General features: G+C 44.9%; 7 protein-coding genes across 9 annotated transcripts; 6 read left to right on the forward strand and 1 right to left on the reverse strand.

The window, feature by feature from the left end:
• The first annotated feature begins 2,835 nt into the window (after positions 1-2,835).
• Positions 2,836-138,421, forward strand: LOC108939110 (disks large-associated protein 4-like). Of its 2 annotated transcripts, XM_029246327.1 has the most exons (12): positions 2,836-3,177; positions 90,365-90,415; positions 108,116-109,311; positions 110,407-110,624; positions 112,103-112,256; positions 114,627-114,870; positions 131,525-131,907; positions 132,277-132,365; positions 133,567-134,018; positions 135,257-135,348; positions 137,053-137,205; positions 137,577-138,421. In XM_029246327.1, the coding sequence occupies exons 3-12, from the start codon at positions 108,184-108,186 to the stop codon at positions 137,796-137,798; spliced, it is 3,135 nt and encodes a 1,044-aa protein (XP_029102160.1). In that variant the 5' UTR covers positions 2,836-3,177; positions 90,365-90,415; positions 108,116-108,183; the 3' UTR covers positions 137,799-138,421. The 2 variants fall into 2 exon arrangements, with proteins under 2 accessions (XP_029102160.1, XP_029102161.1); XM_029246328.1 differs by lacking the exon at positions 90,365-90,415.
• A 7,432-nt stretch (positions 138,422-145,853) lies between these two features.
• LOC108939111 (homeobox protein TGIF2-like) lies at positions 145,854-149,256 on the forward strand. Its single transcript, XM_018760247.2, has 3 exons — positions 145,854-146,053; positions 147,695-147,927; positions 148,474-149,256. Exons 1-3 carry the CDS (start codon positions 146,038-146,040, stop codon positions 149,254-149,256), a joined length of 1,032 nt encoding a protein of 343 aa, XP_018615763.2. The 5' UTR covers positions 145,854-146,037.
• Positions 149,257-151,525: 2,269 nt separating this feature from the next.
• On the reverse strand, positions 151,526-159,202 carry LOC108939421 (myosin regulatory light polypeptide 9). Its single transcript, XM_018760761.2, has 4 exons — positions 159,116-159,202; positions 155,268-155,469; positions 153,687-153,848; positions 151,526-152,639 (listed from the first exon to the last, which is right to left on the reverse strand). Exons 2-4 carry the CDS (start codon positions 155,449-155,451, stop codon positions 152,464-152,466), a joined length of 522 nt encoding a protein of 173 aa, XP_018616277.1. The 5' UTR covers positions 155,452-155,469; positions 159,116-159,202; the 3' UTR covers positions 151,526-152,463.
• Positions 159,203-166,635: 7,433 nt separating this feature from the next.
• On the forward strand, positions 166,636-168,349 carry LOC108939227 (E3 ubiquitin/ISG15 ligase TRIM25). Its single transcript, XM_018760380.2, has one exon. It carries the CDS (start codon positions 166,674-166,676, stop codon positions 168,261-168,263), a length of 1,590 nt encoding a protein of 529 aa, XP_018615896.1. The 5' UTR covers positions 166,636-166,673; the 3' UTR covers positions 168,264-168,349.
• Positions 168,350-169,343: 994 nt separating this feature from the next.
• LOC108939224 (E3 ubiquitin-protein ligase TRIM69-like) lies at positions 169,344-171,007 on the forward strand. Its single transcript, XM_018760378.1, has one exon. It carries the CDS (start codon positions 169,434-169,436, stop codon positions 170,862-170,864), a length of 1,431 nt encoding a protein of 476 aa, XP_018615894.1. The 5' UTR covers positions 169,344-169,433; the 3' UTR covers positions 170,865-171,007.
• A 2,697-nt stretch (positions 171,008-173,704) lies between these two features.
• On the forward strand, positions 173,705-182,115 carry LOC108939068 (transmembrane protein adipocyte-associated 1 homolog). Its single transcript, XM_018760192.2, has 11 exons — positions 173,705-173,921; positions 174,676-174,837; positions 175,885-176,017; positions 176,497-176,583; positions 177,995-178,067; positions 178,269-178,348; positions 178,649-178,759; positions 179,787-179,847; positions 180,079-180,181; positions 180,495-180,575; positions 180,693-182,115. The coding sequence occupies exons 2-11, from the start codon at positions 174,692-174,694 to the stop codon at positions 180,925-180,927; spliced, it is 1,110 nt and encodes a 369-aa protein (XP_018615708.1). The 5' UTR covers positions 173,705-173,921; positions 174,676-174,691; the 3' UTR covers positions 180,928-182,115.
• A 748-nt stretch (positions 182,116-182,863) lies between these two features.
• LOC108939091 (MICOS complex subunit mic25a-like) lies at positions 182,864-246,029 on the forward strand. Of its 2 annotated transcripts, none has more exons than XM_018760215.2 (8): positions 182,864-183,189; positions 185,025-185,166; positions 185,547-185,577; positions 186,879-187,023; positions 199,217-199,300; positions 210,921-210,991; positions 228,654-228,789; positions 244,920-246,025. In XM_018760215.2, the coding sequence occupies exons 1-8, from the start codon at positions 183,106-183,108 to the stop codon at positions 244,941-244,943; spliced, it is 717 nt and encodes a 238-aa protein (XP_018615731.1). In that variant the 5' UTR covers positions 182,864-183,105; the 3' UTR covers positions 244,944-246,025. The 2 variants fall into 2 exon arrangements, with proteins under 2 accessions (XP_018615731.1, XP_018615732.1); XM_018760216.2 differs by lacking the exon at positions 182,864-183,189 and adding an exon at positions 183,662-183,995 and having other exon boundaries at positions 244,920-246,029.
• The last annotated feature ends 9,833 nt before the right edge of the window (positions 246,030-255,862 follow it).

Below are 255,862 nucleotides of genomic sequence, written 5' to 3' on the forward strand. Positions count from 1 at the left end.
AAAAAAAAGTTTGGTTATTGTTTCACTAATCATGTACATTTGCAATACTTGCCTTTTCAGTTTCTGCTGTTCTGCTGCACTGCCTCTTTGGCCTACTAAGTATTGTATCTTCCTCCCAGACAGAAGCAAAGAGGTTTGAACTGGCTTTCTAGTGTATCATGGGAAGTTTCCATATTTTCCTGGGAATGTAACATTATAGCTGGAGTGTTCAAATGCAACATTTGATAGCAGCCTTGGTCTGAAATGTATATTTATGTGTCTATTTGGATATCTGCTTATGTTGTATGTGTCAAATGAATGTCTACATGTTTCATGTTTCTGGTATTCTGTGTTTTTGTATGGCCATGAGATGTAGTTTTGTTTTAAATGTGGTATGGTCTAAGAGGACTGGGACCTGTGGTATGTAAGGTGGCCTTGAGTGCAATGGGACAGAAGAGAGGTGAGGCCTTGATGTGGAAGTTGAAAAGTTGTCCAGCCCCTGTCCACTGTGTGGTACTGTGGTTTGTATTGTCTGTTTGGACTGTAAATATTGTAAACAGCCTGCACTTTGCATGAGAACATTTGTCTTTTGCTGGCACTGCTCTTTTGTGTCTGTGACTTTTGCCATCCAAGAAATCAGTTGACCTAATGCTCTCTCTTTCTGGAAACACTCCCCTCACTGTCGAATGCTGGTGTGACACCCTGTTAAGGGTAAGCAGTTACTGAAATTGGATGGATGGATGCCAGGGATGAACACAGGTTTGTTTCCAATATTGCACACAAAAGGGAGATGTACTGATGAAACCGAGTTTCTCAAGCCCTACTTAAATCAGTTCTACAGTATCCTTATAACATTGTTTTTTTTTTTTGTATTTCACCATTCAGTCTTTCACTTCATGATGAGAGGACTGAGTGAAATTAATAAACATCCCTTCATTTGTTTCCTGATATGTTTGTGACATTTGTGTGAAGATGTGTACTTGTGTGGCTTCGTTGCAATGAACTAGAGTCCCGTGCTGGGTGTAGCTTCACCACCCACACACCTTGCACAGGGTGATTCCAGGATAGGCTCTGAACTGTCACTACCCTGGAGTGAGAGAGCTGCAGTTCTTGTGATCACACTCCGTACTTGTTCAAATGTCACCACTTGATTAGGACCGTTGGCCGTGTCACCGTGTTCAACAGCCAGCTCTGCAATGGATGAAATGTGCACTGAAACATTGCAGAGAAGAGCACAAAAAGGTCATAAGTGACAGTTAGTGTCAGGGTGCCATTATCATCAAGCCAGTGGGTGATGCTAAGGGTGTTTCTAAACATGCTCAGTTGTCTTTATTTCTCACCGAAACAAGTCAGTCAGCAGTGAGGAACCAGGCCTCATCTCTATGAAGCCAGAGGAAATCAGTAGCTGTCAAGATGCACTCTGAAAATTGTTAGTGTGTATGGCATTTTTTATGTGTGATGGACCTCCTATCTGTTCCAAAATTTTTTGAAGAGCACATATAGCAGCTCACTTTTAAGGGACAATGCCGACAAATCATTTAAGGCAGCTGCTCAGAGGACTACAGACTGGGAGAAGAGTGAAGAGATAGCACAAGGGCTGCCTGTATAGTTGTCAGATGGACAGAGGTTTGATAATTAATAATTGATGAGTTTTGTAATTACTTTACAGTATGGTGGCATAAGGGAAGAGTGCTGTGAGCGATAAATTGAAAGCACAGCTGTATGTCTATATGCAGACAGAATATAGCTTACAGTTTGAATATATATCGGGAAGGAGGTAGCATGGCATTTAAAGGTGGCCCCATGCACTTGAAGAGAACAGATTCAAATACCAGGTCTTGCTGTAGAACCCTTGATCAAAGTAGTTACCTTGAATTGATCCAGTAGAAATTACCCACCTGTGTAAATATGTATATCATTGTAAGTTTCTTTGGATAAAGTGTCAGCTAAATGAAAAATACATATGCAGTATATATGTTTAGAGTATATACAGTGCAGAGTATTGACCTAGGAATGGAAGTCGATGACTCTGTTGTCTATGTGCGATGCCCTGGTTTTAACCTTAAATGTAAAAAGCAGATCTTTTTTTTCAAAAAAGAGTATAGTACTTTGTTGAGCTGGTAGTGCGGTCTCTGCATGCTCAAAAAACTGTCCTACTGCTCAAAAAATGATGTCCTAAGGTTTTGCAAATTATTGAAGGTGATTTTTAAGTAGTTTTTTTGTATTACTTTTCAAAGCAGCTTGGAAACTGCAGATGGCAGCCGTTAAACCTCCCAACCGAGTTGTCCGGAATGCCACGGAAAGGCGTTTGCGAAGACGTGGAGAGGATGAGACGGATCAAATAGCACAGGCATAAGCGTGTTCTATTGACCCCTTCCATATATTAAAATGATTCAGGATATACATCAAAAAAAAATCAGGAAGACACGGACCCTCATTCAGTTTCTGCTCATCTGTCTGTTGTCACATTGAAGTTATTCTGGTGTAACGCGCATCGGCAACTGTTGCTGTCCATGGTCCTGATTGTGCGCATATTAAAAGTTGGATTCTAGGCCTGTATCTGCATTCAGCCGCGACTTCCTGTGTTTCTGTTTTGTTTCTCTCTCTCTCTCTCTTTCACACACATTCGCACACACCCCGTATCTCCCTCTATCTATATGATCCCCCTCCTTGTTCCTCTGTAGCACTCTCTCTCCTCTCTCTCTCTGCGAATTCTCTCTTTCTTTCTCTCCCTCGCTCTCACTCCCTCACTCACTCACTCCCTCCCTCCCTCAGAGAGGATGCTGTGCTCCTTGAGCTCCGCAGTATCGCCGTCACCGTCTCCTCCTCGCTCGTCCCGCTGTGCTGAATGAATGAGCCGCTCCGACTGGATTCATTACGAGGCGCCGCTGACGCACACGCAGAAGGCGCGCGGCCACGACACGCGGCCCTCCCGGTGGCGGAGCAGCGACGGACACCTAGAGCCGACAGCGGCGGTAACGGACGGAGCGCGGGCACAGCGCGTGCACAGCGCGGGCACAGCCGCGCGGACACGCGCACCGTGGACCTCCATTCGGGTTGTCCGCGCGCTTCCGCACCACTCCACTCGGCGAGCGGTGTCCGCCCTCAGATCGCCGTTCTGGACGCTCCGTCCGACTCCGAGGAGAAGGGATAACAGGAACACGCAGGTAGACACACGCGCTCGCGCGGAAGACACAGGTACGTGTTCCTCTGCGCCGCCGCTCTCTCTCTCTCTCTCTCTCCTGCGCTGTTTTCCTGAAGTTTCCACCGTGCGCCGCGCGAGACGCGCAATGGCCGGCAATTCCGCGCGCGCGGAACGTGTTTATTACCGCCGACACATCTGTGATTCATGGCCACTTACTGATTCCGTCTGCGCCGCACATTCCGAAATGCGCCGCACAGGGGTGTCACTGCTTCTTAGAAGAGGCGAATTAAAATTCTTCACGTTTGGGAGCAGAACTGATTTGCCTCGCGTTTTCACGGGCAATTATGATTCATGTGTGTTTCATTCTGCTGTGCTGCTTATTTATTCTGTTTAGCGAAGGTGGTTTTATTCTTATTTCTGTTCATATCCCTTGGCTGGTCCATCAAATGGTGTGTTAGAACCCCAGTGGCTGATATTTTCCTTTCAGAGGAGAGGACATGATTCAAAGGTGCACGTAAATAAGAGGGACCTTCTTTCTGGCTGGGGTTTGGATGATGATGGGCAGTATGGTAGGAAAGCAGAGTCATGGCTTCCTAAGGTCTTGTGTTCTCTGCTTTGACCTGGTGTTTGTTTGCACCACGATGCAAAAAAAAACAAAAAAAAAAGCTGTTGTGTGAGCAGTGAACGATGCTAGAGGTCCAGCACTCTTCAGAAGTGTGTAGAACATAAGGCGAAACATCACTCATTGATGTGACCCACCATGGCAGTGTTGCCACAAAACACTTAGAGTGAACTCTGATTGCGGCATTTGAAAATGACACCAATTACAGCAATACGCGGCGTAATGTTGCCATTCTGAGTGACTTGACAGTCCTTGGACTTAACAAAGGTCATTGTCTTCATTCTCTGTTACACCATTTGTCCTGCCAAGAGGTGAGTAATAACTGGCCAAGCAAAATGAAACTGTGGTCACAGTGAAAGGAGGAGGAGTTAAAAACAAAATTGAAACTGATATAAAGAAAAAGAGGAGGTACGTCCATCCATTCCAACATGTCTTCTAACCAGTTATCTCGTAGAAATCCAGATTGAGAGAAGACAGGCATTGTCTGCAAATGAAAGCAAATGAAGTGCCTTATGTTAACATTGCTTCTTTCCCCTTTCTCATATCTCTCTAAATACAGAACAAAAAAAGCCGTATAATAGCAGTGTACTGAGATTTTCCTGATTTGTCGCCTGGGAACCATAGCCAAAAGAAGGCAGCACAAAAGCATAATTGAGTAAAGTACCCTGATAATATGAAGGCACAGATGGGCAGTTAATATCAACTAGTTGTCCAATTCTTCCCTGCATGATTTTACCCTCACTGTTCTGTGCACAGTCATTAAGAATGGTGGCATATGTCTCTTTCAAAAATCAGTGTACTTGGTGGTGGAGAGGGGTGGGAGCTGATTTGACTTGATCTGTAATTGTGGTCATGGCAGCATAACAAATTCATATATAACAGAATAAAAAAGGAATGAGTCTTAAATGATTAAATAGCACTAAAATTACATTTTACTCATGTAATGTGATACACGTACAAAGAGGTTGGCAAGATAAAAAAAAATTCAGCTATTTAGAACAAAATTTACTTTTTTTGAGTGCAGAAACTTGAGTGTTTTGGTTTTTTTTGGGGGGAGGGGTAGTATATTTCGGCCATTTTTCAGTAAACTGAGAACAGGATTGGTGGTGGGATAGCAGTAATGTTAGGGGGAGGAATACAACATGCTGTGTTGTGTGACTTGTTCTGGATGAGTATTGTCCATGTTGTGATATCCCATTGCATTACAGGTGGTCAGTAAGAGTTACAGTAATATAATTCTCCTTGGCCCCCTGTGACAGTGCTGTAGTTCATACAAACTATGCATATGATAAGAATAGCAATGCCTGTTCCCTGTCGGAGTTAAAAGCAGTGCGTTTTGTATTCTTCCTAAAAGACTGAGTGACACTGAAAGGATTTATGATTGTGCACTGAAGACTGCATGGTTATCATCAGCCAGGAATCCAACAATTACAAGCCCATTTCAGCACTGGGGCGTTTAATAATTTATCATTGTCCCACAACAAATCTTTGCAAGACGACATGAAGAGCATTGTTCTGACAGTTCCGAGCTCCCTTGTAGCCCAGACTGAGAAAGGGATCTGGCCGCCGTACCGATAAGGTACCGGTAATCAAAGGAAATCAATAGCATTTTGACAAAACATTTATGCACATTTAACTGAATGCACTTTGTCCAGGGGGATTATGGGGCTTTAATAATTCATAAACACTTAGGTCACAGCATATCATGTCTCCGATTCTTTTGAGCGCCTGAAGCAGCAACCTCAGCGGTGGACATTCTGTGGCCCTGTCCAGGTCCGTGCTGCTGGTATCACTTTCAGCTAACATTTGGAGTTCTGACTCGTCACTGGATGTTCTCACACTTCACTGACTGCTTTGCTAACTACTGTGGAAGAATCGACACTGGATTTTGAATTGCAATTTCAAAATCCATCATATGCTGTTAGGGTACAGCAAAGGGAAGGTGTGCAGCCAGTGTGTTTCCCGCACCCAGCAGACTGAGCAGCGACTGCATACTTTGGTCTCCATACTTTGACAGTGACAGTAAGAGCGCTGCCACAAGCTACACTGAGTGTATATCTTCGCAGGGCTCAAGCTGGTTCTTCTGACCTTCCCAGCCCCTGTTACCCTCCATTCACTCTCCTAAGTCAGTGAAAGAGCTCCAGTTAATGCAACGTACTGTACACGTGGTGTCCGCTCACGTTTCTGATGCCTTATGTTGGCTTGATGTGCTCAAAGATGATGCAGAATTTTGGGAACACACACCACCACACGCACCTGAAGTGGTCACTTCCTCTTAGTGACAGGTCAGCTTTGCAGTGCAGGTTGACATTATTGCCAACATTAATGTTCCTCTGGAAATACTGCCAGAACTGACTGGGAGAAAAAAAGAGAACAGAAGATTCAAGTCAAAGCTGTATTATGCATGAATTTTACTTGTACTTATTGTCCACATATACCATGAATCTTGTAAACACTATCATTTATTAAATTGTATAGACAGTATATCAGTCTATGGGACACAAGGGGAAGACAGATCATTCTAGAGCTCCTTTTTATGTGCCGTATTGCTGACATTGACTTGACTGCACTCAATCAAAATAGTATTTAATATTGACACGTCTCAGAGATGTTACACAGGACGCCGGACCCAAATGTAGGATCTTTATTTGATTCTGGAGGACAAGGCCGGTTTCATGGTCAGGGACAGGCGTGTAGTCAGGGCCGATCGGTGAACGTTGTTGAGCTGAGGATCCGAAGACGTGGTCAAAGGGCAAAGCAAGAAGTCGTTACTGTGGGAGACGTGGAGTTGGACGAGGGAACAAGGAGGAGAGGGGCAACGATCAGGAACAGGTAAGGATCGCAGGAAAATGCTAAAGAGCGCTGAGGGGATGGTTGTCTCTGAGATTCCACAACTGAAAGGTGGTGGGCTGGTGCCTTTTATCCCTGGTCTTGCTGATTGATACCACGTGTCTGGGATGTGGTAATGGGCATGAGAAATATATGTCAAGAAGTGTATAATAGAAGAAATACAATATGTATTTTTGCTGTTTGAAGAGTCCTAGCAAAGTGTCTGCCATCTTTGACCACAAAACAGAATTCCTGAAGAACCATGTTCAAAAGCTAAAAACATTGATTTGGGGACACTCTTTGCCCTGTGCTCACTAACATATTTGTGTGGTGCTGATCCTGTGTAGATTTTACTGTTGTAAAATAATGTGAAATTAATTGCAATATTGCTCAATCAGCTCTTATAGGAATATTTTTCCGCACCACATGCAATGCTATTTGAAGGTATCTGAGCCCTATAGGGATGGTCATTATCCTTGTAGAAAATATTAAATAAACCTTTAAAATCTAAATCTTAGAATAAACTTGAATAAATGATTATGATTCACACCTGATTCTACTTACCTACTTGGTTTAACCGATACAAGTTGGGGTTCACTCAGTTTGACATCTGCACTACTTCCATTTTTCTACTACATGGAACCAACATATGGAATTGATAATTACACACCTATAACAGCGACTAAGAAAGACTGGTTCTGATTAAATAATGATTTTGTGGTGAAACTAAGGGACACAAGGGGTTCATATTCTTTCAAGCAACACTGTATAGAGACACTATATGGATTCCCTGAGACAGAAAATGGGTTGTGTTGTCAGGGCCTTCACTCACATTTCTCATGAAAGTGGAAGGAGTCACTTGAATGGTTGGCTCGGAGAAGACAGTGATAGTAGTGTTGTTTCTGAGCTTACTTATAGATTGCAGTGTACTGCATGTGTGAGAATAATGAGATGCGTATTGGAAAACCACCTTACTTGCTCCCATTATTGCCTCTTATTCCAGCTCCTGATGTGATAGAAAATAAATTACATTAGAACTAAGTAACATTTTTTTGATACAAAGGTCAACGATTAAATAGAACACGATAAAAATTTAGTAACTGTGATAAAATTAATTGTCCAAAATAATGCTTTTGTCATGCTGTCCATTAAAGGCTTTAGGCCGGTACAACACTGTTACTGTAGTCAAAGTGGCTTTATTGTCATCTCAGCCATATACAGCTGGTACAGTATACAGTGAAATGAAACAACGTTCCTCCAGGACCGTAGTGCTACATAAAAGAACAATATATTACAATATATTATAATGATATACACACACACACATTTTCTGAACCGCTTGTCCCATACAGGGTCGCAAGGAACCGGAGCCTAACCCGGCAACACAGGGCGTAAGGCAGGAGGGGGAGGGGACACACCCAGGATGGGATGCCAGCCCGTCTCAAGGCACCCCAAGCGGGACTCGAACTCCAGACCCACCGGAGAGCAGGACTCGGTCCAAGCCACTGCGCCACCGTGCCCCCCATTATAATGATATATTACAATATATTATAATATATACAGGGGGGCGCGGTGGCGCAGTGGGTTGGACCACAGTCCTGCTCTCCGGTGGGTCTGGAGTTCGAGTCCCGCTTGGGGTGCCTTGTGACGGACTGGCGTCCCGTCCTGGGTGCGTCCCCTTCCCCCTCTGGCCTTACGCCCTGTGTTGCCGGGTAGGCTCCGGTTCCCCGTGACCCCGTAAGGGACAAGCGGTTCTGAAAATGTGTGTGTGTGTGTGTGTGTATAATATATACAATTAAAAAAAATTACAATATAATAAAATGCTGTAAACATAATTGCAAAGGGAATGGAATGATAATTAGACTTGAATTTTGTGTAGTAATGCACCCAATGAGTTGAAATGATAGCAGAAATCCTTGTGTTTTCTGTACATTAGTACCGTTGATGTGTAAAATAGCTTTAGTAATGAGGATAACTCGTCTCTCTGTTAGCGGATTTTCACAGAAAAGGCTAGAAGAAGCAGGCTGTGCTATGCTGTCTCTGTGCAGTGATCTGGACAAGGGCCAGGTTACCCCTCGGCGGGCGTCCTCGGATCGGAATCTGATCTCACGGACCGTTCGCCATAACTTTGCTTCCCCACCCACCCTCCAGCACTGCTGTTTGGAAGTTCAGGGCTGGATACGCAGAAATGAGAATCATTGCGCTCCTCCTCCACACACACATACACCTACGCGCTCACACACAAGACGGTGATGCAACGGTGCTGACTAACGAGGCCAAGACACATTCATTTGTGTGCATGGCTGACCTCATTCGGAAATCCCTCTTCTGCTGCCGCTTGTGCCTGGTTGCTTTGGAGGGGCGCAACTGCTGTCACAGGATCAAACACAAGTCCAACTTCGTGCCCTGTTGATACTCTCTGTTCACTGTTGATAATGTACTGTACTCTGTTGTCTTGCTCTGTCATTCATTATTGAAATTTTTCTGCGTGTTTTCCTTCCGAGCCCTACCAGAGCTCTCCACCCTACAGGACAAAGGCAGTACAAATTTCAATTTGTAATTAAAACTTTATTGTCCTCCAAGGTGCTCACTTGAGCCATTTGTGTGCCAGCTTTAAATAACTTATCAAGAAGTTAAGCACAGTTATGTTCCTGCCATATGGAAATAAGACTGGTAGAGACCCACACTGATTGTGGGATTTGTTTTGGCTATATTCATGAGTGGGTGCAAAATGTAGTAAAATGCTGTAGGAGATGCAGTTCTCGTGTTTAGGAGACTGTGTGAGGTTAATGGAGTTTAGTTGATCATTAGGCCTTTTAGCATTACTATTGGGTGCCGCTAGACGCTGTTACGTATTCTCTTCTTGATCTTTTTAATGGTTATTCCTTTCTGTTCATGAGAAAGCCTTTGCAGCATATGGAATTAATGCCAACTGAGAGGCACATCATATTGTGAAAAGGTCAAGGAATATGCATCTGACTTGTAACTATGTCTACAGTCTGCCTTTTCACTTTGACTGGTCGAGGTTTGCGCTGCCAACCCTACATGTTTTATTAATTCAGTGATCTCCCCTTCACTGTGATTAATACATGTAACGATCCATATGGAGAGGAAAACAATGCTGGTCTTTTATTTATGGCAGGCAAATGATGCATGAAATAGTGTTGCACTGATTTAGAGTGGCTGCCTGCTGGCCTCAAGGGGAAAGGACATAAGCAAGGATGTCACCATGCGTTTGCTGGTTGCCCATGTGGTGTCCACCTTCGTCCCTGTGTATGGTCTTCACTGGCACAGGCTGTGTGTAGCTTTACGCCAGCTGGCATTATTCCTGGTTGGCACACCACAAATATTCCATGCAAAAAAGGGTGCTGTTAAGTGCATCTTTGGATTAACCAGGGGACGTTTGACTGTTGTAATAAGAACAGGCATGATGATGCTCCTTGGATCTGGTCATCCATCAGCTGTCCAAAACCCCTTTCCCCCACTTTCTCCAGATCCACCCACTCTTTGGTTTCAACATCCTCGCCTGTCTTCCTTGCCTGATCAGTGCTTCTAATCTTCCAGCAAGCTTCCCAAGCAGTGAACGACTTTGCTTCGCATCTACAGCCAGGGACACGCTCAGATAGTTCAAGCTGTATTTCAGCAGTTTTTTTTTGCTGTATTTATGAATGTCTTGTTAGAGAAGAACAGAGTTATGGCTTTCGTTGCTTTTGATCTTGATATGTCCTGTTCACCAGTTGTCCTCTTGTCCACTTGTCTTAAATCCAGGGCCTCAGTAATGGTGGTTGGAAATGGGTGCGACAGCATCTTCTGCACAGCCCTTCCACTATGAGCCCAGTCCCAGTGTGTCACAAGAGCTAAACTGTAGAGTATGAATAAATGGAAAATTTAACCAGTACAGACATCAGTAAGAAACACAATCTGTAATAACGTTCAATGATGTGTGAGGCACGTATAGTAAAAATCAACCGCTTTGAAACATAATAGGCCAGGTTTACAACATTCTGAAGCCTTGCGGAGAGTCTTATTGCGCATTTCCATCTTGGAGTGCATGGAAAGGTATTTTTAGGCATTTGACCACACACTGTTTATTCCTGAATCTGCCAGTCTGTTCTCCATAGAAACACGACGTGTCTCAGAGATGGTGCCTGTGGCAGCTGAGTAGGAATGAAAAAAATGGAGCATGTGGGCTCTAGCCTTTCCTGCCATCAACACAGGAGGCCTTTCTCCGCACATGGCTGTCGGCTGTAGCAATGACATGACAACAGCTGATGGGCTGTAAGTGTGACGTGATGAAGAATTAAACGTGCTGAACGTGCTCCGCGGGAAGCTGAAATAGCCCTTTGACGCACGTGAGCAGGGTTTTGCCTGGCCACTCAGACACCCTGGGCAGCGAGAACTGAATCAGGTTGGAGGTGCGTCTTCACGGCTGAGCCGTGCCCCAACTCCACCTGCCCGCATCAGTGCTTCGGTAGGAGTAAACCAATCAAGTGTTGACAGCAGCACCAGTCTGGGTTGCTGAAAATGACCTTTAAAACTAGTACATCTATTACAAAAACTGCAAGAATTGTTATTATTATTATCATTATTATTATTGGCTTTGAATCCAAAGGTCATAGGTTTGAATCCCACCTCCAACCATACTACCCAGTAAAATTTCCAGCCGTATGAATGGATAAATAATTGTAAGCTGCTTTAGAGAAAAGTACAAGATAAATGTAGATATAGTTGTATAGGTGGTTGTTGTGGTGGAAGCAGCAGTGTGTTGCATTTACAAGATTTCAACAAGTATTAGTATAATTTTGAACATGATAAAATAATTTCAACTTGCTTTCTCCTGTGTTAAAAAGCATTGAGTGGGGGCTGAAAGGTAGTCGCTGTGTGACAAGAGACCTTCTGTGACAAATGAAACCGACATTGAGCCTGGATGTTCATTATAAAGGCATTTGTACCATAAACATAACAGTATTTCCATTTTGATAAAGCTATGCCTTTTTATCTGGCCAAGGATGGTCACAAGTAGGTTTCCTTCTTTGAGAAATTGTTCCGCAGACCTTTTTCAACTTGTCAAATCACGTTTCTTCACGTATGTCAAGCGGCACTCTAACATATGGCGTAAGAAGCACCGTGTGGCGAAGTCAGATATTCAGAACATGCAATGTGCAAAGAGACTATATTTAAATGTTCTCGTCTCCTCCTCTGAGTCGCAGCTTGGTGGTGAAAATGAGACGCCCAGAATTGCCGAGGGAAGACTGACGCAGGGTCCGCATAGGCTTCAGAATGACAGCAGAATAGAAATACACACACACACACACACACACACACACAAGACCAAAGTCTCTCCCTTTCTCCAAATCTCAGGAGGGCAGTGATTTCTGTGGACATTAAAAGGGTTTCAGGCTAAGATGTTCTGGGAGGTGCTGCCTGTTCTCTTGAAATTTTGCGTTTTGCACTTCACCGAAGAACAAAACATCCTGTTCTGTTATTTTGAGCGCTACAAAAGGTTTGTCAAATACTGATAATGTCACAACGTACAGCCCGTTAGCTCTAATGAAGGACAGGGGAGCGGTTAAAGGCACGCTTCAGCCGTGCGGCCAGGTGAAGGAAGGACGGAGGTTTTTCCCACAACTCCCCACCGGCCACTGCATTATACCTGCGTGCCGCTGGAGAGGAGGGGGTTCGGAGCGGGAGCTCATAACAGTCAATGAAAGCAGGAAGCAGCCACAGCCCTCCAGTCTTCCCATAATTACATTTCCCCCTCTTGACACTGCTCCCCTTCCCAGTTCCCTGTTTGAATTTGCTGGGGACGGATTCCGCTTATTGTGTCTGCTCGTCTCAGTAATGCGGCTCTGGCTCTGGTACAGAAAGCCAGAAAAGATCCTCTGACGCAAATTGCACATTAAGTTGGGCAGCGTTCGCTGGGGACTATTAGTCTGCGCACAGCAATTAATGGGCTTGTTTCCCGAGGTGCTTCATTATGTTTCATACATTCAAAATTAGAGCAAATCAGGCTGCTCTGTTTAATAAACTTTACACTCCATCATTTGGTTATTTTTCTATAAAGATTTGTTTCATTGTAGTACGAAACTTTGTATTAAAACGAGCTTTGTAGTATTATTATAGCTGCTGTTAGGACCGAAAAGAATTATTATGGGCAGTGTTTGTGCACGAAAACTATATACTGTACACACACTCAAATCTATGCTTTTTTTTTCGTCTTTTTAACTTAATAGCCATGCTGTGTGTATTTGTGGATGCTATTGCGGGGTGAATTTCAATGTGAGATGCCTTTTTAGGGACCAGCTGTTGTAATACAGATGGGATATTTGGGGAAGAGGTAACTCGTGGAACGCAAAGTTTGCGCGCCATCAAAGTTTAGCTGCGCACACAGGTTGCTGAACAGGGAGCAGTTTTGATCAGCCTGTTCCGGGTGTGTGCGAGCGTGCAGCTCGCGTGTGTCACAATTCTGGAGCCGCCGCCACCTTATAGCACGATCGGCGTGTGACTTGAGCGAGTTGGTTAAGGAACTGGAACTGCTGAGCAAAGTGGACCGTGTGGACCCTTCACCAGCATGTGGAACCGTCACGTGGGGAAGCATATAAATGAATTCGAATTGTACACTAACTAACGCACTGAGAGGTTTCCTAATTTTGTTGTTATGCTTTATTATCTTGGGGGTGCAGTGGTGCAGTGGGTTGGACCGCAGTCCTGCTGTCCGGTGGGTCTGGGGTTCGAGTCCTGCTTGGGGTGCCTTGCGATGGACTGGTGTCCCGTCCTGGGTGTGTCCCCTCCGGCCTTACGCCCTGTGTTGCCGGGTTAGGCTCCGGTTCCCCGCGACCCTGTATGGGACAAGCGGTTCTGAAAATGTGTGTGTGTGCTTTATTATCTATATGTAAAACTGGTAAAAACAGATGCGTCAAATTATTGAAAAGCGGCCCGATTTTTTTTTGAAGGCTTGAAAATTATTTTAAATACGAGGATGCAGGCATGCAGACACACGCAGTGCCGCACACAGCGTGATGTGCAAGTCGCGAAGAGTTCAGTTTCATGTGCATCACTTTTAGCCATCTGGCAGTAAACCAGATTAAGTCAGCTCGCATTCATTACTCCCATAAAGCTGTCTCCTGTGATCGGTTCAGAAAAGTGCTGACGCCACTGCGCGATCATCGTCGCTCTTTTCCGCGTCTTCTGGAAGCTTACGGGGGAGCCTTCGATTATCCCGGAAAGAGAACCGGTGTCCAGCATGCAGCGACTTTCATTACCTGTTTCACTGTAATGTTTGAGCCACAGAGGACCGCTGGTGGCAAGGGCAGCTGCCTCCCTTCCCTTGGCCCGTTCGGATAAATAAATGAGTGTAAATGAGAGTTTACCGTGCGAAGTAACGATGATTTAGTCCAGGGGAGCTCTTAGACCCAGAATGGTGGCCCTGAGCTGTATCGCCCTCATTGATGGAGGTGGCTGCGAAGGATCCTTAACCAATCTACTTCAGGTCTTCATATTCAAGAGTTACATCATTTTATAGTAATTTTATTTAACAGAATTTTTTTTTTTTTATTGAACTCGGAATTTCCTCGTGTGGCTCGTCGCAAGTTCTCATCTTACTTATGTGTTAACTGATTTCTAACGATGTGTTTTTTAGCTCACCAAGTCTGGAGTAAATCAAATTGCCCATATATTAAGTAAAGCATCTGTTCTTTCACGTTAAAAGTGAATAATAAGACTCTTTGCGTGCGTTACAGAATAATCATGCTAGCATTATTTATACACCTTATGTTTGTGCACAGTACTGGTCTGTCTGTCTGTGTGTGTGTGTGTGTGTGTGTGTGTGTGTGTGAAGTCAGGCTAATCAAGCGGGTACCCTCCTGCTGGCGGCTCACAGCCTCACTGTTGCTCCCACTCACTGAGATGACTAGACCTACAATGTGTCAGTAGGAGCGACTCACCGCTGGCCGATCCAGGAATGACAGACGCTGAGAAAAGAGCACCTGCGCAAGAACGTTAGAAGAGCTTGACGTTGACCGCATTTTACATTTACATGTATTCATTTAGCGGACGCTTTTCTCCAAAGCGACGTGCATCTCGGAGAAAATACAATTTGTGCATTACATTAGGAGAAAGGGAGACATAGTTGCAGACGTGTGATTCTTAAGTAAACTTTGTTTCTTTCCACTTTATGCACTGATGTTAATAGCACGAATAGTTGCACAAAACTCAGGATAGGCAAATCCTCATCACATTACACACACAGAGCGTCCGAACCGCTCGTCTCATACAGGGTTGCAGGGAGCCGGAGTCTAACCCGGCAACACACCCAGGACGGGACGCCAGTCCATCACAAAGCACCCCCAGCGGGACTCGAACCCCAGACCCACCGGAGAGCAGGACAAGGTCCAACCCACCGCGCCACCACACCCCCCTCGAACCTGATCACCTTCCTACATCTTTTTTTTTTTTTTTTGTTTTTAAAAATGCTTGGCATTAAAAATCCACAGAAACAACATCGTCAGTGAGAGGAAGCCAGCAAACGGCAAGGCAACAAGGAGAAAAGGGACATATACATCGTAATGGATAACCTCGGGCAGAATATGTGGATATTTCGACTCTAATTTTTATCCTAATGTGGCCATTTGGTGTTACCGAAGCTCTGACTGTCTCCTAAAGCAGACTCATCTTCGCAGCGTAAGGAGATATGTGTGCTTGAAATCCTTAATATGATTTCTTTAGAGAAGAATGTGGTATGAAAGTGCAACTGTAATAGACAATTTGACGAATCGATGTTGAAAATAGGGAGGTGATAGAGTTGTAATTGGTTTACGGACACTTCCGCCCAATTCGGGCAGCTCTCGTTCACTTGCGCGGTTTTCGGAGAAGCGGCTTCGGTGTCACCTACGCTGAGAAGAGCGCGTAATGCGGCAGACGGGAAATACTTAGCTGAGGACAGAATGACGAGGGACATGCTGATGTGCTCAGCAGCAACAGTCTTTGCACAAAAATGCAATTACTGCACAGTTAAGGTTTTGTAATTGGCCAGGCCTCTCACAGTGAGCTTTCTGGAGTTTGTTTGCTTTGCCTTGGAAGCGACTGTCACGCTGCGCACACCGCGGCTTCTGCATATCTTTTCTAATTCAAAACTCCCATTTGCCAGGGCTTTCCGTTTATCCCAGCTGCAACATTGCCAGGCTCATTAATGAACATCAGCTTCTCAGTTTCGAGGGGAAGTGCCTGGCCTAGATCCTCCTAGCGTCACGACATGGCCGGTCCTCCGCCCTCCCGGTGCGCGCACTCTGCTTTCCTGCTTTTCCTCACAGCATTTACTTATAGCAGTAGGGCATGGTGGTGCAGCGGGCTTGGCCAGGTCCCACTTTCTGTTGGGTCTAGGGTTCGAGTCCTGCTTGGGGTGCCTTGTGGGGTGCACTTTGGTCTGTACACAATCATACCCCATGACCATTTGGATTATGAGAATGTAATTTTGTAGGAAGGTTTGTTCAATACCTCTTCTTTACATTTATTTATTTCTCAGATGCTTTTCTCCAAAGTGACTTCCAGCGAACTTTGTGTAGTGTTAAGTCGCTTTGGAGAAAAGCATCTGCTAAATACACTACTTAAAATGGATCACTCATCCATATATCAGTGGAACACACTGTCTCGTTCACTCACGCACCATAGGTGAACCTGAACAGCATCTCTTCAGACTGTGGGTGGAAACCAGAGCACCCAGAGGAAACCCATGCAGCCACAGGGAGAACATTCAAACTGCACACAGACTGAGCAGGGGTTGAACCCACATCCTCTCGCACCATCCGGGCACTGTGAGACAACAGCACTATTCACTGTGCCACCATACCACTGGGGCATTTCTCCATAATTTCAAGAACCAGATTTGGATTTGGACTGAGCAGCATGAGACCATGCCCAGCATGCACTCATTGTCGCAGTTATAGTTTGGCTCATGCTGCGTAAAGTTCTAAGCCTCTCTTAGCCCTTGTTTGCCAGTTTCACTTGTTATAATGTCAGTAATCAGGCCCCTGTTTGGTGTGCGCCAACCATGCCAACTTACACGGTTTTCTTTGTTTGCTTTTGTGTTTACTGCTTTCTCCCATTCACACTGAGTGTCATAGGTTGGGTTGGCCAGCTGGCAGTGTAGTGATTAGTGCAGTCACATTTGGACTTGAAGAACCCAGGTTTGAATCATACCTCTTGCTGTACCTTTGATCAAGGTACTTAGCCTGAATTGATATAGTAAGAACTACCCAGCTGTAAAAACGGCAATATCACTGTAACTCACACACGCAATGTCTACAACCGCTTGTCCCAGGGCGAACCGGAGCCTAACCGAGCAACGCAGGATGCACGGCCGAAGGGACACACCCGTGCCAGGATACCAGTCCACCGCAAGGCACCCCAAGCAGGCCTCGAACCCGAGACCCACCACATAGCAGGCCTCGGCCAAACCCGCCGCACCGCTGCACCCCTCTCGTTGTAACTCACCAGTGTCAATTTCTCTGATGAAAAGCTAACTGTCAATATATGTTTCGTTTGTTAAGTGTACAATATGTAATAGTTACAAAACCACAGATAAAGACAGGTACACAGTATTGTAGAGTAGCTAATGTAGGGAAGCTGTTATAACTACTAATGTAGTTGTAATGTAATGTAAATGTAATGTTAAGTACTAAAGAAACCGTGTACACTTTAACAGGATTGGGTGATATTTTACCGTACATCTGTGTCAAATTTGGTACTCAGGAAAGCAAAAAAAAACTTCCGTTGAAACTAATGGTGATTATGTCTTTGGTTTACGAAAATTCTCCATACAGGGGGGTTCGTAATGTGAGTAAATTACAGTTAAGTAACTGCACGATCTGTTAGTACAGAACTCAGTGTGCGTATTACGTACTCCAGAAATGGTTTGTATGATGGGAACAGTAACAAAGTGGGGGTGCCGCAATTTTTTAGTAGTTTTAATCAAATATTTGGACAGCATTATATGTGAGTCCATATTATATTGAATTAAACATAAAAGTACTGATGCTTCATGTTTCACGGTTAGAAACCACCAACCTAAAGGCCGTAGCCTGTCACGATCATTACACGTGAATGAGTGAAAAGAAATAAAGATGTTCATTGGATGTGTATGTAATCATTCTTTTTTCAATGCTGGTAATAAAGATTTCACTCAGGTTTTTGTTGTTTTATTGCTAACAAAAATTCACACATGTAAAGTAAAAAGAAATACTTGCGCTGTATCTTTACAGTTTAAAAAAGCATTGATGCATAACATTAAAATTGCGTAAATAAAGAGATGTGTATTTTGATATTAAAATAAATGTCTGCGTTGTCGATGGCGTTACCATAGGACATACCTGATTACTGTACCTATACCTGATCTTAATACATCAGTGTAAAGTTAATGGCTTCCTTGTTCAGTGTGTCTTGCTTTTCTTTGATCTGACCAAGCTTTTTTTCCTTTGAGATCTTGCCACGGACACTGAAAATGAAATGAAAAATTTATGAAAATTTTCATTTAAAAAAAATGGAAATTTCATAAAAAATGGAAGAGAACTGAACAGTTTAAAACAAACATGCTAGTCTTTAAAAATAAAACAAATCTTTATTTGACCATATTGGGAAATTGAAGCAGCATTGGGGTGCTGAGAGTAGCACTGCTGTTTTATGAAGCCTGGACGGTGTGAGAGGACTTCTCCGTCTGTGTGGAGTTTGCACGTCCTCCCCGTGTCTGTGTGGGTTTCCAGCGGGTGCTCTGGTTTCCTCCCACAGTCACAGGACTGGTGACTCTAAAAGTCACTCATGGTGTGTGGGTGTGAGTGACAGAGAGAGTTTGTGTGTGTTCCACTGGTGTGTGGATAAGTGACTCATTGTAAGTAGTGTATCTAGCAGTGTAAGTCACCTTGCGTGAATCAAGCGTGGGCTGATAACACTGTATAGCGTTCATTGGAAGCGTCTGCTAAATGAATAAATGTAAATTAATTGCAGTTGCTATTGTTGCAAGTGTGGATTTAGGCTCTGATGGGATAACAAACAATGCACTGAAACTTAGAACACCAACACACAGCAAGAGATATCAGGAAGTCTGGAAAAAATATTGTTCTCAGTTTGAGGAAGCCTCTTTTCTCAAGGACCTGCACCTCAATCCAGCCTTTTCCAACAACAAGCAGGTGCTCACCCCCTTCTTGTACATCTGAAACCCCTCTATGGCTGCGCAGCTATTTACATTTAAACTCATTTTACTTACTGTCAGAACACTCCACGTGTCTTGTTTTGTGTTTACTGTCACCCGTGCACTTCATTTCTCAATTCGCACCGAGCACTTGTATGTATACGATGCTGTTGAGGTTATTGTACTGTACGCCTGTGTCCGGACGTTACAGTAACTTACAGCCGTGGTTCGGACGTTACAATCGCTCAATGAGGCATGCGAAAAATCAACAACTTTAAATGTCATCTGAAACGGTAAGTGAACTGGAACAAATGGTGAATCAATTAAATTTGGAGGTGTTGAATAAGGGGGTCGGTGAGGGTGGGGGGGAAAGGGCTCCGAACTCTGAGCGCCTTTGAGCGGCTCTACGGTGCGTAAAGCGTACAGCGATCAGTTTGTGTTCCCTCTTAAGTTCATGTCACGTGCTGCTGGTATTTCTTTGTAAAGTCAAACTATTTTTGTCACTAATTCTCCACTTACTTGAAAGCTAATTTTGAATAGTTTCAGACCACTGTGGAATGCTGTTGCATATTAGTCATACTCTTATTAATGCTCTATAAACCAAATATAAATACAGCTGTTTCACACATGTAGATGCCGGTAAAGGACGCACCCATTTAATGTTAACTATTTTAATTGTCATTTACATATTTACGATGTAACAGTGCATATCCACAGTGCCTGCCAGCCACTAGTCTGTGTTCAGTAGGTGTTTTGCACTCTGGGAAATAACAAATGCTCAGTAGTGTTGCTGATGTGCTGTTACTGTCCATCTAATAGTAACTTGTAAATAGTTTGTTTTCAAGTATACATGATGTCTTGAAAGGCTGCGTTTTACTGTCACAGAAGAAGCAAAGTTTAACGAAGAATCGTTCCGCCGAAACAGCCATTATGAGCCTGAGGTTTGAAATGTGACTTGCTATGCATGTCAGAGCAGATGCTAAGCTTACAGCTCAGTGTATGCGAGGCATCACTTGGATGGAGCTCAGAATAAGCCTCTGGGTCTGAGACTGTTGGACTCACGTGACTCTATCACCCCGTCACCGGAACCCCAGTCAACGTGACCCAACCAGTCTCATTAAAATGTAGATGTAGACAGAGGCTCGAGGCACAGGCTACTTAAAGAAATGTTTTGCTTTTATTGCAAATGTGTTAAGGTAATCTCGAAACCTTCCATTTTTTTCATCCTGCGCCTAGTCTTGGATCAGGCCGTGGAAGCTCGAGGTCTGACCTTCAGCATGAATCGTTTGAAGAGTAGAGAAGGGAGCACTTCAAAGCCATTTTATGCTGTAAATTGACACTAACAAAACTCGTATGGGAAAGAATGTTCTTTACGCGGTCATATGAAATTAAACCAAATATCCACTCTGCAATATGCATATCATTTTTTGAGAGCATGTGCTCACTAAAATAGAAGAAAAGTCAGTCAAGGAGTTCCTGTTTTCAAATTCCTTAATCCATTTATTGATTAAATGTACATCACTGACTGTAAAACTTGTCTTGTTCTGACAGACTGCCAAAAAAACATACTTTCCTAAATTTCGGTCAGCCAGCTCAAAAATGTGTCTAACCAACCTGAAAGTGGCTCATGTTTTCAGTATTCACCCCCCCGCAAATGTATTCTGAATTATAATTTTTCTCATAGAGAAACCACAGATTATAAGAGTGGTTTCCACAGCCGTGTTGTACACCCAGTGGTCAAGAGACCAGACCACGCGCCTTATTCACCAAGGTGACTTACACTGCTAGATACACTACTTACAATGGGTCACTCATCCATACATGAAGAACATCTTACTGTATCAGTTCAGGGTAAGTACTATGCTCAAGAGTACTAAAGTAGGAAAGGGATTTGATCCCTTAACCTTAAAATTGTGGGACAGCACTCCTGATTGTTTCACAGTTGTATTTATTATAAGTTATTCTTTCAAGAAATTTGTATACACACAACCTTATAGGAAACCTGTTTATTTTTCAAGAATGTGTCATTTAAACATTTACACAATAATTTATTCTGATTATCCTATTTTCTGTCATCATTTTCAATATACTTCCTTTTATGACTATTGGCTGGATGACTGATTATCTGTTTTATTCATTTTTGTTAAACAGTCAGATTATTCATGATTTTGTTTTTCGCAAATACACATCTATACACACATGCATGAACAGACAGATGCATTAAACACAACAGATAAATTTTAAGCCATCTGCCTGCTCATTTTGCTGTGATTATATTTTATGCAGAGAAAACGGAATATCAGTGGAAAAAATACAGATCTGGAAAATCAATGAATTCATATGAGCAAGACTGGAATCTTCATTGCATTTTGCAAGATCAACCTGATCATGATGTCTGTCAATTTGCATCAGGCACACCATTTTTGAACCACACCATAAGCAGCAGGATGTCTTTGCTCTGTGGACTTGTAAAAGGCTGTGTATATGGCTACCTATATTAAGGCCTCCTCTAAGCCAAACAGCCAGAACATAAGGAGTTATACAGCAAGCTGAGGGAAATGAATGCTAGTGTTAGCCAGTTTGAGACAAAGTGCAATAAACGGTTCATTCTCCATTTTGATTGAATTTAGCAGCGTACAAGCAGGACACCTCATTTGTGTTTAGTGTTGTTTACCCGAGGGTGATAAAGCTGGGATGTATTGCAGTATAGAGTAGAGGTAAAAGAAGAGCACTGGGAGGTTTCATGACCAAAATCCCTAAAGCAATAGATTTAATCATGATTGCTTCAGTAAATATTCTGCTGTACAAATGTAATTTGATTTGTTGTGTAAATTTAGATTATGTGTAAAATTACAGGTGTATAAAGGCACATTTAAGTGAAACATTCCTGGCATAATAAGCACAGTTCATTCCTAAAAATAACTCTTCTTTTTTTAAATGGGAGAAATAGTTTACATGTTTCTAAGCAACAAAAGTTTCACCCATTGTTTCGCAAAACACGCAAAATGCCTTTATCTTTTAAAGTCTACAATATCAGAATTGCTCTGGGCCCCTTTTAATCCAGGCTTAAGACCAACATGTTCAAAATCACATATACAGATACACACACACACACACATTTTCAGAACCGCTTGTCCCTTACAGGGTCACGGGGAACCGGAGCCTACCCGGCAACACAGGGCGTAAGGCCGGAGGGGGAAGGGGACACACCCAGGACGGGACGCCAGTCCGCCGCAAGGCACCCCAAGTGGGACTTGAACCCCAGACCCACCGGAGAGCAGGACTGCGGTCCAACCCACTGCGCCACCGCACCCCCTATGCATATACAGATATTTTTGACTTATGCAACTTAACATATGCAACTTATGATGATTCATACTTAGGATGGAAATAATACAATAAGGTTGATGGGATTGCTAAGTCCCGATGTTTGGGTGTAGCATCTGACTACAAATGTTGTCCGCTGTACATTGGCCGGCCTTGCTGCTGCAAGCCATCGTATTTCTTGTTGACTCTGTTAGTGTGTCTGTTAGTCATTTTTGTTTTACAAAAACAGTCTTACTAACAAAACATCTAATTTATGATTCCACTCAATTTACTTTTTATTTAAAATGCCTAGCAAGTGAAAACGTAAGTGATCTGGTGCTGGAGTAAACAAAAAAGCAGTTTTAGAAGTTAAGAAAAAATAATACAGTATGGAAATACATGTCATACTATAGTGTATGTTATTATTAGCCTGTATTTTAACATGAATGATGTGTGAAATTGGTGAAAATATATAACAAAGCCTTATTCATTTAGCTGGCACATTTTTCTTCAGAACAAACTACACTATTAACTACAACCACCTTTAAATAACACTTGCAAGCTGCATTTTTCTGTCTCCTCCATATTTACATTCATTTATTTAGCTCACACTTTTCTCCAAAGCAGCTTACAATTATTTATCCATTTATACAGCTGGGAAATTCTTACTGGAGCAATTCTGGATAAGTACCTTGCTCAAGGGTACTGCTGCAGGAGGTGAGATTGGAGCCTATGATCTATGCATCTAAAGGCAGGTGCTCTAACCACTAAACTACCAGCTGTCCCCAGGCTAGTCCCTTTTCCTGTTCATCATTTTTCTCATTGGTATGTTCTCTTTTCCTGTGTTTTATTCTGTCATTCTTGGGCAGCACAGTGGTACAGCGGGTGTTTCACAGGTCTTGGGCTGTGGCTTCAAACCATCTGTCTGTGGAGAAGTTCTCCTTGTGTTTGAGTCTCCTCCCAGATGCTTCAGTTTATTTCCATATGTTCAAAGACACATGTTAAAGGAATTCGTGACTCTAAACTGCTTTTTGAGTGCCGGTATACATCAGTGAATGAGTGTATGTGAGACTTCCTTCCGTTGAATTGTTGTTCAGTGTGCGCTGCCTCACGCTTCAACAATAGACTTTGGATCCTCTGGATCCTGCACTGAACAAGAAGTTATAAATAATAGATTAATTCTGCTGTGTTATTTTGTTGTTGCATTTTCCAAATGCTCGAACTTCTTATAAATGTCTTTGCTTTGGAATTGTATATCTTTATGCCGTGTAAACTGTTTCCCGTATCGGCTCTGGACCGCTACATCCCTGCGCTGCCCAAGCAGTTGCATTTACATTTATTCATTCAGCAGACACTTTTCTCCAAAGCAACATACATCTGATAGAAAACAGTTTGTTTATTACCTTAGGAGAAAGAGAAAGAGACATAGTTGCAGACAAGTGATTCTTAAGTACAGTTAGTTTCTTTCCACCATATGCACCAATGTTCATCACATGATTAGCTGCATAAAAGAGTTGACAAAAACTGAAAAAAATGTGCAACATTTTCTTTTAAATCCATGATGGCTTTTTAGTTATGTATACAGGTACATGTGTTTCCTGCCAAGCAATGGTGCATGTTGTGACTCAATTATATTTTCATTTGACAAAATTATGTAATCCTGAACCGAAAAAAAAAAAAAAAAAACAAAAAAAACTACCATTTTCACACAAGCAAAAATCATGGGGTAACATGGTTCAATGGGTAGCACTGCTTCCTGGGCTATTTGGGCGTAGGTTTGTTCTTTGTCCATGTGAAGTTTACTGTTCTCCCCGTGTCTCCATGGGTTACCTGTGGGTGTTTCAATTTCCTCCCAAGGTTCAAACACATCTTTTTTAGGTTATTTAATGACTCAACAATTGCCTGTTGTGTGTGAATAAGCATGTGTCTGGCAATACTATGATGAACTGGCATCATAACTATGGTAAACCCTACCGACCTTTGCTCCTTATGCTTCTAAGATAGGTTCCAGACCACTGTGACCCCGACTTGGACAATTGCTTAAGGAAGAGTTAAAGAGATCACCAGGTCTCACATACACACACATTGACTGAAACTGCTTGTCTCGAGTGGGTTCGCAGCGAGCTAGAGCCTAATCCAGCAACACAGGGAGTAAGGCTGGAGGGGGAGGGGACACACCCAGGGCAGGATGCCAGTCCACCACAAGGCACCCCAAGCAGGACTCAAACCCCATACCTAGTGGAAAGCAAGCACAGACCAAACTCACTGTGCCACCGCACCCTCTATCACTGGATCATAAAGACTGAAATGTATTTTATTATGAAACACTGGTTCTGATAACATGAATTAAAAAAGGAGTTCCAGATTTATGTAACTAATAAGGTGCCATTGTTGAACTGTTTCCTGATGTGTAAACAATGAAAATCACTTCAAACATTTACAAAAAGCATAATACAACATGTAGTTATAACGTTTTATTATTTTGTTGCTTATCGAACAAATTCATGCCAACCAGAACAACCTGCTGAAAAATTTTCTACCTCTTTTAATAGATGGATAGTTTGTTGAAACTATTTTAGCTTGCTTTAGTGAAGGGAGCCACGACTGGTAGCCTTCAGATTTAAGTGTGTGTTGTAGTTTTTGCTGCCTTAAGTGAAAGTCAAAATTTGGCTGAGAAGAGCCCTAAAAAAAAGGGCTTGTGTTTTCTTAGTACAGATGAGGAGTTGTGGAACAGGGATCAAAGCACTGAGTAGGCTTCTTCACCTCTGTGCTTGTCTGGCTGGGGCACTCTTGACTCATGGACAAGATGAAGATGGATGAAGATGGAGCCCAACTTAAAAGCTAGCTTAATGAGACTCTCATTTCCCAGGACTCTAATTCCCAGCCTCTGAGGCTTGCATGTGCTTTTCTGAGATTTCCGCAGCAATTAAAAAAGACTTGTAACACGTGCTGAGGGTTTAAACTATGCTCTTTTGAATTGCGTGATTAAGCAAAGTGTAAGCGTGATACGCTGAGGATCATTTACACCTTCAGTGTCACAGCAAAGCGAATATTCCATAAATTATTTGAGGATGCTGCATAACATTAAAGCTGATGTTACTGCAAACTAACTTGGGTGGTTTTTTTTTTTTTCCTACCCAGTTTGGAAGCACCTTTATGTCTCTGATTGTGTCTCAGGTCACTGATCATTAGTGTTCCCATTAAGAGCCTCTAACTGGGTGATAAAGCTGTGAAATGTTAAAATGTGTTCAGTGTTTTCTTATGTTTATTTCATTGGACCTTCTGTTTGCACTTACTGTATTGTGTAAGCAACAGCTATCCCAGGCCCACTTAAGCCAGATCTTCAGGTTTCTTCTAATATAGTATGCAATACAGAAAACCTTATTATGCAATACAGCATGTGCGCTGGCATTGTGCAAACTCAGAGGTGGCATTTATTTCTAAAGCTCCACTCTGTATTTACAGCTGTTCTCCTTCCGAGAGCAAGTGATGACTGAATGCACTTGAATTCTGCACAAAACTGCTGGCGATTAGCCAGATGGAGCCTATTAAAAAGCCATATCAGTAATAAAACAGTAAGCATTTTATTTTTGCTTTGAAATTCCATGAGGAGACTATTGTCAGAGAGATGATAATCTGATGGGAGAGGAGTTGGTACTTTTCCCTACCTCATCCTAAGTATGATGTAGGGGACAGCTGGTAGCATAATGCTTAAGACCCTTCCTTTGGACCCAAAGATCACAGGTTTGATCCCCACCTCCAGCTGTATTATCTTTGAGCAAGGTACTTACCCTAAATTGCTCCACTAAAATTACCCAGCCGTATAAACAGTTGAAATAATTGTAAACACCTTGACATTCTAAGTTACTTTGGATAAAAGTGTAAGCTAAGTTAATAAATGTTAATGTATGGATAAGTGACCCATTATAAGTAGTGTATCTAGCAGTGTAAGTCACCTTGGTGAATAAGGTGTGTGGGCTGATAACACTACATAGAGTTCATTGGAAGTTGCTTTGGAGAAAAGCATCTGCTAAATAAATAAATGTAAAGGGGGCTAGGTATAGAGAATAGCTCACTTATATATCAACACAACAGCAGCACTTGAGAAATTGTTTGGATGAAACCAAACCTCCACAAGTGTCCATGTGACTGCTTTCAAATATGAGCTGACTCTGGGATTCCACATTTGCTAAATATGGTACCACTACACAGTATTACAGTGATAAAATAAAGTTTGTTAGGTATTTGTTGAACAAGATGGGCAACAAATAACATATCAGCTGGATCCAAGTTTACTGCTGGTGCTCTCACTGTTACCATAAATTACTCCAGTAAAAATTACCCAGCCGTGTAAATGGGTGAATCATTGTACACACAGTGAAAGTTGAAAACATCGGATGGATGAATAATTTAATAAAATAGACCTGCTATCTCCCCTCGTGCTCATATGCCGAAAGGACCCAAGCATTGCCACTAATCCAGATATGTTTTTGAATCCCCTACTTTGTCAGCTGAGAGCTGGGCACCTTCCCTCAGGCTTTTACAACAAAGCCGTTGAAGTGTCTTCCGCCATTACACTGGTTTCAGGCTTACACAACATTTAGCCTGAAGGTTTTGTGACAGCAAGATCTTCCCAGGCTAATCCCACTTTATTGTCACAAAAAAAAAAAAAAAAAAAAAAACAGATAAAGCAGGGAATGCCACGACACCTTAGAGGAGTTGCTGGTTTGGAAAAGGCTATTACTGAGCTTTAATTTTATTTTTTTTTTTAAAGAACAGAAGTATTTGTCTCTTTCCTGTATTTCTAGCAGTGGTTCTCCGTTAAAGTACTTCACGACAAGGAGTCGGTGAAAATAAATTAATGAATTAATAGCTGCAAGGAGTCATCTTTGCTTTTTTAAAAATCTGGAGTTCAACTGGTCTATTACATATGCTTTCAGTATTTTGTTAACCTTTTTTTTGCGGGGGGTGGGTGTTATTGCTGTTGCAAACAGGACCAGTGTTTTGCGTGTAACAGAAGGTGAAGCCAACCAGTGTAGCAGCCACATCTGTGTTACGTCTCCACACTTTGAATCACCATCCCATTTGATTTAACAAGCTGTGAGAAATTCACTTAAATTGAAAAATAGATTGAGATTTAAAAAGGAAGAGAATTAAAAATTGACCTTGAGAGCTGCATTACATTGCGATAGTACTTCAAAAGAGAAACCGTTTGAGCCCTTGGATAATAGTGGTGCCACATCTGCACTCGCAGGACTGATTCTGTTCCATGTGGTCGTCTCTCTATTCTCTGATTACCGAAACCGTACACGTTTTATTCAGTTCAGCGATGTGATTTTTGAGTTCCACAAGATTGTTTGTTGGTCAGTGTTCTAGTGATGAACATTTTGAAGAACGTTTCCACAGATGTTAGTAGCCTGTGGTAAAGTCAATGTGAGGTTTCTATGCAGAACATACAGTATGTGCTCTTTTATTCTACTGATGCTTAATTCCAATCTTGGTCCCTGTGACCTTTTTAATACCTCCCCTCTATATGCTTAGATGTACAATATAAACTTTCTCCTGGGATATTTGCCCTGGTTTGCATGTGCTGGGATGTTACTGTTTGTTTACAAACGCCAGCCCTGTTTAATGTGGGAAAGCAGCTGTTTCTCAACATACAGTGATGATGTCCCACTTCTTCGTCCTCATTCACTGTATTCTCTGTATTGCACTCAACCTAATCAATTCATCCTTGTCTTTTGACAGACTCTTTAGATGTGTATTTTGCTTTACCTTTCCCATTAGAGCTGCACACCTGGAGAGTATTAAGAAACATTGCTGATGGTTCAAACCAGAACTGGCTGATGCTTTATTTCCGGTGCCGTCCACACTGTTGTGGCTCCTGGAAGGAGACCTAGTTGTGTTTGTGTATGCAGACTCTGTGCCCAAAGTGATTTGTCAAGACCACGAGGTTATGACTCTTAGCTAAAATCCAAGGCTCAAATGTACTCTGATCCAGCTGGAGTGCAGCACTTCTGTGAACGTTAATGAATGCGGTCAGGAAAACGCCACTATGCCAACAGTGGGCTCTCCCAGCAGTCTGGTGCTGTAGTGCTTGTACATAGTGCCACAGCTGCTTCCCCACTACAGCACATCATCCACCGAAGACAGATGAGAAAATCACCCAAACAGATGGACAAAAATACACAAGACCAGTAAGATGGTTTTTGATGTTAACGCATGAGATGGAACTCAAGGCTCGACCAAGAGTTTTGTTATGTCATAGAGAATTTGGCACTGGTGAACCCCTGTGTACGTTTGTTTTGTTGAAGCTAAGCTCTTCATTCATTATGATACTCTTAATTATCATAACTGAGGAGAAGACTCATGTTTTTACATTAATATTAAGATGAATTTGTTGACTGAAGAGGATCACTGTATTACGGTACTGGAGGCCTGATTCAGGCAGCTTTTGTAACTGTCCTTATGCCACTGAAAGCTTAGAAAGGGAGTTAGTGGATTCAGTGAAGACATGAAGGTGAATCAGGTGATTCCGTACCCAGCTTGAATAAAATCCTCCTGCCCTCAGCCCTCCAGGACCATATCTGATAGGCCTGCTGTATGCTAATGCCTTGTATGTGTGTCAGCTGTGAATAAGGGGCTAATGACAGAACAAAAAACCATTTGGCTGTCTGGGCAGGTTACACAATGTTGGCAGATATGCTGTTCATGGCTCTTTTTTGAAAAGCTTCTGTTGTGGCTTACGTTAGTATGTAATTAATTCTATTACAAAGTTCTCAAGGACCCTTAAAGGATGCTGATTCAAGGGCCTTAATTAACAGTTTTCCTTGAGAGAGCTCTGGGGGCCCAGCAGGTTGGGAAGAGAATAGACACTAATAGAAGATGTATACTGGTGACATGGAAAGAGCCTTGTCAGAGAACTGGGAGGAAAGCATGGGAAGAAGGCTCATTGGACCCAATAAACTGAACAGCTGCAACGAGCCCAGCAATCCCAACAGTGTCAAGAAGCCCATTGTTTTTTAACAAACAGTTTGTTTACCAAAATGAACTTCATACCGGCTTTGACAGCAGGCTTGTGCCTATAAAAATGAGACAGTGCTGCATGCTGAGATCAGTTTCCATATTGCGGTCCTGTCACCTCTTTACAAGGAGAATGGTTTGAACAGCCAGTGCATGCTGATGTTCACTTATTGCAAATTTATCTCTCCCACATGGATAGTAGTCTAGCAGCCTGCTACTTATATGCAAAAGAGTAATTCTTCGCCTAATTTTTTCTGCATTAAGGAGTTAGGTATAATTACAGTTCCTGTATAAATGCTGTAATTAGTCCCCTACTAGAAAAAAGAGACTTTGATACTTTGTTTTATACATTTTTCTGCAGTCCAAGTGCTCTAGTGTGTCATACTGCTGCTGACAACAACAGCAAAACTTATGCCAGCAAAAGACCTTTGCCATGGCATATGAGCTGAGACTTGTTCACTTTAGGCTCCGCTTTCTCCTTGACCAGTTACAAGGCTGAACCATCTCTTGACCATTTCAGTAGCTGTGCATTGTTGGTGAACGTGGCTGGGATGACCTGATGTTCTAAGCACCGTGTGATTCCAGAGTCCAGGATCGACATGGAAGATTCATACCATTGTGTTTACAGTGGTTTGGCCTTGTGATACTTTATTTCAGTTGTTCTGGAGCCTTCAGCACCATCTTTTTTTCCCTTGCACGTTTGAGATGAGCACATTTAATTCTCTATTTCAATTTGAGATTGCCCGTTTTTTGTTTTTTTTTATTTTTCGTAAATACATCCAGCCTTGTGTTGTGAATAACTGTTTCTCCAACACAGTCACAGCGGTCCGGAGTCTACATTTTAAGCACTGTAGATGATCAGGAGATTTTGTAGTCATTAGGCAGCAGCAAAAGATTGCTGGAAAGGGTTAACTTGTGCCTTAACTGGAAATTTACATGAGTATTCCCATTAATGAATTTATCATGAAAATGATCTATAGTATATCCTTCTCAAAAACTCAGTGTTTAGGTATTTTGATGAAGTCAAGGGTTCCCCTGTAGCACCTAATCAGTGATGAGTGCCGGTTAACTGCATGCTCTCCTCAGTCTGTGTTTCACTGATTTCTTCCAGTGTTTTCACTCTGAACATATGTCCTGGTTTCCCTCCCATATCAGTAAAAAGCCAGGAAAATATCCTCAAGGGGGATGAAGGCATGGTATTGTGCATAGATTTGTGCTTCTCCGCCTGCTAGTAGGTTAAACTCTAAGTGTGTATTTCAATGCTTTTTGTTTGTGTGTGAAGTATTCATATCTAACGTGTTTCATTGGATTGAAGGGAGCGGTCCGACTTCTTTTGCCCTAACCCCACAGCAGCAGAACAGTTCTGTCTGTGCATGTCTAGCGGGTTAGTCAGCTTTGATTTTACACATGTCCATTGGCTCCACGTGAATATGCACGCGAGTCAGGGTACATGTCACCACGGTGTCCTACAGCATATTCTGTCTGCAGTGACTCACTGAACAGCAGTGGAGCGGCAGTGACAGGATGCAGTCAGGCCCTAGAGGTCCGAAAGGATTGCGCTATGCATATGAATTTTATGTTTGCAGATACCTAATATTGCAAGAGAAGTGCAGTGCTTCAAGTGATAAAAACAGATTTTAATTTGGGCTGTGGTGGTTCATTCTTAATCTCAGCAGAGGGCTAGAGAAGGATGCAAACACACAAGGACAACGCAAGTTAGAAGATGGTCTTAGCTTTTAATTTCCACATGCTGTTTGAGACTCCCTGGAGGACCTTTGTGTTCTTCACTACAGCCCCTTTTAATTGCAGTAAGGGAGTAAAGTTGGTGTTTAATGGCATTTGGGCCAGGGAGACTGGGTGGAAATGGGTGTGTGGCTAGTTTGTTTGTTGTAAATGGTGAGAAAATTCAATACAGAGAAGTCTTTGAAGAGAATAGCGCAAACCAGAGACCGTAGCTCAAAGGGTAGCGCTGTGAGGCCTAGATCTCTCAGATTGAAGTTAGCATGTCAACCCCAAGTTTGCTTGCATTTCTTGCAGATGTTCTGGTTTTGCCTTGTAACCTTAAGACCTGCTTTTCAGAGCTGAATTTATCATTATGAGTTGCTCCTAGGGTATGACTGAGTAGGTGCATGTATGAGTGCAAAGGCCTGGTGTCACGTTCTAGTGCATACTAACTCTTATAGTTTATGCTTCCAGAGACAGCAACTACAAATATGACTGTCTCAAATGATTTCCTTTTATATCAGCATTAACCATCTTCTCAGTGGCACCTAGTTGGCATTTCCTTCTGCATCATTGCCACATACCTGTTTCATACTCGCCTCCCTTGCTGCATCTGTCTTCAACTGTCATGCTTTATATTTAGTAGCTGGCATGACTTATTGGAATTTGCCACATGCATAATTTATTTTATAGAGCATTCTTCCGAACAGAGTGGTGAATCGTGCTGAACAATAGAGCACAAGGGGCACGAAAGTAAAAAAAAACCAAAAGTAAACATAATGTTTTGCAAACAGCAACTAAGTAAGCTTTTCTCCAACATGACTTACAACGTTAAGCTGACTACAGTTTTTTACCCACTTATTCAGATGGTAGTTTGATTATGTAGTAATAATTTTACTGGAACAATTCAGGGTAAGTACCTTGCTCAAGGGTACTACAGCTGAGGCAGAGATTCAAATCTGCAAGCCTTGAGTCTAAAGGCAGCAGCTCAAACCACTGCACTAACAGCCACCCACTGAATATCACCGTGCCTTTAGCACAAATGTTGGCCACACCTGCTATTCCCAAATGCTCTTTGTATAACCAATGTGAAAATGGCAACTTCAGGGACACGCACTTGAGCTTTCGGTTTCCTGATGAGCTGTGGTGCAAAACCCTGCTTGCCCAAACAGTGCCCATACGGTCATCCCCAAGCGAGGCCTGGTAAGAAGACAGAGCAACTTCAGACACACTCAGGCACAGGAGTGAGAAAAATGATGAAAATGCCATTGTCTTCCGCTTCCTTTGTAGGTTGAGTTAAGCTTCAATTCAACATGGTATCTTTACATGCTGTCATCTGTGTTAGAAGTAAGACTTGTAGCATTAACTATTGGAATGTATATTTTAAAGAGACTAGCTGAGAGTAGAAAGGAAGGTAATGATATATGAGTGTTTTTCAGTCATCTGGGAGGTTGTGGGACCTTGGCTGGAAAACAATCATAATAACAAATTTGCTAGAATATTCTGTACCTTTTATTGATTGCAGTTACTGAGTAGACTGCTATTTATTTTAATGCTTACAGTAAGAAAAAGAACATTCATTAGAAACATTAAATTCTGACTGGTGTTTTTCGCAGAAGCTATGTGGTGTAAAAAAGGAGAAAATACACACACACGCATTTTCAGAACCGCTTGTCCCATATGGGGTCGCAGGGAACTGGAGCCTAACCCAGCAACACAGGGCGTAAGGCCGGAGGGGACACACCCAGGACAGGACGCCAGTCCGTCGCAAGGCACCCCAAGCAGGACTCAAACCCCAGACCCACCGAAGAGCAGGACTGTGGTCCAACCCACTGCGCCACCGCACCCCCGGGAGAAAATACATTTTGGAAAATAATTTACATTCTACATTTGGCTTCTTTTCTGAGGAATATTACAAGCAAATAGATGATTGGTTCAGCGGGAGAACAGAAAGACTTGATTTTCTGTGGTGAAACATGTTAAATGTATTTAGAAAAAAGGGAATCAGAACATTGGCAATGCTTCTTATCCATCAGCACGTATCCCAGCTCTGTTGGGGAGGCGGGGGAAGCCGAGGGATAGTCCACAACGCAGGCACTGTCCGCGTGCCAGGTCTCTCCCTCTTCATCTCGGAACGCTTTTTGCAATAGTGCCCTTGCTTGAGCCAGCCGTCGTCTCCATGACGATTGCCTGAGGCTCTGCTGCTCCCCCAAGGTCACCTCTATGAAGTATAGTTGTACCGTGTCCTTTGCTTGTCAGAACAGGGAAAATGAGTATGCAGACCTCCCTCTTCCTGTTTGGAACTGGTCTTCAATGCTGTATTCTATGGAGAGGGCAGGAGTAGAGATGCTGGTTGCATGTTTGGAGGCATATAATTATACTCTTTTTTCCACCCAACTACTGCTGTGCCTGTGTGATGCTGGGTCAAGGTTATGTACAATTTTCATATTACACAATTATTAAATTCCAAGTTCAAAAGGATAGGGAAAAGAATTTATGCAGTTATCAGAGAACAGCTCTGAATGTATTTAGTTTCAACAGCAACAAACAGATGGTAAGAAACTAGGATGTTGTCGAGCTCTGAAACTGTCATTGAATCTCTATGCCACAGTTTATCATTTTTAGCATGGACATCTGGGAGGGTTTGGTAGAGCTGGCCTGTATAGCTTCCATGCAATGTGAGAAGCGTTTCCATGTAAGTCGGACCCTACAGTAACCCCATGAACACCTGAACGCAATGTCCACCAAAAGTGCTAACTGAGAGCTGCATGTAATCCAAAAATCTCAGTTGGGTCACACAGTGGAAAAGTGACTTTTCTCCTGCTTTCTTGCAGTAGTTGTCAGTGAACTCCTCTCACAGCTCTGGTGTCTGCCTCTCCCAGAGTGACATAATATTCCTCTGTTTTTTCCCTCTCACACAAACACACACTTGTGGGCAGATGTATGCTGCCTGTTGCACCTAGTTGTCACTTTTGTGTTCTGCCCCTCCTTTTATTCAAAGCAAGGAGGGACAGAAATTTTTAAGGTCTCATCACCCAGAGCTGGGAAGCAATGAGGTGCTGGGAGGGAGACATGCCAGAGGGAGGCTCATTCGTCAATGGTTTGCACTGCAGAGCAGGATTGATGAGGTGTTCGCAGAAGAGGGAAGTGGAACTTTTCACGTTAGACGAAATGTTGAAGGTGGGGAAGATAGATAAACCAAATCAAGCGGTTGCACTTGAGTGCTAAGAAAAGCAAACTGTGGATGGTTTTCACCTTCAGTTCTGGGTTTCAACATGATAGACAGAACAGGGGATGTGGAAATCAGTCCAGTTTTCAGATAGTGAAGTGTTAAGTAGGGAAACGTTTCTACTAAAGTCAGCATAATATTGCTGAGTGTAAAAATTTTTTAGGCTTGAGTTAGCATGGTGCAGGACTAGAGTGTGTTAAACTGGGTGAGTCTCAGTATGTGTAAAAGTGTGAGATAATTTCTAGGTGTATGCGTGGGGTCTAATTTGAAGGGTTTACTATTCAAATATTTATATGTAGATCATTTAGAAGCGACTTAGCTACAAAGTTGGGAAACGCTGCCTTTCATTGCAGTGGACGAAGCGTGAAGCTCAATGGGGCAAAAACAGGGCAGGCTTCCTGAGGAACTCTGCATTGATTTTAGCTGCAGCTCATTTGCATAATGCATTTGGAAAGTACCCCAGAATTGGTCTCGTCCTTGCCTTATTCATGGATCTTTGATTAGAAACTCGTTGTTCTGCTGATCAAGGCTGAGGACTCAGTGTGGCGTGCACTTACATAGCTTTGCTTATCAAAGTCCTTGTACTCATGGCTGAGATGCTGAAATGCTGATCTATCCATTTTGGGAGATGATTAATAAAATATCAGCTTTTTCTCTAGATGTACAAAGCGGACTGTTTAATACATAAATGAGAACTTTTGATTCAGCGCTCAAGAAGGACCGTTTCTTCCAGCAGAGTTAGAATAATGCATGTGATACATCTGCCGAGTAGGACACTGAAACACAAAAAACTTTGTTCCTTAAAGATAATGTTTTAGGCTTGTGTAATGTGTTTTTTGAAGCTCGTGTTGTTAGGTCGAGTTTGAGTCAAATACTGCAGTGTTTATATTCAGCTTCCCTCAGCAGTAGAAAGCTGACAGCTTTTGATGTACAGGGGATAGGTAATGAAAAAGAGAAGCCAATACTATCCATTGTGGTGTCCCAACAATAAAAAATACTCAATGGTCAGTCTATTCAGCTGAACTTTAAACAACTCATCAATAAACACAAAGATGAAAAGCAGTAGCATGCTGTTTTACATACTGTTTAGGCCTTAAATAAATGGCAGTGGCATGGGTTGTAGCCTGAACTGCATATCTCCACACCTGGAGCAGCTATTTATACCTTATGTTCTTAACACAGAGGTCATGACAGAAAGAATGAAGGTTCTTTAACATGAATGGTTGGTTCGAGTTTTGTGTGTGTGTGTGTTTGTGTTCTCAGATTTTGAGTTTTTTGTTGTGCTTTTCACTTGCGATTTATGGCACGTATTATGACTTGTCCTTTGTTTGCACATTGAGAATCTTAGCCAGTTTTCTCTTTGGCAATTATTTACTGATTTTTTATCAAAAGCTTTATAATCCAGACATGTTCTCTTGTGTTACAATCACATCTTAACTCATCTGGATGCTACATTCACCTGCTCAGACCACTGTACAAGTCTGTGGGATGTTACACATCAATGGAATGCATGTGAGCACAAACCACTAAAATCTGTACTATAGTGTGGCCTCTGAACTACTGTGACAGGCACAGCTCTGCGTGAGGAGAGGTTTCTTCACTACTGCAGCACCCTAGCCAAGTGGGTCGTCAGACAAAGGTGACCCCTGTTGGGCTTTTAGAACCACATGAAGGAGCCATGCAGCTTCATCAATAGCCAGAGGCTATCTTTTGCTTGAGTGACAGCATCCTGTGATTGACAAACCACAATAAAGGGCTAAGATCAACCAGATAGTTCTCTAACACACCCCTGGGTTTGTGGAGTCACTGAAATTCCCAAGGTGCGTTAAGAAACACTGTACAGCAGTGATATTGTAATTTTTTACCATAATAAGTAAAAGACAGTTGACAACATTTCCAGATGTGTCTGGGTTCTCTCTTGCAATCCCTTGGGCTCATTTGTCAGAACCCATTTCTGAAATCCAGCACAAATCTCTCTCTTCTGTCTATTAACATTTAGCTTACAGCAGCTTTTAGCACCTTGAACCCAAAACATATGGGCAGAAAGCACAATTGTCTTATTGTCTGTGGCTTTGAGAGAACGGAAGTATGTGATAAGTGCTTTTATTTCCCTCTGGTGCTTCTTACTGACAGCAGGGCTTTTTCAAACTGGAGTATTGTTAAACAGCAGACTTGCCAGCTTGTATCCTTTGTTACTGTGATTGAGTCTATCCATGTGGCTGCTGGTCATCCTATCCTTCTTTTTCCTTCAGCTTTCCAAAGCATTAGATTAGCTTTTTACAAAACCTGTCCATAAGTTGTTTCAAACCATTGTTTGACCAGTAAATCATTTACCGGGAGGATATTTTTTCCAGCCTGTTTGCCAGGTATTTGTTTGGCTACAAAAAAATCATTTAAAAGTTTGTTTCTTTTCTATTCCTGTCACTAGAGTGAAATATGAAGAATATCTGTCAGATGAAGGCTTTGTGGCTGAGGCTATTTAATGTATCGGTAAGGCCCCTTAACATTCTAGGGTTTCTGCTTGTTGGGACTGGTTGGGTTCTATTTGCCATAGATGTCAGTGTACAAGTTGCTCACTAGCTAATGAGAGAAGATACGAGCACTCATACAGTGAGCAATGTTTTGCTTTATGCTAGCAGACAGCCTCAGACTCTCACATCTAAAGGTCTGGATAACCTGTCTTTCCCTGTGTTCAGTGTGAACTCCTCTGTTTCCAAACTAGCTAACTACTGTTCTCCGTATGATTACAGTAGAAGTGCTCCCTCCTCAACAAATGTTAATATGAAATCCTTTTTGTTATCCACATTGAATTTGAATCACATTCCTCAAGTCTTAAACGCATACCCCCAGTACCTATGAGACTTCTCCAGGCTCCAGGTTTTGCACAGTCTTTACAAGCATTGCGATGAAATATCTCTGACGCTTAGCTCATACGTTGGTTCGCTGTAACTGATTTACTGATCAAACAGTGCTTTGAGACAAGTTATGGACTGTATGTGTAAAAAGCTAATCTAATGCTTTGGAAAGCTGAAGCAAAAACAAGGAGAGGATGACCAGCAGCCACATAGACTCAATAATAGCAACAAAGGATACACCTCTTTCAGCATCAAGGACACCAGCAGAGGTCAGATATTTCTGGTGGTACTCTATTTTTGTCAAAATCAACTCTATGGCACTTAACAATAACCATAACCACTGTATAGTTTCTGCAAAGGTTTTTCCCACATGTTTTGCTGAAAATGTTTGACATGCACTTGCACTTGCTGTTGCACTGAATGTCCGATGGTTTTATTTTACCTTCATAGTGCTCTTACTCATTGAAGCACTCTCAACCATACATAATGGTATAAGGTTTAAAATACTCATACAAATCAGATGACTACAGTTCTTTTAATCAAGTGATATGAATCACATAAAACATATGAAGTTCTGTCACAGAACCTCAGTAGGTTTTCAGGATACCGTGAAATACATGTTTGAACTACATAAGGTTTATATTTATGGTATTTAATCTGCTTGGAATATTAAGGCTACATATAAGTGGAAAAAATAAATCAGTTATTTTTATTTTCCCTGCATGACCCTAGATTTATAAATGGACTGGCTCTAAAGACATGAATATCCATTCCTTTCACTTACCAAGGCTAATGACGTCTGCTGTTTATGCTCTATATTGTTAATTGACTTTCTGCAGAGGGCCTCCGGCAGTGTATGGATGTCAGCTGTCTGACATAATTGTCAACCTTGGGGTAATGGGAAGAAGCCTGTGTATTTATCCAGCCATAATCTGAGGGTGTGTGTCTTTTCATCTGAAGTTCATTAGCAGCATAATAATCAAATCCAGAAAATAAAGTGGGATGCGCACAATCCAGATTGCCTGCATGCACATTTTGACGGTTACAGAATAGTTTCCACCACTTATTTTTTGTATCATAAATATTTTGGTACTTTAGTTAGATGAGATTTTAAGAGAAGAGGCTTTCTTTTTATCCTTTGGGAAAAGAAAGGTATTTTGTTTGTCTGCCAATATTCCATATTTGTGATGCTGGTCAAATATATTAAAGTAATACATTTTGATTTGAAAGATTTAGTTTTCTTGGAGGGAGTTCAAACCCATGACATTTTTTAAATTTCTGTGTGTGTATTTGTTTAGGAAATCAAATTTATTTGTTTTTTCAGAATGAAAGAGTAGCGACACTGAAGGTTTTCTTGCATCACTTGGAATCTCTTTGGAAAAGGAATGGCTTCTTGCAGAATGGTTATCTTTCTTGGAGTTTCTTCCTAAAATTACATTTACATTTACTTTTATTCATTTAGCAGACGCTTCTCTCCAAAGTGACGTACATCTTATAGATTTTACCCTTTTCCAACAGGAAAACCGCGATGTAGCGCTGTTGTAGGGTTTACTGGAAGAGTACGAATCAGGATGAGCATGTGTGACATCCATGCACTTAAGACTTTGCAGGTGTAGGCCTGTCTGATGGAGCACTGTTGTCAGCCTCATCAACTAATTGCTCCAGAACAGATTCACAGCTGTTAGTCCAGCCACCATGGGCCCTTAATGTCTCCTGAAACAAAAACCATTTAGTGGTGGGAAATTAAGGCATGTGCGTGAGCAATTTACTGTTGTTTTGAAAAATTGTCCTGCGGACCACCCTCCTCCTATGTAGTTCCTCTGCATGACATCCCTGGGGATCCTTGGACTCATTTGGCAGGCTGCCGGAGCAACGTGTTCCCACTTAACCACTGACCTCATGCTGACTGCTGAGGTGCTGCAGGAATGAGGCCATCATGAGGCCATTAATACAAATGCTGTTATCTTAAAAGAACCTGCAGGCTGTTAATTATTTTGGTGTGATTAAAACCAGTTTATGGTCAGAGTCTAGGCTATGAACTGGAAAGGGAAGAGCTGCAGCAAACATGGCTGGTTGTTTTTGGGTCAAGGGGCTCTCAGCTTGTGTGTTAGTCCACAAATGTTCTGGCTTGCTTGGCCTCAGTCATCTCCGTGTCATCTTCTCCTTGACGTGCTGCAAGAAGCCATCGCAACTCATAGAGTGTTTGCTGTGCATGCCAGTCCTCTCGGTATGGATCTTACCTTCAGCTTACACAGACATACAGCTGAGATGTGGTAGAATCTAGAAGCATATCTCAAAGGAGACTTCAATCAAATGCACACACAAATTCTTTCTATGTTTTTGATGGCATTGATGTATTGTTTAACTTTCTTGCTCAACATTCTATTAGTTTCAAAAAAGCCAAAAGGATACAAGATTATATGGACTGATTGCTGATGTGGTTGTGTTAAGGCAAATGATGAAATTTGGTGTAAAAACAAGGAAAACATCACATTATGCATAATACAATATTACAGAGGGAACATTTTGTTTTCATATCCTTACTGTTTACTGCAAAAAATTGGTAAAAGAATCCAATTTAAAATTGTCATAAGACACATTTCTCTCATTGAATAAGACATTCAGGAATACATACTTGCCAGTGCTGTTTACCATGCTGCAGCTCACTGATTTGAAAAAAAAAAAAAAATTTTATTATTTTCCTCATTGCACAAGTCCACAATGAAAATAGGAGTCTTCCCTCTGTTTGTAACCATGTAATCATTTCTGAGTGCTTCTGACCCACATTCCAATAAAATGGAAACTCCATGGTAGAGAAAGAAATTTATTTTGATTATTTGTCTCATTTATTTCAGTAATAAGCACAACAATAATAGGTATAAAAGTAGGGGCAGCAGGTAGAGCATTCATTACTGTAGGCATGTGACGGCAACATAAAGATAACAGGCTTAAGCCTCATGTTCTGCTCATGCTGAGTATGTTGAAAGATCTTTCAATTGTTCTAGTTGTGTAAAATGATCTAATGCTGTGCATTTCTTAAAAGAAGGAGCCACTGAGGAACAAATTTATAAAAAGCATGTTAGTGTAAGATCTTTTTTAATATGTCAATGTCCAGTACGTCATTCCTTCACAGGGCAATTGCAAACACTCAGTGTCTCACACATACACACTAAGGGTAATTTAGAGTCACCACTTCAGTTAAAACAGATGTCTTTGCACAATGGGTGAAAACCAGAGTATCCGAAGGAAACCCATATCAAGAACCGGAACTAACTAACAAATGCAAAGGTAACATATCGGCTGGATTGTTCAAACTATATTAAAAGTTACTGCCCTTTACCAAAGAACGTTATTACAAACTCATGTATAAACCAAATCATCATGTGGCATGTCAACAGAAATCATACTAGACTGGGAGGTCAGTTAAGGCTGTACACATGCCATCAGGTCTTGTTACATATGATCCTTTGCCAATGAGTAACGTGTTTAAAGGATGTAACCCTAACCCTTCAAACCCATCATAAACAAGGGTCAGTTGAGGAAATGTTATCATACTTATGAAGTCAATCACTATTTAGTGTCTCAGGTGAGGACTTTTTTTTTAGAAACTCGCTATTTAGTAATGAGATCTGAGACACTGTTCAGTCATTGCCTTTGGAAAAAGCACCAGGGCCTGATGGCTTTCCTATGGAATTCTGTAAGAAGTTCTGCCCTGAATTACACCCTATACGAAAGCTGATAATTAATAATGTCCTCAAAGATGGCCATACCCACACTCTTTGGAGCATTACGTCATAAAGTCGTATTGTAAATAGACAAAAATCCACACCCTGGATGCCACAACTAGAGACCCAGGCACACAGCCGGATGAAGGTATTGAAACAATTACAGGGCAAGCACCTTGCTTAAGGGCACCACAGCCAGAGGCGAAGATCAAACCGGCAACCCTCGGACCCAAAGGCAGCCGCCCCAACCGCAATGCCACCAGCTGCTGCTAGATAACATCTATTCATCACTAATTATGAAGATTAAAAAGGATCTGGCTTTGTGGACATCCATACACACAGACAAGCACATACACAGGTGCAATGATACACTCCACAGACACAAATATGCACTCGCTGATCTGTCTTGGTTATAACTAACATACACCGAGTTACCATGAGTTCTCTGCCTATAGTGAGTCATCGGCCGGCCTGCAGTTCTGATTCCCTTTTTCCCAAGAACTCACCCAGCCTAAAGTAAAGACGTACCAAAATGTGAAACATGAGTCTCCGTCCTCTTGTCCCACAAATCAGTAAAGGGGACAGGGGACAGCGTTACCTATTCCAATATTTGGTAGAGTTAATGCTGTCTGGATGACTTGCACTCAGTTGCTCCAGTAAAAAATTACCTGCCTATACACACACACACACACACACATTTTCAGAACCGCTTGTCCCTTACGGGGTCACGGGGAACCGGAGCCTACCCGGCAACACAGGGCGTAAGGCCGGAGGGGGAAGGGGACACACCCAGGACGGGACGCCAGTCCGCCGCAAGGCACCCCAAGCGGGACTTGAACCCCAGACCCACCGGAGAGCAGGACTGCGGTCCATACCTGCCTATAGAAATGGGTAAATAATTGTAAGTTGCTTTGGAGAAAAGCATGAGCTAAATGCATAAATGTAAAGAACACCAGGGGTGTGGTCTCTGCATTATATACTGATCTGTCAAGTGTTGTTACGGGTCCTTACAATCCACTCTGGGAGACTTGGGAACAGGACCTTAAGTTGTCCTTTAGCAATTATGAATGGTCATCTATATGTGCTAAAGTCTTCCTTGCCTCCACCTCCCTCAACATTCAGAAACAAAACGTATCTATGAAACAGAATCTACCTCCCTCCAGTGTGCCTTCACTAGATGTGAACCAAAGGAAACCCACCTGAGCACCCCAAGAACATGAGCTAGACTGAACTCTTGTCCAAACCCATAACACAGGAGTAGTGAGGCACCAGTGAAAATAGAAATCAGAGTATGGCAAGGTTTTTCCCGAAAACAGTGCTGTTTGGAACATTTAACAGTGCAGAATGCTGAGAAAGGCCTAGACTTTTAAAAGTGAGCGAAAATTTTCAGGTGCATAGCTTTACTATGTTGCATATCTTTACATAGAACTACATGTGGGTGGTGACCCCCCGATCCGCTCGGCCCAGATATCAGGTCGGTCGCCGCTGCATCCACGTTCACGGGCTCGTGCTGCATGGCGATGTCGGGCGCGCGAGAAGTCGATGGTTGCGGCTCCGGGGCCGCCCGAGTCGATTTTGCAGCCTTCCGCGCCGCCTTCTCCCGGGCACGGCGTTCACGCTTTCGCTGAGCTGCTGTCTCGGCTCGTGTCTTTCGAGTCCCGGAGGCCTCGGCTCGCTCCCCACGTGCAGCTCGTCGGTCGCGAAAGTGCTTTGCGTCGTGTTTCTTGGGCATCTTTGAAATGTTTAATTCGACGAGCCGCCTTCGGGCCCGCTACCTCGGTTTAAACGCAGGTTCTCCTGCCGGCGCGATACACGTCCGATAGTGCGGCTCTGTAGCTACGAACTGAGGCGCGGACGTCGACGCTATGACACGCGGTTCGAACGTGGTGACATGTAGCGCAGCGACTCCATAACGAGCCAGATGTGGGACATTTTCGCAACGTTGCCAGTTCGCTCAGGCTGAACCGGCAGCGGCCGTTCATATGTCGTGTGATGCGGTGTTTCTTCCTCCATCCAACGGTATATGCACATCTCTCTGTGTGTTTTCATTTGCGAGCAGTAGCGGCGAGAGGGGGTTGCATTTTTACGTGACGGTCAGTTCCCAAGTTACCCCCCCATACCGAGTGAGGAGGAAGACGTAGTTCTACGTCAAAAACATGAGTCCCTTCCAACAGACCTAAACACAGGACTTCTCCTCTAAACAGTATTAATATGAACTGGAAAAGCGCATCTTATAGCAAAGTAATGTATAGTGAGGATTTTATTTCAGTTATTTAATTACCAAGAATTAATGGAATATGTTGTAAATATGAGCAAAGAATTTCTAATTTTCCAGAGTCTGGCACTTAATATCATTATCAATTAGTACCCTAAAACCTTAACCTTTTTTTGAACATTTAAATGGATTTTTACAGTGAAAAATATATTTAGAGTACCTTAACTACATTGTGGAAGTGCAGTGAATTGAACGTAATAGTACCAGGAGGAGAATTGCTGGAAAAAGTAGAGTATGCTGTAGAGTTAAAGATATGTTCTAGAATGGCATTTTCTTTAGAAATCGCCTTCTGCAGTAAATGAAAGGCAATCATTTAAAAATATATTTTTGTTCCTTTTGATTTCTAGTTGAAACAAATCCTACTGCGATATGTTTTGTCTCCCTCTGTGGAGTACATTTGTTGCATAGCAAGACACATCACAAATAAGGTTCAATGTGTCCGCCAAGCCGAGTGCACCTGGGGAATATCGTCTAACAAGGACCCACTGTGTTCATTTTTGCTGGCATTTTCATCCCTGTCCTCATCAGCACTTATTTCCCTTGGTTTCGTTGCTGAATTTCACTGGTCAGCCTGCATCAACAATTGAGCTGTGATGTATACCAACTGTGACTTTTACTTTTACATTTGAAATCATTGTACTGCACACGTATTCAGGGTATGTTCGTCTGTCTGGTGAGATTCTGAGTTGCAGCTACATGTAGTCTCAAGATTTCTGCAACACATTTAATAATAGCCGAAATCGCTTGTTCACGTTAACTGCTTATAGGCAGGGTGGTGGTGTCTGGACCCTATTCCAGTAGTACAGTGCACTAAGTAAAATACACATCAAATGAATTAGCAGTCCATTGCAGGGAAACTGCACATACACACAATCATGCACCCATTGACTCACTACGGATAACTTAGAGTCAACAGTTCCCTTCAAAGGGGGTGCGGTGGGTTGGATCGGGTCCTGCTCTCCAGTGGGTCTGGGGTTCAAGTCCCGCTTGGGGTGCCTTGCGACGGACTGGTGTCCTGTCCTGGGTGTGTGTCCCCCTGGCCTTACTCCCTGTGTTGCCTGGTTAGGCTCGGGCTTCCCGCGACCTCGAATGGGACAAGCGGTTCAGACAATGTGTGTGTGAGTTCCCTTCAAACCCATGTCTTTGGGCTGTGTGAGGAAACCAGAGCATCCAGAGAGAGCCCAGGCAGACAAAGGGAGAACATGCAAACTGCACAGCGACTGAGTAGGGTTTGAGCCCACTTCCAAACACACAGTCACACACACTACCCATTGCACCACCATGCTGCTCATAGACCAAAATTTCCAGCACAGTCCAAACTGTGTCAGTTGTAATTTTGTAATGACAATGTCAGTTAATTTTTGGCAAACTGTCCAGTTCCATTTCAGGCATCATTCTGATGTAAAAGTATACGGATGTCAGTGGTTCCCTAGAGTTGCTGCAGACGTGAAGAAAGCCCTGCTGTGCTTGTGCTCGCATGCAACTCACTGATCATGCAGGGAGCAAGAAGTTAGAGTTGTTTGCTCTTCTTGGTCCAACTTCCCCCTGTCTTCTGTAGCCACTTACTACTGAACACTGTAGCGATACTTGGATGGGGTGACAGGATGATAGTATGGAAGCAACATGAGCCGGGGATCGGAGAAACTTGTTTGGAAATTCTGGCAGTAGTAGACATTAGAGTTAAAAGATGGTCCTGGATGGCATATTGAAGGGTATCTGTAGATAAACAATGTGGAGATGTACAACTTGCAGTCAGTGGCCTATGGTAGATAATTGAGTTTGTAGTTAAGCAGTGTGGCGAGATAACAGGTTACATTGAATATGGGAGCAGATTTCAGTGCCCCAGTCTGCCGCATATGGTACTGGCATGGCAGAAGGTAGACTCATAGTCACGGTTTGAATATAAATCTGGTGTTTTTCTAGACGAGCAGACTTTAGCTCAGGTGCTCTCCGTCACGTTCATCCCAGGGCTCCTGAACCTTGCTCTAGGTCCACTCTGCTGTAATTGTAATGGTTCCCTGAATCACGAGAGTTGAGATGGACCTCATTTCAGAAGCGGGACACGAGTGGTCCACAGGACCCAGTGTTGCTCATTCTTTTGATTAATGTTCATGACAGGCTAATGCCCCAGTCCGTGCTATCAGATATTTGACTGTTGCTCTGCTGCAGACTCAATACACTGTAATTGTTTTTTTTTTTTTTTTTGTTGTAAACACACCCCCTGTGGAGGTGACACTGCAAAAATGAGGTTGTGACACAGTTTCCCAAGTTCCTACCCTCACTCACTTATTCCTTCATAAACTCTTTGAGAAATGTAATTGGGGTTATTATGGGATCAAAAGCTCTTTGTTCTGAATTAATGTGGGCAGCCCCAGCGCTCACAACACCATCAGACACAAGCACAAATAAAAGTATAGTTACGGTCATGTTCGTCCTCACTCCTTATCAGAATTCCGCAATGGAGCATACAGTATGTAGGAGGTTTTTTGCCCCCCCCCCCCCATATACACTACTGCTGTCACAGAGTGGGCCCAGTGTGGAGCAGAGTCTCCTGTGCACCTCATGGGAAAGCCAAGTTTCTTTGGCAGCCACATCAGAGCGTTAGCAGGCTCCGCTTCCTGGAGGATGCCCAGACTATGCACGGTCCACCCCGTGGTAGCCGCACAGGGGTGTGATATCACTTGGTCCCTCCAATGGTTTGTTCGCTCTGCAAAAGGGTCTCCTGAGATGAGCTCTGCTGCCAGCCCCCTCAGCAGCCACAGGAGTCAACGCGGTGGAGCATTCAGTGATGCAGAGTGGAGCGGGGGGCTGTTGCAATAAACAGGTCTCACGGGGAATGCTTGAAAGGATTTCTTGATTTTCCCTGTAAATCGGCTCGTACAGGTTACGACATTCTGACAGTTCACTCTGCTTGTTTTGCAACATTCTGCTTTTTCAAAAGCCTGAAACTCTGCGTCCCTAAATCCTGCTGCACCCACTGAGTTCACCTTTGCATGCTGCAGTGAACATGGCGCAGATCTCCGCAGCGAAACAGGCCCGTTAATCAAAGGGCTTGAGAGCACCGCGGCTCTTCGCGAGGGCCGAGTTTGAACGGACGGCGCCGTGGTTCACGGGCCGAAGCAACCGATCCTCTACCGCTGCCCGGGAATGCGCAGCTGCACCAGGGTCACTGGAGATGATGTGACATCAGGGATGTTCCTCCCTCAGCGGTCAGCTGTGCGACAGGGAAAACAGACGTCGTCCATTCTCCGATGTCCTACGTCTTAGCAAGTGCATGTAAACGACCCTTGTTTACCTGCTGCTGCGTTTAACAAACCCGTTTGCCTGCAAACATTTTGGTTGCATTGGTGCCAAATGGAATTTGTATTCCGAAGAGTGATGCTCCGTGTGTTCGGCAGAATTGTCCTGCGTCCCAGATTTATATGCGCAGGTAGTGCTAATGCGGTAGAGAGGTGTGAAATGGAGGTGGAATGGATCTGTACAAGCAAAATTTCCGTTCTGGAATTTGTCTGAGTCATAGTCTTCCTCTGCAGCAGCTGAAAGTGAATTTGTGAGTGTGTTTTGGGAGATGAGGGTGATGGACTGGGGCTGCAGTCCATTGAGTTTTATTATCTTATTTCTTATTTTCTTACATTCATGGTTGACCGTGCTCCCTGTGGTTTGTGAACACTTTCCGGAGTAAACAAGGCACAGCAGTTAAAAATCTCTTCGAAAACCTGTTTCCACTTAGATGCTGAATGAGTCCGTTCCTTGTGTTGCTCGTTCAAATACGACGTACGTGAAAGCGGCTGTTTTTCAAATTCTCACGCTAAACCTGTGCTTTTAAGAAGTCGTCCTGGAATTTGAGAGGTTTTTTTTTTCCTTATAACTTTTTCAGAATGCCGTTGTCGAGTACGTTGCTATGGATATGTCATTTGTATTGGAATGAATGGGATTGTCAGCGTGTCACCATAGGAGGAGTGTACTGAACATCTGTACATGTACATGTAAGTGAATATGAACCTTTCTTACTTGTTTCCTTTTCATAGGTTATGCTAAGGTGAAGATAAAGTTTGTTTCCTTATCAATGTCTGAGAGTTTGACACTGTGCTATTACAGCTTTCTTTTTTCTGTCTCTGAGTTTGAAGCAGGGCAGATCTTCAGGGAAAGGGGCTACGGACTTTGAACTGTAGACAGGAGGGTTGATGAAGGGCACCTTGTCAAGACATGCAGTTCTTAGCGCTGTATCTGCTGTGGCCTCTCTCGTCTTCAGCTTCAGATCCCATAATTATGAGCAAGTCAGAGAGCAGTTGGCCTTTTAGAGAAGTCTGTGCAACACCGTGCTTCATGACTGTGGCAAATTTTAAGAACACAGAAGGGATGCCAGGTAGCACAAAGGGCAGGAGCCTAAAATGTGTATTTACATTTATTCACTTAGCAGATGCTTTTCTCCAAAGCGACTTACAATGGATACTATGTAGGGTCACCAGCCCACATACGTTATTCACCAAGGCGACTTACACTGCTAGATACACTACTTACAATGGGTCTCTCATCCATACATCAGTGAAACAGACTCTCTCTGTATCACTCACACACTTTGGGGGAACCTGAACACCATGTCTTTGGAAGGAAACCAGAGGGAACCCACACGGACACAGTGAGAACATACAAGCTCCACACAGACTGAGCGGGGACTGAACCCACGTTCTCTTACACCACTCAGGTGCTGTGAGACAACAGCGCTACTTGCTGTGCCCCCATGCCCCATGCTGCCCTGAATGTGCTTCTACCTTTGAGAAAAACACTTGCACTAGTAAACTAAGAATACCCACGCTGGACAGTAGTAATGGGCAAATTAAGGAATGTGATTTTATTATTTTTTTTTATTTCTATTCAGAGTGATGTATAAAGTTTTACTCATATATACAGCTGAAGATTTCCACTGGAGCACTTGGGGGTGAGTGTCTCTGTCAACTGCATTATGGGAATAACAGAAAGTGGGGTTTCAATGAGCAGCTTTCAGTTTACAAGTCCATGTCCTTAACCACTACACTATGTGCTTCCTATAGTAATGAGCATTGAGTGCCTAATCCCTCCCAGAGGACTGCTGTCTGATTCAATTCCGGGTGTTGAGTTCATTGTATTAATGTTCCACACATGACCTGCAGGCAGTGCTTGTTCTTGGAGCACCTGGAGTGCAGAGCTTGCACGATGAGCTACTATCCAAGGCCATTGCCCACCGCCACCACACCCTATAGCAACCTTCCTGTCCTTTCTCATTTCACGTGCTTCGCTTGGCTATCCGGGGTTAGGTCACATGCCTTGGGATCGTTGCGTCTTTTACGCCTCAACTCTGCAACCTGTAAGGGCTTTCGATGTGAGATTTTAAACAAATTAAAATAGCATATTTCGTTGTCAGAGTGATGCTAAGCCCACCCATGTATAAATTGGGATGTTGCAAATCAGGCAAGTGGGACTTTTCTCAAACAAATGTTGCCTTTTTTGGTATTGTCATAGCAGCAGCCCATACCAACTCCATAAATGTCATCTGTTAGAGAGTATGGAAACTGTGCTTTCCAAAAGCAGCCATGAACATGCGGTGAGCTCCCACTCTGGTAAAGTAGAGCAGCACTGAACAGCTTGAATGACATTGAGAAGGATCCCAGTCTAAACTTTGGGTTTCAGCTTCTTAGTTTTAGTACTTCTGGAAAGGGTAGGCCTCAACTTCTAATCTGTTACCTTCCATCAGTCTTCTCTGTAATGTGCTCTAACAAGCTTCCGACGGTCATCATCGTTAAGTTGACATGTCAGTCCAGTGACACTTGTGATTTCTGGGAACTTTTCTGTATCTATTTTCCATCATATTTTCAAAGCTTTCTGTTTAAATATACTTTTACTGGCATTTATTCACTTGTGTTATCTAAGGGCAAAGCCGCTGAATCTTAATGTTGCGATAGTCAGAGGGGAATCCTATCAACAATTTTTTCCAGTATGTTTACACTGATACCACAAATAATACTGGTGGAATCTGTTGATATAACAGTATTCTGTGTGGAAGAGAGCTGTATTCAGTTACATTGTTTAACTTGATTCTGCTGCATACAGGTAAGTAAGGTCCTGCTCAGAATTTGGGAGAACTGATCTTGGTCCAGTTTGACCGGCTTTACACTGTAGTTATCTGGAGAAGAACGCAGCAAAAACTGTCCTAGTCTTCAGCTAAATCATTTTGTACGATCCCTGCAGCAACAGCCAGTCTGCCCTACTAATTATTCAGTGCTGTATTTCTTTATTATTATTTATAGAAGTAACAGTTACTTTGTGAGAGGTTGTGTTTGTGCTCGGCTGCAGTCGGTGATACACTGCCATGTGACTCACAGCTTTTGATTTTCTGTTAAGGCATCTCCACTTCCCTTTGTTTTCAGGTGCTCATATGGGACAAACACTTTGTTTTCTGAGCTCATAAGGGAAAATCATTTGAAGCAAAAGCCCACCTTGTCTGCCCGTGCATCCCTGCAGTAGATGATGCAGTGTCTTAATGCACTGGTGGTGTCATTAGTTCCGGCAGGCAAACATATGCATGATCTCACACACCTCTGTATATGAAATATGCAGTATCTGTTCAGTTTTTATGATGTTTCTCCATGTTTCAGTAGGACCTTTGTGTGTAATGTGAATGATTATTGAGTCAGTGGAAGAGATATCACCTTACGCAAGAGAAATATCTGCTTTCCATGCCCATTTACCATATACAACTGGGTCTTAATCCTGGTACTTGTACCCTTGGATATGCTGATTCATTTGCAGCTGAGTCTCAGTTAATTATGCTTTACTAAGCTTTTGATTGAATGTATTATAGGACTCAAGTAATATTAAACTGAGATGTCACTATAATGTTTCAGTCATTATAAATCATATTAATGTTTAGGGAATATCTGTAATAGAAAAGATGTTTCTTAATTTGCAAATGTTTTTTTTTTTTTTAATTAAATAGCTATCCCAGTTGCATACTTTAATGTTCTTGGAATTTTGTTTCACAGGCTGGAAAAAAATATTTAGAGTCCTGAGAACCCATCTTAGTTTAATGTGGTTTGAATTACACTTTTCAATCAGCATCTCAACATATAAATACCTGGAGTTTTTTAAAAAAAAAACAAAAAAAAAACAAAAATTCAAGAGAGCATTAGACCAAATAACTGGCCGCAAGATCCAGCTGTCTATCAGCCCTCCAGTGGAAAGCACACTAAGCATACGCTCAGATGCACAACCAACCTAATACCTGTAACTGCTGAATAAACAGCCTGGCTGCAGCAGAAGCAAAACGATTAAGTACTAGTTTGACTTCACAGAGTGGAAGTGCAGCTGGAACTGGTGCTGGTGGCGATGGGCATGGTGCTGCAATGGTGTTTTGGGGCTATGTTGGCAGGCATCAAAATCAAACCAAAAACTTGGATAGCCTCTCTAGGACTACCAGGGCAGCACATAGCATAGTGGCTGAAGCCATTGCCTTGCAGTCAAGGGACCCAGGTTCAAAATCCCACCCCTGCTGTACTTCAGTAAGGCATATGCCCTCAGCTGATACAGTAAACCAGCTGTATGAATGGGTAACTGGGTAAGTACCCAGACGCACATACTGGCTTGTCCCAAGCGGGGTCATGATGAACCAGAGCCTAACCCGGCAACACAGGGCGCAAGGCCAGAGGGGGAGGGGACACACCTAAGACGGCACCCCAAGCAGAACTGGAACTCCAAACCCACCACATAGCAGGACCCGGTAAAGCCCGCTGCGCCACTGTGTCCGCCTAATTGGGTAAGTAGTTTAATATAAATTGTAATTTTAATAAAAATTAGAAGTCACTTTGGGAAAAAATAATCCTTAATTAATTTAAAATAATAATATAACAGTTAGGGCCTCAAGGTCACTCGCGTCACATTCCCTAATACTTGCTAAAGGTCTTAAAGGGAAGAGGATCTGAGAGGAATTTAGTCAACTGCCACAAACAGTGGGACAGCATGTGACTCAGCTCACAGGGGGCACGTTAATGTGACAGGTGTTTGCTCAAGCAAGTGGGTCTCAATGAGCATGAACATCGCATTATTGGATGTGCAGATTGCCAAAAAGGCATGTGAGGAAAAATTCTCATTTGACATGGCTGTTTTGCATAACCAAGATTAAATCTCCGTTACAAGCTAAGGTTGGTGCTTGTAGATGTCATTTAGGTTGGAGAAACATTTTGCAATAATTTATAACTATTTTTCATTTGTCTGCTTATTTAAACAGTTTCCTGGGTACCAAATCCATTAGGAAGATGGTTTGATTGTGTTCTATATAGAGGTATATAGTGATATAGTAGTCTGACTGGAGTGTTTTAGGTTTGCTGAAAAGTCCACAAACATTTGCGATGACAGATCGTTCTCATTTTACCTACTTGTAATTGAACATTATAACAAAAGCAATAAAGCAAAGAGAAATGTATTCTAGTTATTAAAAATGTGAATTTGGCTGTCAGCTCAAGACTATGGTGGGGAGCTTCTGCTGAATCCTTTGGAAAAGTGCTCTTTATAATTTCACTTTTTTCAGGTTTTTAATGGGTAAAAGTATAAAATAGCAAGATAAGTTATTGTGAATAAAACAATCCACGTGCTTTTGGCGAGATTTCCTACCGTTAAGTTGGCGAGATTTTCTGCCGTTAAGTTGTGACGTGTTTTCTGCATTTTCACGACTGCAGAAAGTCTACATACAGCTGGGATCTGCCCTTGGAGTGAGGAATCTGTGTATATCTTAGATAATGTGCTTCTGTAAACTGAAAAACTGCTTCAATTGCTTATGGAAATATGTGCTCTTTTATATTACAGGATTATTATTCAGTGTAGTTGCATTTTTGCACATTTCGTGATGCTATACTTCCAAAACTGTGTGTTATTCTGTACAACAGTTGTTAACAGACTTTTTGGGGCAGAGGTACAAACTTCATATCTCAACATAAGGAATTTTGGCACATGGTATCAGTCTAGCCATATTCTGGCTAAATCTAGTGTATCAACCTCTGCATTTCAGGTATGCCCTGCCTCACACCCTGTGCTTCCGATCTTCCGAGACCCAGCCTTAGGACGTGAGGTTATCAATAGTGATTACATGAAAGTATAACATTAAAAGTCAAGCAAGAAATAATGGTTTTGTTACACATATTATATGTTGGTGCTGTCATTGTCATCCACAAAAATACTTTTTACATATTTTTATTTTAATCAGTTTTAGATTGCATGTTTTTCATCCGAAAACTGATTATTTCTTTTCATCCATAACAAATGATAATTTTATCCCCTCAGGAAAGGAAGTTGCCTAATAGGGTGATTTCATGGAACAAGTTAACCCCTTTATATGAGGGATGTCTATATTGTACAGTATTCCTTTCATTTACTTAGCAGTGTTGGTTCTATTACAGAAACTTCCAGAAACATGATGCAATCAGAGGTAAAAAACTGGTTTGTGGTTCAGAGCTGCTCCAAAGAAACACGACGACCTTGATTTATTTGAAATAATAAATCAAAATACAAAAACAATTTTGTACAATTCTGTGAAGTTCAGAGACTGCAGTATTTGACACACACACACACACACACTTTCAGAACCGCTTGTCCCATACAGGGTCACGGGGAACCGGAGCCTACCCGGCAACACAGGGCGTAAGGCCGGAGGGGGAGGGGACACACCCAGGACAGGACGCCAGTCCATCGCAAGGCACCCCAAGCGGGACTCGAACCCCAGACCCACCAGACAGCAGGACCGTGGTCCAACCCACTGCGCCACCGCACCCCCCAGTATTTGACAGCCTTACTAAATGTTAAATAATGTCTTCCACAATTCTGCCTTTGTGTTGGATAAAAAAATTGATACGTCTGCATGTGTTTCTACTCTAGTACTTACTGCCTGGTGCAAAACTCTGAAGGCTGTGTTTTGTTTGATTGACCAGCTCAAAAAAGTGTGAGTGTTTAGCCAGAAAATGATGTGATATCATTTTAGATCCGTTTTAAAGTTTGTGTTGTGCCTTGGAGCTGTTTCCTTTCCCATTTTCAGCAGAAAACAATTTGGCAGCTTTTACTTATGAAGTTAATTCCTTATTTATGCCTGCTAATAAAAATGTCACTCTTACAAATGTGTCCTTTCCGCAGTGCCCCTGTGATCCCTGTTTTGTGTGCCAAGGACATTTTATTTGTGCATTTCTATGCAATGAACTGTTTATTGCACAGTAGCCATGTCAGCAAATCATCTGCCCTCAGGATGAAAGATGAATGGTTATTTATATAAGACCACGAGGTCTCTGCAATGGATGACTGCAGTACTTTGCTACACATTGCAATACAGTCCAACTGCACCCAATTATGAAGACAGTATTTCAGTCCCATCACTAAAGTTATTCCAAGTGATCACACCTGGAACAATGTAAGATGATGGATTGTGTTTTACAGTAGTATAACAATCAGTAGATAGGCAAGGTTTTCAATGACTCTGGGAGTCATGATCATATCTATGTAAATTGTAACCTTTTGACCCTGAGTGCTCACTCTATGATTATGGACATATTTGCAGTCTCTCAGTGTGCTGTTTCTTCCTCTTTACAGGTGGTCCCCGATTTACGATGGTTTGACTTGTGATTTTTTTATGGCTTTAAGATGGTGAGCTGGCGATAGAAATTCAGTAGAAACTGTACTTTGAATTTTGAATTTTGATTTTTTTCCCGGGCAAACGATACGTGGAGCGATACTCTCTCATGATGCTGGGCTTTGGTCTGTCACACAGAAGTGTGTATTGGGTGTATTAAATGCATTTTCGACTTACAGCATTTTCGATTTACGGTGGGTTTCGCAGAACGTAACCCCATCGTAAGTTGGGGACCACCTGTATTGTCGTGACCCTTTGCTATAAATAAAACCAAACACAAGTTAAAAATAAAAACTTTTGGAGTATGGAACCGTACAGAACCAGAGGGATGCATAGAAAGCCCCTGTTCTTGCTTCTGTCTTTTGGGCCACATTGCTACATTTAAAAACAAAGAAATCCGCCCAAATGGTCAAAATCATTGCACTTTTATATTATTCTTATCCCATGACGAGAATATTTTCCAGGCCATGATGATTCCCTCCAATCTCCTTTACATGAGGAATCCATATCCCAGTGAAAATGGACATTTTTTTTCATGGAAGCCAGAGAACTGTAATGTTTACTGTGGGTGTAGCCCTTTAAAGAAGGTGGAAGTTGAAGAGGAGACGCAATGCCAGATGAGGGCATCTTTTGCTGTCCTCCTTCAGCTCCGCAGCTCTTCTTTCTAATACTTGTAAAGGTCATGGTCACATCATGGGACCATTGTACCTTCAGCAAGGACAAACAGTTGAGGCCCTGGAGTCCTGCAGGTTTTACAATGTGTTTTAATTAGTGCACGATTTACACACTTTGAGATAATTTGCTTTGCAGAACAATGACTTCAGTAATGCAATTAAGAGCTGTGGTGGAGCGTAACTCAACATGGCCTGCAGCCCTTGGGGACCGGAGTGGAACACCCCTGCCCCCAGAGGCATCAGGGCCCATGTATTTCGGTCTGCCATCATATGCATCTAGAAAGGTCTCCCGCATCCTGTGTCATCTAGCATTATCCTAGCATGTCAAGCAGCCTACCAGGTCCACCCAGTGACTGCCTCCAAGTGTTTCCACCTGAACAAAGGCTCATTAAGGACAGCTGTGCTCAGGTATCATCTGCCAAAGGCTATTCATTGCGGTTCCACAGAGGTGAGGGGAGGAGAACCAAGTGAGGCATCTGTTAGGGTGGTTTCTGGGTTGCTTGCGCATGTTCGGATTTAAATATTACTGACCACTTCTGCACTACAGCTTTGACGGTGTTGCACTTGTCAATGCGGCACACTAGACCAACGCACATCTCCTCGATCCGTTTTTTGCCCTTTGCTTGCATCTCTGTCCATATGGGTTGCACCCACAGATGCATCGTGACAAGATTAAAAGAGCTCACAAAGGACCTTTCACAGTGCAACAGATTCCGAAAATAGCACCTGTTTTACATTGTGCTTTTCCGGAGGCGTGTCTGCAGAGGATGTGGCAACACATTTGTGATTTAGAGCATAAAACAGTGAGGTGAAGCCAACGAGCATTTACATCCTATATCCTAGAAGTGTTATATGTCCTATAAACTCTGCAATTCCACGTGGCTGAATCAAGTCCTAGTTAGTGGTTAATAAGTTGCTTTTTCAGCATAGTACTGTGGCACACAGCGCCGTGGGTTTGGATGGGGCGAAGAAGGACGCGGAGGCAGTGTTCATGATGAACGATTTATTAGAACAGTGGCACCAGGGAAATAACGATCTCGGTCGGAGGACCCCGTTTCCTCCAAGACCTGCGCTTACAGCCAGCCTTCCTAGCCTGCTTAGTGCCCCCAAGCTCTATCCCTACACACTGGCAAACACAATCAACCCACCATTTCCCACCGAAGTTCCCCCAGTGGTTACACACGTTATTTACAATTTTCCCATAATCCAACTATTTACATTAAGCGCACACTCCCTCCTAAAACAGTAACGCGGGGTCGTTACAATACTAGTTGAAAACTTTACCGATATAACATTTTTGTGTCTGTTTTTTATTTCCGCGGTGTGCATTTTCTTTAGTGAGAATGCCTTTTTGTAGAAACTACGGTTAAGTCTTCAGTTTGTGATGTTTTTATACCAAAGAATAAAGCATGGAAAGGAGGAAAATGCTACTTATCATGGAATCTATTTTTATTCACAGTAGCTGTAAATTAATATATGAATACGTTGAATATATGGCTTGGAAACGTTTTATTTTTTAACGAGTCTACTCTCACTCACGAGTCTTTTTTTCTGAAGAAGTGGCATCCAGTAAAAGGCGAACCTATTTGAAGGAGAAGCGTAGTTGGCGGGGGAGTGCTTATCCTAATTTGACATCACATGTCTAAAGCAAACTCTTTCTCGAAGCATGCCGTTGTGATTGTGTCTCCAGCTCATGCTGAGAAAACTGGTAATATTTGATTCTGAATGGTCTGGCGAAACCTTTGGGCCCAAAAGGTATGGTATTTCTGCTTTTGTTAAAACCAGGTAGTTGTTGGGTGACTCATCTGCCTTATGTCTGAAGTCACTGTGAAATAGAGCAAGCTGCTGGATCTGATGTATAATGCAGCTATGTTGGAATGTTAATGTTTTGCAAAGTGTTTTAAATATATTCTTTGCAGCTGAGCTCAAAACATCTATTTTGATTTGTAATGAATAACATTTGTTATGCAGAATATAAAAATGAAAACAATGGCCCACAAAACTCCTAAAACCTGCTGCTGTTTTGGGCCTTCATACACACAATATACTGTATTTGAGTCAATAATTATTTATTTCACCTTTTCTATAAAGTGACTTGGAATCTTAATGTGCTTAGAGTGATTTATTCATTTGTACATCAGGGCAATTCAGAGTAACTACTTTGATCAAAGGTGCTCCAGCAAGAGGTAGAATTTAAACCTTCATTATTCAAGTGGAAGCCGACAGCCCTAACTACTACACCTCTTGCTGATTTTTAAGTTAAATGAAAAAAAAAGATAAAATGAAAGTATGATGGCAAACTGTGAGAGTAAAAAGAATCACATGTCTAGAAAGATGAGACTTAACAGTCTGGTAACCTGGATGTTGTGCTGTGTGTCAGCACAGAAAGTCCTTCTTAAATCTCAGCTTCAGAACACGATGTCCTTGTTTCCTGTCACAACTGTGATGGACAAGACAGAGTATTCATCTGATACTGCCAGGAACCCCATTGTACTGCACGTGGATGACATTAACTGGTCCTTCACAAACTGCCCTAACCCTTAGATACACACACACACACACACACGCACACACACGCAGATTGTCCGAAACCACTTGTCCTAAGCGGGGTCGCGATGAATCGGAGCCTAACCTGGCAACACAGTGCGTAAGGCTGGAAGGGGATGGGACACATCCAGGACGGGACGCCAGTCCATCGCAAGGTACCCCACGTGGGACTCAAACCTCAGACCTGCCAAAGAGCGGGACCCGGTCAAACCCACTGTGCCATCACACCCCCCGCAACCCTTAGACATCACACACTATATCAGGACTCGGTTGAGTTCATTCATATACATTATTTGCGCTAATGTACTTTACCTGTAAAACAATTTTAGAATGTTGTGCCCGAAATCATTTCTGTCGTGACTTTCACATAAGTATTACTGAAACTGTCATCTAAAAGAAGAGGTGGAAAGTTTTATGGCAGTAGTCCCACCCTGGCTTCAAAATTTGTATTCCTTTGTTAAACTAGGGCCTGCTCTGTTAATCGTGCTATATTTCATCATCTGTAGGTGCAGAAAATAGAACATGGAAATAAAAAACTGGTGTGTTTTGACAGCAAAGAAGAACATCAAAGCAAAACAAGTATATTATGTGGCTAAGAAATAGAAGAATTGTGAGTGATAAATGAATTTGCTTTAAGGTATATGTCACGCGGGACACAGGGAGCCGGGACGGCTGAACCCAAGTGCAGCGTTGTTTGTCTGAAGTTGAGGGAAGAGGCAAGTTCTCAAAACCAGGGACAGGCGAAGGGTCGGTCGATCGGCGAACAGGACAGGAACGAGGATCCATGGACGTGGTCAGAAAACGAAGCAAGGAGTCAAAAACCGGAGATCGTGAACAGAGAATAGAGTAAGTGTGTGCGCGAAGTAACGCGAGGAAGGGCGGTTGTCCCAAACGAGATTCCGCAACGGTACGGGTGCTGAAGAGGGTCTTTATAGGGTGAGCGAATAATCAGGAGCTAGAGCAGAGTCAGGTGTTGTCGCTTGTGTTGTGGACGTGACAGTATACAGTATATTGATGTAGTAATAACTGTAGCAATTAATGTAAATTTGGACTTTTTTAAACAAATCGTAAACGTTTTTCAGAATGAATGATTGGATATCTGTTAGTATGGTGTAGAATCACAGCTACATATGGTGCTGTATGTGAGTTTAGCAAAGTACGAGTTTTCTCCAGTTCATGATGGCTGGGAAAACAAGGCTGCAGACTGTGTTTGGTGCTAAATGAGGGTATTGTCTGACTCTCTTGTGGACATCAGTGCATGTTCCTATGCGAAAGAAAAAGAGACATTATAGTCACTCAGCCAGCAGCAAACTCACCACCAAAACCTCCCAGTCCTGATAATTGATAAGCTTTTACTCTCACGGTAGATAAAAGGGATGTACTGTACGTGAACACAAACCGGGGGTGGTCATTGTTTAAAATGTGATTGGCTTCCAGCACCTGGATGTTCTTACTGGAGCAATTCAGGGTAAGCACCTTGCTCAATGGTACTACAGCTGCAGCGGTAGCTAGGGCGCGGAATATAATCCTTGAGCGGTGTTAAACTGAAAACGATAGAGATCTCAAACCATAATGCGGAATCTTGGTTAAGGGGTTCAGCCTTAATTTCGAAAAAGCCTTGTGTTGTGCTGATTTTCCAATTGATCCAAGTGATCTGCCTTAACTGGTCCAAGGACGTGTTAATTGTCCTGTTTTGTTTACTTTGTTCCAAATTACTAGAGTGGAATATTCTGTAATCCCGTGTAAAGCAGCTAAAATTCCCAAATGTACAGACATAATGTCCTTTATAACATATTGCAATATTAGACTTTAGGTAATTCACAGACAGTGAACCAGGAATTTCTTGCGGAACACACATTCTTTGCATGGGCAGCATTACTGTAATAAGGGATTTAAGTATATTATTTATTTTTGGCATAGCAACAGCTGGAAACCTGGTGCATTCAGCAACCTTGCAGCTTTGCATTAAAGCAGGAGATTTGTGTCTGAGTTCCTTTTTAGTGCGGGTGCTGTTTCCTCACTTTAATGCATTACGTAATCTCTAACTGGGTTCTCAACAATTTGTGAGACGACATAATTGAATATGAAGTCTCCATGATTACCAAATGTGCCATTTGTTGTGCCGGTTTGTCTGAGGAAACCTAAAGCACATTATTTTGTCTTTTTGTCCTTAACGGAAGGAAAAAAGCAGAAAAGGCCAAACCGGATGTACCAAAATGACTGTATTCAATTATCGCATCAAATTAGGTACATAACAGACAGTAAGATTTGCCTTAAACATTTAGCGAAATGGATGAATAAACCGGTTTCTGTAATAATGAACAATATGTGGAAGGCATGCAAAGCAATCATCCGGAGTTTAAAATACATCTCGGAAAAACTGCCATTAAAAAAGAGCTGATTAACGATAATGTTTTACGTGGGAAATATAATTAGGAGCCATGCGCCGGAAGTGCAGTGCTGTTACGCTCGCAGGGTTCTGCACGGATGAGTCATGCAGCCGATGAAAAAGCAAGCCTCTGTTCGGTCGTGCCGCCGTTTCACGCAGCTGATCCATAGCGCTTTTGAGCGAGTCTCCCGCTGTCCAGAGCGTGCCATTTGCACACAGAATGATGACCTTTCACTCTGGCAACACATTGTTTCATTCATTAATCTCCAGTTCTGCGTGGAAAGGACTGCTGTTGCTCATATTTTCCATGTCGTTCTTAAGACCTTCGCCCAGGAAGGTCCCGGCCCAGGAACAGTTTTAAGCAAGTTCTTATACGTGAGCAGCAATCCCAATTAACCGTGTTCCTCCACCGGGTCGTGAGGTGCTAGTCTGGTATGTCGAATCATCTGCAGGGCAAAGGGAGGGCTTTGGGCGAGCGTCTTTGTAATGAAACCCTCTTAATTATCCTACATTTAAAAGCGTGCTTTGCATCTCTAAGCCTCCAAACGCCTGTATCACATCTATGAACACTTTGTCACTGATGTACATTTCTGCTCGGGGTTTATTCGGTCCCAAACGTCATTCCTATATCCGGAGGAGTCGGATAGGCTGTCGGCAGGGTTGTTCCCCTGCCTGGGGCAGCCCGGCCCTCTTATTCCCCTCTGGAGTGCTCTACACCATTCCTGTGCACGTACAGCTACTATTTTTACTGCAGCAGTCAGTGCGCGCACTCTTAGGGAGGGAACCGCACCTTCTTTTGCGTTGTATCGTTTATCTCCACATTACCAGAGGCTCATCGTCATAGCAATAGGTGCGGCCTGTTAGCGTTCTGCTGGCCTGCATGTGCACAGCGACCTCAGATGCTTTGAAGCGCTTTCTGAAATTTCGCACCCCGGGAAGACGCGTTCCTGCAGTGGAGCGGCAGGGTCGTTGTGGGCATTTCACCTGATTGTGGAACGCGCTCATGCTTCTCTGCCGCCTCCTCACCTTTGCGTCCCCCACGTTGTACGGCCAGCGCTTGGACATTACTTTCGTACCGGGCAGCTAATTAAGGGGGTTGTCCTCAGTTAGAGCAATAATTATGCAACTGTGTGGTTTCAGTCACACTGGCAAAAGAAGCAGCTCAAGAATCAGCCATGCTGTCCTTCTAATGTGCATTGAAAAGTCTCTGCAGAATGGAATAATGTCAGATCTTCTCCGACTTCAGGAAGTTTTCAGAGTAGCTCTCCATCAAGAACTTGATCTACGGACAGCAGGACAAGCGCTTGTGCCCGAGGGAAGTTGCAAGGCCTCCTCCGCATCATTGTGCCACATCTCCCTTGTAGCTCTGGCCTCGGGAAGAGCAAACTAAGACACGAAGGCCCGTGAAGGCCAAGAAGTCCTATGACGCAAATGGGAAAGAAAGTGCCATCTCGCGTGTCTCCTGGACCTGGTAGAGATGCGTGGAATAGGCATTTCCTCCCCTGTGAGCTCATCCTCCTGGCACAAAAAGTCAAATGGCCTCAGTCATCAGTCCTGAAGACACATGTACTGCTCTGACACCTCCCCATTTGATGCCTTCACTTCTTCGGCTCCAAGGTCACGAGGTAAATAAACTCCCTGTGAACAATTAGCAACTGAAGTTATATTGCAGAGACCGAAGGACCGCGTGGCGGAAGGATTTGCACAACGTTACCGTCTCATTCACCGAGGCCTCACGTGAACCTTGTTCTGCGTGACGATCATCCAGCCCGTGGACGTCTTGAAAGTTTAAAGGCGGCACTTCGGTATTCGATACCTTTTCAGGTGCCCAACTTGTGAAATTGCCATTTCTTACGCAATTTGACTGGCATGGCTTTGAAGCCACGGAGAAGTAATTTGCCAATCCACTTTTTTCAGTTTTTTTTTTTTTTTTTTTGTGCAGCTGCCAGTGTTTTCGTAGCAGGCTGGCTCCTCAGTCCAAGCAGCCTGCTACCTACCTTGCCCATTACACCACGGTGTCCTCACCTCTCCACTGCTGCTTATTTCCTCCAATATAAATGCGTTCTCACTTCAGCCTGAACCGTTAGATTGCGCTTGCCTCATAGCGGACTCGACGTGTGTGCTGTGATCGCTCCGTCATATCAAACACGACTGCACGACATTCTAGGGCACTAAAGCGGGGTAATACAGAAATTGGCATTGCGTGCGGTGAGTAATGCCAGAGAATTAAATGCACCCAATTCTGTCCAGCCAAAGAGCATCATTGCAAAATATAGTTCGCAATTTTCTGTATCTGATGAGCCTTTTTAGAATTCATGTACTCGGGGCATTTCTTGCTTTTGTTTATGAATTCCCTGTCTGCTCGGTTTCTGTCTATCTGTAGTACATGTGGCTCCGCATTAGCTTATGCAACCATTCCTGTAGGCAAATGCCACTGTGGCCCATTAGATATCTTGGGATGATGGCAAGACTAAAAAGAACCTTATGTTAGATTGTGTTTAAGGTGGAAGTACCTGTAATGGAAGAATTGTTTTTTTTCCGTAACTGTCTTTGCCACACAGCTGACTGGCGGGAAAACACTGTTTGTACTATAAGATGCACCTGGTCTCCTAAAATACCCTTTGTGTTGCTTGGCGGTTATACAACCATATAGAGCAATCGTCAAACCGCACGGCTTCTTTAAGATGGCTCCCGTGCTATTCCAGATCTACTACAAGTGATTTATAGCTGCAACAGACAATATGAACTCAACTCCATTTTCTCATGTTGGTTCATTTATTTCACTGCATGTTGAGAATACCTTATTTCATTTTGAGGGGGGTGGTAGCACGCTAGGTTCAGCCGGTCGTGGGTATGGGGTTCGAGCCCTGCTTGAGGTGTCTTGTGGCAGACTGGCATCCCGTCCTCGGTGTGTCCCCTCTCCCTTTGTCCTTGCGACCTGTGTTGCCGGGTATGGCTCCGGTTCGCTGCGACCCCGCTCAGGACAAGCGGTTGTTGACAATGGATGTTTCCTTTTTTCAGTTTTACATCTGAAGCTTCTTAGTTTTAGACCTTCCTTGCTCGTGCTGTACTATCCAAGTACATTTTAAAATATATATTTAACTGAGTTCAGTGAGCTCCAAACCACTGTTCAGTTTATGGATTTTTTTTTTATGGGAACTAGTGAAGCTTCCCCTGTCGGAGAACATAGCTTTTCTAACTCTTTTACCTTAAGAATGACACCCTGCCTCTCTTCCTCACTCCCAGAAATGTGGCTTTCTTCCCAAATGATTTAGTTTCTTTGCATACTGTGTGATGGACTCTTCTACTGCCAGCAACATGATTTTTCTGCTTTGAGTTGTTTCGAACATTGCGTGATCCACTCAGCTGTTCATAACGGGATTCACGGCTACTCAGAGACCTCAGGTACCGAGGGTGCAATACTCAGGTGCATGACCTGCCGTGCTCTGTTTGCAGTCATCAAGTCAAACAGCCTCATACGAGGGAAATTTTCCCATCTCTCACTGTTGTCCGACACCAACATGCAGACACAGCAGCAGAGCATAGCCCCACCAGGGTCTGTGTCCTCTCTCTACACCGTGCAGGCATGCACCCCATTACTTAATTGGCAAGACTCGCTACACAGCCTTTGTAGTCCTGCCTCTATGGTCCTCGATTAGAGTAAGATGGGTATCAGGGTGGCCGGGGTATTCTAGGGGTAAGACTGGTGGGATGATATAACTCATTGAATCTAAGCAAAGGCAATAACCATTCAATCAGTTTGCGTGAGCAACTCGATAAGACAGCTCTGCTGGATATGCTGTGTAGGTCCTGAACAAGCTCATTTACCAGAGGACCCCCTCCAGCCTCAGGTCAACTGCAATCGCTTACTGTCAGAAGGCGTTCAGGCTAATCGGAAAACACAATCTGAATCACAAGTCATGTTTTTGTTCTGTGTCAGCCCTTGGTGGAGATCTATTTCTAATGTAATGTTTGCATCAACATTTGCTTTATCATGAAACCTGCATAAACTAAACAATGTACAGTATTGTTTACTGAATGTAAACAATTACTATGCAATACTACATTAAGGAGACAGACTTGGCATTTGAATTCTGGTTTCCTCAAATACCCTGATTCTTTTCTTTCAGGTACAAATCTATATACATCTTGGCCCAGGCTCTTGTCTGTCTTACTGCTTTACCATCCTAGGCACCTATGAGATCCATTGACATCGTTATCATTCATAGCATAGTGCAGTGCAAGATACACAGAAATGTGTGTCTAGCTGAAGTTCTAAAACAGATTTTCTCTACTGCTCAGAGAATGTGATCAATCTTTATTGATTGGTTGCCATGGAAATGTGAGAGGTTGATTATGATGATAAGAATGTGTCACCAGTTCTGTGGCACTCAAGAAAAGATGATGCTTTTTCTTCACAGAATAGAAGACAGTCATAAGATATTTAGTTTTCATTCAGAGAGAAACCGATTCAAAAGTTCTTACAATTACTTAAAATATTTTTGTCTTCTATTTAAGAATTCATACCCCATGGTATAATAATTTATAACTGTGTTTAATTATCCATGTCATAAATATACACATCATACCTTCAGTTCAATATGTTGTATTGTTAATTTAATCACATCTGAGACCATATTTGCATTAACTGTTGGAATCATACCATAATTGGTTGAATTATCTGTGCAATGCAATGTAATGTCTACAACTGCTTGTCCCAAGTGGGGCTGCGGCGAACCCAAGCCTAACCCGGCAAAACAGGACACAAGGCCAAAGGGGGAAGGGACACAGCCTGGACGGTCACGTAAATCTCCAACATGTCATTTGCAATAGTCCAATAGGCTTTCTTCAAGGGCTGACATCTTGAAAAAGAATAATTTATTATATTACTGATGTACGGTATATCTGGGACTGGATGTCCATACTGGCCCAAGGGCATCACTGTAAACAGAAAATATGCAAATAAAATGAGCATAATGAGTGAGAGCTAAATTCACCTGAAAATGAATGATGAAAAAAGGTCATTCAAGATGGAAGGTCAAGCAGCTTTAGGAAAATAATCCTTAGTAATTATCCCTCTGATCAGAGGTGTGCTGCGACATGAATTTTCACCATTTGAATTGGCTGGTCTCTATGGTAGCAAAAGCTGTAATCTGAGCTTGCCAGTAACCAAACTGATAATGAACTTTTTATGTGCAGATCAGTGCAGCAGTGCTGCATTTCTGCTTCTCTTCCAGCTTCAGCTCTTGCTACATGGAAGTGACACAGGTGAAACACCGTTCCTGTTTTTGGTGCGAGATCTTGCTCAAAATCTGAGCGCCATTTGCTCACAGAATTATTCTTTTATTTTACTGACTGGTCTATAGTAAATGTAAATCGTAAATAATTTTCCCACATAGCATGGCGCATAAATAGACGTAGAAAACAAAAACAAGTGGCCAAGTACTAAAAAGTGACCATAAAGTTAAACTCTACTGCTGCACTAAGGAAAGGAATTTATTTGGAGTTTGCTTGCATACCATCCAGCTAAACTCTACTGTCAGCTTTGTAAAGCTATGTACATTGGTTTCTTACTAAAAAATACAGAAATAGATGGCAACAGTGCCTTTTAAACTGCTCTCCCTGCCTAAACTTGTTTGTATTGTATTGACCCAGATGCAAATATGATTAATGAGAAAATAAAATGCTATTTACCACAAATCGCTGTTTAACTGCATTGCACTGTGCACACATATTATAGCTTACATTTTTTCAGGGTCTTATATCGTATATCTACATTATGCAAATCTTGTTTGGAAATGCATTCATAGCCAGTTAATAAGGTTTTGATGCTTTGAAATACATTCACTATGTATTTAAATTAGCTCAAGGGGTCCCATTAAAGGCTCTAAAGTAATTATCAGACAGCCAGCTGAATCCCTCTGGCTACAGACCATCTTGCTGCTTTGGGATGTGGAAATGGTGGTACTGATGGTTGGTTCTCTCCTCGAGCACTATGTCTATTTAAAGACCGTTAATTTGCCCAAGGCAACAGTCAGTTTTACAGGCACTCCCAGCTTTAAAACTTGTGTCCCAACTGATGCAAGCTAAGAATGACCAAAAACCCCTCCAGTCAATGCAAACACAGGCAAGACTGACTACTTGCAATGTGTGATCAGTACAGTGTGAGTTCCCAGATGGTTTTAATTAGCTTGCACTTGTATTAAACAGTGCCTACTTAATCTAAATTGACTTGAGTTACTCTTCTTCTATTTGTCATGTTGACATTATTATTTGTGGGGTGCACAGGGGCACAGCTGGCATTCCATCTAAGGTGTACCCCACTCCAGCTTGCACCCAGTTTTTCAAAGATAGGCCCCAGTTCACTGTGACCCTGCTCTGGACAAGCAGTCGTTGAAATTGGATGGATGGATGGATGGATGGATGGATGGATGGATGGATGGACTTTATTGAGATGCCCCATCTTGCTTTGATAGAATGCCTTTAGTCGCAAATTTAACCGGCACTGTGATTGGTGGAGTAATCAGCCCTTGGGACTTTGTAATCCCTTTCCTTTTACAATGAATGAATTGTATGGTGCATCATTCGCTATTGTGTACAGTTAGCAGTGTAATGAAGACATGATGTCCTTTGAGGACGGATAGCTATTAGCCAGCCACTAGAGCACTTCTTCTTACTGTCACAGTAGTGTTTTGAGTTGTTTGCTCAGTCTCATTCACCACTATCCTGGCTTTTGTTGCTCATTAGTCTTCTCCTTGTCTGTTCTTTCCTTCCACGTTTCTTTATAACCATTTTGTGTTCTTTAAGGGTATGCTACACTAGCTCTTTGCTCAGGGTTGAACATAGTTTCCCTAGCCACTTGCAACCCACCCCCTTTCTCTAAGTCCAACATCCCATCATTCCATTTTAATTCTCACTTGGCCTGTTTTACTATGGAAGTCTTTTTTTGGTGCAGAAGCTATGAACCTAAGAAAGGAATGAGACAGGATGACAATAAATCTGCCAGGTCAGTGCAGTCTTGTACCCTTTAGAGTCATTATTACTCTCAGGGTGTGCTCTTTCCATTTGTCCACGTTGCACCATTTTAACTCCACCGCAATAAAGGAATGCCTTCCGTTTCTATTTGGAAAGTCTCTGAACATAGACAAATGAGAAGCACGTAATTCTTCAGTCAGAGTTTGATTCCTCGGTATCAGTTCTTTACTCTGTCCTGAATTTATGTGATACTGTTATCTTGACTGACTGCCAGTTTTAAATATGTATGATCCCTTAACTGAAAAAAGCGATGGCCAGCTTGACCACCTAAGACTGGAGGTTTTCACATCAGGTTTGTGGTAGTATGTTCAGTAGTTCAAGAACAGCTATATTCATCTGTATTTTCAAAATTGCTATACGCTAAATAGCCTTTTTTTTTTTTTTGAGAAAATGATCCAGCACATATTTAAACCATTCGGCAATTTACTGGTCTTAGTTTAGCAGTGTGTCCATATTCTTGACGTGGTTCGTGGAGTTCAGAGTCCTTGATCTCCCATTTAGCTGTTTCTCCATGCATGGCAATGTGGCACAAGGAAGGACACACTGTACGTGTGATTTGTAAAACAACAGATAATGATGCTCTTTCAAAAGAGCAACCCTACTTCTATGAGTTATTAGGACTAATGACTGCCAATCATGGTTTAAATGAATGGGAGAGTTTCATGGTCGCTAAAGCAGATTCCTCATTTGACCCAGGTTGAGTCATGGCTGAGTCTGAGACTGTTTAAGAGCACTGTCATTCAGCATCTCACCCTCCGTTGCAATGTCCTTGTTGCCCTGGTGCTGCACTGTAGAAGGAGCTAATGGCTACATTCAAGCAAGAACTTCTCTCAATGTTAAATACATGGTGAGGCAATTGAACCCGTCATAGTGGCACTGATGACATGTTAAAGACACTTCTAGCAAAGTGCTTCTGCTTACTTTAAAATTTCACTGGAGTGGAAATTTGTTAAATATAATACAAAAAAATCGTTATATTATACATAATACATGTGCTTGGTTTCTGCAAGCAATATTGAGTACGTACTGTAAGGCTAATGGGATGATTAAGTGTTCTTGCTTTGTGGAAAAGTGCCGTGCTCCATTATGAAGTCCTGCTTGTCATTTACATCTCATGGTGTTCATGTTCACAGCTCTTGGGTGGCTTGGAGAGTTATGGCTGACAGAAGCAGCGTTGACTCAGGGGTCTGGGGGTGTGGCTAAGGAGACTGAGTGGTGGCTTACATGGGGTTGGACTTCAAGTAGATGGTGGCTCATAGCGGGCGAGATGGCTCCTAGGGGTTGGACTCTGGTCACTAAAAGGGGGACAACATCCTACTGATTAATTAGCATTAAGTGCAGTGGCTGAACCTCAACATGATGAAGTCATGGCGGCATGTCGGAACGATCCAGAAAGGGGGTCATGCAAGCCCACATGCAAGGAAAATGAATGACCACACCTGCTTAAAAGGATTGTGTGTATGAAATATTACGTTTAATTCTGTGCCTGTTTATAGTTAGAGGACCTCTTAATTGCCTGTGACTGGGGAAATTTACACTATTTATGCATTTCAGCAATTATAACTTATGCATGTATGTGGCTTCCCTGCAATGGAGTGGCATCCTGCCCAGGGTGTACCCTTTACTCTCCTTGCGCCTTGATGTGGCCATACAGGTATTCCTAGTGAATGAACAATTAGAACATGATTATTTACAAAGCAGGCATTTTTGCAAAGCTTACAGTAGCTGCAGTAGTTGAACTTGACCCTTTTTTCTATCGTCATCTGAAAAATTGAGTATTCTTGCTCAGCTGTGCATCTGACAATTCTGAAAATATTGCTTGATTACAATATTCATATGTCACCATTAGTGATCAGGCTTTCTGTGAGAAAGCCATAGGAGGTCTAGCTTTAGTTATCCCATTTTTACAGCAAATTGACTACCTGAGGTCATCAAGAAATCACTTTTTTATATTGCATGCTAAAAGTTCCAGTTTGTTTTAATTTTTAACATTTTCTGTCTTTCTGGGCAAAGATGTAACAACTCAAATGACTTTCCAAAATCCTTGTGCTTCCTGTACAATGGGAAGAACATTTCCTGACCTTTCGGCCTCATTTGCCCACTTACCTCTACACCCCAGTATGTTGGGATGATTTTGTACTGCCAAAGTCTTTCAGAAGCCTGTTTGACAGACAAAGTACATGTCAGAAGCTTTGAGGTGCAGTTGGAAGATGAGAAGCCGTCTAACTCAACTTCCGTGAACTTGTGGAGAACATCTATCTGACATAAGCATATGCTGGGACAATGGTGTCGGGCCCATCCAGATCAAGAGAATCAGAATCCCAGAGTGCTTTATAGTACTTGGCAAAGTGATGTCACTCTTCTCTGCACAGCTGTCTAACAGCATTAATCAGCATAACCTTTCAAGTCAGAAGTCTTCTCCATTGTAAACATCCATTGCCAAGAACTGCTTGTCCCGAGCAGGTTCGCGGCAAGCCAGAGCCTTGCCTGACATCACAGAGCGTAAGGGTGAAGGGAGAGGGGACACACTCAGGATGGGATGCCATTCCATCACAAGGCACACCCTGGCTCAAACCCCAGACCCGCTAGATAGCGAGCACAGGCCAAACCCACCACACCAGCACACCCCCCATAAGGCACAAGTCATGTTTGAATAATAATTGCTGTATATGCAGTGACCTGTCTTGCAAGAAACATAAGTTGAGAAATTAAAAAAAAAATGCAGTCTTACAAACTGCAAACCAATTTACAATTTATATATGTATACAATGTATATTTTTAAATGAAAGTACACAGCTTATGCTTCTTACCCAGTAATACTTGTGAGGTAACATTTGTGTGTTGTATGGGCTTTTGGCTTGAGTGGGACTCTGAAGTTCGCAACTTCTCCTTGTGTCTGGGTAAGTTTCCTCAATGTGCTTTTATTAACACCCGCAGACACCCCAGTGACATTCTGCTAAAGACTGGTTTGTCTCAAGTTCCTGTCCATCTGTGTGTTTTTTCACACGTGTGCCCTTTGGAGAGCTGTCGTCTTGTCCCTTTACTACAACCCTTGAGGAAAAAATGATTAGGATAGTAGGATAGAGATGCATATTACTGTGTATAAAAATAGTATAACTTGATTTGAATGAAGGAATGTGATTAGTAATAAATAATGTAAAATAGTATGCTTGTCTCATATATACTCAGAGTGCTGCTAAAACACAAAGGGCAGCCAAACACTTCAGTCAGCAGCAAAATAGTGGCAGGAATTGGTCTGGATTTTAGCCAGTGAACTCACTATATCCATTGTCACTCTAGGGAGGTCAGATTTGAGGGTGAGCATCACTATGGTAATGAGAATTGTAATGATTTTTAATGATTTATAATTATTCAAAATGAACACCTCATCCAAAGATCTCACTTGTTCTCTGAGATGTGTATCACTTTGGAGATTAGTGTCTGCTAAATGAATAAATGTTAATGTCTCGTAGAAACAAGCAGTAGCTATTCCCAGCAGTGACTATGCAGAAATCATTATGCACACTGATCCATTGTGCAGAGAAGCAAGGATTTTGATTAGCTCCAAACACAAAGAGTATCAGAGGACCAGACTTACAGAATCAGATTTAGAATTCATCCAGGAAACAAAAAATATAGTCTTCTATAGTCATCGTGAAATCCCTGTCCAATTCACATTTCCAGTTGCAAGAAACAAATAATGTAATAAAGTACTGAAAAATCCCAAATTCAATGGGTTGTTTGTTCTAACTTGGAACATAAATAACCCACACATAGGCACCATCACAAGCAACCGGGGTTTATTTGGGGTCTTTCCTTGAAAACACAGCTGGAACAGCTGCTAGCATAGCTGCTGCCTGTCATGGCGGGGTTCCAGAAGGAGCGACGGACTCAGGTGTGGTCTCGTTTCTTTAATGAAAGAACTGGGCACAAGAAGAATGGTCAAGAGTCATTCGGGGTCGATCGATTGATAAGCGTCGTACAAAGGGAAAGGCAATACTCGTGGTCCAAAAAATAATCCAAAGTAAACAACCAGAGCAACACAGTCAGGAAGCAAAAGAGGAGAGCGCTGCGGTTTCCCATCCGAGGTTCCGCGGTGAGGTGTCCCCGGGGCGTCCTTTTCTGCTGTGCTGTCCTGATTGGACTCAGGTGTCGCCAATTGGCCGTTGGGTTAAGGCTTGACACTGCCTTTGAACCCAAAGGTCACAGGTTTGAACCCTACTTCCAGCTGTAATACTCACTAGGAATGCTGTTGTCCTAAACTTGCTCCAGTAAAATTAGCCAGCTGCATAAAGATTTAAATAAGTGCAGGTAACTTAATACTGTAAATTGCTTTGGAAAAAAATGTCAGTTAAATAAATAAGTGTAAATGAAAACAATAATCTGAGCAATCCCAGATAAATTTTATTTTCAGGCTGCTATGGACACAACATGTACTGGAATAAAATGCCTACCGGTCACAAGGTAATAACCTAGCAAAAGATCAGAGGTGGAGAAATAATCTGCAACATTAATTGGTGACATACTGTATTTGTGTGCGGAGAAAGGCTCACGTGACTCGTGTCGTACTCCTATTACTGGGCCTTTAAGGGTCATGCCCAGTGTTGGGATGTGGAAGGTGGTGCTGATCCTGATGTTGGACATTGTAAGGCATTTTCACTTCTGATGCTGTGCTGCAGAACAACATGTTACTGCGGAGGTTTGGACCATGGAAGATGATGTCACTCCTGATTGGCCATGGACGGTAACAGCTCCATGCTGCTTTTGCTAGCACTCAGCTTTCTGGCAGGGATCTTATGTTTCTGAAAGGCTCCCTGACAATGATATAAGCCTCTCAGTGGCTTAAGGAGACATATAAAAAGGCACAATCTAATCACTTCAATGTGACCATGCCCATGGGCAGTCGTAGATGCATTTAAAACACAAGACATTGACCCAATGGATGCAAACAATGGGGTTTTTTTTAGAATGACTTGGCTGGGTCATCTATGAATATGCACCCATTCTTTCATTCTCAAAAGATCAGCTCACTGCATCAGACATTGTTTGGAGTAATTTGTAGTTAAAAGGAAAGCATCTCCTTTATTTGAAATTCAAAGCAATGTCTACACCCAGTAACTCCAAGCTTTACAGCTGGCGTCAGGAAATGGTGGTTAAATGCATCATTTGCCTTTCTCTAAATATAAACTCATCTAGATGTAGGGAGTAGAGGGAAAAGCAACGTATTAGACCATATTACTTTTCCCATAGCCAGGCTCCAGGTTTAGTGCTCATCCAAATTATGAAGGTTAATATGTTGGTTTAAATACATATAGTGACCAAAAGGCAGCTGTGATCTAAACGTACTCAGTTATGCTATAACATGATAGCTGTGATTTAATGAAGTGTCACAATAAGCTAATTTATGTAATAAAAAAAATACTTTCAGTGGGGAAATGTATAAAATACAGAAATCATAACCTACTAAATCTGAAGATTTAAATGCAAAATCTACCAAAACAAACACACACACACACACACACACACACACACACACACACACACACACACACACACACACACACACACATTTTCAGAACCGCTTATCCCATACGGGGTCACGGGGAACCAGAGCCTACCTGGTAACACAGGGCGTAAGGCCAGAGGGAGAGGGGACACACCCAGGACGGGACGCCAGTCCGTCACAAGGCACCCCAAGCGGGACTTGAACCCCAGACCCACCGGAAAGCAGGACCACGGTCCAATCCACTGCGCCACCGCAGCCCCCTCTCTACCGAAACAATTTATTGCAAATAATTGATAAAGTAACAGAAAACAATAAAGAAAGATGAAAATAATCAAACTCTGAAATTGACATTTAACAATAAAAAAGGAAAAAAGACGTAGTGCAAGTTTGAATTTTTGTAATGGAATTGTCATTCCAAAATCTCACTTACAAAAGTTTGCATTAAGTAAATGTGGTTCTCTATTTATTCACTTTATTATATCAAAAGTGTGGAATTCAGCACCTTAGAACCAACTACTAGGTTGCTGAAGTTCACTATATATTTTATTTAGATTGGGTCAGGAAGTTAATTTTTAAAGCTGCTCTGTCACTTTTTGCAAGGAAAACCTAAGGAAAAAAAAAAGTTATTTAAATACAAAATATTTTGTACACAATAATATGTAATTGATAGTTTGTACATTTTTTGTGTACAGCATATACAGTTCAAGTCAAACATTTTACTACACTTGCTGCAAACTTGTTTTAAGAAAGCATTTAACAAGTTTGACGAGGAAATTTCCTGGCCTGCTTTTCTGTAGCTGTTCCCAGAGATGCAGGGCGCTGGTAGATTGCTTTGCTTTCACAAGTCTGTCCAGTTTGTCCCAAACAGGTATTTTCCTTGATGGCCAGGTGTACTCAGTCTTTTTATTGTATATTTAAATGTAAACAACATACAGTATTTACATGTTTATTGTTGATTGTGGCAGGAACAAGTACCAGGTGGTACTCTTTACGAAAAAGAACACGATGTAAAAGGGAGCTTGGAGAGTTCGACTTCTGAGCGTGTGGTTGGGATGTTTAGACCTGTTACATGATAACTTTAAATGTTTAGCTCAGGGCTGTGGCTTGCACTGTGCTGAATCTCATTTTCTGATTTTCATTTCAGCTAATTCTTAAGAATTCATTCTTTTTTTAGTGTGGAACAGGTCCTATTTTAAAATTGCTTATTTTTGACAAAAGTTGTTTGATTTATAGGGGGGTTTGGCCAGTGCCGCTGTGTGGTGGGTCAGGGGTTCGAGCTCTTCTTGGGGTGCCTTGCGACAGACGGGTGTCCGTTCCTGAGTGTGTCCCCTCCCCCTTCGGCCTTGCTCCCTGTGTTGCCGGGTAAGGCTCTGACTCGCCGCGCTCGGGAGGAGTGGTTGTTGACATTCGTTGATTGCTTCGTTGTTTGATTTATCAACTTGAGGCAAAAGATATTGTAACATCCCGTGCTACTGAAGGACGCCCCCTAAGAGGAGGAGTGGATACTGCACTGTAAATATTATTTCTATAAGAGACTCCTGCTGGGGGGAGGTGGCAGGTTTGGCCGGCGCCCACGGCGTGGTGGGTCTGGGGCTTGAGCCCTGCTTGGGGTGCCTTGTGATGGACTGACGTCCCATCCTGTGTGTGTCCCCTCCCCCCTCAGCCTCGTGCCTTGCGTTGCAGGGTGAGGCTCCGGCTCGCCGCGACCCTGCTCAGGACAAGCAGTTATAGATGTCGGTTGGTTGACTCCCGCTGGGGAACAATAAGGGACTGCGGGGAGGTATGTACTGGTTGCCATTAGGAGATCAATAGCTGGACCGAGGAGCTGGTCTTTGAGGAGAGGGGTTCCTCACACGTGCGGTATTTACTTGAGTGTCCATTGATGAATGTCTCTTGTTTGGTGTTTTAATAAATGCTGCATATTGGACAACTGCCTGCTGTCTTGTCTTAGCAAATCGGCACCCAGAGCTGCACTGGAAGTCTGTCCACAGCCAATCACACCTCAAACCTCGCAGCCACCGTTGTGTAAAATATGTGCTTACACAGGTACAAGTGTGTACTTGAAACCGCTTGTATCCCATAGCTTCCTGTAAGAAGTCTTTCTATTAATCAGTAAGCCATTTGTAATGCCACATCAAACTCCCCAGTGTCCAATACCAACGAAATTATAATAACCAGTGGGAAAATCAATGGTTGAGGCAATATTATTATTGGTTCTCTTGTTGCCTGAGGATCTGTTCTCCAGTCTAGCAGAAGCATGATCTGTAGGGAAAAACACGCAATTTTTGTAGAAATTGTAGAATATGGGTTTATATTGTCTGCCCTCTGGGGTTGTTAATATTATCTGTAGTTTCTGAATCTGCATTGTCCTCTGCGTTGAATGTTTATTTTAATATTATATATAATACATACACGAAATTCAACATTTATTACCCAGTCTCCCTCTCCCTATAAGGGGCAATTTACCTTTAATGATAAAAATGGCTGAATTCAGCAAAAACATCATCTTGGAAATTAATGCTTTAAAGATGTGGCTGAAATACATAGCTATTGTACAACTTATAAATAAAGGGTGAACGTATGCTGCAGGAGGGTGTGCATACAATGTGCAATGGACTGGTATAAGATGCAAGGTGCATCCCAGGTCACTCTGTGCATTCAGGAACTGGACCGCCGTTCTCCCTTAAACTTTATGGGATCAGTTAAAATGCATTAAATATCAGAGTACTCATACAGTATTTGTGTGAATACATGCTCATGGTTTGTGGGGTCGGGGGGAGACGACAGGCATTCAGTCTGGTGTGTGTCTGCTTGCCTGTAGTACTTTTTTGTCTCCACTTCGTCGTGGAGAGATGCTTATAGAAGACATCTGGGTCAGTAAAAAGCCTGGCCCTTCATTTTCCTCAAACACGAAGGGGCCTCAAACGTGAAGCCTGTGGACCTCATCGCTGGTCACCCCTGGACAGTCTTAACTGGAACATTCTGGCGTTCATAACTCCTGGCGCCTTTGCGATGTGAGAGGGCTCCTACTCATTCACCTTGAGGAATATTCACAAGTCTAGTCTAATGGCCAAGACTAGGACTTTCCCTCAGGGCGTGTGTCTTTTCCCTCTGCAAGCCCACAGAGCCCTCCTTTGTTCTTTACACTCCAAGAAAGAGGCAGGTGAGCAGAGGCTCTGCATAGCAAAGAGCTGGATGTCAGTGCTGCTAAAGGTAGCTGGATGCACTAAGCAGCCCATCAGTCCAGTAAATGAGAACTTTTCTGTGCTTATTGAGCCAGTGGGTGCAGTGGGGTAGGATGGGGGGGAGGTAAAACACACCGAGAATGGTTCCTCTGTTGCACTCAGAGCTAAATTACACAGCAGCTCCAGACTCTGTCCGTGAGAACAAACAGTGGGTCATCCAGTCATTTGTTTGTCCTGTCAGTCAAACAACATCCACTGACCGTTACGAAGATGTCAGTTGTTACATTCTGGTTCATCCCTTGTATTCACAGTTTCTTTTGTCCAAATCAATCATCAGTGGGACATGCCACTCAATTTTTGAAGGTTAAAAATCTGTTGGCCCTTGGGGTTATTCTTGATTAATTTTCTGCCTTCAGTCATTCAGTTTGTCGAGTATATTAGATGTAATTACAGTACAATAGGTATGAGAGACTTGTGCGACAATTCAGATTTGTGTTTGCATCATTTAAATTTATACCTGTAAAGTGTGCTTCCTTTGCACGGGTATTATTAACAATGCTATACAGCTTTTGCTTTTCTCCTTCTAAAAACATCTCGGAAAAACCTTTTATTTTATATGGGAGGATTATATAATGTAGGCACCTGTTTGACTTAAAAGGGCTTTTCCAGAAAGTATTGCAGTAGATGCCATGGAATTGTTAGATTTATTTCTTAGGAAAAATGGGGGCCTAATTTGTTCTCTATCCATATCACCCGTAACAGGAGATAGTATTAATCTGAGAATAGTGAGATTTGTTATTACAACAGGATTAAGACAGGGCTTTGAGACACACACACACACACACACACACATACACACACACAATTGAATTGAGAGCAGTCATAGGTTGTTAATTTTAATGTTAATTTGATTTTTTAGAAGGTGCTCATTCTTTCACTCTTTATTTCTTTTTATGGCTTTCGTTCCTCATCCAAGCATAGTGAACACTCTAAAATCTGAACTACACGTTTGGACTTTCCCGGTATCCATCCCAAGAGTTGTTTATGCAGCGGAATCCTGGGATTTGTTGACTCAAGACACTTCAGGGTACGGTATTACATGAAGTCCACAATAATAGCAAGTCATGTTTCTGAAAGCTGCCCATGCTCAAACAGATCAGATACTCATTTCGGATTCCGCTTAATGTCTGCACACACTGCGATCTGATGGATCCTGATATTGGTAGAGTGGTCCAGTGAAATCTCCTGTAACACCGTTGCCATCTCAATACTGTCAATATTCTGTCTGATCTTAATATTGTTGCTGGAAACAGTCTGATTTCACAGTTACAGCCATAGTTTACATGTGCTGTTTCCAGCACTTAAGTCAATCACAGCTCTGTGAAGCCTCACATTTATGTAACTAGGGAGCTATTTCATTGAACTAAATGTAGTTTGCATTCATTCAGATAGAACCACAGAATAAATAAATTACCCATAACACAAACAATGAATTATTAAACTGTTATTTTACATAGTGGATAAATTGTCATGCCAATCTTTATTCTAGCTAAGGGATAAAAGCAAATACATAAATAATGAAACATTAAATTACAACTATTCAATGTGTTTGTTGTTTTTTGCAACTGCCTTATGTAATATTAAGCATTTGAAATTTGGTGCAGAATGGCCATTAAATGTTCCAAAAATGTTCCAAAAATGTTAGTGAAGCAGCTCTATAGAACTCATTAAAACAATGCAACCGGGTGCTTGTGTGTGAGGTGCTGGAGCTGTCCCATAGTGCCAGCTTGCCTTCTGCCGGAGTTCTCTAAAATCACGCTCCCAGTACCCATGAGACCGACTTATGGCCACAATGGCCACCAGGCCAATGACAGATAAAGCCTCATTACAACAAACAATAACCCTGTTTTTCCAGCGACACTCTCAAGGACTTCTCTAACTAGACTCCAGAGTGTGCTTGACACATGGAGCAAATATTTTTATGAGTAAGAAGTGCATGCACTCTAAGAGGCTGACACAGCATGCAAACAGCCCTAATTAATAAAAAAAAAACCCTGCATCCTTAAAACATGAACTAGAAGAGCACCAAGGTGCATTTGTAGCAGGTGTCTTCCAGGAGTGTGACTGCCGGCTCCTTTTAATTGGTGGAAAATGTGTTCACCTGCCTGTGAGTAATTGGTATTACACTTGGTTGCTGCAGCAGTTGTACTTCCTGACTGCTTGAAGCAATGTAACACGCGTGGTGGAATCCACACATCTGTACCGTGCTCTGGTTTTACTGCTGGCTCAGTCGGGAAATACACCGTAATGGAAATATTGTTTTGTTCTTGACACTGTCATGTTCATGCCCACAAACCAATCGACAGCACCTGACTCCAGTTCTTGATTAAACTGCTCACCCTTTAAAAGACCTTCCTCAGTGCCCATACCTTTGCGGAATCTTGTCAGGGACAACCGCCCTCCCTCGTGATGTCTCGTTCAAGCACATCTCTAGTTCACAGTTGACGTTCTCCGGTTTTCGACCCCTCGCTTTGTTTCCCGACCACGTCCACGGATCCTCGTTCCAACGCCGACTGCCACTCGACCGACCCTTCGCTTCGTCTGCTGACCTCACCCATGGATCTTCGCTCTGACCCCAACCGCCGATCGACCGACACTTCGCCTGTCCTCGACGCCAAGAACTTGCCTGATCCCTTGACTCCAGACAAATGACTCTGCACTTGGGTCCAGCCGTCCCGGCTCCCTCGGCTCCGCGTGACAGATACTACATGGGATGAGTTGTTTCTACAGAGCCTTTTTCTTATATAGAGATATATTTATTGACGGATTGCTGAAGCTATTAGCCACCTACCTGTACAACAGCAGTGTACATCTTACGATTTGAATCTACAAGATGTGGATCAGAAGACTGTAAGACTGTACAACTGCTGCACAGTACTTGCACACGTGGTTTGATAATTGGGGCCAGTATTCCTCATGCCAGCTGTCTCCATTTGCAACCCCAAACACTGCTCCTTCCTCATTCCTCCTTCTCACAGCAAACATGGAAGTCAGATGGTTCTACTCACACTAATCAGGGCTCGTTTGGAGGCTGGTCCAGACGGTACAGCACCAGCCACCATGTGTTCTCCCCTGTTGAAGCCCTGAAACAGCGCCCACTAAGTGGCAATTACCCACCGATGTTGAACGGAACGCTTGGAAGGGGTCCTGGCATGTGCGACGGTGCTCACACACTCTCGCCAGTCCCCAGCCTTGAGGCGGATATGCTGGGAGTATAGCCACTCTGGACCAGCCATGTGAGGAGCGTCCTGTTCGCCAGGCCATTCGCAGCGCCCACGTGTCCTTTGTGCCACGCCGACAGCGGACTGGATTGCAGCTCTCCGGGGACCGCAGAGGACAGTTACTAAATTAGATGCAGCACCTGACAGACTCCTGTTTCCAAGTCCAAGTTCCTCCTCACATCTCCCTGCAGTGTCGCTCCCTGACAAGTCCAGCCCGAAGTGCTTTGTGGTGATTAGCCAGCGCTAAGCTGATGCTCGTGACATCCGACAATGATCACGGGACACCGCCAAGTGGTGCAGGTGCTTTGAGCCTTCTGATCTCCAGTGGCCCTTGGTAGCTTCCACCAAAAAAAATCTATTTATTTGCAGTTTTCCGGAGATACTACATCCAGAAAATGTAACAGACTAACCAGCATTATCTCCAAGTGTCCCTGAACAGTACTATATATCTACATTAGCATGTGGAGTGCTTTCCTCACTAAACTGAGTTTCAACATCAATACAGCACAAATCATGAATAGACAGAGAGCAAGATGGAGAGAGACTATGTGTCTACAATGGAGGACATATCAAGAGAGACTTTAAAAGCAGAGATATGGAGATAAAGAGAGGAGGGTCAAAGACAAATTAAGAGAAAAGTTATAAATGAAAAGCAAGAGTGAGCCGTGACTAGAGAAGATGGTTGTACATGACCAAGGATGGGTACTGGATGATCGTTTGTGGCTCCGCACATGGTTGCACCACCTTCTATGGCAGCAGAGTACTCTTCTCTGTGATGTATAAGCAGGCTGATGTAGGCCTCAGCACTAAGCCTGACACCCTCCACTCTTCTTAATCCTCTAATGAGTTAGACAAAGAGAGACAAAAAACACAAAATCTGGCAGCTGGAAAATGGGCTCTTAGTGAAGCCATTGGGGTAAGATTTAAACAAAGAAGGACTGAACCCCTGTACTCTTGCAAATGGTCACTCAGCCCTACATGGACAGCCAAGGTGGCAGTCCTGCTGTCTGGGAGAGAAAGCTGCCTCAGCCAGTCATTGTGTTCCATGTACCCAGTGAGTCCCCAAGGACACCAGCCGTTGTCCTTGCTTGTTGTTGGAAAGCTCTGTCCAGGACAGAAAACCTCAAGAAAACCTTACGCTTTCAGACAACCAGCCACAAAAGGACTGTCTTCTGTTGGGCAGTGGCTGTCATGGTTGTCAGTTGCACCACAGAGGACATTGTCCCCAGGGGCCATGGTATTTCTGAGGACTGAACACAGTTCTGTGCACCACTGTCTTTGTCATTGCCACGGTCAAAGGCAGTTTATACCCAGACAGTAATGTTCTGAATAACAGGCTTTTTTGAGTATTATGTCATATTTTTTTGTCATCATCAGGATGCTATGCTGCACAGAAAAGGGAGTTTATTTGCAACAAACATTGATTGCACATCGTTTTGTTAACATTCTGTTTAGAATATCTGCAAAAAGAACCACAAGTTCCATTATTACCAGAGGATGGTAATGCGAGAATAAGCTTTGTGAAATATTTCTGCATTTATGTAGAAAAAAGAGTGGACATTGCATTTATCCTCTGTTTGAAAATTACTTATTCATATTTAATGTTTTGAGTTTTAAGTCAATCTTCAGGAACAGAGTGTTCATGTTGTAGAAGCATATGCTGTATGCAGATTCTGCAAAACAGTACAGTTACTGCCAGATGAACATCAGGGTTATAGACCGGAATGCAGAATAGTTCACATTCTGTGAACCCTATGATTGTTAAACATTTACTGTCTTATGAGATCTTATGACTGGTACAGTTTTAGTTAAACAACTGGGAAATAGTTATATGTTGTTGTTATAGTATAAACTTGTTGCAATAACACACAAAAATAAGCAATAAGAATGAACTGAAAAAACCTGAGATATTTGTGGTACACAGCAGCTCACCCAACTCTTGGTATATTAACCAGACATTTAATTCATTATTTGTGCTGCTTGATATTCACAAGCCAAAGGTGTCACTGAGACTTTCATCCTTAGCCTTATCCAATAATCATACATATTCATTGTACTGCTGATATTGACTGTAAGGATCCAGCAATTGAAGTCTAATTACTGCAGCTTGAAAATACCAAATAACTCCCATCGGGGCCTTAATCACTGAGCTTTGTTAATGCTGATTAACGATTTATTTGTTACATGGCTTTCTAAAGTCTGGCGTTCACCCTCTTGGCAGTTGCTTGCTACTGCAGTAAAAGCTGCAGGAACTTAGTAAGTGGGGAACTGGATGGTGTTGCTTTGTGTTCTCCATTTCGGACTGAACTCTCATGTCTATGCGGGTTTTATAGCAGAACGAAATAAAAATAGTCCATTTTAGGCCCAATTTTACTGTTTGTAGCATGATGTGAATTCTGTTTCACTGACAGACACAACATGGATTCAGCATCTCTAACTGCAGGTTGTAGTAATCACGTGTTTCTTCTGAAGCACCTGCAGGCTCTTGTCAGCCTTTGTCATGTGAACGCATCCTCTGTATTGTGAGCAACAAAAAGGAGAACAGCTGCTAAGAGGAACCAACGTGCTGATGTCAGCCATCACAACCATGCTCGCTTTCCTAACCACGCAATGAACTTGGATGGCTCACTAGTAGAGAAGGGCTCAGTCCCCTTTTTATAGACAAATACATCTTCCCTGCCTAGCTCCTCACTGGTGTCCTGGTGGTGGGTGGAACTGAAACACCACATGCTGAACCTGGGGGTGTCAGTGGCTGGGTCTTGGGTTCCCTTTCAATGTCATGTGTATGAAATAGTTGAAGGTGAGGTGTACACAAGGCCAATGAATCCCTGCACTTCTTACAGGGATGGTACTTCCAGTTTGAATGTTCATGGCTAGGCGTGGTGTCACTGGAGGAATGGAGGTACTGGTTAGAAGGTGCCTCACACCCCTTCCTTGTACTAACTGACCACCGTAACCTAGAGTATCTTCAGAAAGCACGCCGGTTGAACCCACACCAGACCCAATGGGCCTTGTTCTTTACCAGATTCGGTTTCACTGTATCATATTGGCCGGGCTCTAAGAACACGAAGGCCGACACCCTGTCAAGGCTGTTTGCCAGTGACGGCCCGACCAAAAACTCTGAACTGATCCTACCAGAGAACTGTGTTGTAGCTCCAGTATGCTGGCACTTCTTTCAGGAGCTCCAAGACGCACAAAAAGTCGAGCCCAGTCCACCCGTGGTACCGTAAGGTAAGGAGCATGTGCCCGCGAAAACGCGACCAACACTCCTGCAGTGGGCCCATGACTCTCCCACGGTCGGTCACTCCAGCATGCGCCGAACAGTGTCCCTCCTCCAAAGGAGGTTCTGGTGGCCCTCCATGTAGGAGTACATCCAGGAGTATGTGGAGACCTGCACACTCTGCTCCCAAGCTAGAACTCCAACACAGACACCCGCTGGCTTGCTGGAACTGCTGCCAGACCCTTGCAGCCTTGGTCTGACGTAGAAGTGGACTTCCTAGTAGACCTCCCCTCTTCGGATGGTAAGACTGTGATACTAACCTTGATTGACCGATTTTCCAAAGCTTGCCGCCTAATCCCTTTGCCACGATTGCCTATGGCCCTGGAGACGGCAGAGGCACTAATCCAACAGGTCTTCCACCTTTACGGTCTGCCTGAGGATATTGTGTTTGACCGTGAGCCCCAATTCACCTTGCGAGTGTGGAAGGCGTTCTGGACAAAGCTGGGGGTCTCGCTGAGCTCCAACGGGCAGGCTGAAAGGTTGCAATCCCTGCTTCTCCCACACAATGCCTTGTTTAGACCTTCATGCTTGTGTTGTACTACTGCTAAAAACCCAAATTTCTTACAGCCCCAGACCTCCTCTGGTGTTTTAAGACATCCTAATGACATTGACAAAAATGTTTGTGGTTACATCACATCTCAACCTGCTGTTTGGGCCCGCGCAGCAAGTTGGTAACCCCTCTCCACCTTAGGGCTGTTAGCCCTGAACATTGCAAGCCAAGATCATAACAGTTGATCTCAAAATAGAACCAGCTTAGGCTGCGAGTTTGGAAGACAGTCTTCAATGATTATGGAAAGTGCAAAACTTAATACGATGGGTCCTCATTAACAATATTTTTTTCTCTTGTCTGTTTCCAAGAATTAGTTTGTTGTGAAGGAAGCATCACTTGTGCTCCTGTGTCTGTGTCTTCAAACCATTGACAGTAAAAAAAAACTGTCAGGCTTCCACATTGTTTACAGCTTGTGTCTGGTGTTCCTGGGGTTTGGTGATCAATTATAAGATGAAAAGCATTGCACATGTTTACAGGATTAATCAGTCAAAAGCTGATATTCAATATGAACATTTGACAATGAAGAATTTTTATACAAAATACATAAAATATCAGTAAATAGTACAGTAAACATTTTGGGTTCTGCTATTACTATCAGTGAGCAGTATTATAACAATGTATTATGGCTTTAAGGATAATTAAATCAAAATATTCCCCAAAATCTCTTTATTATTAATGCATGGCAACATCATGTTTTAGAAGCGTTCATTAATTATTTGGTACAAGTTTATATCCTCAGAACATTTTTACGATAATATATGAACTACCCCGGTGTTAGGAGGAAATCATGGAATGAAACAGATGGTGTTTTTAATCCAGAGAGATTTGAAAGCCGCTGGGACAGTAGTGAGCTCTTTGAATGGCAGTGTGCTAGCAAATTTCAGTTTCAACATTAACCTACTTTTGGGCACTCTGAACTGCCAAGCACAATTCCAAAGCTGGGAAACAAAGTGTTTCACTTTCGAGTGTGAAGGGTTTAACTGTAGTGACTCGTATCAGATTTCTGCAATAGCGTGATAAGATGGGACTGATCGTCTTGCTTTGTAATATTCATAAACTCATCCAAGAACTACCAATCATTAAACTGCACAAAAATTAAATAAAAAAAAAAACTGAAAAATAATTAGTTGAGCAGTTCCCCTTTGTTGCCTTTCACCGCTCATCTGCAGCAGACTCATTGTGAACAAGGCCATTTGATTCATCTACATTGCCAACTTTGCAAGTTCTAACAGCAACTACAATTAATCGAATCCCTTTAAACAGAAGGGAAACTGGTCCAAACTCATCTTGTTTCCACTATTCACTACAATTAGGCTACAGTGGGCTGATGTGAGATTGTGTCACACTACTCGACTACTACTAGTACACTACTACTAGAACTACTCTCTGGCTGACTACCAGGGGTCCTCACTTGAAACAAACCAACTGGACCCTGCCTCTGTTCCATCCACCCATCGGACAAGTAACTAAAAGAGTAAAGCAGTATCACAAACCTTGTGGAACTTTGTAGAGACAACACACCCTTCCCGATGCTTCTTCTTGCTCTGGGAAGCAACCACAAACACGACCGCAGCCCCTACCTCGTCTTTGCTTTCCACCATATCTTATTCTCCTGATCCCCATTCTTTGTCCTCACATACATGTCTCCTCATGACCCACTTCAGCTCCTGGTGCATGGTAACCCACTTCACTGAATCAACTTGACCTGTTTTAGTAATTATTGTCTTGTTTTAGTAATTGTTGTAATGTTTAGCACTGTTTGCACAAGTCTTGCACACATGCACTTTGTGTAGTCTGTGTCGCTAACTGTGTTGTTTTATATAGCACCATGGTCCTGGAGGAACGTTGTTTCGTTTCACTGTGTACTGTTGTATATGGCTAAAATGACAATAAAGCCTCTTTTGACTCTTTGCTCTTGGGTTCAAATCGTCAACAATCTCCATATAAACATGACACATTGGTTATTGGTTTTTAGTATTTCAACCCCACCACTTCACCCCCATACTCAGCCAGTATTAGAGCTGTCATGAAATTCAGTCATACTGAGGCCCAGTGTAATTGAAGCTGAGAACTTGGGTTTTTTGGCTCATTAGACTGTTTCTTTTGCCATGTGGGTTAAGTCTTGTGTGTTGGTAGTAACTGTATACTTATGGACTATATTTTACAGTATTTTACAATGTTTAATATTTTACTATTTACAGTATTTTACTGAGTTGTACATCACTTTGGAGAAAGGCATCAGCTCAATGAATAAATGTAAATGTATATATTTGAGGGGGTGTGGTGGCGCAGTGGGTTGGACCACAGTCCTGCTCTCTGGTGGGTCTGGGGTTTGAGTCCTGCTTGGGTTGCCTTGTGATGGACTGGCATCCTGTCCTGGGTGTGTCCCCTCCCCTTACGCCCTGTGTTACCGGGTTGGCTCTGCGACCCTGTATGGGATGAGCGGTTCTGAAAGTGCGTGTGTGTATGTGTATATTTGAACAAAGGCAACTGACTTTGTGTGGAGCACTGGGCTCTTTTGACAAAGCAAATGAGTCTAATTGGGGTGTCCAACACTTCTCAGGCCTCTGCCCAATTTACTTTCACTTCCTATATCTCCATTTAGGACAACAAAATACTGCTCAGCTTCAGGAAAAAAAAAATGTGGACGGTGGCACTGCAGTCAGGGGTATAAAAATGAACTGGCACTGCAAAAAAGGTACCTAGATTGGATGGAGATAGATCAGACAGGGAGCACTTCATTAAGGTTTTTTGAAGTAGAGGGAGAATTGGCAGCTGTGGTTAGCAGTTTAATTTTCAGTGTTGTTGGTGGGCGGAATTGTCACGCAAATAATTCCCATTATTTCTTGTTGTGTTGGAAGCTAATTATAAAATCAGCTCCATTTCAAAATGCTGCAGACTTTTTAAAGCATGATTATAAACTTTGTTTGAGATGAGAAATGACTAGAGGGTACCGTGAACTGAAAAGCAATTTTTCACACGCATGAAGGAACCACCATATGGCTGAGAAGTAGCTTCAATGACTAATGGAAAATTTTCATCGGTCATCACTGAAACACATATAATAATCACTTAGAGAATCAAATATATGCTTGACCTTTAAAATAAAAAGAGAAAGACAAAGGTGGGGGACTGTGAGGTCATTTTTATATAGCATCTGAAATAGTTATAACAGTTTATTAAGTAAATGTATCGCAGTCTTTTTTAATGGTGCTCATTGCTTTCAGTTTGCAGTCTGTGATTTGAACTATAGCAACATATAGTTTTAATCCTTATGCTTGTTATGCTTGTGGATTCTTTGCTAGATTATGTCAGGTTAAACACTTTGTCAAAGCTGCAACAAATAGCATCTAGTACAGTATTCTGAAATTTCAACTTGGAGCCTGTAGAGGTGTAGCAGATAGTTTGGTGATTAGGATGGTCATGTTGTAGTCAGAAGATCCTCGATTTGAATCCCTGTTCCTGCTGCATTATCCTTGAATAAGGTACTTAGCATTTGATGATATAATAAAAATTACCCAGCTGTGCAGATGGGTAACTTATTCTAAGTTTAGCATACAATTTTCATGCTCTGGAAAAGAGCATCACTCGTATGAATTTTTATTGTTGTTGTTGCTGCATTTAGGCTTCAAGCTCTGCTTTTCTGAAGATGCTGCCTTTCAGGAGATAGCCCCATTGCAGAACTACCGGTCAAAGTCCTGTGACATTAGCAGAGCAATATGGAGTGTTGAGGGTTGTGATCAAGAAAATTAAGGAAGGAAATGTTGAACAGATTGCAGCAATAAAGATTATGCTCTTCTTCCACCTTATGAATGTAATGCATTCCTGAAAAAACTGTTTCTGTTTCTAAGGTGAATTCTCCTAACTGGAAGACATAATACCCATTATTTTTACACACACACACACACACACACACACAGAGTCTGAAGCTGCTTGTCTCAGACGGGGTCACGGCAAGCCAGAGACTAACCCGGCAACACAGGGTGCAAGGCTGAGGGGACACACCCTGCATGGGACGCCAGTCCATCGCAAGGCACCCCAAGCAGGATTCGAACCCCAGACCCACCACAGGGCAGGCACCGGCCAAGCCTGCTACGCCACCGCACCCTCCCCCCATTATTTTCAATGTGTTAAATAATTTGGTCCAATCAAAATTTGGTCCTCAAAAATTCTTTGTAAAGCAATGCCTCATAAGACATAGTAGGGTACTGAATGAAACTCCTCATGAAATTGAATTCTTGTTCAAGTGGGAATATCTCAGGGTATCACTGTATCTGCAGTAAGCTTGAAGGTTGATAGGAGAAGAGATGATAGAATAGGATAGAAGAACAAGAAAAATAACTTCACCTTGTTCAGAAGCTAACAGACCCTTGACTGACATTATGGAGGCAGATGGGTATTGATAAAATAAAGACCCCCCCCGAAAACACCTGAATTTTCTGGTGACCAGCTCACAGTGATCACCTTGTGGAGGGCATGTGAACTGTTGTCCATGAAGGAAACTAACTTCCTCTTCATCCTGGATCTGCCACGGCTTCCACTGAGTAGGGGAGATGATGAAGATCACCTGGTGAATCTCATGCTTTAAGTGGTGTACAATGGCAGTGAACTCAGGAAAGTCAGCACTAAACCAAAGAGCCTAATTTTTTGTCTTGAAGATCTTGATCAGTTCCCTTTCAGCCTCACTCAGTCCAAATGTGTGGAACAAAGCAGTAAACTTCCTGGCTTGTAAAATGTTGACTGAAAGAACTTCAGTCAGTTTTATAGGATGCCCTAAAATGATTTATGTGCTATGTTCAATAGTGAAGGCCTCAAGCCAGGTTCAGGCTGGGTCCTGTAGCCCCGAGCACTCAAAGCCTAGGTGATTTCTTTAGTCGGCTGTGACCTCAAGTTCTACAGCACTGCAATAAAATTGGCATCTTTCTACTGGTTGACCTAGTTGAGGAAATGACTGTGGGTCTACATTGCAGAGTCATCTGCGGATTTGTCAGCCCCCTGTAGGTCAGCAGTAGTCAGCAAGCAGCGATTCTCAGCATGCCGATCTGGTACCATCCCTACTGTGTGATACTGCATGAGCCGTAGGGTGTAAGGAGAGCCGACGGTTTAGCAGAGGAACATATCAAAAAGACATTTAGGATTGTTACGAGTTAGAAATCCTAGCCATTAAGGGAAGCATTGCAAACAGCAAGATGTGGCACACAAATAAAAAGGTGAAGTGATTATTTTTAAATATAAAGGAAAAAAAAGAGTTGTGGCAAAAGTTTCTGAAGTAGCTGAGTGGTTCTTTTTTTAATTTGCTACACTGTAAACTATCTACATACGGTACTGTCCAAGTCGATTGACTGATCGATTTAAGTGCTGCTCTCCCTACTCTCCAAATCCGCACTCTGTGTCTTTTTGCATTTCTTGTGTACTTCTGCCTTGCTTTTGTTTCCTAATATTTTGCACTGAGTAACCTTACAGGATGTTCATGAAAGTCAAAACATGTGACACTACATGTGTAACAAGAGAGGGTATTTTCAATTGTAGAACCGGAATTTTCAATTCCAAACATGTGTAACAAAGGGTACAAAGATACAGCTCTGTGACAGGCTCTCATCCTGGCCAAAGACCACAAAATACCCCGTAGCTTGTTCAGAACAAAAAAAAGGTTGTTTGCAGCTCACCTGTCTGTCTGTCTGGGCTTGCAGTTTTTAATGAAGAATTTTTAATTACGTGATAGGCCATAAGTGGGTTCTTTATCTTTTAAGCAGCTCTTAGCTGTCACGTTGGAGAAAGATACTGTGTATTGCTATATGATATATTAACAGTATACAGGTGGTCCCCGATTTACGATGGGGTTACGTTCCACGAAACCCATCGTAAGTCAAAAATATCATAAGTCGAAAATGCATTTAATACACCTAATACACACCTCTGCGAGGCAGACTGGGAGATGCGTATCGCTGCTGCTGCGCAGAATCACGAGAGAATATCGCACCACATATCGTTTGCCAGGAGGAAAAAAAGAATTCAAAATTTGTAGTATGGATTACTGAATGTCTATCGCCGGTCCACCATCGTAAAGTTGAAAAACTCGTAAGTCAAACCATCGTAAATCAGGGACCACCTGTATTGTTATACTCGGTGGAGTTGTATGCAGATATTGTGGGGGCAAATAGGGCTTGCCAGAACGCTTGGGGGGGACAGCGTTGTCTTGTTGTGCCCAAGGTAGTGATGATGCAAGCCATTCATGCCACTACTACAGCTGAGAAGAGCCCAGTGTAGCTTTAGTTACTATCATAATTGCTTACTAAATAGACAGTTTGCAGCCTCTCTTTTCAGCTCTTCGTAGAATAGAGCTTGCCGGCATGTCTGAAACTCAGATGTCTGTTTTACATTATGTACGTCTTCCACAGAGAGCTGTGTGCTGTCCTGTACTATGCCTGTTCTGTCACTTCGGTGTCAAAAAAAAAAAGGAAAGGAAACATTAAATAAAAACAGACTACCAGTTGGGTGTCATAGGCAGCCAAGAAAACCGGGACGGCAGGACCCAAGTGCGGAGTCGTTCATTTGGATTCATGGGATCAGGCAAGTTCTCGGTGTCGGGCCAGGCGAATGGTCGGTCGATCGGCGGTCGGGGTCAGAGCAGGGATCTATGGGCGAGGTCAGGAGATGAACTAAAGAGTCGGTCGATCGGCGGTCGGTGTTGAAACATAGATGTGTAGATGTGGTCGGGAAACAAGGCGAAGGGACAAAAATCGAAAGACGAGAACTTAGAACAAAGGTTGAGTGTGCACTGGATGTCATGAAGGACCGCGGTTGTCTCTGACGAGATTCCGTAAAGGTGTGGGAGCTGAGGAGGGTCTTTTAAAGGGTGAGCAGTTAATCAGGTGCTGTCGGTTGAGTTGTGGGTGTGGACGTGACATTGGGTTGAATTGCTGTAACATCTTTATAAATGCTGGGAATGAAAATTTCAAGAGCATGTTTTTTTTTTTTTTCCTTTTCATTGATCCATATGAACCCTGGTATACGGATTTGCCAGTAGAAGGAAAAAAACAGCTCTTAATTAGAGATGTGTCTGACCTTGAAAGTTTCTCACTTGTGTTTTGCATTATTGCCCCTTCTAGACAGTCAGATCTTCATGCGGGAAGAGAGATCTGCAGGAGGTCTGGGAGACCCCCACAACACCCCCTATCCCACGCAGCCTAGTGGCACTATATGCTCATGCACTATAAACCTCATTAAAAATATGTTCCCCCCAGCAGTGAACAGGTTCTCAGCTCTCATTTCATTTTGCCCTAATGAGCTCAGTGTGTAATGAAGCTCTTTGAGGAAAAAAGAGGCAGATGTCACACACAATTTTAAAAGGATACCAAGGATTCAGTTATGATTACAATTTGCCGAGTTCTTCATCTTAAGCATATTTGTGGCCCTTCAACGAACTGTGCCATTAAGTCCAGAGGAACATTCTGCTTAGTCCTCTGCAGCTTGCTTTAGAAAAAGCATCTTATTGATAAAAATAAAGACAATATTTGGGTCTCTTCATGTTCTGCACATTGTGTTGTATGATGGAGGCAGCAGGGAGGCTGTGCTTGAGACGCACCAGTAAAGAAAGTTACACCAATTTGTACTATCAAATATTTGTTATCTGCAGCAGATGTGAAATCCTAGGTTTATGTGGGAACATGGGAAGACTCTTCTTTGAAAGACATAAACAAGATGTGCGCGATGATATGCACCTCCATTCACTCGTATTTCTTTATCATCCTGAGTCAGTTTCCCTGAGACAGAGCTATTTATGTCAGAGCTTAATTCACTACTCATTATTCATGTTTGTCAGCACCACAGCCATTGTAAATGTTTGTAACATCCCATGTCAACAGCTATATTCTCTAAAGATGTGTTAATGAGTTTAGGAAAACACTTTGTTTAAATGAATTTTAAATCATTTTAATACGAGACCTGTCTAGTGGAAATATTTCCGTGTTAGAATAAGAATCAAAATCAGAATTGTGTTTCTTTTTAAGGGTTGAAAAGGATGATGTGCTTTTCTTCTTTTGTCAAATCTTGTTCTTGCATATTTACAGTCAATAATGTTAACATTCCAAAATCAGCTATTAGTTCAGCCGCAAGTACTTCTGTTATGACTTTTTGTACTAATAGTAAGGGAAAACAACCATTAAGATGGAAAATATTTTTGGTTGAGAAATTATTGTTTTAAAGCCGCATCCTTTGAATAGATGACGACCCAGCTGCTACCGCAAATAGGTAACAATGCTTTCCACTGGGCCTCTTGTATTCACTGGAGCAGGAAATTGCTTTGTTGGTGTTCACAATTACACCGTGAATGTAAATGTAGACACCCTGAGAGCCTTTTAACAACGTTCCTTCTGTTTGCTTGACAGGAGCGCTCCGTTTCTCCCCGGACCGCTGCAATCCGACAATGTGCTGCCAACGTGAGTCCTGCTCCCCAAGCTAACCGCAGCCGTTTAACACACTTATAACACACCCGGCGAAGACTTAGAACAAAATGGTGCAGGTCATTTTGGCTAAAAGGCTACTGTCTGCTTCTGTTTTTTGTGACCCTAGGCTATAATGTTAAGTATTAAATTTAATTTCTTTTGACTAGTATTAAATTTCATTAAAATTTTCAACACCGCTGTTTGCACCTTCCAAGACGTGCACAGATGAAGGTGCTGGAAAACCACTTCTGCTCCTGTCTTGCCTTGGAAACCACAAGTGTGGTCGCTATGAGTCGATGATACTTACAATCTATCCATAGTCGATAGTAAGAAATAACCAGGGGGGTGACTAACAGACTCAGTCACTATATGTACCCTGAGAAGAGGTACTCCTTCTGCGCAGAACTTTCATAATAATCCCATGAAAGATACTTTTCCTTAATTGGTAGCTTAAAAAGAAAGCTACATAATACCTCTGTGCCTGGTTTTCTAAAAACAGTAGCCAGCAATAATTTCCACAGAGGAATGTAACATTGCTACCCATAATAAGTGCAATAGGCCTGCATTCTAAGTGTATTTTAAAAACACATCACACCATTGAAATAACAGCCATTTCTTGGATGCACCATGGGAATTTTGCAAAACATGAAAATTAAGCTGTCCTTTTCAACATCATTCGACAGGTGGATGAACATTATTGACAGAATACCACATCGCCATCATCCTGCAAATTGCTGCTAATTCTCTTTAATGAATGTGTGTTTTCATGCAGAGGTAGTAATGCCCAGGATTCTGTAACAGCAGTCAGTGCTTGTTGATGTTAATAACCAAAGCAGCAGGAGCTCTGACTGAGTAATGAAACTCGGCACAACTCATTTCAAAACAAGCAAACACACACACACACACACACACACACACAAAATCCCATATATTTCAGTGTAACTAGAAGATACCACACCAGGCCGCTAACCCTTTTCTACTGACAATTCATAAGGATTTAATTTAAAGGGGATATTGATATTGATAGTATTTCTGGAATTTGTTGGCGCTTCTTTGTGCGAATGATATGAAGAAAATTCGGAATTATAGCTTTTGATGAAGATGCGGGTGTCCATGACGGAGATGAATCTGTACATTTCTGAAGGTTGTGCCGTTGTGATTAATGCTGTGAAGGAACAGGAAACTCCCTGCCCAGCACTAAATGCAGATGGTCCACAGCAAATACATATAGTGCAGCTTATGACCCAGAGGTGATAAAGAGCTTTGAGGAACACCATACGTATGCGGGTGATGAGGTGTCAGGCCATTGGTGAAGAGGTCCAGTGTGTTCCACAGGATGATGGTTCCTGTGAGCTATAGAAGATCCACGAAAGAGCTGCTGGTTTTGCAGACAGCGCTTGAACAGGTTACATCCTTGTGCAGTAGCTGAACCTAAGGCCCCATCACACACACCCACGAACACCAACATCAGCAGCTGGCTGACAGATGGAAAGATCAAGTGAGCTACGAATGTGAGATCATGAAATATGCAGCTCATCTCAATCCTTTCTTTAAACGTGGAACTTAGCTCATCTTTCTTCCAGTGAGGAGGGTGAAAAACAATATTAAATATTTACAGGGAAGTTTGCTGAGAAGGAGAACTTATGTAATTTGGAGAAGGAATTTGTGCATTGGATGCTGGTGTCAGTACATCCATCCATTACTGCACCAGGAGTCCAAAAAGGTGCGACCTTGTGGAATGGTAGCTAATCTTTGTGCATCTAAGGCCAGGGAGTGCAAGTACTGTTGTACCTTAACAAAAGGTACTTTCTTGAAGATACATTTACATTTACATTTAAGAAAGTAGATCACTTGAAACACCCATGTGTATAACTGAATAGAGATGTAAAACTGTTACTTATTTATGTCACTTTGGATAGAGAGCGCTAAGTACAGTAAATAATAAATGCCAGGCAGATAAATGCCTTGGCATTCTTTGGTTATAAGCCCAAGCTATTTTTTATCATGCTGCCTGGCATCTCAGTTCTTTGACAACACCACCACGCAGCCAACAACCCAAAAGAAAAACACCTGCATCTGCAGTCCAGGAATAAACGGTGCTTATTTGTGATGATGTTAGCAACACCAGTCTTTTTTTATTTATAATTATTACCCTCTATTGAGTTCACACTTTTGTCTAGGACGACTTGTTAAGTTTGTATAAATCATTTATAGGGTGTTCTTATTGGAGCGGTTATGAGTAAATACACTGGCTTCTCCTGTTACAAACAATCAGTTCAATAAAATTTCTTTTTGAGTGCCAGTAAAGTCAATAAGTATTTTTCGTAGGTTATTAATCAGTGGATTAAACTGTGGGAGATCTAAGTAAACATAGAAGTGGAGATTGTGGAATTCTGTGACTCAGAAACAGACATTCTAGTAATAACAGCCTGCCAGAAACTTTGTACTGCTGGGCAGAGTCAAATGCAGATTTGTTTCCAGAACTCAGTAACCAAGTCTCTTTCCCTTCTTGTCACTGGAAGGTATATTGTTGAATCAGTATTCAACAATAATGGATTACTTCTGTTAACCAAGGTGGCTATAAGTTGTGTGATTTGTGAATTTTGGACTTAGTGAGCAATTTTAACTGGTGGCAGTGTAGGTATTGTTCTTCGCTAGCATCATGTGTTCGAACAAGTTCATTAAAGGTTATGAAGTCATTATTCTGAAATATGTGGCTCAAATTGTAAAACCTTTCTGTTCACAGTCTTTGACATAAATTGTTTTATTGTTGATTCAAAAGTCAGGGCTGTGCCAAAGTGGAGTGTATTTGCAAGGTGTCGCTGTGGACCCAACAATTTGCTGATTTTCCACCAGGCTGTCAAAGCCATGGAAATTACTGTATCAAATTCTTATAACAGCCATGTGGTTTATTAATAGTATAATACATTTCTTATTGCAAGACAGAGTTCACCCTGACTGCTCTATTTCTGCCCAAAGACTGTTCTGTTGACTACGATGATTAGTGACGTATTGTAACTGGTAGTAGCGGTAAGACTTGGTTGCTTCTAGTCCTTCCTGACCTTCATGTTTCTGTAAAGTAATAAGTTTAATTCAGAGCTTTTTGTTTTCCAGTAAAATTGGTTTATTATTGTGTCAAGGGAATAGAACCAGCAAGTAGTACTTTGAGTGGGAATCATTTCAAATAAATTAATTTTAGGCAGGATGATCATTTTGATGGTTGCTATTCTCCTCAATACAGAGAAAGGTAAGATCATCCAGCGCATTAAGTCATTGTGTTGTGTGACTTTAATAGATTGTGACTGAGTGGTAAAGCAATAAATAGACTTCATATCCCAGTTGTGTTCAGAAATTGCGGAGCAACTGGTGCATCTAAAGGAAGAGTGTAATTCAAACTGGGAACTCTCAGATCACATGGCTTAACAAAGAGCTGGAGGGATAGGGTTAGGGTTAGGGGAGGGTTAGGGGAGAACAGCACACCTTTTGCCATTGTACATCAAACTAACTCCCCAAAGTACCACATTTACCATTGCCACACTGCTAAGACATGTCTGTAAAGAACCATTTCAATGCAGCCTACACCATCCATCATCATTTCCACTGAGTGGAGCCATGGGAAGTAAAAAACTTTGTTTTATTGATTTTTAAGTTATGGAATGAGTTAGTAATAGAGCATCTATTTTTTGTGAAGACAAGTCCAAAGACCGTATGATGTTGGTGGCTTCATGCTGGGAGCCCAGAGCTCACAAAAGTTGTTGAGAACAAAGCAAATCTCTCCAGTTACAGTGCTAGCTTCAAACTGTGCAACCCCTTCACCACTCTCTCCATGGGGCCTCACCCTTATTGAGCTATGATTAATTTCTGAATGCTGTGTGGCATGGTGTAGGATGGAGGTGGCCACATTGCACAGCCAGTTTTCCAAGAGTCTTTATAAACTGAAAGGAGGAGTTGGCCACTTTAAGGCCAAACAAGACAGGTACTTGCAAAGCAATCTTAAACAGAAACACCGGGGAACAGCCATTAAAAAAGGCCACCAGAAGAATGACAATGGGCCTGCTCTTGGGTTCCATCCTGCTCCCAACAACACTCTCTCAAGAAGTACCAGTCTTCTACAACCAGCTGCCTTAGTATGTCCAGGTTTATGAAGCTTCAGCTGGCAGCTGCTGGATATCATTACATTATTAACCTGTTAAGTTGGGAGCAGGCAGTAGGGACCTGCCCAAGTGTGGTCACAGTTCACCACCTCATAGTTGGATACCAGAACTTCGTGTTGTTCACAAACAGCTGAGTCTGTTTCCAGGCCTAAATGTACCGGTGTGTATCATGAAACCGATGAATAAGCTTTCAGGGACTCCTTTGTGGTAGCAAGTCAATTTGTCAGAATTACAGGTGGGCAGAATATCAAAAGCTCCCTCCTGATTAGAACTCCTTCGTCTCGCCTTGCATTGTATTAGTTGATGACAGAGATATGAGCCAACTTTTAACAGAGGACTCCCCTCCAAAACGCTGCCGCCGTGATGAGTCAGTCGGTGGCCGGGCCGGGGATCAATACGTTTTTGCTTTGGCACACACAGCAATCATCTATGCCATTTCCCATCTCCCCAACATCCTGTGCTTCCCCAAAACTTCTGAAACTCAGACTGATCAAATGTCTGATGTAATTTGGCCATTCCCACCTCCATACCTGCACTATCCTCACATAACTGCATCATATGCCTACGCAGTCAAAACCATATTGCAGGCAGCCTCTTTTAAATAGTGATCGGCACCAGGTTGAGGGGTGTTTTTTATTCATTCCTATGTTGTTAACATACAGGGGGAGATATATTCTCTGAGGCTTACTTGCATATGCATCTGCTGGGACAATGGTTTTGTAAACATCTAAATTCCTGCGTGCTTGTCATTGCTCAAGCCGGTTGACATTATGTTGCTGTAATTCTGCATTTTGTGTTCACGCTTCGTGCCAAGCTGAGATTCACATGTGGGAGAGAAGCAGGGCCTGCAGATGTGTGTGCAGCAGCTGTCGAGGGAAATGTTGGATCTACAGGGCTCCTACCATCCTCTCCGTGGGCTAAAGCGATGAGCTTACAAAGACCTCTGCCCCCTGGATCACACATCTGAGGCTAACTGCTGAGATCTCAGCTGTACTCTGCTCTGAAATCCTCCTGAGCTGTGCCAACCTAACCCTCATCCCCACCCACCTCTCACTCGTACTCCAACTCCTTTGCACAACTGGAATCTTGATTTTATTTGAAATGATCTTGTAAATAAATTAGGGCTGATCAAGCTTTTTATTGAATAAATGGTCCATTCAAACCATGTTAATCGGACACATTATTTAAGGATTTGCCGTAGGTTTTCAATGGGATTAAACAGATCTTGTGTTGAGGAATACACCAGCATTCAAATGGCTTGAGAATGCTTTTTACAGGGTAAAGGAATGCATAGTATAGCATTGTAGCCAGTTGTGGGGTCTAATGGAAGAGCAAGGCAGACAGGAAGGCTTTAGAAGAAATTGCCATCTTCTTTGAATCCACAGAATAAACCAGAAATTGGGGATATTGGTTAAAAATACGTCAGCCAGAAACACAGACTGAAAGTTAATACTGGTCCCTGTACAATTTGCAGACAAGCAAGAATAGTTTAAAATAGTGCTCCTTTGTGTCCTCTCAAAGCAAAAGGAAAACACTTGCATCTGCAGTACAGTGTACATTTAGTTATGATTTAACTTTTACAGCTATTCCTTCAGCAATACACACTACACACACACACCATCTGAAACCGCTTGTCCTATACGGTGTCGCGGGGAGCCGGAGCCTAACCCGGGGCGCAAGGCTGGAGGAGGAGGGGACATACTCAGGATGGGACACCAGTCCGTTGCAAGGCAAACCAAGCGGGACTCGAAACCCAGACCCACTGGAGAGCAGGATCCAACCCGCTGCACCCCCGTAATACACACCACACACACACACACACACACACACACACACACACACACACACACACACACACACACACACACATTTTCAGAACCACTTGTCCCATACGGGGTCACAGGGAACTGGAGCCTACCCAGTAACACAGGGCGTAAGGCCGGAGGGGGAGGGGACACACCCAGGACGGGACGCCAATCCGTCGCAAGGCACCAAGGCACCCCAAGCGGGACTCGAACCGCAGACCCACTGAAGAGCAGGACCTGGTCCAACCCACTGCGCCACCACACCCCCCCAATACACACTAAAGGTCTTTAAATACAAGCTCAATATAGCTTGTACTGAAATTCATTCAGTAGATTGATCAGTGAATCATGAAATACACCGAATGAACAGTTCGGTTCTTATTTATTAATTACAAGCTCAAATAAATTTAAAAAAGCATCGTGGTGCACACAAGACAGGTCTGAGTTGAATGACACAGTTACAACAATGTCACTAATGTAGCCACACAAAGCGATGCAAATAACCTACGGTGACCTTTGTAACCGTAACATATGTAAAAGCATCCATCATAAATTATTCCTCCATCCTACCCTTAAACAGTGTACAAAAGAGACTGTATTAATTCTTAACAATTAATCGCTGCATTCAAAGAAACATGTTCAGATACATCAAACAACTGTGACTTGAATTTTAATGAACACTGAGGATGTATGCAGGGACAGACTTTATTCACACACTGAAAAACATGCAAATGTTATTGCTGAGTGTTTGCTGTGTACTGTGTCAGAATTCTGTGTAAAATAGACCGGGAAAATATACCGTCAGGGTGGCGCTTTCAAGGTATGTTGGGATACTGTCTGTCTTTCCAACCACCTGATCACTAAATCATACCGGGAAGCTGTGGCCCAGTCACAGTACTCTTGATCTGCTGGGAATCAGATGCAAACCAAAAGGACACTTCAGGGGCTTCACTTTAGCTACACTTCCCGAAACCATGTGGCAGTAACCCCTTGCTTTCCGCATGGCTGGAAAAACCAAAAGAACCTCTACAGTGGGGCTCTGTTGAATGGGCGAAGTGAGCCCAAGTGCAGGTCGCAGCACCCATGCCCACTGACACTTTAGGAGCAGCAGAGCGCTCACAGATTCTTGCAGTGGAGAAGTTTTTACGCTAAACCCTTCTGAAGATAGCAGGTCAGGCAACATCTTATCAAGAGATGTACGAATTTGCTCTTTAGCAGGTTCTCTGCCAGATGTGCTTCCTTGACACCTTTGTATGAGGACGGTGACTTGGTAGGCTGAAGGCTGACTCTTTAATTCTGGTTTTATCCTGCAGAGAAGTCCTTGTTTTATCCTCCCAGAGGAAATTGGTGCTGTGGTACAACCAAGCATCAATTCGCCTGTCCATGGTAGCGCTTTAGTCGGGCAGATCAGTGTAAGACTATCCATGCAGCAAGGGGCTCATGCTCCTCGCTTTCCTGCTCTATGCCCACCTTCCACTGACACGCAGCACCACATGAAGGTGCAGCCCCGCCTCGGCAAAGCACTTGGTCCTCCACTTGAGGCTGTGCAAATCTCCTGTCACGGCTGTCACAGCAGGCTGGTGCCAGGAATGAGATCAGGCGTTTTGGGAGGTTCACAAATGTATACATAACACCCAAAAAAAAGCGTGAAAAGCTGGGAACGGGTTTTTAGTCTTGCAGTCATTTCCGAGCCTCACCGAAAGACAGCGGTGCTGGATGGGTCTTCCGAGCATGTGGATCCGTGCAGCAGCCCATGGTGTTGCTGCAAACAATGAGAAAGTGCCCTTTCCATGCGCCAACAAGAAAAGGCACACAGCAGAGTGGGTACACATGCTGGGTCTGGGGAAGCTGTGCTGTATGCTGATTAAATGGCCCCAGTGGACAGCTGGTAGTGTGTGGTGGGTGATGGGGAGGGCACTGATCTCCTTCTGCTGCTTCTCCTTGGCTACACAGCAGCTCTCCCACAGTGAACTGTTTCTCCCAGAGCTCTCCCTGTTTTAAACACTGGCAAACAACCGTTTGGTCCGTCACAGAGCAGCAGGTCCGTATGTCACACCACCATCCCCAGGGGCATTTATCCCGTCCCATTATTCCAGTACTAATGCACACCAGTGTCCACGAAGGTGTGCTCTAAGTCAGAACATGTGTTTGGCACATGTGATGGGAAGCTCTTTGATTGGCACCCATTAGATGAGGTCTATGGCATGTCAGGGCTGTCTAAACAGACATGCAGTCAAGCGCTTTTCAGAATAAACACAACTTCAGAGGGCAGTTGCTGCTTATAAAGTGCATTCCGTGTCAGTGGCTAAATGGTCCACAAAAAAAGCTGGAGTCTGAGGCGTGTGGCCTAGAATCTGTGTGGACACACATCAGAGCAAGAGCGAGACACAAGCGGTCAGTCATCTGTAGTCGTCCGTAGTAGCGTTGCCCTGGTTGTTGTCTGTGCCGTCCCAGTCTGTGACATTGCCACACATTCCAAAAGGTTTGGATAAGAAGAGAAGGAGCCTGTTTACATCACAAGTATCAGAAATTACATTGATTTATTTAGCTGACACTTTTCTGCAGCAACTTACATTGATTTACAGTACAGCTGCTTACAGCAAAGTTATTCTTCTAGAGCAATTCAAGGTACAGTACTGTAAGTACCTTGATCATGGGTACAACAGAAGCAGATGGGAATCAAACCCAAGTCTTTCAAGTCTGAATGCTTTAACACATATTACAGAGTATGACATATGACATCGTGTGACATCAGTTTCTAACCTGCTCTCCCGTACATACCTTGGCCAGCAGGTAGAGTAGCAGTTAATCACATAGGCTTATAACTTGTACGTTGTCCATTCAAGCTCCTCTCCCTGCTACTGCTGTAGTACCCTTGAGTTGGACACTTATACTGAATTGCCTCATTAAATATGATCAGCTGTATAACAGCTCATAGAGTATAAGTCACGTTGGGTGGACTTGTCAGCTAAGCAACAATTTCACAAATCCACCATCCACCCTTTGAATAGAAGGAGCAAACTGGGTCACTGCAGTATATTTCATGTTTATGACTAATCATTTTGCAGTATTTAGGTTTGCTGTGATTGGATCTTATTTCAGTATGCCTGACTGTCATGCTGGATAAGTGCGTCAGTTGAATGAATAAAACAATGTAAGATAACAATGCGTACAGTCACTGTGTCTGTTTAATATTCAGTGAGGAATCTTTCACAGAGCAAGATAATATCTGCTGGAGTGCTCGGTCAACTTGGAGGCAGTGCTCTTGGAACATGCTCATGTAGAGTGGGCGTCCTCTAGCACCTTAAGAAGGAAGTCTCTTTGGAGACGACGCGAAGCTGCTGAGCAACGATGGCAAACTTTAGAAAGTGGGTCATAGCCAGCATGCGTCTATGCATCCTAGAATAAAGGGAGGGGGTGTTACACCATAGAGCGTAGCTGATGCCATGGGACACCCCAGCCACTCAGCACTGTGGGCGATCCCCTGGCTGGGCAACGCAACCCAGGGAGATCTGGGAGAAGAAGCATACCTAGGGATGTGCACGAGGAGTTTATGGATTGCGTGGAAAGTAGGGTTTTGGGCTCATGTATTGATGAAGTCCATTCTTTGAAAATGGAGCCATAGTTGCCCAACAAAAAATATTGATTCACTGTCAATTGAACTGCAGTCCTCCACTAAAGTAGCAGGTAGCAGAAGAGCACAGCAGTTTGCTGACTTACTGGCCATGAGAAAGTTTTTCTGGAATGCAAAAGATGAGTGGGATGTTCATTTGCAATGCAGTTTGAACACACTCATGGTTCAGGGCAGCTGAGATGGTGACCCAAGTGATCTGCCCTCAGCCCTTGAAGTTCTGCAGTATTTTTCCATGGGGAATTTCAGCAAGGCAGACCTCTTGCTTTACGAGCGTAAGAAGCTGTGGAAGATGTGTGTCCAAAACTGAAAGGTGCACTCATTTTAAACAGTTTGTAGACTAGACAAAACTAGTAGAGTGATGTACCTGTCCATTCCCAGATGGACCTTGTAGTGAAGGAGTATTTGCTGGGTACACACTCAAGAGGACGGGTAGCCAACTTGCAAGTCACAGGAAGCTTCAGTAGAAAAACAGACAGCCTCAGGATACTGATGAATAGTTTGCCTTCACAGCATCTCACACTGTCTAACTTACCATCCCGAAGGTAACCCCTCCCACCTCTTCCTTCTCTCTCATTCTCATGTCCTTCAGATACAGTGACAGATGGTGAACATGAGTGAGCCAAGTAGCTGCAAAGTAATGGAAGTCTTTGCTGTAACCTCTCAAAGTATCTCACCCCACGATGCCACCCATGCATCACTGCACATCAGATTAATACAGCTACTTTGCAGTGTGGTAATAACAGTGTAGTCCGCTGTAGATCAAATACCCCTCCTTCCTTCACTTCCTTACAGAATGAACCAGCTTTCCTGCAGCTTTATGTAATTTCAAGAAGGTTGTGCAAGAGCTGAGGAAAGGAGAGATGAACAGATGATGAGGAAATGCTGAATGAACATTGCTAAAGAGGAGAGAACTTTTTATTTTTCAGATTAAAATGAAAGCCTTTGGGGGAGATGTAATGTTAGTGTTGAGGAATTAGTGATACACACTAACCAAGAGAACACTTCAAGGCTGTGCTTTCTGCTTCACTTAGCCTGAACTTTTGAATTCAATAAGCAGTTGGACTGCAGGATGAGGACAAGGCCTTTCTTCTCCATCTCATCAGTTAACCATTATAGCAATTTCTGCAACCTTCCTCTGAGTGCAAGTCATGAGAGAACCTTGAGAGATGGTCTGGAGAGACCTTGCCACAGTCTGCAAGCATTACCATCCCAATGACAAAGGCACTGGCCTACCCCACTGCCCGACTGTAAGACATGCACTTCAGGCCAGACCACAGCATGTTGTGCTGCAGTAAGTGAAAATCTTTTGAACTACTGATTCTTTCGAGAACGTTCCTGGTTTTGAGGAAATGGTTTGATAAGCTCCTTAGCTGCAAAGCTCCAAAGACGATGAGAGCTCGAGGGAGTGGTTGGAAAGGAGGTACATTTACCCAAATTACTTGGAGGGAATCAAACTGATCCAAAAGTGTGAAATGGTTAAAAGTACACCACAAATGGTGGCAGAAATGTATAACTTTCCTGGTTCATGATACAGGGGTCCTCGATTTATGGCCAGTTGGAAACAAGTGTTGGTTTGTTATTCGAAAAATTTCTTTGTGAAATGTAACACGAATTGGGCCAGCAGCCCAACATCAGTTCAGTACAGCAATCCCTCACTATACAGACCCTATGCACTCCTGGAAACAGTCTGTACACCAAGAGTTTGAAAACCAGGAGGTCCTTTCCCATTATTTTAAATGGGGAAAAAATTAAGTGTTGCCTGACGTTATGGACATGGCCAAATATTTCCACATACACCCTCCAAACATTTAAAAACAGTCTCGAGAAACAGTCATCAAAACATTACGATGACAAGATATTAAATGCAATCGAGAAGGAAATTAACAAAGATTAATTTAAGGCAGAAATTTAATTTTTTTACGACTGTAATCCTGAGAAGGGCAATAATAACTTGTAAATTTACAGCAACAGTAAACTACTGAACAGTAAGCACATGTGAACACACAAAAGACACATACAGTACATTTACATTTATTTATTTATCAGGCAGGGGGTGCAGTGGCGTAGTGGGTTGGACCACAGTCCTGCTCTCCGGTGGGTCTGGGGTTTGAGTCCCGCTTGTGGCGGACTGGCGTCCCGTCCTGGGTGTGTCCCCTTCCCCCTCCGGCCTTACGCCCTGCGTTACGGGGTTGGCTCTGGTTCCCCGTGACCCTGTTTGGGACAAGCGGTTCTGAAAGTAAGTGTGTGTATATGTATGTGTATATATATATATTTATCAGGCACTTTTCTCCAAAGCAACTTCCAGTGAACTCTAGTGTTATCAGCCCACACACCTTATTCACCAAGGTGACTTACACTGCTAGATACACTACTTACACTGGGTCACTCATACATACATCAGTGGAACACACTCTCTCTGTCACTCGCATATCTGTCGACAAATCAGGAGAAGCTTTGGTGCACAATTTGATTCGGTGCGCTAGCTCTTTTTTAAAAAATAAATAAGAAATATTCTGCCAAAAAGTTTGTAACAGTGAAAATTTCATTACTGAGAAGTCCAGAAGTCTGGGTCCTCGTTCAAACTTTCAAAAGCACAAAAAAAAAAAAACATACACACTGTAAAATTCCATGTAAGAAAAACAGAATGGAAACCTACCGAGGAGCTGGGGACATGAAGGTCAGGGTTCTTCTTCGCTTAGTGATTGCGCCATCATTCAGTGTTTCCTCTCTAATCCTCAGAGAAGGGCTATAACAACTTGTAAACTATTATTATAACTGGTAAATTGGTAAATGCTGGAGCTGCCAGCCCTCCCAGCCTTCATGGCACTTGTTCTTGCCTATACACCCTCCCGGCAATCCAAAAACTCCCAACCAAAAGGCAAGGGAGAAAAATAAACATTTGGGGGTCCAAGTGCCAGTGGGTGTCCACCCCTCCAGGGCATGTATGTGGAAGAGTAGAAGCATACATAGCAAAGAATAACTATCACTTCCCATGGGAGACGAATGAAGCAAATGAAATATACATCGCTGCCATCCTCTCCTTTTCCAACCTATTAGTGCTTGGCTGACCTCTCACCGCAAGGCCAAGAGTGCTGAGTGTTTTTTCTGTGAATAACCTGTGTGCAACAGCAAATGCAACCAAATGGAAAAAAAACGAGGAAAGAAAAAAGGAAAAAAATGAAACTGGTGTCAGTATTTGGCAGGATGTACCGTTACTTGCTCTGCTTAGCTAGAGGGTAAAGGCATGAACTCCAACCATGCAAAGTGACTTGATGGATCAAATGTGCAAAATAGTTGCTTCTTCTCTCTTAAGCATTATTGCTAATTACAAAAACAGCTTAACATTCCTCAAACCTGGAGGGACAGCTGGTGCCATAGTGGCTGAAGCTATTTCCTTTTGGACCTGAAGATTGCAGGTTCAAATCTTACCTCTAGTACCCTTGAGCAAGGTACTAACCCTAAATTGCTTCAGTAAAAATTACCCACCTGTACCAGTGGGTGAATAATTGTAGGTGAATTAATAGTGTAAAGTGCTTTGGAGAAAAGCGTCCGCTAGATGAATAAACGTAAATCCACCAAGACATGAATGCAATGATTTGATTATTGAATTAAGGAACATACAACTGTGGGAGCTGCAGAAAGATGTTCATTTGAATCTGTAATTAATTCACTTGCTGAGAATATTAGTGCTTAGCTGTTATGAAGTTAAAAACCATCCTTCATCTTCCCAGGTATGTAATTACTGTAAGTGTAAATAAATGTAAATATAAGCGTGGCTTGGCCTGTGCCTGCTCATTGGTGGGTCTGGGGTTCGAGCCTCGCTTGGGGTGCCTTGTGGCGGACTGGCGTCCCATCCTGGGTGTGTCCCCTCCCCCTCTAGCTTTGTGCCCTGTGTTGCCAGGTTAGGCTCCGGCTCGCCGCGACCCCGTATGGGATGAGCGGTTTCAGACTCTGTGTGTGTACGTACGTGTGTGTGTGTGTGTGTGTGTGTGTGTGTGTGTGTGTGTATAAGTGTGCCGTCACAGCTGATGCTGCTGGATCCTTAGCACTGCCTGGTGGCCACCTAGGGAACTGCAGCCCTGCGCCAACCACCCCTGGTGGCAAGGTGACGCAAGGTGACACAAGGACTCCCCTCCCTGTGCTGACAGACAGACAGCTGCTCCCCTGTGCCAGGGGCCCCTTGACTCATGTCAGCCTTCCGTGTGTGCTGCTCTTACATCTACAATGGATGCAAATTGGAGAGAAGGAAGAAGCCATGCTGGTAATCAAGCCTGATACCTTTTTTTTAAATTTAATTTCTGGGGGTAAGGCAGTACATTTACTCATTTAGCTGACACTTTTCTCCAAAGCAACTTATGATGTCAGTTTGCTTACAGTTATTTTCAGATTGAGGGGGGTGCGGTGGCGCAGTGGCGCAGTGGGTTGGACTGCAGTCCTGCTCTTCGGTGGGTCTGGGGTTCAAGTCCTGCTTGGGGTGCCTTGCGGCGGACTGGCGTCCTGTCCTGGGTGTGTCCCCTTCCCCCTCCGGCCTTATGCCCTGTGTTGCCGGGTGGGCTCCGTGACCCCGTAAGGGACAAGTGGTTCTGAAAATGTGTGTGTGTATTTTCAGATTTATACATGGTAAGTAATATTACTGCAGCAATTTTAAGACAGGTACCAGCACCTTTTGGGTTTAAAGGCAACAGTTGTAACCACTCCACTACCAGCTGTCTCAGTAGATGAGTCCATGGCGCTCCTGTTTTCAGAATCCACCAATCTTCACCAAGCACTTTACGAAAGGAGCTTCATATTTCATAGGGCCAGATGGTAGCATAGTGGTTAGAGCTGCTGTCTTTGGAGCCTCACCTCTGGTTGTAGTACCCTTGAGCAAGGTATTTACCCTAACATTGGTCAAGTAATAAAAATTACTCAGCTGAAAAATAGGGGAATAATTGTAAGAATCTTAGCACTTTAAGTCACACACACACACTTTCAGAACCGCTTGTCCCATACGGGGTTGCAGAGCCTACCCAGCAACACAGGGCATAAGGCTGGAGGGGGAGGGGACACACCCAGGACAGGACACCAGTCCATCACAAGGCACCCCAAGCAGGACTCAAACCCCAGACCCACTAGAAAGCAGGACCTGGTCCAACCCGCTGCACCACCGCGCCACTGTAAGTCACTTTGGAGAAAAGCCTCAGCTGAATGAAGTAATCAATGTAATGTAATCTAGGGACAATGCAGTGTGAAAGAGTGTCTGTATTAACACCAAAGTGATGCCAGCAAACCCTAGATGAGGGCACAGCTGTGAGCATCAGTGTGTGAAACAGATGTGAATTCAGTGAGCACACTTTTCTTTCACTCGCTGTCCCGAATGTCCCCAGACAGGGACTGCCCCTGCAATTCTCTTTTTCCGAAGACAATCTATGCAGAAATTTTGGGAGATGCCTAAACCCCAAGGCTATGAAATCTAGGCAGATCCCCGAAGACTTTGGGCTACAGTGGTCAAAGAGACGGGGGCACAAGGCGGCGCAGTGATACCGAGAGCTCTTGCTGTCGCTGCAGAGCTGACCTCTTATCGTCCAAGTAGTACTGAGCTGTGTGTGCAGCTTTTTATTACATTTGTCTCAATGTGATATTATACGTATATTCCACTGGCTTTTATCAGAGCTTTGTTGTAGGTATGCTGATCTAGCTTTGTGGGCTTTCCTTTTGGATTAATATCTATCTGTCGAGCTATCGCTCGGCGAGTTACTTGACCAGAAATGACTGAACTGTCCAGATGCCTAAATGGATCAATGAATAGAACTGTAGGTGAGCCTCTGGATACAGGGCACTCCTGACTCAGTAAATGATGGCTCTCATCCTTTGCTGTTTTTGCCTTCAATTTTCATTTGAACTTTGGTTTCAGAGGGCAAAACCAAGAAGGAATTTTGCTGCTCAGTAAATGTGATTGATTGATTGATTGATTGTTTGATTGATTGATTTGTGTAAGTGAATATTAAACACAATCAAGAAGGAAATTATGAAAATATTAAAAGGATAATAGAATAATAATTTGTGCGCTGTATGTCAAGGATTGTAGGGCAAGTCATAGCTTGTAATCGTAAGTGTTTTGATTCAGCTCACCCTTCAGCACTTCCTGTAGCTCTTTGCTAAGTTAGGTTGTGGAGCCAAACTGGATGAGGGAATTTAGTGCTGTATATATTACACAAGACTTGGTTCAAAGCTGCCGCTTCAGTTATTTATGGGGATGGTATTTAAAGAACCACCGCTGGTTTGATAATGATATGAAATGAACATGTGTTTGTAGATTAATAATAATGGGGAGATGGCAGCCAGCTGTACGCTGATAAGGATTGATGGAGCACGTTGATGATTCACTAGGAAGATGTTTCCTGCTGAATTATGGTTTCTTTAAAGAGAGAGGGTTTTAATTCCACCTGGATGTGACACCTCATGAATCTTAATGGTGCCTTTCTCGAGGGCAAACTGAGACTAATTTGAACGGGGTGGAGACCTGACAGCGCTCAGATATTATTCCATGTACCATGGCCGCCTCTTGCCGAATTCCTCTGCTGATGGGCCAATTCATTGTGCTCAGCAAAAGATCAGCCCAGTGGTCACCTGGAATGATGGCAGGCCGCTGAAGGCAGCTGAGGGGCACTGGAAGCGTGCAGGCCTGATGCTGTAGCTTCAGTAAGTCCCATTCTCGTGTGTTAGGCCATGCAATAGTAGGATTAGCAGGGGCAGAAGGGGGCATAGTGGTTAGAGCTGCTGCCTTTCCACTCAATGGAACCAGAGTTCAAATCCCACATCCTGCTGTAATACCCTTGAGCAAGGTAGAAATTACTTGGCTGTAGAAATGCTATGGGGACACAGTTGGACAGCAGGTAAAGCCAGTACCTCACAGTTCCAGAGCTGCTCACTGGGTGTGGGGTTCAAGTCCAGCTCATGGTTTGTTCAATTCACACCCCCTAGACATAGACAGAAGAAAGTGCTGATTAGCCACATCTGTTCCACCCTTGCCTTGGAAACCACATGAGCAAATGTTGTGGTTAAGAATCGACTCAATAGCAATTCCATACATCAATAAACAGGTAAATACTGTAATTTAAATGGTTAAATATTGTAAGTCACTTTATAGGAATGGATCAGCTCAATGAATAAATGTAAATGAGCAGGGCAGCCAATATGGGGGTGGCATCTTAGTGCCAGACTCTCCGTCATGTAGCGTTTTACCGGGCCTCCTCCACCAGACACTCTCCCCTGTGATGCTGAGGCAGTCCTACATCTATGGGACCAGAAGAGAGCTTTGCACTCATGTTTTACCACATGCCAGGGCTACCTATCTCCTTTTTATCTCCTCCATCTCCATTCCTAGTTTACTGTGGCTGAAACAGGAGGGGGAACCTGACGGCTTCAAGGTGATGATGCGGCCAGTTGTGAACCTGGAAGCGAACGAAATCTCCTCTTGCAAACAGAGGCCGATTCGGAATGGGTCTCAACGAGGGCAGGTTCTCATAACATGCACCAAAAACTTGTTAACCTCCACTTCTGTGTTCACCCAGAGGGACCTGTTAGCAGTACTGATTCACCGAAATCACATCATCTCATGCCTCACGACTACGTCCCAACGAGTGAGCTGAAGGCCTTTGCCCCATGGAGATGCTCCTTCAAGGGGTCTCCTCAGGACCCCCAGAGTGATTTGGAATAAATATTTCCCAGGAGCAGTTGCAGCTACAGCTCCGAAAGAAAACATGCAGTGGTTCACTTCTAAACGGCTGGATTCTTCAACTCAGAGGGAAACTGATCTCATGACATCTAAGCCTTTCTCAGCTGGGCTGCTCTCAAGTGACTGTGTATCATGCTTGGTTAGGTTTTTTTACTTGAGCAGTTTTAGATTATCTTTGACTGGTACCGGCTGTTTTCCAACCGAAGGAACATCGTAGAAAATATTGTACCGCTTCAGTGCCTGAATGGTGGAAGGAGTCCCCGGCCTTCATTGTGCAGTGATTCAAAGAAGCATGTTTGCCTCTCTGTTTAGCGGTGTGTATTTGCACACATGTGTAACCTTGCTGTTTGTTGTGTGTCACCCCACCGTGTTGTTCTGTTCCAGGGGGGACCTGCCTGGGCTGTAGTCTCCCTCCAGCAGGGATGATGCTCTGAAGGGCATACCCTGGCATCATGAAAGGGCTGGGAGCCAGTCGTAGCCGCCACCTGTCTGACTCCTGTGATCCATCGTCAGGGCCACCAGAGGCTATGTATCCTCTGACCACAGACCCCCGCAGCCCCTACCTCCTAAGCCCCACCATGGACCATTACGGTACCATGGACCCCAACAGCTTTCCCCAACCCAGCCCCAGCTCCCTCCCTCCTGAGTGCATGCTACCCTTGAACAACCAAATGTCCAACAGTAGCACCTTCCCCCGCATCCACTACAACTCTGACTTCTCACCCAGCTCCATGCCTGGCATCCCTACAGCAACCCTAGGCACCTCCATGTCCATGGGAATGGGCATGGGCATGGGAATGGGTGTGAGCATGGGCATGGGCTTGGGAGCACCCATCATCACCAGCGGCTCGGCCACCATCTCAGCAGGCAGCAAAATCAACCGGCTGCCGGCCAACCTGCTGGACCAGTTTGAGAAGCAGCTGCCTGTGCAGCGCGATGGATTCAGCACATTGCAGTTCCACCGCAGCGGTGCATCCAAGCAGCGCAGCGATAGCCCCGGACGCATCCGTTACCTGATGCACTCCGTGCAGAAGCTGTTTGCGAAGTCGCAGTCCCTGGAGAGCTCCGTCAAGGGCAATGTGAACGGGCGGCCAGGCAACGCAGGGGCCGACAGCAGCAAACAAAACCGCCGCAGCAAGAGCAAAGACAGGGCCAAGACGGAGGGCACCAAACAGCGACCCCGCACCAATATATCGGGTTTCTGGGGGTCCGAGGACAACCTGGACAACGACACTGGCAGCTACCGTACCCCCATGGCTTTGATGACACTGGGCCGCCCTGTACCCGACAGCCAGGCAACCCTAAAGTACTTCCCACAGGGCTACAACACCATCAGTGAGCACACACTGAAGGCCTCCAAGAGCAGCAACGACCTCAAACTGCCGGCCTGCCCACAGCTCTCCATGCCCACGCAAGGGGATGGTGCAGGCGAGGACAGCAAGCTCATCAAGGGGGGCTCCTGGTCCACCTTGAATCTCAACCAGTCCAAACTGGTGTGCCAGAAAGGCTCGGCCACCATCGACAAGTCCCTTCTCAAGTCCAAGTCCTGCTACCAGGAGCTGACATCCCGCTACCTGCAGGTAAAAAGCCAAGCGAAAGTCTGATTGAAGGATGGATCTTCCCTTTAGTTGTTCAGTAGTTCAGTAGAGTTTAGCCTAACTAAACATGGTAAATTTTACATTTACATTTATTCATTTAGCAGACGCTTTTTTCCAAAGCGACGTGCATCTCTGAGAAAATACAATTTGTGCATTACATTAGGAGAAAGAGAGACATAGTTGCAGACGCGTGATTCTTAAGTGCAGCTAGTTTGTTTCTTTCCGCCATATGCACCAGTGTTCATCACATGAGTAGCTGCATAAAACTCTGAATAGACGAATCTTGATCATCTTCCTACAATTCTTCTTCTCTTTTTTGAGATACACAAACATTTACATACAATACAGGAGTAGCGGCTGTGTAAAGGCTTATCTGGGCATGATCATAAAGTTATGGAGCAAGAACATTTATACTTTACACGAGCTTAAGAGATCTTGGGTGAAGTGAGTGTGGAAGAGGTGCGTTTTCACACCCTTCTAGAATGTAGACAGAGATTCAGCAGTTCTGAGTGAGAGGGGAAGGTCATTCCACCACAACAGGAGCCAGAACCGAGAACCTCCGTGCTTTACTTTTCGTGCTCGGGACCACCAAGCGAGCAGAAGTAGACGAGCGAAAGGGTCTAGCTGGGGTGTAACGGATGATCAATTCCTGTAAATAGCTGGGAGCAGTTCTATTGATGCATCTGTAGGCAATAACCAGGGTCTTGAATTTGATCCTTAAATTTACCTCCCTTTACCCTAGTAATGTCTCAAATGCTTTTTCTTTAAATCTGCTACTGCTGTTGCAGCAGGCACGGCAACAAGAACTATCACAGTTTACAGCAGTGTCATGCTTCAGTGTCATAGTTTACATTTACATTTACATCATATAACCTTAATGTTTCTTCACCTTTGTAAATGTGTGCAATGAAATCAGTAGCAATAATATACGTTACATAAACTATTCATAATTATCCAAATGTATTGGTCCAGATAATCAGCACAGGTATTCTGCGGTTAAACACTATTTAGAAGTAACTTATAAGAAGAGGAGCAGGGCTTCCTTTGGCTCTAATCAGGGCTGTGTGGATCCTGCAGGCAGGGGAATGGAACAGCACCGTGGGCCGAAACCGGGGCTCTAGTGAGATCCCGTGCCGACGCATGCGGAGTGGCAGCTACGTGAAGGCCATGGGGGATTTGGAGGACAGCGAGGACTCCGAGGGCAGCCCCAAACCCTCGCCAAAAAGCGCCGCGCGCAGACAGAGTTACCTGAAGGCCACCCAGCAGTCCCTGAGCGAGCAGCTGCCACCACGCAAGTAAGACCCCGCACCCGACTTCGAGCCTCCATCACAGCCGCCTACATGCACATATGCAAACCCTGCAAACTGACACCCCAGTCATGTAAACACACCAGGCCCATCATACAATTACCTTTAACATAGCCAAGTGTATAAGCAAAGATAAACAGCGCTCAATTTCTCCCAAAAATAACATGAATTTCCTTTATGGAGAATTTTTTTTTTAAATCACAGCAGCTAATCCCACACACGTGTTCCCATTCAGACATCCTTCGGTGTCTGTCTGATGTAAAGGTCGCATGCTCTGTTTTGAAAATGTTTCAGAAGACCATGATGACCATAATAATGAATGCAGGACAAGAAGGGTATTAACGAGTGTTACATTGAACGTCTCGGTGTAATTTTGTAGATATGTAAAGGAGGTATGTAGTGCGAAAAGATAAAAATGTGGCATCCTCAAAGGTCCTGAAGGACATGTATGAAACACTAGCGATCTCACAATCAGGTTTTTTGAGTATATTCAACACTCCCCATGTGCACCGCAACATGATATTAGGATAAATGTTCTTTTGACTTTACTTAAAGATTTATAATTTACTGCCGGGCTCAGTTTATGTGTCAGACACCAGATGGCAGCATCATAGCAGGATTCCAAACCGAGAGAGCTGCTTGTTACCGTACCCCAGGGGGTCCCCAATAGTGACCAGTGGTCAGTTCCGTGCGTGTGGCAAGGCATCGCTGATACCTCAGACAGCTCTCATTCAAGCATGATGGGACCTTGTTTGTGGGATGTCGGAAACACGTGTCAGGAGCGTGATGTGAGAAGGTGCCGTCGGCATTTAGTGTCCGGGGCATTTTTAACACTCTTCCTAAACGCGCTTCTCCTCCCCTGCCGAGGACCAACTGACCACACAGCTATATCTTGCTCCGGGAAGGTCTCGACACAGTGTGGCGTCTGCTGCCGAGTGTGTCCTCTCTGCCTTAGCTTGGCAGGTCAATGAGGGCATCTGCCAGGAGGGGGATCTGAGGCTCGCATCCCATGACCAACTGACAACCCACTACCCCGTCACTGGCTCAGAGCCCTTCAGAGCTGTCTTCTCCATGGCACAGCTCAATGACATATCATGAATGCTGAGTCTCTGCACCTCCGATCACATGATGGATTGGCTGGCACCTATTACAGGAAGTGCCTTATTTTTCATCCCACTGGACAATCACTGGCAACAAACCACTGCAGTTCTAGTCCGTCCCCGCATTCCCCACGCTCGGTTACCTTGGCACCAAACACCTCGCATGACTTCTGGGCGACTAGTGTCTGTTAACTTTGCATGTCTGGGATGAAATGGAGAAAGTTCCCAGAAACCACCTGTATCAGCGGGAGATTTAATGTTTTCATGTTTTCTCCTCTCGTAAAGGCAACCGAATGATGGCATGAGTGTTGCCTCTTCCCAAGGAGAGACCTGAGCCACTTGTGGTATTTTACTCTGTCCCCACAGCTGCCTGCCCTCTTTGAGTGAACTGCCCACCAACCGTTGCCTGAACAACCTGGACTGCATTAGTGGGCCACCTAGCGCCATCTTCCCTAACTGGGATGAAGAAGACTTCACCCTGGGCTGCAACACGCTAAGCAAGAGTGGTTGTGACAGTCAGGTGAGCATCACCTGCTACTGCTGAATTTCTGAACAAATTACCCAAAAACCCCAACCCCAGAACCTAGGGGTAACCCACAGGTCACACTGACTGCTGACAACTGTCCTACTCAGAGCTGTGCAGCTCAGCCCATTTCTGGCTGATAGAGGATTAACCCTCCCTTCTTCCCCAATCATCTCTGGATTCTCGCAGGGTGGGACTCAATTAACACACAAAATATTCTCCATTCCATTCTCACTGAGGACGTCACGGTGATAATTACTGCACGAGGTACCTCATTCTCACCCTACAGACATCGTCTTCTCGCTAATGAACGTATGATCTTTTTCACGGTCGCTCGACTTGAAACCTGCTTTAGCTGGGCACAAGTTTGAGCTCTTCTCCAGGTCCATTAGCATAAAGAAAGCTCAAACCCTGCCTTAATTTTCGACATCCGGTATGCTAATACCCTCTCACATTTCAGCAGCGCTTGGCTAAGTTTCTGCAGGTTTTTAGATAATCCAATAGAGTAGATTTCGAGAGTGTGAATTAATCATGGATAATGCCTTACCCTCTAACTTAGGGGTGAAAAAAGTTGTCAACGGTAATGAACGGAGGGTGCAGTGTCACCCTGTGACTTGCTTTGCCCTGGAGGCACTGACGTCTTTTTGTGACCACATTGGACAAGTATTCCAAATGCCAGTGTGAAATGTCAGTTGCTAAACAGTGATCTAAGCCAGGGGTTGGGGGCAGGCAAGAGCAGGGAGATGTTTTGAGCAGAAAGTAATTTCAAGAAGGGAAAATTGGGACACTCGACTCCCTCTAATCCTGGTGCGCTGCCTCTCCCCCGACTGGTACTGTCGGACTTATTCAGAATGCAGCCCCGGCTTCCAAAAACATGCCTTGGGTTGATGTGCTTCACGTCTCTCCCGACGTAAACGCTGCAGAGAAAATGACGTCCACAGTCTACGCTGCACGCTCTTGTTTTTTCATTGAGATGGTGGCACGCGGCACTCATTGCTCAAAGCTGCGGAGCCAGGTGGTTGAGGATGGTTGTGCCAAGTCCATATGCAATGCCAGTGACCTCAGTTCTAGCAGGACTGATCACAGGACTCCACAAGTTCATTCACAACAGGAGAAGCTTGAAATATATGTGTTCACAGCAGGAGAGGAGGAACAGCCCGTTATCTGGATTGTTCTGACTCAGAACATCCGCGTGCAGCAGAGGCTTTGACAGAAGACAATGATGTAGTGGGCTGCACCGCTGTCCATCTTGACTTTCGTGTTTTGCAACAAATATCAAGGTTTCAAAGAGATGGTTTTGCGCTATGTTTGTATTTTGGTTCTACATTTGTTTTCACACTTTCCCCCTTGTAGTGGAGCTCCCACATCCAGAAATCCTCCATCAATACCTCGGCTGTCTGCATGTGCCCCCCACGCAGTAGCGCCCAGTGAGTCATGTAATCCCTTGTTCCGCCTCTCGTTCACAGCGACTCTCCTATAACGTTTATGCTCTTGCTGAAACGCCTTGGACTCTATGATAAACCTTACTTTTTAGCAAAGAAGCTACAAGAAGAGTTGCAGAGGATGGGAGAGGAGGCCACATGGCGAGCCCAGTGAAGCAGCCAACCACTGGTTTGGGAACACAAGAGGAATCAATTTATCTGTGAAAGGAGACGATCATCTTTAATCGTTTTCATTCTTTCCAACCCACCAAGCTTTAAGAAACAAAATCAAGTGGATGCCTTTCCAACTGCACTTGGGCAGGTCAAACTGCTGTTTCAAGCCCTGTGATGTGTCAAGAGTGCTGCTGTCAGAGGGCATCGTCTTGACAACGTGCACAGCGAATACGCAAGTTGTACAAATGATACCCTCGACGTAAAGCTGGGCTGCTGTCCCATCACTTCTCTCACAGTCCGGGGATTGCATTTTGGACGGGCTCAATTAAAACACTGAAGACACAGGTTCAGTGGACTTTAGGCTTAACATTCATTCTGCAGCTGCACAGCTGCCCGTTGTGCTAAAACATCTTAATTAGTCTCTGAAATTGGAAATACCACAAATGTAACATGCCAGCTTGGTAGATGGCATGTGGCTGTCTTACAAAATGTTTTCAGAGTGTCTGCCTTATAAAGCTGTTCAGCTGGCCCATTACTGGAGATAAATTAGCTGACACAAACCTCCAGAAAGCTGCCTTTCCAGCCCGTGGGTGGAATTGCTTTCTCTTGCCTTCAAATCCTCGCCTACCTTCTGACGACAGCGCTGATGAAGTCTTCCGGCACAGGAGGTCTCCCGCCTCCAGACCTGCCGGACCAGACATGATGCGCAATGTTGAGCCTGCGGCTTTTGGGCATCTATCTACCTGAGCCTATACTTCACGTGCTCTTTCAGGTGCAGGAGACAGAGACGAGCGGGACACAAGAGGACACCTGTCCAAACTCACCGCTGCGCCGGACCAGTACTGAAGAGGTGGACGTGCTGGACCTTCCACTGCCCACCTGCTTCCGCTCTCGCTCCCACAGCTACCTGCGTGCCATCCAGGCTGGCTGCTCGCAGGACGAGGACACAGCCTCCCTGGACTCCGACTCACCCCCTCCCACTGCCACCACTGTACGCACCTACAGCTCCAGCTCCAGTGAGTACCTCTGTGAGGTAGCATGTGAGAGCACACTGCAGCTTGATCTTTATGGGTGACTAGGAGTCCACTCCGGATTACGTCCAGGAGGAGTGACAATATTGAAGTTGAATATTGAACTGAACAGTGAACATTGCGAAAACCAGTGAGTGTAACAGACAGTTGCCGGTTTCTCGACTGATGGATTTTACAGAAGCTTGAGCTGTGATCTTGAACAAAACCTAATGAAACATGTAGTTATAGTGACAGTTCCACATCGGCGATGTAAGTTTTGATGTCCTATGTGTCCAAAGTGAATCACAAGAGCAAATGCTTACTTTGTGATTAAAGATGTCAATGCGCTTTTTAAGTGACAACTTGGGGGAAGTAGATATAAAATGGTACGTTAAAAATTGCTGTGTTTCATATACCCACGGGTTTAAGTCCCTGTGATTGGTCCGAGGAGACTCTACACTTCCTGACCGGGGAAGGGATTTTTATTTGTACGTGTGCAGGAAAATAGATGTGTTGTTGGGCAGGAGTTGCTCTCTGGGCACCAATCCGCGTTGCGGTGGGGACACAGGGATTTACTAAATGAATCCCATCCTGAAAACAGTGCAGATAATTTTGGATAGCAAAAGGATTATTTTAAATGAGAAAAATAGTAATGTGTTCCCAGTCCATCAAAAAACCCCAAACAAATTTTCTCAAATACCACAAAAAAATGGTAAAATACCTATATAACAATCAATCCATGACTGATGCATATAGCGGAAAAATGAAAGTAGTGGAGGTGTAAAAGTGCATTGGTTAAAACAAATAGGTCAACAAAAACCAGGTGTGTAAATCATAATCATATATTCATTTTATAAGTTTAAAATTTAGATTTCATAAGCTTAACATTATATATAACAAAAATGACCATTTCTATAGGGTTCACATACTTTCAAGCAGAATTTTTTAAATTTATTTGCAAATCCATACCTATAGAACCCATATAACAATGGGTGGTTTAAATGCACAGAGATGAGAGCTTGATGAAATCACTGTTCTAGAGTGGATTTTGAAAAATTCTGGAGGCTTGCAAACCTTTCATCCTAATCGATGTGTTTCAATAAGTTGTGACCTTCGTAATCCGTTATGATTCTGTTGCCACCCTCTTGCTCACACGTTAACATGGTAAACTGAAACACATTGTGTCTGAAGAGTAACGGTGGGCTTTTGAACCAATTCCAAAAGTAGATTTGGAAGCTGCTTGAACGGCAGCCATCCTCAGTAAATTAATACCACAACTCTGCATTTGAACACTAGTTTTAATGAAGGGATTCAGTGGAACAGAGAATCATGGACAGGGACTAATTCACATGTGTGCTCAGCCACATGACTGGACATGCTTCTCTTTCTGATGGAAAGTTATTGGTCTCCTGGGTTCAACTCATCACCTGCTGAGTGTTTTCAGTTATGCCCTGTGCTCTTGTGAAAACAAAAATATTGTGTACATACTGTATGTTGGCCAATGTTACACTGAAACATGCTGACTAGGGGTTTGTATCTTGAAGGCAAAATGTGGCACATTCATAATGATGGGAAAGCAAATCAAGTTGACAGCCAAAGTGTGGTCACAGATGTGAAGGGCTTGGTGGGAAGGAGTCTGAAATACTTTGGCTCATCTGCTCCAAATGTTTCTTTTCAAGCTGGATGCTGCCGTACTTGAATAAATGCTGTTATTCTGGGGTTAACTTGATGGCTATCTGTAAACTGCACATCAGCTGTGCCACGGGGATCCAGTTGAATGTGATGTAGCCCAAATGTCTGGCTGACAATGAAAAGACAATGCTGTCAGGGTATTTGGAGTCAAGGTGCCAAAGTCTCCTTTTCTGGTTGTCCAATAGTCCCAACAAGGCATGATACCCCTGCAACTGAACTGAGCAGTGAGTTATGTGGGAGGGTAGAGGAGATTATATTTATGCTGCTATGCATCTTTCTCCTGATAGACAATGAACAATGATTTGGCCATTCTTGAAAACCTGGCAGAAACAAAGTACCCTTTTGAGTGGGAGGTATTTTTCACATCACTGTTGAGAGAGGTATTTTCTCAAAATAAGTATTGTTCACGTACATTGGAATATGGATTTTTTTTTCTAATACTGCATTCATCTATTTAAAAAAAAAACTTTTGAATGCTGGATTTGAGTTTAGTGATAAAGCTGAATAGAAACAACCTGAAAACAAAACCAGTACTAACTGGGAAACGGTATGAACCTGAATGCAGGTTGCTGCATATACAATTGTTGAACAAATTTTTTTTTAACAGAAAACAGTAACATCACATGAGTTGCTGCATATACAATTGTTGAACAATTTTTTTTTTTAACAGAAAACAGTAACATCACATGAGTGACAGTCAGTGTAATGCAAATTTATTGAGCGGAGGGGAGAAGTGAGTCCCAAAGAGGTAAGTTTTGAAACCTTTCTTGAATGTTGGGAAAGACTCAGTAGTTCTGAGTGTGAGAGGGAGATCATTCCACCACACTGGAAGCAGAACTGAGAACCTTCATGCTTTTGACTTTGGACCTTGTGTGTTGGACCACCGAGGGGGCAGAGGTGGAGGAGCGTAGAAGTCTGGTTGGGGTGCAGGAATTGATCAGATCTTGTAGGTATTGGGAGCAAATCCATTTATGGTTTTGTAGGCCGTAACTAGAGTGTTGAACTTGATAGAGGGAGCTACAACCAGCCAATGGAGAAAGATGGGGTGGGGAGACACATGGGAATGCTTTGGCAGGTCAAACACAACTATGTACACCCATGATTGTGTAAAATCCTCCTGTACCTCAGTCCATGTAGGTATGCAATCACAGCAAGAACATTGCATGTCTTTTACACTTATTAAAGCACTTGATTGCTTATAGCCCCACCATCTACAAATACAAAGTGTGAGATTATTTGAAGTGACACAAAGAAAACAAGAAGTTTTAACTTAGCAGTACAGGAACACTGCATTAGAAGGTTCATTTGGGGCGGGGCAACTGGCTGGGCGGGACATGCATATTTCTTCATAATAGCGAGAGACTGACAGAAAGCTGTCCAATAAATGGTGCGGCTGTACAAAAAAAAAAAAAAAAAAAAAACGAGCCGTTCGCATGAAGCGATTTGTCAGCTGTGTCTGTGACGTTTTTTCAGGCGGGACTAAATAGATGTATCGTAAGATGATTGGCGGAGACGGTGAATTGACGATAGGCGCCTTTAAGAGGTGATGCTGCTTATGTGGGTGGTTTTTTTTTTTTTTTTTTTTGGTGTAAAGTGTACTCCAATGCCGTGTGTCCAAGGTGTTTCCAATTGGCACTGTTCTCCCGTCGGGGACGTGGAACGCTGCTGAGGTGGGAACTACACATATTCCGCCGGGCGTCTGCAGCAACTGGAGCTACACGAAAAAAAAGGAATAAAACCAGAAAATAGAAGTGAGTACCGGCTGCTTGAGGCGCGAACGACGTGAAAAAGCTCTCCGGCAGGATGCTCGATGCTGACGCCGAGCGCTCCGTGGACCGGCGTCTCACTCAGGAGCACTGACACTACACATTGATCGCCCGAATGAATCGCCTGCCTGCCAGCTGTGCGCTGCACCACTCGCACAGTTACTTACTAGTAGTGGTGGTGTGGAGGAATGAGGTGAGGTCGCTCCGATCGAGCGAGCGCCTACTAGTATCTACGGCTACGCGCTTGTTGTGGCGATATTGTTCACTTCACTTCCAGCAGTAGCCTAGGTGACAGAGATGGCGGGTTGCCGAGCACGACCAAAGCTTTCAGTGACTGGGTATGTTAGGTGAAGCTAACATCCACCCCGTGGCCGGCGTGTCGAGTTTTCCTTCCTTGTCGACTCTCTCTCTAGCTCGCCTTCCTCCTCTATCTGTGTCGACAGTCGAGCTGCTACTACTAGTAGTCGTGTGAATTTTTTTTGTGTGGGGAAAAAACTGCTAGCAATTGTGTCACTTCGTTTTCCGCGGCATTTAAGTTAAAAAGCCACGTTTACGAGCGCCCGCACACGTTTCTGTCTGAGACGACTAACGACTCGCGGGGATCAGGCGCCGTCCGCGTGCCCGCAGACACGTGCTGGCGGGAGATGTGCCGGAGCGCGCGCTCTCGAGGAGCCCTGCTGCAGTGCGCGCTCGTGGCCGCGGCGTGGCGCCGCACCCGGGCGCGTTTTGATCTTGGCCACGCCCCTTTCGCAGACCGCTCCCGGGCGCCGCTCTAAGAACAAGGCGCGTTTCCCCAGATGCGGCGATGCGGCCCCTTCCTCCCGTGGAGACGAGGCGCTGTACTTGCGGAAATGGGGACAGTGTGGGGGGGGGGAACGGTTATTGTGTGAAGGAAGTGTCCGTAGTTCAGCCTGGGAAGCACTAGTATTAAAGAGTGATTCATGCTGTTCTGCTGAGTGTTAAGAACCGCGGTGATACAGGAGCTGGACTGACTGGCTGTGTTGGCCACATAACAGGAGTGCAGTGTAAAGAGGTGTAAAAGTGTGCTGCATGTACCTGGCCTGCAGCCACAGCTCATTGTACATGTGAGTGTGAAGTGACTGCCTGATCTCTTGAGCCACTTTACTCATTGTTGTTTGCTCTCTGTCACCTTCCTGGTTGCTGTTACATTATCAGAGTTGTGCCTTTTTGCACGTGACTTTTTGTGGCTCATTTGCATATAATTGGGTCATTGTTAGCGTATCAGTTCAGGCTGAGTACCTTGGAGGTACTCAATTCCACCTCCTCCCATCGAATCCTCAACACGAGACCTTGGAGAACCAGTGCTCTACCTGCTGCCCATAACTGATTTTTCCTAACTAGTGGTATATATTCAATTCCTTTTATTTTGATAAAAGGCTTATCTCTCACAGCACACTGAACAAAGGCATAGGAAATTGTTGGCTCTATGTTAAATTACTGCAGCAATCAATCCAACAACCAGCTGAAAAGTCACTGTCTGCTCTGAACACACACACACACACAGTGTCCTGCAGTTTTCAACTTGTTCTTTTGTGTGTGTGTTCGTCCTGCCCGTGTGTTAAACTGCATGTCTGTGAAGTTTCTGCATGATGCTGATATTCATTGCAGGAATGCTGCTTTCACTTTCTATGAAGTGCGGAGCGAATCTCTGCCTCGGGTGGTGAAGCTTACACACGCGCACACAACTGGACGTGTAAGGTAATGTGTACACTATTGGTCTGGCTGTGTTGATGAGTCTGGCAGTATAGCGCTCTGCCTTGGGTCTCCTGTGTCTCGAACCCCTGAGCTACTTTGTCCATCATTGCCTTACTGTGGTGGCGTCTGAAGGCTGAACCTGTCGTGTCCAGTCTTCGCTCACCTGGAGCTCAGCACAGTTTGCGCTGTCACTGTGTGAAGGGAAGTTATTGTGCACTTGTTTGCTTTACACAATTGGTAGTGTGAAACATTCAGTTCAGCTTCTCGCTCCTGCCTTTGATCGTTTTACACTCGTAGAAAACACAAACACATCTTTGTATTTATTCTTGTCTGCGTACACCCCCCCCCACAAAAGTGAATGCAAAATGATATTGACAACTTGGATTATGATCTAATGCAATCAGATTAAATTAGAACTGAATTAGTTAATATAAGCCTTTTAACCAGAGTGACACACAGGTCTGAACAAGGCTGTAGTGCTAAGCAAGGTTGCTAAAATTAATTCAAAATTAGTTGTAACATGTATAATTAACAATGGACTGAGGCAGCTGGCAACAGTGAGGAGAAAAACAAAAAAACTCCCAATCACACCCAAAGTGAGGGGAAAATAAGCCTTGGGTGGTCCACAAACCAGTGGCTGCCCATCCCTTCTGGGCGTAAGTAATGTGTTGGTTTCAAACAATGGTAGCAGGAGTGGTTGGAAAGACTGGAGTTGTCATGTCTGGTGTTGCCTTGCGTAGCACGGTACCCACATTTGCAGCATGCTTTCCTTCTGCCTTGTCTTCTGGGAATCTAGAGCACGATGCCAGTTTTTCGGGGGCTATTTTTAGCCTCCCGTGTGTTTTACTGCTACGCAGCCTGGAATTAATTCCTCCGCTGAGGGTGGATTTCATGAATCAAGAGCTCAACCAGTAATTGAGTGACTTCCTGGCATCTGCTTGCTCCATGTTTCCATGAGGACCTTGTCTCCTAAGGCATGGACAGAGGTCCTTCGATGCAGCTGCTTAGGCATCAGGAGCTTGCTGCTGGTGCAGCCCTTCCTTGTTGTTGCCAGGAGTGGCATCTGCTGAAACAAATTTACTGTGGGCATGTAAAATAGGAGTCTGACCACATGTCACACCAGAATGCAGTCATATGGAAAGGGCTGATCCACTGAGGAATTTAAAGTCACTGGTCAACAGCCTAAGCTCCTTCTTTTCAACTATATCCACACAGTGGACATGTTTTTTTTGATCTCTGGTGCCCTGTTTCCCTGCCAGCGAGAATGTCTCATAACCTGCCGATGCCCTGCACTGTTGTGAAGTCCCTTCTTTATTCTCACTCCATTTACCATGTTAACTCATCTGAGGTCTCTGCGACGGCGGAAAAGTCTTGAGATGCTGCTGCTTGGCTTGGAATGGAAAATTTTAGTCTTTCTGTGAAGGGTACCAACTCATTACTTTTATTTCTGGGACGCCTCTGTCTTGACAATTTTTACACACTCAATGGGTTCCCTGGAAAATGGTTTTTATTTGACCGCAACACCTCCAAATATTACCCAAGCCTAAACAGCTCGTTAGACTCTGAAGTATAGCCCTGTTTGCTTTTTCCCAGCGTACACGTTTAGCTGTTGCTCTGAGTAAGCAGAGCTATGTCTGCTGGCTGGGTTCAACTGGGTGTGTTTGCATTTCACTAACAGTTTACTGGAATTTGAATCGCATAAATTCTTTCATACCAGACATCTAGCTGCTTTCAGTTAGTAATTTTTTTTTTTTTTTGGTAATGTGTGCTGCTGTTTCACCAGCTGTGTGGGTTTCCTCTGGGTGCTCTGGTTTCCTCCCACAGTGCAAAGACATGCTGCTCAAGTTCACCCATAGTGTGTGACGGAGTATGTTCCACTGATCTAGGGATGAGTGACCCATTGTAAGTAGTGTGTATAGCAGTGTAAATCACCTTGGCGAATAAGGTGTGTGGGCTGGTAACACTACATGGCATCTGTAAGTCACTTTGGAGAAAAGCATCTGATAAATAAATGTAAATGTAAAAAAACTGCCTTAAGAAGGTGGGTTTCTGCCTGGAAGGTGGCTAGAATATGGCAGAAACAGGAGTGGAGGGATCAAGCTCAAGTGTGGACTTCTGCTCCTCACTCTACCTCACGTGCCGTTTGCACAAGCAAGGGAAAAAGATTGTCCCCTTCCAGTGCTGCATTTCTCATTTGTTGTCCATCCAACTGAAGGTTCACATCTGTTGTGTGGAGAAAGCCTCGATCACTCTGCTGTAGAGAGAGGCTTGTGTTCCCCCAGAGGAGGGTGTAATCGGCAGAGCTTGCTTGTGGCAGTGTCATCCATCAGCAAACAGTTGGACTTCATCAGTGCCCTCAAGGTGAAGAAAATCAGTTGTTTGCCGTTGCTGCTACGGTGACGGTACGAAAGCCGTCATGCAGCAGTCGCGGTGAGTTTGCCTATAAGCCTTGTTTGCTGCGGATGCATTCGGTCGGCTCTCGGGAGCCCAAGCTTGTAAGCCCCTAAAAGTCTGAAGCCCTCCAGCTGGAGTGCTGGGAGCAGGCAGTGTCTCGGCTAGTTCCTCTGCACATCAGAATATTTGCTTTGGCTGGTCGGTGCAGATTAGCATGAATGCATTACCATTCGTGAGTTCAGCGACTGTATCGGAGCATTTTGTCCAGCAGAAATGTGCTCTTGCACGGCAGTCGGATCACTCGCACCGCTCCCCATATTCATCCTGGCTTTGGCTCGACATGGATTCATGCATTTTCTTTTTAATGCTTAGCAGCTCTCCTCTACAACATGCCTGTACAGCATTTCTCTAAGTGGGATTAGAGACATTGAACAAATGGAGGTTCATGGGAGAGCTGCCGCATTGCAGTTTGTGATCGATTTGCTCCTAGTTACGTGTGCACCAGAGGAAGTGACTGTAAAGGACGGCACTGTTATTCAAATGTCTTCGTCCCTGAAACGGTATGCTGCGAGGGTTGCGGTGTCCATAGCAACTGCACAGCATAGTCACGGTTATATGACTGGGAGGGGCGAGACTTAAGGTATGATGACTGTCATATGCACATCGAGCGGCTGCATTTGAAGGTCAATCTGTGCAGTTTTCACAGCTGTCAGCTATTGGAAATCTATGAGAAGCCACAGTTAGATCATTAAGTATTTTTGAACTGTGCGGGGTGCCTGATTGCTGCCTCTAGAAGCAAGCATGATGAAGGGTTTGCGTTTGCTGCAAAATGATGATAGTGCTCCTATCTGCAGTGTGAGCAGCACATGGGCAACACACACACACACACACATTGGCCCACAGGTGACTGCATCAGTGCAGTGAAGGTGGTCACTGCTACTTCAGGGCTACAGTTGGTCCACCTGCGGAGAAGGTACCAGCCCTCTTCCACCATAATCTGTGCTACCCAGGGTTTTGCACTAACCTGCAACATGAAGGGCAAAAAGTGAAAGAAAAGGTCACTGAACTTCAAATGCCCTCAATCTGAAAGGCACAGGGATGTGAAAAAGCTAGTTCAGATGATGCATTGTCAGGGTTGTTCCCTTTTTGCTCTGGGTCCAAAACAAAGTAGTTTCTGAATTTCCCCGGATGTTTCCTTTTGCTCCAGCTAGCCCTTTGGTGCTCTGGACCGCCTCCAGTGCTGCTGGAAACCCCTCTGAAAATGGGTCGTGTTCCCAGTCAGGCGCTCTTTGGCCCGACTCTAATCACGGCATTTGTAGCAGTAAGTGTAAGTGCACTGTAAATGTCCTGTTAATCTGCATTTCCTCCCGTCCCGTGTCTGCTGGTCATGGTGCAAATCCCCCAGCATGTGTTTGTGAAAGATTACAAGTACCTAAGTGGGCCTAGGGGGAGGGGGTAATCGTGGGCCTGTGCCAGGTTGGAACCAGTATAGCAGGCATGCTTGGAGTTTAGGTTCAGGGCAAGGCCCCCCGCAGCGTCAACCCCCGTTAACCTCTGCGCCTTTCTGCCTCTCACACCAGTAAACGGCCGTCGCACCTCCCTCATTCAAGTGCTTGCTCCAGCAGCCTCTGATCTATGGGTTGTTAAATTTGGGATGTTTTGGCTGAGCAGTTCTGGGCTACCAGTCTCACCAGTACCGTCAGTTACCAGTTCTAAATCTGTTAATCTGTGTTTCATCATCTGTCTGCCTGCTGTAAAGGTAAATTGTGTGTGTGTGTGTGTCTGCCTGCCTAAAAAGCTGTCCATGTGAAAGTAGAGGGGACTGTGTCCAGGAAAGGTAGGCCTGCTCCAGCCATAAATGTTTGGCTTCACCGTGTAGGGAGGTCAAGAAACGCCTGTTCTGCGACGTGTGTGTCATTGCTCCGCAGGCTTGTCTGTGGTGTGTCAGCAGCATGCAAACAGGAGGTTAAAATGACTCACGGCACAGGAGGAAGCTCTGGAATCGCCAGGCTTCATCACTGGATGATTTGCTGGTATTACTTCACCCCGCAGTACCGGAAGACCTTTAAAAGGTATCGTTGGTCTCAAGTGCTGAGGTGGTTAATTCAGTCCGTTTAATAAAATGCATACTTGTCTTTGTCTGCTTGTGTATCACTTTAGAGAAAACATCTGAAAAATGCGTAACTGTCATAAAATAGGTCTTAAAGTAACCAATGTTGCTGTACCACTGGGGGGAACGAGGTTTTAAACACTTGTAATTCGCAGCTTCATAATTATTCCAACATGTGGAAGAATAATTAGACCAATATCTGCGATTCTTGCTGTTCATTCCCAGCTGGTGTAACAAAGCCATCATGTGTATATGACTTGTATTTAATCTTAAAGTTCAAGTTTGCATTTCCTTTAACGTGCGAGAACCCAAGCAGACACTGCACCGAGTGATCCGTGTCCTCATATGGGTTAGTGCGTCTTTGTTTGTTTTTCCACAAAAAGTCTGAAGCTCCTGGTAATGAGTCGGGCCTGCTGGGAAGGCCTACGAACACGCGTATTCCTCACCCATTGACATGCCTGAACCTGAGCCAGATGTCGGCGCCTTTCTGGTAAGCCTACAGGTTGTTTGTTGCTGGAGGCTGCAGCTGCCAAGCCAATCCTAACATCACACTCCTTCTTTGTTGTCCCATTATGCAATCATCAGTCTGTTAGTGCATTTGTAATTGTCTTCAAACGGCTGCTGGAAAAGCAGGAGAGATTGTGTAGCCGTCTCCTCTTCGTTGGCCCGCTGATATCCGAAGACATACTTTTCAGCGGGCGAATCCCAGCAGGATCTTCCTCATCGAGAGCATCAGCATATAAAGTTGTGCGTACTCTTCTTTCAGAAGATGAAGTGGCGCTTCCTCATACAAGCGATGATGTGATGAGCAGATTAGGGGTTTGTCTTTGATTTAGAGTTGTTGGAAGGCCTTTGGAGAGTAATACAGGCTCTTCCCTTTGAAAGGAGTGAGGCTGTTCAGAAATCACTTGGATACCAGCGCTGTGGTGTGCTTTGCGCTCCTGCGTGGAACAGCTGGGTCCTCCCTAAGATGTGGCCACAGGTCATTTGGTCACAAACCATCTTCCTTGTCCCATGAAGATCTCCAGCACATGCTCATGAATGAAGGCTGTGCCGGAAGTACACACTTGGCCTTGGCTGTGACTTGGTTTGCATTAAACAAAGCAAGTGCTTGTAACAAGTTGCAAATTTTGCTTATTCTTTATCATTTCTTTTCATGGGGGGGAAAAAAGCAGTTTGTCAATGGGATCCATTACCCAGTATATAATTTTTTTTTTTTTTTTAAATTTGGTTTTAAGATGAAATCATTAAGACTATTTACTGAATACATTGGTGTGTGTGATGCTATAACCAAGAGCAATTTCCTTTGGAATCATAACTTACCCAAGTTGTGATTTGTATTTATTGAAGACATGACCACTTGCAAGTGTCCACACCAAGTGATGGTACATTTATTCATTTAGCAGATGCTTTTCTCCAAAGTGATGTACATCTCATAGGAAATGCAATGTTAATGGTAATGAAGTGTTTGTGGCTTCCCTTCACCTGTGGTTAACAAAGCAAGCAGCCTCCCTTTTCCATTTGTTGTCTGATTAGGAAGGGTTTTGCATTAGTCGGGCAACAAGGGGCATAGCCATTAGTTCTGCTGCTTTCCACGCTAAAGATCCTGGTCTGTATCCCACCTCTGGCTCTAGTACCCTTCAGTAAGGTACTTACCCTGAATTGCTGTAGTGAAAAGAAACAGCTGAAGATTTTTAAGTGGTACATATTTGGGGGTAGAAAAAGCATTAGCTAAACTAATGAATTTGATTCTAGATGTAATCACATGTGCTACAGAAAACCATACATTTACAATGTTGCTGTTTGTTTGTGCTTTTTGATTGGCTCCCGATCAGTTTGTGGTCCACACTAATGGCTTTTCTGCCGCTTGCACTGCACTACAAGCCTTGAATTAAAGCCTCTTGTCCGACAGCTGTGAGATGAATGAGAAAGCCGGTACAAATGTGAGTAAAAGGGACCCGAAGGGCTCCGGCGCAGTCCTTGTGTCGTCATACTACTTGCTGTATAAAAGCATAAGCTAATGTTTTCGTGGTAATTATTGGGGGTTTCTTTGTACAGTCACACTTTGAACAACAGGCTCTGCTCTGTTGGTGAAGCGCTGTTTGCTCAACATGCTTGCACAAGAGGAAAATCTGAAGTTAAGCACTGTGCTGACTGTGCCGCTTACTAAATGCGCAGTTATGTGTGGTCATGTCACACTCTTAGATTAAAGCTTTTCGTCATATTAATCTTGCAGAGACCGTTGCTGAGATCATTGGCTAAGTCTCAGCAGGACCAGTTGCCTCCTGTGCCTCCATGTAGGAGGTAGTCTTCTGGTCATGCCGGCAAGGTGACCAAGACCGCTATTGACAGTACAGTGGTTACCCTGGTTACGGGCAACAACACTTCCAAGCAATGTGGTTTCCGACCGCAAGGCAGTGTGTCCGTCCTAGAGCTGTCAATGCATTTTAATTTTCTCATTTTTCTTTACTTGTATCATTGTGAATCTGTTAAAAGCTTTTTCATTTGTGTATCGTACTTCTCAAGTAATGTTAGCTGGTGATATGAAGTCAAACGTACGAGTGGGAATTGGGGAAAAAAGGCTTGAGGAGAAAAGATAATGAAATGAAAGAACTATGCCTTCGATTTTCTTACAGCAAGTGGTGCAGTCTCTGAATACTATGTAGCTGTCAATTTGTATCAGAGATATGGGAAAAGTGACGACAGATTACAAGGGGAAATTGCTAATGGCCATTTTCTGTTCGTATGTTCAGTCATCTGACTCAAAGCTTTTGTGAGATACGAGTTTCTTGTATGTCCGGGTGCTTTCTGTTACAGTGCACCTAATGTGGCCGATTTGTACTGTCACCCGAAACTTATGCACATTTAGAATAAAGGACTTGACAAAAATGAGTTGGTCCCCTATCCCTAAAATGTCATCTTTAATGACTCATAATACGCTGACTTGATGGCCACGTAGTCTTACAATAAGATGCTGTTACATAATGAATGTCACATAGCTAACTTCCAGCTAATAAATAGAATTTCCAGGTGAAATTCTAAGATCCAGCCTTCAATACACATGGCCCCCCCATTCCCCAAAAGATTTCATTTATGAATTTTTTTTTTTTTTTGGGTTCTCTCCCTACTTCACTTAGAGCTGCCAATATGACAGCCAGTTCACTGGGAAAAATCGGCCCCTTGCTGCCTTGGCTGTCTGGTATATCTGTGGCTCAAGGGGGATGTCAGGGGTTGAGGGCATCACCTAAGACTAGCATGCGCATGTGGTTTGTGACTGAGTGCATATTGCTGGCATGTGTCATTTTAGAGAACATAAATCAACTGCTGTAGACTCATCCATTCTGGGAATTCCAGGAATTTTGTTCTCATTCTGTTTTAACAATATTCCCTTTTTGTCTGCAGCTGGCTGCCTCCTTTTGAGGGGGGATGGGGAACATGGGACTAAGTTAGCAAGGCAGCCAGACTGACTGCATGTTCCGGTCAGGTTGTGTGTGTGTGTGTGTGTGTGTGTGTGTGTGTGTGGGGGTGGATAGAAGGATCGAAGTCTTGAAATATGCCTTCTGTGCAGAACTAGTGCTGGTTCCTCCTGTGTTTGCAGCTGGTTTAAAATTCCTCTGTCCAAGGCTGGGATTTATACTCCTGGTTCGAGGGGGTCAAGGGAAACATTTCCTCCTCTTGTTCTGGAGAGGGAACAAGGTCCTAAGTGTATTGGTGAAAATAAGACTTAGTGCACTCCCAAGTGTCCAGGACCACGTAGTCCGTGTGGCACAACGCGAGGCAGCGTGGCGTGGTACATGCAAGAAACGCTCCTATGGGTGTTCGCTGGACCACCATTCCCCCCCACTGGGACATCTGCTAGCCCCAGCCAGCTCGCCATGCTCCCCCCATGCTGTGGTTTGGCCTTGTTTTTCTGTTGACTGGCAAGAGTCAAGCTGCTTATGTTGCAGAACCAGGGACAAGCCCTCAAACCTCCCATTCCCTGCAGCTCCATTGCACTGGTTGCTGGATGAGCATCCAGTAGACTCACAGTGGGGGCACCTAACGTGTGACAGACGGGAAATTATCGGCCCTTTGTTTTGCTTCTGAGGAGTCTTTCTGCAGGTAAGTCCGGCTTGAAGCGCATGCTTTTCTGTAAACAGGAAGGACACAGTGACGCTCGGCTGCTCTTTGCAAGGTATCTCACGGGCGCCGTTTATACAGCGGCAAGGATGACGTGAGGTTGCATGGCGACAATGCCACGCGTTCCTGCGTGCAATGCGATCGCTGTTGCGGCGCTCATCTCGAAGCCGTCTGTGTCCTGGAGACTCGCTGCGTTTGTGGTGTTGAGTGCACTGCTGCAAATCTGTAATGTAGCATTTGCTGCCTCAGAAAACCCAATCGGTTATCTTATCACTCTGTGGAAAACACACGTTACTTTGCAACAGGAATATGGAAGATACGCACTTGGTGTGCAGCAAGTTGCATAGTTGTCACGTTGTCGTCTCCTTGCAAAAGGACTGAATTTAGTTGAGAAGCCCCCCCCCCAGTACTATTGAGTGAGGTGCTGTTTTTATTTGGTCATTTAGCTGACGCTTTTCTCCAGAGTGGCTTAAAATGTTAAGCTACTTAACGATTTACTCATTTACACAACTGGGTCATTTTAGGGTAGGTACCTTGATTATGGGAAGTACAGAAAAATGTGGGAGTCAAAGCTGCATACTTTGACATCTACCCATTACTGTCCATGCTGTAGAGTGAATATCTAGTATTGAGACAAAGGTATGAAGTAATAGTTAACGATGAACTGAATTTGTAATTTGTGTAACGTGGTGTGTCGAGGCGGCTCGGCCGGGTGGCGCCACGTGAGCAGCAGCGGGGAGGCTCGCTCTGGAGTGTGCGTTACGAACGTGTCCCTGGGGGAACTGAGCACTCGTGGAAAGTTCAGCACAAGTGGAAAACGGTCGCTTATTTGTAATGTCCTCATGAGCGCTGCTGTGCAGGTGTTGACAGCTTTCACCACTCTCTCTGGTTTTGAGGGCCGCAGTGTTGTTTGGAAAGCACGTCTGTGACAAAAACATTGCTGGCGCCAGGAAGAGGCCTGCAGTTTTCCCCAAAGTTGGGTTCTACGTTTAAACGGAAAAAGTAAGCTGCAAGGCGTCCAGTTGTCCTAACAGATAAATGTAAAACCGTGGCCTGTGCAAGTGCTGTTAAATAAAAGACTCTTCTCCTGAACAAGTGAAATGTTGCGGTTAGAATTCATCAGAGTGACGGTGAAGGAGCTGCTCTGACAGCTGGTTGCTGGGTTCCTGCTCAGCTGTGGCCAGATAGGAGGTTGGGAGTAGTGAACACATTTGCATGTTTGCAGGCTGGGAAACATAGTGGTTAGATTAACTACAAAGGTATTTTACCTGAATTGCTCTTGTAAAATAGGTAGTTATCAGTCAACTCTGGCTGCCTACTCATCTTCATCACAAGAAATCCAAACTCTAAAACCCACTGGTTCTCAGTCTTGGACCCAAAGTAGTGGAATGACCTCCCTCTCTCCCTCGGGACTGCTGAGTCCCTTTCAACAGTCATAAAAGCAAAAACTCGCTCATCTTTTTGGTCCAGTTTGTTGAAGACTTCTGAAACCTCACCACGTGCTACTTATTTATCCATCTTCCTATTCATATGTCACTTAAGTAGGTAAATAAGGGTAGGTAGATATCAAAGCCTTCTATCTTATGGGGATGCACTTCTGTTTCCTGAGTTGTATGTTGCTTTGCAGAAGAGCATCTGCCAAGTGCATGAATGTAAAGGTATAAGTTGGTTAAAAAAAAAAAAAAAAAAAATTTTGTATATACGGTAAGTGCGAGTACATGTGTATAACCTGGGCAGCACCTATATTGGACAAACTGGAGAGAAGAGAAACATGCAGTTTTTCCTACTTGTGTGGGAACTGCTCCAGAAGAGCTGGAAAGACATATCTTCTAATTTCATGATCAAACTTGGTCTTAAATACCTTGTGGGGGAAAAAAAGGAGGAAGGAAAAAGTAGCAGGTTTATTGCTTTTTAATGTCGTATCTTTGGTATAGTTCAAAAGAAGCTGAAGAGCATCTGCCGAAGCAACATGTAATTACTGTTACTTTCAATGATAGTTTTGTGTTCCTGATCCACAAGTTCTGCGGTTAACCTTAGTTATCGTAGCACAACAGTGCAGTTTTCCTTCATTAATTACTCTGATACCGTACGACTGTTTACCTGCTCCCATCTAGCTGTTGCGTACCGCGCACAAACGTAACAAAGCGCAGGTTTCCTGTCAGGGTCCAAAGATGTGCCTTTCATATTGGTTGCTCAGAATAGCCTCTGTGTGTGTACACTTCTGTTTTTAAGTCAGAAAGCCAAAAGGTGTCTAACCCTTTCACCATGTAAACCTTGACATGTTATAAAAAACTTTGATTCACGAAAAAATGTATAATCCTCGATTTGTTTGCAAAAACACAGAATAAATACGCATGTAAATGCTCCCCCCTACCCCCACCTCTCCCCATGTTTGTGCGGCTTTTCTCCCGCAGTTCAGAGACGTGTCTCGGGTGAACTGGTGACTAAATTGCCTGGTGCGTCTCTGCATTTCTGCAGTATAAAGGTGTGAATGACTGACTGTAGGGACTTAAGTGCCATGTGTCTAACAGTGTGAGTTACCTTGGATAAAGGTGTCAGCTGAATATTAGTTAACCATGTGTTGCTTTGGCAAAAAGCATATGCTAAATGAATACATGTAAATTTCTTGCATTGCTCGGTTGTCAGGATGTGTGCAAAATCCAAATTTGGACCTCATAAAGGCGAAGAAATGCTTTGGAAGCTGAAGTAGGGGTGCTAAAGTTGAATTCTTGTAACTTGAATGGGGGTCGCTCAAGGATGACTACCGATATTTGTAGTGGCTGCCAGTGGACGTGTTTGCTGTGTGGACCACCGTTCCAGGTTCCTCCACTGACTTGTCGACCCTCCGTGTGTCCCCCTCCAGTCTCCACGTGTATAACCACCTGCAAGAGGACGCCCCCCCCGGTGCCCCCTCGCATCGCCTCCAAGCCCTACATCTCGGTGACTGTGCAGAGCAGCACCGAGTCGGCGCAGGATAACTACTTGGACAGCCAAGAACGCAAGAATGAAACGCACTGCCAGCGCAGCAACTCCTCCGACAGTCTAAGCAGCTTGCAGCCTAGCGGTCCGGCCAAGGGCTGCTCTATCCAGCCTGTCACCGTCCAGCCAGAGCCCCCTGCCCCCAGCAGCCCTCCCAAGGAGCTCCGGCACGAAACGTTGAAGACGCCTACGGACACCCTTGTAGCTGAAGAGCCCCAGGTCGACCCGGTGCCTAAGAGGAAGCTCTCATCGTCAATCGGCATACAGGTTATTGATCGCAGCACTGTTACAGATGTCTCTTTAGCCACATGTTATATTCTGCCTGTGTAACTGGTCCCATACGATGAGTGACAGTAACAGAATAATCCTGTTTCCTCTTGAACGTAATTTGGTTTTCTGCAGAACTACTGCTGCAGCAGCCAGCAAGCCCCCAACGGTGCTAATGATAGTTTGAATGACAATCTATGAATAGAAGTGGACTGTGAAGGACAGAGGTGCCATAGCTTATAGTTGAGGCAAAGTGCACTGCTGTACATATTACAACATAATGTTTGCTTCCATGCATCTGGGTGATCTCTTGGCCTCCAGGGCCTAGTATGTCTAACGGAACACCGGTTTGGTGCAACTGGCAAACAGGTGGACTGCATCCTGCCGACCCAAAAGGAGGAAACGCCCCCCTTGACCAGGTTCCAGTCAATCGGAGTTCAGGTGGAAGACGGCTGGCAGTAAGTGGAGAGCCCATCCTGTTCCATACCCCCCCCCATTTTTTTAACCAGTTCCACTGATACTGATATTCAGTGCCACAAAATCCTTATTTCGTTCCTACTCACGTTTTAACTTGATGCCACCTTCTGCTTTTAGTCATATTTTCACATTTTAAACGGGCTTCCACATCCCAGAAGTGCATAGTGCAGATTGTCATGTGGGTGTTTCCTTTCCCCTTCACCAGTCTAATCGCTGGTTTCAAGTGCCGCAATATTTACGCTTTGTGTGCGTGTTTCTTCAACTGAGACTCCGACCCAAAAAGGCATAATGTGGCTGTTAAAGGCCTTTTTATTTATTTACTTTTTGATTAACGGTAAAACAGCACTGGGTCACAGCGGTCTAGACACGGGAATGGTGCACTAAGACTATAAATGTATATAATTTAATGCAAAGGAAAAGGGTTACAGTATTTAACGGGTGATGGGGATTAAGGAAATTCTAAGAAGTTCTGAAAGGGTGTCTACAAATTCAAGAATTCCTCCGATGCTTGATGATGAAAGCTGACACACATCTAACCACACATTGCTAGAAGCAGCTTCTAGCGTAGAGCATAACAATGAATTACATTTTTCCCTTACCAAATATGTAAAAGTACACAGCCTTGTTTTCAACTTCAAATTCCTCTGTTTTGGAAGGTTATGGTCTCATGGCACTTCTCCTTATAATGGCATACTGCTTTGTGTCTGGGTGTAGTCTGGAATAGTGGGTTCCCTGCAGAGTCCGATGAAAGGGCCACCCTTCCTCATGTGGTTTTTCTTTCCCCCTAAACCATCCATGTGCCCTGACTGCTAACAGGAAGGAAAGAGCATAGTTCTGGCTGAGCCTGTCGGTGGAATTATACTTTTTCCTCTGATTTTAATGGGATGTTTACCTGCGTTAGGCCTCTGCAGCTCTTAGTCGAGTGAACAGCACACTCGGACCACTGTGTTCCTGGGATCAGTTGTGGTGGGAGTGGCATCCATGTGCTTGTTAAGCGTGGGGTCTCCCCTGTGCAGTTCAGTAATGAGCTCACTGCAGTCATTCTCTAATACTGACGTTTATCCAGAGTAAGTCCTGTAACAAACGCGGTTGTGGTCCAGGCGGGAGCCTGTGTGGCTGTAGCAATAGCTCTATGGCTATTTTTCAGCTGCTGATGTTGCCTGGTTAACCCTGTTTTCTCAGACTCAGCCAGGCCAGCAGCATGGCATCCAAACAGGAAATGGGCTCTGATGTGCAGGACCTTCCCAATTCTAAGTCCATGGAGAAAAGCATGGTTAACAGCACCAGTCTGCCGCTGGAGGGAGAGTCCACACCGCAAGCCCAGGGTCATGGTGAGAGCGGAACCAAACGGCAGCTGACCAACCGCACAGCCACACGGAGCAGCTCCTCCTCCTTAGAAACCTTGGACCCAGCGCTGGACCCTTCATCTCTGCCCCCGCCGGACCCTTGGTTGGAGAGCGGCAGCGGCAATGGCAACGGAACTGGGCCTATTGGCCCTCCTCAGACCGGTGGGCTCGCGTGCCGCCGGGACGGTCACTGGTTCCTGAAGCTGCTGCAGGCTGAGACTGCACGTATGGAGGGATGGTGTCAGCAGATGGAGCAGGAGACCAAAGACAACCAGCTCTCTGAGGAGGGTAAGCATCCTGGCCTTAACTACTTTGCATGGAATTGCCCGCATCTTATTCCTGCCCACTCCCACTGTCACAGTGGGAACTGTTCCCTGCCACCCCCCTGTCACGCACAGCAGTGAAATGAACCATACTTCGAGTCCTACTAGAACATGGCAAAACAGTCATTTACACTGTTCAATTTCGGTTATAGTTTGAGGCCAGAAAAGCCACCCAACTTGGCAGAACCCCGTAAATGGTAAAGCGCTGCATGGAGACTTTCCAGAATTGTTTCGAGCTGTTCCTCTGGGAAAGACTGGGTGTGAATCTGTGTCCACTTCAGCCAGTCAATGCAGCACGGCAGAGCAGAACGATGCCATGATGAGAGTTTTACTAGTGTGTAGCTGCCAGACACTGATTAACATGGACACCATGGGTATAAGATCAATGATACTGAATCATCAGATGTCCTGGACGGCTCCATCTTCACTGCCGCAACTCTGTTGTACGCTTTTTCATACATAGTGAAACAAATCTTGAGGAAAAAGTGTTCTGTTTTGAAAGCATGTAATATTCACACGAAGTGTGTTCATAGCCTTGCATGGTATAGTTTGAAAAGCCAAAATGGCATTAAAATCTTGATATGAAAGTCCTGATATGTTTGAGGGGTGATGTTTGGCCAGAGGTGCGACTTCAACAGCTACCATAAAGCTTTGGGTCCTCTGGTCCTGATCCTTTGCACATGTAACCAACCTTATTTGCGTTACCTTTACAGGCACCTCCTTCATCCTCGTTTTGCTCTGGAGCGCGTCACTATGGCCGATACCATGTGTGGTGTCTGGCGTTGTTCCGCTGCAGCCTGATATTTTGATTGTGGGGAACTATAGTGGTGATTCTCTACCTGTGTTCCTTTCCTACACCGGTACCCCTATCCTGGGCTTCTTTTACCTGCTGCCGCCTCACTGTGTCCTGGTGTCTTTTTCCCTGCAGGGACTGTGCGCAGGTCATCCTCTCTACACATTGAATCTGTTACCTCAGTCTCTTGCAGGACTCGTCCACCTGGTTTCTCGATAACAGCGGCACCTGGAAGCCGGGTTATGTTCTGTATCCACTGCACACTGTCTGTTCTGTCAGCGTTTTGCCTTCTGAATGTTCGGAGGATGAGCATAGAGGAGAGCATAGTTTGGTGAACCGAAAGGTTCTCCTGCTGATGGTAACTGCTGTATCTCCTCCCAAGTCATTTAATGCACAATACTGTGTTTCAGTGCTGGGGAGGATCCGTAGTGCAGTGGGCAGTGCGCAGCTCCTCATGTCCCAGAAGTTCCAGCAGTTCCGAGGGTTGTGTGACCAAAACTTGGTAAGTGAACCCGCTCTTCGTGCCCACTTTCTTTTCACAAATGGCCAATGTTTTGTTGTTTGGAGGCATCTGTCCTACTGTTTGGCTTTTTAGACTAATAACCTCACTCCTCGCTGACTGCACAGGGGACCAGTTGCTGTCATAGTAAGTCAAAAGAATTGTGAAGAAAGTAAAAGGTGAACCTTTTGCTGTTGCAACTTTGTCTGCTCTCACTGGATGCAGCAATAAGTTGATGGCTGTAAAGCACTTTCTGCCACGCAGACTTGAAGCGAAAACAAGTCTTTCGCAGACCTTTCATGTTGCTATGACAGCAGCCCAGTGATGGCGGACTGTCGCACTCCTGAGCAGGTCTGGGTGCAGAGTTCAGGTAGGACAGCTTTAAGGGGCTGGGAGAGGAAGGTGGGAACCTTCATCTCTCGTGGGAGACCACCTGCAGAATGGATTGCATGGCAAACTCATGCCACCCCCACCTGTGCCCCAAATTTTGCTTTTGGACATGTCATTTAAACCAAATCTTTTGCAGTGTTTACAATCAGCAAAGGAGTACTTCAACAGTGCTGTATAAGTGGGTTAAAAAGTTCTGGTAACATCTGATATTGCGTTACGGAAAAGTGTCAGCAAATGAGTAAATGTCCCACATGTGAGTTATACAATCCAGAATTCCAGTGCTTCAGTATTTATTCTTTAAAGACCTCTTCAAGATTCTTGTTGAACAAGGCTATCTTAAGTGAGCATCAGTATGATCTTCATGGAACAGGAATGTAGGGGCATCTGACCTCTGGAATCTGCTTGGAATCCGCAGCAATTGCATCATGGAAACAATGCCGAGAACAGCCGTGTGTGTGCGCGCGCCTGTCTGTTGCGAAAGGATCATTCTCTTGGGGAATGAGTCCTCCTGAGGTTTCTGGGGTTCCCAGGCTTCCCTGGAAAAACTCGATGGTACCACACATGCTCTTGAGTCAGAGAATTATTGTAGACTTTGTGTCTCGTGCTGCAGGATACTTGTAAGCTGTTATCACTGGCAAGTAGGTGGGCTGTTGATGAATCACACAGTAACGTCCCCCAAGCAAGACCTTGGGCTCGTACTTAAAACAGTATTGTATAAAGCTACATTTTAAATCTGAAAAATTACATATTTGAAGTGGTTTTTAAACTCCAGAGCCAGACAGCATATATATTTGTTTGTGGCATAGTTTATTTTTTTTTATTTATATAAATTCTCCCACCCCACTGTGGTTATACACACTGCCACACTGCTCTGCTGTTCATTCTTTGTCTACTGACTCTAACACCCTAGAAAGCGCTTTCCTCTTTGGGAAAGGCCTGTTGCAAGCTTCCTGTTTGGTGGAGTGGTTGAAGAGTGCCCCCTATCGTTGGAGATGACGAAATGTTTTAACACTGACTGGAGTCCTGCTCTTGAAAGCTCAGTACTGTTGGCACTCGTTTAAATGTTGGCAGTCCCCCCCCCCCCATTTTGTCTGCTCTGCTGAATTTAATTTCACCCATTCTGTCAATGGGGGTGCATGATGTTGGCTAGTCACAAGTTATCAACAGGTGACACAGTAGAACTGTTGCCTTGTAGTTGGAAGATCCCTGCTGTTGTACTGTTGATCAAGGTACTTGCTCTCTGTAAAATGATCCTGCTTTATGAATGTGTGAATCAAACATGGGCTAAAAGTAAATGTGTATCTGCTTCTCCTCTAGAATGTCACCGCTAACCCACGGCCCACTGCTCAGGACCTCGCTGGCTTCTGGGACTTACTCCAGCTCTCCATTGAGGACATTAGCATGAAGTTTGATGAACTCTACCAGCTCAAGTCCAATGATTGGCAGCTGGCAGACTCCACAGACAGGAAGGTATGATGCCAACCCCTAATTCTTTTTGCCCCCTTGTGCTGCTCCCACTGGGGGTGCTGTCCTCAATCAGTGAGAAGTCATAGGTGATTGAACAGCATGAGTCTCTAGTGCAGGTTATGGAGTGCTTTCCTAAGTAATTCTGACTGCATTGAGGAAGCGGTAGAAGACTTAGAAGTAGCTTTTCTGCATCCAGAACTTGCCACAAAAGGTTGTGCTTTCTCACATGAAGACCTGCAGGTTGTAACTTTTACGTAGCTCTTTATCCCCTAGCTTACATATCCAGCAGTGTGAACAAATAACATCAGAAGCTGCTTCTGTCTTCTCTCACGTGGCTTTTCTCCCGGTGGATTCTGCCATGCAACATGCCCAAGGAGGAAAAGAAGCAGCCACCCCCAGTGCCAAAGAAACCCACCAAGGTCAAGCCGGTGGTGGGCCGTGACAAGGCCGCCGGTGGCGACTCGGACAAGCAGCGGCAGGAGGCCCGCAAAAGGCTGATGGCAGCCAAGAGGGCTGCATCGGTGCGGCAAAACTCTGCTACAGAGAGCGCTGATAGCATCGAAATCTACGTCCCCGAGGCACAGACTCGTCTCTGAGTGCGAGACACACACAGGTGCTGGACCCTCGCAGGTGAACCAGCAGACCAGTACGTGTGCCGGTCCTGGCAGCAGAGTGGATCATGTGGAGCATGACTCCAAAGGGAGGGTGCATGGAGAAAAGCACTCTTTGTACTCAGCTGCCATGGAAAACCTCAAGACTTTTATTACTGTTGTTATTAGTATTATTATTATTACTGTTCTAATTGTAACTCTTACAACTCCTCTTGGACTGTTGCACATGTTCTAGTATCCTGACAAAGATGTCCTCAACCACTTGGATTTACAGCATCAGCATCTCCCCCACCTTTGGCCATTCCCTCTCCTCCTCTCGCTCTTCACTGGTATACCAGGCCGTACGGTGGGGAGAACACCGATGGGCGCATGTCCTCTCCTTCAGTCCGTCTTCCTACTTCCTTCAGCTCGTTACATGCTGTTGGCCTGACCCTGAGGTCCATCTCATGACCTACAGAAACGTGGCCATGTGGCAGAGGCCTGGCAGAAATGACAGGCAGGCACACCAGACAGTGGAAGTTAGATGGGAGTTTGTGGGGAAATGTCACAACCCCTTTTCAGATGAGGTCTGAGGAAGGCCTCTGTCCCAAGTGGCTTTTTTTTTTTTTTTATAAAAAAATACATTTCTTAAAATGTTACCCCATCTGTTTTTTGGAGTCCACTCTTGCATTGTGTGAGGTACCTTGTATCAAACTGACCGACAACATTGTCCATGTGTCTGAGTCCTGTGTGACTGTAGGGGGCACTGTCATGTGAGAGATGCACGTTCAGCAGGCATCTACACGTTCGTAAACCTTAGCGTCCAGTTCATGTAACCAGTTTCTGTTCGCTCTCGGTCACAATCCATCGCTTGCATTCTCAGTTATTTGTCCACACAACACACACTAACTGGTAATGCACACACCTGCAAATGTTGCACTTCTGTTCAGACATAAATTGGATCTGTCAAATGTGCAGATAGCCTGTCGGTTTGACAGCAGCTCTCGTGTCTCTGCAACGAGCTGTTCCAACTTAGACCCAGACAGTGTGTGCCATAAGACATATTCAAGGCTGCCTTTAAGAATGAATGTGACTGTTGAAAGCACTTTAGGGTTGCTTATCCAGGCCAAGGCAGGGTGCGGGTTGTTGAGGTTACCACATCTAGCTGGTCCGCCTGATGCTCTGAACACATCATTGCAGGCTAGTCCTCAGTAGCTGTAATTGCTAATACATGAAACTGTTACTTAGCCAGTTAAAAATTTGAGATCCCCCCCCCCCCCCAACTATTCCGATATTCTTGGAATCCTGGTTTAATGGGCAGGTGATTTGCGCCTCTTACCTAGCAGCCAGTCGTACTGCAGTTGCGTTGCAATTGCAGCTATGAGAAGCACACTGCTGACTGACGTGAAGTTAAGAATGGCAGCTGGTTCTTGCAAATGTAAACGAAACAATTTTAATAGTAGGATCTTTTAAAAGCAATTAATCTGGGAAAGCATTCCATGTATAAACAAATCAATACATTATGGTAGGGGCTGTCAGTACACACGTCTGATCTCAATACCTGCATTTCAAGTTGTCGATCTTGGCTGCCCCTCAGTTTGCTGTGTGCATGTTCCTGTGTTAGCCAGCACACCTCCTAGTGGCAAGCACCAGCCCTGCAGCCACATGTCGTCTGTACTGTTTCCGTTGGACAGGACCAGGATGGAAAACGGGATGCCTGCTTGGAGGTTTCCAAAGGATTTTGTAGTTGTGCTTCTGTCCGCCATGTACTTTTGCATTTTACTTTTTTCAACCCAACCTGTATTTTCAAGAAATCATTAAATGTCCTTTGTTGCACATTGTCTTCATCTTCATTTTATTTAGTGTCAAACGTATCTTTTAAGTTATTCATGTGAACTTCAGATGTTGAAAAGTGGTGTCTCACAAGTGCAAACCTGCATACTTCCAGACAGAGGTGTCTGTGCCTTGTTTTAAAGGGGCTGGCCTCTGTTCTTTTTAATGGTAATTGTAACTGGGCTAAGCCCTTTGTTCTTTGTTTACCCTGTTTTCAATGCGGTGCCCTTCACATCAACGTGTGAAAGGGAAGGAAACTACAGGAGTCTTAGATGTAGGAGTTCTCTGAAGAATATGAAGCACTGTGTAATGGGAATTATATTTGTCATCCTAGAGTTTTTATATATGACAAACTAGAAAGTGTTTTTCTAATTATAAAGTTTGAACCCTTCCCAATGTGAGTAATGCTGTAAACTGCCTTGCACAAAGGTGTTGACTAAATAAAAGATATATTAATACTGAGAGGTCATCTGCTTGCAGTGTCACTTTAGTGTGGGTTGCTGGGAAGGGTTTCCAAAGAGTTTATTACCTATGGCTTTGCGTCGGCCACAGCAGGTCACTTCGATCTTGTGTGTTTCTCATTGTTCCTTCATACATCCCATAGGTGTGTTTTCCCACTGCTCTTGTTATCTGAAGCCTTTTAAAATAAATGCTTTTGCACTGTGTGTATATAACGCGCACTTCTCCGGTCTAGGTACCAGTAGTCTTTACAGACTTGTAGCTGAGTTGGTGTGCAAACACTTTTACTGCACATTTGCTCACTGGGGTAACACGGGTGAAACGACTTCTCCCCGACTAGCGTCTTTAATGTGGCTGTGTGCATCCTGCAGATGGTCTCTTGTGTGCTCATTCTATGTTCTTTCTGTGCTCAGTGGCTCACGGGTGTTTTCCCCTGTCCTCCGTGGTCTTCGTCAGGAAGGAATCGGGACATGGTGACACATGTCGGCGCGGTGTCATTTCCTGTCTGCATTCTCTGCAAAAGGGCTCAGTTTAGTTTAGTAAATCTCAAGGCTGCGATCTGGTCCGTACAGGTGGCAGCAGCTGGCTATCGTGGGCAAGAGCTAGCGACCACCTGCAGGACTGCTATCCACAGTGACGTGTGTTGCTTGTTTCTGTGCATCACTGACGCCCCGCATGCAGGACCGGTGGAATGGGGGCTGGATGATGTGGAACTGGAATCTGCTCAGGTTGATGCCAGACAGTTCTGCTGAACCTTGGTCTGGGCTCCAAAAGAACGATTGCTGGAGACTCGCTTCTGTCCGTGTGCGTGTGTCAGTCTGTCGGTGTGAGCTGGGGAAACTCTCGGCGACTCGCAGCAGGATAAAACACTTTTTTCACAAGAGTCAGTAGCAAAAAAGGACAAAGGATATTCATTATTTTTTCAAATGAAGTACATATTTTACTGAGTAATGGTTGTTCATTATCCCTTAATCCTAGATATTAAGTGACATTTTTTTACCCAGCAAAAAATAATGAATCCAGTGTTTTTTCTAATCATGAATGTAACTTAATAAAAAGGTTAACTGAAAGTGCAAATGGCTTTTTGTAGCCTTGTGCAGTGAAATATTTTAATTTTAACTCCCCCCCCCCCCCCCCCCCATTGTCGTTGCATTTGCAAGGCCAACGAAGAGCACCACCTCCAATAACACATTTGCATTAGTTGTCGTTTGCAAAATGTGCCGACCCTTGAATGACACAGTGGATTACAAGTTTCTGGGCTCTATTGCTGACCAACACCTCCCACCGCCCCCAGAATGATTTGATGCGTTTTGGCATTACTGAAGAAGGAGGAGATCAGCCCTCATGTAATACTGAATACTTTTCACGCTCATTAACTTTATGACATCCAGCTCCTTTCTTGGTGTTCTGAGTATTCTGAGAAATACAAGGAGTTTTATATCCACCAAACATATGTGCTGGCATATAATTGCACATAAGTGCTCTGCACCTCTACATGACTGTCGGGGGGGGGGGGGTTTGAAATCAGTAGATTCATATAGACCTCATGTATTTCCCATTGTCTTTGGTTGCAAATGGTATTTTAATCCTGACCTTTGAAGTAGGCCTAGATGTCATCATCCAGTTCATCAAGAAACTTAATTTTTCCTTCCCAAACTTTAGTTTTTCTGTACTTATTATTTGCACCTCTAAATGGGTAAGCCTGCAGAAAACTATTTCCTGCTTTGGAGAATTGGTAATGGCGTGTATATGATTTGAAGCAAACCGCATGGGCAGGTTTCCATTAGTGGCCCAGCAGAATACGTGTGGTAAACTCTTGTATAATTTAAAGGACGTATGTCCTTGTCCAGAGCAATGTATAGAGAACCGAAGAACATCTTTAACATAAACATTTGATATGGCTCACTCATTCGATTAAGCCATGTGGATGACATCTATTTTTAATAAATGTTTTTCATTACTACGCAACTTGTTAATTATAGTAGCAAGATTCTTCTCAAGCCTAGTTCTCTACTTAATCAGTAAATGTCCAGTTGGATAAATGTATACAACAGTAAGATAGCATAAGTTGCTTTTGGGAAGGTGCGTGTCAACCGTATGAATGTGCATCCTACGAGTTCTTTGGGCTAAAAGGTTTTCAGCAGTGCTCCATGTGAGAATAGATATCCAGGCTCTTCTTTCGGCGCTTATTCATCTGATGGTTTGGAGTCTTCAGGCAAGAGGAGAGCCTGGGGACAAGGGCTTGTTGGATATTTGCTATAGCTAGCCTGCAACCCTCGAAGAATAATAGGCCTCCTACCTAGAAAAGTGTCACGTCTTCTCCGTTCTCAGGTAAACTGACCAATCAAGATAGAGGGTATTGTTAGTGAGTCACTGCCTGTTTAGCACATGCTTGAATCCACACTGACTCCAGTACTTTGTCATTTTTTTTTTTTCCATTTATACAGTTGGATGTGTGCCAAGAAGGTCTGAGTCTCAAGTCCAGTTCCATGTAGGGGTTCAGCTAGTCATCTCATTACTCATTCAAAGGTGCTTTTCAAAAAATTTTGCCTAAATTTGCTGTTTATAGTTATAATGATGATAATAGTAATTATTTAGTAGGGTTGGTTTTACAGAGTGCCCCTTGAATTGTTTGTGGTCAAAACCAAACTTGTTTCCATTACATCTTAATAACGTTATGTTTGAACAAAACCCTCATCATTCATGGTGGTCCATGTGGTATGGCTTTACATCCAGTACATCGATGTGCTTTGATCATCAATCAGACACTGATGTGCTCCCTTCTGGCATCCTCATAAGATATCAGATATGTGGCACGTTCCCTCATCATGTAACACTCTTGGGGCACAGAGCAATATGGAGAAATCCACTGCAAATGATAGGGGTTCGACAAAGGGCACTGCAAATGGACAGTCTGAATTGAATTTAGACTTTCTGATAAACAATAATTAACTTTTCCTAAATATGCCTGTATTCTTTCGTTAATATCCCCTGCCTTTATCCAGTTTCCCCATCCAGCAAAAACATAGGCCACTACGTTGAAAGTTCAACACTAGGCCACTAGTGTTGAAATTTTAACCAGGTGGATGAAACAGGCTTTCTGAAAGCAAAGATATTTACTTTTACACAAAAACTTTAAACAAAGATTTAAACTGATACATGTTGACAGAAAGACGTGGTAAATGTTAAAAAAAAAAAAAAAAAACATATATTTTACATATGTCGTGAATACCTGGTTTAATTTTGGATACTGTTTTTAAATGGTTTATCTGGTACAGAACTCTGATTCTATCATGTTATCAAGTAGAAAACTAAATTAATCACTGAACTGCTTCCTAGGAAATTCTGATATTTTTTACCTGGTGGGGGTGGGGTTGCTTCTTCACCCTGGGGAGTAACTGTGGCCTGCAGAGTAATATAATTATGATGCTGAATTTGCTGATAAGATGGGACATGGTGGAAGAATCTTGTTTTGTATCATGAAGGACAAAGTACCTTCTGCTTTGGAACCTTTAGAGGTCTGCCTAGGTGTTATTTATAAAGTTACAAAAAGGAAAATTGCAATGAAAATGACCAGCTGTGAGCCTAGGTCCAACCTAATAAACTTTGCAAAATAAGTGGTCTGGAGGTTTTATTTGCACCGCAATGGAACTGCCTTTCACACAGTCTCTCTGACAAAGACAACAATGCAGCAAAAAAATTACAATAATAATGACAATATTCTGTGGAGTTTTTTAGACAGTCTTTTCAGTTCATTTATTTTCACACTGATTTTGTAAGGCATGTCTTTCATAGGATAATGAAACTGATGAGACACAAGATCCATGTGAATTTTGCCTTTCATAGGCAGTAGGCCTTGTGTGAGTCAGGGAAGGCCTTAACGCTCCATTTGTTTCCAATGCAGATGGACCTGTAGCACCGGAGACACCGCCGGCTGACATAGAGCAATGGAGATTGTTACTCTAGCGGGAGCGCTTAACATTTGAAAGTGGCCGAGAGGCATGTCCTGTCCAGGTGTGAACAGTTCTGCATGCTGCCACCCTCTTCCTCCACTGTGGTGTAAATTGACTTTTCAGTTTTTGCCTCAGTTCAATACATAATTGGATTAACTGTGGAATATTCATCAACTGTAACACGTATAACTGCAGCTTTAATCAGTTTGAAATAGTACAGTGAATTGCCTTTTAAACTTGATGTAATCAGTGTGACAGACTAAAGGGAAATGCTAAGTACAATTGTAAATGACAATTTCTCAGTTTTTGTCTGGATCTCTTTAGCAATGCTCATACACATTGAGTTATAAATCAGGAGCAGACACACTTGTGGAATAAATCAGGAGGTATCTCAGTAATTTGCAGTCGCTCTGCACCTTTTGACATGTCTTTGTTATATTCAAACAAAAGGCACTGGCCTGGGTTATGATTATTTTATGGCATCCGTATCTCACAATAAGCACAAAGCACTGATTTTTTTAAACCAGCAGCAAAGAGAAAAAATTGTTGGCACAAAATTTAGAAAATGTACAGTAAAATGACTTTAAATTTGTTTAACACAGACGTTATAAGCAGAAAAATATAAAAGAACCAACGGCTTTTAGATGAGCAGTTTTGGTTTGATGCTGCAAACTAAATATTTCCTTCTTTAAAATAAAACAGGTCTTTTTTTTAGATGGATATAATACTTAGTTTGAGAAACAAGTTTGAGAATAAATCCAATAATTAAAGGACCTTAAAAATCAAATAAAATTTAGGCTAAGAAGAATTTCTAGTGATTTTATGTTTTGCAGCCAATGCAAAATATTTCTGTTTACGAATATTTCCAAAAACAGTTATGAAGTTTCTTACAAAATGCTAAATGAAGAGTCATGTGTCACCTAAAGTTGAAATATGGTCAATCTGTCACAGGGTGACAGCTGGGAATTATCTGAAAGAAACTGTCTTTATCAGGCATTCTTCTTCTTCTTCTTCTATTAATTTTCTAATTAATTTTAATAAAATAATATAATTTATACAGATTTTGTGGCTGCAAATAAGTTTTTCCCTATTTATACTTGACTGTCAAAAACAGTTGAATACATTTTTTTTCTGTATCACTTAAAATGTACATTTAAAAGGACCAAGAACACAGACATTAATCGTAACTTTAAAAGATGGGTTCTTTTTTTTGTCCTTGCCTTAAAGAATGTGTGGGGTGAGAAATTGTTTATATTACACGAATCAGGTAACGTGACAGACTTATGACAACCTGTAGTTTCAATCTAATTTTAAGATCGTTCACACTGTCCTTAGAAGAAATTAAACATCGTCAACTTTACAAGAGACGGTACTGGGAAATACATTTACAATTGACATGGATAGGTATTTTAATGCAGCGTTTATTTGCGTTACTTAGAGTTATAATAAGGTTTACCACCTTGATTCGTACTGATTCTCTTTTAGTTTCTCATAACGTATTTTTATTTAATAATTAAAAAAACAACCACATTAATTCTATTTTTCAAGTAAATTTAAGAGACGTCTTAGTGTTAAGGTCCTTGGGAATCCAGATTTTCTTGACGTTTGAATTAGGTGATTTAATTCTTTGTCCATCCATACCCTCATTGGCTGTTAGAGTTTCGATCCGCGCTGCGATTGGACAGCGCGGTGTCTCGGTGACGGAGTTTGACCAATGGCCACCTTTGCTGTCAGATTTGTGCTGAAAGGGGAGGGGTTGATGCTGCAGCCCGCAGGTACGCGACTTTCGGGTATAAATGGTTGTCAAAGAGGACACGCTGTGAGCGTTTTTGGACATCTGAGCGAGGGAACTCTGCTCCTCAACCACACCAAGTGACACAAACGCACTCCGACACCGCGGAGGACTCAGAACACCCCCGTGGGACACCTTTGTGAAGCTTGGGCGGGTTCTGCGAGGAACTTCCCCCAAAACACATCAAGGAGCAGGGGAGTCACAAAAGATGAAACCCAAGAGAGGTGAGTCTGCGCGCTTGCACTTCGTGCGCTGCCTGCCTGGGCGCGCGCGTGCGTGCGCGCTCGGTCGCTGGCTCGCTCGCTCGCTCGCTCACTTTCACGCGCTTTCTCGGCTCTGAGGGGAAGGGGCGCAGCGCCCCGCTGTTGCTTTTAGCAGGAATGCGGATTTTTTGTTGGGAGCCAATGCAGCGTGTTTATGTTTGAATTCGGAGAGGCAGTTGGTGGGACAGCGCGCGGAGGGGGGACATTGGGAGCGGGAGTGGGGGCCCCTCCATCCATCCCGTAGCGGGAATCGGAGATCTGCTTCGGGCCAAAGAGAACCGAGCGCTGATGGGGTTGGAGATGAGCGGCTGCGTGTAAAATTCCACGGTGTCGACCCCCAGCGAAGTGTGTTCCCACTGCCTCTACATTGTCCTGGAAACTCATTGTCTCCGCATCCACTTCGATACTTTAACTGAACTTTCAATGAATGGGAGCACGTGACCTGTTGTCTGACACTTCTGTTCTGTCGCTCTTTCACGCGCACACGCGGGCGCGCAGTGTTTTGTGCCTAGTACGGATCATCGGATGTCGACGTGTTTGCCGAAACACTCATGCTGAACTCATTTCAGTTATTTATTTTTACCGCCCATGAATGATCTGTTTAATTTCTAGCGAAAAATAGCTGTATAATTCTCTTCCTGAGAGACATGTCAGTTGGTCCCCATGATGGAATGTTTTGCTCTGTCACGTGGCTGGCTGCTTGTGTCGCGAGCTGAATTCGGCAACCGTTACCTGCAGCGTTCCAAGCTCGAGACCCCTTTTTTTTTTATTTTTATGTGCTCAACTTGAGTTGCGCGTCAGTGGAAATTCTCAGAAAGACGCCTCGTGCGCGGTCCCTGCTGACATCATTAGCATTCCGGGCTCCCGCTGCTTTGCGTCCTCCTCCCCCTCCCCCCCCGCCGAGAGCGAGCCGACACACCTGAGTGTACCTGCTGCTGTGGAGCTTCGTGAACGCTCGCATTGACCCCGACGGGGGAGTTGTGAGGTGGGGGTTTTTTGGGGGGGGGGCGCACTGACCCGCCTAGTTGGTCTCGCGCAGGATCGGGTTTCTCACAGAGGGCGCGCGCACTGTCCGTTGGGAAGCGAAGCTCAGGTTGTCGCGCGCTTGTAAGAACTTGTGGTGTTTTTTTGACGATGATGGAAGCTATTTCAGTAATTAATTTTCTTTTTTTTTTATTATTAAATAAGCAAGAAACTTCTCTTTTATGTCTGTAGCTATGTCTCTTTCTCATGTAATGCATAAGTTGTACTTCTGCTGAGAGAGGAACGTCGCTTTGGAGAAAACGCGTCTGCTAAATGAATAAATGTAAGAAGTGAAGAGGCTTTCTGTCATTAAATTTGTCTTTTTATTAAGTAAGCAAGAAGTGAAGAGGCTTTAGCCTCTTCATTTCTTGCTTACTTAATAAAAAATAAATTTTACTAACTCTGACTGGCTTCCATCATTGTCTAATATTGGGAAGCGAGTGTGTCACAGACGAAATGTGTGTGTGTGTGTGTGTGTGTGTGTGTGTGTGTGTGTGTGTGTGTGTGTGTGTGTGTGTGTGTGTGTGGCGATGTGTTCCCTCGTGCTGAGCGTGCTCACCGACCCTGCTCCCGCGACAGATATGAAGCGGCCCGCCAGGCGCAGCCCCACGGAGGAGGAGGAGGAGGAGGCCTGTGGACCGCCGGACCTGTTGCCGAACAAGCAACCGCCCAAGGCGCGTCACCGTGGCAACCTGCCCAAGGAGGCCGTGCAGCTCATGAAGAACTGGCTGTACGAGCACCGCTTCATGGCCTATCCGTCGGAGGAGGAGAAACTCATCATTTCTGACCAGACCAACCTCACCATGCTACAGGTACGCACACCCACACACATAGCTGTAACAAGGTCCTGGAGGACCATGGACCATGGTAAAGGCAGGGGGGTCACATCACCTGACAGCATAATGTCAAACATGGTTACAACCTGTAACACTGTCGCTCTGCACCTGGAGTTACTTTATCTTCTTACTAGTCATTTTGGAATAATTCATCGTTACATTATCTTTAATGTTCTGTTGCTTAAATGTAAGGAGGATATCTGAACTGGAATGGTGGACAGAAACTGACTGTGGGAACAGCACTGCAGTTTGAAGTAGTTACTACTTTGAGTAGGTCAAACAGCAGATATGACATTAAAGTCAAAGTGTCTAAAAGTAGAATAGTCTCAATGTGTCGTTCATATATACAGACTAATATAGTGGCCTGACAGCCTTTCAGAGTCTGACTACGAGGGTGAGGTGTAAATGTAGAAAGTCATCATTCACGTCGATGTTTTATCTCATTTAAATTAGCTACTAGTTTGCATTGTTTGAACTCGAGATGATTATATTAATGTGAAATTGTTTTGTGTTTGTTCACAGGTGTGTAACTGGTTCATCAATGCTAGGAGGCGAGTGCTTCCCAGCATGCTGCTCGAGGATGGTAAAGATCCCAATCAATACACGATCTTCAGGCGATCAGGGGGGAAGGGTGACGTACAGCCATCTGTGAGAACTGCATCTCCAAAGAGCATCAGATCAGCCTCTCTTGCATCTCCACACCCGTCGGTCATGCAGCCCGGAGCTGTGGTGCAGCAGGGGCTGCAAGATGGCAAGAGCAACACCATTGCAGAGCTGAGCCAGGAAGATGTGGACATGGAGAGCCCAGCTTCTGAGGACATCAGTACAGAGAGCCCTGGATTTGAGGCCCTTTACAACTCTTCACCACTGCCAGGAGGGGAGAAGGAAGAGGTGGAAGCACTCACACCAGACTTCAGCAACCTTCTTCTGCTGGCAGAAGTTGCTACAATGAAGTTGGCTGAGCTGAAGGAGGAGGAAAGGCTTCTAAAGCTCCATCAGCAGATGGTACAGCCATGCAAGGAGGGTGTGCAGGAGGGCTCTGTGCCAGAACCTGTGGGCCCAGTGGGTGACCAGAGCACCTCAGAAGAGGGCACCTCCCAGCTGGTGTCACCAAGCACAGAGTGTGTAGGTGAGTTAGTGCAGCCCAGCACTAGCACTTGGACTGTTGCACGCATGGAACCCCAGCCGGCCAATTTGACCTATGTCTGGAACTCACATGTCCTGCTCGCTCTGCAGGGGGCTGCTCCGAGCGCAGGCTCAGCTGTTTTTCACTGCCCCTTTCCCCACCTCCCCAAGTCCTGCTGAACTGTACAAGATGAGGGCCACTTGGATGGTTGTGGGTTTGGCCACTCTTTTGGCTGGGGGGGGGGGGGGGGGGGGGGGGGGCTGCTGAGATGGTAGCTTTGAATTTCTGGTGCTCTACAGTGTTTTTTACAAGGATTTTTTTTAGCATTTTTTAAAATCCAAAAGAACGGGAACTCTTGGACACTGAAGCCACCTACCCAAAGTCTTTCAAAAGGTTAAGTAGGTGCTGAATTTTGGTTTTTCTAAGGAAATCCAAGAATGACTGATCAGAACACACCAGGAGTCATCCTTCACCAGAGGAATGTAACACCTTAGCAAAGAAACTGTTGGGTTCATCAAGAATTTCTGAATGTAACAGGTTTACTATCAGCATGGATCCCCCCAGAATTCCGTTGGTTCAGCTTCCTTGAAACCTGTGACAAGTCCTTTCTTCCCTGTCTTGACAACTGCTGAAGTCAATTCATATGTTTTTTTTCATGCACTTTAAAAAGCCAGTTGAAGTGTTCTGTGAAACCTTCTCACTGAGGCCTTGGAGAGGGAGAATTAAGGGAAGATGGTGCTGGGAGGACAGCTTCATACCCTGAGTGTTACATCCCCCCCAACCCCCACTTTACCCAGCCTGCTTTGCATGGTCTGTTTACACTTGAGACCCACATGTGTCCTTCAGAGCAGTATGGTTGGGGTATGTTATGCTCTGTGTGTAAACATACATGAATGTAGCATCTCTTTTACATTTAAAGAACTTTTTTCCTTTCCCTTGATCACTCTTTGCCTTAATATTGTAAGAGATTTCAGGTATTTGCTTTTGAAGCAACGGTGCCTTCATACAATCAACACAAATGAGCTTGGAGAACAAAGGCAATTTCAATAAGTACTTAAAAAAAAAAAAAAAAAAAAAGTGGTTGTGAGAAAATGGCATCAGTTGAAGTTTTCAGTAAGAGACATTTGTAGTGAAGGATGATGGAAGCATACAACTTCATTGATTTCAGTGAAAATAGTTCATTGTCTCGTGAATAATTGTTCTTACACATTGGTAACACACTGTGCTTTTTAACTCGAGCTATAATGTTACTCAAGTGTGACTGTTTAATATGAGGAAACCACTCCCACTGCAGTTTGAAACTGTTTGTAAGTGACCAAAAGATCTAGATGTTTGTATTCTTGGCACAAATTAGTGTCATCTCTTCACTGACTGAGAGGAGTATTGATTGTCATCTTTTTTAGGATCAATAGTCAACTGTGCCTTATCTGGTGTCAGTAGGGAACTTTTTTTTTTTTTTAAAGTTTTGTATAGTGCAATATATGGGGATAAAACCATTTAATCTTTTTATATTCTTGACCTTAAGTGTTTTTATTTGGGGGAAAAAAATAAAATGTAATGTTTTCTAATTCCATTGCTTGTGATTTTGTTTAATACCTTATAGGATTTCAGTACATGTGGTTTTTTTTTTTTTTTTAATTTAAATTTTTCCATATTTTAGTGTTTGCATGTTTGAATTACTTAAGTTGTTAACTGCACATTTTGATAAATATGCAATGGGTGGCACAGGGAGTAGGGTTACTGTCTCACAGCACTTGGGTGGTGTGAGATGAAGTGGGTCTGATCCACACTCACCTGTCTGGAGTTTGCATGTTCTCCCATGTCTGCATGGGTTTCCTCCCACAGTCTGAAGACATGGTGTTCTGTTACGTTGGTGACTCCCACAGTGTGGGTCACCCAATAGTGTGTAAGTGGGAGAGGTGTATTTCTCTGATGCATGAATGAGTTACTCATCCATATAGCAATAAGGTGTGGACTGATTACACTTACATAGTGTTCATTGGAAGTTTGCTTTGGAGAAAAGCATCTGCTAAATGAAGTAACTATATGCATAGTTAACGTAGTGAAAGAAATTGTTACAAAGATACTGAGTGTATCTGAAGTGAGTGTTTAATGCTCATTGGAGTTCATGCTGCTCTAAGCACAGGTCACTCCACCTCTGACTGCTGATGGCACAGAGATTGTATGTTCACAATCTGTTGCTTCGCCTGAGGAGTTCCACCCAGTGCTTGGCAGATGGGCAGCCAGCTCGCCAACATTTCAAGCCTGCAGGGCCAGAACAACTACAGTGAACTGACCACAACAGTAGATACCTGGAAGGACATCTTAACAGCTGCTCCACAGTGTTGTGGGTGGAGTGTGGTGTTCGAGAGGGGGAAAATGTTTTTCATGGAGGTTTTTTTTTTTTTTTTTAAAAACAGTGCAAAATCAATGAAAGCAGAGGATTGCTTTAGAGGGGAAGGTATTTTATTTTATTCCTTTCCAGTAAAAAAAAGAAAAATAGATGTAGAAAATATGGTGTGTACTTAGGAACAAACGACAAAACTCAGTGGAACTGAACTACTCTGTACAAGAGCTCATTTTCCTTTGGTCCACATGAATAGAGTACATCTCTGTACAGTACACCCTGCGGTGACTGGCTCTCACACATCTACACTAGTGTACAAGTTAACCTTCGCACCGAGTAACATGTCCTGTTCACAGCAGGTGGAGCAGTGCACAACACAGTTGTCCCATAGCGATGCACAGTGCAGTACATTTTCGGCAGTGTCCGCTGATAATGACACATGTCAAGCAATTCAGCTGATTTAACTTCTGACTTATATCCTTCCTCTGTTTCCTTACACTCAGTGCTCAGCACTTACAGTGAGTTGGAACAGTGTTCAATACTCTAGATTACTTCTTTTTATTTTTATCAAGTTCCCAGATGGGATCTTATTTTTTGCAGTTTAGCTTCAATGTCTGTGTTGATATTAAGTGTTAAAACAATCTTAGAGGAAGTGCAAAGATGAATGTCTACGGAGTGTCCTAAAAACCAAGAATTTCTACTTCATTCACTGGAGTTTCGATCGCTGGAGTCGACCAGCGATGGAGAACACCTGAAGAACAGCTCATACATGCTTCTGAGCTTAGATTACCGTAAATACAGGACAAATGGAAATGAAAGAAACTTGACTTCCTGATCAGATCAAATCTCAGGCCCAAGAGTAGGGGAGCGCTTTACGGTTAGGGTCATCTTTGAGAAAGTGGACTTGATAAGACCACAGAGGGATCTCGATGCGAGCGTGTTGCTGCGGTGTGCACAGCTGCTGAAGGTCAGCAAGGGGTGTAGGCGATTTGGGGGTGTCAGCAGGAGCAGGCGTGAGGGCCGGGACACAAGGTACCGTCTACATGTCATCCTTGTCCTTGGCACCGTGCTTGAGAATGCGAGTAAACTCGGTGTAGTTGAAGTTGCCCTTCTTGTCAATGGGCGCCTCCCGAAAAAGCTCGTCCACTTCCTCGTCAGTGAAGCGGTCACCCATGGTGGTGAGCAGTTCCCGCAAGTGGTCCTCATGAATCACTCCTGTAAAGATAAATTAGTGGACATGTCCAGCCGCTCCAAATGTGGCCATGTCCATTACCCTGGATATGGGTTTAGTCATGTTATGTTATCACTTTATTCCTACAGGAGAAATGTAGGTTTGTTGTGCTAATCATACAGTATATCACCACTTGTTGTTAATATCAAACTTCTGTGAACAGCAAAAACATCAACTGCCATAGCACAGTTGCTCCAGAAGAGCTTAAAAGAGAGCTCATTTTTGGAGTTGGGTTTGATCTGTGTGCATGTATCTAGAGGCAGATAGACAGCAATGACATTAGCCCATATTCTGAGAATAACTGATACACAGGGTGAGTCAAAAGTCTGGAACCACCTAAATACTTTTATCAGATTTTGAAGTCAAGACTTTGTCACTTCAAGACATCATAACATTTACATTTATTTATTTAGCAGATGCTTTCATCCAAAGCGACTTCCAATGAACTGTATGTAGCATTATCAGCCCACACACCTTATTCACCAAGGTGACTTACACTGCTAGGTACACTACTTACAATGGGTCACTCATCCATACTTCAGTGGAACACACTCTCTCTGTCATGCACACACTATAGGTGAACCTGAATAGCATGTCTTTGGACTATGGGAGGAAACCAGAGCACCTAGAGAACATGCAAACTCCACACAGACTGAGCAGGGATCAAACCCACATCCTCTCACACCACCCAGGCACTGTGAGACAGCAGCGTTACTTGCTGTGCCACCCTGGATATTGGTTAGCTTTATAATCAGTAAAGATATCAAAAAATAGGCTTTGTCATTGAATGTGTTTTGATACTTTAAACATGGTAGATAGTCACATGACCCCCTTTCCATTTGGAATTATTGAGTTGACACCCTATAGTCTAATGTAAAATAGTGTGGTTAGATCAATCCAATGTTGGGCATCTTAAAAATTTAGGTGGTTTCAGACTTGACCTACCCTGTAGCGAAGGTTGCTTTGCGTCCTGCACAGTCGAGTATGTGGGCAACTCTAGGACCCCGAGGGCCAAAACTCCTGTCGCATACCAGATCCTTCCTCATCAAAGCAGGCAAAGGCATTCCGGATGACATCTTCAGGGTCGGTGCCATTGAGCCGCTCCCCAAACATGGTGAGGAACATGGTGAAGTTGATTGGCCCTGGAGCCTCGCTCATCATCCCCTCTAGGTAGTCGTCTGAGGGGTTCTTGCCTGGACAGAAGGTAAGACTGAAGTAACCAATATACACCTCATTTATCTTTCTCTGTAGCAGAAGCCCAAGAGCAGAGCTTCTTAAGGCTCCATTTGGTCCTCATTTACACTCACAAGACTTTGGTAGCATAGTGGTTGAAGCTGTCAACCTGTAATCAAAGGACCAGGACTGAATCCTTATTTCTGCTGTACGATGTTCAAACAAGCAACTTACTCTGAATTAATGCAGAAAGAACTATCCTGTTATATAATTTAGAAATCATAGTAGACAAATACCAGCTAAATGAATAGATAATCACAGTGTTTGTACATCGTCAAAGACATTGAACTGTCTTCAACAATAACCATTTGACCACAATTACCATATTTACATTTTTTCTTTTGGTCAATGCTTTTCTGCAAAGTAACTTACAACATTAAGTGATTTACAATTATTCACCTGTTTATACAGCTGCATAATTTTTACTGCAGCAATTTAGGGTACCTTGCTTAAAGGTACTACAGCTAGAGATGGGATTTCAACCTGCAACCTTTGCATCCGAAGGCAGCAGCTCCAACCACTACACAAGCAGCTGTCCCCGTTTTTTAGTCTGTCGTGCAGTGACAATGTACGATGGACTCTTGGATCCTGACAAGCCTCTTAACAACATGTGTTTCAGTTGCTTATCAATACTGGTCTTAGAACCAGGGAATGAAGACTTCACCTGAAGTTAATCATTAATCTGTAGCCATTGTTTTACTTTTTTGTCTAGATTAGAGCATCCAGTATCATATTTCTCCCACCCTCCTCCCTCTCCTCTGTTGTACTACCTTCCTTCGATCCACTGCACGCTTCTCTGAGTTCACAGTCCACCTTTCAGCCCCTTCCTCCTCTCTAGACCCTCTATGCCTCTAAACTACAGACCAGGATGCCCCAAACAGACCATGGATGCACTTTTTTTGCCAACCTGTTAGCATTCCCTCCTCCTCATCTCTCTCTGTTGACTTCCTCTGTGTGTGTGTGTGTGTGTGTGTGTGTGTGTGTGTGTGTGTGTGTGTGTGTGTGTGTGTGGGGCTATTCTGCAATGGACTGGCATCCCTTCCAGATTGCACCTCCCTCAGTCTTGCACCCAGGATATTCTCCCCCTGTAACCCTGACCAGGACAAGTGGTTAATGAAAATGGATGGACAGGTGAATGTTTAACATTGACAAATGAAACAAATTTGGTTTAAAGTACTGTGTTATGATGTCTTTTTAACCTAGTAGGCAGCCATTACTATTCTGCATGTTTTAGGTGATGTGGGGCTAGCTTTACCTCAGTTTAGTCCTCTCCAAGGTATGCAGTAGAGGAACGTGTGAGTTAAATATGTGTTGAGATGAAGGACTTGTGCCCTGACTCTCCAGTTCTAGTGTTTGACTCTCCCCATCTCCCGGCTTACCCAGAGAAGCCAACATGTCATGCAGGTCTTCCTTGTCGATGAATCCATCACGGTTCTGGTCGATCATGTTAAAAGCTTCCTTGAATTCCTGGATCTGGGACTGGTCGAACATGGCAAAGACGTTGGAGGTGGCCCTCTGGGGGCGCTTTTTGGTAGTCTTCCCCTTGGCACGCTTGCTTGACATGGTGGTGACTGTGTGCTCCTGAAATAAAGAGAGAGAATGTACTGAGAGAGAGGAACCGTGTGGGCCTTGCAGTGGATGATGCTGCGTACTGTACATTGTAGCTTCTAGTATTACATCACATTATATTATTTCAATAGCAGGAGCTACATAAGCTGTTCTTAGTTCACTTGTTCTTGTGCAGTTCTGAGCTTTAAGCTTCAAGGGTGCGATAGGGGATCAGTTGTGTAAATGAACCTTACAACTGTCTGGTTACAGTCCAGTCCTTTTCCCCGCTAGACCACCTGCTGGGCCTCTCAAGAGAAGCATGCAGAGATTATAGGGGGCAGGCCCACAGGGAAATCAGGAAGACAGTTCTGTGTAAACTGGCCCCATGTATGCAGTGTGGGGATGAGGAAAGGATGTCTCTGAGTGTTGCCTAGCGTGCGTAGACAGTGACAGAGCAGGGGGGGACATCTCCAGCAGCTTTTGCTGCCCAGCTGTGAGGCTGTGCACTGCTCTTGCTGGCTGAACTGATTTGACACTAATTGCCTGGAAGAAGAAAGCTGCTACTGGACTTCCTGAGATACAAATCTGGTGCTTATGAAGCCATGTGATGCTCACACACACCGGCTAAAATCACTTATCCCAAGCGGGGTCGCAGCAAACCGGAGCCTAACCCGGCAACACAGGAGACAAGGCTGGAGAGAGAGGGAGGGGTCACACCCAGGATGGGGCAACAGTCCACCACAAGGCACCCCAAGCAGGACTCAAACCCCAGACCCACCGGAGAGCAGGACCCGGCCAAGCCCGCCACGCCACTGCGCCACTGCACCACCATGCCACCGCACCCCCCCTTCCATGTGATGCATCAGGGCATAAATACAAGTGTAACACTTAATCATGCTTAGCCATTCCATAGCTCAGAGAAAAAGGATATGTAATATATTGGATCCTTTCAGCTGAGTAGACTCTGAATAGTGTGTGTGACATGCTCCATACAACAGTAATATCTGTGTGGGGTGTGTCACCCCCATAGTCCTTATGTAGAGAGATGGGCTGAGACCAAAATAAAACTCTGAGTGGAGGTTAGAAGAGACAGCTTCAGGCCAATACGGTGCCGGAGGAGCACACTAGTAAGGGCAGTAAAATGAAATGATGTGAACTGTCATTCTTTCTGCCTTCACTGAAAGCCCAGAGGGAAGCATTTGAGACATTTGGAGCTTTGTCAGTCAGCACACCTCTATGTCAAAGAGAGGGAACAATGCGAAAGCAGGTAAACGGGTAATACAATAATAATTACTGTAATCATTATCACCGCGGGCAGTGCTGTTACCTCACGATGACTCGGCTGTGGGTTCCAATTGCGCTCAGTTTGATCGGAGTTTACACGTTTTCCCATGCCTAGGCGGGTTTCTTCCAGGTGCTCATGTTACCTCGCACAGTTTAACTTGTTTCAGGTAAACTTGTGACTCTAAGCTGCCCACGGTGTGCGAATATGGATCCCTTTCACCCTGCGATTCTGGGATAGGCTCTGGTCACCGGGACCCTGCACTGGACAAGCAGTTATTGAGAATAAATGAATGATAGGATACCCTGGTAAAGTGAAAGCCCCCCCACAGTATATAATGCGAGCCTGAAGGGTTTCACTCAATATTTGCGTACATCTCTGTTGAATACCATCTATGGTACAATATGCTGCTGTGATCATTTTATTTCTTGAAGCTTCTTCATTTCGATGTTTTCATATTGGTGACTTTCGGGTAAAACTCTGTGGATCCACGAACACGTTATTTTTTCTGATAAGAAAAGATTGGGAACTGAACCCCATACGGTGATGGCCCACCTTGACTCAACAAATTGAACTCACAAGAATATTAGGCAGACAAAGCCTATATTAATACCCCCTGCAGCACAGCTAAGGATTCGGGTGTGACTAGTAGTGGGGCGATACTGGCCATCGGTGCCCTGTAAAAGAAAAGGTTCTAAAAAAGTTTTTTCCTTTTTAACCATTCTGGCTTCTCTTTTCCCTGCTGCTCCAGAGTGAAATTAGTCTGTATGTAAATGTATTGTGATGACCGTTGTTACTTTGTTTAGGCAGGAAGATGTGTTTGGTGTAAATAGTTGCATTATGGGAAAAATGTGGAATGTACGTAGGTGTACAACCATTGGGGTAAATGATGGGGTGACTGTGTGTGCCAGTGTGTTGAGGAGAGAGCCTAGGGGTGCTAAGTAGGCTGGGAAGGCTGGCTTGAGGTGCAGATCCTGGGGGAAACGGGGTCCTCGGACCAAGAGCATCATTCCCGCGTGCCGGTGTTCAAGTAAACATTCGAGATGAACGCTCCCTCTTCGCTCCATCCAAGCCCACGGTGCTGCGCGTCACAGTACATCTGAGGCCGATAACGTTCAAATTAATGCAAAACGAAAGCATCCACCTTCTCCCATCTTCACCTGCCTGCAAACAAAACTGACTTTAATCTAAGGGACATATTCATATAAGGGACATCTCCTGAGCCACAATGCAAATTTTATGCACTGTCCAAACTGGGAGCTCCTCCTTGTCCTGTCGGACAGCAGTGCAGCGAATCCCGCAGAAGGAGGATCTTGGCTCTGAACCTCTGGACGTTCAGCTTGCCAGTCTCCACTCCCACTAAAAATAACAAGGCTCTTCTCAAGTCTTCATTTCATGTGACCTCCAGCTTTCTGCCTTTATTGTTTCCACCACTGTGACCTGGTGTTCGCCGTGCCCGGGGTGTGTACCGGCAGCTTTGTCCTCAGCGAAGCTGGCAAGATGCTCTGTTTATTGTCGCACATCTGGTATGACGCAGCGAGTGAGGAAGCAGAGCACCAAACAGGAGCCCTGCAGCCAGGAGTGCCGAGGGATTCTTCTCGCAGGGGGTGGATTTCTCAGTAAAACTCTCTAACGACTCTCTCGTTACTGATTCGTGTGTCATGGTGTCCATTTGGATGCTCTGTCATAGTCGTCACACTTCGATAAAAGCCAAACCTTCCAGTCCCCGCAGGACCGCTCTGGGTTTTTCACTTAGAGGCAGAACAGCTTTACGAAAATTACGTTCTTATGCAGAAATAGTTTCTGCTGTTACAAGTTTGGTGATGTCAGGAAGGTTTCATTGTACACTGGCAGTATCCTGTATACAACACCATACATGAGTAAATTCACTACATATTTTTGCATTCGCAAAGCTGTCCCCCTGGGGTTTGTGCTGTTTTTCAGGCTGAACCAGCGCAGCGTTTATTTTGCGCTTTAACTGTGCCGCCCTTCGGAGACCCGTAGGCAGCATTGCTTGTTGAACGCAGATCCCCATTCACCTCTTGCGCTATGCGGACACAGGGTGTGTTATTAGGTCACCCCGCCTGCTGATGCTGCTCACCACCACGACGGTGATTCTCCTTCTTATAGAAGCAGGTCACTTCTTGCAGAGGTCAGAAAGTAAGAAAAGCTCTCAGTCCCCCCCCAGAGCTGGACATTTCTTCCCAACCGAAGTTGCTGGAACTCCAGTTACCAAACATGGTGTGTGTCCGAGGTCCACCTTTCCCTCGACATCCTAACTCTGGACCAGTGTCACCCACTGCTGTGAAATCCAGAGCCAAACTGAACACACACGAAAACCGTACGAAAAGCTAACCGTAAAACAGCGATACAAGGAAAAGTCTCTGGATTTCTCACCTTGGTTTTCAGCAGATGATGAGTTGGAAGCCCTCACACTCCTGGCTTCTTTCACTACTGCGCCAGAAGTTTGTTTGGAGCCTGAGGTTTTAGCTCCGCCCCCTGGCGCCTTCCCAGCCAATCGGGCGTCTGGAAAGTTACGCGTGCGGCCCGCCCACATCGGGGACTTAGCCATTTATGGGAAAAAAATGTGCAAGCCGCGGCCTGCCGCTGCCACAATGAATTTTGGGATATTTGCAAGTTATGTTGGACTTCCAGGAACCGAGATAAGTCTGCCTAATTTAGAGTTAAATGGAAGAAGAGCGTGTATGAGTGACATCTTGCGTCTGGGACAAGAGAACAGCATATGTCATTGTTGTTTTATTGGAGACGTGTCCACGTGGGGACAGGGCTTGTAGAGCCGGGACTCGTTTCAATAAAGCAAGGACTCAGGTATGAGGGAAGCCCCATCAGTTCACCATGGTATCCCCTTGAGTGAGCAGCAGTAGTAGAACCACTGCCGGAACCTCTCAAGATGCTGTTTGATTCAGAGTATATTTTCTTTATATTGTCAAGTCTGACAATTGTGTTTTTAATTTATCTTCTAAATTTGTTGCATACAAATCAAGGTGTGGTCAGGAACACTCTGCTCCGAACGGTTTACGCTGCAGGAGTGTCAAGGAGTGCCGGTCCATGACAGGGAAATCACACACACGTACACACTGCAGGTACTTTCTATTCAAGAGTTTTCGCAAAAAAACAAGTACAACATAAGTCCCTGATACCTTCGCAAAGTCAGAGGTTCCCATTGATACCTTTACCATCGGAGGTAGGCGGAGCAGTCGTACGAACTCAATGAACACGTACTGTGTTTACTGATCAATAGTGAATTAATTAAATAGTTTAATGACTTTATAGAGCTATCTGCGGCTACTAGTGTAATGTACACTGGTTTATGTGGTGGTATGAGACAAACTGAAATTAAGTGTCTGCATCCAAATCTCTGCTTGTGCTGATGTGATGCACTTTTTTGTATTTTTCTCAGAGATGTACATCACTTTGGAAAAAAGCAGCTGTTTGTATTTACACGAAAGGTAAAGCACGGAAGTTCTCGGTTCTGGCTCCGTTGCGGTGGAACGACCTTCCCCTCTCACTCAGGACTGCTGAAACTCTCGTCTACATTCGAGAAGGGTCTGAAAACTCACACCTTTTCTGGACTCACTTCACCCAAGATCATGTACGGTGTAAATGTTCATGCACCATAACTTCATGAGCATCATCAGATAAAGCCTTTAATCAGCCACTACTCCGGCATTGTATTTGCTTGTTTGTGTATTTTATAATATTAAAAAAAAAAAAAAAAAATGGTAGGAGTGTATCAGGATTTGTCTGTCATGTGTTTTATGCACCTACTTGAATGATGAACCTCGGTGCAGCAATTGGTGGGTAACAAACTAGGTTTACTTGAGTCACATGTCTGCAGCTGTGTCTCTTTCTCTTAATGTAAGGCATAAATTGTACTTTTGCTGAGATGTACGTCGCTGTGGACAAAAGCATCCGCTAAATGAATAAATGTAAATGTATTTATAAAAGTGACTACTCTTTACTAGAGCAGTTTGCGGTAAATATTTTGCTCAAGGGTACTACAGCTTCCAGGGGGAGTTCTGAACTTTCAGCCTTCGGGTCCAAAGGCAGCAGCTCCAATCACTGCGCTATCAGCTCCCCCAGTTGAACAAATGTAAATGTAGTCAAAAACTATACTCAAGAAAAAGTGCTGCTACTCTAAGTATTAAATTACTCAGGTGAAAGTACCTCTTCACAAATGCACTTTGACTGCATTTTCAATCTGTGAACCACTAAATGTTAATAGTTTCAATATTGTGAAAAGAAAATTAGATATAGTCAATTAGATTAATCAAATAAATATTGAAAAAGACCACTGGTGTTACTGACCAGTAATTAGTTGACACCTTTGCCTAAGGGGACTTAAAATGGCAGATTTGTACACTATTATTTACCCATTTATCCAGCTGAGTCATTTTTACTGGAACATTTAAGGGTTTTTGTCTCAGTCAAGGATTCTAGAGTAGGAGCAGGGGTTAAAGTTCATGTGCATTTACATTTACATTTATTTATTTAGCAGATGCTTCTCTTCAAAGTGACTTTCAATGGATGCCATGTAGTGTTACCAGCCCATACCCCTTATTCAGCAAGGTGATTTACACTGCTAGAAACTACTTACACGTCAAAGGAATGTGTTCACAGCATTCAAATTCACGTTCAACTTTCAGTTATGACAAATTGCAGACAAGTTCACAGAATCATACATTACGTTACATTTCCTTCGCATAACACGTGGAAAAGTTAGATGATAAATAAAAGTACTTCAGATTAACAGTACTTTGGCAGTATTTAAATAATATATGAGTTCTAGTGTTTCACGTTTACTTTTATTCATTTAGCAGAGGCTTTTGTCCGAAGTAACGTACAGCTGAGTGAAAACAAAAGTGCATTTCACCAACACAGGGAGAGATACAGATACAGACAAAGAACTGTTGAACTACAGCCAGTTTGTCTTGGGCGGCATGGTTGCACAGTGAGTAGTGCTGCTGTCTCTTAGCACCTGGGTGGTGTGAGAGGATGTGGGTTTGATCCGTGCTCAGTCTGTGTGGAGTTTGCATGTTCTCTAGGTGCTCTGGTTTCCTCCCACAGTCCAAAGACATGCTGTTCAGGTTCCCCCATAGTGTGCGAGTGACAGAGAGAGTGTGTTCTGCTGATGTGTGGATGAGTGACCCAGTGTAAGTAGTGTATCTAGCAGTGTAAGTCACCGCGGTGAATAAGGTGTGTGGGCTCATAACACTATGTAGAGTTTGTTGGAAGTTGCTTTGGAGAAAAGGGTCTGCTAAATAAATAAATGTAAATGTCTTGTCACCGTTTAAAACAGAAAACATTACACTGGCAGCTGCATATGCAATTGGTAGGAAATGCAAATGTTACTGTGACAGATATCGTAATGCAAATTTATTGAGCACATAAGAGATCGGGGGGAGAAATGATTCTCAAGCAGGTGAGTTTTGAGACCCTTCTTGGATGTTGAGAGAGATTCAGAACTTCTGACAAGAGGGTTCATTTTACCACATTCTAAGTACCTCACAAGCACCCTCTCCTGTTTACCATAATGCTGAGAAAGGGGCAGTACGTGGTGTACGGGTGGTGTATTGGTTAGCGTCATCTCCTTGTAGTCCGAAGGTGGAAATCCCACTCCTACCACCAATTTGAGAGAGCAATTCAACAACCATGATAACTTTTGTATCAACCAGCTTGCTGACACCTGATGAATTGCAAAGAACACACTGCACCAACACCACAAGACAGAGTCCAGCGTTGTGATGTGTGCCTAAATGTAGAGACTTCAGTTCATCCCCTTCTCAAGTAGTCTATATTTTGTGAATTACTGTAGGCTGTACACATTGTGCACCGTGTCTTACCCAACGTATTCTTGGTTTCTGTTCTATGATATCGATGTAATACAAATTTTACTTCATTGGGTTTAAATGGCCCACTTTAAAATCTGGCTAATTTAATGAAGAATGATAAAAAATGTGAAGTTTTGTTTCATGATTGCTATAACACCTTTACTACTGGGTGTTAACATGAGTTTTAAATAACCCTGTTTAAAAAGAGTCGTAACCCTTGAGATTAAAATATAAAATCTATGCAATAAAACAACTTGCTTTGAAATCCACTTGACTCATGCAAATGAAACTTTATTACAGCATAAAGCAGAAGTAGGTGTAGTATTAAATGAAGAACAATACACCGGCATGCATGACTTATGAAATATTGATAGAGGGTGCACTTGAGCTGCTGTAGGAGCTCTGACCTCTTAAAGGAACATATTTTCATTGTTTTCTTAGATCTTCAGTAGGCTATTATTCTGAATGCATTATTTTATCTGTGCAAGTGAACATTTTGAAATATTTTGGAAAGCAGTTAAAAATATAAACAGTAAAAATGTGCAGCACAACCTCACAAGATCTCATGTTTTTTACTTATTAAGTTTATAAGGTGCTGACATATTTTGTATTATATAACATTTGAAAGTTCTATATACAGACATGATATTTAAATTTAAAAAAAAAATGCTAAACTTTTCAAGTTAATTGAGGAGAACTTAGGTTTATTATGGACTACAGCGCCTCCTGGTGGCCACTGTGTTTAGGATCCAAAATTATTTGAAAAATCTGTTTAGACTGTTAATAATGAGATTAAGGCAATATGACTCAAATAGATCCTTATGTGTATTTCTACTCATTCTGAAAATGTGAAAAAGTTTTTGTCTTTTGGAGCTTTCAGCTATTTGGATTATGGCTGAGGTACAGGCTGCTCCCTGTCCTTAAGACACTCAAAGCACCTGTTTTTCTACAAATTCATTTGCGTCGCATCAGTAAATATCCAAATTTCCAATATGCAGTCCCTGCAATCACAAGTCTAAATATTTCTGAACATGTATGAAGGCTGGCTCCCGTCATCACCCCACATTTATTTCTCTTTTTTTTAACGGATTTTCTGAACTGCAGCTCTAGCGTGAATCTGAACGGGACCAAGTTACAAAAATATAGTTGTTCACGTTCCAGTCTATGTCATTTAAACCCACAGAATGGGATTATGTGTCTGTCCAGTGTCTTCCTGTACTCCTTCAGACGTCACCAGTCAGGCAGCAAGTCGCTGTTTAATGTGCCGCATGTCTTTTCAAACTCTATTTACTTTGAATTCTGCTGATAAATATTATATACAATATGTAAGCTAGTTCCATACCTCTGCATCTGGAACTGATATGGAAAAGATTTGCATTGATAAGCGGCTGACTGACTGACTGATGGACTGAGCGAAGGAGTGAGCGAACCTTTCTGTGGGTGATTGTTTCCATGGTGACAATGTAAAACCCAGGACAAACTGTGAAAATTCATAATACCTGCTATTTCATCTCTGCTCCATCCTTCTTTCAACCAGAATCTCAAGCATAAGCGGGCGGCACAGTGGCACTAGGTGGTGCGAGAGGACGTGGGTTCGATCCCCCGCTCACTCTGTGTGGAGTTTGCACGTTCTCCCCATGTCTGCATAGGTTTCCCCGGGTGCTCTGGTTTCCTCCCACAGTCCAAAGACATGCTCTTCAGGTTCCCTCATAGTGTGTGAGTGACGTCAAGAGTGCGTTCTACTGACGGATGGATGAGTGACCCATTAGTGTATCTAGCAGTGTAAGTCACCTTGGTGAATAAGGTCTGTGGGCTTATAACACTACATAGAGTTCGTTGGAAGTCGCTTTGGAGAAAAGCGTCTGTTAAATGAATGATGTGCTGAAGAGATCAAAACTACAATATAACTGCAAGTCTCATTCCAAAAACAGCTAACCCTATGATGTAAGATAACCGAGCAACACGCAGCTAAAAATTCATGTCTGAACCCAAGCTATAAATGAATGTACTAAACTGGCTGAAATGTATGAAAATCCTGAACCAGATGTTTTCCATGTTATATCTGATGCTCGTATCATTTCTTTGTGCACACGTATTGGCCCGGGGAGGTAAAACCATGCGCCCCGTGTGCAGTTAATGAATGACGTCATTATGGTTATTCAAAACAGAGTCTATGACAGTAAAGCAATCGGGTGTAGAGTTTAACCACAATCAGGTGACTCCGTCTACCGTGCGACCTTGTGTGACCTGTTGGCTACTGGTTGTGTAACACCAGTGGTATTTTTCACCCAATCGCTGCTGACTGCCTGCTCTAGTTCGCCGGTGTACCCTGTCTACCATCTTTGGTCTTATCGTTTTAATCAGTAAATCCTCATGTCCCCCGTTTTCCCCCAGTTCCTCCGCAGCGCTCTCAAAGGATCTCATGCAACCCCAGCCTTACGAGCAGCGGCAAGAGGGGGTGGCTGTGAGACGGCCTGTCAAGCCAGAAGATAAAAGGCACCTGATTTGAGACTTGTGCGGGAGTTTGGAGATATAGCGACCGGGGAGAATGAGGAGAATGTGCAGGAGCTTCCAAGTCCGCGGCAATGTGTAAATCTTTGGTCGGTGGTTGGACGTTCGCATTTGTTCTTTTAGCAGACGCTTTTCTCCAGAGCAACAGACAACGAGGAAAACTCGTACCGCGTTTAGCTGACGGGCAACTCGCAACGTTAAAAACACCGCGGTAAATTGAGGTGGTGCAGCGAGTAGCGCTTTTGTCTCACGGCATGCGGGTGGCGCACGAGATCGTGGGTTCGATCCCTGCTCGGTCTAGCGCGGAGGCCGCACGCTCTGCCCTGTTTGCGTGGGTTTCCATCCGCGGTCCAGCGAAGTGCGGTTCCTGCGGCTCCCTCCGCCACGGCCCTTTGGGAACGAAAAAGAAGGGGTCGATCTCGAGCGGAGACGAGTTCAAAAAACCGACCCGTGGAGTATGACAGAAACGCCACCTGCTTGAATCGCAAAGAAAGAGTAGCAGCTACGAAGGAATGTAACGTTGGGTGTCGTTGCGCAACAATGCATAGTATAGAAGAGGTGCATACCTGAGCGTGGTAATTGTGCATGGATACATATTGCTCAGAATGCTACCATAGACTGCGCGGAAGGGTTTAAAATGCTAGAGTAGGTAGTGTATCTAGTACTGTAAGTCACCTGGGTGAAAAAGCTCTCATAAATACTACGGTGTTCATTGTACATCACTTTAGGGTCGCCGGTCAACCTGAAACGTGTCGTTCGATCTTGGGAGGAAACCCGCGCAAATACGGGGAGAGCCTACAGACTGAGTCGGACTTGAACCGACATCCGGTTGCGCAGACCGGGCGGTCTGAGGTCCCAGCGCTACCCGCTGCACCACCGTGCCTTTGTTTCTTATCACCCTTTTCTGCTTTCTTTCATTTTCTGTCTTAAAGGTTCCTCATCCACAGGTTTGGTTACTTTCGTTCCAGTAAAGACAATAAACGTGACGCCACCTTCAACCCAGAGGACTTTAATGTATGTAAGGCAGCTGAAGATCTTATTATTAAGCATCCTTGTCAAAATATAATGTTCATAGTTTTGCAAACAGGGGTGATGTTGAGTATATTTTTAATGCCTCGTAGAGAGATGGCTGCATAACAATTGTATGTTTGAGACCTCAACCGTTTGGTTCACGGTTCGGTACATTTTTATTGTTGTGCTCTTTTTGTTTTTTTGTACGAAAGCAGTGAAAAGGCGGGGAATGACTTATATACGATGCTCGCATATTTTTTATATACATTCTGAAATATTCACCTACAGTATGTATGTGTGTACTTATGCAACGTATTATGAGGGACTGTACTAAGAGAAGAAATAGTTAATTTACCGTAGGGTCGATGGCATCATATACAGTACTAGTGGCAGCGTGTCACCGAAACGCCCAAAATATTATTTAAAACCAGCAGTCGATAGGTGGCTTCGGAAGCACGTTCGGAGAAGTGCCGATGGAATGCTGCTCAGCGGCACTGAACTTGTTCTTCCAGCCAGGGCACTGCTTCCCGCTGTAGGATTCTTCCTGTCGCTCTCTGCTCAGTGTACAACTGAGTGCCATCATGTCTGTGCGGAAAACGGAGGAGCTCCTGGCCAATGAACTGAGCTGCCCCATCTGCCTGAAGCTGTTCTCCGAGCCGGTGATGCTGCCCTGCGGCCACAACTACTGCCTGGCCTGCATCTGGGAAGCCATGATGTCCGAGAAGGGCCCGCACCTCTGCCCCGAGTGCCGACAGGAGTTCCCAGGCAGCAAAGCCCTGCAAAGGAATCTAAAGCTCTGCAACATCGTCGACACCTACCGGGCCGCTCTGGAGAAAAGTAGCCGTGACCAAGTGTGGTGCGGCCACTGCCTGGAGGACAGGACACCAGCCGCCAAGACGTGCCTCAGCTGCGAGATCTCCCTGTGCTCGCATCACCTTCAGAGACACTCCATTAAGTACTCCTTCAGCAACCATACCCTAATGGAGCCCATGTCGGACCTGAGCGGGCAGAAGTGCTCCATCCACAGCAAGGCGCTGGAGTTCTTTTGTGTGACGGATGCTTCGGTCCTGTGTGCCTCCTGCTTCATCGAGGGGACCCACCAGGACCACGACATCCAGAACTTTGAAAGTGCTGAGGCGGACATCCGCTGCATCCTCCAGTCCCAGGTCAAGCTGGCCAGTAACAAGATGAAGATGGTTGAGACCCTGCTGCAGAGGAGCTTGGAAGATGAGAAGGTCTTCGCCACTGCCAGAAACAGGCTGGTCGCCAAAAGCATGACTCTGCTAGGCAGCATGCTTCAACGGGTGAACAGCTACAAGTCCGGGCTGAGCCGGGAGCTGGAGGAGGAGCAGGGAGGCCAGCAGGAGAGCTGGCAGGCGGGCATCAACCATGTCATGAAGCAGCAGGCCGGTTTGAAGGAGGTCCACGATCAGGTCGCATCAATTTTGGAGGAGACAGACACAAGCATGTTTGTCCTGAGGTACCTTGGGATCAAGGATCGGCTCAAAGACGCCATAGAAAGCAACGTGAGCATGCCGTCACAACGAGTCTTGGACGTAAAGCGCCTCCATGCAGCCATGGAGACCGACGAGTTCAGAGAGGAAATGACTAGGCTGCTACAAGCTCTGCACACCTTGCTGAACCCACTAGAGCTGACCTTTGACCCAAACACCGTCCACCCCAACTTGATCTTATCCAACGACCTGAAAACAGTGAAGTACAGCGCCAAACGGCAGACGTACCCCGAGCACGCGGAGCGCTTCCAGACCACCCCCCAGGTGCTGTGTGCTCAGGGCTTCTCTGGCGGCGAGCACGTCTGGGTGGTGGAGCTGGGCCCCGGAGCATGGTCCGTGGGTCTGTGCTACCACAGCATGCCCCGGAAGGGAGACGTCAGCCGACTGGGCCACAACGCCGTCTCCTGGCGCCTCCAGTGGAAGAACAAGAAGCTGACGGCCTGCCATGGGTCCAGCGTTGCGGCGCTCCCCGACACCCTGCCGCCCCTCCGATTGGAGATGATCCTCGATTACGGAGCGGGCACCTTGTCCTTCCACAGCACCGTTGGCCGCAGGGAACACCTGCACACCTTCAGGACCACCTTCCGGGAAACAGTTTACCCTGCCTTCAGCATCCATTCCACCAGCACCGAGTCCTGGATTACTTTACAGAACTGAATCTCATCTGGTACTGAGATTATGGTTTTTCGTGGCATATTCTGTCTTTTATAGAAGTAAGCAAAGGAGAGGTAATTGCTCCAAAAACTCCCAAAAATGATACATTATTAGATTTTTATAGCGATTTCTGCACACTGGAAGTCAAAATGCTGCCTTTTCTTGTACTAGTATTTAAAGGAGTGTTTTATTGCGTCGTGATTTGTATTGTCAAGGGTGTTCGTCGAAAGTCATATTGCATGTATAACTGAAAGTAATGTGACAGGAATCATATTATAGTGTACAAGACACAGGCAGAATGTTGGTGCCTCAAAAAAGTCTTGTTCTCTGTTTGAATGCGGGTTCGAGTCCAGCTCACTCGGTGTCTGTGGGTTCACTCCCGTAGTCCAGAGTAATGAGTTTTGGGTGAATAGCTCATACTAAATTGCCTTTGTGTGTGTGGAGCTGCCTTGCCCATCCAGGCTCTATCCCTCATAGCCTAGTGATTCTGGAACATTCTCCAGAACTTCACAATCCTGCCAAAGACAACAGGTTAATGAAAGTAATTGTGAAAAGTACTGTATGTTCGAAAGATGATTTTGTGTGAAAGGCTAAAAATTTACAAGAGTAATATATGTGAATATATTTTTCGAGAACCAATAAAGAAAATATCCCCAACTGTATTCCACTCCGAATTTCCGTTAACTCTCTTATTTATGCTTTTTCCATCTTTCTCGAAATGTACCAAAGTCGTGACAACACCCTGCCAGCTTCTGCTGTTTTTCTTTTGTGAGATGAGCACGAGCACTTAAAGATCTACTGGCAATGTTCAATCCCTCCAGTATTTATGGAATATTTAAAAATGATTCGATTTAATAAACAAATATTATTAAATATTTCCTTAAACATTGTAGCGAAAGTCATATACGAAGAACGCGGAATTACGCTGACATTTTAGACTCTTAAGACATCCGAATGTGCGAAAACAAGGCTTTATTTATTTGCAGTGACGGGAATGAGCTCGTTCAGCTGCTACTGCAAACAGAACTTCTACTTGTACTTTGACCACATTGCACTCCCGTGGTGTAACACTCCTTATCTCATTGTGCTCGGCGCCATTTCTCTGCTCTTTATTGCCCTCCCGTCTGTTGTGTGAGAAGCTATAGGGAGGGCTCGTAGGCATCACCAAGGACAATGTTTCGGCGTGACTCGGATCAGTCGATCCCAAAGAGGGAGAACGGCACCCCTGGTCCGAGCTCCGTGCGGGAGCCCAAGGAGGAGATCCTGGCAGGAGGACAAGCTCATCCAGACAGCCAGCAAGCAGCGCTGCCAGGAAGTGCGCGGCTGGGATGTGACACAGGGGCAGTGACGGGTGACCATGTAGGTATTATGAGCGAGGGCTGGTATGACAAGTGCCCGAGGTGTCCCGTTCCCACCGTGACGCCCTGCTTGTCATGCCAGCTCGCCACGTGCACTCAGCACCTGCATCTGCAGGGGGGAAATGAGGCTTTCCGGCGATCCCTCGCAGAAGTGGGGCCGCCTCTCCGCTCGAACCCGGATCTCCGAGAGGAGAAAGGCACGGGTCCGAGCGCGAGCAAGCCTGCGTCCACCTGGATGGCACAGCTAAGAGCTCGAGAGCAGCTGGCAGAGGCGCTGTTGCAGAGGGAGCGTGACAGGGAAGCCACGGTCAGGATGGCCAATACCCGGCTCAGAGAGAAGGTTGGAAAGCTTCTGGACCACATGACCGAGCTGGTGAGCGCTTACGGAGTCCAGGTGATGGGCTTGATCGAGGCAGAGCTACGCCCCCGGGAGGAAAGCCTACGGGGCAGCACCTGGAGAATCGCAAGACTGCAGCAGCAACTAGAGGAGGTGCGTCTCGGGGCAACTGCTGCCACGAATGAAGGAGACGAAACCTTGACCCTGGAGCGGCTGGAAAGCATTCAAGCTCAGGTGGGACAGCTGGTAGAGCAGCCCCTGGAGGGTGCTACTCAGGCGTGTCCAGACCCCGCACGCTTGTGTGCCTCACTTGAAGCTAAGAATGCCGAGCTACGGGCTGCGCTAGGTGTAGCTCAGCGGGGGCTGCGGTCAGTGCTGAACCCCTCCGAGGTGACCTTGGACGCCAACACAGTCCACCCCAGTCTTGTGCTGTCAGAGGACTTGAGGACGGTGGCGTACAGTGCAACCAAGCAGCTGTACCCCCAGCACCCTGATCGCTTTGTCAGCTTCCTGCAGGTCCTGAGCTCGCAGGGTTTCTCCGGCGGGCAGCACCGCTGGCAGGTAGAGGCTGAAGGGTGCCAGTGGGTGTTGGGCGTGTGCTACCGGAGCCTGGCCCGGGTAGGGCTGCCCAGCGCCTTGGAGAGCAGCTCTGGGTCCTGGTGCTTGATGTGGTGCGACAACCTATTGAGGGCTTACAGTCAGGGCCGAGACACCCCGCTGCTGAGGACCATCGCACTGCGCAGGCTCGAGATACACCTCGACTATGATGCCGGAAGCCTGACCTTCTACAGCGCTAATGATGGAATAGTACACCTGCACACTTTCAAAGCCGCTTTTACCGATCCCGTGTACCTGGCTTTCCGAATGATGTCGTGCCAAAACAAATCACACATAACACTGATCTCGTGAGCAGTTTTGATATGTGGTGACAGACACTTTGTTATTATTATTCCATTTAGCTTACACTAAATGTGACATGCAATATTAGGTTTGTGTACAACTAGGATTGGGGGGTGTGGTGTGCTTGGACTGTGCCTGCTCTCTGGTGGGTCTGGGGTTCGAGTCCCGCTTGGGGTGTCTCTTTGGCGGACTGGTGGTCCTGTCCCGGGTGTGTCCCCTCCCCCTCCAGCCTCGCGCACTGTGTTGAAGGGGTTAGGCTCCGGTTCGCCACAACCCCGGTCGGGAAAGCGGTTTTAGACTGTGTGTGTGTGACAACTAGGATTGTGTACTAAGCTACTTCCATCTATGTGCCCTTTTATACAGCCAAACAATTTCTGCTGGAGCTGTTCAGAGTAAGTACAGTACCTTGCATATAGGTAATGCAGCAAGGGAAGGAATATGATCCTGGGTTATTTTGATTGAAAGAGTACAGCTTTAACCGCTACACTATTTGCTGCTCCTACTTCATCTGGGAAAAATGGGTTTACATCTTTGATAACAGTCAGTTTCCTTTTATTATAGGTGTAATGCGCAACAATCACATTTGTGTTTTTTTTTTTTTTTTTTTGTGAAAAATACCCTTAGATAAATGAAAGATATTTAATTAAATTCATTTAATTAAAAAATGCATGATAAATGTGTGTTCAGAAAATGTTTGTTAACTGGATAAACTTTTACGTAGCCACTTGTGTGATATATAATTGTTCTTATGTGATATGTAACAAATTGTACTCTTGAATCATGTGTCTATATCCAAATCTCTTCTTCTGTTGATGTAATGCAGTTATTGTATTTTTCTCTGGGATGTACGTCACCGTGGAGAAAAGTGTCTGCTAAATGAATAAATGTAAATGTATGTAAATTAAAGGAATCAAGATATTAAACTCATTTTGATTCAGTTATGGGGGTGTGGTGGCGCAGTGGGTTGGACCGCAGTCCTGCTGTCCGGTGGGTCTGGGGTTCGAGTCCCGCTTGGGGTGCCTTGCGGCGGACTGGCGTCCCGTCCTGGGTGTGTCCCCTTCCCCCTCTGGCCTTACGCCCTGTGTTGCCGGGTAGGCTCCGGTTCCCCATGACCCCGTATGGGACAAGCGGATCTGAAAATGTGTGTGTGTGTGATTCAGTTATTATTATTAGCTGACACCTTTATTCTAGGCAACTCAAAGTATTAGGTTTGAACTTACTTTAATTTACCCATTTATACAGCAGGGTGTTGTTACTGGAGCAACTGACAGCCAGTACTATAATAAAGCAGAATTTCAGATAACTAAACCATAGACTCAACCACTATGCTACCCACTGTTCCAGTAGGAGCAACGTCTCGAAGAGAGATTTGTGGATGTGAATGTGAGATAAGTTTGGTGTGATCATGTTACACAGTGGCTGATTCTGACACCAAGTGAAGCATGTTTTCTTTCAGTTTCTGTTCAGCCAGTAGATTTTAGAATGTTGTTTAGAATAGCGTTTCCCAGAACCTGAGCGGGAAAATGTTTATTGTAAATAGTTGCATTCTGGGTAAAATGTGATTTAGGTGTTCAACCACTAGGGGGATTTACTGGGGAAATAATGGGGTAACTGTGTTTGGCTAGCGTGAGAGAGAAAAAAAAAAAAAAAAAAAAAAAGCCGAGGGGTGCTAAGTAGGTGGGGGAAGGCTGACTTGAAGTGCAGGTTTTTGAGCAAACGGGGACCTCGGGCAGAGAACTTTATTTCCTTGTGTGTTGGTTCTCCAATAAAACGTTCATTATGGACGTTACCTGCGCGTCCCTCTTCGTCCCATCCGAACCCAGAGTGCCGCGCATCACAAGACACGCAGCTACATCTCACAGTTAGGATTCTTCTTTATCTTCTGTAGCATTCTATGCAATGTTTTAAATTATACGTTTTCCAAGTGGCCATGATGTCACACTAGATCTTCACTGAACTTTTGAAACGCTGCCGGTTTGGTTTCTGTCCTTATATTTTTCCAAATGAATATGCTGCAACACCTTGCTTGTCACAGTGTAGACAGTCCCTTCGTGTAAACAAAGTCTCCTGCTTTTCATGGAGTGTTTTTTTTACGTATTTTTGAAAATTCCGAAATCATGTAGTAGTAATGGGTTGGACCACAGTCCTGCTCTCCGGTGGGTCTGGGGTTCGAGTCCCGCTTGGGGTGCCTTGCGACGGACTGGCGTCCCGTCCTGGGTGTGTCCCCTCCCCTTCTGGCCTTACGCCCTGTGTTACCGGGTAGGCTCCGGTTCCCCGTGACCCCGTATGGGACAAGCGGTTCTGAAAATGTGTGTGTGTGTGTAGTAGTAATTTTCTATAACAGAATGACTCCCAGAGCCAGACGTTCAGGATATCTGCTATTTCACTTACGTTTGCTAATTTATTAACAAAGTGAAAACCACAGATCAGTAACTAAAAATGATGAAAAGGTACTGACTGTCCTTAACATTTTTTCATAAATCTGTAAAAGTTACATGCTCACAAAATATAATGAAACTACAGCATTTTCAGTGTTCCATGGGAGACGACTTCATACTCTAAATACTACAAGTCCCAGAAGGCCAGCACAACTCACTCGATTTGGGACCTTCGCGGTTTATCGTGTGAATTACTGACCGAATAGTGCGAATCATAAAATGAATCTGTCACTCTAAAAGATTCTTTTGTATGTAATAAAACGTTGTTTAAAATAGCAACTTATGCCATTAAATGATTTAACAAGTGCTGTGTGTCAGTTATTTGTACAATGCATTTAACTGAAAGCAATTTTGAAAAGAATCCGTTAAGTACACATGTTCACTTTTGGTAGACGGTCCCTAAAATGCAGACGGAGGAAGCGCTTCGCCTCCGAGGGAAGAGACCTGTCAGCTGACAGAGTCGGTCTTTTATTTGTTTAGTTGGTCGGACGTTTGAGAACGAGAAAAGCTCTTCGTCTTCAAGTTTTACATGTAAATTTCTGCATTTGCCGCGCGCCTATATTTTCCCTTAGACCGATTGAGAGGCGTGTGTGAGAAGTCCGCATTTGATGTGAAACTACTGGATTGTGTGAGTACGACAGTAAGCGGGGTAAATGGACAGCCAGACAGATTGAGATATACGAACTAGAATTATTATCTCTGTTAATAATAATAATAATAATAATAATAATAATAAACATAGAATGTCTGATAGGAAGGAAGCCTTATTGCACGCTGAATTTTGGACCAGCAGGGGAAAAATCAGCGCGCACACTAGTCCAACGCAGTGGTTATGGAAATACATGATACAGTAATAATAATATGTTTCTGAGCATTTATCCATTAGCAGTAAATGGACACGCGGTGCACCTGCTGCGCGCGGGCCGCCGTGTCACGTCGGTGGCGCTTCGCAACTGACAGGTGTCCATGAACACGCGCAGGTCAGGAGCGCGCGCCGCACTCCCCCCCCCCCACGGCATGATGATCTGCTCGTCCGCGCGGGTTGGAGTCCGTGGTTCATTGAGAAGAACATCTCGCGTTCCCTTTTGTTTGTTCTCGAGCTCTCATCTTTGCAGAGATCGAGCCATTTATACAGCCTGGTAATTTTTACTGTATCCATTCATCATGGAAGGTACCTTGGCTTGTTCAGGGGAACTGCAGCAAGAGGTGGGATTGATTGGAACCAGCAGCCTTTGGGCTGTGAGGCAACAGCCCTAATCGCCGCGCTACCTGCCGCCTGGAGGGAAGACCGAGACATTTCCATCCCGTCCGTGCTCTAGATGCGATGCGGACGTTTTTCTTGCGTTTAGCGCCCTTTCTTGTTTCCTTCTCTCCCCACGCAGGCGAGCTGGCTGGGACATGCTGGTCTACGGCAATGGCAGCGTACCCCCGACGCCCGTGGAGAACAGCTCCGCCATCCCCACCTGTATCCCCGAGCCGCAGGACAACATCACCAAGCCGCACAGGTGTCTCCAGGTGCTCTATGAAGACATCAGCTCTTCCAGGTGAGGTACCCTGCTGACCTGTATGGCTTCACATTAGAAAGTAGGACAGTGCGAGATGCTGATCGATGAAATCAGCCTTACAAGTTATTACAGTTTATTTACTGGACATATTTTTCCAGGGTCACTTACAATAGCAGATGATCATTTTTACGGTGATTTACCATTTATATAGCGTAATTTTCTTATTGTTTCAATTCGGGGTAAGTACCATGATCAAGGGCACTGTAGCAGGAGAGGGATTCAAACCAGCAACCTTCACATTAGAAGAAAACAGCTACTAACAGCCGTTAACCAGCACATGACCTTCTGTCCAAACTGCAGTTGTACCAGTTCACAACATTAATTGTACAACATTGTATTCGTGATTGCTAAAAGCACAACACATTTTATTTGTTTATCTGACACCTTTCCCCAAAACGACTTAGTGTTAAGCTGCTTACAGTGATTTACCCATTTATAGAGCTGGGTAATTTTTACTGTACCTTGCTCAGTACACTAGGAGAGGAATTCAGAGGTGACTCTTTGAGCGGAAGGTGGCGGATCTTACCAATATGCCACCTGCTTTGTATGCATATAAAGTCATCAGCTGTTCAACGTACAGAAGTGTGTCCCTCCACTTGCATTAAGTCGTGTAGTTTCTGCCTCTAATACTTTATTTACATATGTAGCTGACGCCTTCATCCAAGGCCACTTAAAATGTTTTGTTTGTCTGTTAAGGTACTTAAAATGGTTTAAACATGTGCATTTACCACGGTAGTTATTACTGTAGGTTTCAGGGTGTATGCCATGCTCAGGGGTACTACAGTGGGATGAATCCTAAGTCCCTTGGGCTATAAGTTCACAACTCCAAATGCTGTGCTACCCGCTGTAATTGCTTTTTATTTATTTATTAATGATGCACTCGGTATTTTTGGATGGAGGGAAGCAGGGATCTGTGAGAGGAGCACAAATACCACTTTCACATGACTCCAACCACCCTGCCAGTGGCAGTTGTGCATTCCATGTGACCCTGACCTTCTCACCTGTGGTGGCTATGCGTTCTGGCAGGGTGAGGTTCTGGGATGTGCTCCTGCTCATCCCCAACGTGGCCTTCTTTGCATTCCTGGTGTGGAAGCTGCCCTCGGCCCGCGCGAAGATCCGTGTCACCTCCAGCCCCATCTTCATCACCTTCTACATCCTGGTGAGTGAGACTGGTCACATGGTGTTCAGAACAGTTCTGCAGCCAGTTGACATTCCTTGCAGTCAGAGGAAGATCTCAGTCTTCAAAGTTTCAAGCCAACGGTTTTTGATAATACCACAATAATTCAATTCGGTGCAATTTATCTTTATACAGTGCTCTTCTCGCACAGTGACACAGAGCGCTGAACAAAGGCATAAGAGAAATATGCAAATAAGGCAGTTGACTGTATGCTAGAGTAATACATTATCCATGCAGTTATTAAAGCTATAAGTATGCCTGCTGACCTCGGAGGAAAGGAACGAAAAAAAACTCCAAAGTCCCGACTGAAAGTCAAGGGAAAAACAGCGGTGGAATGACTGACATCAGAGAACGGGATTCTCCTGAATTTGAGACTAAATGTGAATGATGTTGAATTTGTGCACTGTTCAGCAGAGGGAGGAGGAAAACCAGCGTCACAACCTCTTGAACGTGTGTCGCAGGTCTTTGTGGTAGCGGCTGTAGGGATTACCCGGGCCATCGTGTCCATGACTGTCTGCGCTTCAAATGCTGCCACTATTATTGACAAGGTAAGATGTGGCTCTCAAGCCTGCGGGTTTCATTTCAGCGTGTCTCCCCTCTGAGTAAAAAAAGATCTTCAACACTTACTGTACACCAGAAGTAGTAGGCGCTCATCCCTGGGGAATGGAATCCAACTTTTAATGGATTCTGATTTTCGACCAAAGTTGGATTCTGGATGGCTCCTGACAGCAGAATCACACAAGACATTGACATTTATTCATTTAGCAGAAGCTTTTCTGCGAAGCAGCTTACAGTGACAGCTATGTAGTTGACACCTTCATCCAAAACGACTTACTGTGTGCTTACTGTACAGTGAACTCCCTACAGTTATTAGCGTCTCTATACTCTAAGAGCAATTTTAATGGGATTTGGTGATATTTTAACATAAATGGGTTTCGATTTCGGTGGTCAGGTTCACATAAAAAGTTTTACCATTGAAAGCAATGGCAATTGCATGTTTCATTTATGAAACGTACCACTGATGTGTTTTGTCCTTTAGGTGTTCTTGCGATTGCCAAGAACTTGTGGACTTTTGGACTTGTGTGGATGTCAGTGTCCTAAACTGATCCCCATAGCATTTGTTTAGATGTTTATTACCTGCCATAATAGTCGCTGTTCACAAATTTTTTGTCTGCGAAGCACCGGGTGAGATTACTCATTACATGCATAGGTCTGCCCTGCATGAAATCAATTACCCAAATAGAGATTTTCTTCATGAAATCAGTTTCCTCCAGTCCTAACTCCTTTTGATTTCAGTGAAATGTTCCTACTGCATTGGCCGTTTGGGAGATATATACAGACGTTAGTTTTTGGATGAAGGCGCTCACCTTGTCGGGAGATAAAGCAGTTAAAGTGGTGACGTTCTGCCCTCTCTCCCGCACCAGTCCTTGTATAACATAGATGGCTTCTTTGGTGATTTTTAAACTAAGGCTTTCATATTATGTAACCATTTCTGATGAATAAGTATGCAGATGAGTCAATTTTTGTACATTTAGCCTTAATCATCTTAAAACACTTGAAACATCTCGTTTCTTATAGCTTTCATCCACATCTCCTAAAATTGTCTCTCATGCCCTCTGTTTGTTGAAGTTCAGAATACATCTGCATATCGGGTGCCCCAGTTTACCACAATATGATGTAATCTGAGTTGTGAGATTGGCACGGTATGTTTAGGTGTAAGCACACTTACTTTTTCATTTAATGAACTAATACTCACTATTGTTAACTGTCTGTCCAAGTCAGGGTCGCAGTGGTCCGGAGCCTATGCCAACAACACAGGGTGCTGGCCAATAGATGAGATTAAAGGAAAAGTCATAAGAGCGTCTTCTTAACGGTCTAACTGCTTTAAGAAAACAATAAAACACACCTCGGCTATGCAGCGAGTGCCCGTGGAGTGAACGGCCCATTGTGTCCCTGCAGGTGCTGTGGGAGATCACTCGCTTCTTCCTGCTGACCATCGAGCTGAGTGTGGTCATCCTGGGGCTGGCCTTTGGTACGTCCACATGGGCTCACAGCAGTACTCGCACCATCACCGCAGCCCAGGTGGCCCAGCAGCTACAAATTTCAGGCCTGCGTTTAGCTCTTCAGTGCTCGCTGAAAATACTTCTAATGTTGTTTCAGATTTTGAGAATGTTAAACAGTTTTCGACGGTTGCATGGACATGTCCTTGAAGTCCATTGTTTTCTGTTCCCAGGACACCTTGAAAGCAAGTCGAGCATCAAGCGTGTTCTGGCAATCACTGCTGTGCTGGCATTGGTATACTCTGTCTCCCAGGTAGAGATGTACCTTTATTTACTGGGATCCGGGGTTATTTATGTCTGGCCCTCAAAAGCCTCTTGTCTTCTCTGTTGTAGAAACACTTTGTCATGTGATCTACCTCTCACTTACTCTCCGAAAGATTTCTTCAATAAAGCATTTAAGAGCTAATGATAAGCAAAAATCAGAAAATGGTTCTTCAGGACAAGGACTGCTCGTTTTTGACCTCGAATGCCTTACATTGCCAGGGCTCTCAGTACATGTCATGTCAAATCTGGTAGATGATGTGACTTGGCTGTCTGCTGTCCTTCATTCTAGGGCACCCTGGAGATTCTGTACCCAGATCAGCATCTGTCTGCAGAGGATTTCAATATCTATGGTCATGGGGGGCGCCACTTCTGGATGGCCAGCTCTTGCTTCTTCTTCCTGGTAATCCCCTAATGCTGCACCTTAATCCTTTGTCACAGCAATGTAAATATTTGGTGAATGGGCATGTTGCGTACAACTGTTTATATAGCTGATGTTTTTCTCCAGAACAACTTAGATTTTTAAAATACTAAGAATTGGTGATAATTAATGATACAACTTTAAGATATTTATAATAACTTGTAACCTATTTATACAGCTGGGTAACTTTTCCTGGAGCAGTATTTTAGGGTATTTACCTTGCTCAAGAGTACTACAGTAGGAGGTGAGACTTGAACCTGCAACCTCTAAGTGCAAAGGCAGTAGGTCTAACCACTACCCCACCTAATGACCTAGATGGAGTATTTGTCAGCAGTGGCAGGATTTCAATCAACAATCTTCAATTTAATATATTTAGGCACTACACTGTTGACTTAACTTGTTGATTTTATTTTAGTTGCGGCACGGTGGCACAGCGAGTAGTGCTGCTGTCTCACAGTGCCTGGGTGGTGCAAGAGGACATGGGTTTGATCCCTGCTCAGTCTGTGTGGAGTCTGCACGTTCTCCCTGTGTCTGTGTGGATTTCTTCTGGGTGCTCCTGTTTCCTCCCACAGTTGAAAGACATGCTGTTCAGGTTCACTTGTAGTGTGAGTGACAGAGAGAGTGTGTTCCACTGATGTATGGATGAGTGACCCAGTGTAAGTAGTGTATCTAGCAGTGTAAGTCACCTTGGTGAACAAGGTGTGTGGGCTGGTAACACTACATAGAGTTCATTGGAAGTTGCTTTGGAGAAAAGCATCTGCTAAATAAATAAATGTAAGCAGTTGCATTGTTCTTATAGTTTGCAGTGATTGATATTACACCATTAATTATCTGCTAATCAGACACTCATTCAAGTTGGTTTTGCAGTTTTTTCCACTTGTACCCATTTCTGCAGATTATTTTACAGGACAAAATCAGACTAAATACTTAATGTGTGGACTTGAACCAGCAAAGCAGACAGCCATGAGGGAAGGTTTGACATCTCTGCATTTCACCCCGTGTTTTCCAGGTCTACTCACTGATAGTCATCCTTCCTAAGACCCCTGTGAGGGAGCGGCTCTCTCTGCCTTGTAAGTCCTGGCACTTATTACTAGCAATGACAAGAGCACTAGATCTCTCATGATGTGCACACTTTGAACCTGTCCTACCTGCTTCTATGCCTCTCTGACCATTAGGATTTTATTGAATTTAATTCCATTTAGGGCACAATTTCGGTAGCATAGAACTGCCTGGGGAGGTGGTCCCTGTCCCTGTGTTGCCTCTGAATGACAGTGTGACATGCAGCTTATTCTCCTGTCCAGCCAGGAGAAGTTTCTATATTTATTCGGCCATCTTAGCCCTGCTGAACCTCGTGCAGGGCCTGGGCAGCGCCCTGCTCTGCGCTGACATCATCCAGGGACTCTGGTATGTTTCTGACTGGACATCGATGTAATGGCGAAATTCACCCTATGAAGCAAATAACTTCCAGTTTAATTCCATTATGGTTTTTAAATCTTTCCATTTCATCAGACTTGACCTAAGGTCCCTACAAACCATGTGGTGGTAAGAAATTATTGTAGGTTTCTAGAGTAGCTTTGCCCTGAACTATTATGCCCAGGATGCTTATGTCTCCTGTACCAGAACTAATTTTTTGCAGGTTATTGTTGTTTTTGGTGTTGCAACTGAAGCACAGCGATGCTTCTCATTGCGGAACATTGTGCCTGTTCTTTTCCAATAGCTGTGTGGACGTGACAACATTCTTGTATTTCTCCGTGTTCGCTCCGCTGATTTACGTCACATTCCTCCGAGGGTTTTTTGGGTATGTACAGCGTTCCTGTGGATGTTTTGTCTCGTGTTTGTGACGTGGAGTGAGAGGTGTCGACGCAGCTCCCACACCACTTCAAGGAATGGTGCTAACACCTCTCTCTCCCTGCAGCTCCGAGCCCAAGGTCCTGTTCTCCTATAAGTCCCAGATCGACGAGCCCGATGACACAGATGTGCATCTGCCCCCTACCACAGTAGTGGGACGGAAGGGCCTGGGGCGAGGCTCTTACTCCAGCACTCAGATTGATGGCTCTGGGGCATATATGGATGACGTTGTATCTGGGCCCTACGGGGTTGGCAGTATCAACAATGTGGACGTTGACCACTGGAGACCCATCCATGTCTAGGGAATCACTTGGCCCCTGACAAAAAGTGGGGAAAAAAGGGGAAAAGCTAACCCTCAGGACATGCTTATTTTTAGGATCGTGGCAGAGGGCCAGTCCAAAAAAATCTGTGCTTGATATTTCATCTGTCCCTAAAGATGTAAGAACAAAGTGATCCATCACATGTGGAACTTGCCATGTAACTATAACTAATACATTCCCATCAGGCATCATGGGTGTTTCATTGCTGCCTAATGTTAAAGTTGTGATATGACATCTTTTTACTGCGCTCACCATTTCAGTGACTCCATGTAAAAATACTCACTATGTTTTCCTTCCATTTTTGTGCTTTATGTCTGGTATGAAACAGGAGGAAATGCTTCTGTTGAATTTTGCTGTGTTGACATTCGTATAGATGTTCTCAGTAATATATATCATGTTGCAATATTTTTATTATACAAAGTCCTATAATAGTCAGACTGCTGTATGTCTGTCTGGTCCTGAAGAGAAGGCAAGGTGCCGTTGGTGAAATGTCTGCGTATGATGTGAGCAATACAGCTTCCTTACTTTTAATTTTCCTCACTCTTAGGATTTTACTCACAACCCCTTTCAAGACTGAGGCCAATTTCTATCCACAGTGAATAGGTTTTAAATTGATTGTGATAATTTAAAATTTGGTCCTAACATTTGTTAAATGATGTAATCTATTTCAAGGAGATAGTTTAGGTGTTACGGTGGGGTGTTTGACTGGTTTGCTGGTACACTTTGCTGAAGCATGCAGAGTAGACTAGCCAGTAACCTGGTCTACAAACACACCTTTCTATCTGCATTGTAACTTTTATCAGTTCCTCTAAATTTGATAGATGCGCTTATGTCTGTTTTTGTTTCTTTCCAGAATTTGGACGTTATGACTGCAGAGATTGTGTTATGCCTTACTGTGCTGAAAACTTAAGGCATCATTCTTAATAGATGAAAATACATATTGTGTATATTTGCCTTTGTTCACAGAGCAGTACTGTAACTCCCTACATTGTAAAGATGGTGTTTTGTGTGTATACTTAAGTTATTTATTCTGTGCTTTCACATGACAACTTATTTCTTCTGCAATCTTTCTGAACCTGTGTGAAATTTACACACCCTGGTATTTTCTTACGGAGAGTGTGATTCAGAGTAAATAGAATTGTGTGTACGAGCAGCTGGGAGGATGCAGGATACAGGATCCAGGTTTTGGGGATGGACAGGTAGTCAAGCCTAAGCAAGGGATAGACTGCCACTGATTATGGCTGGTTTTATTTAATAGCTCAGGGCTGCAGTAAATCGAATGGTGAACGATAGTGTGGCGACCTGATGAGAAATGTACGCCGAGTTCCTGGAGCTCTGTGTGTATGCGATTTACCCTGGTATAATGCCTGTGGTTAATAGCTAACTAACTCTGTACTATTAACACTTAATGCAGTTCCTGTACATCAGAGAAACAGCATACTCACATTTGTAATGTCAAGATGCATTTCATTTACATAAAATATTTAAAAGACCAAAACATGTCGTGCTAGTTAATAATTTAAGAATGAATGGACAGAGGGTGCATATACATGTTTTTCACAAACCAGTCTTGTGAGCCCTGAATGTGACAGAGCACTTACGTATTCATGCATTGCACCTATTTGTAACGTGTTTCCCTTGTATTTCTCAAAATAAGTCTGCAATAAGTGTAAATGTTTTTTTCCATGTGTGGAGTGTTTTTCCCCCCTATTATTACAAATCTTTATCATGAACTTTTCATTAGGATGACAAGTTGCCTATATATTAGTTGTATAAAATAAAAAAGCTGAACCAAATTGTAGAAAATGGTACACAAACTGCTTCATATAGTATACGTTCCAAGAATGTGTTTAATTTTAAAATGTACAAATCCCACTCGCCTCTCTGTCGAAGGAAGCTGGAAATTCACAAAGCCGCCTACAATTCCCAGTTTTATCTGCATACTCGATGCGTTCTCCTACAATTCCCAGTAACCGTGTTCTCAGGTTACCCGATGTGTTTTCCTACAATTCCCAGTAACCATTTCGACACTTGCGTGTGACTTAAAGCACTGACGTAGTGAGATATGGAGGGTGGTTCTGTGGGACGCTCGCCGCTCCCCTGTCAAATGAGCTAGAAGAGCTGCGTTCCTTTGCTTTCAGTAACCGGAGCGCAGTAAAGATGGGCGCCACTGAAAGTTCCAGCAGAAAAGTGGCTTTCGCTGTTGATGAGGAGGACAGGGTGCAGGTTCTCCGCGGAGTTAAGGTAGATTAGTAAATAAATGCGCGGAAAAAAAAAAGTTGGCTCGCTGGTGGGTGTTGGCTGCTTCTAAGCTCATTTGCATGCTTACAACAAGTTACAGCCCCCTGTTTTGCGTCTTGAACAACTACATTTTTTTGTGCTCTTGACCCTAGTGGGAATTAGCTGAGAGTTGAGATGAGTTTTATAGCGGGGAAACACGAGGGGCTCCGGAACACGCCCAGCTCCCGATTTGTGACCGAACTTCGACATACGACACTACCTCGTACACCGATGCTCTTCAACACATGATGACGGTCATGATATTTGCTACCATCGCTTACCAGATAGGCGTAGTAACTAAAAAGGAGGATGCACAGGTTTTAAATACACAGTAACGAAAAGTTAAAGATAAATATATACTAGTTAACAGTAATAATAATGGAATATTTAATCCGCTTCCGCGGAGCAGCAGGCCAGGTCGCTCTTCGCTCACTCACTCGACTCGGTGAAGACGGTGCGAATGGAATAACTCACTGCGCTGTTTATTCATCCGGAATGTCTTTCAAATTTAAGTCCACACGTTTGCGAGGACCACCTGCACGACGTGTTCGTGCGTGTTTCTTTCGGTCCCTTCCCTTTTGCGGCCTTTTTTCCCTTCTTCTTTCCGCTCACACTGCGAAAGCGCGCGCGCCCTCCCGCCGGTTCCGCGCTCTTTGGCTCGCGCACCGAGGCGAGTGCTGCACGGAGCGCGCGCGCGTCCTTCCTTGCGCGCCAACGACGTGTATGTGTACGGCTCCTCCACGCCACGGTTCCCGAAATCCGAACTTAAGGTCTGAAAAGCCAAAGTTTTTCCCGAGTTTTGCACCGCGCCGGTACAGTGAGTGAGTGAGTGAAAAGGCGGGAAGGAGGAGGACGTGTTCAATGAACAATTTTCTCTTGCAAATTTGAAGTACTGGATTTTTACCGGCGTCTCTGGTTTTATCCCACCACCATTTTAAATTATTCACCATCGAATTACAAATAAACCGTAATACTGTTATAGTTTTCCTTTCTCTATTTAGTGTGAATATCGATACGTTTCACTGCACAAATATTAGTGTGTCTCGACGCGGGTTGCTGCCTCAGACACAGCCTGCACTACCTGTGCTATTGAATTCTGAAATCTGTAAAAGTCTACATTCCAAACACCTGTGCTCCCCCCTCCCCCCAAGGTTTTGGATCAGGGACTGTGGACCTGCACTTAGTTAAGGAGACTCTCACCCTGTACAGGTACTTTGTAGCTGTCGCACTGATTGCCCTGTTGTTCCCTGACCTCAGGTGACCCCCCCCCCCCAGGCCAGGCGAGATCAGGACAGGACACCTGGGGAGGCTCCTGCCACTCATGGCACTACAGCACAGAAGCCTCATGTCATACATTTATTAATTTAACCGAAACCTTTTCTCCAAAGCAACTTATAGTGTTACGGTATTTACAGTTATTTTCCCCATTTATACAGTTGGGTAATTTTACTGGAGCAAGTTAGGGTAAGTACCTTTCTCAAGGGTACTAGTGAGACTTAAACCTGCAACTTTTGGCTCCAAAGGCAGCAGCGCTAACCGCTACACTATGTCACTGTAATACATACAGTATTAGCACACCACACAAAAATGAATAAATGCACACAGATAGGTGAGGACCCTTATGTTGCAGAGTACTAACACAGGAACATGCAGTGATGCCGCAGAGGGGCAGGTTGTAACCTCCCGGTACCCGTGTCTCTGTACGCCGCCCTTTAAGGCGTATACCAGTTTGTCGTTCCCACGATACACGTTGCTTTCCATGTCTTCCCGACAGCCTCGCTGACTTTCCTTGCATTCAGCTCTCAGAGCAGGTCCTCCAGAGGATGCGGGACCCCAGCCCTGGAACCGACGTTAAACCGGCCCCTTCGGACGCTCGCGGAGAGGATTCTGGGAAACCGCCCACCTCCACAAGTCAGGAGTATCCCTCTTCAGCTCCATCAGGTGTCCCCTTTTACAGCGGCAACATGAACAAAGATGCTTAACTCCATACAGTGGGTGTGGAGATATACTGTATGCTTTATGCTCATTGCAATTCTAGCTGACAGCAGCTTATTTTTACTTTTTAGTTGTAAGTGCATGATGATTTTATTGAACCAATGTGTCTCACATTTACTTTTCAAACCATAAGTTAAGGGCTGCAATTGCTCACACAGGGCTGTTTCAGCTTTAGACTAGTGAGCAGCAAACCGGCCGTGTGACCTGAGTATGATTTCTTGAGTAAGCTCTTACATACCGTAGGGTGCTTCTGGGTGTACAAGTGGAGAGTAATATAAAGTGCGGTAATGGTTACAATTTAAATGTGTTCATCTGTATGGTCACAGGGTCCCAGCCAGCAGAGGAGCTAAAGAAGAGGTAAGTGTGTGTTTGCACTGGACCTCAGTCGTGCACTCCCCTGACACTAAAGCACAGTAAAGATGTCCTGTTGAGACATGGTTCTCTGATGCTCTTCCTCAGTCAGAAGTTATTCAACAGAAAAGCAACATATGAGAAATTAATAGCCTGTTCAAAAGACATAGTTTTTCTGCAATTAGAACTGGCCTATATGTAAGTATGGAGTTTCTAGAGTGAATAAGTAATTTACATGTACTTGTATTCATTTAGCAGACACATTTCTCTAAAGTGACGTGCATTTCAGGGAACAGCAATTGTTACAGTGACAATTTCTGTCTGGTTGAAAATTTACTATTTTGTTTATTTGTCACTAAAGATGCTATTGAGATATGGTTGTGGCATAGCAAGTAGCGCTGCTGTCTCACAGCGCCTGGGTGCTGCGAGAGTACGTGGGTTCGATCCCCGCTCAGTCTGTGTAGAGTTTGTATGTTCTCCCCGTGTCTGTGCGGGTTTCCTCCTGGTGCTCTGGTTTCCTCCCGCGGTCCAAAGGCATGCTGTTCAGGTTCCCCCATAGTGTGTGTGAGTGTCACGGAGTGAGTGTGTTTCACTGATGCATGGATGAGTAACCCCTTGTAAGTAGTGTATCTAGCAATGTAGTCACCTTGGTGAATATGGTGTGTGGGCTGATAACACTAAATAGTATCTGTTGTAAGTTCTTTTGGACAAAAGCGTCTGCTAAGTGAATAAATGTAAATATACATATATAGTTGTCTTCTTTTTATTACAGTACCTGTCAAATAAATTCTGCTGAATCACATAATACAGTTGTACACGCAAATTTCAACACACCATACCTAAATGAGGTACAATGGAAAAAAAACTACTTAGTTGCTAACTATGAATTTTTTTTTAAACATGCGTGGCCCTCTAACCACATTAATCTCTGACTTTCAGACTCGGATATTTTCTGATGACTGTACGTTGCATCTGCACCTATATCTCTCTGTCTGCTGCAGAAATGCACCTTTCTTCTAGTTGTGTATCACTAAAGTTGTGTCTGCTAAATGAATAAATGTAAATGTAATCTTTGCATCAGTGATTAAAAGTTCTTAGCATTTTTCCTGCCACCTTGCGGCCATAGTTGGGATTGCAGTGTGAAAATGTCACTATATCCCAGTGTGTAAATATTAAGGCAAAGATCCCACATGGTGGAGGACACACTTTGTGTGTAGAACTCAGTTTGTTTTTGCAGCTAAGCCCCTTGCTGTGGTGCTGGCACTGTGACTGCGTAATCTGAAAGTGCTTCTGTCTGCGTGCCTCAGGTTCGAGCGGGAGCAGGCCATCGCACGGGAGGAGCTGGCCAATGTGGCAAGACGGGAGAGGGAGGCTGCTCGCGAGGAGCTCAGCATGGCGCTGCTGCGGGAGAGGATTCAAAGCCGTGGGGAGGCAGAAAGAGCCCAGCGGCTGGTGAGTCACAAACACACATTCCTTTCTTGGGATTTTGTCATAGCTTGTTTACTGTCTTGTACTATGAGTCTCGTTGCACAGGAACATTTCCGTTTATTGTGCAGATTTTTCACTTTGCTGTGCGGTTTTTCAGTGCCTCAAATCATAACTGATACATCACAGGCCACAGGTGCATAAATTCCTAGAGATGAAGCAGTAATGACTCAGGTCTTTGCTTTTTGTCAGTGTTTTTTTTTTTTTTCCTGTATATAAATAAAACTGTTTTTGGGACTTCTGACCTAATTAAATTGACTTTATTCAAAATAGACATGTTTGCTCATTATTGTTGTTGTTGTTGTTGTTATTATAATTTATTCATTAAGCTGACTCTTTGTTCTCCGGAGAAACATAGTGCTACTGTACCACTTAAGGGTGAGATACTTGCTCAACTATGTTACAGAAGGAAAGTGGAATTTGAACCCGACTCCTTTGGTTGCAGGGTGATGCTCTGATCAGCACACTGCCTGCTGCAGGTATGACCCTTTGCAGCTGTTTCCATCAGAAACACCAACTTCTTGGCACACAGAAGAGCTTGACTGTCTGTCTCAAATGTTGAGGAGAAGCTCTTCCTCACAGCAGCCCAGTGGCGCTTGTGGGACGGTACCAGGGTACAGAGCTTTGCTGGCGATCTTGTGAGGGACACGAGGGTTCTTTCTGTGTGGCAGGGAAAGAGTCAAGGGTTTACATCCTAACCTCTGTGGGAATACTGCAGTTCTGGGCTCTCGGGCTGATTCTGGGTTTCTAGCATTATGGGAGGTTGGGGGAGCTGTCCCCTTGACCACAGTGGACATGGCAGGAGAGACAGTGGCTCCATGAGAGGTGTGTCTGCTGTGAAAGCGTAGAGACAGAGCCCGAAGCCATAATTGCTGGGTGGGAGGAGCCTCTTCTGGTTCAGTGGTAACCCTGTATGATGCCCAGCTCAGCGATCAGGGGTTGGGGTCTCGCTGGCACTAGGAGTTTCGAAGAAACAGAAGACCTGGTGCACTTTCGCTGCCATCGCTTGCAGCTGGGCGACATCAGGCTGGAATATTTCGCTGCACTCATGGGCTCAGGGCGTGAAACCTTACAATTGCATGATGTGATAATTAGGGTTTATCGTGGCACGACAGTGCTAATAAGCGCTTTTGAAAGGTAGTGTAGGCGAGCGGCCATGGTTTTGCCACCTCAGGTGTCTCCGACGTGGGCAGCTGTCACTGCAGAGATGTGCCGAAAGCATCCCGCCTTATTGTTGAGGAACAAAGGGAGCCAGAACTGCGAAAGCCTCGTCGTGTAAATAGAGCGGAGCCCGTGGGTCGAGCCGGAGAAGAACGCGACGGGATTCGCTCGTTCCGCTGATCCGTTAGGTCCACGCTCTGCCCTGCCTGAATCGCACTGGACTGCGTGCATCCTATCCTCTGCAAAAGTTTTGCACCCGTGGTGTGTTCCCGCTACACCGAGTACACACGCTGTCTTCATGCGTAGCGAAACCCAGAGATTCACCATCCAATGTTTAAGAGAGACTTCATGAGGGGTTTCAGTTCATACGTCAACTTCGATTTGCAAGGCGTTTGATCACATTTACGAGGATCGAATTTGGAGTTTGCGCACCTCCTAAAAGCTGAGCGAATTACATGTATTAATTCTTTTAGCAACAGTTTTTTTTCCCCCCAAAGTAACATGCAATGATTATTAACTAGTGTTTTGCTGAAAACGTTATCCAAGGTGACTTAGTGTCATGTACACCGCAGTAAACTACCTGCAGTCATTCACTCGCGTCTACAGCAGGGCAGTGTAACATTGCAGGCAGTTTAGTTGCCAGTTAATCCAGAATTCGTCTATGCAGTGTGGGAGGAAACCAGAGCACCCAGAGGGCCCCACCCCACTGGAACACGGGGAGAATATGCAGACTGAGCAAGGATCAAACCCATATTCAATCCCACAGCCTAGGTGCTGTGAGATGCTGTCAGTGTGAATTAATTTTCATTGTTTTCATTGAGGCAGGGGGTGCGGTGGCGCAGTGGGTTGGACCACAGTCCTGCTCCCCGGTGGGTCTGGGGTTCGAGTCCCGTTTGGGGTGCCTTGCGACGGACTGGCATCCCGTCCTGGGTGTGTCCCCTCCCCCTCTGGCCTTGCGCCCCGTGTTGCCGGGTAGGCTCCGGTTCCCCGCGACCCTGTATGGGACAAGCGGTTCTGAAAATGTGTGTGTGTGTGTGTGTGTTTTCATTGATGTCTTTTCTCTCTACTGTTGTTTTTCTGTAACGCGCTACAGGTTAAATTAATACACAAACCTTCTGAGTATTATTATACAGAAGAATGTAATGATTGTGAGTGTTCAGTGTACGATACATGATGGCTAAGAAAGAGCTGAACGAGTGCAGACACATACAGTTTAATGAAGTAATGGAGATACTGCACTGTTATGTACTCTTATGGTAACTAATAAATTGATAAGTTTTCGTGGGATTTGGTGATATTTCATCATAAATGGGCATTGGTTTCAGTGTTCAGGAGCACCAACACTTTTACCTCAGTTAACTGTTGACCGTGCTCCTGGCACTGTGTTCATGACCATTGGGCAAGTTGCTGATTCCTGCTTGAGCAATGGGGACTGAGCTCAAGGTTCGACACAGGATCGAAGAGTCCGGTGAGAGGTGATGACAGAGCTGTCGGTGTTAACTGAATAGTAGAAAACAGTGTAAAGTGTGTAAGGTGGCTGTTATTTTATTAAAGTTACCTTGATTGTGTTATTTTATTTTAGTTTACACGTTTTTTACCTTTACGTCCCAGTAGTGAGGTGTTCTCAGTGCGTTCAGCACTTCCTCCGCCGCCTCTTCCCTTCCCTTAGCATGCACTAATTCCTTTAAAGGATGAGGTTCTCCAGGTCAGCTAAGCGCAGTCTGATGGGATATGTCTGTGAAACTGACCATGCCGATCTGAGAAGCACCACAAAACCGCCCCTGTGTGTGTGCGGTTTGCCGTGTGGATCTCCCCACCCCTCCTTCATGGAATGTTCTGTAGAAGCACTCCCCAGGTCACCCTCTGCTCTCGGCGTGGTACGAAAGGTAAATTGTACCCAGGGATGGAGATAGGGGCTTGTGTTTTACACACTAGCCCTTTCTGCTGCTCACTGCTGAGACGTGTTGGCGGGCCCCTTATCTCTGCTCTGACACACACCGGACATTAATAGGGATCCGGCGCAGAGGCGCGTGTGGGGAATGAGGCAGCAGGAGGCAGGCGGGAGGCTCCTGGTCGGCCAGTGCCCCATTCTTGGGAGGTAATTGGAGTTTAACCCCTGCGGAGTCTGCCCGCTGCTTGCTATCACTGCGGTGGGGGGACACTAATAACAGCAGCCATCCTGGGAAATTTTTACTGTATCGATCCAGGGTAAGTAGCTGGATCGCACAATTTGACTGCAAGGCAGGAGCTGTAACCACTACGCCACCTGCTGTACTGATTCATCTATGTATGTTCTTGTGTTGCACATGCCATCTATTTAACTTTTTTTTTTTACATTTGATTGTGTGTATTGTGTGTGGTGGAGAGCTCTATTTAGGGGAGTCCAGCCCCTGTACTCCTGTGTGTGTGTGTGTGTGTGTGTGTGTGTGTGTGTGTGTGTGTGTATATATACAGTACATACCAGTGTGTGGGCTGTGTATGGTGTTGCTGTAGTGCTCATACCTTTCAATGTGGAGCGCCTCCTCAGGAGGTGTGTGAACTCCCACACGCGCGCGCACACGCATGTGCACATTCAGGTCTTTGTACAATTAGAGCTGGAGGCTCTTCCCCATCCTCAGCTGCTCTCCCTGACACATACTGACATCCTGGGTATCGTTCTTTCCACGATGCCACCAAAGCTCTTCCAGCGGCACCATAGGTAGTTCACAGCGCACCCCCCCCCCTCCCCCCCCATTTTTATTAGAACTCACCCACATTCCCTGTGTGGCTCTTAATAACGCATAATATGCTTCTTATTCATTGCACATTACCAGTAATTGTATGTTCTGATGGGTGGGTAGCAGTGGGGTTCAGCTGCATGTGTGTAATGTGATATAAATGTAATCCAGCCTGCTGCACATACACCCAGGGGAGCGGAGTGAGCAGTGTGTGTGGGAGCTGTAGGCCATATGCGTTCATGTTTAGCTGATACCTTTCTCCAGACTGAATGACAATGTTAAGCTACTTACAGTGATTTACTCAATTGTACAACATGCTCATTTTTACTGTATCAATTCAGGCTGAGTACCTTGCTGAAGGGTTCTACAACAGCAGGTTATTCAAACTTGGGTCCCTTGAGTCCAAAGGTGGCACATCTAACCACTGCACCACCTGCTGGCCATTGTATTAAAGCAAGGGCACAGAAAATTGCCTTGTTGCTCGAAGGTTGAGTGCGATACTCCTCAAGCAGCATGTGCAGAGCTGTGAGCCGTTCCCGCACTTCCCCTTTCTCACACTAGGTGGCAGGACAAGAACTGACTTTCCCTTCTTGGGTCTTTGGCATATATTTATAATCCATCCGTGTGGAGAAAACAACCACCCAGCGTGTTCCCATTTTGTTGCTTTGGAAAGATTTACAGTTTTTAATTGTTTTTATGCTCGCACCATTAGATATTCAGTGTGGCTGTTGTATAAATAGCTGCGGTGCAGTGGGGCTATGGGCTGCCCTGCTCTCTGGTTCACATTTCAGATTCCGCCACCCCCCTCCCCCCGGCTGCTGGTAGAAATGGCTGTTAGTGCCCTGTTAAGGATTTCTGAGGATATTTTAAATAATCCACAATCGCACTGCCTCATGTCCCGTGTGCTGCCGCACAGTTTCTCTTCCTTTCCGATCCAGAGTGCGGATGGGCTGTTTCACGGCCTGTTGAGGACAGACCTATTGTGGTGTGCGTTTACCTTGTGCGCTTTTCTTTCAGTGGCGCCAGGCCACATGCTCCACATGAGAGAGATGAGCTCACCTTCTTCCAACTACCTTGTGTAGGTTGTGTGCTGCGGAAAACGTTTTGTTAGGCAACTTCTTGTAAATCAAAGCCGATGACATTAGTTCTCAATTATACAATTTTTATACATTCCTTAGCCCCAAAACTGACACCTATTTCTGCCAAAATGTTAGCAGATCCCATTAAACACAAACACATTACCTCAACAGTTAAAAATGAGTCATCGTAACACTTCATAACGGTGAAGTTTACCTTCATTATTTATTCTGTAATACTGTTTGTCTACCTGCACTCTTTCAGCTTTTTATTAGCTACTGTGTACTGTGCACTTAAACATTTGCAAACAAAACGTGTACGCTGACGTGACACTCGATACTTACAGTATCTACTGTATGTATTTGACTTTTGATGCAAAAACACAACACAGAAGAGGAAAGAAGGAAAAATGAATGGAATCGATGCAAACGAACTGACGCTCAGTGGACAAGTTGACGTGTGGACGTTCCAGACAGGGATGCGATCGCTGAGATCATAACAAGTAAAACTAGCAGTCAAGTGCTGTTTGAGGTTGAGACCTTAACACGGCATGAGCCAAGCTGTACCTGAAAGGAAGGGCACGTGGTGGCTCCAGTGTGTCGAGAGACTGGCGCAATCCAGGTTCGCTCCTTGTAAATTCTAAAAAGCGCTTAGTGATCTGAAGTAGGGGTGAAACCTCTTGTAAAGTCAAGTTATTGTATTACGGTGACATTTATTTGTTTAATGGATGCTTTTCTCCAAAGCAACCGAGTATTTAGCTGACACCTTTATCCAAGGTGACTTAGTGTTAGATACAGTGCAGTAACCTACAGCTACACATCCGTCAAGCAGAGCAGTGTAAGACACACACTCGTTCACATGCCCATACACACTGAGGCCAATGCAACCCAGGAACTGTAAGGATGAAAGAACATGGATGTCCCGTCGCTGTGCCTTGGGTTCGCTGTCATACAAGCGTGAGCGTAGCGCCCTGTTAGTGGCCCACCTTAGTGGTGCCAGCGGTGGGATCAGTGAGAACAAGCGATGTCCCACCTGCACATGTGTCTGCACTGAAGGGGTTGCTTGCAGATTGTTCTCGAATGCAGGGACCCTTGTGGGAATGCGGGGCTCTTTTTACGGAGAGCCCGGAAACGGTCTCCTCAGATAATAGGGAGGAGGCAGAACTGGCTGTTTTTTGTTGCTTGCAGTTTTTCCGGCAAGGCCTTCACACTTGGCTTCTACCCACGTCAGGCCTCATTAGAAGCTCATGGGGTTCCCAGGATGCATTTGAGAGTCTAAAATGGCTTTTATACACAGAATGGTGTGTTTCCAACCACGTGTGATATAGAGCAAAGGCCGCAGCGGTGGATGAACATCAAGAGGTACTGCCTTGGGGGGAACCTGGCGACGCCCTCCGCGTTCCGGTTCGCGTTTGAGCGCAGCAGGTAACTGTCCTGACCAAGTTGTTCATTTGTTCCTCTCTGCGATTGGGGTTGTGTTCAACTGAATGTGTTCGTTCAGGACTAATTGTGACACGGGTTGAGGAAAAGCCAGTATGGCTGAGAAAACTGTTATGAGCACGTTCGTGCCAGTGGACTGTTCCCTTTTGTTTGACTGTCAGAAACTCAAAGCTGAATAAATTAATGCCAAACTTAGTAAATACCTCTTAAAGCACTGTAATTCAGCAAACCTTAAGAATAACACTGTTGTAACAGAAATTGCTCCCCCTGCATTTTATTAGTCGCTTCTCAAAAATTGTAATTATTAGTATTCCTTTGGGGGTGGGGTCATGAAATTGTCTGTTCTTTTCAGACGAATGTAATTTGAAGCAAACAGAAACTGGCATACACAGGGCTTCAGCGGGACTGTGACCGAGAACACCGCCCTGGGATGTAGGTGTTTACCATGCAGTTACCATAGTTACAGTTTGCAGTCATGGACTGACCCCCGCCATCTTTGGGCCTTGAGCGACACCCTCCAGGATCTCTCCCTTCCTTTCCAATTTTGGAGGAGGCCGGCAAGCGTAATCCGCCTTGTGGAATGAATAGCAGCACAGATAACTGCACCTTATCAGTAATTGTAATCGCCGTCTCGACATCTTTTTGCATGTAAAGCTGTTAAGCTGCGCTCTCGGTGCCGACAGCGGCTGGAGCGCACAGTAATTGCCCACGAGTCGACCACAGGTGAGGGAGATGTTATCCTGGTGCCCTCGGAGCCCCGTGCACTCGTGATCCCCCTCTACAAAGGTGTACGTATGTGTGGATGAAAGCAGGATTAGAGTTTTTTTTTTTTTTTTTTTTTTTTAAATCCCCCCCACTCCACCAACAAGCGAGGGTCTGCGTTTATTTGAAAACTGGAACGCGGTTCCATGCTGTGGGTAGGGATCGATTTTTACCCTCAACGGGTACCTTCCTGTGGTATCTTGGGTTACTTGAGGAGCATGATGGAGAGCAACAGCTTTGTGCCCTCCAGCGCTGCTTTGATTGGTGAATTCATGCCTTCACTTCCTCTTATTCCCACTTAAGCCATTCTTAAAATCTGCCATTGTTTGTGTCCTGCTAGCACTAGTACTGCTGCATATAAATCTTGTCAAAGGATAAATCTCGCCTCCTATCAGAGAGTCACTGTTGGACTGAGCCTATGATTCCAGTCTGTGTGTGTGTGTGTGTGTGTGTGTGTGTGTGTGAGAGACTTCCCTGCCTGTCTAAAAGGCCTTTTTTTTTTTTTTTAAGCTTTATTTTGTGTTCCTCCAGGGTCCTGCTCTTGACAACTGTGTCAGGTTCCTACAAAGATATATTTGACTTGAATGAAGGAAAAATCCAGCAGTGTGTTTGGTCTGTCTGGGATTTCAATGCCCTGTGTGTGTGTGTGTGTGTGTGTGTGTGTGTGTGTGTGTGTGTGTGTGTGTGTGTGTCTATGCACTCATCAGTACGTGGGTGTTTTTGTGCTCATATTTTGTGTTCATTTGTGCGACTGCGTGTGTGTCTCTAGGTACTTGTCACTATCTGTGTGTGTCTTTGTGTCACGGTGTGTTACCTCCTTTTACACCAGCAGTGATGTACTGTAATTCACTTAAATGTTTGCCATCATTTTATCAGGCCTTGTGAACATTGTCATCTTTCCGCTGCGGCCTCTTGATTTGCCTCGGTAAAAAATGGAAGTGTGTGTTACTGTGATTGTTGGCTCTCCGCACTGGAAAGCAGGCAGTGGCCCCATCGCTCTTCGCCAGACGGCTTGCGCTCACTCAGGGTGATCCGTCTGATTATTAGCTGCTAATTTATCGCAGTGCCCGCAGCTATGTGCTAAATAAATACAGTGGGTAAATAAACAGAGAGCATGACGAATGCGGCGCCGGGTTCCGGCACCAAGAAGCAGCGCAAGGGCAGGTAGGAGACGAAGAGTTGGAGGCGAGCGTGTGTGTTCACGTGTGGGAGTGTGTTTGAAGTGTACGCATGCATAAGAATAAACCAGTGCGAGATTAGAGACGGTGGCTTTAGTTGATGCCGCCGCCACGGAGCAGCGTTGTGGGAGCGGATGACATGGCGCAGATGGAGGACATGCACACACATGGGAGCCCGCCATTCATACACTCGCTTGGCTCAAGATTCAATGTCTTGTCTTTCAGATTTCATCCTATACATATGAAAGAATACAGTAAATCCAGCTCTACTCGTTTTGCTCGGCGTTCGTAACGTCAAGGTTCTTCCCTCGCCTCCACGGCTTCTTAAGTGGCTCGCTGGGGTAAAGCCATCCGATATCCCTTAATCTCTGCGCAAGTGTCACTTGGGCTCTTCTGAAAGTCCTTTTGTGGCAGTTTTCACACTGTCAGTGTGCACCCGGTGTTGCCTTCTCCTTCTCCCCCCTCGGTCCTCTGTGTTGTTCTTCTGCCGTCTTGGGAGGATTGATTTTGATTGACGTCTCCCGTTGCTCTGATTAGGGCCATTATCTTGATATTAAGTGACTCTATTAAGCTATCAACCGTGCCCCCCACGCCGATCTGCACTGCTCTCCCCATGTCGTCGCCTCGATCTCGAAGCGCAGGATGACCCCAGCACCCCTCCATTATTCTTTTGCAAATGTGGAATTTGCATAACGCTCATTTCCTCTCGGGAGGGAGCCTGTACACAGCCCCGTCTTGGCTCGTCCCCTGGATTCGCTCGGACTCGGTCTGTTTCCTTAACACGGCTTCCCGTGAGTCGCTGCCTTACCCCTCCATTGAAGCTGGTTGCTGAATTGGTGGTGAACAGATTGGGTGCTGGCTGTTTTTTTTTTTTTTTTTTTGGGGGGGGGGAAACTGGCAACAGAGACCCCGGTTTTCATGACTTATCAGTATAATTCACGCTCGGCTGGGTATTATCGGCCACACGCAGCTCCATGGGGGGAGTGCTGGCAGGAGATACACACACCCATCAGAAAGCCTTTGTTTAAGAAATGAACATATCCAGTGTGTGTATCTGTGTGTTGCTGTGGGAAGCCTGCTGATGGCAGCACTTTTGTGCCGAGGGGCTCTTTAAGGTGCGGGTCGGAGGTGGTGCTGAGACGCTGTCCTTTTGGTGTGTGTGCACTGCGAATAATGTCCCCTGCTGTCAGGTGGGTTGGACTGGTTTTGATGAGACAGGTTTGCCGTGTACCAGTCAGTAAAGGTTAAGAGGAACCGTTGTTTTACTTAGTTTACCATGGTGTGCAGGCTTGAGCAGAATCACACGGAAGTCTCTCTGAACCTCTCGGCTGGCATCTCAGCCTAACGGGAGGATTTTCTTTGCCTGTGTTGGGTTCCTGAAAAGCGGTAGCGGGAAGGAGAGCCTGTCATCCAGCAGTCGAGCGTAGAGAGAGGGACATGGTGAGGGCCGCGGACAAGAAATGAACGTAAATGGCATCGCACCCGGCGGTGAGTGCGGACACTGAGGTTAAGCACCCAGTGCCTGGTGTAGCAGCGGCTCTGTGCCTGCTCGCCCAGCTGAACTTCCAGAATGGCAGCACCTGCTACAGGGAATGTTATGCAAGAGGTTTTCACATAGGAGCTTGTGGGTGCGGGACCGATGGGGGACGGGGGGGGGTCGTCTGTGTCAAAACTAGCAGCTCCATGGGAGGAAAAGTGGGAGCTCCACCTGATCACACTTAAGATGCTCGATAGAGGATGGAGATCCCAAAATGCATTGCTTTAATAGGATAGGCACTCGGGTTCAAAGCGAAGGCAATTCTTGCTGTGCGTGTTTGTCAGCCCCATGGACACACAGCCCGAAGGATGGCAGTCGCAGCGGCTTCTCTCCGAGGTGGATAGCACTGGGGATCCCTGGACTCCGGAACCCCCCCATGAGCTGTGTGTCGGGGCCTAGTCCACTTTCTGCTGCTACACAATCCTTCCATGCTGCTGTCAGGCCCTTAACCCCGATGCTCACATATGTCTCACTGGGAAAGCCTCCATCCCAAAGTGCTCCCCCGCCCTCCGTCTCCAGCGCATGAGCGCGGTGCCCGATCGCTCCAATGATGAAGAATAACAGCTCTTATTCAGACCTCCCTGTTTTATCATTGCAGGATCAGTGCTGCTTTACTGACTGCGTTAGGAGCCAAAGTCAATTAATCAATTTTTAATAGAAAGCCCCCCCTTCCCCAGCCTATGCAGCCGTTACACTGTTGCCCCGTAAGAAGTGCCCGTTTGCCGTTAATCTTACTTCCTTTCTTTTAATCCACACGTCATGTTTTCATTGTGCGCTGAAACGGCTCGTCGGCACGCGTGTACATCGCCACGTTTGTAAGGTATTCAGCTAGAAAATTGCACATCATGTGGGTGCCGACGGAGGCGACTCTCTTTCGTGTTACGTTGGGGGGCGGGGGGCGACTCTAATTTAGAGCTCGCTGCCGCCACCTCATTGCCTAGCGACCGCTGGTCTCTCCGCCGTGACCCATCACAGCAGCACCGAGCTCTCGTGTGTTCAGCGCATCGTGAGGACGCCTGCGCCCACTGCTTTTGTTCTTAATTATTATTAATTTGCTGCTTTTTTAACCCATCTATACCACAGGCTATTCTTGTGGTATCTGTCTGGGGTAAGTACCCTGCTCAAGGGTACTACAGGACGAGATGCAGTGAATCAACAAGCCTTCATTTGCTTCCCATGTTTAATCCTCCATTTCCATGATGATGTTATTTTTTCGCTTCTCCTTCATATCCATGCTATTTTCAATCCTAGTTCAGGTCCAGCAGGACACCGGCGTCTCTTGCTACAGGCCCGACGCTGCTAATCGAGATGATCGCTTCGTTCTTTGGCGTTGAGCTGCTGCACATCCTCCTCCTGAGGGGCTTACGGCTGCTCCTTGCCAAAGCACAAAGTCCTTTGATCCCATAGTGTGGTCCGTTGTTCTCCGACAGGGTCCTGACTGTATCCCTCCAGAGCCGCTCCTTGCAGCATGACGGCGCTGCAGGACGAAGTGCCTCTTTGTAGCTCCCCTCCCGTCACATGCCAACTGTTCACGGTTCCTGCTTCACACCCTTTCTCTCGCAGTACTGATGTCCATCTACTCATTCAAGAGATGTAAATGATTATTAACGATTAGTATTTAGCTGACACTTTTTTCTAAGGCGACACTTATAGTGCTAGATCCATGTCTTTGGACCGTGGGAGGAAACCAGAGCACTTGGAGGAAACCAACCCAAAAATGGGAGAACATGCAAACTCCCCACTGAGCGGGTATCAAACCTACATCCAGTCACGAAACCCAGCTGATGTGAAGCTCCGACGCCACCTGCTGTGCCGCCATGCCACCCAGACATCCTGTGACATTTGTGTGCAGTGTTTCAGAAGTGATGTAATGTTTTTAACCCTGTTACGTTTTTAATCTTCTCTGATCTGGGAGAAGGGGCTGAATTTCACAGCGCTGCTCTGTATCCCCCCCCATATTGCCATGATGCTATTCTCTGACTGCCAGGAGGCAGAGCGCACAGTGTGTGTGCTCCTCGCATTCACGCCTCTGCCATTTCTGCCTCCTGTTCACGGTGTGAGTCAGCTGTCACCACGGTGGAGGGCTGAGCACATTTGACCCCAGCAGCACCTACCCAACTACCTAAGTGTTAAGCAACCAAACTTGAACCCGACCTACAGCCTTCAGCCTGCTGCGCTTGATCTGTAGATGGTTTTATCATGTTTGTGTCATCTTTTTCCTTGGGGCAGCAGCAGGACCCCCGGGCCTTTCTGCCACTCTTTGGTCCTGACCAGTGTCTCCGTCCACAGGCCAAGCAGCTGGAAAAGAAGGAGAGAGACCTGAATGTTCTTGATGCTTTCTACAAGGCGCAGCTGGCCCAACTGGAGAAGAAGGTAAGGATGAGAGGGATGGTCTCGGGGTCTCGGAGCACACATGTCACTGAGGGCAGCGGAAATACCTGTCCTTACCTGTCTGCCTTAGTCCTGAGTGGCCGGTCACTCTACTGTCTTACTTTTGTTAATTTATCTGACATATTTTTCCAAAGCCACTTACGACGTTAAGGTACTTACAGTTATTTACCCGTTTATACAGCTGGGTAATTTTACTGGCGCAATTTAGAGCAAGTGCCTTGATCACCGAGAACCTGAGATGAGATCTGAACCTGCGACCTCTGGCTCTAACCAGTACACTACCATCTGTCTTACACTCCTTTATGGTGAACTGCACGGGACGATTCAACCCCAGAGCCTCAAGTCTCAGCTATCAGGTCTAGTTCTTGAGCAGTTTAACAGCGTGTGGCTCTTTTGGTGCCTCTGATGGTAATTATAGCACTTAACACCTGTGTGTCTGTGTGTTTCAAACGGCCAATCCGATTGTCGCGTCTCCTTTCGCAACTGCAACAAAACGTATGCGGCTACATTCCAACAGTGCTTTGGCAATGCCAGGATATTTAAAGAAAGAAAAGGAATGTTAATTTAATGAAGCGTATAATTATGTCAGGCTAGCCTGTAGAACTAGAACATATAAATATGCGCTTGTCACTTGTTTATCGCTGATTCCTTTTTAATTTGCTTCATTTTAATCACGCTAGTTGGTGGTCAATAATCGGATTTTTTTTTTCCCTGTGTTTATTAAATTATAAAATTTAATTGGAGGATTAGGGTATTTTTTTTCACGGCTTTATGAAATGTAAATTTCAACCTCCTGAAAAAGTAAATCTTCACATTGGAATGCGGGGGCTTCACAGCCTCCTGCCATCCCTTTTAATTCTCTCCTCGCTTATGAATGTTGCCATGGCAACACCATGCGATACAGTACAAATCACAGGTCACCATGTAAAATTTCAAGGCCGATAGCATCTTACTAACAGGCTTGATTGTTTTTATGGCCCCAAAGTCACTAGTGTAAAAAGAATTGTGTTTTCGCACCAGGGGATGCGTGACTGACTAATACAATTTCACAGGTGTTTTGCCCATCGTGTTACCTGCGCTCGGGCTTGTCCTGCATGAGGCCCCATGTGAAGCAGCCAGTCGGCCGAGAACGTGTTCGAGGTGTGATTTTTGCATGCACATGGCCGTGAGGGTGTAATGCGGCAAATGGCACGCAGTGGCGGTTGCTGGACTGTTGACGTCTGACTTCTTGTGGATTCGTGAACCGTGACGATGTCAGTGAAATACTCGCGATCCAGCATCATGCAGCCCAGATTTTTGCGTCGCATGGTAACGCGGCGCTACCGTGATGTCCTGTGTGCCCAGACTTGGCCACATTGAGTTATCTGTGCAGCGAGCGTCGCTTTACACACAGACACACACACGCACACACATTTACCGAACATGGCGATTCTGCAGGAAGCTCTTGTTTTCCTGCCTCCAAGGAACTTTTGGCTTTGGGGTCCCTTCATTTTCCCTGGGTGCCCCTGACATTTTCGCCACATAAAAGTCACAGTGCGGAATGGTAAATAACTGTCCACAAAGCGCCAACTCTGTGGACCTTTAATTTACCCCTTTAAAAGCAGAAGCGTTGGCGGAGGAGGAATGGTGTCCTGAAGCTTGGCCCGTTTGGACTCAGTCTATTAATTCCTGTGCCCTTTGAGAGCGGGCTCTGTGTTGCGTTCAGGCGGAAAGAGAAGAGCCTCTCTTGTGAGCTCCGACACTGGCCAAGCAATTTAATGCCCCCCCACCCCCACCTCTCCTGCAGTCCGAAGCCGCCGGTTAGTAAAATCGTCACAGAAAAATGTACCATCATTCTGTCACGCTATTTTTCCTGCCTGCCAGAGAACAGCACAGTCGCTTCCACAGTCTTGCTGCTTGTTTCATTCCCTGAGGTTCCCTATTTGGGGTTTTGCTCCGCTTCCTTCGTTCCGCTGCTTCCTGAGGATGGACGTAGGTGAGGATGTTGGCCGACATCCTCACCTACGTCCATCCTCAGGAAGTAGCAGAAAACATTTTTCAGACTCCAATATTACTTTCTCATTAACTCTCCCACAATTCTAGGCAATTAACAAGATATTTCGAGCAGGACATTAATACCGATGTCGACGTGCGAAACCAATTAAAGGGGTGAGGTGGCTGAGGGCTCTAACCCTTTCTAACTGTAACTTGGCCCATGTGGCCTGAGTTGTGGATGTATGTTCTCATCTCCCTCAGGGAGCTCATGTGTCTTTTTCTCACCCTGCCAATGAATTAAATTAGCGGGAGCTACTTAATGACTTGAGTCATTTAAGTTGAGGATGGTGGTTATGGATTTGAGCGGGTTGTTCATGACAGACGAATGGCACAGGGTACAGGTGCCCTCATATAGGACACACTCCTTCCACTGGTTAATGCGTTGAGCAGTTCCGCTCTTACCGTGCCGGTTAGCTGATGTTACCCACACCATGCTTGAAATGAACTTGCTAACTTGTGGCGCTCAAGATGAGCGGGGACGTGAGCAGGGTTCTCCTCCCTGGATCAGTTCACTTTGAACCGCTAATCTACAGCAAAAAGAGCACTTGAGTGAGATTGAAGGGTTTCGGGGTGATTAAGGTTCCAGGGACCACATAATAGGACTCAAGTGTCTTTGTGCAGCAAATTTAAACCTCGATTGACCCCCATCAGTACAGAGGGTGGAAAAGATGCCGTGGACTCCGTAGTACGGCGTCAACTAGTGGTGCGCGAATTCTCCTGCACGTGAACTCACATTTGATAAGCGGAATTCGCCATTTCCATTTCCTTCTCTTGACAACCGTGTGAGTGTGCCCCCCCCCACGCAGTGACGTCCTTATCAGCTGTCCGCAGCTACCGAGTTATTTAACGTCTATGCGAGCATTTTTAATACGTTGTCGTAAATGGGCTTGCTTGCCGTGGACACGCTCGAGGGGAGCGAAGCGACGGCCCCTCCGAGTGACACACAGCTGCCCTGCATTCGGGATGAACGAGTTCAACTGCAACAGATGGGTTGCCACACAACCATTTCTTTAGCCCACTCCCCTTCCCCTTTTCAGAGCAGCATTAACATGGGCGAGTCACCTGGGCTGATCCAAGGCGGGCCTGTGATGAAAATTTAAACAGTTGGTGGAGCAGATCTGCTCCCTTGTTGAGATCCTGCAGCTGGAGAAACTCTCCTTGCCTTCAAGCGCTTCATCAGTGGGGCACAGGAGGTGCGGGACCTGCCCGGCTGCCCTAGAATACACCGCTTCACACTGTCTTACAACAGCGTTCACTGCAGCTTTATTGACATTTATTTGAGTTATCATCCTGACCCGCATGTGGGTACAGCAGTTGTTTCCCTTCCCGTGACTCTGGACTATGCAGCATTTAGGTGTCCGGCACACTGCCAGCTGCCCCAGGCACTTTGGTGGCGCTTGGAGTGTAAAATAGTGGTGTGTGTACCCTGGGCAAATGCGCAGTGGTTCCATCACTGCTCCTACTGCTTCTGGTGCTTGTTGGCTTGCAGGCGCTCGCTCATCATCCCTCACTTGGCCAAAGTTCCCCACCTGAAGTCGGCTTGGTCAACGTGAACGGGTTCACCTTTCAAAGTGGCATTAACCACAGTGTACCGAAAAATGGCGCTGCCTCCTGAACTTCCTGAAGTTTAAAAGGTGAAAATCGATCTTTTGGAGGCCAGGAAGACCTCTGTCTCCCTCCCTTCCATGGTGTGCTCCACGGGAATGCTTCCCGCTCCTACCCTCTGGCTGTTGGGTGACGCCTAATGAGGACGACTCGGTACATGAGACAAGGCTGACCAAAGCCTTTTCCCTTGCTGTGAGAACAAAAGGAGCAGTAAAGATAGGATAAAGGTGCAGCAGCACTGAGTGTTCCGCCTTCAGCTGAGTTGCGTCGCTGAATCACTGCTACACAAAGATCATCTCTGTGGGTGTAGCTTGGCTCTACATATGAATGGATTGTCCCTGATAGACCGTGCACATCGCACTGACGTCTGCCGCAGAGCCGTTGTAGAAGAGCTCTTTCCCTGGGTCACAGACCAGCTCAAGGAATGCAGCGAATTCATCTTTTTGCAAAGGGTGAGCTATTTTTGGAGCAAAGGTGTTCTGTAGCTTTTTTTTCCAAAACCAAAGATTGTCCCCTGTAGAACATGTGTGACAAATTTAATTCCTGGGGGACATGTTTTTTTTGGTTTTTTAACCTCTTTTCAGTTGGATACCTGTCACCATGAAGTGTGATCAGAACCCCTAACACAGCAAATATTTTACATTGCATACACACACACAGAATCTGAAACCGCTTTTCCCGAGTGGGGTCGCGGCGAGCTAACACCGGCAACACAGGGTGCAAGGCTGGAAGGAGAGGGAACACACCCAGGGTGGGACACCAGTCCGTTGCAAGGCATCTGAAGCAGGACTCGAACCCAGACCCACCAGAGAGTGGGACCCAGCCAAACCCGCTGTGCCACCACGCCCCCTATTTGATATCGCTTTGTTGACTAATACTGGCTAATGATTTTGGAGAACATTCACAGGTACACGGTGCTCTGGTTTTCTCCCACAGTCCAAAGACGTTTTTGAGGTGCATGGTCTAACCTGCCATTAATGTGTGTGTGTGTGTGCACAGTCCAGGGTGTACCCTGCCTCATACCCTATATTCTCTGGACCACCGTGACCCTTCATTGGACACACTGTTACTGATAATGCATTGATGGATTCATCGGTTTACAAAGTGCATGAAATAAAGTGTGACTGTGTAAGAAGAATAGGTTGGACTTAAGAGAAGCCTGACCCTCTGGAAGGTGAATTTGGCAGAGTGAAGTGTAGTGAAAAAGGGCTCTCTGCATGGATGTACCATGGATGGAGAATGCTTCAGCTTCCCGAATATGGTGGATCACTTGGTCAGCGGGGTGCATGAGTAGCAGTTTCCTACAATATTAAGAAGAATCCAAACATCTCGTATGAGAGTGTCTCTCATGGGAAATATAATCTCCAGGTTCTGAGAAACGGGAAGGGGGAAAAATGCGGGAACAAAGCAATGAACAACAAAACAGCTTTGGAGATGTGGTGTATATCCACAGGGTGCCCTTGTGTCCGGGATGTGCGGTATATCATTCTGGTGTGTGGAGTCTTCGTGGACTCAGCAGGCTACACGCGTGTAGCCGTGTTTGTCTGCGGGTGCCTTTCCCGAGTGAACGCACTTGTTAGAGATCAGTAAACACGTGTGTCCCAGGGCTGCGCTGGTCACTGAAGGGCTGATTATGATTATTATATTGGATAGGGCTGTTTCAGCGATGCATCGTTGGTTGTTACGACTCTTGACACTCACCTACATCCCTGCTGTTTAGTGTCTTGTGCTACTCAGGACTGCTTTGTGCACTTACTCCACCCTACCTTTTACTCACCTTCATATCCCTGCTCATTCCTCTCTGCCCGTACTGTTCAATGGGCCACGCCCACTTTGGCATGCTCTGTTCGGCCGAGCCCAACAGGTAATACCGTATGGCCGGTCCCGATGTTCTTTTCCGCTTCGCTGCTACAGCTCAGTGGGATTTGGACAAGTGACAGGAAGCTGATGGTGGCATGGCCCAAACTCCTCCCGTTGGCTCGGGATTCGGAGACGGTTGGTGCTAATTGTCGTGTGATCAACGGCTCTGCTCCAGACTCCACCAGCCACCGTGCAGTAAGGACCCGGGGGCTGGCCCACGCTCGTGCACACGCCTTGGTGTTTGTGTTTACTTCGCTAGTGGAGCACACTGTTTGCCAATGGGATCAGCCACGGGCAATAAAGCAACGCCCGCTGTGTTTGCCGTCAGGCTTTGGCGCTGCATGATGAAGCGGGGGCTCAGGAGACGGGCAGCGTGGGCCATCACCGTGTGTATTTAGCCATGCTCGCACCTGCCGCCACAGAGGCCTCCCAGTTCCGCGGCTGCATTGAGCTGGAGGGCTGTGTGAGGGGCGGCATGTCTCTGGCACCTTTAGGTCGAAGACCCTAGGAGCGTTTTCGCAGTGGACAGTCTGGCATGAGCAGTTGCCTTTCCCAACACTGCTTTAAATTCCATTTCTTTTATCATGGAAACCAGTGTGAAACAGCAAAAAGTTCTCTTTAAAATGGCGACTAAGGGCACAAGTCCTCATGCTGGAGGAGATGGCTCATCCTGGCATTCCCTGCCGCGATTAATCTTGCAAAAAACCCTTTCCCTCCCTGCCTCCTCGTACCTACCTCCTGCTTGCTCTCCCGCTTCTCAAGGAGGACCAAGCTTCCCTTCCCCCCCGCCTCCTCCCCCTTTTCACCCTCCTTGTCACCAGTTGCAGAGCTCTTTGAAGCACTTGAGCGTACGCGAGAGATAATAATCCCTTTGCCGTCCCGACGGCTTGGCTGACGAGCTGTCAGCGGGGCCCTTCTGGAAAGGTCTGCCTGCTCTCCACCAGCTGGACGAACGAGAGCGGTGGCAACCCCTCTGCTCTGGGCTGCCAGAGTCAAACTCATCTCAAATTCATTTACTTCAAAGCTTAAGGGAAAAGGCTGCATTTTAATTTCACCCCCTCCCCAAATTATTAATTTTGTGGCTTGTCAGGTGCATACACATGTTGAACACTCCAGGGGTCTAATAGGGCTCCCCAGCTCAAGCTGCAGGGGCCAGGCTGGGCTGCGGTGGGGTGGGGTGGGCTACAATTACTGTGCAACACAGAACTTATTGCAATTTGCTACTTTAGTATTTTTTTTGTATAGGAATGCAAAAGTTGAGTGAAGGCTCTTTTTTTCCAGGGCTGTTTGTGTATTAAGTTTAATTTTTGTTTTTGTGAGCAACAGCATTTTTAAGCTTAAGTTTATAGCTGCAAAAGAAGATAAATTAATTGTGAAAATGGTAGGAATTGATGTGAAAATGGCTGGGGCGGAAGAAAGTGAAACTTCACAGCTTCCTGGGCATTGATTGTTTCAGCTCTCTTGTTGTTCCGTCTCTGTGTTATTTTCAGCTGTGGCGTCGCGTGTCGGTGCTGAGCTCCCAGGAGGTGCCAATAAGCTGGAGGCGCACTGCTTCCTACCGTTTATCGTGCGATGGCGTTGGCGTTTCAGTTGGTAGTGGAGTCCGGTGCGAGCTGCTGATCAGGAGAGGGCCGGCGCGCCATGGCCTGCAGTGGAACACCATGAAGAGGGCTGCCAGGAGTTGGAGGTTGTGGCATGGAATGCAGGGGGTCAAAGGGCAAACTCACCCCTTTGCCAGCTTCCAGGGTATTTTTAGTCTCATGTGAAAGTGTGTGATTGCTCAGACATCCATTAGTGATCTGCCTGACTCTTTCCCATTAGGCTGGCTGTGGAATGTGGGTGGGGACAGCCAAGGGACCAAGCCAAGTGTTACCGTAGTAGATGTTTTGCCCTGTAACGAGTTGGACGATGGTGGATGCAGGTGTGGAGCAGGTGGGCGTCTCGTCGTTCCTGCACAGGCTTGATGGATGCACGTGGGAGCTGGAATGACGAGGGCAGCAATCTGGAGCAGGGGCCACTACAAGGGTGCCAACGTGTTCACAGTCCCAGGTGGCCACTGGGGAGGGGGGGTTGCGTGCTCTCTCTGACTGAACCTTTTCCCACAGTTCAGTGGCTGTTGGTCTCAGAGCACAAACATCCCCATTTACCGCTCGTACCCAGCATAAATTTCCCCAGGAAGCGTGTTGTGCTTCACCAGTGGTGACCTACGATGAGCCGACCCCTCTCCTCTGTGGAGCCCTCAGAGGGGTCTTTTCATCCGTATTCATTCAGGAAGGGAAGTTCAGTTGCTCTCTCCGATACTTGATCAGTGCTAATATGATTTCCTTTCATTTTGCTTTCTCTCTCTTTCACACACGGAGCTGCATTATAGTGGTATTTTGCTGAAATTTAATAGGGTTCATCAACAATCCATGAGAAGAATCCTGTTATGTTCAGCTTTTATAAACACTGCAAGGCCCACTGATCACAGCTCCACGATTTAGACCCACGTTCATTTTTCAAGGTTATGCTGCTGAGGTGCTGGCGGTGAGAGATACACACACACGCATGCAGGCGCACTCTTTTTCTCCCTGTGACCATTTCCAGCACTGTCACACATCGATTTACAGCATGGCAGGCTGTTTATTCAGCTTCCAACTAACAAAATCATTGTTTACATGTCTGTGTAAATTGTTCTCTAACGCGCTCCCAACTCAGCGCTGACATTTGCATTGATAATACATGTGTAAGATGACAGAATCATTGTCTGTCCCCTGCGTGCCAGAGATTAGGAGGGATTGTTTGTTTGCAGCTCTGATCAATCAAGCAGACCTGTCTCGACCAGGGTTTATTGCTTTCCTTAATATGACGGCTACTTTCACGCCTTCGCTTCATCGTCGGTGAAACAATTTGATTGCCGTTGTCAAATGTTTGTTTAATTCTTGGTCGTATTTGTATCACTTTCTAAGCAGGGTGAGTCTGCGTTTTCGTTTAATCCAGGCACCTGTTGTGGAGAATCACAAGCACTTCGGTGAAGAGCTCCTTTTCATACCCAGGTCTTGCTTTAAATATACAGTGTGTAAAGAGGCCAAAGCTGGACGGCACAGCCAAGTATGTAAGCGGCTTTGGGAAAAGCGTCTGCCAGGTACCTGGGAAACAGTGAAGAATCATTGCGGTTCTGTGCTCAGCAGTGGTCTCGATGGAATCCAGGAGTCCAGATCTGCGTCTCACCCTTTTCCAAAGAGCGTCCAGTAAGGTGATATGGTGGGGGGGACCCGCTCCCACTACACACCCAGTGCACACCAAGTACAGTCCACCTGTCCTACCTGTTTGCACCAAATGCCACGCCACTCTTATAGGGATCCTAGTGGCAACAGGAGCCACCCAGGAAGCTGTGCTCTTAGGTGAACTGCTTCTGAGTTCTGCACAGTATGTTTGTGTATGCGTAAATCCACAAACGGTAAACATTGCACTTCCTAAAATTTATAATTCACCTGGAAAATAAGATAAAATAGCCTCATCTGTAATAAATGAACTGATGTAATCTATTAGTACCTACCTGTACCATATGAAAAGCCTTTTTTAGAGGCTCTCTGTAGGGAGCCCTCAATTTGGATTTCTGCTTTTGGTTGCAGGTCCTCTTTCCGTGGCCTGAGGATGGGGACGCTGAGAGGTTTAAGATTGGTGTGAATGCAGATGGAGGTGTGTGTGCAGCCCTCTGACAGTAACTCGTGATGGGGCTGCGTGTGTGGGGAAGGGGGTGTATCGGGTGGTGTGAAATATGAAAATGACTATCTGGGCCATGCGGGAATTGATGGTATTAAGCAGTGATCCCATCACTCACCCCCTCACTTGTGTCACTTATCCCCCATGGGGTGCACGGAGGATGGGGGAATAAAACATGATGAACCACTGGAGAGTCAAAGTGTCACACTGTGGAGAGCAGCTCTAAGGGAGCGTGGTGCAGGTGCTGTGTGTGCCATCGTAGTAACATCGGCTATTAAGATGCTGTGTCCTTCAGTGTTTGTGTCCCTGCTGCCCACATATCCCCCCCCCCCCGTCATTGATCAGCTCACGGAGCTATTTACAGTGATGAGGCTAAGTACTTTATAATGGAGCATCACTGCTAAGTGCTGTAGCCAGCAGTGATGAAACACATTGAGCCACTAAACTAATCACATTCCGCAGGATATTAGTGTTTCCTCACTTGCGCTGCAGCTGCTTGGCCAATGAAATTGGGGTTTTCATTAGTTACTCATTAGTTCCCCGAGTTTTCCATTGAAATGTGGCATTCTCTTTAAAACAGCTGTACAGATACGTTGCCCATGCGTACAGTCCTCTATGTATATATTTAGTCGTTTCGCAGACACTTTACTCCAAGGCGGATCATAGTGCTTCTTAACCAGTATTTAACTGGCACCTTAATCCAAGGTGACTGAGAGCACTAGATACACCGCAGTGAACTTCGCACTCATTCACACATCTGTGCTGCAGAGCACTGTAACACACGCACATATACACCGTGGGCAACTTTAGCGTAACCTGAAACATGACTTTGGACTGTGGGAGGAAAGTCACACAAACACGGTGGGAGGGAACATGCAAACTCCACTCAGACTGAATGTGCATCAAACCCATGTCCTGTGGTACAGCCCAGGAGCTGTGAGACGTGTGATTTGCTCTTCCTAGTGGAACAGACATGTTGACTAAATAATATCTTCAATTGAGTAGTGTCTCGCTACTGATATTAATGAGCTGTATTTTAAAAAGACCTGACGTTACACATACAGTACTAGTCAAAAGTTTGAGTACATTTGTTGGAAGTGACCTTCCTCCCCCACACGGTTCATTTGGTTAACAGGTTTGATCAGGAGACGAGAGACGTGTTTTCCCAGCTGTTTCGGGAGACCGCCCGCGTTTCTTCGCTTTCACTCTTCTGCCCAGTTTGTCCCACGCAGTTGCTGCCCAGGTTGCTCATATTGTCTCTCACATTTTATGGATGCCGTGCGCTTTTTCTAAAAAAAAGCCAGTGGTGTTAACCATATGAAATACCTGCTCGTGTGGGTAATTGTAGGCTTGGCACAGGCAGCGGAGACATGGCAACGTACACAGTTGTGTTCCCCGCCCCCGCCATTCTCTACACTGCTGATCACCCCCCTCATATCACTGTCTCATTTCCACCAGGGCCTTGGCTTTTAAACTCCCATGACTTTGGCCGCATAACATTTGAACCAGAGATTTGCATCTGGACCAAAACATAGTATGATCGAGAAGAAATGTAATTCTGTCCACTTTGTGAGGAGAAGCTCACTCTGTCCATCTGGGCACAGTAATATGTTTGAGGGGCTGTCGCTCAGAGCTGCGCTTAGGCACTTGGTCCCTGCTGAGTCCCTGCTGCTCTTTTCCGAGAGCGCCGTGTCGGCCCTGGGAATCTGCGGAAAGCCCCGTGAAACCCCGAGTGCAATTAGCCCCTCGTACTTAAACCTTCCCTCATCTGTTCCTTCTGCACCGCAGCTCTCATCTTGTTTTTCCTCACTTCAGCTTAATAAGGTATAACAGCAAAAAGTAAGTTTTATTACAGATGGCAGTCATGTTATGTATTTCTGCTGAGGGAAAAATAATCCAAAGGGGTTTAAAATACCGTGAACGTGGAAGAGCAACATGTGATCCTGTAAGGTGAAACACTTTAGCAGGTGCCAGCTCCACAGGGGCTCCGCACTATTATGTTCCTACTGTGTTTTACATTTACTGTGTGTCTCAAGGTGTAAAATAGCTCTTCCAAGATACTGCCAAGGCCATCACAGAGCCAGAAATGGTCAGCGTCACACACACTTTAAGATCTGTTGTGCCCAGCAGCCACACCCCCTGTGAGGGAGAAATGACTGTGACACCCAGGCTCCCAAAGTATTTAAATTCCTCTTGCTTCCATTTAATTCCTCAGGCACCCTTGTGCAGAAGATGGAAGGAAACTGGTGTGTAGCAATGCCGTCTTCCTCCGACAGGAGCCGGTTTCCCCCATGGACGTTTGTGTGTCCACTGGAGTGTAACACCTCTGTGTTTGCCCCTCTGCCTCCAACTCCTGCATACATCAGTTACAGTGCTCTGTCCCATCCCTGTGTTCCAGGGCCTCGGTGACTTCAGAACAGCAAGCAGGCAGTTTCAGGAGGCAGCAGCCAGCATGGAAGCTCGTCTACAGTAAGTCCCCCCTTCCTCAAATCCACCCACATGTTCCAGTTATTCTTAGAGTAAGTGTGGTTCGGCCACCACACCTATTCATGAAATGATCTGCCTTGGAGTTGCACATAACTTTGAAACGGACTGGCCAGATTATTTTTCAGATAATGGATTCATGCACAGAGTTGGTGTTCAAGAAAATTCTGCAGAGGTCTGCAGCACATGTGAGAGGACGGCAGCATATCTGACATTGCACTGTTTAGGACATTTGTCTGTGTGTCGATCCACAGCAGCTTTTAACACTTGTAGCCTCATGTATTGACACCTTTCTGCATCCCGGCACTCAAAGCAGTTACTGTTTGCGACATAACATTTACTATTTTCATTGGGCTGATGCTTTCTCCAAGGAGACTTCCATTGCTAAAATATTTACAGTGTTTACAATGATTCACCCATTTAGACAAATAGCTTCTTTAGTGGAGTACTTCATGGTGCCTTGCTCAAGGTCTTGTACAAAGGGGGCTGCTTTAAGCACTACCCTATCTGGCGCACTCACTGGTCCACTCCCATCAGTACAGGACCGGCGAGCATGTGGTTTGAAACCTGTTCACGTTGCCCATGTCAGGGAAAAGCTGGCAGCCCGAGACAGTGTAATGAACATACATCCTGTGTCTTCTGTCTCCTTCACTCAGCGAAGCAGCTCCCTACTCCTTCACCTTTAAGGTCAGAGCAGCCTCGACCCCCAGCCGGCATGTACGTTCCAGCCCAGCTTCACATGGGAACAGATGAAGTATGCCTGAGATAATAACCTGTGCAGAATGCGTTCTTTTTCTCCATTTATTTCTAGGCCGTTACACGCACAACTCCCTCTTGCACTGTGCTGTAATGTAATAGGTGTTTAATTAGCGGGTGTTTAATTAATCAGTGTTTAATAATGGGTTTATTCTAAACTCCTCTTTTGAGCGCAGTCTTGCTGTGGCGAGGGGAAATTGCTCACCGTTGACACGGCAGTTTTAACTTGTAATTCAGCATCAGTGACAGATTTCCTGCGAACGGCAGAAATGAGTTTCTCTCTTGATGAGTTTTTTTTTTTTTTCCTCCCCAACCCATTTTATCTACTGTCATATTTGGCTGCGTTGTGTCTGCCGCTCGCTAAAAGAGGCTTTGATTCTGAAAATGAATAGGGGTCACTGCAGTAAAAGGTAGCTTATAACCCTAATCTGTGTGAACGCTTACTTAATGCTTTCCGGTGTGTTAAAACAATCACCAGGGTTGTCTCTTCTTTTGCTGCCGTTTTGCTGATGTGCACATGTGTATGTGAGTGTGCATCTGTCTCTGGCGGTTTTGAACAACCCTTGTAACCCTTGCTCTCCATTTCCACGTGTCTGCTAACTTCTAGTGACTCGTATGGTGGTTCTGGTGGCAGTGAGTGTCAGTACACGGGTCTCACACACATGCTTTTTTGCCTGACACTCCCAGTGTGGTGTAACACGTAAGGTTCACCTCCTCAGGAAGGTCACACCACCGTGATCTGAAAAGAGGACTGTTCTGGTGTTGTACTTCTGGTGCTTTCAGTAGTATAGCAGGCAGTGCTGGGGCCTCAGAACACCTGCACTGCAAACTTGGACTTGGGTTCAAATCTGGCTCTGCCTGCAGGGAGTTTTAATACTTTACTTGTATTTGTGTGGGTTTTCTCCAGGTACTCTGGTTTCTTCCCCAGTCTGAAGATGCATTTCAGGTGCATTTGAATAGTGTGTGTGAATCTGGCAGTGAATGACTTTGTGTTACACTACTCTGCAGTGGGGGGTGCGGTCCTGCTCTCTGGTGGGTCTGGGGTTCGAGCCCCGCTTAGGGTGCCTTGCGACGGACTGGCGTCCCGTCCTGGGTGTGTCCCCTCCCCCTCCAGCCTTACGCCCTGAGTTGCCGGGTTAGGCTCCGGTTCCCCGCGACCCCGTATGGGACAAGCAGTTCTGAAAATGTGTGTGTGCGCTCTGCAGTGTAGATGTGTGAATGGCTGTAGTGTGTCAAACACTGCAAGTCATCTGGGATAAAGTTGTCGGCTGTGTTAGTTAACAGTCACTGTACATCACTGTGGAGAAATGTGTCTGCAAATTGAAGAGATGTAACTGTGTATGACTTTAGTGAGGGAAGCAGCCAAGACAACTAAGTAGTATTGAGCAAGTGAGTATGAAGCAGTTGAGGGCTAGTACTTTACTTTGGGGTCCTACAGCAGGAGCTGGGATTTGAACCTATAACCTCTCACCCCAGAGGCAGCATCTCTAACCAGTGCGACAAGTGTTCTCTCAGTCAGCATTTGGATGATGGTGGTCCCAGTCTTACCATACCGTTGTACCAGGGCGAAACCTGCTTTCTACCTCTTGTTGAATCCCATCTCCTGCTATTGTACCCTTGATCAAAGTACTTAGCCTAAACTGTACCAGTAGAAAAATAACGCAGCTATATAAATGGTTAAATTAGTGTAAGTAGCTTAATACTGTAAGTTGCTTTGGAGATAATATGGAGAAAAAATAAATGCATGCAAATGTATAGGTCAAAGCCAGGGTAGATTTGCAGTTCAAGCTCACTGTTTGTATATGAAATATTATATATGTGCCTGCACCCTGCCTCCCAGAAATGAAATGTGCTCAAGTAAATGTGGATTTTTATTTCCTTTTCTTTTTTTTCTTTTCATTTTTTGGTGTCAGTAGTGGAGGTTGGGCAGCGTTCCGAAAGAAAGCGGCCGTTGTAATTTAGTTCATTTAACGTGCTGATGCTCTTGTCTCCCTTTTCACAGTAATTATCCGAAATGAGAGATGAAAGTGTTTTAATATGCTCCACAGTCATGGGGGGAAGCAGCTGGGAAGAGGGTAGCGGAGCGGTGGGGTTTGAGCCATGATGAGGACCTGCGACAGCACCTGGAAGCCCCCCTACGGGCTGCACTCACTTTCTCCTGGGACAAGTAAGCACGGTGTGTTGGTGCTTGCTTCCTGCCCATTGTTGCCAAAAAATTCAGTGCGTGCGTTCGTGTGCATGTGCCTCTGAGTGTCATGCATCGTGACCGATCCCACACGGCCTTTAGTCACCCACAGTGTCCTTCAGTAGTGCTGGTGACACTGCACAAGGAGAATTTCACTACCAGGATGGATCCTCTTGCCGTATTCCCTGAACTGCTCCTGTGAATTATCAAGCCATAACGTAAATTTTGCAGTAAAAGTACAGAATACAATTATAGACCTGTAAGCTTTGTAAGTCATTTTTAATCGAGGAGTCACCAAAGCACCCTGCATAATACAAAAATTAATAAATAGGAATTTTGCTGCTTCCCTGGCTGGTTGTGGTACTCAGCCTTATTATCAGCATATGGAAATGTATGACCTGCAACCCAGCTGAACTTGTCCTCCATGCGCTGTGAGACGGCGCTCTGTCTTCTGCTGCTGCTGTCACTATAATCAATGCTCCAAAAAGCGCCCGACTGTAACTAAGACTGCAGTGCTGTTCGGAGCAAAGCATATTGCAAGTGCGGCTAGAAAGACGTGTTAGTGTGGTGATATGGGTAATCTCTCTCTCTCTCTCTTTTTTTTTTTTTTTTTTAAACCAAGCACCCATTTGTCATCACAAAAAGACCCCTTTCTGAATTTGAATAAAAAAATAGTGTGTACATATAAATGACTTTGGTTGCATAACACCTGACGGAATTCAAAATGCATAGCAAAGTCTAAATTTATACAAACTGTTTCGGACTATTTTTGAAAATCAATTAATTTTTGAAAATCTGTTTGCCAAGGCACCAACGAATAAACCTTTATTTTCCAGGTAGATATTTTTAAATGATAATGCAATAATTATTATTTAGTGTACCTGTGATCATTGGGACGCTTTGAAGGGTTTCTGGGAAACTGCGAGCTGAAACGGAAATGCTGAAATGGAGCAAATTGGCAAACGCTGGTTGAAGTCATGGGATGTGCTTAGTCAGGCGGAGAGCATCGCTGTGCTGAAACGGGTGCATCTGAAAAGCCCCGAGGAGCTAATGAGGAAGGGCCAAGTAAAGAGGGAGTGAGAGAGGACGAAGATGAAAAGCCTTCCAGCTGGTCAGACAGCGAGAGCCCGGCGCCAAACGGACTCATCGAGCTCCCGCTTTCGATCACCACCGCTCATTAGTGTCTAAAAATGGCCTCCGCGTCCGTCGCGCCGCAAGACGCTCCTTTGGTGAAACATGTCTTCCTCGCCGTGGCTCCCAAAGTATGCGGCGACGCGCCACCGCACACGGGTATTTTCATTTCCACATTAGCCACATGTTTACTTCACATTTGAACGTCTTATGCGCTTCTGTCCCAATTTGGAACTTTCGTTTGACACTTTAACAAGTAAGGCACTGCTTAAATGCCGTGTGTACAAACATTTAGTTGTACACCTTCCTGGCGCTTAACGGCGCGTGTGTCAGGACTCGGTTAATGGATCCCCTGGGTGCTCTCATACCTCTCTGACGTGAAGAATGCCGCATGTTTATTTGGGACAGCAGGTGGTGTGCAGTGATTGTGCAAGCGGTCTTACGACCAACGTGTTGCGTATTTCAACATTGTAAGTTCATTCTGGGGAATGTGTCACACTGAATTTCCCCAGCTAGTCGGACCATGTGACAGAACAGAGTTGTCGGTATTCCTCAGTCAGGTTCAGTGTCTGTATGTCAGTAAAGTGTCCTTGCTGGTGGGGGGTTGGACACGTCACACGGACATCTTCGGCAGCAGCTGGTGACACAGTGGTTAAAGGGATTGCCTTGTAATCAGAAGACCAGAAGTTCAACTCCTACCCTGTCATACGGGGCCGAGAGAACCGGGATGGCAGGACCCAAGTGCGGAGTCATTCGTCTGGATTCAAGGGATAAAGGCAAGTTTTCGGAGGCGGGGACAGGTGAATGGTCGGTAGATCGGCAGTCGGAGTCAGAGCGAGGATCCATGGATGAAGTGAAAGGTCGGTCAGTCAGTGTTGGAATGAAGATTCGTGGACGTGGTCAGGAAACAAAGCGAAGGGACGAAAACTGGAAGATGAAAATGGAGAACAAGTGTTGAGTGTGCACTGGACGTCACGAAGGATGGCGGTTGTTTCTGACGAGATTCTTCAAAGGTATAGGAGCTGAGGAGGGTCTTTTAAAGGGTGAACAGTTAGTCAGGTGCTGGACCAGAGTCAGGTGCTGTCGGTTGAGTTGTGGGCATGGACGTGACATACCCCTGCTGTAGCACATCCATTAATGAAGGTACTTATACTGAATTACTGCAGTAAAAATCGCCTAGTAGTGCAAATGGGTAAATCACCATAATTAGGTTATATGTTGTTTTGGAGGGAAGTGTGAGCTAAATTAATTATTATTCTTTATTGAGCTGATGCCTTTGTAGGACTTATATGATAGTTTTGTACAAGCAAAAGTGCCTTCAGGGTTCCAGGATATCAACCACCTGATGAAAGTATATAAGTAAACGGTGTTGTAGCCACCATATCCAAATTTGACAGTAGATAACAACCATAATCTATTTGTACATGTATTTCAAATAGTACTCATTGCAGAGTGGCACAGCACATAATTAGCAGAGTGATGAAAGGGAATTGTAGTGAAATAAACTGTCTGGCAGCTGAGGAAAGGAAAACAAAAAAACTTGCAGGCCAAGGAAATGAGAGGGAAATAATGATGGACACAGCAGTGGTTGTGGTTATGCCCCAGGCAGGACATTCCCAGTGTGTAGGGACAGCTGGTAACATTTATGGTGTAAATGTTCATGCACCATAACTTCATGAGCATCCACAGATAAGCCTCTATACAGCTGCTACTCAGGCATTGTATGTGATTGTGTGTGAATCTTGTATTATTAAAAAAAAAAAAAAAAAAAAAAAATTGTAGGAGGTTATCAGGATTCATCCTGCGTTTTATGCACCTACTCGAGCAATGAACATTGGTGCATCAAGTGGAAGGTAACAAACGAGGTTTACTTAAAAGTCACAGGTCTGCAGCCATGTCTCTTTCTCTTAATGTAAAGCGCAAATTGTATTTTTGCTCAGATGTACGTCGCTTTGGACAAAAGCGTCTGCTAAATGAATAAATGCAAATGTGTACCAAGCCCATTACTGAGACCACTCAGTCCAGCATTGAGATTCTTTCCCCCATTCAGTTTTAGTGGTTCTGCTCCCTAGCTGCTCTACCCACAGCGTGTTGGGCCTCCACCGTAAGCCGGGTGGTGCTGACTGCTCCATACCTGTTCACAGCAGTTGTGTGGCTGGAGAAGCACTGGTTTCTCGCCAGGTTTTCTCGCACGTGCTGCGATCTCGTGTTTCTACCTCACGCTCCTCAGGGTGGGACGCCTCTTCGTAATTATCGACAGTCCGCAATTCAGCCGCCACCACAGCAGAGAACATTAGCACTTTCTCAACGCTGAGATAATGCCGTCTTTTACCATTTCTCACCTAGAAACGTGCTGCGAAAGCAAGGTGGATGCCCAAAATGCAGCATGCTGTCAAAAGTTTATTTTGGTACCACCCTCTTTTTTTCAGCAAGCAGGTGCTGTTCTGGTACAAAGCGCTGCACAGATCTTCCGGAGGGAGCCGGAAACATGGAAAACCCGTCGGCCAGTGCAGGAAAGACCTGAAAGCCATTCATTGACCACTTTCTGAAAGGCAGTCAGTCTGACCCCCTGAAAAGTATTGATCACAAACTAGGACACGGGAAAATAGCTGTGAATTTCAACATGTGCATTTAGGTTCTTGGGGAATGGAGCAGGCATGTGTTCGGCAGGAGCAAGTGAAGGGTGACGTTATTGTGATGGTCGTGTTGCAGTTGTTCCGACTGACTTGCTTTGAATGAAGCGTCAGACTCGGTTTTCTTATTTTATTCAGTCGCCTTGCGAGTTCTCTGACTGTGCACATGAACACAGAGCTCACTAGGTTCTCCATCCAAGTGTGAAGAGCCACTTCATCATTTACATTCCCCTACTAGCAGAGGGCTTCTTTAACAGCGCTGCTATCGTCATTGACCATAGTTTTGTGAGAAACTTTTTTTACTTTAATAAGCTGTTCATCGTAATCGTGTGATATGTGCATATATATCATAATTATATCATAATTAAGCACTTTGTGGCCAGTTATGGGCCAGAAGTGACCACATGGGCTAGACAGAGATGAAGGATAACAGGTTTAACCACAGAAAAGAAGGCTTTGATTGGAAAGTACATCTATTTATCCAGCCAATGCCTTTCTCCCAGATCACTTATAATGTGAAAGTACTTGCAGTGATTTACCCATTTATATAGCTACTGCGGGTTGGACCAGGTCCTGCTCTCTAGTGGGGCTGGGGTTCGAGTCCCGCTTGGGGTGCCTTGCGACGGACTGGCGTCCCGTCCTGGGTGTGTCCCCTCCCCCTCCGGCCTTACGGCCTGTGTTGCCGGGTAGGCTCCGGTTCCCTGCGACCCCGTATGGGACAAGCGGTTCAGAAAATGTGTGTGTGTGTGTATAGCTACTGCAAGAACAGTGGAGTTTAAACTGGGTCCTTGGAGTCCAAAGGTGGTGGTTCTAACCATTACGCCACCCGACACCCACATGAAGACAACAACAACAAACAAAACCTCAGGCTTCCAATAAACTGCCTCATATAGCAGGGCTTGACTGTTTTCACAGTAGATAGCTGCTGGTCCTGTTCTTCTTGGCCCCAGGCAGGCAGTGGGATCTGTCCATCCTCACTCCCACCATGGCCAAGCAAGACCCTAGACTGCACAGCTTCATACCTGTTTTTGTTGTCATGATAAAAAGGGAGTCAAGGGTGCATCTCTCCCAAGGTGTCTTGCGTTTGTATAATGTGTTTCTGGAGCTGCATAATGGACCTTGGGGGTGAACAATGGACAGTGGTGTCTTGATGCAGTTGTGTTTTTCTATGGCTCTGCATTCTGTGGTTTCCTGGCATCAGAGTATTTTGCAGGGAATTCCACATAATTGTTAATAGATGCTTTCTGAAGTTACACAGAACATTAGAGTTGTTCGCTCAGGTCATTTTCTGTATTAGCTCAAAATAAATAGTTTTTTTTCTTACGCATATTGGGTTATTTTAGTTAACATTGGTTAACATTTGTGCAGAATAAAATAATATTGAAAGGACTTACTACTCAAATTCATAATGAAAAATCCTTTATCATGTTGAATGCCATGAGCCAATGAAAAGCATTACGTTCAGAATATTCTCCACCAGAATTCCACGGCTGCAAAGCAAATGTCAGTTTCTGTTTTCAGGCTTCTGTTCCAAACCAAATAAGTCCTCCCTTGTTGTTTACATACAGAAGTGCAGATCACGCAGTAGTTTTATGTTAGCGCACCTTATTTTCACCGTGATTAAAATAGAATGTTAATCTCCCAAAGTGTTTTGTCAGCAACATCAAAACAGCAACACTTTACTGTCAGTAATGTATGGGAATTTCACCTAGAGAATTGTTTTTCCACATGGTTTTGAGTGTTCTGTGTGTACATTTTCATGACATTCAGATTTTTATTTCAATATTTTGTGACAAAATTCACTTTGCATTTAACCCCTTGCAAACGATTACTGTACATTAACATGCATAGACTCTAGTTTTACACACACACACACACGCTGTCTGAAACCGCTTGTCCCGAGTGGAGTCACGGCACACACCTAGGACGAGACGCCAGCCTGTCACAAAGCACCCCAAGCAGGACTCGAACCCCAGATGTACCAGAGAGCAGGACCTGCTCAAGCCCGCTGCGCCCCTCTGACTCTGCTTTTACTTCTGGTTAATTTCTCTGTTTTGATTATTTTGGGTGGTGAAATACCAAACTAGTGGGCCAGGCTGCGCAGGTACGGACCCTTTGGAAGGCTGTGGCAGCAGCGCATTGACCAGGTATACCACGCTGTGGCGCAGCAAGCAGCGCAGGATAATTAGTGAGTCCAGGTTCATTAGTCCGTTCAGGGGGAAAGGATGCGTTAGGGCAGGCTCTGCAAAACCCACTGTGAGCAGATCTGAGCGAGTTGCAGGAGCCGAAGTTCTGCCTCACTGTACTGTGCTGAAAGAGGCTCTGGCATTTCATTGTGTTAACTACTCCCCAGCGGCATATCCTAGAGTGAGGACCAGGGTTTGAGCCCCTGATGCGCACTGTTAGCTCATCAGTCAGGTGGGCTCCTATGGGGTGGACAGCACTGTCCACCAAGAGCGTTCCTTCAAATTGGGAATAAAAGGGATAAAATTCAGACATAAATCTAACTAGATGGCTTGACTACATAATCAAGCTCATTTGCATCTGCTGATGCATATACTTTCTCATGTGGGACTGGTCAAGCATGTACATCTTCTTGCTGCTACTCTGTGTTCAGATTTAAGTACATAGAAGGTCCCTGGAGAGGGGTGTGATGAGAAATGTGAGGGTGCAGTGATGATAGAGAAAAGCCTTTGTGTAGAGATTGGCGAGTGAGACGAGCGCAGCTTTTACCTTGGTCGCGAAGGCCACTGCCGCCAGGGCAGTAATTATCCTCGGCTCTGAGGTCCATCAGCGAGTTGAGTGCCAGCTCTTTGCCCCGACTCCTCCAGGCTGACAGGCCCATGCGGAAAACGTGCCGTACTGAAGGAGCGGGGCTCTGCTCAGTCAATTGAAAAGCTGTCGGAGCTGACGGTTTCTCGGTGCTGCTGGAGATAAGGCGAGGATCGTGTTTGCTGGTTGAGCGCTGCCCGGGTCAGGGGAGGGTGCTTCTAATCTAGCTAATTCAAGGCCCTGATTTGGAAAACACGTCAAGCGAATTCTGTGTCGATAAAGCTTCGCGATTTTTTTTTTTTTTTTTTTTTGCACCTGTCAGCAACTTTTCCAGGAGTTGGTGCCAGGTAACATTTGTTAGAACCGTCTGGATGCAGTGATGGTGAATTAGGAGAGCCATAAAAGTAAGGCCGCCTTAACCACTGAGCCCAGGTGTGTTTGGCACACTTTGCCTGCCCACTCACTGCACTGCAAGGCCCAGGAAAGGGTCCATCCCTTCCTCATGTTTCACACCTCTCACTGTGCTCCTTACTACATGAGTGATAGTGGTTATTTCACACCATTCTGTAAATCTTCCCTGTAAACCTCTTCTAAACAGATCATCTCACTGTCTGTAATTAGACCTATCAGAGCTGGGTTCTTTTTATTAAGCATTTAGCTGATGCCTTTGTCCAGAACAGTTTACAGTGTCGGGTTTTTACACTAAGCCTCTTACACTGATTTACTCATTTATGGAGCAGAGTAATTTTTATTGTGTCTATTGAGGATAAGTATACTTGTCGAGTATATAAGGGAGCCCTATACAGTGAAAAACCACTGCAACCACTTATGAAAATATATATACCTTTTAACACAACAAGCTTTTTATTGTGTACACCACAGTTTTTGCCCAAAATGCAGCTATTTTACTTCCACAAGTTGTGTTTTATACTGTACAGCAGCATCACTGCCTCTTTCGGGACAAAGATACGCACTTGGTGTCTCAAATCCAAAAGGTGTTTGTCCGTAAGTTGTGTCAGGCTGACTTTTCTTACTACATCCGGTGTATTAACCTGTAAATGATACTGGAAACACACACTGTCTGAAACCACTTGTCCCAAATGGGGTTTCGGCGAACCAGAGCCTAACCCGGCAACACAGGGCATAAGGCTGGAGGGGGACACACCCAGGATGGGACGCCAGTCCGTCACAAGGCACCCTAAGCAGGACTTGAACCCCAGACCCGCCTGAGAGCAGGCACAGGCCAAACCCGCTGCGCCACCGCACCCCCTCAAACTGGAAACGGTGGCAAATAAATAAAAAATAATTCTTAATCTTGTGATGAAATTAAGGTTATCTGTTGTTACTAATGGTATACAGCACCACTTAACAGCATAGTGTCTCCATGCTTTGCAAAGCGAAAGACATCAGCAGTGATCTTTTGAACTTAATTTGTATCATATAAACATCTGATCCAAATGCTCAAAATGTCTCATAACAATGTTGGAAAAGAAGTGCAAAAGGCACCGGGAAAGGTTGCAAAGGCAAAGCAGCAGTAATTTAGCACAAAAATTATGCATTATACCCTATGCTGGGCAGGGACCCTCTCCAAGGTGTACCCTGCCCCACACCCAGTGCTTCCAGGATAAGGTCCAGATGACCGCCACCATCGATTATGACTAACAGGCATTCATAATGAACAATTAATTGAAAGTATAAAATAGAAAGACGACCTAGAAATACTTTTTCGTTACGGATATTGTAAAATATTGTGGTGGTGTCATGTGTAAAATATCTTTTGACGATTGAATGAGTTTTACACGAGAGTTGTACCACGACCATGGGTACTACTGGAAGAGTAGGATTTGAACCCAGACTTTCCTAGAACATGAAAAGTCAAGAGTAGAAGGAGCGAGGATGCAACCTTGTGACTACACCATGTTTGTAGGAATAGAAGACGTCTATTCTCACCACTTCAACAAATAGAGTAAGATTACACTAATTCATCCTAATCTTTGTTTTTTCTTCCAGTCAGTTTTAAGAACTACACTGAAAATGCGAAAAATCAGCCGACAAAGTAAAAATGTATGAGTTCAAGTTCAGTATAGTGTGTTTAAAAGGTTAACTGCAGTATGCCTGACTCCACTCCTTGCCCTGGAGATCAGGCTTACTGCGTTTACTCTATTGGACCGATACGATAAGGATGAAATCCTTGAACCTGGGCGTGGGAGCTCAACAACAGCACTGGAGTTACACTTGTGTTTTTGAGCCATGCAAGCTTGTTACGTTCCAGAAATATAATGTAAGTACTGTGGCCATTAACCAGCGACTGCACAGTGTCAGTCCTAAATTTCTTTATACAAATAATTAATTACTTAATGAGACACATGAAACAAAACAAACCTACACAGAAACTGTGAGAATAGCTGCAAAGCTACACACAAGAACTCATGGCGCTCTACCTGATTAATTTGTAGATGTTTCCTTTTTATGAAAACATTTTGGCTATTATACCCTCACTTTTTACGGTGGGCTGGGGGTGCAGTGTTTAGCATTGATGTGTCGCAGTTCCTGTGCTGTGGATTTGGACGTGGCTTCCGGTGCAACTGTCTCTGTAGGGAGTGCGTATGTTCTCCCTGTGTTTTTGCTGGGTGCTCTGGTTTCCTCCCACAGTTCAAGAAAACATGTCTTTTAGGTGAAATGTTCACCCCAAAATGTGCTGTGTGTGTGTGTGTGTGTGTGTGTGTGTGTGTGTGTGTGTGAGAGACTCCCCATCCAGGGTGTAATTGTGTATCCCAGAGTTTGCTCCACCCCACTGACGACTTGAGCTGGGTCAGCAGTTAGTGTATCATTGGTTTTGTATTATGTACGGTAATATTCTCCTTTCTTTACACAAAAAAGTTTATAAAATTGTTTGTTGCTGGGATGCGGAGCAGCATCTGATTCACCCAGTAACAAAGCACAACTCTGGTTCCTCATCGGATCTCCTCACCCTGATAATCACTGCTGTGTCTTACATTTACATTTATTTATTCAGCTGATGCTTTCCTCCAAAACAGCATACAGTGTTAAGCTACTTACAGTTATTTACATGTTTCTACAGCTGGGTGATTTTTTTTTTTTTTTTTTTTTTTTCCCTTCATCAGCTCAGGATAAGTATTTTGCTTAAGGGGTCTTATAGTTGGGGGTTGGATTTAAATGTGGGTCCTGCAAGACTTAAAACAGTAGCTCTAACCACTGCAGCACTTTCTGTCTTGTTTTCAGAGTATTGCTGTGACATTTCTAACACATTTACTTTAGACAGGTTTGCTGTGTTTCTGTGGTACATTGTGGGGCTCTGTGGTGCCCATCCTTACAGCTGCGGTTGGAGGTCTGCCACTGAGCTGCTGAACACTTGTTCAGCCTGTAGTCTTATGCCTGAATCACTGGTGAGTGCAATTTTGCAGTGGTTTGACTCACAGTGCAACATAACTCCTTCCTTCCATCCTGTTTTATTTCTTTCTTTATTTACTTCTCTGCTCTTTATTCCTTTTTCAAGCCCAGCAGAGCTACAGAAGTAAGGTTTTGTTCAGCCGCGACGCTTCTGCTGGAGAAGATTAAAAATAATGGGAAACGGCACTAATTAACACTTAATCTTGATGCGTTTCATCGTTTTACTTGGTGGCGCGCCGCACGTGAGCATCCGGCCCATTTCCCCTGCTCGCGGCGGGTTTGGTGACTCGACTAGTATTGTTCTGAAGGCTCTCGCCTTGGGTGCGGCATGGCGCGCACGGGCAACACGCGCACGGCCACGGAGATGAGGCGAGCCAATTTTCTGCTTCAGACTCCTTTATTAAAGTGCCTGCACTATCGGGCGCCTTCTCTCCCTGACGAAGGCAGTTTATTTTAAATGAGCGTTCCTTATCTGGCAGCACGAGCAGTGTGGCCCCCTGTATTAGTTTCCTCTGCAGGGTAATTAAAGGGAAGGGGGGGCTCGCTCGCTGACGAGGAGCTAAGAGGTTCAGACTTGTTGTCCCATTAACATGGAGAGACAACTGGTTGATGGTGTATTGTCATCCCCTCACCCTCTCTCGCACCCTGCACTCTCGGCTGATGCTCTTTCCATGAGGCTGCATCCACATTGACTTTGCTTGATTGTGCGCGCGCTCGTGTTTTGCGGTGCCTTCTGCGGTTTCGCCGTCTGTCAAATTACTTTGCTCCCGTCCGTCAGATTGTTTCACCCCATCTATCAAATTGTGCCCGGCGGCTGTACGCCGAGGTTTGCGCCGTTCTTCGCTAACGACGATAAGAATGCGAGTTTCAATTACTTCCCAGATTATATTAACACAGCAAACTCAATCATGAAGCCGAACTCAATCTGTGCGGTGGATCTGGTTTGTCCAATTAGGTGTAAATTAGTTAATTTAAGTGCCTTTTTCCTTTGCATTTTACCCTATTTCTGCCAACCAGTTATTACATTTCCTTCGGTTCCCCCCCTCGCAAAACAACACCCACCTGTTGTGACATGCCGCCCACTTCATTCTGCTCTACAGATGATGCAACATGCATGGGGAGATAATATAACACGCGTGTGTTCTGTAAGCACCCAGTTTCCGAAGGGGGACTCCAGCTGTGATGGGCCAGCAAGTGGTACATTGGATACAACTGTCATCTGGCAATCAAAGGGCGTGGGTTTGAATCCCCCTCCTGCTGTGGTAGTGCTGATAAAGGTGCTATCCCTGAGTTGCTACAGTAAGAATACCCTGCTCTATAAATTAGTAAATACTTAGTAGCTCAGTGTAAAAATCAAACAGTGTGAGTTGCCTTGGAGAAAAGTGTGGCCACATAAATGAGTACTAATACCCAGGGGACCACAGGCCAGTGTATATTCTCTAGGCTTCCTCACTCCTGGGGTAGCATGGCATTTCAAGGACTTGAACCTCAACCCTTACTGTTAAGTGCATAGCAGTTTATCAGCATTTCTGCGGGGAACTTCTTAAGTGTCCTTTTGAGCTGAAGCCAGGTGCCCCTAGCAAAAGCCAAGTGAAGGGTTAGGATTAGAGTAATATTGATTGCATCCACAGAGAGATCCTCACACACTTAGAGTACTGATGTGTGGAACAGAGCACTAACATTATGGACACAAATATGTAGCCTGGGTTTTGGTTCAGATGCTGGGGAGAACCTACCATAGTACACTTCACTATGCTACTTAGTCCAAGTACACAGTGACACCCATATATCCATCCCTTCATCTGTCATCAATAACTGGGAGAGCAGCAAATACTGTGAAGTGCAGAGCTGCACCCTTTGTACCTGAAGGACTCAGGTTCAAATCCCATCTTCTGCTGTTGTACCCTTGATGAAGGTACTTACCCTGAATTGATGCAGTGAAAATTATCTAGCTGAATAAATATGTCACAAGTAAGTAACTTAACACTGTGAGGCTTTTTTTTTTTTTTTTTGAAGGAAAGTGTCATAAATGTAACCGCTTCTCCAGTGCAGTGCTGTGGTGGTTCAGTGATTATCCTGGAAGCACAGCATTGTGAGGCAGGGTATGCCCTGGATGAGACATACACGATGACATACTAGTAAAAATAATGATATTCAGACTGTTTAGCCCCCAGCAGCAGCTGCTCCAGGAACCTTGTCTTCCTGTGTGTCTGCGCTCCTGTTCTGTCGTGTGTGATGATGCAGCTGTCTGGCAGCAGACACCTCCTGTGGAAACTCGTAGCTCCTCGCACAGGAGAACCAGAATAGCGGTGTGTTCACAGCTATGTTGTGATGTTCAAGAGCCTCTTTGAACGTATTGGTTGGATGCGTCCACGCAGCCTGTCGTTGGCGCTTCGGACGGGCCGGCAGTGCTTGTGCTCCACAGTCGAGTAGGGGCACGGGCTGAGCCATACTGCGCTGAATCCGACTACGCGCACCGTGCACGTGTCACTAACGTGTTTGTTGAATCTGTTCCATCAATCTCAGAGGTGTGCAATCAGCGACATGTTTGTTTAACCACTCCTGCATCTCCTGATGGGGTGCAATCAGAGCAGATAATGAGGGTGTGCAGGAGGTCCCCTTGGCGCCCCACCCCTGGGATCGCACAGCCCTCTCCGTGGGGACACGGGGTGGCAATTTGCATGCGGAGAAACTGCCTCCTGTTTTTTTTGTGAGTTTTTAGGGGGAAATGTGTTTTGGGTGTGTGTGTGTGTTTGACAGACTGCATTTGAATTTGTGAGGTAGGAATATACCCCCTATTTGTGTCTTATACAAAGATGCTATAACTGCTTGACAGGCGGGCGACTGCAATAGTACTAATAGCACTACACTAAGTGCTAATGCGCATCCCCAACTGTGACAAGAGCGCCCCCCTTATCCATCAGTCCACCTGCCTCCCCCCAACAGCTGACGCCCAGAGCAGTTGCCAAGGTGACAGTTTCTCACCTCCTCACAGTTATTTATCATTGTTTTGTGGGATGCTGTCACAGTGTTGGCGCTGCATTAATGAATATAGTGAGTGAGTCTCCCCATCGGAGAGTGGGGTGGGGTGTGGGGGGGGCAGCCTTTGTGGAAAGTGTCAGATTGGGTGTTTTCAAGATTCCTGGGATTTACATTAGCTGTCTTGCCTGATCTTTACAGCCGTAGCTTAAATGAGTTGCCAGAAATGGGGCTGAGGGTGCGAGAGGGGACTTGAGGGTCACTGTGGTATTCTGGGGGGTACGGTGGTTCCTCTTTGCACTTGTGTGAGCGAAGGGCACGGTGCTGACATTTACGAGGGCTGCGGAGCTGCACCACAACGCCCGTGTGTTTGCGTGCGTGTCTCTACGTCCTGACACACAGTGGCGTTGTCCCGAACCTCCACAAATTATCAGCAGTTATTGGGAGGGGTGAGGGAGGGATTCCCCGTCCGCAAGCCATTGGGTGACAGGAGCGTTGAACCTGTAATTAATCTTGCGGTTCAAGTGCCGATTGACTGAGGCAGACATGAATGTCTAATGCGCTGCATGAACCTGGCATCACCAGTTGTGGGGGAGGTGCATAGGGGTGTCCTGCATCTCGCTCCTTCTCGTCCGCCTCCCTTCTTCTGGTGACAGCAGTGATGAAACAGCCTGCAAGCAGAGGCACTCCAAGAGTTATGAAAGTGGTGTGTGTGTGTGTGTGCGTGTGTGTGTGCGTGTGTGTGTGTGTGTGTGCGCGCGCGCGCGCAACAGACTCAAAGGTGAAGAGTGCTCTTTGTTGGGGAGGGAAGCTCTTTCCATTTCCTTTTGTTTATAATCACCATGCAGAGACAAAATAACTCCATGCTTTCCATGTGAAAAGACAGAAAATGTCTTAAATGTCACCTTTATTACTAACAGGCTAATTACTTTATTACTAGCAACCAAAAGCTGGTGCCTTGGTATAAAGTAACTCACACTGTTGAGTTTGCACACTAAGTTGCTTACAAAAATTTAAATTTAGCACTATTTATTTATATTTAGTACAATTTAAATTTTATTTTAAATCTATTTAACTGATGTTTTTGTCCAGAATGACTTACGGTGTAAACCTACCTACAATTATTTACCCATTTACTTGCCATAATTTACTAATTTATACAGCTGGATAATTTTTACCTTATCAATTCAGGATAAATACCCTAATCAAGGGTTTGACAGCAGGAGGTGGGATTTGAACCGTTGTGCTTAGTTTGGAAGGAAATGGCTCTAAACATTGAAGTACCACTACCTGCTGAGATATTTAAATTTATTTTATTTCTTCAAAGTGACTTACAGTGATTATTATCAAGTATTTAAAAGACACCCTTTATTCAAGTTGATTTACAGTGGTAGGTACACTACAATAAACTGCTTACAGCCAGTCACTCACTCACTAACCACCCCCACCCCACCACCACCACCACCACCACACACACTCAAGGTGGTTTAGTCACCAATTCATTTCAGCACATGTCTTTAGACTGCGGGAGGAAACCAGAGCACCTGGAGGAATCCCATGAAAACATAGGAAGAACAAGCAAACTTCACACAAACTGGGTGGGAATTGAACCAAAGTCCTCTCGCACTGCCCAGGTGTTGTGCTGCACATAATCTCCCATATATGAGATTAAGATATTATGAAGGTGGGGCAGTTGTGCAGAACTAGTAATAACCTGACCCTGAGCTGGCTGTGCTGTTACAGCAGTATGTTGGCTTTGTGTCCCCACCACTTTCCCCAGGCCCCGCAGCACGGAGCCGGTGTGCAGCAGCCTGCAGGCACGTGTCCTCCACTGCTACCGCGAGAACCTGGGGCAGACCCTGCGCTGCTCCGACGTGGCTAAGGAGTACATGCAGTGCATCAATAAGGTCACAAAGGTAAGCTCTCCATTGTCCTCCTTAGGTCCACACAGCACACACAACAGGAGACAGTGGCTGCAGCTGTGGGGACACTCACATGGGACAGGCTGGAAGTTGCTTTTGAGGACGGATGAATGTGCTTTGTGTGTCTGATCATGGTAAAGGTAAGCAAAGCATGTGATGTGTGAGCGTCCTTTCAGGGCTCAACGGTGTCTGTACAAATGCATGTTGAGTGTGTGTTTAAAACACGTTTCGAAAGCAACCAGGAATGCTGTCGGAGTCGGCTCTTATTTAGAACCTTTGGGTGACTCCAAATATTGTTTGTGTGTTCTTTCTTAGTGAAGCAGTTTTTTCTTAGGTGCTTTCAGAAAGTGCTTTGGATGTCACATGTTCTTTCCATTTCTGATGTAAAAATCCTGCTGGTTCACTCTTCTCTAGATGAGTAACATGGACAGCATGTGGCATAGCAGTAAGGGATGTTGCACTGCAGTTAGAAAATGTCAGGACTGCACCCCTTTTCCTGCTGTAGTACCCTGGACCAAGGTATTACCCTGAACTGGTAGAGTAAAAATGACCTTGCTGTATCAATGGGTAAATCAGTGTAAGTACCTTATTCTACAGAACTAACATTGTAAGTCATCTTGGGATAAATTAATTGAATAAATTTCTAGTTTGTGTTTCTCCTAACCAGGTAGAAGGGGAAAAAGATCATAAATGTATTATAAAATGTGGGCACACACACACACACGTCTAAATAATTTCTGTAGGGCCTGCACTTATTAGCATGCAATGATGAACCATGATCTCACCATGACTGCTCTACAAGCTCCAGCTCTTTACATGCAGCGCATTTTTATGGAAAAAGACCCCAGTGTGCCTTGACGTAAGCTGCATAGCTAAAAATAACAAAACGACTTGATTTTTTTGTTTTGAGTCCCTTTCACACGTCTGTCTTTGTCACCAGCGGTGGTGTGGTGCCCATTGACGAATTTGATCTGCAGATCATTTGCTCCGCTACAAGCTCGTTCAGCTGCTCCGCTTGTCTCTCAGAAAACCACTTTCAATTACGCACATCAAGACGTTTACCTGCAGCGTTGCTGCGTCCACATTAGTACTCAGGCAATGAATCACAGCAGCATGACCTGCCGCTTATTATTGCTTTTAGAAAGGAAACGGGGAAAGGATAAAAATTAAAGGATTCCAGTGCTCAGAGGGCAGAGGGATTCCAGTGCTCTTCTATGGGGCAGTAGATGAGGTCCATACAGCTAATGTTTGCAGGTAAATATATTATTTTTATTTGTTCTTTCAGATACTTAGAGCTGTTTATGCTGTTCATATCTCCAACAGTGATACAGCTGTTGGAACTGAGCAATTGAGGCTTGAAAGTGGTGCCTTGCTGAACCCTGGTTTGGAAGTTGTTTTTTCATCAAACTTCCCTCACAGTTATTGAATTTTGATTAATTTATTGAAGAACACATGATTTGGTGTTATTATGTGGCACAGCGGGTAGTGCTGGTGCCTCACAGTGCCTGGGCTGTGTGATGAGGCATATTTTCGAATCCAGCTCAGTCAGTGTGGAGTTTGTATGTCTCCCCATGTTTGCATGGGTTTCCTCCAGGTGCTCTGGTTTCCTCCTACAGTCCAAATACATTTGTTTCAGGTTGATTGGTTATTCAACATTTCCCATCGTGTGTATGTCTCTGTGGATGAGTATGTGTGTGTTAGTTAATTGCTTAATTGAACGATAGATAACTGTAAGTTGTCTTGGACAAAGGATTCAGTTAAGTATGAGTTAATAATAATAATAATAATAATCTGGAACCTGACCTGTTGGAGCTTTGAAGCTAAAATTTGAAGTCGGCTCTGACTCAAAGCTGCTTCAGACTCCTCCTCCCCCCAGGCCCTAGTGACACCTTCAGTCTTGACATCTTCACCCATACCTGTCTTCTTGCTTTTCTGACAAAACAGGTCTCTTCTATTTTTTGGGGCAGTCAGAGGAGACTATGTGTGCAGACATCTTCAGCTGTGGAATGAGTGCCTGTAGCGTGGGCTCCTCCACCCAGATCCGGCAGTCCAAAGGGAGGAACTGGCTTATGGACTAATTGCCTGATCCAGGAGCCCTGGTCCAGGGGATTGCCCAGCCCTGGTCCTGGTGGGTCAAATAAACTGGCCAAATAAAGTGAAACAGTGTCCAGTGCTTGTTTAACATTTACGGTCCATAGCCATCAGTGGAAAGCTGACTAACTCCACTGTATTATCACCAGTTTGCAGGGAGAAGTATAGAGTGCTCCATTTGGCCTCAACTTCCCTTTATGGCTCACCTGTTCTGCATGGCAGTATAGGTATAGTTGTGTTTGGAAGGTTCCACAGCACAGTGTTACCGCATATTTTGCTATAGCGTGACTTTAATGGCTAATTTTGCTTGCACATATGAGGAATTTGGCATTATCTAGTCCCCGTCACACATATTTGACATAAAGAATGTATAAACATACAGAGTAAATAATGTATAGGTTTTACATGTCTCTCTCGCTTAATTTCAACATACAGATGCTCCTCAACTTACGATGGTTCGACTTATGCTTTTTCGACTTTACAATGGTGAGCTGGTGATAGACGTTCAGTAGAAACCGTACTTTGAATTTTGATTTTTTCCTGGGCAAGCGATGTGGTGCGATACTCTATTGCGATGCTTGGCAGCGATCCACATCTCCCCCTTCTGTCACACAGAGGTGTGTATTAAATGCATTTTCAACTTAGAATGGGTTTCGCGGAACGTAACCCCATCGTAAGTCGGGGCCCACCTGTATATGTGAGTGTTTGTGTGTGTGTACATGTGCCCACCTTATGAAGGTAATGCATTCATGAGAAACTCTTTCTAGCGCATGAGCTCAAATGTTTATGTGCGTGTGAGACAACAATGGGTTTTTTTTGGAGGTGAACAGAGTGGTACCGTAGACTTACTTTCTGCCTCTTTCCGCGCATGCGGACAGCAAGGGGACAGACGGCTCCTCCCTCAGCTGGTGCACGTGCTCAGCTCAAAATACAAGAATGTAACAGTCGCCACATTTGGATCTCACTCAGTATTTTTGCTTTTGGCAGGATTTACAACACAGTGTAAATAAGAAAGATCAGTAAAGAACTTTGGTGCGTAGCTGGACTGGGATGTGGGTGCTCACCTGTGACCCTTCTTTTATTCCAGACACCACACAGAATCAAAGCACAATAATCAAACATAAAACCATAATTGTCAGAAATTTTTTAAAAATATAATTAATTTACCTTAAAGTACAGACAACACAACTGGTCATCATCTTGTATCTGGAGGTGTTACGTGGAGGTGGAGGCAGCACATCACCGATGGGTTCAAAGCTTTTAGATCCAGAAGGTGTGGGATCATCTACATCTTGTTCACCTTCTGTTTGCTTTTTTTCCATCTTATTCATTCTCCACTTGTCCATTCCATTTTCCAGATTTGGGTTATTATATGTACTGCAGAGGTTTTAGCTGGTTTTAGCTGCAGAAGTTGTCAGATTATTGTTCTCTTAGTGTGAATGAAGGTTATCTTGAGTCACGGTCATTTAATGTGTTTAGTGTTTTTTCCTTCTGTTCAAATGTAGTTGTGTGCCCACCTGTCTCTGGTTAGGTGTTAGGCGTTTGTGTGTGCATGTGGGTCTGTCTGTGTGTGCGTTGTGTATGTGGCCCAGTTGCTTTTTCGAACGTACGCACGCATAAATGAGTGTGTTTTGCTTCCTCAGTACAAGTGCGTGTGCGAATGTGGCTTCCTCTGACGGGGCTGCAGCTGGACCCCACGCTGACCATTTCTGTTCTCACAGATAACACCCTTACAGGTTTACAGTTAATTAAACCGCTCCGTAAAGCCCTTATCTTCTGTCCCCTACAGGGTGGTGCTGAATAGCCATTTATTTAGAAACAGTTTGAGTTCTAAGGTTTTTTTTTTCTTTTTTTTTTTTTTAAATTAAAAAAGCCCCTGAACTGATGTTGCTGTTGTAAATTGTTGAATCCAAGAAAGACTCTACTCCAAGCAAGGAGGGTCTTCTAGTGGTCAGTGCCCCATGGGGTGGGGTAAGGGAGTGCCTTGGGTCATGGGCTTGTGCCCCTGTGAGTGCACTTGTGTTCTCTCTCTTCTGTGTGCATGTGTGTGTCTGTCTGTCTGTCTGTGTGCGTGCCTGTTGTGGAGTCTACCTGTGTGTTAGCTCACCCTAGCAGGCAGGCCCAAGGGGACTACCCTGGTATGCTCCCATGCTTGTTGTTCATTTAGTGGGGCTGCAGACGTCACCACCACCTCACCATCTCTCATGGCTTGTCGCTCAGCCCCAAGCTGCCCCCGAGTCTTCCTCCCAATGTCTCCTCATTTGGGCACTGAGTGTCTTCCTCTGCCCCCTCCCCACCATCATTAGTGTCCCCAGAGCTGTCCATTAGGATGCCCTTGCAGCGTGGTGCTGTCAGGTTACGGAGCACATTAGCTTTGATTCAGTCCCCCTTTGCCATGAAATCTCACCCATCCCCAGCTAACAAGCCCTGGGCCGTGGGCTCTTTGGCTCTGCGAAGCCGTGAGATTGGCAGCCGCCTTTCAGGGAAGTTGGCGACAGCTCCTGGGTAGAGGGGGCTTATCATTGGTCACCATGGCACCGATCGGTTGCTGAACCTTGCTGGAGAGCGGCTATTACTGTGCGGCACCACGGTGCTCCCATAGGGTGCAGTGAATGTAGGCACCATAACCAGCAAAAGTTCTTTCATTATCAAGGCCTCCATTTCCATGGAAAAACATTTTCATAGCCTATCAAGTCCATCAGGGACCCAAATGGGTGGCATGTTGCTAATGATTGATTTGACTGCAGCTGTACCTTTGTAATTTGTTTTAAATAAAGCACATGTAACAAGTCTCTGTCAAGAAGAAACATTAACAAGTGAATGAGCCTTAGAAGGAGTTTTGTTTACAGTGGGGCAGCATATGAGAAAGCTGCGCGACTGGGTGGATGGAGTGCTCTGGCACTGAGCCTCTCTTGAATCAACCAATACATGTCTTTTTCTTCTTTTGTGAAAGAGCCTGAGAAGGAATTTTGTGTACAGGGGGGCATAGCAATGTCAAGGGTTAACAGTGCCTAATTTGAAATGATGCTATTGGTCCATGGTGTGTGTTTTTCTGTGATACTCAGATGGCAAGAGGAGTCACTGACCTCTGTTCCCTTTCTTATAATCCTTCACAGTCCCCACTCAGCTCCAGGGGTTGAACGCTGGAAGGTTTTCCTCTCGCCCAGGGTGGAAGTGCTATAACTGCACACAGCTGCTGGAACAGGCTACTGGGTGCATTACTCATGCTGACTTCAATAAGGTGGCACCAAAAACATCCCCCTCCGCTTCTTTTGACATGAGGAGGCGTGCACACTGCCATGAGCTAGGGGTTTCAGGCTAACTAGGGCCATGGTGAAGCTGTGCGTGGACAGGCAGGCGAAGGAGTTCCCTTGCTTTTTGGGAGATGAGGAAATGTACATTTTTGACAGCAGGGGGTGATGAAATGCAGGTTCTCCCTGGAGCTGAGATGGGGGATCCTGGAGGTGTTTTTCAGAGGTGGGCTGAGACCAAGGAAATGATCAGCACAACTAGAACTGCTGCCTTTGGATCCAAAGGTTGCAGCTTCGATTCTCACTTCCAGCTGTAGTACCCCTGAGCTAGGTCCTTACCCTAAAATTGTTCCCATAATATTGCCCAGCTGTGTAAATGGGTAAATAATTGTAAGTGCATTAACATTACAGGTCACTTTGGTGAAAAAGCATCAACTGAATGAATAAATGTGAATGTAAATTGCTTGTTTGGTTGCCTCCCCTTGCCTCTCCTGCAGGAGTCACAGTTTGCACTCCTCCCTCACTTGTAGTGTGGTTTCTGTGGCCAGGCAGAGTGGCTCGAGTCCGAATGGAGGTGCTATCGATTAAAGTTTTTGCTTTGTCTGAGGTCTGGCAGTAAACAGCCTTCACCTCTTTTCAGAAGGGCATCGATCCACCGGTGGGCTCAGAGCACCGAATGAGTCCCGTTTTGAGACCATTATCTCTGGCTTGCAGTAGCTTTATTTTTCTTGTCTTTGTTTTGTTTCCAGATGTGTATAGCTTACTGGGAAGCAAATTGCATTCCCCATTCTTTAAAAAAAAAAAAAAAGAAGAAAAAAGCTGTAACTCAGAAACTTTTAGTGTGTGCTGAAGGAGTGATTGGGGTTCAGCTCTGTCTAAGTTGAGTTATTGTGTGGAGCAGCCTGGACCAAATTCACAGCTGGTCAATTATTCTTTGTTCAATGTCTTACAGGGGATTTCACTCATGGAATCTAGTTTACTCTTTGTTATACAGAAGAATAAATCAGAATGGTATTGTTAGCGTGCTTACGTGTGTGTGTGAGAGAGACTTTGTAATGTGAATAATCAACATGCTTTTCTCCTCTATGTGAACAGACTGGGTGTTAGTGGACCAGGACCGTTCTTGTAATGTGAGCGCTAGCAGTCCTGTTCTGTGCAGAACCAGAGTAGTGGGATATTTTGCTGAAAGGAGGAGCAGCTGATAGCATAGTAGTTACAACTGCTGCCTTTGCACTCTGAAGTCACAGGTTCAAATCCCCCCTCCTGCTGTAGTACTGACCAAAGTGTTTACCCTGAACCGATTCAGTGAAAGTTAGGCAGCTGTATAAATGGGTAAATCAGTGTAAGAAGCAAAACACTGTAAGTGAGTTGAGAGAAAAGTGTTAGTTGAGTGAATGAGTGTGTAAAGCTGAAATTGTGCTATAGTGTCAATCAGCTGCCATAGCAGTTAGCTTGCAAGGTTCTTCTGGGTTTTCTGCTAGAGTTCAACATGTACTGTAACCCTGGGTGTGTGAAGTGCTGTGGGGCAGAGGCCTCACCTGGTCGCACCTGTAAATACCAAGGGAACTTGGCATCGCCTGCAAAGCCGTAAGGTTGCAGAGCTGCGTTCAGGGTTGGCATCTGTTCCTCCCATCAGCACCGCAGCACCTGTTCGTTGTCAGTCAGACAAGATGCACTTCACTTAGGATGCAGAAGGAAAATGCCAGCAAATGAACTGCCAGTGAAGATTCAGTTTATTTTTGCTCTTATGAAACAAAACGAAAAAAAGGCAGCTGCACCAGTTTGTTGTTCCTGTTTGCCTTGCCCTTTTAAAAGAAAAATGACTGTCACCCTTGTTTTCATCCTAAATGTCACCGTTCTCCTGTGTGACGGCCGCGTCCGCGAAAGGAGTCCTGGACCTGGGGCCCAGCTGCAGTACCCCGCACACCCTGGCTGCCAGCTGGCTGCGCTACAAAGCCAAGCCGAGGGCAGAGCGCGTGTCTGTGTGTGCGCGCCGGTTCAACGGCCCCTGCTGCCTCCACAGCTGTCCTCGCCCTGCAGCCTGGCGGTGACGTGGGCCGGTGGGGGTCTGCACCCGAAGCACCATGCCGGGATATCTTCTGTCCCGTCCATCTCTTTCCGACACCGCTCACGTTCCTCCTTCTGAACGAGAGCATATCTGCCAGGTGTTATTTTTTGTGGAGACGCGGTGGACTTTGGTCCCGAGTCATTCATCTCATGAACATTTCAATCCCACCCGATTCAAATTATTAGTGCAGCGGCAAGAGTGCAGCTAAGTAAGCGTGGATGGCAACGTTGTGAGGTTGTGCCGCTGAACCCCCTCCCATGTTCCCCTACAGCGGATGACTCTGATGCTGACGACCCACCTTTCAAACACTTATTTTTTCCTTCTCTCTTTTAAAGATGCCACTTTGTTTCTTTGCATGTAATTAGCAGTGTCTGCTGGGCTGGGCTCTCGCACCACTTTAATGGGATTTTTAAGCCCTGTCTTTGTGCTCCTTCCTTCCGTTCCGGTTGAGGGATTATTTCAACATTTGTGCTGCTTGGCCCTTTGAGATTAAGTGTTTGGGAGAAGGATGCGTGTTGGGCCGCTCTTTGGCCCACTGTGGATTACTCGGTTCGGCTTCAGCAGCCCATAACTGCTAAGCCTTTGTTAGGGCCCCCGATAGATTCATCACATCCTTAAACAACATGGGGCAGCGGTGCAGGGGAGTGCATGCAGAGGTGTGTGCTGGGGTTGGCAGGGCGCGGGTGATGGGGGGGAGGGCTGTCACTTTTTGGTGTTGCCATGACATTTCCACTCAGCCTCCCTCCAAAGGGCCACGTCACAGTGGGGGCTCTGCTGGCAGCTGGTGGCTTTAAAAAGGAGCCAGCAGATAAAGTGCAGCAATGTCCCGCGATGGACTGACACAAGGAAGCCCGTCTCTGCTGAAGGAGGAGCTGTGTCTCTGAAGTGTCCCGCTATGAGATGCGCTGGTGTCTGAGGATTTAAAGCTGTGGGGGGTGGGGGGGTACCCCCTAACTGCTGACAATGAGATGAAGGCCTCAAGTTTGTTGGGACTCCTGGGCATTGGGAGGAGGGTTCTTGTGTCAAGGGCACCGCTGGTGTCTGCTTTGAACCAGAACAAGTGTGACAGTGAGCTCAGCAGAGGACTCTAATACCTTCTCCCCTGGTATTGGTGCCATTAATCGTGCAATGAAGGGCATGTTCTGGAGAGCGTCGCTCGCGCTGCCGCTCTTTGATCGAGTGGAGCGTGGTGTGACAGCATGGCGCAGTGACGGACATCGAGATCACTTCCAGTTTAGCGGCTCTTTCGTCGCACATTTGTCAACCTGTATTTTGGGTGTTTACCCCTTTCTTCCTTGTGCTGTCATGATTCGAACTTGAAGCTTTCCAAACACAGTGCCACGTACAGCAATTCACATGGATTCATACTGCTTCATTTACATAATATTTATTCATTTAGATGACACGTTTCTCTAAAGCAGTTCACAGTGGTTATTAACTCATACGTATCTGACACCTTTGTCCACTGTTAGATATATCTATCCGTATTGATGAAACAATGACCTACCAAAACAGCAGGGCAGTGTCACTCACCCTTTCAGCCATTCATATACGCAGCACCAATTCACTCGGAACATGTCTTTGGACTGTGGGAGGAAACCAGAGCGCCCAGACGAAACCCATGCAGATGTGCCTTGTGTCCCAGGAGCTGCGAGAAGCCGTACCGTTTCACTGTTTCATTTAATGTGTGTGGAACGGAAAGTCTACAGTGTGTAGAGTGTTTTTAGGGCTGCAGTGGCAGTGTTGAGTATTTGTCGTTTCTAGGTGCTTCCACCTGGTCTAGTCATTAGTGCAACCTTCTGCTGCCTGTAAAATAACTAGAGCGCCTTGGGGGTTCGTCCACTTTGCTGCAGTTTAATTATTTCCCAGCCATGGCCGTTTGTCCAAACACATAGTGCAGGAAGCCCACAGGAGCCCCTCTGCATCTGAGCAGTTCTCTCTCTCTTTGTGAGACTGTCCTGCGTTCTCTCGCCTCTTTCTCCTCGGCCTCTATTGTTGTCTCTACAAGTGTCGCCTACAAAGACGTCAAGGAGCTTTCAAGCACCAGCGTGGGGTTTCGTCCACAGCTCAGCCCAGATGGGGCCAGCGAGAGGTTCCACAGCATGTCACTTTGGGTGCGAAGGGGGTAGGGAAAGCGGACACAAACGCAAAGGGTGAGGGGGATCTGAGCGACCTTCACAAAAGCTCTTTCCTCCGCCGTGCGCCGTCTGCTCACTTACGCTCCATTATGACGGCGGACTGCGTGAACCCAGACTGCGGGACCCAAAAAACGGGCTTTCAGTGGGCAGCGATTTCGCGCTTAATCCAAACCTTTGTCTGTCTGTTTTTGCTGCGTCGCAGTCTGAAGGGGGACGGTTCCCGTGTGGTGCCGGCGCTCATGTGCGCAGTCCGGGCGGCCAAGACTTGAACGCGTGTTTGCCATCCATAGCACCCAGGATGCACATGCTGGCATGGAGTCGGGTGGCAGCCGGTCCAAACTGCCATTAAGGCCATCCAGCTGTGTCCTGCTGGAAGACAGCTGAGGAAGCGCACAAAACTGGAACTTGTGTCATGAAGCGCGGGAGCGATATAATACTGCTCTGTAACGGAGACAATTTCACTGCTTTTCTGATAAATACATGATAACTACAGCCTGTGAGACATGGAAAAGCATAACCTACCAGTGGGGTGTTGCTGGGGTTTGAAGAGAATTGTGCCCCCGGCTGGAGAGGGCAGGTACTGCGACCACTATAGATCTCGTATGTTTAACATCTAGTGGCTCCTGTGTGTGTGTGTGTGTGTGTGTGTGTGTGTGTGTGGGTGTGGGTGTGGGTGTGTGTGCGTGCGCGTGCACGCGCACGCGCACTATGCACTATGAGTGTCAGGCAGCCCGAGAGCACCGCAGTCGCCTGCGAAACCCAGTTGAACGCCAGGAATACCAGACAGGATGTGTTTCCAGTTGAGCTGAGCCCAGGCCAAAGAGCAGAGCAGCCTGCGTGCCACTCGGAGCCCTTGGCCTGCTCCTCTGGATGATGCTCGTGCTGCATCTATCACACCACGTCTGTGCCAAACAAGCAGGGGCATCACTGCAACACGCTCATGTGTGCCGTATGGTTTTTAAAAGATATATGGTGTCACACTAATGGCATCTTCGAACTCTTCTTTTTTCCATGTACTAATTAATTAATGTTTGGCAATAAAAAAGTCAATGCTGGAGAATATAGGTGAAAGCTCCTCTTTATCTCACTGTGTCACTGGTCGTCTGCCAAATGTTGAGAAGTGCGGAGTATCGATTGCCAAGTCGCCGTCTTGCCAGCTGTGTTGATGGAGTCCAGCAAGTGTATCCTGAAGCCCAGGATTCATTTCCCTTCTGCTTAGAGAGTGTCCACTGATCACAGGTAGTGAATTTGTGGTTTGGGGAATCGTGGCTCTGCTGATGGCCTAGAGGTGGCATGTTTGTGTCCTAGTGGTAGCAATCTGGAACACAATGAATTCCTACAGTGAAACTATATAAATTAACTAAACTATAATGAACCTTCATTTTTCCTGTTACCTTTGCCTAAAGTGACTGACAGTATTAAATGATCAGCTTTACTCTGATTTACCCATTTGTACAGCAGTTCCGGACGAATTTAAAGCTAATAGAGCAGAAGTGAGATTCTAACACAGGACATGAACCAACAGCCCTCCCCACTGTTACCTGCTGCAAGTGTGTGTGTGTGTGTGTGTGTGAAGAGTACAGTTAGCTGGGAACTGACAGGGATTACAGAGAGGAGCTATAGGTCTTGGCATCTACAGTGTTAGCAGAACCCGTCTCAATGTGGATCGATGTGGGGAGAATCCTGTCTCTTTGAGATGTGCTGTCCATGGTGCTGAACTCTGCCAGGGTGCATGTACCTCACTCTCTCTCTCACTCTCATACACACACACAGTTTGTTGTGACTAGTGACACACACAATTTGGTCAAGACAACTGTCATCCCTATCCCAGGATGTGTGTACTGCTGTGATGTTACATGCTGTCCAGTATCAGTGCTGTATCCATGGCGATTGTGTTTCCATGTTGGAGTCCTCAGGTGCTGCCAAGTGAATGATGGAGAACTGTCAGAGAAGCTGTCACCCCTCTTGTTGTTTGCCATGAGTCTTTGCCTTTAGTAGAGAAAAATGAAACCTGCATCCCACTTTCGTTTGGCATTTAGAAAGATCTGTTTAAAAAATTAAACTCTCAAAAATTATATCAAATAACCAAAAATATGAATTAATTGGGGGTGGTGGCGCAGCAGTCTTGGCCTGTGCCTGCTCTCTGGTGGGTCTGGGGTTCGAGTCCCGCTTGGGGTGCCTTGCGGCAAACTGGCATCCCGTCCTGGGTGCGTCCCCTCCCCATCCAGCCCTGCGTCCTGTGTTGCCGGATTAGGCTCAGGCTCTCTGCCACCCTGCTCACGACAAGCAGTTTCAGTGTGTGTGTGTGTGTGTGTGTGTGTGTGTGTGTGTGTGTGTGTGTGTGTGTGTGTTTTGCTAGGTTGCACAGTGTAGAAAAGTAAACATTTTGTATCCGTTAAATTAAAAAGCTGTATTTTCATTACTTACAAACTAACTACATTACAAAGCTTTTTTTTCTTTTTAACCTAAGACCTGCTGTTTCCAGATACCATCTGCAACTGAAATGTATCTTTTCATTTAAGTGTGTAACTGTGCAAGTCATTACGGTGCTCAGAAAGTCGCCTCTGCTGATTCAAAGATGGCAAGTGGAGCGCACCTTGGTAAACAAATATGTGAATTTATTGGCCATGAGGTGCACTGAAACTGCCTACCGCTGGCAAAGAGCTAATAGAGTCCAGGCCGCTGCAGCACCAGTATGTAATAACTTATTTCGTTTTTATGGCACTTTTTATACAAGGCAGCCATGGCTGCGATCTCCTTTAGGCACACCTGTATTTTCTCCCCTGTAGCCGTTTCGCTGCCAAGCAATGTGTTGTTGTGTTCGATATGGAATGTGAAGCTCTGCTATCTGTTATCAGGGCACATGCACACCTTCCCTACTTCACATGTGTGGTTAAAAAAAATAAAAAAGAGAGCGAGAGAGAGATTTTCTCTGCGTTTAGTGCTTTGACTAATCTCAGCGGCTGGACTAGTCCAATTCCAGCTGTTCTTGACTTTTACACTTGCAGATGGAGGGACAGGTGATACGATGAACACGGTGTTTGGAGAAGCAAGGCGAAGCGCGGCGATTTTCCACGTGCTGTGCTCGCTGCTGATTGCGTGTAATGGAGCATGGCCTGAGCCTCCGTGTGTAATCTATACCTCATGGTGGGCTTAAGGGGCTCCTTTCATACCGTATGGAGCGGATTTCCATGTGCTTCTCCTTTTCCCGCCATTTACGAATCCATTTTCACTCCCGAATCTCTCTCGACCGCTGGTCTCCAAGCGCACGCAACTTTGTGTGTTTTCTGTGCGACTACGTGTGTTTCCTGAGCAAGAGTAGATGTGTGTTTCCTGGGTATTTGTGCGAGAGCAAGAGAGATGTGCTCTCTGAGAGTTGTGTGTGTGTGCGTGTGTGTGTGTGTGTGTGTGTGTGTGTGTGTGTGTGTGCGCGCTCGTGCACTCACAAGTCCGAGACAAAGACATCAAAGGCTGGGTTTTTGTGCCTTTGTTTTTGTTTGCGTGTGTGTATGAGAGACAGAGTGAGGGCTCAGTTGCGGGCAGCTTGTAAGCGAGATGCTGTGGGTTTTGTAACTGCTCTGCTCCAGACTCGGCCAAAGGCGCAGTAATTGGAAGTTTGCTGGCCTTGATCAAATATTTATTTAGTTTGGAGTCAAAACCAGACCATCGTCTGTCGGGCTCTTGCCCTCCAGTACTTATTTCTCTCTCACCCTCACCCTCGCTCTCGCTGTGCTCAGCCCACCGCCTAGGGACACACAGAGGGCCCCGCCGCATGCCCTCTCGATGCACCCCAGCGACCAGCTGTGCCTCTGAAGCGCCGGCTCTGGACTGCCGCTAATGAGGCACAGGCTGAGGGTGGAGCGGCACTCCCGCCCAACCGGCCTTCCCCAAGCAGTTCGGCCCTCGACGTCCGCGTACCCAAACAGCGTGTCGTTGGCAGCGACGAGAGGGACGACGTTGATTGTCAGCGAATTCAGTGGGTTTGCTTTAGTGAAGAAAGGAGGCTTGGGGCAGCGCAGTGTGAGAATAGATGGGTTGTGTGGGGAGGGGAGCGGGTGGCCCTGAGCCCCAACATGGAGCAGACTGCCTTTGTTTGCCTTTATTTCTCAGTGCGGCGCGAGCCGATCGCCGATCCAGTAATTCCTCCTCCTGGTGCACTCTGGCAATTAGAGATCCTGACCTTTGGTGGATGTTGATTACACTGGTGGACCCCCAGCCCCCACCTTCCCAGGCCGGCCCCCAGATGGATTACCGCAGAAAGGTCACGGCACAGCGGTTGCAGGCAGGTCTCTTGTTGACCTTTCGGCTAGACTGCAGTGCCAACAAGAAGGGGCTGGCGGCAGTCTGTGCTCCCACCGTGCTCCCATCCAGCTGTCGGTACCTAGAGGCACAACAGCCAGAACAACACCCTGATTGCTCTTATATTGCATCTAGAGACAGAGGAGAGAGGATGATTGTCGGCTCCAAACCGCAAATCTACAGGATCCCGTGTGACGACACCCATTCGGGGAGCCCAGAAAGATACTCCTGGGGCGTTGTTATTTCATGCATCGTGTGTAGGAAGTCCCCCCCTACTCTGATTCCCCATCAGTCACGAGGGAGCAAGTGGTGATCGTCCTCACAGCTGCAGCCATCATGAACCTCCCTCCCTCCCCTTACACACAATCATCTGAGGCTTGGAAGCACCCACAACTATGTTCGATCCAGAGGGAATCTTCAATCCCGCCCCCGGCCTCCTGCCGACAGGGCCGCCCCGCTTCCCGCCAGGCCCCGGCATGGGGAGCTGAGGTCAAGCGGCTGGCTAGCGGGCAGGTTGCGATATTTCTCCGTAATTGAGTCTCGGTCCATGCCACGGAGGCAGCGCCATCACTCAGACCTCCCCAGACTACGTGTTCATTAACAGCTCCAGACAACGGCTGATTCTCCTAATCAGATCCACTGCTATCTCCCCCTTCGACAGTCTCTCCACTGCCGCCTCATAAATAGATGTTTGCGATTAGGGGCCCTGAAAACCGCTGGCGTCAGTAATGTTCCATAATGCCTTCAATCTTTCCCCAGCAAATTGTTGTTTTCTGCATGCGACAAGCGCACATGTGCTGGTGAGGAATGATCTCAAGCGCCACATTTGAACAGAGGCACAAGCCTAAGAAGGACACAGCTTTCAGAAGTACTGTGATAGCAGCATGTGCAACACATGCACAGGCAGGAAGAGGGTGACTGCAGCATTTATGCAATTAGCTGATGTTTTTCTCCAAAGCAGCTCAGTGTGATTTGCCCATTTATACATCTGGGTAATTTTATTGGAGCAGTGCAAAGTAAGTACCTTTCTCAAGGGTGCTGAAATAGCAGGTGGGATTTGAACCTGCAGCCTTTGGATCTGAAGGCAGCAGCTCTATCTGCTACACCACTGTCTGTTTTCACACACTTAGTCCTGTTTGTACGAAACACCAGGAGGACTACAGATATGGACCTGCAGATGTACAGTGCCTTTCAGTGTTGGGTTTATCCTGGTTCAAGTTTTCAGTGGAGCATTTGGACCTTTTCGCCCTGCCGCTTTCCAGAAGTTATTGCAGTGGGCTGAACAAAAAACCTTGTGATGCTCCCAGCCCAGCTGTGCTCAATGGGGGGTCACTCCGCTTACACTCACGCTCATCCCAGTTCAGGAACACAAATGTCTTCCCTTTAAAACAGTGGCGGGAAGCCGACACGTCCTGCTTGGCCCGCACTGGAGCAATTTGAGCATAACTGAAGAGGTGTAAAAAGGACATTTTGACAGTAGTGATTTTATCGAGGAGTCTTTGGAGTTGACATTTATGGCTGCGAGTGTGTCGCATGTTTGTGGGGCCTATAACAGCCAGACGTACACACATGGAGCATCACTGAGACTGTGTTAAGAATTATGGCACGCAATTGTGTCATTGATTCTGCAGGTTATTTGCTTTTTAAACTGTAAACCTTTGATAATTTGAGTAGAACATCTCCTGCGGGAATTCTTTTAATTTGAGATAATGTCCTTAAAATATTGAGTCTGTGTAGTGTAATATCATTGGCTGCTCTTGCAATACCTTCAGCTAGAAGCGCTGCACCCTCACCGGTTTTGATTCATTTTGGTCGCAGGCCAAAGAGACCTCGTACATTACGTTGACATGGAGCAGTTGTTTACATGGGTTATTTATCTCCCCCGTTCCCCCTGGATGCATAGAGCCTACAGTGAACCGCCAAGGCTGGCTTTATTGCCGAGACTGATGTTTGTCCGTGGCACAGCGGACTTGGCTTAGTGCTATCAACATCCTTTCAATTGGGTATTGATGTGGCCACATCATTAATCTCTGTGGGCATTAATGATGCAGCTGAGAAATGGCACCATGCGCCGCACTGGTTCATCGGTGTAAAGCAGGGTGCGGCGGCCCGGCTGCAGCACGGCTTCGTGTTCCCGTTGTGTTGTCCTGCCTCTCGTCTTGCTTTTCCATTTTCACGCGCGAGTTCTGTCAAGTCTGACAGAGCCGCTCCAGCTCTCCTCTGGCGAGGGCACATCCTGGCCCTCGGGGTGACGGCTGTTTGTTTCTCTGTGCGCAGAACATGCTGGTGAACCACGGCTGAAGAAGATGGCCAGTCAGGGGCTCCCTGGGAGCGTTCGAACCTGCCTCGGCTGGATCCGTACCTCATCTGTGCCAGGAGGAGCACCTCACCGGCAGCAGCATGTTTCCTTCACTGCTTCATCTTGATTTGTTTTGAAGTTGCGCTGCAACACAACCTTGGCAAAGGCTGAAAAGGGCTTTTGTTTATATTTCTTTTTTTTTTTTTCTTTTTGTCATGAGTAACCTGAATTTTAATGATGGACTCTGGGAGATATGTCCTGTGTCTCAGATGGTCTCATTAAACCATGTCCTGGTGTGGACTCACTTTGATGGAGGTTTGGTCTGTGTGCTGTTCAGTGCCATCTATAAAGGTGTGGTTTCACATCAGTTGGGGGTCGAACCTCCACAAAGCAGCCGACTGAGAGTTTCCAGAACCAAAAGCTGTGAGCTCTTGCAGTGTTACATGAGGTTTATCCAGACCAGTACATAACATATGGGTGTGCACTATATTTCTTATGTCACCACCAAAAGGGTTCCTGTGTGTTCTCTGTTGCGCTTACATCCCCTACAGAGACGACTGCATGGTCACTTTCTCAGTGCTCTCTGAAGTCAGCCCTTCTCCTGGTGTGCCTCAGTGCAAACGCAACATTGGATTAACGTACATTGTCACAGCATACACAGAACATACGTAGTTGCATGCAAGACATTTCCACATACATAAGCAGCAGCTCAGTCTCAGAGATGGTTTAGAGAAATACTTGTGGAACCAGCCCATTGTGTCTTCCTCAGCAACACGGTATGGTGTTACCATGGCAATGCCTCTGATGAGCCAAAGGTGGAGTGGAACCTTGACAATAACCCTTTCCTGTCCCAGCTGAAAGCATCCTATCTGGAGGGACAGGAAAGAGCTCCACTAAGGAGCTTTTCTACTCAGATGGCCACATCACTCCAGTTTCAGCTGTGCTCACCCATTTGGGGCAAATGGCAGCAACCCCTCACCTCCCCCCAGCTTATCACTTGGTTGTGGAGCTCCAGTTATTGGTTTCACACCCCTTGATGGCCTCAGTGGTGTCCTTTGACCTCCCTTAGACTTCGCAGTTCCACAAGACACCAGCACATATTTTCACTTTGCTTAGTTTTCTGTTATCCGAATAGAAGGCAAAGGTACATAGGGGCTCTGTGTGTCTCGGCCCGACCTGTGCTTTGAGATTGGCATGATAATGAAAAGCGAAATTGCGATGTTCCAGAAGAAGACTTTCATTGTCTTTGTGCTGCACATTTCTTTGTGTTTGTATTTTAAAAGTGGCTGTCCTTCTGGGTGCAATAAGGTGCTTACACAGACTGTTGTTGGACTGACCTTGTTGGGGGTTGCGGGCTGTTTAAGCTTCGCCGCTGCAAAGGGAACCCTGTAATTAATGTGTGTCCACCTGCTCCCGGGTCATCAATCTGAATCAGTGCGGAGCTGTAATGGAGCTGTGGACGAGGACGGCAGTAAAAGCAGGCACAAATGTGAGCGGGTTAACTGTCCCGTCATGGACTGCAGCCTGTGGCCATGTTTGATGATGTGTTCTTCTATGCTGTAGGTGTTTTGTGTTTTTTGGCACCCTTGTTTGGAACTCCAGAGTAGTCTGTGTGGACTGCTCTACAGTGAGTCTCACACTTACACTTCTCAAACCACACCGGCTCGGGTTTTGCTGATGATGACTGCCACTCTGTTTAGGCCATTCAGCTCTAGGGGCTCAGCAGTTAAGTAGGGTCAAGTGTCACAGTAGTGGACACACATCACTCCCTAGTCCTACAGCTGGTGAATGCTGACATGTGTGTCAGTAGGTGCTGTCGTGTGCTGGGAAAAACAGGTCATTACAGATTCCACAGTCCATACTTTGTTTCTTGCACTTCAGAAATTATGGAAGTCAACAATTGCTCGTACATATATGCTCGTGTTCAAATGTTTGGAATCACCCATAAATTTTGATGTTTTTGAAACAACTGAAGATTTCATACAAAGGTGCCCTTTACTGTCTTGAGTGAAGAAGGCAAATTGGATCTAACAAGGATAGAAGAAGAATGTGCAGATGCACAACTGCACAAGAGGATCAGTACATTTACATTACATTTATTCATTTAGCAGATGCTTTTCTCCAAAGTGACATACAGTACCGTGCAAAATGTATATCTCGTAGAAAATACAATGCCTGTGTTTCTACATCAGAGTCTGTAATTTGAGAAATAGACATCTTACAGCTCTTCATTTGGCTGCTTCCTTAAATAGTACATGCCAGACACCAGTGTCATCTGCAGCAGTGAAGATGTTGACTCATCCACCCATAATACTCTTCCAACCATCCACCGTCCAGTGTTTGTATTCTTTCACTCATTTTATCCCTTTCTTCTATTTGTCAGTTTCAGATATGGCTTTTGCTTTGAAACTCTGCCTCCAAGGCCAACATCCCGAAGTTGTCCTTTCACTACAGATGGCAGCTTTCATCAGATTCCTTAAGGGGTCCATGGCCTGAAGAAGGTTACATGTAAGGTACGGGAGGTTTGGAGAGAGCAGCAGAGTAAAGTAGTCCAATACAAAATATCAAGGTTATTGCATTTGTTTTATTTTTATTCCACACATTTTTCCTGCTGAAGTATTTAAGATTCCCTGTAGGAGTGTGAAGTATTTTAACTGAGTAATAATAATAAAGTCAAATAAATTATAATAAAACTAATAATAATCATAAGGCTAAATCACTGATAATGTGTCTACATCTTAGAATGTACAGTGCTGGTTCTGAGTTATCCAGTGACAACCAGGAATGGACTTGTTCACAGCTAAGAATGTCTTGGAGGCAGCTGGAAAGACAGCAGACAGGGCAGTCAGGGTTTGCAGCCTGATGTGCACCTCCCATGCAGAAGGTACCCTAATGAACCCACGCAGAGAGCACTTATGGTCAGAGCAAAGGTTTTTGAGATCAGGTTTTTCACAAACATTCATGACTGCGGAATGTGTGTGCCCTAAGGTTTACACGAACCCACACCGACTGAAAATCCACCAGGTTTCAATAAAATGCTTTGCGGGTCGAGCATGTCATAGTGCACAGGTAATGCACCTGCTCAGACACTGGAGAGACCAGGCCAGGAGGCAACCCACGGCTTCCAGAACTTCCATGTGACACAATCCTGTACCCCAAGCAGAGTAATAGAAGGGTGTTGGGTCAAACGGTCTCAAGAAAAAATGGTTCTAGTTTGATAAAGATGTTGACAAGGTGCTGGATGCAACCATGAAGTGTGATGTTGACAAGAGGCTTCAGGCTAGGACGACCGTTGTTGTTAGTTTAGCAGCAGAGAGGTATGGCGTGGCATGGAAGGCAGCCAAGACATACACCAAAAAAATGGATACACAAAAAGCAACTGAGAACAGCAGACGCAGGATGTAAAGCAGGAATTGAGCACATTACAGCGTCAGTTAAGGGTACAAAGTGAAAATAAATGAGTCACCCTGGCAGAGATGCTTTCTACTTCTGTCTTTGCAAAGGACAAAGTGAGATGGGGAAGGAGGAAACAAAGGCCAGGAAGTGGACATTTTGTTTTGCAGATCTCTTTGGGTTCACTAAATTGTTGCTGGGGCAGAAACACAGTGGGCAGTTCCTCTGCTTCAAGCAGGAGATTGACAGCGACCTCAAAACGACATAGAGTAATTCTGCCAGAGAGCAGGACCTGGAACAGTGTGTAGGGCCTTAATAAAATCAAAGTCCACTCTCACCTTGGATGAGTGTAAAACTACTGAGAAGGAGGTACAAAAGGCTGTGAGGAGGGCAAAAGCATGTTCTGCCACAGGCCCAAGTATACCTTAAAGCTTAAGCTTGTATGAATAGAGTAACAAGCTAAAGTTACCCTTTTGGATCCTATAGGAGTTTGGAGTGACACAGGCAAGGGAAGTGCTGCAATACAGGGCTCAACTGAGTTTCATTACAGGAATATGACAAAGGTTGTGGGAAGGAGAGGTGCAAGCTGATACAATAGGATGTGCGCAGAACAGTGGGATGGATGGCTGGGATCACTGGGATGCAGCAGGGAGAGTAGACTAGGGGAGAACAAGTGCTCAAATGTAAGGTCTTGCAGACAGAGCTCTGGAGAGCAGATCCCCATTGTATGAAGCTCTTGATCCAAGCAGTGTATGATGTACTGCAATGTTGGAAACATCCTTAGCAGATGTACTGGAGTGCTAGGGGAGAGGCATTATCGTTGGAACCAAGACCAGGTGCTTAAGGCTGTCACATAATCTGTCTGGGCAAACTGTAGGACCTGCGGGCTGGTAAGGCATACAATAGCATTTCTGAAGGAAAGTGACAGAGCAGTATCACTGCAAAGTGCTAGTTCAGGGCTCCTGGTGATGACATGACCCTGAGAGTTGATTGTTAACTTAGGAAGGTACAATTTAGGATTCCAGCCACCATCACAGTGTCATCCTTGAGGCCAGACATTGTGCTGCTGTCAGAAACCTCTAAGGAAGTCATCTTGTCCCTACTTACAGTTCCTTGAGAAGAATGGATGGAAGAGGCTAATGAAAGAAAAATGACAAAGGACAAAGAAATTGTGGAGCAGTGCTGCTCCGAAGGTTGTAGGGCAAGGTACGTGTCTGTTGACGTGGGCTGATGGGGTTGTGCTGCTAAGTCTTTGTATAGGGCCTATAGAACACTGGGTATCGCTGGCAGTCAGAAGGAAAGCTATGGATGTTGTTACAGAGGCTGCAGAAGGGACATCTAAATGGCTGTGGTTCAGCAGAGGTGATCAATCCTGCTTGGGTTGTCTGGGCAAGGGTGTCTGATGTTGACAGACCCGAAACACCCGATGACCCCAAGTTACATCACTGATGATGTGTCCAGTTGTATCTCAAGATGTATGTCAGAATCATCACCATCATTATAAATTCATCATTTTGGTATTGACTGAAAATGGAATAACTGGTTGACTTACTGAAAGATGGAAATTAGTCAGATCAGGAGGTGTGTGTGTTCCGCAGGCATATCAGAAATGACACAGCCTTGCAAACAGTAATTTATCACGTACAAGGGGAACGAAGCCAAAGCTAACACAATAACCACATCATTGCAGCAAATTACGTTGATAACGCACAGGTCTGGAGTCCTGTCAACAGCAATGATAAAATAACACTTGCCCAATGAGAAATTTGCCACTGGTAGTGCCCTCTCCACCTTGAGCCCCGGGATGAATCCACCATACACTGTTCCATGGCGTATGTAACGGGCAGACCGGCTGAAACGATCACGGGGCAACGTGTCTGCCGTGTCATTCTGAAATGTGTCTCTGCTTTAGATGGCATTGCACGGCACTGCACAACGTGCAAGATTCTTTCTACGCGCACCCTGTAACATAGACGTGCACCAAGATGACATTTATTCCCAAATACCACACTGCCTTGTGCCACATGTTGCTTAGTGCCAGTTTACCGCATGCGTCGGGGATGTAATTAGAATCCACAGTGTGGCATCCTGGCAGTGTCGTCTGCTGCAAGGCTTCTGGTTCCTCATCACAACGGTTCAGTTCAGCTCAATTTATTTTTGTACAGCACCCCTCAATGGGTTACGTCATAGCGGTTAACTAGTGCAAAAAAACACAGGGAGACATGCCTCAAGTAGCATTAGTAATACCAACAATGACTCACTGTTAAAAGCAAGTGTGGGAAAAGGAGCCAGAAAGCAGCAACATAAGAGAGAAAACAAATCTTGTAAGGTTACAGCAGGGGAAAGAAACCTCTGTGAGTCCAAAACCAAACCAATGAAGAGCGCTCTGGGCCATTGGGGAAAATGCTAATGTTTGTTTGGGGTTTTTTTTAAGAGTTCTCTAACCATCGTTTGTGTGGTTACCACACATAGTTAGAGCTAGACGGTAGCACAGCAGATGGCTGGATAGACACCGACATGGACAGGGGCCCCACAAGTGTTATTCTGCATATACTAGACAACAGCCTTGAGCCTTCAGTCTCAGTCTGAATCCACAGGCCGAAGAGACAAAGCTAAAATTGTCTGGTAGAATATATATGGGTCCTGCGACCGGCAGTTAATATATATACTATTCTAGGAATTACAGGAGAGTCCTGTGGCAGGGAGTGTATTCTTGCATGTATGTGATTCAAGATTCAAGATTTTATTGTCGTATGTACAGTAAACAGTCTGTTACACCATACAATGAAATTCTTACTCTATATGCCAATAATATCAAAAAAAAAAATAAGTAGCTATTAAACCCTTGAGAAACTTTAAATAATCCTTGAATTATTATTGCAGTAACACATTATCAGTAGGGTAAAAGTAACCCGTCTCACGACGGTCTAAACCCAGCTCACGTTCCCTGTTGGTGGGTGAACAATCCAACACTTGGTGAATTCTGCTTCACAATGATAGGAAGAGCCGACATCGAAGGGTCAAAAAGCGATGTCGCGATGAATGCTTGGCCGCCACAACCATTAATCCGTGTCATAAAAAGTAGTGGGAGTCAGGGAAAGGACCAAGGAATGGGCATAATGCAATCATATCTTCTCGTTCTTCTCATAGTTTTTGCAGCTGCATTCTGAGTTTGTTGTATCATGAAGACAATGGGCTTTTGACTCCCCAGCAGTGAGGTCCTATAGGAGTCAATGCAAGCATTCCTATGAGTACTAAAGCATAGGTCCTGTTTAAAAAATCTCCTCAATTTGTAGTTTGTTCAGAATAAAACTTCTTACTCTTGGAGCTAATTGTTACCTTTGTCTGCAGCATAACAGTATGTTTGATACTATGTGCTTTTATGCTTTGCCTATTAAACGTATTACATCTAATGCTATCTAGCAATCAAGTATCTACATCCTTTTATTGGTGAAATACTCTTTTTACTCTGAGTGATACTTTGGAGAAAAGCATATCCTGAATGAATAAATATAGTGTCTTATTTATGTATATATTTTGTTCTTATTTGTAATGTATTTATATTACTGTAAATTCATTTTTTGAAGGGATCTTTATTTTTATGCCTGTAATGTACAGTACTCTGTCATTAACACTAACTTTTTAAGGTAATTTTTCTATATGTGTTTCATATGAAAGACACTGGCAGAAATATGATGATAAATGTGCGTTGACATCATAAGAAACACACGCATAAGCCGTGAGGTGTGATTAATAGGTGACGATTAGTTCTTTTCCGAAATGCACTACTTGCACAATGAAGGGTGACAGTCTAGGAATTGCATGTATTAACAGGTTAGTGCAGTTGCAGTGCTGCGGCAAAACAAACTTCTTCTGAGTATGAAATTACAGAACACGTATTAGTAATTGTAAGAAATAAGCTATAAAGACAAGTTTTGAAAGAAGTCAGCGGTTAAGTCCATTACGTCTGAGTGTGGAGTAAATGTTCAAGTACAGCCCACTTAAGAGTTTGGGACAAGACCAGATATGTCATGGTAGGAATGGGTACGGTCATTACAGCAAGTTCTTATTTTTCTGCAGTTTGTTAGGGATGGGATTTAGCAGACAGGCAGTGTTTTGCGGATGAATTCTTCTGTTTCTTCTTTTTGCATTTTAGAATAGTGATCAAAGTACTGGTCTTATACGTTGCAATGATAAAAAGTCACACGCAAGTACATGATGGCTGGACCTGGGCGTTAGGGTTATCTGTTTTTGGGGTAAAGTCATGAAATTACTGCTACTAATATGAAACGGCATTCTAACTGTCCGAACTCATTTCCCGTGTCTAATTTATGATGTCAGGGAGTCTAGGCACAGTACTAAAAATGAAATCAGGGTTGTTTTTATTGTTTTCTATCAGCTCAGAGTTAATAAAAGGAGTGAGCCATGTTGAGAGCGTTACACTGGTGTACACTGCTACCGTGCTGACTGACACTCCTGCGGTTTAGTAGATTTCCATTTGTGGTACAATTTATCACACTCCAATTTAAAGGAGCGGCTCGTGTTAATAAACCCAGGGGAGCGCCTATTATTTCTCACTTCCTTCGTTTTCTCACACGCTACTTAATCTAGGGCTTGTCTTACCGGCGTATTATAGCCATCAGTAAGTTTATTAATGGCACCAGCAGAACTAGAAGTGGTGATTTTCAGAGCATTCATAACCTGCGAGGGAACACCGTGGTTGAGGTGCTTTATTTCTGAAGCCTTTTGCTGGATAATTTCTGAAAGCTACAGAAGAAAACCAAATGTGACAAAACAGGCTAATTTACTAATGACACAACATTTTGAATGTCGATTGCGCGGAAAATAAGTTTCCGGTGCTTTGTTACACAAGTGCGTTGAACAATTTGCCCAAACTCTATTGCTACCAGGTACAGAAAGGCTGTTTCCATCTGTATCTGTCGTGAGAGCAGCGAGAATTTTAAAAGACAGTAACATAATGGTTCTGTGAAAGTGAGTAGCTAAGGTCGAAAGGAAATTACCATATTCAACGGGAAAAATTCATACTTAAAATGGATACTATAAATTATCACAATGGACAGTTCCATTTTCACATCCAGCATTTGTGCTGGAAAAGACTTGCATTCACAAAGACCTTCTGAATTATACTTTCATTTCATTAGAGGGGGCTGCACGCTCCTTTTCATTCGATGAGCTGCGAGCTTTGTGCAAAATAAAGCTATTAACGAAAGGTTCATCTAGGCGTATCGTATCTCAAGTTCCAAGCCAGGTTTCCACGAGCATGGAAGAGGTTAGGTCTTGTGTTTACCGTTGTATCCCAACCCAGAACAACTGCATATACTGAAGGTGTTGAACGGATAACCCCTGCGAATACGTATTTTGCGATTCCCCGTATCCCTGGACGTAAGATTTTCAATTTGCTGAACTCATCGGATTCATACAAGGGATCCTAATGAAATGGCTAACGTTTCGCCAAGGCATAGTAATTGTCTGTATACTTTGGGGGTGTGGGACTCATTATTGTATGGGCTGGCCAGTGCTGTCCTGGTACAGGGTGTCACCTTGCAAGCTGATCACCTTCAGTTCAAGCCGAGTCACGATTATTGACTTTATGCGCATAATACAGGTGTAGATGACAAGGACGTACTGCACTAATGAAGGACAATTAATATAACGCTGCAGCATTACGGCATATGCAACATATTTTTATATACTACGTGAAAATTTTCCTCCTTTCGTAGTACGCTTGATCAAACTACTACAGTTACTCCAGTAAGAAACTCTTGATGTATGTACAGGTAAATTGCTGTGAAGTTGCTGTCTAATCTAAAATGTATGGTGTGCGCTAAATAAGGGTTATTAAATCGGGAGGCCATCTAAATTGAGATATTGCACTGGATGGCATGCTTGTGTGTATGAGTGTGTATGTGTGAGAAAGAGGTAGAGCCACTTAGACTTGCAGTGGTCCAGCATGGCGCACGAGGCAGAGTGGTGTGTGTGTGTGTGTGTGTGTGTGTGTGTGTGTGTGTGTGTGTGTGTGTGTGTGTGTGTGTGGAGTTTAGCTGTTACGTCTGCTCTCAGCACTGTTGTTGTCCAAGCGGAGACATTTACTAGGTTTCGTACCTGTCCATACAGGACATACAGGCGTATTTCTTACGTTTCCTCCGGAAATTTTAATGTGTTGCATGTCAAACCCAGGAGTTCTATCATTAACCCTTGTGTTATATGTAAGCATGTAAGAGGGGAAGTCCAGCGGGAACGAACGTGCCCCCCCCCGAGCATTGTTACCCATAAGACAGTGGTTCCAGCTATGAGGCTGGCCCCTTTAGGAAGCGGTGGGGCAATGGGACTGGGAGCAAAGAAAAGGGAAGAATGCCGTCCCCCCGCTCTGCGTGACACCGAGCTGCTGCTAACGAAGCTGGAAGCTCGGTGAAACACGCTGCTAAACACACACCCTCTGCTGGCCTGGGGCAAAGCAAGGCGGAAACGTTTTCTCTTTGCGTGTATGCGTGAGCAAGATCGATCCTGCTGTCGAAAGTGCACCCAAGGGCCGCTCCAGCACCGCCTCGCCTTTCGCGTAACCCGCCACGCCCCCACGTCGGCCTGAGACCGCGGCCGAGGGCTTCGCTTCACAAGAAGCCTCGTTCTCCGCGGCGGGTCTCCCCGGCACGCGGGGGTCTCACTTCCGCACATGCAAATTCAGACAAACAAGCAAACCTGAGGCACTCCGGTTATTAACTGCCAAAGCCAATTTGTAAGCATATTGTCGTCCTTTCAAGGCCCTTCCAGTGGCTCAAAGTGGTGAATGAAAATGTGCTGATGTGGGAGGCAAAGGCAACCCCACAAGACTTCGAGCAGGAAATGAGCATCCGGTTGACACCCAAATGACTGCTGCTTGATTAATTCGTGAATGGTTGACGGATCTACAAAATACAATGAATATTTCATTGATTACAAATAAACCGCTCATTATTCAGGCATAAACGATGCATCAATAGACAGAGTGCCCCAACCACTCACTTTTTATTAAAACAAATCTGTCAAACCCAAGGTCAGGAATTAGTTCTTTTTAAAAGCTTGATTTTCTTTATTGCTTTTTTGGGCTGTCTGATTTTTCTATGTAAAGCAATTTTAGACAATCATTGCAAATTACGTATTTACAACAGAAAATAATTGTACAGCAATAACCGATGTGGAAAGGAACAGTCCTTTAAAATGTTTTTCACAGAAATGTTTTTGTTATAGAAATATAATTTGTCATGATAAAATTATCTACTATTTGCTTTTAAATAAAGTGTAATTTTGTTTGAAATTATCTCCCTTTTTATTTTTCCCATCCCAGGGATTTTATGGGTTCAAACATTATTTCTTTTGTTGTTATAATATTACTGTTATTATTTAGGATTATTTCATGTCTGGATCCACAGTAATTTAAAGCTCCGTTGGTGATCTGTTTCCAACCTCTTTGTAGAAGAAATAAATCACCAACTGTGACCACACAGAGGTTGCCACGGTAACCAGAACCTGA

This window comes from Scleropages formosus, chromosome 19 (genome assembly GCF_900964775.1).
Source record: "Scleropages formosus chromosome 19, fSclFor1.1, whole genome shotgun sequence".
Classification (NCBI taxonomy): Eukaryota; Metazoa; Chordata; class Actinopteri; order Osteoglossiformes; family Osteoglossidae; genus Scleropages; species Scleropages formosus.

What these genes read in the sequence shown, in the direction of transcription:
- LOC108939110 (XM_029246327.1), top strand. Translation starts at nt 108,184, where the DNA reads ATGAAAGGGCTGGGAGCCAGTCGTAGCCGCCACCTGTCTGACTCCTGT. An exon ending in TGACATCCCGCTACCTGCAG is followed by an intron (nt 109,312 to 110,406) that starts GTAAAAAGCCAA and finishes TGGATCCTGCAG; the next exon opens with GCAGGGGAATGGAACAGCAC. An exon ending in GGTTGTGTGACCAAAACTTG is followed by an intron (nt 135,349 to 137,052) that starts GTAAGTGAACCC and finishes CTTCTCCTCTAG; the next exon opens with AATGTCACCGCTAACCCACG.
- LOC108939111 (XM_018760247.2), top strand. An exon ending in CCAACCTCACCATGCTACAG is followed by an intron (nt 147,928 to 148,473) that starts GTACGCACACCC and finishes GTTTGTTCACAG; the next exon opens with GTGTGTAACTGGTTCATCAA.
- LOC108939421 (XM_018760761.2), bottom strand. Translation starts at nt 155,451, where the DNA reads ATGTCAAGCAAGCGTGCCAAGGGGAAGACTACCAAAAAGCGCCCCCAG. An exon ending in TGACATGTTGGCTTCTCTGG is followed by an intron (nt 153,849 to 155,267) that starts GTAAGCCGGGAG and finishes CCTTCTGTCCAG; the next exon opens with GCAAGAACCCCTCAGACGAC. An exon ending in CTTTGATGAGGAAGGATCTG is followed by an intron (nt 152,640 to 153,686) that starts GTATGCGACAGG and finishes TTATCTTTACAG; the next exon opens with GAGTGATTCATGAGGACCAC.
- LOC108939227 (XM_018760380.2), top strand. Translation starts at nt 166,674, where the DNA reads ATGTCTGTGCGGAAAACGGAGGAGCTCCTGGCCAATGAACTGAGCTGC.
- LOC108939224 (XM_018760378.1), top strand. Translation starts at nt 169,434, where the DNA reads ATGTTTCGGCGTGACTCGGATCAGTCGATCCCAAAGAGGGAGAACGGC.
- LOC108939068 (XM_018760192.2), top strand. Translation starts at nt 174,692, where the DNA reads ATGCTGGTCTACGGCAATGGCAGCGTACCCCCGACGCCCGTGGAGAAC. An exon ending in GAAGACATCAGCTCTTCCAG is followed by an intron (nt 174,838 to 175,884) that starts GTGAGGTACCCT and finishes GCGTTCTGGCAG; the next exon opens with GGTGAGGTTCTGGGATGTGC. An exon ending in GCTCTTGCTTCTTCTTCCTG is followed by an intron (nt 178,760 to 179,786) that starts GTAATCCCCTAA and finishes CGTGTTTTCCAG; the next exon opens with GTCTACTCACTGATAGTCAT.
- LOC108939091 (XM_018760215.2), top strand. Translation starts at nt 183,106, where the DNA reads ATGGGCGCCACTGAAAGTTCCAGCAGAAAAGTGGCTTTCGCTGTTGAT. An exon ending in AGGTTCTCCGCGGAGTTAAG is followed by an intron (nt 183,190 to 185,024) that starts GTAGATTAGTAA and finishes CCTTGCATTCAG; the next exon opens with CTCTCAGAGCAGGTCCTCCA. An exon ending in TCCCTCTTCAGCTCCATCAG is followed by an intron (nt 185,167 to 185,546) that starts GTGTCCCCTTTT and finishes GTATGGTCACAG; the next exon opens with GGTCCCAGCCAGCAGAGGAG.